Source organism: Thermobia domestica, chromosome 7, assembly GCF_964235325.1.
Source record: "Thermobia domestica chromosome 7, izTheDome1.hap1.1, whole genome shotgun sequence".
NCBI classification, from domain to species: Eukaryota; Metazoa; Arthropoda; class Insecta; order Zygentoma; family Lepismatidae; genus Thermobia; species Thermobia domestica.
In genome coordinates, this window is record NC_137460.1 from 80,486,585 (window position 1) to 80,774,942 (window position 288,358).

General features: G+C 36.7%; 3 protein-coding genes across 4 annotated transcripts; 1 reads left to right on the forward strand and 2 right to left on the reverse strand.

Moving 5' to 3' along the window:
* Positions 1-17,836: 17,836 nt before the first annotated feature.
* On the reverse strand, positions 17,837-75,942 carry LOC145690225 (protein zer-1 homolog). 2 transcript variants are annotated; one of them, XM_081764909.1, is made up of 12 exons: positions 75,761-75,942; positions 65,071-65,875; positions 48,312-48,445; positions 46,565-46,740; positions 43,036-43,238; positions 37,945-38,116; positions 37,248-37,409; positions 33,332-33,493; positions 31,879-32,028; positions 28,414-28,568; positions 26,308-26,405; positions 17,837-19,025 (listed from the first exon to the last, which is right to left on the reverse strand). In XM_081764909.1, exons 2-12 carry the CDS (start codon positions 65,847-65,849, stop codon positions 18,850-18,852), a joined length of 2,367 nt encoding a protein of 788 aa, XP_081621035.1. In that variant the 5' UTR covers positions 65,850-65,875; positions 75,761-75,942; the 3' UTR covers positions 17,837-18,849. The 2 variants fall into 2 exon arrangements, with proteins under 2 accessions (XP_081621035.1, XP_081621036.1); XM_081764910.1 differs by lacking the exon at positions 75,761-75,942 and adding an exon at positions 75,674-75,692.
* A 15,031-nt stretch (positions 75,943-90,973) lies between these two features.
* Positions 90,974-185,850, forward strand: LOC145690226 (TBC1 domain family member 13). The gene is made up of 11 exons (XM_081764911.1): positions 90,974-91,220; positions 91,315-91,388; positions 109,338-109,463; positions 113,248-113,401; positions 115,509-115,665; positions 118,444-118,642; positions 120,729-120,930; positions 139,236-139,358; positions 142,535-142,592; positions 180,457-180,549; positions 184,054-185,850. The coding sequence occupies exons 1-10, from the start codon at positions 91,201-91,203 to the stop codon at positions 180,535-180,537; spliced, it is 1,194 nt and encodes a 397-aa protein (XP_081621037.1). The 5' UTR covers positions 90,974-91,200; the 3' UTR covers positions 180,538-180,549; positions 184,054-185,850.
* A 46,300-nt stretch (positions 185,851-232,150) lies between these two features.
* LOC145689232 (uncharacterized) lies at positions 232,151-232,966 on the reverse strand. Its single transcript, XM_081763370.1, has one exon. The coding sequence runs from the start codon at positions 232,964-232,966 to the stop codon at positions 232,151-232,153; it is 816 nt and encodes a 271-aa protein (XP_081619496.1).
* Between the last annotated feature and the right edge of the window lie 55,392 nt (positions 232,967-288,358).

Below are 288,358 nucleotides of genomic sequence, written 5' to 3' on the forward strand. Positions count from 1 at the left end.
CCCCCTTGGCCCTCCCTTAGTTCCGCCACTGCCTTGGTGATAGTTCCCGCCGAGCATTAAACCTTATAGTCACTCAGAACTATCATGCGATGATGGTGCAAGTGAATGCTGAATTCAATCAGTACCTCTCACAGTGTGTGTCGCGAATCATAGGTCATGAGTTACACGACATAGATATACTGGGCCAGGTTTCACGTCAATCGCAGATAAGGAACCATCACGCTTTAGTAGGATACCAATGATACTGAGAATACGCAACATGGACTGCTGATGACTAGAGATGTGTGATATGGTCGGATACATTATTCCAAAGCATGGTCATTTTGTGTGGCGTATGCCCAAAAAATCGTAGGATCCATTATTTTCCCGCCCAACCGTAAAATATGACAGCAGTTATGTGATGCTGTGCGCTGCAATATCCTGGTTTCCAGTGGGTCCTGTGGTGACGCATACCGGTCGTGTCACTTCTCGAAATTATGTCGTCATTGTAGGAGAACATGTGCATCTCTTAAAAATAAATATGAATTCTGGCTCGCCTTAGGCCACAATTTATCTGTCTCGGACCCTTCATTAGTATACATACTAGATAGGACCCCATGATTAACTCATTCTGAAGCAAACGCATTTCTTTTTTCAATGAAGTAGAGTTGCTTTACGAGGTGAGTCCCTGCCAAAGCGATCTCTAAATGCAGTCATTACCCGTGTCATTGTTTGCCCTGTGTATGGTAGTTAGTGTATACATAGATATGCCACTAACCGTTCCTCAACTGTGTAACTGCAACTATTCACATCACTACGGCTTTACAACTGAAATGCTCCACGTTACCTGAATGCACGGATCCAGACAGTACTGTCTAGGATCCTGAAAGAAGAGTTACCAATATTACAAGTAAAATTACGCTGACATTGTTCTCTATGGTATTCAAACTTAAGGGTATGAAGACTGAACATCCTGTACAATATCAGAAGTTGCTTGGTTGGTTTATGTCCCTTGTCAGCACCATTGATACGTGAACCAATAGCTTGAATGAAACTCGAACCACTTGAGCTCCCGCCAGGAATCGAACTCAAGTCTAGTATATTTGAGAAATGATGATTCTCTTTATCTAAAGTAATTCTAAAATTTGGCAGTAAATATCAAAGTTTGGTTAACTTTTCCCCGCTTCAAAACTTGGAAGACCCACTCAAATTTCAATAAATTACATGGTAATTTTTTTAAGGGGTATACAGTCCTGCCTTAGGGTTGGATCTACCTTCAAATTTGACGATTGTATTTTGACAATGTCGATCAATTTTTCGATTATCTAAATTTGGGCACTACTTCACTGTTCAAATTTGGTTTCCTTCGCTCATCAAATTTGACAATTTTATTCCGGATTATATTTTGACAACGGTTTAAATTTTATGTGTGGATCATTTATTTTGTCGGAGATGACTTAACCCACGGCTCACTCTCCCGAACACGTTACCTCAAATCTTGACATAGAGTACCCTTTTAAATTTCCCTTTAATGACTTGTAATGACTTGTAATGTAATATTAACTCAAGATGCTCTGTTGTACGCCCAATTTTTGGATGTACGTCTTTGTTACTTTTAACAATAGTAATAAATTTCGAAACTTTGACAATTAGATTATTTTGATTCGCTGTTATTTCCAAGGATGTTATAAATAGAGGATGTGCCCATATGTATCTTCATCCTATTAAATCGGTGAAGCCAAAAAGCAACCGAGCATCGGCACGTCTGATTGGCTACTCTCGTTTCTACCATCGTCTGATTGGCTACTTTCATTTCCGCCATGATTGTTGGCTCAAAACATTGCGATCCTATTGGGCGGAGTGAGCAGAGTAGGGGTGGCAAAACTGTGACGTATAACTTAAAGATTTTGTTGTAAGGGCAGATCCTCTTTTTATAAGATCCTTAATTATTTCAAACATTTTGGGGCAAATATTCATGTCTTCACTCTTAAATTTTGGTCTTTTTCTTCCAAATGTTCGTTATCTTAGATTTTGCCTCGTGTCACACTTGCAATCTCATAATTTTTAGTCATCTAAATTTGTTGTCTGGGAATTTTATAGATAATTTAGTTGACCCTCACTTTTGTGTGTATGTGTGTGACTACTTCGCCCAGGGTGCCTTCTAAAATTTAAACAAAGATCATAAAGGCCTTATTTTCAATATATAATGTTTGATTTGCTAAATTTTATCTGTTGCTCTCTTGTGCTTGTTTCAAAGTTTTGAAAGAGAATGTTTGCCCTGCGTTTTTCTGATTCTATTCTTCACATCTTTATTCGTGTTACGTAAGGCTTCCGTTTACAGAAGAGAACAGTCACGTTTGCGTTTTAGCTAGTCTTTTGTATGTTGATTTTTATCTTACTGAACGGCATTGAAAAGTCAATTTCTTGTTTTATCGTAAATTCGAAAAGTGTTTTCATCATCGACTTCAGGAGTGGCTAGGCTACTGTCTTTTATTTGTCAAGACTCTTGTTTGGTCCAAGAATTTTATTTTTGAACATACAAAATGGGACGTAATCATGTGGTTAGATTCATACCTTCTATTTGTGACGACTCATGTTGTGGTTGAATGCAAAAAGATAACATACAAATGAAGCTCTTAGAGGATAAAGGTGTTATATTACATTTTTCGAAACGTTGAATTCTGGCGGTTAATGCACGTGTTACATGTTAGCCATGTTACATAACACATCATTTAGTGAGTCCTCGTCCCAGTGAAGAGATTTGGAAACGATGAAGCGTGTATGTTAACAGACATACTTGTCAAAGTCAATTTTCCTGAAATGTACAATTTGTTACATAACGCCTTTATCCTCTAAGCGCTTCAAATCATATGAAAATCAATTTTAATCAAGTACATATTGACCATTATTATCTATGACCTTTTGCTATTTTTCGGGTAGCTTCATAATTCCATCGGTGTAGACTTCTGCGGTTTATCGTCGAAAAACTTGGCCAATTGATTTTAAGCGGCGCTTCGGTCTGCCAATTTTTTTACCATCAAGAAAGTTTTGCAGAGACCGAAACAAATGGTAGTCAGACGATGCAAGGTCCGGGCTATACGGTGGATGAATCAAAACTTCCCAACCAAGTTTCGTCAATTTGTTCCGACTCATCAAAGATGTGTGGCTTGCATTGTCATGATGGAACACAACTCCCTTTCTGTTGGCCAATTCATTCGGTTTTTCAGGATTGCTTCGTTCAAACGGTCGAGTTATGCACAGTACAGGACAGAATTGATGGTTTCGTCATTAATTCAGTCCTCTAGTGTGCACCACTCGAACGTATGAATGGATATTTCCATTTATTCGTGTTGCAACTATGGTTAACCTCAGCTGCAAGAGAAGGTCATCATGGATGGTATGTGGGTTCAATATGATGAAGGTCCAGCCCACAATGCTTTTCAGATACGTGATTTCCTTGATGAACAATTTCCAGATCGCTGGATTGGGAGTGGTTCCCCAACATCTCCATCCCAATTAAAATGGCCCCAGCGACGCTCAGACCTTACAGATAAGACATTGCGGGGAATAATCAAGTCAAATGTCTCATCGTCAGTACAGAGAAATGAAGAATTGCGCGATAGTGGGAAGGAAACCTTTCGAACGATAGCTCCTTAAATGCTCCGCAATATATCAAGGAAGTCTTGAAGATTCATACTTTGGTGTATAGCACGATTGAACACATACACATCTACTGGATATATAGTTCATATATGTAATACTCAGTCATAATACAATATGTACTAAATAAATAAACTAGATATTGCTCTCTCTGTGATTCTCGAACTTGGAGTTCTGGGGACTTCGGATACCCTGTATATCATTAAAAGCACAAAACATCTTCATCATAGAGTTTTATTTGAGACATCTGAAGCCTTGTTAGAATTATGCATCAACCTCTCGTGCTACGTAAGGGTACTAGACATCTCGATTTAGTCAGAACAATGTTATTATTTTATTTGAATCTGTGTTCATTAGCTTTCAGAGCAGGCTTTCTTCCAGAAAATGTTCTTGGGAGATGGGGAGTAAAGTAAAAACGAGAGAAAATTGGACTGGGCATGCCCTGGACAAGAGTGACGTTAAGAACGGGCGGGATAAGACGGGAACCAGGACGAGATTCTTTTCCTTAGAGATTTTTTCCGCATATTATTTTTCCTATCATAGCAACTACTCTTAGCTATTTATACTAAATTAATAAACAATATGAGGTATTTGCTAAAAACAATAAATATATTTAATAAAAATAATTAATGAAGATATAATACATCAGGTACAAACTTACAAACAGAATAAATTACTGACTTTAGTGACAAAATCGTCGTAAAATCATCCACTTTCCACCAAAGAGTTCTACAAAATACACAACAGTTTACTAAAACATTTGTGGTACTTGAAAATGTGTTAAATATACATTTTCGCTACATTTTTAGTGGCGGTTAATGAGGGAATTCACATAAATAAAAATTTTAATTTTATTTCTCCGCGCTAAGAGAAGACATCTTATCTAATGTACTAATTCTTGTATAAGTTGTATGAAGCTTTCGCCCCTTCTTGTAGCGATAAAATTTAAAATCTGACCAACGTTATTTCCCTCAAGAACCGCCACTTCTCTTCATGTATATTGTTTTATGAAGTTGAAGCAGTTCATTTGATTAGTTCATTAGTTATTTAGACATATTGGAATGTGTTATTTCCTGGTTTTAAAATTTAAAAAAAGTCGAAGTAAAATGTTTACTTTACGCAATTAACTGTATTACATAAAGCACAATCACATATTTCAGAAATATCCTTTTCTATTGGAATTATTAAATGAATCAGTTGGTTACAAACTAATTTCCCGCCGACATATTACATGTTCACTTCATTGGTCAAGGGTTATCTTTTGATTACTTTGGACCCACCTTTAAGTTAGATCATATCTGAGAATTCTATTGTGAGGATGCATGGAAACAGGGGCGTCATTTAGGAGGCAGGGGGCAATTGCCCCTCTGAGTTTGTGATTTATATAAATTTTATCAATAGAATAATAGTAAATCAGTGAAAAACGCAAAATTCTACATATTGAATTCTACAATAACTGATGTAAGTTCCCTCAAATGTTCCAACAAGTTTGCTTTCATTTGACCGGTTTAAAATTCCACGGATACCACTATTTCACATTATATCTTGATTTTGACTGTTCAACACAAATCCCGATTTTGATTATGTGATTATGAATGTGATTATGTTTATGTTTTGCAATTGAACTTAAATACTGAATAAACGGTATATTGGTCATTTTATCGTATCTTAGGATTAATTACGATATTTTCGATTTGTGAAGTGCAAGTATGATCCCGCTAAAGGGGAATACAAAAGTCACTAGGTGATAATTAACAATTCTGCGTATAGACACCTAACATGGTGCAGTGAAATGCGAAAATTTTCAAGTGATAGTAATAAATGAAGAGAATTGAACTCTTTCATTTTGTTTTTGTATTTGAAATGATTAGAAATAGACTCATTTTCATTTCGCTTTCTTTGTTTTATTTTATTTTTTCTGTTACCAAAAATAAGAAACGGACTCATTTTTATTTTCGAATTTTGATAACTATGAGAGATGGACTCATATTAAATATTTGATGTCATAACTCTTTATTCTTCATTAGTCTAAATTTTTTAAAATTTTAATCTTATTCTGTTGTATCCATTAGAAGTAACTATGTTTATCACTAATTTTAACGATATATCCATTTATATTGTGATTTACGGAGTTTCATCCTAGCTAAGTTTATAAGCTAAATATCTATCCATGTGTCTTTCCCTGGAATACTTAAGTATGCCATATAATTTTTACCTATATAATGATCAACTTATATATTGTATGTAACTTGTCAAATATGTGTTTGCTTTTGCACAATAAATGTAAATCAATTTTCAGTAGATTAGTTTCCTTGAAATTTTACCTAAATGTTGATGTGAAATATTGTGCAGTATGAGAGTGTGCGTGTATGTGGATGGATGGACTCTTAGTTTTAAGTATTAGTATCTTTGGGGCGTTAAGCACCGTAACTGCATTTATGAATATCTAATATATATGCACCATAGTTCACGTTCGATGGGATATTGTAGACGACCATCTCACTATGGCTCTAAGAGATGAGGCAACAGCAACAAATAAATCAAGTCAAGGGAAATGTTCCTTTACTTGAATTTTTCTTCGGTATCTCTAAACACCATGAGGATTTTTTAAAACTCACAGATATGTTCGACTTCATCGATGTCTGGATGAAATTAATTTTTATTTTGACATAAAGAAACAAATCGTTTCTCGTGATCTGAGCTGTGTTTAAGAACTTCAATGTGCATAGTTACCTGGATCGAGATCAGAGTGATACAAGTAGTGTACATTACACAGAAGGATTCGGAACAAAATTATCTCCACTAATTAGAATTTATTTTGCGTTTTCGCGCTACTATTCAATATTCATCCAGTATTTCCTCCTTTTCTTCCTGCTTTTCCCTTTTCCCGTCTTCTTCGTCTTCTCCCTTTCCCTTCCTCTTCTAAATCTCCATTTACCTTTATTTCGTCTTGTCTACGGACACAGTCAACGAAAATAATCTATTTTTTTATTTTTGTTTTATTTATTTTCTCTTTACCTTCGGGAGTCAGATATCAAATAATTTCGGTTAAGTCGATAGAGCCGTTGAAATTGTTACTCTCTACAAGTTAGATTGGCGACACGGCACGGGCATGGCGATCAAACATTTTCAAGATATCAGACTCAACATGACATATAATAACTCATCATTTTTTTCATATTTTTTTCTTTTACAGACAGGACATTTGAGCCGGGGTTCAATACTGTGAGCAATGCACGGAATAACCGGAAAAGTTTCTTGTCTGCATTGTCACTTCTGATGAATATGGATCTACTACATGGGGCGTAAATAAGGGCCCCACAGACCCTGCATTGCGGGGGGCCCTCAAATCGTAAAGTGGGACGTACAGAAGGGGCCCCACTCCACGCTGTCTGCGGGGGGGGCTTCCAAGACTTTAGTTACGCCACTGATTTACTACGACAATCGTAAAGGCCAGGACAGTTTATGGATCCTGATCAACGTCCAGGATGGATTCCAAAACCACCTCTCCAACCGCAAAAGGTTTTGTTGCTACTATTGAAATCTATCGTATAGTACGCGACAGAACATAACCATTTTTTCCCTCGAAGGTCAAGATCTAAGGGATTACTTGTCCCTACCATAAATCCTTCTTTGTGACTAGATTCCGGTGTTGCCACTCCAACTCAGGTAGAACTGTTATTCAACTCTCAGTATGGCTAACCCCATTACGGTTGTCATAGTACCATCGTACAGCTTTGTTCCGTCTAGCATCTGTAGCGAGTACACTAGTACAGGCTAGTACAGTATTAGCGTGATTGAAGAACGTAAATTTGATTGTTAGGCTTTGCAGTCAGACCACGTCATTTGACAGTATATGAAAGCTATTTTATTCTACTTTGTTCAGCTTAAAACACAATTTACTTTAATGTAAATTACGTAGGGAAGCATGCAAATGTTATCGAATAGAGAAAAACTTCTCTACTCGCGATCCAAGCCTTTGTATTATGTTTTCTCCATAAGTGACGTAAAGGCAATGCTCTAAGTAGAAGAAAGGGAGTATGCGGGGTACTTCCTTAGATCTTCCATTTCGAGCACTGTTTATATAAAGGAATAGCAACACAGTGTAAAAGCCGAAATTTTCCTATCTCGAATATTTTGTCCGTAACTGATGGTATTACACTATTGGTGAGGCACAGCCCCTCATAAACCGTAGCTCCAATGAGTCAGTTTATACTTCTCTATATTTGGTAGCTAATTTACTCACTATTTCAATATGCATTTAGTATTTTATTACCAACACCCTGACCACACTGGAATATTACTCCCCGTGAGATCAACGAAGTCAAGCAGTGCCGGGTCTGGTCAAAGGGAAGATGGGTGTGACCATTCGTACTTACCAAACGGTGTTGGTGTTGCGGCGTCCACCCAGCGTCATGAGGACAATTCGGAAACTACTTGAAAGAAAAACTAGCGAACTGAAATCTAGAAAGCCAGCGAGGGTAGCCGAAATGACAACACATCAAACCACAGGAATGAGTGCCGCAAGTCCAGGCCTTCTAAGGGCTGTTGCACCAGGAATTTAGTTTTTATCATTATTATTATTGGTAATAATAACAGTAGGCTTAATGAAGATTCTGCCTGTTTGTCTGCTCTGCTCGTAAGTATATTATTTTTCACTTTATGATATAATTAGGCAGGTCAATAATTGGTCAGTTTTTTTTTCTAATTTGATACATCATGTGTATATAAAAACTGGACAAATTGCAAATTAGGATACTACACATAGGAAATTAGTAATGATAATTTTGTTACTCAGATATTAACCTGCGTACATTAATAAGTATGAGGAACTTCGTACTTAATAGAATGCTTTTTACACCATCTTAAAAAAAAAAGTTTTAAATTGTCATTATAGACAGACGACCTGTCGAATAATAATAATATTGCCCCAGAATATGCCACTGGTATAGTTATTAGTTGAACTAATTAAACTAATATTAACGTAATTGTGAAAGTTTTGATTTCATGGATATATACAGTAATGATCAGATGTGACTTCAGTATAATCAAGTATTCCAGTTAGAAACTTAAAATACTTTTAACATGATGTTTTGAAGAATGAAGCTGGGAATATGAATTTCCCACTTCTTCAAAGACTACAAAGAAGCACAGTCGTCAATTTGAATACGCGGGAACATCTATTACTATTATTATTATTAATAATAATAATAATATATTAACAGGAAAGAAAATTACTTCTTTGAATGACCTATACAGTACATATTTTATTCCAGGGGCGTCATTTATGGGGGACATGGAGGGGCAATTGCCCCCTCCCGGAGTTTGAGGTTTATATAGATTTTTATCAATAGAATGGTAGAAAATCAGTGCAAAACGCGAAATTTTATTCATATCAAGGGGTCTTCCCCTCCTCCCCAAGCAAAATCTGAAATGACGCTCCTGTTTTATTCCTATTTTGGTTATTCTTGTTTTATTTATGTGCTTATTGGTTTGCAGCACTGAGTAAGGAGAAGAGTTCAAATCTTCATTGTTTACCCTGGCGACAGGGAGACTGGCTACCAAGTTTTTATAATACCGGCAACATCCAACTGACTGACAAACAGCAAGTGGCCGCTATTATCCTTTTGACAGTTTTGCTGCTGATAAGAAAACTTGGTGTAGAGCCTGTCTATTCCACCTGTGCCCTCGGAAACTATGCGAACTATACTTCGGCCCTAACCCCACCACTCTCTGATGGATGAAACCCTCCCTTTGCTTAAGCAAAAGAAGCGAATGACCTCAGCTGTGTTGCCAATTTGTCATTCAGTCGTTTGGTCTCGACGAATGAAGATCGTCGGCTACTTAGAATGGCTAACAAAACAGAGCACAGCCAAGTCCTTGAAGTAATTCATTGTGGCAACGCTTCCGCATCCAACAATTGAAAGATCCCGGCCGCAGCAACTTGTCCTTCCTCTTTCGAGGGAGGTACGGGAAAACAAACATCGATAGTAGCGCCAGGAGGGGCACACCTGAAATAGAAAGACTCTAGATTTGGGAATAACTATAGCATAATGTCTTTCACATTCGAAGTGAAACCATCACTGCGGATGTTACAATGTTGAACTCCGTGAAATGGACTGCTAAACCGTCCGCAAGCAACCAACAATGATAGTTGACGTAATGTTCTAAAGCTCACTTGTACGCACGTCTTCAGAGGACGGAGTATACTGTCCACAATCTGCAGTACAAAACATTTCTTCAAACACCGCATTCTCCTTGCACCTTCCCCACCGATTACCATCTTTCGGTATGTTAATCACTTCTTGTCAGGCAGGAAATTCCCTGATGACCGGACGGTTTACTGTTTCATTGCACTGCACACACTATACTTTTTCGTCATGGAATCTAGTCGTTGGTTCAGACAAGACAAACGTGCAAACGTGTAGCTTTAGCCTAAGGCTACTGACTAACGTGGTACTACAGTTTTAAGTTTCGTCACCTTTAAAAGTGATACATATCATGGACATTTTAATCGCACCAACACTATTTTGATAATGTATCTTCGTATCACTGTTTTCGTTTGTTACACTCATTTTTTACCCCTGCATGATATCTACACCTTAATACTGAACGAACATACATTATTCCCACCGCAAATTAAACATGGAACCATATGTTGTAGCCGTTTGGGTACGAAGAGGCATGTAAGATTTTTGATTTCAATTTGGCTACGAATATTGTGAATAGGCGTAAACTGTAAAAATGTGCTTAAAGGAAGAATACGCATTGACACATAAGTTGATAATCTATAACCAAGAAACGTCATAAAATATTTTTAATGCGTTCTCACGCTAACAAACAGAAGTTTACGCCTTCTCGTTGTAGTCTTTAATAACAAAATTTCTTTTTCCCATCTGTTTTAGAATATGATTTTGGTTCATGCGTATGCTACTCTTTGGAAGTACTCGTATTTTAACGCACCTAAATTTATAGGACTCTATGTAGGGTCGTTCAGACGCGTGACGTAACGCTTCTGACGTGCCATACTAAAGAGTTCAACTAACATGTTTCCTGCAGTAGTCAGGCCTTTAGTACGACGCTAATCATACGTCAAAACGACTCTGCATAGGCCCATAGAATTTATTTATTAAAAAACGAAAATCATCTTTTACTTCGTAGCCAAACTTCTGGGTATGATTGCATTCCTTGCTTAGTTTGCTATCACAAAGAAAAAATTTTAAATATGTTGAAAAATTCAAAAGCTGTTATTACAATTTGCCATCGGCTGGTTTGATAACGACAACCTTTTCGTCGTGATGTGCAACAAAGAAGGTATGAAAGGAGTAAATATACATAACCTACTACAAATAGTGCTCTGCTTCTGAGTATAGATACGTAGATTAAATGAAAAACTTAACAAAAGTTGCTTTCTTATTAAGTTTTTTCAGTTCTTATAAGATGGTCATTTTAAAGGTATTCTACTATTTTAACAAAAAAGCAAAGGAACAGGATTCGATCCGGTGTCGAAACGCTTTGGGAGTTTATAGTTTTTCACTCTACCCACTTAACCACGGGGACTCAGTTAAAAGCGCTTCTACTTTATACCCTACAATGAGATTTTCTAGACATATAGCGTCGCTTCGAGCCTCACGAGAAGAGTTTCTTTCCTGTTTGTTTCTATATTTGCGTACGAAACTTTTATTTACAGAAGTCAATATTTCTTTGACAGACGATCTAGACACTAAGTTAAGACCAATAGATTCAACATTTTACTTCCTTCCCTCCCTTTCCCCACTGCTTTGCTGGAAATTTGTGAAATTCCATTGTTACTACAAAAATCCTCCGAAAGCACGATTATCAGGATAGACTCAATAAAGTTTAATTTGTAAAATTATAATTGAATTGTTTTTAAATATTTTTGGGAACATTTTCATACAAGGAATGCTTTCAATCATTGCCACTTACTAATCATTCAACTTTAGCCAAAGGCAGAAGAAAAATGTAATAAATGCGTAAAATCATCAAAAGCAATATACGCGCAAGATTTAATGAACACATGTGTACAAAGCACCTGAGTACTAACTTGGATTCGCGGACTTTGTATGTGCACAGCAGGTTACAAATTGCCACACCAATGTTTAATACAGTGCAATATTTGTAGGGATATCCAAGTATCGATTTATTATTATTATTATTATTAAAGTTCCACAATTATGCTTTGGAGCTAAGGGCAATGTTATAATGAACAAACTGATGAAATGAAGTAAGTGCTAGGAAACGAGAAAGCTCCTAGAAAACTAGCTTACGCGATATTTGTTTTCCACAAATCTCGTGAGAGCTGGGATCAAACCACGGATCCTTCACTTCATAGATGAGAGCTCTACCACTGACCCACCGCATCTTCTCCAGGCGTAGATGGCAGAATTATCAATTGACTTCCATCAGACTACTTAGGTTAAATGTTTTTATGATTGCGGACTGAAATGAATTTATTTTTTGAGTTGAGTTGAGTTTAGCGCCCTGTTCAGCAGCGAGGCTATGAGACTTGGGCCTACACCCTAATGTAGGATCAGAATCACATGATCTCTCGCCAGGAAGAAATATGATTAAGTTGGTTTTATTTCCGCGATTATTGTTTATAGGTTACCAAGAGGAATGTTAAATACCAAGGAATAGTCATCTGAGAAATAGAGACAGTAGTAGAATATGATTGTGGGGGAAAACGGATGGAGGCAAGAAACTTTTCCCCATCTTACGTATCAATACCATGAAAAAGTATTGGAAAATACGAATAGTATGTTGCTGTTATGTATGACAGAAGGGAGCAACTGTTGTCAAATTAAAGGTCTTCGTTCAATTTCCTGCCACTTTAGCTGTTCGAATTTAGTATTTCCCTTCGTATCTCTTAAATTACACTCATTCGCTTTTATCAATAATTACGATCACTCAGTCTGAACATAACTTACTTGTTAAATTCAAAAAATTGCATGTTATGGTGTTCTTAAAGGGGAGCAAGCTAGTAAATGCATTCTCAAATAACACACACATTTTAACACATTTTAATATCGAAATTCGATTCCACTTTCTTTTCGACAATTTTTCTTTGAAAATGAAATATGTTGCGTGTAGTTACGTAACTCTTGATAATAATAATGTTTGCTGTTACATCAAAAGTATTAGTAATTTTTTTCTATTAACTGAGAAACGAAATGATTTTTAATTAGAGGCGAAGTTAGCAACAATTTACTCTGAAGTACCACCACAGTAGCACTTAGCAGAAAAATATTATTCTAGATGTAATTCTACACCCTAGACGTTCCATAGTTTCGAAGATGTCTTTCCGTCCTTTTGCCAGTGAGACAGCCATTATGTAATTCTCTTAGTATTTGCACAGGTAAGCGCTTGGAACAAGAACTGTCTGTCATCTTCTTACAGCGTTTTCTAATCAACTCCACTAACAAGTTATAAGTTTAAGTAATTGGTGTGGTATGGCTCTCCCTTTGAAATCCGCGACTATTTTAAGTCCGGCGATACTTTATAAAAATTCTCTGCACAAATTATGACTTAAATTTAATTATGATGTATATTTAGGGCTACGACAGATATATTTTTTTTCAAAATAATGTTTTTAATCGAAAATTAATATGATAGAAAAGTAAAGGAAACACGCAGAATAGGAGATCAAAATGAGTACTGAAAAGATGAAAGAAATGATTATCACAAAAATCTGTGTTGTGTCAACTATAGACGTTGCACAGAGAAAGTAGAGCAAATAACTAGTTCCTGGTGAGCTAATGAAGATCTAGAATGTGAACAGGAAATAAAGATAGGAAAGAGTAAAGAAGTACTGATAAGAAAAATTTTAGTTTGAGGGTACTCTGAATGTACGTACAAAAAAATATTCATTATGTTTGGTGTTGAAAATATACTGTACAAAGCAGAAACGTGGATATCTTGCAAAAATTGAGATAAATTAATTGAAAGCGTTCGGAAATTGGCTGTCGAGACGAATGCATACTCTTCGCTGGGTGATACGGAAAACAATATGTTACGAATAGATGTGAGAAAACTATATTGAAAAGATTTTAAAAGTCGAAAGAAACTGACTCTAACACTCGAAAGTGTTTGGAAGATATGTCGCCTAGTGTTAGAGCGCTCGCCTTTGGTACGAAAAGTCTCTGATTCGATCCTGCACCATGTGAGTTTGTGAAGAACAACATCGTGACCATGGGCTTTTATGAAGTTCTCCCATTTCCACCCACATTGCCAGTCCATCAATTATTTCATAATCATTTGACTTGAATTGCCTTGTCTTTTTTAGCCTTAGGACGTAAAACAAAGATTTGAGAAGACATTTGTTTTAAGGGATCAGATAAGAGAGTATAGTAAAAGAGAAACACGGAAGGAGAAAAGTTTCTAGTTAATGGATGCTATTAAAGCGAAATACCTCCTACGTTAAGACGAAGATGCTATCTAATTAGCATGGTGTATGACATTTCTTCGTTTGAGGGATGTGACCCTCTATGATTCCTTATAGAATTATTCATACTTTAAGATAATATTCCAACACAATTTATGTGGTATTTTGAACATGATGTAAGATAAGATCCAACACTTTCCATCATTTTGGTATTCACATACCTAGTCTTACCAAAAATATTGTCCCAAAGTTTTAAGTGCATTGACAAAAATGGTAGAGATATTTCAATATCCTAATAACATGAGTTACATGGATGCATTATGAACCAAAATTACACATAATTATACAAAATGACCACCGTTAGCATGCACACAGTCCTTAAGTCTTTGTCGACACTCATCAAGTGCATCACGCAACACATCAATTGGAAAATCTGCAGCTGCCGAAGAAACCGTTTTAAACTTTCAATATTAGGATGTCTCTTCTTGCAAGCCAGCTTGGACCACAATTTGTAGTATAAAGGGTTTAGGTCCGGCCTTGCAGGTCAATCTGAAGTGGAAATGAAGTCCGGAGCACTTACCTCCACTAACTGCTGGGCTGTGCGTGCCTTGTGTGCTGGGGATGAGTCCTGCTGGAAGCTCCAGTTCTGTCCATGGAAGAGCGTGTTGGTGAGATTCTTGGCCAGTCTTTCAAGCACTGTCTCCTGGTACACTTTGGCTGGCGTTTTGACTCCCTTTTCATAGAAACGGAGCTCCGTTGTGCCCTTGTAGCTCACACCCCACCACACTATGACTGAGGCAGAAAAAGGCTTCTCTAAAGGATGTGGCATATATCCTGTCATTTCGGGCATTGAAAGTCTCCTCAACACTAACAATTTTTTCATCAGTGAAAATGATTTGACGATGCCCATTTGCTGCGTAACGCTTTTAGGAGCGTCTGGTGCTGTGCTTTAGTTCATTTGTCAGGAGATGTCCTTTGCGTTGTTTGTAAGTATGGATCCCAAGTCATTGCTTAACGTGCGAGATACAGGCATTTTCAGTATCTTTAGATCACAAGTCATAACTAACTGTTTCCTAACTGCATTTCGTCGGACACGCGCCGCCACTGCTTTCACAAGTTCGATGTTCGTGCTGTGCATGGCCTTCCTTGCCGCGGATGATTTTTCACAGTACCAGTCTCAATAAAGCGGTGGTTGATGCGGTAAACGAATTTTTTACGACTTTGTAACTTCTGGAGGGTTTTAAAAAAATCTCCCCTGGTATTTCCTCACCATGTGCAACGTTATCACGACCACACGTTTTTCATACTCGCACCATTCCATCTTAAACACTTACAACTGACACCTTTACACTTCTTCAGCTCATCAGCAATGACTCACGTTTCAAGATACAGCTGTTGGCGTCGCTCGCTTGTACGGGCGGAAGTACATTCACCTTCAAAAGTTGAGACAGTATTTATGGTAAGACTAGAAGATGAGAACATCTTGCTTCACTTGTATGCAGACTTCATGTATTGTACAGTACTAGACACTTAATAAGCTTGTATAATGGTAGAAAGAAAGCCCTGCTGTTGCGCCAGTCAAAGTATAGCGTGACCAGAAGTCCTTTTACACTCAATATTAAATAATATCATCAAATTGTATAAAGGTTAATGAATACTATTAATATTAAACTGGCAGTCATACTTTGCTTTGTTTATCTTCATAGTGCGATTGGCACTAACTTCATTGTTGTCCCCGGGTGACAGAAAATAACGCGCGAAAAGTCCAGTCCAGTGAGTTCTGATGGCGGGATACAAGCATTTTACCTGAACGAAATTTTCCCAAATCGCTGGTTCGGATGTGGGTCAGAACGACTTCTGGTTCCGTTGCCTTGGCCGCCAGTTATCACCCACTACATCTAACAATGCACTTTGCGGTATTGTGAAAGAGGGGATGCGACAAACCCGATACACTGATAACAAGCAACTGAAAGACGAAGTTCGTGCAGCATTTCAAAAAGACAATCATGATATGATGTTGTGGATGACCAATTAGACATGATGGAACATAAGAATATACTACGAACATGCACGAATTCACACGGGTTTTCGTTCCATAGGAGATAAACAGTACATAATCACATAGTCACACAGTGAGTGTAAAGGGACTTCCTGGTCACACTGTTTGTGCGGGCAAAGCTGGAGTCTCATATAACTCTGCTTGTCAGTACCTGATTAACGCAATTTTTCCAGAAGTATACTAAATTTACATGCTGTCTCTGCACTGAAAATAGAAAAATAAAACGAATTTCGTTTCTGAGTGTAAAATGGCGAAGATTTTATACAAATCAAAAATATACTGATTGCAACTGAATAATTTAGTTGGTACAAGTAAAATATTATTCAATGTAAAACATTCCGTTATAGAACTCCTCTGCCTAAAGCTAATGCATTGTAAATTATGATGAGCCAACCAAGATTAGTGAACATGCTATATTACTTAAGTATTGTAAAATTTCCGAAAATTTTGAACCATCGAAAGAAAATATTTTTAAAATATTTTTTCCAGAAAGATTGGTAAGTTAAAAAAAAAGTTTGTATATCATTTGTCTCAATATACATTATCATTAATGAACTTTGAAATTTGATACTTTCTGCTTTAAATATGACAATGATGATGAGACTAAACGAAGAAACAAAGAAATCAGGATTTTTAAACGTATAAGCGTGAAATAATACATTGCAGCACACACGTTATTCCGAATATGAAGAACCGTGGATCTGGCTGTCCCATACACTTCCGACTTCCTGTCGATAGAGTTACGTATGGATTCCTGTCAAGACTTGTCTTTTGGCTATTTTGGACTCATCTTTAATTCAGACCATACCTGAGATTCTGTCGGGAGCATGTCTGGGAATTATGTAATGTGGGGAATCCCTTATCCACATATTGCAAATTGCTGAAATATGCATTTATGAATAGTGTATGAGTTACTTCCTTTATCCTGATCTGGATCCCCACTCCACTGTTTCTTGTGCTCGAAATAATGCGTGTTGCAATGTAATTTTTGCACGTTTTTGGACAGCCCAAACTCTGAAACTATGAACTTTTCCCCCAGGTCCATAGAAACGTTTCTTGTTATTTTGATGTGAGGGAACAACTCTTAACCGTCTGTCACTATAGTTCATTAACACCCTGTATATCTTTGAATACAAGAATATTTTTTCTCTTCTTTGAATATGTTTGTTTTTGTGTATGTTCGAAGACAGACTGGGGCCAAAGGGAATTCCGCTTCTGATACAGTAAGTGTAGTATGCAATAGGGACAGAATACTGTATAAAACTTGATACCCAAATTTAGTTCTGCAACGATTGTGTAATAAACAACTTCTAAATAAATTAACTAAAATTTCTGTTTCTCTCTCAAATGTTCCAGTTTTTCTTGGCCTTCGTAAAAAACGGCAATAATTTTTTTTTCTCAAACCCCTGTACTTTTTATCCGACCCTTTACAACACTTATTACACAACAATTACTGACAGCACAGACCTATCTCATATTTCTCCGGATCAGACCAAACAAAAATGTCCTCACCTACTGAATTTCTCTCGATATTTTGTTGCAACAGCTGAGAAGTATATCCATCCAATTCAATCTCAAGTATTAAAAAAAATTCAACTTTATAATTTATGTAACTCCAGAAAACAAATAGAAACCAAACGGACATTTGTATGTTTTACTAAAATGGCTACAGTTTATAAAGGAAAAAAGCATATTTATTAACACGAAACAACAGTGAAAAGCTGTATTAAAAAGAATTTAATCTATGGGAACATTTGAAAAGTTCATTTCATTAAGGTTGAAGTGTATTTAACATAAGAAAACTATAATATTATATATACAATTCACAATTATGGTTTAGATCAATTATATTATAACTGACATTTTATGTCAATCTAAATCAACTCTACAAATCTACAAGAAACCACACACACATATATATAATATATACACACACATCACTTTGAGCTCACAAACTTGTTTTAGAGGTACTTTCTTTATTATGAAAAACAGAAGTTTCTTACATTTTATATATATCATCATAAATTACAATAAAAATATACGTCATTTATCAATCCGTAAGAAAATATATATACATAAAGGAATTCGAGAACAAAGAAAAAAAATCACACGTGTAACTCGATAAAAATATAATCATGACTATTTTCTTCATCGAATCAAATTTTATTGTAAAAGTGATCAACAAAAACTTTCAACTTCTCTAAACTGAAAATAAAGAGATTTAGATACACCATGAAGCAAACGGTGCATAGAATAAATTAGGTATATTTCAGAAGGCAACACTCCTGGTTATAAGGATTCACACAGACGGATGCATCATATATCACACTTTCCAAATGGAGGAGTAAGACCAAATTATGGACTGTTGCATACATTACATACTATGTATATTTATACGTATATGCATGTATTCTCCTTATAATGAACAAAGTTTCTAATTTTGACCATCAGAAGAAAGAAGACGTGTTTGTTTGTTAAACTGTCCCCATTTTTCTTATTTACTTTAATAACTTCTATCACATATAGTATTAATAGCAGATGTTATCTACAAATATTAAATATACGGTTTCTTCTTAAATATGAAACTGTGAAACAAAATTGTGACAACAAAAAATTTACAAAATACATTAACTGGGATTATTCCCTACGTCTCTTCTAGATCACTGTTATTGAAAATTAACAAATGTCGAGTTGAGTGAGTTTATAGATATATATTTATAATAACTATTAATATACAACTTGAAAAACATTACCCATCTAATTGTGATTCAATGTTAAAACAGCCTTTTTCTTTAAATTGTCTGCAATGATTCTGTACCATCATCGCAAGAGCTTTGATTCGTGGATACGGTGCCTCATGGGCGATTATTTCCTCCAATAATGCCAAGCCTCCTTCTGCTTCCACCAAAGAACAATACTTTGAAGCTGTCAATAGAAAAAAGAGCGAGTTTGTTATACATGTTGCCTTAATACGCACTGAAGATGCTAATTCTCATCGTGAAACTGGACAACATTCTACCGTTATAACCTTAAGTCAAATACAGAAATATCTATTTAGGCCTATAATACGAAATCATCTCAGTTTGTGAATAACGCTAATTTCTAACAGCTAACAATCGCCGCTCCGCTACATCTTCTTTCTGACTTTTATTTGAAAATAGTTAGTGATGATGTTGAATGTGACTTGCTGTTTATTACTAACACAAGGGCTGTATTAATTTGAAATTACTATATAAAATTCATAAGTATTTATTACTTTTCATGCACAGTATAATTAAGCAACTAGGTAGCATGAACACAGTATATAGACAGTTTTTACCGTTTATCTTTAGGACAGTGCAATATTTAACAAGCTTTACCGCCAGCTCACATGCTGCATCCTACCATTAACAGAACGTAACTATATTTAGATTTGAGCATTAATATTTGTGTAACCGCAAGTTAATTGTAAAATCTAAAAAAAAATTAAATGTAAACAATTATAACTTCTATTTAATCACGATTCTACTTACTGCATAGAGCGAGCCGAAGGCTGGGGTAACAACTAATTATATATAACATACAGGGTGTTTCAAAACCACACCGACAACGTTTGGGAGGTGATTCCTGACATTAAAATAAGACAAAAGGTATAGACCATCCTGAGTGCACAAATGCTTCCTTTCGGAGTTATAGGCTTCCGAAAACATTAAATAAATAAATAAATAAATAGATAAAATAAATAAATAAATAAATAAAATTAAAGGACCATAGTTCCAAAACTATGGGACCTACTGCAGTCGGGTCAAGACTTCACTTAGGAATTACCAGGGATTTATTTGTAGCCAGGGAAGCCTGTGAATTTCCCCCCTTCTAAGTTTTGGTTTCCCAGTCTCTAGGTTTAAATCTATCTTCCCAGCCTTGGAAGATATTTTCCACCTTTCTTAGGCTATACAATCTGTTTTAAAGTACAATAATTCAACTCCATATTTTAGTAACAATTCTTTACTTTTTTAGTATGTTTATTGTCGCGAACTATGCTGGTCTTGTTTATAGAATTGTTTCCCGAAGAAAAATATTCCAGCTGATTCCACTGATTATCATACTTCATCTGAGTAGCAGAGTAGTAGTAGTAGTAGTAATAATAATAATAATAATAATAATAATAATAATAATAATAATAATAAATAATAGAACATGTTCAGTTTTAGTGAGCATTCACTGTAGATGTGAATTGGTAGTTGACAAGCACCTTAAAAAGAACATAAGGAAATGGATATTAGACTATATTTTAATAAAGGAAAAGCTCCTGACGATTAAAAGACAAGTAATTCCGGTACACAAAGTAAGAAAGTAAGAGGCTTTTGTTTTAATTGTGAATGAAATTCGTGTTAAAAAGACAACTGTGATATTTAGAACTGCCTATGTTATTGCGCAAAATCATCTGTCGTTTACCGTGCATCTTATTAAATAGTAAGAAATAAATGGAATGAACCTCGAACAAGTTCTCTACACTGATGTTACGTGTTCAAATATTTGTAGCTACAGAATGTAGATACAGAATACAGAATAGAAAAGAAATAAAAAATTGACTTTGTAGCTACAGAAATGAACGAAAAATGACCCAGTATCTTGCGAATTCCGATGAACCCTTCGCGCTAATGATGGACGAATCATCCACTGTGTCTCATAAATCTGTTCTCATTGTGTATATCCGTATTGTAGTTAATCAGGTGTGTAGCAATATATTTTTAGGTTTATTTGAATTATAGGTAACAATAGGCAGAGAGGTTTGTGATTCCATAATTAAAATATATGAAAGTATGAATCTTTCCAAAATGATATTACGGGGAAGACTTATACAGTTTGTATTGATGGCGCAAATAACATGCAAGGCGAAGTAAATGGTACTGTTTCTTTACTCCAGCGAGAATTAGACACCAATTTATTGCGTTTCACTGTATGAGTCATAAGCTGGAACTGGCTGTTCACAACGTTGTAAATACGATTTCAGATATGGTTTATTTTCAAAGCCTTGTAGAGCGATTGCACGGTGTTTACTCAATGTCCCCGAAAACAGGAGAGAAATCGAATTAATATCACGAGAACTAAGTATTCGCTTCTATAATATTACTAAAGTTTTTGATGTACGGTGGTTTAGTAGAAGCATTGCGGTAGTCCTATCCTGCGGGAGTGGAACACTTTCCAGAAGCTTCTACAAATTTGCAGAGAAGCTTTCAGCAGCGTGCAATATTTTCAGATCTGTACGTAAAACTTATTAAGTGGAACTTTGTTTATGAAATGTCCATGACCCGAGATGCGCTGGAACCTCTACATATCCTTAGCCTGTTTCTACAAGAAAGGTCTGCATCCCTTGAACAGGTAATAAGCAAAATTGAAAAACTGTTAATGTTCTGGAAGCGTTGAAAGAAAAAGGGGCATGTCCATGAAACAATTACGTCAGTTTGAAGAAACTGGTCAGTTTTGTGGAATCTCACTGGCAAAACCCTTAGACAATTCTCTTGAGAAGTACCAGAAAATAAGATTGCAAGGGTCTAGCAGATAACATACGCTCGAAACGTTTCAGTGGGGCCGAGGTTTTGCTACAATCCAATTGGCGAGAAGAATGGTCTGCAAGAAAGTTAAACGGCGACAAAGAAGTAATGCAAATTTCAAAAATAAAATAAAAAATAAAAATAAAAATAAAAAAAAGAATTAAAATTTTCCTCTGATGATTCAGCCAAAATTCTGCAGGAATTTCGAGAGCACAAGATGAAACATAAAATTGGCCTAAATCTACAAAATCTTAACATGGAAATCAGTGTTCTTCCAGTTTCTTCTGCAGAGTGTGAGAGAGGCTTTTCCAGCTTAAACTTCCAACATACTGATACTAGAAACAATTTATCTGTAAAAACCCTCGAATTTATTATTTTCATAAACGTTAATGGATCAGATATTACCTCGTTCAATGCAGAAAAGTATGCCATCAACTGGATAAGAAATGGACATCATGACATCATGCTATTATCAACAAACCAACTGTGAAAAAGACGGTATCTGATCTAAAACAACCTCGTATTGCTACACTATTCTACGTATTGCTAAAGTGAGATACGGTGTGAAAGTATTGTTAATTTCTAAAGACAGTGTTAGATAACATGCTGTAAATCATGCTTTAGCTTAACCCTGTCTTTGTTCAACTCTGGATTCATTTTAATGCCAGTATGTTTTGTTGGCCAAAAGTTTACTTTTCGCAGAACATTCTTAGGTGCACACACCCCTGAATCTAATTTTATTAAGTACAAGGAGCAAAATGGTACTAAAACTTATTTATGATAATGAGGAATGACATTTAGTAGCGTCTTTCCCCTTCTATTTAATAAAATTAGGCTCAAGTATATGTGCCCTATCACTGTTCTGCCCAAAGTAAACTCTTACCTTATGTTGTATTTATTGTTCGGGCGGGGAATTTGGTCTTAAAGGACCAAATTAGAACAGCCTAAAGAATTACTTGTCATAGCAAAACCGTTTTACGTAGGAGTGTGACACTTGTTATGACAACGTGTGCAGATTGCAATGCAACTATAGGGCTTTCACTGGATGCTCTACACTTGTCCTCAGTAGTAGGACAGAAAGTAGTAAGGTAACTAACGCATGCAATCTAATCTACCTAACCAAATCTTATCTAACGTACCTATCCATCTTTATCATAAAATTGTTTTCAAAAAGGTTTAAAAAATGATGAACTTGGGGGTCTCCTATCAAACCAGTACCATAATTTCAAAGTAGGTAGGTTTAAAAATAACGTAGTCCCAACCCCACTAAAGTTGTTCTGTTATACGGAACACAATCTTGCATAAATATTCCCCTCTTCTACAAAATCCACAAATAAATCACTGGGAATTACTATGTGCCCTACCCCCGAAATACCTAAGTTTCAGAATCCTGTGGTACTTCCGTATCAATTTTTATAGAGGTAGTTGGAGAGTACTTCAAATTATATGCCCGTAGCCAAACTTCTTCTATAAAAACTGCTTCGTGAGTACCTTAGAATTCTGAAACATGTATTTTTGGATAGTGCACATATTAGTTCCTAGGTGAAGTCTTGACCCGACTACGGTAGGTCCATAGTATTGGAGCTATGGACCTTTAAAGTTCATTTTTTTTTTGTTTTCGGCAGCCTATAACTCCCAAACGAAGCATTTGTGCACCCAATTTGGTCTCTACTTTTTGTTTTATCTTGGTGTCAGGAATCATCTCCCAAATGTTGTCGGTGTTGTTTTGAAACACCCTATATATATATTCCTAACGTCAATTACCCATTTCGCTGGGTTTAAAATAAGAAAAAAATAGTAATATGTTCCGTTAGTCAGTCACTTTTTACTATTACTGAAGCGTTCTCTGATATTGGTTATATTCGATCATTTTTATATATCTCCCTCCTTTCCCTCCCCCAAGTTCTGGGTTGAATTTAGATTTAAACGGCATCGGAAAAGTCACTGTTCATCTCAGCGACTCTGAAAACTATAGATTCGATACTAATACCAGTCATTTTCCATTATTTTTACATTACCTCCCTTTTCCCCAAGTTGTGGGGCTGAATTTGTCTTTAAACGGGATCGAAAGTGCCACTGTTTATCTCAGCGACCTCGATAACTAAGGATTCGACACTAATATCGGACATTTTCGATCATTCTTTATATATTTTTCCCGTTCCCTAAGTTGCACCGTCAAAGTGAAATGATAAAAACCATCCCAGGCCCGAACCTCACCTATATTGAAAATTTGATCGAAATCGGTCGGGTGGTTCAAGAGTTGGGTCACTTTCACTTTTATATATATATAGACAGATTCTCACAATAATTAGGGACACCCTGAACACTCGGATCAAAGAAATCGGATATGGTCATCTCTAGGAAGCATTGATCCTAACGAAAAAGGGAACATTATTTCTAACCTATAGCTGTAATATTACTATATTATACCTAAATCTTGTAATGCGACGCTATTTTATATCTGCACCGCATTACATTACAGTATATTTTGGAAGGTGGTGATTTGCATCCTGATTTGTATCCGATGATTTAAATCTAAATAAAGATAAACTTTTCGAATCAGAACTAGAAAAACAAACACAATAGTTTATGAATTTAAAAGTTTGAGTCGAAGAATATAGTGATATAAAATGGAAGAATTAACCAGCGAATTGCCTTTATGAATTTAATGTATTTATAATGTGATTATTACTATATTTACGTTTCTAGTTTCTTAAAATATACGTTGCAACATCACATAACGTGTACATAATCATTGAGAAGCTCTTGGAAAGTAAGTTTAGTTAATGTTGTAGAATTTTGGTACAAACCAGTTCATTTTGATTACGTTCTGGAACATTTAAATACATTTGCCAGGCGTTGTGAATTTTAGATTCCCGGTACGTAACATTCATCTCTACCACGAACCTATACTTTTCCTCGGATAAAGAAGGGGAACATCGGCGACTCCCTTACTGGGCCAGAGGCTCAAGTCTTCGAGTGAGAGAATCGGACATTTTCTCCTAGAGGATTCTGCGCCTATATTATCTTATGCTAACGCCTGACTCAATGGAAGTCAGATGCTGTTTTGTATTGTCTGTCTTGTTGAAGTAGTAAAAGATCCTAAAACGACATCTGCAGTCATCTACAGCAAGATAACACTGGAACAGTTAATAACGTCTGGGCATGGAGGACGTTAGTGAGAGTTAGTGCACTACAATTTATATTAATTTATCTTTTGCTTGCAAGATCTAAGTTTTGCAGGTGTCTTTTACAACCCCGAAACATACGTGTATGTAGTTTTAATAAACTTAACACGTATTACTTGATAGTGGAATCGTCTCGACATTAGCTTTACCATAAATAGTTGTGCTGAGAAATGACACAATGAAATTACAAATAATAAAACTGTATGATCCGGTGAATTCCCCGGCTCACGTGCCAATGTGTAACTTCGCAAGACTGGATCCACATTTTCATTTTTGAGGTCAATGTTTAACCGAACAAACTACATAAATTATATACACTTACATCAGTTAACTTGGACAGCCAAGTGTCTACACATTATTAACGAATGGCTTATCACGGTTGATTCCGTATCTAAAGACAGTGTTTTGATAACTCTGTTTTATTTTTGACATTCAGTCGATCTCCCCCCCCCCCCGTCTCCAACATAAATTCCTAAAATCATGGAAAGGACCATCAAGCGTCACAAGCGATTATGCTATGCATTACGTATGCATCTGGCATGCTAGTGATATTTACTGTGGGTTGTACAAATCACATATAGACGCGATACTACTACTTCCATCAGTAGAGAGCAGAACAGCAATTATGTCTGGTTCTAACCCAAACTTAGAGCTAGTGCAATTATAACAAAAAGAGACTTGTCACGTATAACATTAAGATATAGCACGTTTCGTCTGCAAAGCGGCACAAATTTAAATATTTTGATTAAAAAGAAGCCATGTAAGGCTCGAAATAACAAATGTCAATAACTTAAGATATGGTTCATTAATACAAAACACTCTCTTCACAAGCGGTTGACAACATACTAACGTTAGTATTTTAAACTAGAAGCAATGAACACATGACAGGTTCAAGTGGCTTAAAAGAGTAACTAGAGCTATCATCATTGATACTAAAAAAGAGCCACCTCTTTACTTCAGGGCACGCTTTACTAGATGGCATCACGAGAAAGTCGATGATGCTACCCTTTCAAACACACTATCTTCAACTGCTATATATATATATATATATATATATATATATATATATATATATATATATATATATATATATATATATATATATCTTTCCTCCATGGCGACGTTGTCGACAGGCAGGTCATAGTATATTGAAAATTAATCAAGAATCCAGATTCCCCAATTTCAAACGATTAGTAGATAGATAATCTTTTTGGACTCGATACAGGGTGTTACAGATTCTATGACGCACGGGAAAAGTGAATGTAAAAGCGATTTTTTAGTCGAGTCGAAATAAATTCTATCATGTACTGTTAATAGTACGTTTATTTTATTTATACTATACACACTGAATAGATATTCACACACACACACAAAATGATTTTTTCATGAAGATTACAAACAAGTTTTATGAATTATGCACTGTAACTTTCAACTCTTGTACTGTTACTTAAATATAAAAATATGTATATTATTTTTGGTACTTACGATATACTCTTGTAAGATTCGCTAGAGCCCAAACTGCCCAATGCTGACATTCAGGAGTATGGTACACTCGAAGAAGGCAGAGAATTGGCTCAAAAGACCTTGAAAATAAATCGAGAAGAAAAATAAGTCATAGATGCTATTATGTCATATATTGAAGCTTAGGTTGTACAGTTCCACACAATATGTTCACCTTATACAACGAAACGACTTATGAAGTCACAATCATTAGTATATGATCAATGTAATAGGTTTTGTAGTACATGCCATATTGATTTTTGTTTTCTAATCCCCCCTCCCCCTCCTTCAAAGGACAAAAGCTATAGCTGGCAGAAAAAGCATACTCCTAGTTTTAAGTGATGTTTATGAATTGCCTACCGGCTGTCAATGTTAAGGTTTACTATTTTAATTTAATATTATTAGGAACACTACTTCAGTTAATGTTACTTCTGGCTGAATGAAGGAAGCTATAGTGTTTGCAGGGAAGTATAGTCGCAAGTGTGTATTTAATATTTGCAAGATAATGATATGTAGCATATCTTTGAAAAATCAATACTTTTGTAGAGTCTAAATAAAATCAATTTATGGTTCTGCTGTAAGTTTCAAAAGATGGAGGTTTAAGAAAAAACTAGTTTTATTTTTTGAGGTGGGTGGGTGGGTGGGGGAGGAAATTCCTCTCCAAAGTCTTGCATGATTTTGATAGTTTTCTTCCAAAATTTTGTTGGAATGTACCATTCGCCACAATTCGCGGGTCGTTGATGAAAGGGAGGGCAGGAATGACCAATGGACGAGTTCACCATCTTCTCAGCTCCTCACTATATTTATCACTTCTTAGGTAAATTAAATATTAATACTCCTTAGTCAACTCTATGGGTCAATATCTTCGAAATAAATATTGGAGTTCACTTTTCTGGAAGCTTAATAGTAATATTTAATACTCATAATGTCAAGATCCGATCATATAGGCCGGTTTTAAGTATTCAGAACATGAATGGCAATCTTCAAAATCGAAGATATATACCGTATATACTCGAATCTACGACACACTTTTTCTGCCAAAATTTCAGGTATAAAATGCGGGTGCATCCTGGAATCGCACACTAAACCGCATATAAAGTGATAGTGAAAGTTTGTGTTCAGACAGTGTAAGTGGTTAAGCAGGATGGCCTATATTCACGCTGTAAGATTGTAAAATAGTATTTTTTTTTTTCTCTTTTTAATCTTGACACTTAAGTGTTTAGTTTGAACAAATAAACCCGTATGATTTAATTTGTACTGTCAAATTCTGAGTTGCTTCATTGAATATCCAGGATGAGTCTTAGAACTGAATACAATAAATTGGCATAACTTTCGAAGTTTAGAAATTAGGGTGCGTTCTAGATTCGAGTATATACGATATGTGGATATACCAATTACCTGTCATAGATATATGAGGAGTGTTTAATAGTTATTGTCCCTGGTATAAAAGGACATTTATTTATTTATTTTTTTTTTTTTACGAAGTTCCCCATTATAGGAATGCACTTCATCCACCTTTGTTCTACAGTTATTACAACTTTTTAAAAAAAACAGATGGTGGTTGGTCAGCAAGCCTTTGTTTCACAGCTGCATCATTTTCAAATGAAGGTTGCTGGGAACGAGATCTGGGGAGAGGAAAGGTGTACAAGTAGATAAAAATCTGTAGCCTCCGTTTTCAGTGGAAAGTGTAACTTGGACTATTGGGTACTTTCCTGTGTATGTATCAAAGTCTATTGGGCAGATTATATTGATAATATAACAATGAAAACTGAGGTTTCATCGGGCATGAGTAATACAGAGGTGTTCCTATATGGACCATGCCGATTGTTATAGTGTTAGAAGTCTCGTAGTTTCGCTCACCAAAGAGCAGAAGCAAGTGAACAAATAACAGAAATTATGCACTAAACAGGTTCTTGACACCTATGATCTTTGAAATCTTACTAACGTAAAAAGTTAAATTGAAAAAAAATATACTGTATTATGCACTTTATTACTTAATGCAGGAGTATAGGATTTATGGATCTTTATCAAATGCCTAGAACTAAACTATGGAATTATTCAGTACGTAGTAAAACAATGAATATTAAATACCGATAATTTATGTTTCTCTCCGCAGATAAATCCCACCGTTCTATAGCTGCAACCATTCTTTGTAAAACTTCCTCTCTTTTCGGGGTGCTTATTACCCATTTCTCAGGCCCGTCTGATGCCATATGTGACAAAACACCAGCTGCATTATAACTAACCTGAAAAAGAAATAAATTTTAGAGTTTATCTTATAAATTAAATTGCATTTTACTAAAAGGAGTAATAAAATGCACATAAAAAAATCGCAACAAAAACTGAGTACTCACCTACGCACTCGAATAGCAACCCGAACGACAAATTCTCTCTATTTTCAGTGAATACCCCTTAAAAAATGTATGCTGCTTGAAGAACTAGATTATTTTTTATCAATCTCCTTCACAGTAGATAAAATGTAAATGATTCTTGAATTACTGATCAATTTCCTTGTTAATAAAATACGCTATCTTCTTATTACCTTTATCTACAATCGAAAGGAATACATATATATTCTATACGAATAGTTAATAGGGATTATTACAAGATTGGTTTTACGTTCCTGGTTTTATAACCTGTGCTGTTCGCACATTATCGGTACTCTAAATTGAAGTAAAAAGTTGTCGGTACTCAAAATTGAAGTTTAAAAAATATATATTTGTGCACAATGAACTTAGTTATTCCACTTTGTCGAAAAAATCTGAAGCAAAATGAACAGGTAATAGAAAGGCAGTACATATTTTAGATGTACAGCCTAAGAAATTCAAACTGATATTCGCATCGAATATTCAGAACGAAGTGATAAAAGTGGAATAGTTAAGCTCATTATGCAGATATATATAGCTTGTCGGCATTTTCTGACTTCACTTTTGAATACCGATGATAGGTAAACAGCACAGGATATAAAACCAGGAACATAAAACTAATCTTTTAATAATTTCTAATTTAAGAGATGTTTATTCTTTTCGAATATGGAGAAAAGAGCAATAAAACTTCATAGATTATTATTAACAAGAAAAATTAATAGAAGTACTTCAAGAACTACATACATTATTTCTACATTGAAGGAGATTAATAAAAAAATGTAGTCTTCATGCAACGTATATATTTTAAGAGATACGCATTGAAGATAGTGACAACTTGTCGCCGAAACGTTTACATTCGGACTGCTATCTGGACGATTGTGTGTGTATTCAATTTTTGTTAAAAGTTTTGTACGATGCTCTGAGATATTATCTGAGTGGAGAGCACCGACTTCAGGAGTGAGAGAGTATGTGGTGTTTTGGGAAACGGACTGGGTGGCGTAGTTGATTAATGTATGGGCACGGTATGTCGCAAATCCCGAGTTCAACTCCCGGGCGTTTACTTTTTCACTCTTTGTTATTGAATTTGCACCTAGAGAAAATCGGGTGTGTAGAAAAAAATTGGTTGTTTCTTCCTTTTATTAATATTCTAACAAATTACTTGTGTTAATGCTTTGTGCATTTAATATTGACTGTTTCAGTTTCTATTGATACTTGAGTTTTCGGCGTTAGCTTTTCTACGTACATCGTAGCAGATGAAGGGAGCATAAAGAGTTCTTGAAAATGTTCACAGCACGATTATTCTGGCATAAGGTCAATCTTATAATACCAGTTAAAATGTTCCTTCTTAGTACGGGGAGAATAGTTTATGCAAAGTGTTCGAACTTCTTCCCTCTTTAGAATATGCATTTCAAGGAAACTGTAATGATAAAAAGTCGTAACATAATTTATTTATAGTATAAATTTTTGAATCCCTTACCCGCTTAGGATACGCCCTTTAATCAAAATGACATGACAACAATCCAGCTTGAGGTAGGTACTATGTTCCAAAATTCATCACAAACTGTTCAGCCGTTTTCCCGTGATATGATCACAAATATCAGACAACATTTCTTTCAATGTGACGAAAAATAATATATAAAATGTCCCCTCCCTTAAAACGCGAATCTTCAGAAATGCTGAAACACGTGTCCGTTTATTTGTAGTGAGGAGTTTATATATCGTGTTTCATCTTTCTAACTTAACGGGCTCGTGAGATACAGGGATGATCAGAAAGTAAGATTACCATGCGTATGTATTATTTCACACAACAAAGACAGCCAACAGATAGAACATACATTAGGTTATTTTTCGATATAGTCTCCATTTCAGTAGAGGCACTTATCGCACCGTGGAATGAGTTTGAAGATTCCCTCTTGGTAAAAATCCTGTCCTTGCGTGTTCAGCCACGTTGTTACGAAGTGTTTCACTTGCTCATTTGAAGCGAAGCGACGAAGTCCTAGATGTTCCTTCAACGCCGTAACGCGATATTCTTGTTATCTTGAATCAGCTCCTCCACGCGACCTGTGTTCAAATCTGTTGATGCCGTACTGAGTCGGCCATTGCGCTCCTCGTCGGTGACGTTTTCTCTACTAGCCGCGAACTTCCGACACCATTCTGCGACATGCTGGCGATACATTACAGTCCCTTCGTAAACCTCTACCAGCCGCGGTTACAGGTTTCGTGTACATAGATCGAATAACTGAGCGGAATTGTGTTTACCTACAACTAGCGTGTAAACACAATTTCGCGTGTGCTGAAACACTGCAAAGTTGCCAATTTCATGTACCTATACCAATTTCTACTGATATTCATTGAGCTTAGGCAAATCACCAGTAATTGACAGGGGTGTCAATTACTGGTGATTGCAGCTAACCTGTGACCAATAATTGACATTCCCCCTGAAAACTAGGTTTAACTTTCAAGAAGCTAAAATTTTTGGTTTAGTCTGATCTATTAGTCTTTCAGTTACATCAAAAGATCTTTAACTCGTCAGTCTTTATTGTGGTCTATTTGATATGCGCCGGAAACCAAAACAACTTTCCTTAAGCGTAACCGTTACTAGAAGGCTGAAAAAACAGTTGACTTCTCACTGTCCATCGATGTTCTGCTTCCTTTGGAGTACTACCACCCAGTGACAAAAATTAACGGTAGTGTAGGATTGACAACATCACAAAGGAATAACAGGTGGCAGCATTTGCTGCTATCTAGTCCCGCAGTATTGTTGAAAAAAAAAGCCAGTGTCAATTACTAGTATACTGTCAATTATTGGGACAGCTACCCTATTACAATTACCGCACACTCTTCATTCTTCTACAATAGACGGAACTCCAAAAATATCGACCTTGTAACCTTAGTTTCTGATCCTCCCTGGTACTATATTTTTCACATAAATAAAGCCTCCGCTCCTGATTCTTTCCCTGGGCTACACTTTTCAATCAATTTAATACAATAAAAACCAAGTTCGAGGTAGGTGATAAATATATTCCAAAATTTCCGTGATTCGACCACCCACAAGGTGAGTTTCATTGTTACATATTAGATTACTAAAGAAATTACTGAAGATAAAACATTACTAAACACTACTAGTAAATGACACCGTACCAGTGAATTGGAATGGTAATACTAAGAAACAAAATACATAATTACCAACCTCTATTCCGTCACTGTACGAATCCAGTAGATCAGAGAATACAGTCACAAACTGAGTGGTCATCAATCTCGGTCTCAAAACTTCAACTTCGGCCACATTACCTAGTAGCCCCATCATGTTTCTCAGCAATTCTTCTTTCTCGGGAAAAGTCTGTAACACCCACGATTACAACAGATTTAAATTTATACTTTTAAACATACACAATGAGAACAGTATAGTTAATGAAATACAGAGCAAGCAGTAATTAATTTTGTCTTTTAAGCATTCAAGGTCAACTACACTGACCATATAAGTATCATAATGAATATGATCTGCAAAGAGTTACAGACTTTGGTAGAATTTTTTTTTACAAATAAGTAAGTCTGATTAAACCAAACCAAACCACTTGGCGTAACAGCCATTTGAGGGCCTGGGCCGCTCCAACGCCATCTATTAGCGATCGGTTGAACTACGTCCAGCCTAGCGGCAAGCACGTGGTCAGCACGCTGCTACGCCCTATCCTTAACAAGCGATTCAGGAACTGTCTAGACCTAGCGGCCGTCACGTTTTGTTTTCACATGACTTCCCAGTTTGCCTCAAGACGCTGGGTGGAGGCCGAAAAGTTGGGAAGCACCGGCCAGGAATCGAACCCAGGACCACGTGGACATGAGTTCAATCCTCTAACCACTACACTACGGTGTCACCAATATACAGATGGTGATCAGAAAAATGGAAACACCTGTAGTTGGCAACACGTCAGATATATGGGTTGGCAGTGGTGTCGTTTCCACCTCCATCCTCTCTCACAGAACTGGCCGATGCCCTGCACGAGGAATGGTGTAAAATTCCACTTGCTACCATTCACGACCTCTATGCCTCCATCCCACGTCGCATCAAGGCTGTTCTGAAGGCGAAAGGTGGCCCGACACCATATTAATCTGGTTAAGTTGCAATTTCGTTCAGGTGTTTCCATTTTTCTGATCACCATCTGTATATATATAGTTTTGTCCCACGGTTATGCCGGTTAGGCTAAAGGAGACGGTGATTATGAGAAATGAATTAAATGGTGGAATAAAGAAAGTGGGAGAAAACGCGAGAACCCCGAGGAAACCCATGCACACGGTGTTTGTCCACCACAAAGTTCATTATTTTTAAAGTATACTTCATACTTGATAATTTCTTCAACAGAATATCGCTATCATTCTTTAAAGTCAAGTTACTAAACAGAAGTAACACTATCGACAAAGAAAGGCACGCTGAAGAGTTGTTGGTTTTTTCAAGAATTTTACATAAGTACCTTCTACCAATCAATTCTGCTACAGACACATAATTCAACATCATTTCTTACTATAAGAGAGTTCCTCGGAATATATATATATATATATTTCCTTACTGCGTTCAGTTATAGTTATTCAAATCATAAAGAGAAATTTTAAACCAAACAGTTCATAAATGAAATGCGAATCGTACGTACACTCAAACAACCAAGAAAGAATTCCATGCCACCTCCATCTAGAAACCGCCGACAATTGATAGCAGTCTCATCTGTCACATTCCACATTGTTGACCAAGCCACTTCCAGGACGTCGTCACACACTTTTCTGTCTAGTCTATCTTCAATCAGTGCCAACATTCTCTGCAACACAGGAGAAATAAAAATAAAAAAGTGTTATTATTACTACTGAAGACAAATATTTCACTGCTGCAGTTCCCATTAGGCTCCTATTTATTCATCCAGTATTTGAGAATCAACCATTATATATGGAAATGAGTAGTGGATTAGTGTGAGAAAGCACATTTTACAGCGTCACAGAACGAAATGCTTTTGCAAGTAATCTTTAATGTTTTGTTTTGTCTTGTTTATTCAAACAATATTTTAAGTAAATAACATTTTTACCAAAATAGCAAAGTTGCCAGTACCTTGGAGATACAAAGGGTACTAGGAAAGTTTTGCAATACGACGCAACCACGTATCGCAGGAGTCTGCTTCTTGGTGCATGCTGAGACACGTTCATACTTGCAAAGTAACCGCTGTCCCAAGTCGATGCGCTGAGTTACTTATTAGCAGTGATAATCTAAAGTATTTCGTCGTCGGCAATTCAAAACCTGCTATGTGCATTTTGCAGGAGAAGCAAAAAACAGTATCCTGGTTAGATTTTCGCTTTATAAAAGTGATGTTATAAGTAATATTTGATGCTGCACTTAACTTGATATCTTCTCAAGTTACTTGAGAAGGTATCAAGTGACGTGCAGCATCAAATATTACTTATAACATCACTTTTATAAAGCGAAAAATCTAACCAGGATACTGTTTTTCGCTTCTCCTGCAAAATGCACATAGCAGGTTTTGAATTGCCGACGACGATTTGCTATGGCATCTTCGTCACGAAATGAGATACGAGTAGTTTTGCGGTATAACTTCGCGCGCGGTTTAAACGTAGATTAGTGCTTAGAAAAATGACTCTTGCACTGGGTGATGTCTGTTCACACCGTACGATTATATTAAGGTGGTACAGAGAATTCCAAAGGAAAAATTTCACTCTGGAGGACGCTGAGAGGTCGAGGAAGACAAGAACGTCAGTTAAGGAGGAAAACATTACTGCCGTTGGAAAATGCTTGACGAAGACAGACGAGTGACCTACCAGCAGACTGAGGATACCTTAGGACTAAATGCACCAGCAATTCGTTCTATTCTGCATAATCAAGTGAAGAAACTATTGTCTCTGGATGTTGCATAGTTTGACCAAAAAGCACATGACATGACGTGTGAAATGGTGCCAGGGTCTGCTGAAAATGTTTGATAAGGGACAATCTCGAAATGTGAACATCATCATGACAGGTGACGAGACTTGGCTGCACTATTATGATGTGCCAACCAAGACTCAGAACAAAGTTTGAGTCTTTGATGATGAGGATACACATGTAACTGTCATAAAATCCTGATCAGTAAAGAAGATAATGAGTTTTATTTTTCAAATCGAGTGAAGTTATGGAGCGTGTCGTTTTGGACACACAAAAGACAGTCATAGATAAGTGGTAAACTGAACAATCCCTACATAAAGTCATCGAATCTATCAAGAACCTGCGAGCAAATTCAAGAATGGACATCTAGTTCCTCCATCATGACAATGCACCAGCCTCCATGCAAAAGCCTGCACCAAATATTTAACTACTACAGAAATGAAACTTCTTAAGCACACTCCTTATAATCCAGATCTTACTCATTTCGACTTACGCACTTTTCCCGTAAGTGAAAATGAAGCTGAAAGGGATGCGGTTTTCCAGTGATGAGGATTTTCTGAGGGCTTGGGACAACGAGCGTGCCTTACTACGTACTGAAACTTCGACAGATCTGGTTTAACGAATGGTTTCGGAGGATGCAGAGGTGTATTAAATGTGGTGGAAAGTATTCTGAAAAAAATAAATAAATAAAACTGTACTGCAAAACTTTCCTAGTACTCTCTATATTTTATTTTATCACTAAATAATTTGGCGGACAGTGAATTATCACATGAACTGTGGCAGTAAACAATATTTCAATGATACCGACCAGTTCATTCCCTTTAACTTTCTAAAAACAAGTAGGTACGAAGCCTTACATTTAACTTTTTTAAAATGCTCTTTTTGTTATTTTGAATACTAATAAAAAAATGTACCTATAATCTGACAATAACTAACAGGCTTTAGAAAAATAAATACAGATATACTGATCAAACGAAAATGAACAGTCATCGTTTTGCTTCACAACAGGAGGCGAACCTTACAGCTAATTATTATGAGTGATGTGTTTCAATGGTGGTATCTAAATCCCACCAAAAGAATTCTGAATACTTAATATTGTTTATCAGTGTAATTTCATACTATCCCTGGATACCTAAACCAAGAGTTAGATATTTATACTATTGTAAATTTAAGTTCATATACAGAACATCTAAGTTTTTCGTAATGAGTTAAATTTACGACTGGATTATAATATTATCAATATGCTATTATAATGTGTCTTTTATTATCTAGATCGAAAATCCCTTTACTTTTACTTTCTTTACTTTTGTGCTGTCATCTATCGAACAATATGGTGAACTCTTGAGAATGAAATAAAGAAATCGGTTTTCAAAAAAATATCGTGGATGGAAAACCAAAAGACATTATTTCTTAAAGTATAAATATGTCAGCAAAGATTATATTGAAACTTAAAGAGATTTTGAGCAGTATGTAATCGTTTGATTTTCAACCAAAGTCAACTCTCTATTCCCAAAAGGCACTTCCGCTTTTGTGGTCTGCAGCTGGAGTGTCTTCTTTACAAAAGATAGCAGCTAGAATTGACAATATAATTAAGGTGTTCTTGTTTCATATGATAACCCTCGATTCCATATCAACACTACATGAGTTGACAGTGAAATGCTTGACCTCTCTCTTTATTCGCCGAACTTGTTTAAGGATTACAATCTCTTTCATAACTTGGACAACTGTCAGTTAGGTGGACGTTATACAACGACAGATATGTGTACCATACAGTGGGTATTCTTGTCGTCACTACCAATTCTTTCGGCATAGAGTTCACATTTTGACACAAGTAGCTGAATGACTAAGGAAATTCCTTTGACCAGGAATATTGTTTTTATTAACGTTACATACGACACTTCCTGGACACTTTAAATAAACATTATTTAAAATTCTAAAACTAAAAATGCAGTTAAGCCTGTTTGTTCCCACTCTGTATTTAATTTATTTCTTGCGTTCAATCCACATATTTATGAAAATAACTTTGATTTAATCAGTGAATTCAACTGGACTATATTTCTAGAGAGTGCAATATTTTAACAAGGGTTTACACTATCCTAGATAATTCTGTTCCATATTCCTCTATTATCTTCTAAGTCCGATACAATATGGACAAAACGACAACAAAAAGCAAAACATTTTCTGTTTTTTAGGATACAACACATTATGTCCATGCATAATTGTGAAGATTATTGGACAAATGAATATCAGTCTATTAAGAACACTTCAATGGTGATCTTTTTGCACTAAATAAATTATATGTTTCAGTTATAATTACTAGAGAATTTTTGATTCAAGTGTGCCCTCGGAAAATATGTGAAACATACTTCAGCTCCACCCCCGCCGCTCTCTTACGGACGAAACCTTCCCTTTGCTTTGGGAAAAAGAAGTGAATGACCTCGGTTGTGTTGCAATTTGTCATTCAGTCGTTTAGTCTTGGCGAGTCACGTCAATGTGATAACCCTGTCCACATTCAACTATTGAAAGATCTCGGCCAAAGCAACTTATCCCTCTTCTTTCGAGGAAGGTATACGGGAAAGCACACATCGTCACTCGCGCCAGCAGGGGCACACTTGAAACAGAAAGGTTCTAGCTCTATAATGACTTACACTGATAGCTCCTAGATCTCCTAACAGTTGTTTCTGTTGCCCATCCACCTGGCACGCTAGAGAATTGAGTAAATAAATACCAATTCGCTGAACGAATCCCTCTTGCTCCATTTCTGACACAATATGCAACAGAATGTGTACGAGGCGATTATAATCAAAAAGCTGGAAAAAATAAGAGACACAAAAGCGCTTAATAAATATTTTAATTAACTGTTTAATTCATTGAAACAACTATAAAAGTGGACAACAGAGAAGGTTCAATGTTTCTACACAGATTTATACAAATATAAATGATTTAAAACGGAAAAGTGTTACGAAATATTCAAAAAATGCATATTCAATCAACTGTTACTTGAGTTCCAAATGCTATTTATATTTATTTCTTACGACCATTGCATCACTGCTTCTATTAAATCTAGCAAACATTCTCACTTAAACTTATCTCCTCAATATCACATTCCACATTACGCAAAGTAGATACTGTATTTTTCTTATGCTCCACCTCCTTGATGGGCTATACATTTAATACATAAGTTGTAAATGTTGGTCCCGAACTTAAGTCAAACTAAGATAGCAATTTTCCTCAAAACAATGGTCGTGATGATTTTCTTAAAAGATTTATGTAATATGAGACACAAACATTTTCTTGTAAGAGCCAACATTTCTATACTTATAATCAGAAGTTGTAAATACTTACAACATCCTGTGGAATTTTGAACTGACACAATGTAAGGCAACCATTCCTCATCATCGTGTCATCTCCTCTGTGTTCGCTCATTCCATTTAACAATGTGGAGATGATTTTTCTCTTAATTTTCATGCCAAATGAATGCCTCTCTTTTCCTTTCACTATATAAAACAATGTTGCACTGGAAAAAATAAATGTTAATATAGATCTATAAAACAATTTCCTTATTACATCATAATGATACTTGTTAAGTAAACATAGTGGGACAAACGACTGGAATTTCCTTCAGTAATTTCAGAATATTCACACAATATATATATATATATATATATATATGCATAAAGTGAACACCCATACGCATACACAAGTGATAACGTTACTGTAATGGTTAGTATATTTTGCGCTTATAGCTTGAATTTAAAAAAACACCTTGCATTCAGTAAACGTACATAACCGATAAGTTTTGAAGACACATTAAATGTTAACTACCACATGATTTTTTACTAAAACACCTAAATAATAAAATACTTATATAAGCTTCTTCGTACATGAGCAGACATTATATACTAGTAAAATTAGGTCGCATGAGAGGATGATTCAAATTAACAAAAAATTGGTTCTTACCAATATATCCTCCTGTGGGAAAACTAAATATTCTCAAGACGTATGGGAACAACAACATAGTTCTATCTTCAATGGTAGGGTAACAAGGATAAAAACGGATAAGAAAAATATGGTATGGGAACAGGAATATATACCACCAAATGAGCGTACCGTGAAAATGAATACTAAAAAAGAACAAGCAAAGCACAATAAAAGAAAGGAAGAGTTGAGTTTGAAAGAAGTGCGGTGTCTACGCTACGTCAATGTTGCCAGAACGCAGATTTAAAGCCGGTTTATACTATGAATAAAGAATGATTCTTTAATCTCTCGTTGTTATTTTGTTATTGTTTTACGTGAAGTGACAATCCCGGCATACCCCTGTTAGGGTAGAATCTGCTATAGTTTTGGTGCACATGCTTTCTTTTAGAGAAGTAGAGAAAGAAGTAGACTGTTGAAACATTCTAGAAGTTTGTGGAACATAGTTTGTAATAGAAAACTGATATGTTTCTTCTGACACTGATTAATAGTTAAATACATAGTAAAAAGTATAACGCTGTGTTTAGTCGATATTACATAATTAATTTTTAGCATTGCTGTAGTTTAATAACCCTCTTCCTTTTTTTATTGTTTAATGTGTTTCTTAATTCGGGTGCTAATATTGCGCTTGGTTTGACCTATATATGAAGAATCATATTCACACTGACTACGATAAATACCTGACTTATTTAATGGATCAATAAAGTACCTTTAAAAGGCGGTGAGATGCTTTTCTAAACTTTTTGAAGGGATGCAGGAAGCAGATATGCTTTGCAAGAATAGTTGAATTTTTGTCGATAATTGTGGAAAATATGGGATTTCTTATCCAAGTTTTTGTTTCTTTGGGAACAGCATTTTTTAGGATCTTGTATCAATCTACGTGCTTGATTAATCCTTTTTTATAAGGTACGCAACTTATAACCGTTCTTTGTCCTATCTGATATAAAAACTATATTTCATCATTAAGACCACTTGGACGATCACAAATTAGTAATGCCCTACCAAGAAATTTTTCGCAGGCACTACTTACGTAAATACATCAACAGTTAGCCCATCCACTCCTGCACAGCCACGAACATACGTAGAGGTTGAAGCCATAAGAAATAAAGACTCTTACCTCTACTTATTTATGTTCGTGACTGTACAAGGCTAATATTTCGAAGAATTTCTTCGTACTGTATTACTAATTTGTGATCGTCAAAGTGATCTTAGTGATGAAATATAGTTTTTATACTAAACAGGACAAATGAAAGGTTTTAAGTCGCATACCTTACAAAAATGGATTAATCAAACATGTGGATCGCTGCAAGTTCCTGAAAAAGCTATTCCCGAAGAAACAAAAACACGGATAGAAATTCCATATTTTCCACAATTATCGAAAAAGTTCGACGTACTCTTGCAACGCGTAACTTATCTGCTCCCAGTATCCCTGCAAAAAGTTTAGAAAAGCATCTCACTGGCTTTAAAAGTTACATTATTGATCCATTAAAGAAGTCGGGTATTTGTCGTGCTCAGTGTGAATGTGATTTTTCATATACAAAGTCAAACCAAGCACAATATTAACATCCGAATTAAAGAACACATTAGAAAAAGAAAAGAAAAAAAAAGATATGTTGGGATTGTTACTTCACCTAAAGCAACATAAAACAAGTTAATGTAACTGGATCACGTAAAACACAAAACAACGAGACATTAAGAATTATTCTTTATTCATAAATATCAACCGTCTTTAAATCTGGGTTCTGGCAACATTGATAAAATCTGACTACCTACCTCTGATGTGCATTTTGGCTCTGGCAACAGTGACAGAATAAACACCATACTTCCTTCAAACTCAATTCTTTCTTCCTTTCACTGTGCTCTGCTCGGTCTTTTTATTACCTATTTTTAAGTTACGCTCATTTGGTGGTATGTATTTCTGTTCCCACACCATATTTCTCTTATCCGTTTTTATCCTTCTTACCTTACCATTGAAGACGGAACTAGCTTGTTCCGATACGTCTGGAGAACCTTTAATTTTTCCACGGAAGGATATATTGGTAAGGAACATATTTTTTTGTTAGGTATATACTAGTATTTACTGTGTACAGTATAACGTCCATAATAATTTTAACCCTAACTTACGTTCTTAGAGACCTTACTTACGAATATTACTAAACAACTTAACAAAAGGGGTCACGGTGGCTCAGTGGTAGAGCGTTCACCTCTGGTTCTTGGGGTCCCGGGTTCGATCCCAGCCCCCGCCAAGTGAACTTTGTGGTGGACAAACACCGTGTGCGTGGGTTTTCTCGGGGTTCTCCCGTTTCCTCCCACTTTCTTCATTCCACCATTTCATTCATTACTCATCATCACCGTCTCCATTAGCCTAACCGGCATAAGTGTGGGACGTAAAACTCAAAGATTTCATTTTTTTTTTCAACTTTACTAAACAAACACATGATTACAAATATTAACTTGAATTAACTTTGGCATGCATTTATCATTTAATAATTGCCAAACATTTTTAACGTAAAGTCCCATTTTAGTCAGCAGCGTTTTTTTAAATGCCGGTGGAAGATGGGGGTTCCCATTAATAAAATAATTTCAGCAATTATCAATAACTGATGTATATCAAGGTTAGTTTGATGCAGTACGTGAAATATTTTCTTCGAGGCTTCCCAATCATCCTCGCTAGTGGAAAGGACCTAAGATCACGGAAGAGGAATTTCCTTAAAGGCTTTCACCCAGTCCTCAGTGCTTGGAATTAAATGTTAGGAGTGAGCCGTGAATTTGTTTCCCTGATCTAGAGTGGATATCCCCTTCGAGTAAAAAACCTTCAATAACTATCGTAAAAAACACATTTTGATACAATATAGTGCATACTTTTTTTTTAGAGGCTTCACGATCATCTCTACTACTTGGATTTAAAATCAATCGAAAACGGGACAATGAACTCTCTTCTACCTCACCCTGCCTATAAAAAGTAAGTCCCTGATTCCTATATGACAGTTATTTCATTTTGATACAATATAATGTGTATGTTTATTGATGCTCTTATACAATTCTCAATGCTTGGAATTGAAGTCAGTAAAAAAAGAGCAGCTATCCACCCCCTTCCTTCAATGCGTGCACACTCATTCACTCACTTTTTTTTTAAACAAAAAATGTTCAAAATAGCTTGGGTAAAATAAAATAATTTGATTTTGATGGAAATGTTTTTGAGAATTCCTAACCGTCTTTACTAATGGACCTGAAATGGATTAATAATGAGAAAGTGTATCCTCTCTCTTCACTTATAAATAAAGTATTTTTCGTGAGAATTTCGTAACAATACTACCATTTTGGTAAAAATAAAATACGTGTTTTGTTGACAATAAAGTCTTACTCGTATGATTCGCGGCTGGAATTAGAGAAAGAGAAAATGAAGGATTGCTCGCTTCAAAAATACACAGCATTATAAGTTTAACTTAATTTGCACCCATCGAATATATATTTTAAAAATATGATTTCTCTAATTTAAATGATCTTATTCCATTTTTTAGTTTTTCAAATGTCCTGTTAGTACTTGAAGATAGAATACAACGATGCAATTACACAAAAATATCTGGACGATGGACTGGTATGAGACTTGAATAGTGGGAGAACGAGTTGATTGGTTGATTCGAAGTTTAACGTTCCTTTCAACACTTACACTATATCAGACGATGACCTACAGCTTCATGTGGGATCCAAACCACATGAGCTTCCACTGAGAATAGAAGCCGGACTTCCGTGTCAAAAATGGTTACGCTAACGATACAGCCACGAAGGACCCAACCGGGACACTGGAGTTTGACTTTCCATCCCACTTTTTGTGTAACTGCATTGTTGATTTATTTTCTTACAGATCATTAAATATTTCATAAACCCTACTATCTGGGTAAAAAAGAAAAAAATCCAATTAAAGGAGAAGGTAACACATTTCCTTTGATGTCCGATTTTTTTGATTGTTTATTGAAGTTTATCGTCCCTTTTTAGCACCGAGGCTATATGAGACGTAGACCTAGAACTTAAGGTAGAATCTGAACCACCGTAATGCGTTAAAAATTTTCAATGCTCTTCCACCAGGAATCGAATCCTGGACTACGTGTATCAAAGGGACATGCACTAGCCACTAGACCAGCGGGTAGTGCACTTTAAATGTTCGTGTTCTTAGATTCGATAGTACCCATTTTCACTTACCTGTAAGCATTAGAGCCATGGGCGCCCGAAGGGGAGGGCAGGGTGGGCCCGAAACCCCCTGCCTCACGAAAATGAATACATAATATAGGAAACCAGTATATTAAATACCAGACGTAATATAGCACATATGTAATTGGCCCCCATCTAGAAAATTTTCTTCGGGCGTCCCTGATAAGAGCTATAGAACGTTACACTAAAATAATTTAAATAGTACAAAGATAAAAATAACAGAATTTTAGAGAAAGCAAGAAATTTTCTTACCTCCCAGATATTTGAATATGCTTCTCAGTCAAATGTCGATCCATTGTCTCCAGGACAATTGTTAAAGCATGAGCAATATTTTGACAGGTTTCATAACGAAAGAGGTGATACAAGTCGTTTAGAACTTTCTGCAAAATATCCGGTCGTTCAATGTATGCCGCAGCAGCTGTTAATATTTGCTCTTCATTTGCGTCTCCTGAAATCTAAATAACAGAATATTTACGTAAACTCCTTGGTGTACATGAACTGAAATTCTACGAGGCGCGTGTAAATATAATAATGAATAAATAAAAACTGATACTTTTAAAAAAAATGATAGAAGAAATTTATTTGTGATATTTTAGCTATTTTTCTACGTCGTGATCATGAACCTCCAGACATTTCTAGTAGCACGGCACACGCTTCCGTATACACTATGTATAAAAGAATCTGTTGTCTGAGAGTGAAGCCAATCCACGGCAAGGTCCGGGCTGTAAGGGGTATGACTGAACAGTTCCCATTAAAATTTTTGAACTGTCTCAATAGTACGAGCAACTGTGTATGGGCAGGTGTTGTCATGGATCAAAAGAATTCCACAGAACGTAGCAATTCTCTGTGTCGATTTTGGATGGCACGTCGCAGATTACTCAGTGTTTGGCAATACTCATCGGCTGCAATTGTTTATCCCGGTTCCAAAACTTTCAAAAGAAACACCCTATTGGTCCTAAAAAACGATTACTATGATTTTATGAATCGATGGTGTCTGTCTGAATTTCTTAGTTTTAGAAGAACCAGAGTGCTGCCATTGGAATGACTGCTGCTTCGACTCTCCGATGGCGTGCGATATCCAGGTTTCAACCCCGTCACCATGTGAAAAAAGAGATTATCCCCATCTTCCCTGAGAGGGCCAAAACATCACGTGCAGCTGTCATTCTTTCCTCTTTGTGAGTGTCAGCATTTCTGGCAATCACTTCGCACACAATTTGTGATAACCCAGCCTCTCAGTCGTAATTCGATGCACTGTTTGCGCAGGCACTTCTGGGAAACTCTTTGGCGAGTTTAGTTATTGTGAACCGGTGATTGGATCGCACTTTCTCGTAACTCTGACCCCTTTTCCGATTTCAGATGCAGCACTGAATTCTCCAATAATCAGTAATAATCAGTAATAATAATAATAATAATAATAATAATAATAATAATAATAATAATAATAATAATAATAATAATAATAATAATAATAATAATAATAATAATACCAATGTATATTAAGAAGACTATTTTCACTGGCTTTGTTCTTAATGGAATCATGGTTTATCTTGTGTTTCTAAGGTATTTAATTTAACGCCTCTTTGTTACAACAGTTGGAATTATGAATGTAGTTTGTCAATAGTTCGCGCCCTTTTTTCCTGCTCTTTACGCCTGCCCAGAGGGCGCGCCTCCAGCTTGTGAATCATTGTTTTAATAAGTAGTTATTCATATTATTTTGGTACCGAAAAAAGTTATTTCGAACTTACACGTGATAGCACTATATGCACTATTTACACACTTCGTTTTGAGCTAAAAGAAAGAAAGTAAAAAAGACAGCGTGGTAGTAACTGTCATTGTAGCCTGTTGCTTGTGATCCAACAGTTAAAGGAAATCACTCATCCAGGTTGAGCATAGGAACTCCAAGTAATGTTACACGAGTGTGTATGTTGTACGAGTTTAAACTGGGAACAAACGCTAATGTAGCAGAAAAAAAATATGCCAAGCACTCTGTAAGAAAGTGTTAAATGAGCGGACAGCTTAACAACAATTAACAAAGAACTAAGGATCATGGTTCTCGTAAAAAGTATTCACACTTTGATGAATTTGAAATTGTGCTTTTTATACTAATTCGAGGATGCTGATTCCAATGAAACTATTTTCAAACACATCAGTCCATGATGTCACGAGAAAAATGGAATTCTTGAAGCACCGCTTATGCCAATAAAGAAAGTGACCCGCACTTGGATACATTTCTAATTTGAGTTTTTATACTAATTTGAGGACGCTGAATCTTACCGAATTATTTTTAAACGGGTTCGTCCATGAGGTCAGGACAAAAATTACTTTGAAGTTGGAATCTTTGAAGTTTTGCTTATCTCAATGGTAAAAACGCTTAGCTCAATAGTGCTTAGACAGATTTTTAATTACGCTTTTTTATGCTAATTTGAGGACACTGAAATCTATGAAACTATTTTAAAATATATGCATGCATACAGTTCACAGAAAAGTTTTTGAAGTGTGGGGTATAAATATCCCAAATTTGAGGTATTTTTTCTCGTAAGCCCAAGGACAGATATATATGGATTAATTACTATTTCGTCTTTTATTTGGGATATTTCTGCCTTAAAATTTAATAGAGAAAAGAAGATATCTACTGAATAAAGAATAATCGGTGAGATTATCAAGTGAGAAGAACATAGCTTGAGATAACTAGGAAGAAATTACTGACTTCACATCAAGCTCCTAAGTACGGGTTGGAAACAACTTGGCAGCGTTATTTAGTTGGTAATCTTTGTACACATTTATAATATGCACACTATCTTCGTGCACATGTGCTCTCCAGTGCTGCCGCACCGTAAGTGGCATAGAATATCACATAACTCAATGAGGGGCTTCCTTATGATTGGTCGCACGGCAGTCGAAGAAGCTAGCAGTTTTCTGTGTTGCCATGTTTTGAAGAAATTTATGCGTTTTTTTTTTCTGTGTGCGCGAATGAGGACTGTCAGTCACCTTTTTATTTATTTATTTATTCTGAGAAATTTAAACAACAGATTCTAACACCCAAGAAAAGGAAATGATATTTTTAACTTTACAATCTTCAAATTTTAACAAGATAGAAAAAGGAGAACTACCGTCCCACTCGTGTTAGGTCGTAATAATCCTTGAAAATTGTGACTTTTTATTTTCAGTTACTTCGGAAAGTTTCAGACATAGGTAATGTTGAAGGACATTAACCGATAGGTTGTACCGGTGGGAAGATTGGTTGTTGGCATTATTCGAGTGTCGTTTTCTGGCTACGAGAGAAGCAGAGTGAACTGAATCTTGGAATCTTAAATCGTACATGAAGAAAACGTCTCAACTACCTATTCATTTATATATTTATCTACTACAGAATAAAATTCCGTTAGATCATTAAAAAAAAAAGTATCTCTTACAAAACTGCTGGTTTTTAAAAGTTTATTAATAACTACGATACATATAAATTAATTGAAGAACCGAAGTTCAAATTACACGGACAAAAGGATATAAGTTACACAAATTACTGCTATTTCAGAATTATTTAGAATATTACCTAAAATATAGAAAAACAATTCAATTAACTAGTTATAATATAATTAAAAAAAAAACTGCTGTTTAAAAGAGAAATTAAATAACATTTTACGTTATCTTTCAAAGAAAACTGATTCCACTTAACGGTTATTATTCGTAAGTAACTTCTGACATCCGAAATCGTCCAGAAATAAACCTTGGAACACTTAATACAACAGTAAACACAAAACATATAAAAAGTATTTAAGCTTACCACTCTTGCAGGAATATCATGTCGATGACAAGCTCCATGTTGCGTTCCATATAACCCTAAGAAGTCCAAAGGATTATTGACTCTGGAGACCAAGCCTGGAATATCAGTTTGTGCCACGTTAGCTTCATATCCAGCCTTTAACTGTTCTTTGGACGCTGGACTATGTTCTGCTACTCCTGAAATTAATTGATTTATTTAAAATTGTTTATATACCTTTAAATGTTGTGCGAAATTAAAAGTATACTGACCGAATATTCGTATCAAAATACATGAAAATTATCCTATGAGATACATAACATTAATATTTGATTATTCTCTAGGTGGACTACAGCACAAGTTATTTTCTTTATCAGCTCAGATATTATCGTCAGCCAAATTGTTCCAGTGGTTGAAAGTGGAATCATTAACGCAAATATAATAGAAGAAACTCGGAAAATTAAAAAATACTAATAAAACATGTACAGAACTATTTATATCTTTAAAGTGGACAGGCGAACATCGTGTCCGTGGCTTATTCCGCTTTATCCCACATTTTCATGCCACCAATTATTTCATATTCATTTACTTGCATTAATACCCGTCTCCTTTCACCTAAAGCCCTCCCCGCTGATCTAGTAGCTAGCATTGTGCGTTTGGTGCACATGGTCCCGGGTTCGATTCCCGGTGGGAAAGCACAAAAAATTAATTTTATTATCATTTACTTTCATTATTCACCGTCCCCTTTAGCCTAAAGGATATAGGTGTTGAAGAATAAACTAAAAAAAAGAAAAGAAAAGAAAAAAAAATTTTCCTTTAGCCTAAAGGACAGACGTGGGACGCAAAGATTTTATTTTCATTTCATATTTATATTTTGAAATCAATTCTATTTTGAAGCCCTTTCTATTTTAAAATGTTTAACTAAAATTTTATAATTTCAATATTTTAAAAATGGAACTGACTTCAAGATGCCACTAGTAGTATCCTCCACTCTTCTCTAAACTGTTATATATTTATTATACAATTATCATCTGCTGAATTTTCACTACTTTTCTAGCAGTAAAACAAATGAATACATAATTCAGAATAAAATAGTGGTAACAATACGAATGAACAGTAATTATGAAGCAACGATGTACACAAACGTAACTTAAAGCACCAGAGGCTTCAATTGCGTGTTTTTCACAGTATAAAAAAGACCCTTATGCTACCTTGTACGGTTGTAACGTATGTTACCATGAGATGCTGAATCGATTGCAAGAAAACCTTTTCTCGTTATCCATTACCGTTTTTTTTTTTTTTTTTTTTTTCCTATGGCGATAAATGCTGAAACCGAAAACGATTCCTTTCTGCCACTTTCGTTTTAATAGAGGATTAACGGAGGAGACGGAACCTATTCTTGGGATGTTGAATCAACTGCAGAAAACCACATCTTGATATCTTTTAACGTTTTTACTTTGATATCTGTCAACAGACGGAAGAACACAGCCATTTTATAAGACTTTCGACACTTACGCACAGCACAGTTTTAAAGTCTAATAAAAATTAATCATAATTTTAGGCTACATATCATTAATCATAGTGTATACTGTCGTCTTCCTAATCTTATAATGAAACGCTTGATAAATATATTAGTTTTATCTTTTATTAGTTATTAGGTGTTGATAAAGGTATCAATTTCATCTTAATAGGCGGCATAACTACTGAACAGTAACAATTTTTAGGCTTACATGGCATTCGTATTATACAAAAATCTAAAATACGAACTTACCAGTTCCAGCCAAATTTGTCCCCGAAATATCTAGTGATACAAGATGAGGTAAGCTCTCAACAATAGTGGAAAGAACCTGGTTTTCATTCCGAAATGTCCCGTGCTTTTCATTTGATTGTGACAAGTCCAAGTGCCTGAAAATACATGGTTATTAGAGCTTTGGAAAACAGATTATTAACACTTTCAAAATTATGAAAAACAGAAGAAACTTTAGAATTTATATTGTTGCGACGTCCCAAACATTAGAAAAATAAGGAATGGTTTACCATTAAAACAACATGAAATAAATAAGATCATTATGTTTGGTTACCTTTACTAAGAGCCTGATTTGATCGTTAAAAATTACATCTTCCTCATTTTGCAAATTTAACTTTAAAAACTACCATTCTGTAAAAGCGCAACAATCACTACGTTTTGGAAGATAAAGGAATTAGCACAAAATATAAGAGAAACTTGCAGAATGTATTATAATTGCATAGAACGGAAAATTTTCTTAGTTTCAGTGATTTAACTTCTTTAACTAGCAATTTCGCAACTTTCTATACTTAATCTTATATATGTAATCTTGTGAATTACTTTCAGGAGATGAAATGGCCTAAGGATGCTACAATATAGTCACATTTATAACTAAAAGCTATCAGTCTACAACTTTTCTTGATGACTGTACATAGAATGAATGTTTTATGTTCATTTTCCTTTAATTCACATAGGTTCATGTTACTAACGTTTTGACACTAATATTTTAAATATGACATGCCTTATGAAAAAATAATATACTCGTTTTTTTTTTTTCTTTCTTTATAAAAATTTTAGATTAACTATTCGGCTGGAGCGGACCTATCTAGCGAAAAGAAAATCTCACATGTGAAATTCACTATTATACGTCAAACTATACAGATAACTAACTGAATCCATTCAGGTATAATGAGTTATTGAAATGAAAATTTGTTGTGGAATTTGCGAATCCAACCCCTGTTAATACACAATTCCAAGCCGAGTTAGTGGAAATATGACAACAATGCATCATCATATGGCATAGTGTGCTTAGGTGGTGCAGACACTTCCAGTGTGGCCAGACAAGTCTGAATGAAGAACTAAAATAGAAGATCATATCTCTATGAAGAACCAGGAGTCGTAAGAGAAGTGCAGGCCCTGGTTCTAGCAAACCGGCATATCACAATCAAGCAGAAAAAGTGAAAATCAGTCATGGATCAGTTTTCAACATCTTGCACAACAATTTGTACATGACAAAATTCGCCGCCCACTGGGTTCCGCGACTGCTCACACCCTTCAAGAAGCCCGCCAAACCTAGCAAGCAGCGCAAATATTGCAGCTGTGACAGGTAAATCCAGATTTCTTTAAACGTTTGATCATCGTGGATGAGTGTTGAGTGCACCATTATGACCCCGAGGCAAAAAAGCAAAGCAAGCAATCGCCAGCAGGTTCACCACCGCCGGGAAAGGCGAAGACCCAACCATCGTCGGGTAAGGTGGTGCTGAGTGTTTTCTGGGACTGCCATGGTGTGATGCTAACAGATTATGCTTGTAAGGGACAAACCATTACAGAAGCATACTACCGAAATCTTCTGATGATGTTAGAGAGGCTATCAAGACAAAGCGTAGATGGAAGATGTCCAAGGGAGTCTTTTTGCTCCATGACAATGCAACGCCTCATTCTGCACAGGACACATTCACACATGCTGTTCCTTTGGGCTACCAAATTTTGCCTCATCCCCGTATCCTCCAGCCATGGCACCCAGTGACTTCATCCTTTTTCCAAGAATGAAGAGACCATTGCGTGGAAAGTATTTCCGGAATGATAATGAGGTGATTTTCGAGGTGGAACATTTCCTGAACAGCCAAAATGAAGACTTAAATAACCAAGTCTCCGCCAAGTCATCCATCGTTGGAAAAATGTATTGCATTGAAAGGTAAATATGTACAGGACTAACAGCATCATCAAGTTTCATGGTCCCGGCTTGATTTTTCGAGGTGATAGAACTTTATGACTACTTCTCGTATATAGGAATTAGTAGTTTGAAATAAAGGTCAAAGATGATTCACATTTAAATGGCATATATAAACAGTTTGGCACAATTTTCTTTACTAAAAGAGTTGATACACAACAAGTTTTGGTGTTTCATTTAGTTTTATTTTTTCGGGGGAGAGGGGAGGGGGAGGTATATATGGGTATTGTTTGTTGGCTAACGTATCATGATTTACGTTTTATTTAATTTTAGTTATGGACTAAAAGAAGATGTATGCTCAGTGTATTTACTGATTTTTCTACTTGCAGCGACCGAAGATGAGAGCAGTAGCGACTCTCAAAATGATCTAGCTAGGATCAACACATTGCCACTGTAAAGTTATTCATATCATTTAGTCAAATGGTTTACATTTGTTCGATGTAGTTCCATATGTAGATTGAACACAAGAATTTCAGAGCCGTGAATAAGTAGATTTCTGAGCAAGACTACACATACTATCTTTAATGATTATTGAAAAGATGTGTTAAATAAACAAACAAAAACAAAACAAACAAACAAAAAAACTCACTAGCTTACTCACCGAAAGAATGGAAATCTGGGTGGTCTGTCATGGCGCGCAAAACATTCAGTTTTATTAAATATTTTGGGAAAAAAAATCCTTGCATGAAGTTTACTTGAACTAGTCTAGTACATTTGATTCCTTCAAACCATTACATAATAAAATGAAGACGCTCTAGTGACATTAACTATGCTGGTTTGAGGTACGAGTACGCACAAAGTACGCAATAATAATATGAGTACTGGATACTATATGCAAAAGCAAGTACACGTGCTTCGGTTCCTCTCTAGTGAGAAAAGTTCTGGTTCGACTCCATTCCACGTGAAATGACGAACATCTTACACTGGTTTTCTCAATCACGGTATGTTAAGCGAAATATTTAATTTATTCCCAAGTTCCACACAATTTAATACTAAGAGCTCCAAACAACAAAATTAAGAATGTAATAAAGAAAATCAAAATTTAACGTGTTTTGCTGTGTCTCATTCCAAAACATTCTGTACGTCTTCTTTTGAAGTTGTGCGTTCTTTCTCAGTTGGAAATAGTATTTTGCTTAAAGACGTGCACAATAAAACTTGTATTTTATTGTAACATTTCTCTCTAAAGTTTCTTCCATACTTTACAACAAACAGGTTTAACGCAAGAGAGAAAGAATCGCCCTTCCTTGAATACACCGGAACTTTATTTTGAGCACACAATGTAACAGAAAACTAATCAACATAAAAATTCTCCTACTTGTCAAAATCTATTTTTTCCTACCTGGATATTTACAAGAAATTGGACGTTGACTTCAATACAATATTCCTTTCCAACGTTTGAATTCTCTCAGGGTGTCTACTATAATTCCAAAATGAAATTTCGTGACTTTTTCGTGACCTTCTCTTTACCAAACAATAAAATTTCACATTTTCAAAAGAAAATTTGGGTGCGACGTAGGCCGTATTTTTATGCATGCGATAGAAGCGTGCTTTACTTGCGATTTGGTAGCGTTTAAAGCCGATCATATATATTTTTGGTGGTGAATTTTGACGTTTTATAGAACAAAATTTTCCAGTCTATACTTATATTTGTACAGATTAGAAAAAATCGTGACCCAAAAGCTAAATTTCTTGACTTTCATGACCGTTTTCTGATTTCATGACTTTCGTGACCGATAGACGTACTGTCTCTGTATATTGCGTCCTAGCTGATTTACTGAATGACTGTCAACAGCAAAGACTGAATATGCGAAATAAATAATTCAAGGTCTACAATTGCCGTATTATGAATTAGGTTAATATCAGATCCCGTTTTAGTGAAATATCTTGATTTCATTAACAGTAAACTTCAAATATGATGATCAATATTTCGAAAACCAAAGGACTGCACATCATCATATTTCATACGCGTACTAACCTCGTAGAAATCTACGACTATATCAAGCTTGATCAAAAAGGTTAAGTTCCATCGCACTCGTTTCAGTGAAATTTCTTGATTTCACTTGGTCCAAACCGAAATTTAATGGCCAATAATTCGAGAATCAGAAGTCTGTACACCATAATATTTCATACTAAGCTCGTGAAGGTCTACCACTATACAAAGTTTACTCCTGACCGGATAAATTTTATCGATTGCATTCATTATAGTGAAATTTCTTGATCTCAATACGTCCAAAGCTAATTTTGATGGCTAGTAACTCGAGAGCCAAATGTCTTACATCATAATATTCCACACAGTTAAGAAGCTTGTCAAGGTCTACCGCCATACCAATTTTACTCAAGATCGTATGGGTTTCATCGATCCCTCGCGTACAATACATACTATCATATGGCCGAAAAGTACAGAAAACACGTACGAATTGAAACGAAGGTGCAGTCAATTTATCTTGTTAATATATTCAGCTAAAATTCATCCATTACAATAAAGTAGGTTGAAAAAAATCACGATTAAAATAATTGTTGATTTTTTAAAATTTGAAATGAAATGAAATCTTTGAGTTTTACGTCCCACGGTTATGCCGGTTAGGCTAAAGGAGACGGTGATAATGAGAGATGAGTGAAATGGTGGAATGAAGAAAGTGGGAGGAAACGGGAGAACCCCGAGAAAACCCACGAGCACGGTGTTTGTCCACCACAAAGTTCACTTGGCGGGGGCTGGGATCGAACCCGGGACCCCAAGCACCAGAGGTGAACGCTCTACCACTGAGCCACCGCGCCCCCCTTTTTAAAATTTAAATCGATCTTTGTATTTGAATCACTTGTACGTGATTATTAAAAAAAAAAAAAAAAAGAATACAATTTAAATACAGTGAAATCTGTCTATGTTGGCCACCATCGGTTCCATTGAAATGTGGCCAACTTACAAAAAATAAGTGTGACGTGTATTTTTAGAATAGGATTTTTAGTATTACTTGACTGAAAAATTTTAAAAAGCAATGACACGACAGCTACTTTAAATTAATGTATATAGGGTAATCATAACAATATACAGTACTAGAAAAAAAATACTACAGTATGTTTAATATATGTACCTTTATCTCAGCGTTTCCCAACCTTTTTCAACTTGCGGCACACTATAGGTGTAACTTGAATTCTCGCGGCACACCCATATATATATATATATATATATATATATATATATATATATATATATGTGTGTGTGTGTGTGTGTGTGTGTATGTATTATTTGTAAATATAAAATACCGTGGTATTTTTATGTGATTACTGATCTCCTTACAGAGAGGAAAGCTCGTTCACTGATTTTCCCCCGTGGTAAATCATTATGCTTATTTGTCATTCTACTTTTAAAAATAGAAAACAATTGCAATGAAATATAGGACTCAGGTTTTTAAAAATCCACTTTCTCTTTCGAAAACTGTATCTAACCTTTAACAGGGTGTCTACTGGAATACCAGAAAGTAAATTCATGACTTTTTCATGACTTTTCATGACCTTTTTGTTCAAATTTTCATGACCATGGCGATAAAAATTTACCATTAGTAATAATAAACCCCTACCATCAGTGGTGCATCGGAACTATGCGGGTTGCTAGTCTTAAATATCACTTATTGTGAATCTTAAAGAAAGAATCTAAAATTCTGCCGCCTTGTGCTCGAGCACAGAATAGCACTTACCTAAATACGGGCCTGCTCTTACCAGTGAATCACTCTATACTGTATTTGAAGTTTTAATTCTGAGTATAATTATCCATCTAGCAGAAATTTGTCTGAAATTAAGCACTCAGAGAACTGTCCAAAGACAAAACAAATTATAAAAGAAATTCGTTTTAAAAAAATAGATCATCAAATTTAAAATCTGCAAACTCAAACGAATAATATTATTTGCATAAGTCTAAAGGCCCAAAAATACACAATTTACATTTCTTAGAAATAGCAGATCAGAAAGTTGAACAGTAAAAAGTTGTTACTATATTACAGAGACTAGAAGATGAAATGGGGAGCAGCTAGGAAGACAGTAAAATACCAGTTAGCCAGCACTAACTGGTGGGGGAAATTCTCACAATTACTGACCTGATACAACTGTTTCAGTACATGCAGTATGAGGTATAAAAGTATGAAGTATAAAAATATACTCTGAGATTTCAGATTTTCATGACCAGTTGGGTAAATAAAGGACTTTTTCATGGCTTTCATGACCACTAAGCAAAATATATGACTTTTTCATGACTTTCATGACTTTCATGACCAGTAGACACCCTGTTTAACTAAAAGGGAAGATCACTAAATAACGAATAAATAAACAAATCTCCTATACTTTTAAAACACAAATGTAGGTAATTTGTATGCATATTTGCTTTGTTGAATTTATTGAATGATATGTTAAAATTTCAAGTTACGAAATGGGTCTGCAACAATAAAGAAGCAATAATGGTCATGACAATGATAAATACGTTTTCCAACATTAAAAATGTACAGAAAAGTAACACAGTATGAAACTTAAAATTGTAGATTTATAGTAGAGGTTCATAGTAATGTGAAATACAAATACACATTTTCCCCTATGTCTTGCAATTTGATTTCTATAGAATTAATAATTTGTTTCAATTTCCTCGCGGCACACCAGCGGCCCATTCGCGGCACACCAGTGTGCCGCGGCACACCGGTTGGGAAACGCTGCTTTATCTAGTCTGGTACACTGAATTATTCGGATTTAAAACACAGTAACACAAACAACCAAAAAAACATATGTACGCAGTTTATTGAAGTTGATATTATAGCACACTGAGTTATTCAGATTGAAAACAAGAGAAGAAAAAGTATAAATTTGACCTTTTTTCGACAGTAACAAATATTTTCTGTAGAAAGCTTTAGAAAAATAGCGAATCAGATAATAACAAATTTATTCATGGTGGTTCATTCTAGACGTTTTTTTTTAAAATTCTTTTTGGCACATATGCACATTCTAATTCTTTAGTTAATACCTCTTGTTAATGAGCTACAAGTGTTTCCCTCGGAGCAAAAGATGTTCTGAGAAAATCTTAAGGGAATTCATATCTCAAAATCTCTGCTACCTTTCAACAAGCCGTCACGTGCCAATAGTTGACAATTGAGACGGTTAGCTTTAACCTTGAGAATTTTCCAGAATTACTAAAGCTCCCTACTGATAGGAGCTGATGGGAATACGAGTGTTATAAGAAAAATAGCAAAACGGTATTTTGCCAAAACGGTGGCCAAGATACGGAGGTAAACTTATAATTATCATCATAGGGTAAACATTGCTTTAATGCAGCCAACTTACAGAGTAATATGTAACGAATGTTTCATGGGAAAATGCAAGTTCAAGACGAATCAGGCCAAGATGAGCAGGTGGCCAAGTTGACAGGTTTTACTGTAATTAGTTTTTAACTGGTAAACCACGGAGATTTAAAGTTTCTTTTATTTTATATTATTAGAATAAAAACAAAGTCGAGAGTTTTCTGATATTTAATGTTTCGAAAATGTTACTCACACATGACAGTTATTCAGCAGTAAAATATTCTCTAACCTATAAGAATACAGTGATCCTCAGAAACAGAATACAGTAAATTATTCCCCATACAGTGATCCTCAGAATTTACTTCACAATAATTGAACGAAAGATGGATAATTATGGTAATCTTAGTACGTACAAAACCAAAGTAAAATATGGACATGCAGAACATGCTACCATGTTGCGAAACGTAAAAATTTTACACTGACTTGCAGAGTGAATATATATATCCCTTCGTTCTATATACTGTATACAGTACAGGATCTAGAAATTTCGCCCTCCCCTCCGCATGAAAATTTGAAAGGGCCCCTCTGCATTCAATACTTCTTTTAATAGTACAACATTTTAATGAATGAAATATACCTAATGTTCTATTTACTATGGAATAGGAGTTACTAGCCATCAAAATTAGATTTACAAGAAACCCTTCCTCTTCGACTTCGTCTCACAAACTCTCGTATAAGATCTCTCATTTAAATGGTCGAAGCCCTCCCATGTTTGATTGCGAACATTCCCAAGTCGCTCATTCTCTCCTTTTAGCTCTTGATCCCCTTTAAGACTGAGAATGACCTTAACTTGGGGCAATAGTGTTGAACTCGAGGCGAAGTAATACCACCAATTCAAGAACAGTGTTGATCTTTGAAAAATGGTTTTAAAGTCCAGTGCGAAGGGAAATTAGTTCCAATGGAAGCGACAGGCCAAAGTCGTGCTGGTACTTGTTTTGTAGTTTTTTAGCCTTAACTAAAGTTTCTTCGTCTGAAAGGTTCACAAGTACTTTCGGGAATGTGATTGAAAATTCGTCAAGAATTGTCGGTAACGATGTAAAACGGTTCTCTATTTCATTGTACGTGATATCTAAAAGTGTATTGGAAACGTTAATCCTGAAGCAAGCTTCTGTGTCCGAAAACCGATGATCTACCAGCTTATCGATATTTTTTTCACTTTGGGTTGCCTTTCTTCTACGAACATACGGTTGACTTTTCAGTTCGTAGTAACAGTTGTGGCCTCTTGTTTTATTTGATGGTATTCTTCTCTCACTTCCTTCAGTAACTAATTCATACTAGCTTTGCTAGCTTGAATAACTGACACTAAAATTACAAATTGCTGAGCAAAGCAACGTTTATTTATAAAATAATAAATGTGTGACTGTTTCGTCAACTAACCGAACATATTGGCTTTATCAGACACATCAGACAGTATCTGAGGAAGCCAATATGTTCGGTTAGTTGACGAAACAGTCACACATTTATTATTTTATAAATAAACGTTGCTTTGCTCAGCACTTTCTTCAATTCTTTTCGGCTCTCTTCAAGAATGCGTAAAGTTTTCTCAAGATCAATTTATTTAGTTTGGAGAAGTTACGATGCGATGTTCAGTTGTGAAAATATTTTTGACAGCACCCGAGTCAGAAACACAAAATCAAAGGAATTCATGACTTTCGTTCTGCTTCTGATACCTTGTTAGCCTTCTTACTTGTCAGTTAAAGCTTTCGGAGGGTTTTCATTACATCAGCATACCTCAACCTGATAGCTACAATGGACTGATACCATGAAGCCATCTGATTGAATTGAGCTTTTTCAAAGTGACATCTGATTCTCCTATCAATGATGACAGAATATCTCACCTATTTGTACTTTGGGCAAAAAATATATACAAATCCTGGAGCGTTGCCAAGTAACTGGCAACTTCTTTTACACATTTGACGGCATCATTAATGACAAGGTTTAGGTCATGTACCGCGCAGTGAATATATATAGCTCGTTCCTCAATTTTTTGAAGTTTCCTCTGAACACCTGAGTAAGCACCACTCATCACAGCAGCGCCATTATATCCCTGCCCTCTGCGTTTTTCACAGATAATTCCAATATCTCCAAATGACTTAACACTAGAGTTGCAAGTCTGAAGTTAGTTGGTTTTCTTATATGCGAAAGTCTTAAAAACACTTCTGCGATCTTGACCCGTCGAGAAACTTCGTTCTCTAAACTATCGTTTACATCTGTAAAATTTACATAGCGAATAATGAAACTCATTTGATTTTTCTTTGATAAATCTTGATTCGTATCAATGATTAATGAGAAAAATGGCACTTTTTTTTTCTTTTTAATTTCCTTCATCAAATTAGAATATCATGGCTGATATACTTAATCTGGCCTTTAGGTAGACTGATTACCCGTGCCATTGTAGGATCATATTTAGCTAACAACTGTACGAGAGACAAAAAATTTTCATCGTGACTTCCTCATGTTCTTTACTGCCTCTAAATGCTAATGTGAATGTAATATCGAAAAGCTTCTCCAAAAACTGAGCCCAAAACTTTACTTCAAATTTCGTTTTACTCTCCAGTAATTAATCTATTGTGAAAATATTCTTTTTCAAGTGTTTTAAAAATTAGTATTTACAGGCAAGGTGCAGGGAACCTTTAAAAGCCCTTCGGCCCCTTAGGGTCCGCCCCCCCACACACACTGCGGGGTCTTGCGGTTTATAGATCCGGCACTGACTATATATATACTGTATATTCAAACTTTCTTTTCCACTCCTTTTGGATGCGTATTTGAATCGAGATGAAAAGACAAGAGACTCGACTCGACCCAAGTAGTACCTTCAAAAAATCCTTTCAAACGGTATGGCCATTATAGCTTGTGAAAAATCTCCTTCCTTAGAATACGCATTTCAAACCAAGTGTAGAGCTAATGATAAATATCCAGGTCAACTCAAGTTATGTTTAAAAAAATCATTTTAAACGATTCAACCATGTCCTCACTTCCACCATTTTATGAATACAAAATAGAGAACTAAAATATTACAGAAACGTTCCTGCTCTAGAGGCAGAATTTGCGAAAACTTTGGGACATGTTTTAACTCACTTTCAATAAGGATTTTATACACCCAGTTCCACCTGCCTAATTTAAAAGACTCTTGATATATACATATTTGTTATAAATTCTGAACCTTTGTTCTCTTAGGATGTGCATTTTGATGAAAATGACAAGATAAAAACTCGGCTCCATTAAGATCAGGAACTAAATTTCTGGACTTTTCGGCATCAATGACCATGTTAGCTCGTCATATGAGAGATACGTCCTTCGGCGATCACACTAACCTGGGGATAGGGGAGTAAGAAAGCAAGCGGTCTGGGATCATTATGTTAGGTACCATCCCAGCATTTGCCTAGTATGATTGAGGAAAACTTCATTCAGGATGGCTGGTCTGAAAAAGGTTCTACACTTTCTCGACTGTGTGTCTGCACCGGGAATCGAACTAGGGACCGCTCGTACTAAAGGCGAAAGCGTTAGCGACTACGCTACGCGGGGCCACAAAACTCAGCTCAAGTCAAGTGTTTTAAGATTCATTTCAAATGATCACCTTTTTTCCCTGATGATGAAATACACAACGTCGATTTACTTTCATATATTGAGAATAACATAGAAATTGCCTTCCCCTCACAAGCAGAATATTCTAAAATGCTGGAACACGTGGCTACTTATTTATAACAAGGATGTTATGTATGAAGTTTCATCCTCCGAACATAAAGGGTTCGTGAGATGCGTTATTTTTAGAATATATTTTAAACCCCCTTATCCATCCCCATTTGGATACGCATTTTAATGAAAGTGACATGAAAAAATAAGGTTCGATCTCAATGGGTGATATCAATAAAACGGAGAAGTTACTCATTACGCCCAATTTTGAAGTAGTTACTCGCATTGGTATCAATAAAAAGAGAACTGAGCACTAGTCGTCTCGGCTGACCTCGGAGAAGCCCCGCCCTTTTGAAGTAACCACACCTCTGTTCTCGAGCCGAGTAACTACTACGCGTTTGATATCAATAAAAATCAAAGACTCCTCTGTGATGCTAGTAACTTCTCCAAATTTGTGGAGCAAGCTAAATAGGTGACTCCGTGCGAAATATGGCAGAGTATATGATTGTTTTACTACGTAGAAAAACTTATAAACTGCATAGAAATGTTGGAAATGGAGATTACAAAAAGCATTATAAGTTTATGAAAGAAAATGTAGTAATTAGCACAACATTTTTTAAGGAGAATCAACGGAAATTCGGGGTGGTGGACTACGTAATGATGAAAAGATGCGGGTTTTCTTCAAGGGCGCCGATCCTGTGGGGACCAGGGGACCTGGGCCTCCCAAAGCTCATGTGGGCCCCCTATTTTATTTATGAATATACAATATTTTGCATAATTAGAGTGCAATTTGTCTTAAAATCCTGATATATATACCTTCTGCATCTGAATGCCCTCCCCCCTCCAATTTACAGAGAAATCGGTGCCCTTGGTTTTCTTGAGTTACGTGAGTGATCCGGGATTCAAGGTCGGAATGTCAGGGGATTCTGGTGTGGCTATGACTACCTGAAAATGGATTGTTTCCGGAAGTGTGCGTAATATACAAACAGCAAAGGCAGAGTGGCAAGAACAATATACATTTCCGGGTGCTATCGGAGCACTTGACTATACACAAGTGGCATTAAAGAAACCTAGTATTTTGGAGAGTAATACGTTAATAGGAAGAGCTATTTCGTGGCTAAGCGGTTAGCGTACATGCCTTTGGCATAGGAGACCCGCGTTCGATTCCCGGCAGGAGCTCATGTGGTTTGGATTCCACGTTAATCAGTGGGTTCTGTCTCATATAGGCACGCTACTGAAAAGGACGTTAAACTAATAATCAACTCAACTCAACGTTGATAGAAAGGGTGTATACATGAGAATGTATTTTGTTTATGTCAAGGCGAAAGGGGACACGTATGGTGCGAAAAACGCAATAAGATGGACGTGATTTATGACGTGGGTGGCTGGACTTTATTAAAAAGAAAACAAAGGAGCCAAGTGTCTGATTTCGTTCTTAAAGCCAAACAATCTACAAAGACCTTGGACAACACGTGATATGCGCTTGTCGTGTTAATCTTGATATTGCTGGATTCCAATCAACATCCGTCAGCTCAAATAGGTTCATTCCCATGGTTTCAATATTACTTTCTTCTTTCCCGTTTTATTATTTTTTTATTTTTCTCCTTTTTTATTTTTGTTTTATTCTCGCTTGAATATTAAAGATTCTCTTTTGAATTTGTGTCTCAGTCGTAGATGTATTTGATATTTCGTTGCATTTCACTGTAATTACCTTCAAAGTTTCGGCTTTCCTTCGTTTACTTTCTGGTAGCTGTGACTTTGAAAGTACCACTGGAAACTCTTTTAGAATATCCACAAATGCACTTTGATTGAAGCTATCGTTGCTACTTGCCCGTTTCATGGCTTTTAAGATACACGCCATAGGTTAAAAACAACGAAATGCTGCGCGATGAATGGGAGAAATTAGTAATCACTTCTTTTATTGATACGACTCAGAGCTACGTGCAGAGGAAGCGCGAGTAAACGTTCATAAATCTGGAGCAGACTAGACCTGAGTAGTGGCTTGTTTTATTGATACGAAATTGAGGGAGGAGATTACTCCAGGTGTAGTTACTCTGATTCTCGAGCAGAACTTCTCAGGAGTAGTTACTTATTTTTATTGATATCACCCAATGTTAACTGCGTTCTAAAGTTCATTTCAAACGGTTCAGCCGTTTCCCCGTTGTAAGACACAACATCGTTTTGAATATAAAGGAAAGAAAGTATAGAAATGTCCCCAATTTCCTCTCTAAAGCAGATGAGAAATTTATTTATCAGGTTTAATTTTCCTAACTTGAGAGACTCTGAAACACTATTTTTGCCATAAATTTTGATTCCCCTTGAAGAATGCAATTTAATCAAAGTGGCATTATAAAAACCCAGTTCGAGACAGGTACTAATTATGTTCAAAATTTTAAACGGTTCAGTTCATTTTATATACATATATATGACTATGTTCCAATTGTGGTAAAAAGACTATGATATGTATTACCATGACATGTAGAATTCTGAACTAAAAATTGAGTATTAAATGTTAAATGGAGTGAATCGTTCTCTTCAAGCCTCATAAACAATATTAAATGATTAAATCAGTACATTGTCAAAATTCTTGTCCTATTAACTGACACACACACACACACACACACACACACACAAAAAAAAGATTTAAATGAATCAACCCTGCAATAAAGGTTTTCTCTGTAGTCTCAATAACCCGAATGGTTAGCATGCTTTAAAAAAAAAAAAAAAAAAAAGTAACACGTTAGTATTCCAGTAGTACTTGTGTCACTTCCGCTGTCTATGTTAGTACAAAGTTCCAGAAGTCACATTTACGTTCCCAAACAGTAACTCTTGAAAGAAGAAGAAAAAAAGCAGATGGCTGGTGTATGTTTTACTTAATTTTCATGTAAATATGTTGTTTTTTTCCCTCCAAAACGTAAGTTAATATCATTCCTGCGATATTAAAAAAAAAAAAAAAAAAAAAAAAGTTTTCATTGATCACATGAAATGAGTGTTATTATTTGATTTTGATATTTCAGCAAATAACCAGTCAGTAGATATGATTATACTGTAAATTTTCATAGTGTGTTGCGGGTTTTTGGTCTAAAAATCTGGAAGCCCTTGATATGTCTTTGGAGCCCACCGCAAACAAATGACGCAGGTAGTACCGCATGTTTGATACATCTATAATTATTTTTGTCTTTGAAAACATTATTTCCAAGTTACAGAAAACTTTACTGAAATGAAATTCACTTCGAAGTATTGACTACTATCAGTTTCATACAATGCGATACACCATTCAGAGTACATAAAAGAACTACAGAGAATTTTAAAACATTCACCTTGTACTCCTAAGTGTCGCTCCTGTTTAGGACAATATTCTACACGATACTTCAATTCTTTCTGGAACCATTTTCAAGTGCAGGTATGATGCAAGCCCGAATCTATTTATGATTACGTTAGTATATCTCTCTAAAAAAAGCCTGTAAATAGAAATATTGACACTGAGTATTCTGTTGTATAATCCTGCCAATTCTATTCAACACTTCTGAGCTTTTATACTAACAAACCTACTACCTTCAACTCCTTATTTCCTACCACTGTCAATTGCTTAAATCTGTTTTAGGGCTTTCAAAATTGTAGAATAAATATCACTTATCCTATTTGCCACTCAAGAGAACTAAAAGTGCCAATTGAGGAATTTAGGATTTAGATTTCTAGGCTTTCAGCATCTATGGCCATTTAGCCCATCACGTTTGAGGGATGACGTCCCTCGGTGAGCACACTATCCGGGGAAAGAGAAGGAAGAAAGGAAGCGGCCTGGGACTTATAAGTTAGGTACCACCCCGGCACTTGCCTGGTGTGAATGAGGAAAAGCCAAGAGAACCTCATTCAGGGTGGCTAGCTTGAGAAAGCGTGATACACTTTTTCGACCGAGTGGCCCCACCGAGAATCGAACCTGGGACCACTCGCACCGAAGGCGAGAGCGTTAGCGACTACGTTATGCGGGGTCACTAAAAGTGCCAATTGAGTCATTCTTTATGTTTGTTCCTGTAATTAACCTTATCTCAGTTGATTTGGACTCTGACACTTTTGCTTTTGTTTTAATTCTGTATTCTGTTTTTTAATAGATGCATTAATTGTAATTTTTTTTTTTTTAAATTCCAGAAAATGGGGCCGTGGTTGCTCAATGGCAGAGCGTTCAGCTCCGGTGCGTGGGGTCCCTGCTTTGATCACAGCTCACGCCAAGTTATGTGGCGGGTAGGTTTTCTCGGGGTCTCCCGTTTTCTTCATTCCACATTTCATTCATTATCATCATCATCAACCTCCTTTAACCCACATGACATAAAATACTGAAAGATTTAATTTCATTTCATAGTCTAGAAAACGTCTTACCAAACTATGGTTTCCGTACTGATTATGAAGATCAACGTTGCGCACAATGGCTTTTACACAAACAACAAATATCAGAATTGATGTGGTAACGATCTTCATAATACGACGTTTTTAAGAATAAAAGAAAAGGAAATTACACTTTGTGCAACCACTGACAAAACAGAATACAGAATTAAAACAAAAACAAAAGTGTCAAAGTTCAAATCAACTGGAAGAAGACAGGTTAATTACAGGAACAAACATAAAGAATGACTCAATTGACATTTTTAGTGCTCTGCATACAAAATGGAGTGAATGATAAACTTACGCAAGCCTTAAAACAAAAGCAACTAAGAGTACATAGGGAAATAGATAAAAAAGGTGAAGGCAAAAGGTTTGTTTGTATAAAAAAACAGAACTAACAGAAGTATACCACAGAATACTCGGCGCCAATATTTCTATCCAGTTTTTTAGTGGTCACAAATAGATTCCGGCTTGAGTCATACCTGTGCTTGATAATGATTCGAGAGAACTGAAATATAATCTAGAATGATACCCTAAACAGAAGCGGCAGTTGGTGGTGCAAGATGAAATTTTGAGTTTAGTACTATGTACCCAGGACCACTATTTAATAACTATATAGAATCTCAACGTAAGGGAATACTTTATAATGTAGTAAAATAATAATTTTTCTAAATAATATTTCTTTTCCAATATTGTTTTAGAAAACTGTAGTAAGATTTTATTTATTAGGAAAAGGAAAGAAAGAAAGAAAACTTCCGTCTTGTACATGAAAATCGCAACGTACTATTTCAGGGCTTCTCTGGCCCCTTTCTCAGTGTATCTTCTTCAGTTACTCAACGAAATGAAACATGGTTATAGGTTCTATTCTCCCGCTAAAACCCACGTTTCTAAAGAAAATTCTTTCAAAGAAAAAATGAGTTCAATCCACATTTTTAGAATATGTTGTTAAAAGTTAAGACATTGCATTACGTGGAAAGCCGTTATAAGGCAGTACGGTGTTTCACATCTTCCAGTTAAGCAAGCATTTTTTTCTGAAGTGATGTAGGTTGTGAAATGCAAAAAAAGAATGTATTGTCACTAACAGTGTTAGATAATGAAAACTATTGTGTTAATTTATAAGAAAAACATTGCACTGACAGTTATTTGTTATTTTAGGTGCAGTTTCGAAGAACATTTCATTTATAAATTAACACAACTGTTTTCATTACCTAACAGCTACTAACAGAAAAAAAAAAAAAAAAAAAAAAGCTTCGGAACAAAATACACGCTTATTTTGAAGATGTGAAACGCTTTACTGTCTTATAGTGACTATTCACGTGATGCACCTTCTTAATCATCTTCAGAAAGTGCAGATTGCTTGAACTTATTATATTGTTCCGCGCATGAAAAATCGCAGATATAGCAAGTTAGGAGATTTCTATTCTACATTAACAGATGAATAAATACCTACCTTAGATTTGTCAGTTTGCAAATAGATCCTATCGCATCCTGTAACCTCTGAACATTATATAGCACCAGAGACACGAGATTTTTTAGATCACACAAGTAAGATAAGTCTCCTAAATCGAAACAGCCAGACAGATCTAAATGAGTCAAATTCTGAAGAGGTCGCAGCAAAAGAGGAAAATAGGATTTCTCTCCCTGCACAAACAAACCTCTCACAGTAAGTCGCCTCAAATTGGGAGTCTTTAAAATATAACCTCTCCTATGATAAGCACTATTGCACACATCATCTCCTCCTGCCTCTGCACTTCTGGACAGATTTTCAGGATACAGTGATTCAGGAAGCAAATGAACAGATATTCCGATTATGAGGGACAGCAAGCTATCTCCATTTTCATTAATATGCACAAGAGAACCCTCAGTTAAATTAACACAGTTCGATACATCAAGTTCAATTAACTTATGATTTAGCAATATACACAATCCGTCATCTGTAATGCTGGAATTCCTCAGTCGAACTCTCCGAAGTCTTGTCGTTTGAGTGTCTTGAAAAATGTTCACAAATCGATCGTCTATGCTGCATCCTGATTCTTGATATACCTCGAATACTTTTTCGCAGATCTCACTGGGAAAACTTATCCCATCTTTCAACTTAAACTCCTTCGTAAAGACATCAACCGTGCAAAAGGTTTCTGGATGATGCACTAAATATTTGAAGCACAGGTCCAACAATGACTCTGGTGTACTATCCTCGTATACTGGAAGGAACAAACTCAACATAGACATCTGGCTACCTGCTCAGAATGCCTTGCCTGAAAGAAAGAAAGAAATAATAAATAAATATCACCGCATCCTCCTACATTCACAGATAAATAATAATACTGATAGATAATATCACGATCACTTAAAAAACGTAAAGAACGCTTATTTATAACACTCACTTCCACATTCCTTACGAAAAAACATTTGCAATATTTCAATGCTTAATCGGAGTTCCTTTTCAGGCAACAAATGATCGCGAGGCCTGTTCAAATAGTATCCCACCATAATTCTCTGTCGTAAACAAATGTAGTTAGAGAGAATGGTTTGATTACCTATGTAGGTGATCCTAATGTGCATTTTTTTTTTTTTTTCAGCCTGTAAAAGCAGTCTTCGCCGGTAGGCTGACAATGAGTTAGGAGATGTAAGTGAGTGGCACTTAGTGGAATTTCGTTTTTGACAAAAATGACCGAAAAACTTGAATAACGCTACTGCATTAAATTTTGTGTCACGCTTGGAGAATCCCAAATGGGAACGATTGGCAAGATTTCACAGGTCTTCGGGAATGAAGCAACGGGCACCGCACTAAAGGAATCTTCATATTTTTGATACAGATTTTCTTGTCCAAACACAGCACACCTATCCTTCGTCAGGCTCCCCACTTTACCGACTTGGCTACTTGTGATTTTTGGCTTTTCCCCAAGCTGAGAATGACACTAAAGGAATCAGTCGCAGAATACGACTGACCAGCTGCGCGCAATCCCAAATGGGGCGTTCCAGCGCTGATTTCAACAGTGGAAGAACCGCTGGGAAAAGTGTATGGCAGCCCAAGGAGACTACTTTGAAGGAGATTAACATAAAATTGTGGTATTTGAATATATATTTTTTAAATGAATAAAAGTCAGATACTTACTGACATTCGTATCTTTTTCCTTTCAATTTGAATTACGTGCTGGAAAATTAAGTAAAACACTCTATACAATAGACTTACAGGTTTGATGTTTCCAGCTAGCTAGCTTATAGATACAAATTATTTTTAAGTACGCGTAGATAAATAATTAGTTTCCACACATCATAAACAACTGTTAATGTGCCCAACCCGACTCTTAAACTGCAGTAAACTTATATGCTGTCATTGTTATAAGTGTGCTTACTAGTTTTACATATCATAACTTGCTAATTTACAACTGATTTATTATTTGGTAATTTTTGTAACATTTTTATGGATAAATTATTGTAAGGAAAAACATTTTTAACATTGTTTCTTATTAATGTATTTGGTTCAATTAGGTTTTGAAATACTGCAGATGATTATTCATAACATCTGTGTTCAGGAAACATGGAGGTGAGTGTTACAAATATATAATTTTCAACTTTCGAAATAAATAAAAAGCTACTACAACTCTTCTGAAACAAAAAATAATACGAGTGTTTTCCACTTATTTTCACGAAAAAAAAAAAAAAGTGAATGAAATCTTATCTTTTGTACCAGAATACTATTTGGAATGCATGTTAGTTATTGCTTTTTCAAAGCACGTTTTCTTCAAGCATGGCTATTTCAGGTATGGCTTTTCATCTCTCATTACTTCCAACTTGATTTTCGATCTTTTAAGTAATGTACAATCATATCAAGTAAACGCTTTTGCGACAATAATCGGTTTTGACTCGATTTCAACTAAATTTAATACACTAGTACTTAAAAAAGATTCGTCGCCTACTTTCGCTTACATACGAGGGTCATTGCAAAAGTCATGCCAACTATTTTTTTTTATCGAAAATGGTAACGAATAAAAAAATTCTGAAATATGCAAATGGAAGGTTAGTTCATATGTAAACATTACATGCAGGGAGATAGATGAACACACACACCACCATAAATATATAGCACGAAAAAAAAAAGACGGAAAAAATGTCATTTCAAACGTGTTTTACTGTAAATTGCAACAGTACACAATAGTACAGGGCACAAACACGTACCTGTGACATCTTAGAGTCCCTGCCATTTCGTGGATTCTTGGCGAGACTCCTGTTGTCATAGAATGCACGTAGTTTGTAATGTACTATTGTATACAGTTGCAATTGACAGAAACACTTTTGGAACGACAAAATGGTTTTCGTCTTTTTTTCTCGTGCTATATCTTTATGGTGGTGTGTGTCTTCATCCATCTCCTTAAATGTAATGTTTACATATGAACTAACCTTCCATTTGCATACTTCAGAATTTTGCAATTCTTTACCATTTTCGACCAAAAAATTTAGTTGCCATGACTTTTGCAATGGCCCTCGTATAAACCAAATTGCCATTTTCCTCACCCTTCCTATATACTAACTCTACTAAAGAGAGTAGTTAACGACCGAAGGTTAGGTTGCAAATTAGTTAGAAAAAGAAAATGGAATTTCTAGTTTTTACGTCCTATGATTATGCCCTTTAGACTAAAGGAAACAAAATGATTAATGAAAGTGAATGACTATGAAAGAATTAGTGGATTGGACATGTGAGAAGAAACGGGAGAACCCCGAGAAAAACCACGTACACAATGTCCACTGCAAGCTCATCTGGCCTAGGATGGAACTAAAGACCCTTTCGATCAGAGACGCGTCCTCTACTACTAAGCCCCCATTGTAAGTATTGTAAAATATTCTAAGAAAATAAATCGTAAAAGTTTACACATAGGGATAATTATGAGTAGTTTCAACTTAAGAACTGATAGAAGCATAGTGAATAAAAACTAAAAAGTAAATAATAAAGGGAAGAAAAGCTTTAAATACAACGCTCTATGCGCTAAATAGGATTTTTTGGTTAGTTGGTTAATAGGGCGCGACTCAATGTCTACTCATGATATTATTTAGGCCTAGGTAGCGTCCAATGCTTTAAGTATTCGTCCTATTTCTTCATTTTACTCCATTCATAAAATAAATAAATAAATAAACACCTCTTTTTCCTTTCTAGTGGACTTTATGACAGCACTGTTTTTAAAAATTTTCTTTGTCATTTTTATAAAATTTAAACCCAACTTTAAAGACAATAAAGAAGCTTCGTTCCTTCTACCAGACACGGTACGATAGTCACAAACATTTGTATTTATCTATAATCGTAATTGTTATTCTCTCTCAAATGACACTTTTTTTCATGTTGTTAGGATTTTTTTTTTTTTTTTGTTACATGAAAAGTTTCACTGTCTGTTTTATTGTGAAATGAAAATAGATTTTTTAGTTGAGCCATAGTACAGATGTGGCTTTTCATTTTCATTCTGAAATTAATATGGTAGTGCGAACACCTCTGGTTGCAAGGGGTTCGTGGTACGATTCACCCCACATGAATTTGTGGTGGATAGCATAGGGTCCGTAGGTCTTCTCGAAGTTTACCCGTTTCATCCCACGTCCTCATTTCACTCATTCTTTTATAATAGTTCATTTTCATTAATCATCCCGTTTCCTTTACCCTACACGACATAATTCAGAACGTAAATATAAATAATAATAATAATAATAATAATAATAATAATAATTAGCAAATCTTTAAATGTGATCGTTCTATTAATTACAAATGATACAGATAGCTGTGACCATAAACCTTGGTTGAAATTTGAACGCATTGTAGTGGTTCGGATTCCTCCTTAAACTTTAGGTCCACGTCTCATACAGCCTCGGTACTGAAAACTAACGCTAAACTCCAATTAACCAAAATAGATTGCTTCGATCCCAGGCCATTTAAGTTTGTAGTATACACCATGTCTGTGAGTTTTCTTGAAGTATTTTTATATAATCACCAATATCTTAATAGCTAGCTACAAGTTGACGATACGAGCTGAAATCTTACTTACTGGCATGATAAGAAAAACTGGAATATAAGTTTAAAAAAAGAAGAAGAAGAAGAAGAAGAAATGTCGTCCCTTAGGAAAGATTTCAAGCGAAATATTGGGCATAGGGAGAACACATAAGGCATACAACGTTAGTCTTTTTCTTTAATTATAAGTAAAATATGTAGAAATCCTATAATATGATTAAAGCTCTGACCACTTTTAGAAAGACCAGAAAACTAACTATTTATTGATGAAGCGAGTCCATAAGTAGGCCTTTGGCAAGATTCCACACACAACACGATAAAATGTAAGATTACGGAGCGAAGGAGCAAGACACAAATATTTTTATCATGGGGCACAGCAGATCCATGGTAGAGAGCTCTCCTCTGTCTGGTGCAAGTAGGATGACCGAATTTAGGATAAATCGGACACTCAGCAAACTGACGTAATTTGACGCCCCACCTAGGAATAGTCGTTTTATGTCATTATACACACCAGTGAGGGACTCTGTAGATTTTCAAAATCATCATATTTTTATTACTTAATCTTATTCCTGCTATATATTTTACATTACGTTTAACATTTAACAGGAATCAGGATTAGGGGCATCGATTGTCACCTGAATATCTGAATGCATGGATTTTTATTTATTTATTTATTTATTTATTTTTTTGAATTTCTTTTAGAAGGGTTATCTTTTCTGTTTATGTAAAGAAAAGATAGAAGTCTATACAAGAAATACGTACGTTTAAAATGGCATTTTGTAATTACCGTACGTAACTACGAGCCAGAAACGGGAGCTTATTTTAAGAAAATAGATATTTTGACTCCCATTTACGTTTTTCTCGGGACACCGGACGACTTTCTGAAAAAGAGGCAACCCCGATAACAATGGGACGTCTTGTCATCCAATGTGCGACAGATCCCAGTGGGCAACATCCTGTCCGTGAGCTTTCTCGTGGTTGTTTCCTCCCACATCATTATTTCATCAAACATCCGTCTCCTTTAGCTTGAAGGGTATAATCGCGGTTCGATAAATTAAAGATTTCATTTCTTTCCTAACAACAAGACAGAAAGAAAGTAGAAAAAAATTAAATAATTAACTCTTGTTTTGATCAGTAATATTTTTAAATGAAATTAAAAAAAAAAAAAAAAAACGTTTAATGTCCCAAGATTATGCACCGAGGCTACGGAAGACTGATGATGAGATGGATGATAATGGTGGAATTAAGGAAGTGGGATGGAAACGGGAGAACCCAAGAAAACTCGCACATACGGTGTTCGTCGAACACTCAGTTCACTGGGCATGAATTGGAATGAAACCAGGAACGCCACGCACCAAAGTGAGTACTCGACCATGAGCCACCGCAGCCCCCATTATTATTCTTTATTTTAATTATCATAGCATTTCTGTGCAAATGATGTAAAAAGTTTTGTACGATTTATCCTGTACTAGACGAATTTGCACAACTTCTGAAGCAACAGAATGGTTCACTAATTAAATCTCATGGAAACTGTCACAATTAAAACCTAAAATTCATTGTAGATGTGAAGGTTAAGGTCAAAGGTATGATCTGCCTTAGTAAATCATTGCAGAGTGATATGCAATTTCATCGGATACGGTGTGTTACATTCCTTTGAAGATGGTAACACGCCTCGATATTTTGGTAGAAGTTGATACTGAACATCCATTAACGCTGCAGTTTTGTGTAGCCAACTTAATGTCACGTTTTGAATATGGATTAGTGAAATTAAATAAAAATTACACTTCTAGTTTAACATCCTTCAGTTGTCTCTTTTAGGCTAAATTAAGATAGTTAGTGAAGGTGAATGATTACATTGGTCTACACAAGTTTTGTCCCAAACTTAATTTTCCACAATTGTATAGTCTTTTTACATGAGCAACCCAGTATTGCTATCACATATGTTTTATGGTAGTAGATATTAAAAGTTTTCTTATCAATTATTGTGTGAAAATTAATGCCTTGTGTAATTTATTTATGTTTCTTACAGCCCATATGAACATGTGTTGAATTCAAGTTTGATTAATAAACAGGGCAGTTACAGTCTTGCCAAGATTTGTCGCGTCCTGAACGCTTGTTAGTTCACCACTGCACTGCTCAACTCCCTCAGTTCTTTGACACCTGAAGTGATCGTCGTGCTACTGTTCTTTATTAATAGTTTTGAATTGTGTGTCAGATCTTCAATATGTCACACAAGTGACTAAAGTATACGCTAGTTTGTTATTATGTGGTGACTTGACTTTTAAATCTCAAAAAAAGATGTTCACTCCCTTAAAGTGTTACTTTTAATTTAATTGCAGGGGTGAGAATCAGGAAAAATTGAGTTTATCTATTTATTGAGTTATTTGTTCAAGGCTTTAAACTGAGTGGGCAAACGGTTCTCATTATATGGTATTTGCTATTCCAAAGATTTGGAGAAAGCCGCAATATGACAACAAAAAGTGTGACAACTAAGGCATCTAATAAAGCATACGAGGATTTCGACTGTAAAATGGCTCTCGACTTATTTTCGAAAACCTGGGGGTTGTAAGCGACGAACACAGTGAGCGCTTCTATCGGGATCTCAAAGAAGAGAAAAAAGATACCGAGAAACTCAAGTAATGTTGGTATAGTACTGCTGGACGTTGAATAGGGATGTTCCTCAGGAAAAATATTCAAGTAACCAATTAACAACTTTTAGGGATGTTGAACATACCGGTATGTTACACTTTTAGTGTAAAAGCATAACTGCAAAATACTATTGTAATTATCTGAAGGAAACCTTAGAGAAAAAATATTTTTAAAATGAGCACAAATTTTTCTGTAAAAATCAAACAATAAAGTTTTGGAATAGAGAAAAGCTCCAATTTGTTATGGAAGAATGTAGGATCAAGCAGAACCCCAAGAAAACCCAAGGATGGGACCACAAAGTCACATGGTTTGATATCGAATCAGAAATACCTGGCGCCAGAGATGAACGCTCTTCGCTGAGTCAACGTGCCCCCCGAGTACACTAGAATTGTAATACGGCTGTATATAACATGTGCGTGTGAAGTTAATGGTTAACAAGGGGCAGTTGAACAATCTCTACCTTTGGTGTATTGAATACTTGTAATCTCGCTCAGTTACTATGAATCTATAAATTTACTTTTAAGGATCACAAATTTCAGAAATGAACTTGTTTCAACTGTAATAACTAACTTATAAAATAAAACCTAACTAAAAATCGAACATTTATTAGTAATAACCTGTTCCAATTTCGTCAATATATCATTGCCTTCATCAAACTCGTTAAGCGTTAACTGAACATGGCCGAACTATTCTCTTTCCAGCCTAAGAAAAAAGTAGATGTAAACAAACCCACCTGACTACCAGTTTGTCGATGACCAGTGATTGGTTGTTGGTCTCAGTGAACTAGTATCCTACCGCAATATAATTCCTACTAAAATTATAATTTCAAATAAAAATACCTGTATCAAATAGCTTTATTTCAACCTCACCTGTATGTGGACGTATAGTATTTACTGCGCATGCGTATGCGTTCACGCGCCTTCCCCACTCATTTAAAATTATTGTAGAATGTAGAGTTTCATGGAGACGACGTGTGACAATAATCCATTTTCGTCTCGTGTTATAAAACACAAAAGAAGACAACAGGAATAGAGACAATCTCGCTTATATAAGGATATAGCAGTAGTCAGTGTCAGTCCGTTAATTATTTACCAACACACTGTAGCCTTGTACTTTGGAAATTATGCGACGACGTAAGTAAGCAGACGATCTTGCTGTTCACGTCTCTCGCTGCCGAAGCACGTGTGAGCCGCAGAGAAATTCATTTTGCTTTGTTTACGCCTACTTTGTTCTAAGGCTGGAAAGACTTTAGTCTGAATACCTTGGCTGTACTACAAATTCTTGCCAATAAAAACGTTCTTACCTAACGTCCTATTTAAGTTAAGATTGCCCTATCTTTCAATTGTATTTGTTTAAGTTTAGCATTCCTTTTCTGCACCGACCTTATGTGAAACGAGGACCTGCAGTTTAAGCTGGAATGCAAACCACTGTCATTCGCTCACCGCTTCCTACAGGTAATCAAACTAGGTACTACGTGCACTAAAAAAGCGCGGGTCAGCCACTAGACCAGCATGTACACTCATGTCCAAGATTATTGTCGCATGTCTATAAATTTGTTGTTGTAGGAATATAATTTGATAACGAATTCGCCTGGTATTTCTTATAATGTTAGTATGTATATAATCGGCAAAGACATGTATGTGGCAAATTTCGTGTCAAAAGAGCAGTAAATAAGAACAATAAAACGAAAACAAAACTTTCTTGTCCACTTAGCATATTTTGTTTTACTCATTCTAATTTTTGTATTTACAATTCTTTTCCTATGAAATTTACCACAAATATATATTTCCCGATTATACACACAGTATCAGTATTATATGTACCCTGCAAAATCATTATCAAATTATATTCCCACAAGACAGTTATAGATATGCGACATTTTGGACATGAGTGTACCTTACGTTTGTTTTATTTTCTGCTAATGAAAGTTGTTTGCTGCGTTTATCTGGTACAAAACAGATAAACTGCATTATATATATAACGTGCAAGTAGCACATATGAATTAGCGTCCCGAACTCGAGTAGGCGCTATTTAAAATGGAATATATTCACGAGAGTAGCTTCTGAAATATACAGACACTTAGAGGTATGACTCACACGGTTACGTCGTGTAGGCTAAAGGGTACGGTGATGACAAGAAAGAGTAAATGAAATGGTGGAATAACGAGAATTGCCCTAAAAACAGTAGAGGAAACGGAAGCATACCGAGAAAACACGGTGTTCACTTGGTGCAGATATACAATAGACGTCACAAATCAGTAATTTTATGGTAATAATCATTAAGTGCTTATAAAAGAAGAACTGTTTAAGATATAAATTTCCAATGGCGGAGCATTTCCGTACAATGTAGGAAACCAGTATTTTATGTTTACCAGTGTACAGTATCTATTACAAGTGCTATACTACGGTCAAAATTAGTCAATGCATATGAAAGTCGACTGCGTAATTGCCACCGGCAGAGTGTTTCTGCACCATAGGGAACGTGTATTCAATGTTTACAAGTGTAGAATTACTAGTGTAAAGGCGTGGCAAGTGCTTTAATCTACGTAAGTGCGGTGTTCTTTAATGCGAAGTCCTCCCCCTATCCTCGGTTACCCACATAGCCTCTTCATCTGACGCGCTGCTTCCTACGGACACATTTCCAAGTAGATCTCTTGCTGCATTCTTGTCTTGACTGTGGTCCACAATCTCACTTTTAAGGTCATTTAGTACAAGTTGGTTAGAGTTTCTTGTACAGTCGTTTTTATGGTATATGTCAGGACTCGTAATTAAATCTGTAAGGGGGAGTAGTCCTAAAATGAATCTCCACCAACGAACGCAACTTCTACGGTACCGTAAGAAATCATTTCTATGGTCAAACGAGTGAATTTCTTAATGAAATAATCACATGTAACAGGATAAAAGGTAGTATAACAGCACGTAATCATTTCAATACATCAGCTTGAATGCATATTACCAATAGAAAACAAGTGTGCAGATTGTCTTAAAGAATCATTTAGAGAACAAAAAGTGGCATTCTTTTTTTTTAATTTGACGGTCTATTGCAAACCTGTACGGTTTCATCACAAAGCATACTTGCTGTGCGCTGGGATCGAACCAGAGATCCCACGCACCAGAAGTGAATGCTCTACCACTGGGTCACCTCGGCCTCAATATAAAAAAATATGTAGCTCCAAACAAACATCAATTATGCATAGCTTCCTAACTATGCCTTTTTTTTAAATTCGAAAACAATGAAATATTGTAAACAATTCACTGATACAAGATCAAAACGCCAGCAATTTAAAAAATATAAATTCACATAAAAATTACACACAAAAATTATTTCTTGAAATGAATGCAAATTACTTATTTCACGGTGAGCAGATGTTTTATTAGCTAGTAATTACTCACAAGAGCTATAATTGATAGCTTACGTATCAATGGATGCTAGATAATTACTTATCCGCTAACTACCACATATCTTACTTATGTATCATACGCAGATTACGCAAATAATATACCTTCAACAGATTAACACGCAGTACACATCTACTTCTGTTATCAGTAATCAGTAAACTATGTCCATCGCGCTATCACTAGTAGAACAACCAAATAACTACACAGAATCGCCTAGTAGATTCCATGAATAATCACTACAAATTTCATCGAATGAAACTTTAGCTAGTATTTCTTGTTGACGACAGATGGCAAACATAACTGCACCAGTATGCCACAGGACAATACATATTTTTAATTTCTTTCTGTAGACCTCATTCTGTACCAGTTTACGTCAATTAATACAAAGTTTGCGTTTTATATATAATTGTAGAAGGTTTGTAAGATTGAAGATAGTTGTAGATAACTGTAGATTGTAGAATTATAGAAGGTAAGTGATATTAATACAGAGCTGAACATTTGGTATTTGGACGATGGAACCATAGCAGGAAATACGAATTTAGTGTTAAGTACATTAAACAATATTCGAACTAATACATCAACCATTGGCTTATATTTAAATTACTTCAAATGCGAAGTGAGCTTTCTGAGCGCCACAGATGATCAAATTGAGAAACTCTATCAGTTTTAATGAATCAGCACCAGAAATTCATCTAATATAATCTAATGCTGAATTGTTATGTGCTGTCATTTCGTCCGATGCACGGAGCAAAATATTATCAGAAAAGATCTCCAAATTAGATTTATTCTTTTCCAGATTAGCCAAAATTTCAGCCCATTCTGCATTTATGTATTACGAGCATCACATTCAATACCAAGGTTATTGTACTTCCTCCGATGTTCTCCTTGTTGGCGAGATGACTTACTAGAGAAGATCGATGAAAAATTAAAAACGGGATTAGAATCAATTCTGAATTGTTCCTTAGACGTCAATTCATGGCTACAAGCTTCTTTACCAGTTGAAAATGGAGGTCTTGGCATACGTCGCGCCGTAGACATTGCAATTTCATCTTTTCTAGCTTCAGTCTATGCTCTAGACAATTAATAGGATCTCTGCTCCAGCGGGAAGTCGATATAAATAAGAATCCAAATGTGCAGGACTGCATGGCCAAATGGACTGATTTAGTAAGATTAGATACCCCAGCACTCGAAAGAAGAAATATCCAGTTAACCTGGGATAAGCCTATAATAAAGCATCATATAGTTTCACTACTAAGCTCAACTGAAAAGCTCGAAGATAAAGCCATTCTTCTTGCTGTCACATCACCTGAAAAACGGAGCATGGCTTCAAGCATTCCTTCACTTTCTCTGGGATTACATCTATCTAACGTGAGTTTTCGGGTAGCCACTGCTCTACGTTTAGGAGTAGACATCTGCGAGTCACACCGTTGCTCCGCATGTAACGACCATGTAGATAGAAAAGGGTTGCATGACTTGTCATGTAAAAACAGTGCTGACAGGATTTCGCGTCATACCAGTGCAAATGACATTATTCTAAGAGCTCTCATTTCAGCAGGCGTTCCATCAGTGAGAGAACAAATGGATGCAGTCGCAATGTCGGAGAACGCCCTGACGGAAAAAGGAAAATGACGTCACTGCCATGGAAAAAGGAAAGGCACTTGTTTGGGATTTCACCTGTGCGGATACTTATGCTCCCTCAAACGTTGCAGATACATCGACTCGAGCAGGACTCGTAGCAGCACGAAGAGAGGCCGATAAAAAAAATTAATATACCAATCTATTGGACAAATATTGATTTGTGATAATAGCAATTGAATCGACTAGCTCATGGGAACAAGAAGGGCTAAATTTCATCAATGAAGTTGGCCAACTCATATCGCTAAAATCGGGAGATACCAGAGCAGGAGCATTTCTAACGGATTAGTATAGCCATTCAACGGGGGAATGTGTCAGATATTTCGGGAACTTTGCCAACCGGCAAAGAATTAGAAGAGATCTTCCTTTCGTAGGCGGTTTATGAACTCATATTAGCTTATGCGAATTTGTAATAATATACTTTGTTTCTGTGCAGGAAAAATATTTCAGAAGACCCCAACAGCTTCAAGTTTACAAAGAAAACAAAAGAAATGAAAAATATGTTCAACATCTTGTTCTACTACTTACATTGTATTATTACATGGAGAAATTAGTTAATGTTTTGCCGATATTGTTAGTTTTTCTATTATTGCTGTTACACGTTCCTTATTAAAAATCTGTTATGTTTTCGTGATACAGATCTCCTTGTAAAATGGTCAATATACTATTTTGTATATTGTAGAAGGTTAGATCGTTTATTGTATTATTAGCGTTGCGAAGAGATTCACAAATTTGGGATAGACTTAAGTGGCCCCTGCGTTTCCACAGGAGATTCAAACAGGTGTAAACTAAATATGCGATCATGCTACTCATCAAAGCCGGCCATGAACGCATATTTAGTTTACATATGTTTGAATCTCCTGTGCAAACGCAGGGGCCGCTTAAGTCTATCCAAAATTTGCGAATCTCTTCGCAACGCTAATAATACAATCTTCTTTATTAATCTTCGGGAAATTTGCGGACATTAACAAAAACGCAGAAAATACAAAGCAATTTTGGTGTTTCATTGACGCAAACCGCTTCGAAATCAGATCCCAGCGATAATCGATACTGTAATTATAATTACTCATTGCATGTCTTTCGCTGTGCATCTTATTGTTTAAATGTTTCTTGTTTCATTTAACCGTAACTATGTTGCGGTACGACGGCAAATTTCAGCGGTGCAAATGTCTTCAACATGGGGGTAAGTCCGTTCCCCTAATCATTTTTAAGCGATGTTCAAAACATTGACGTTGACAACCAATTCTGTAAATGATCAGGGAGCAGAGTTGTCTTCAACATTAGGACGCAGGCAGATTTGAGGTTTATTCTGGGGGAACATGACTCTCATATTACAGTGTGAAAATTGAAACACTTGGAGGTAGGGGAAGTTAGTGTGTGCCTAAAATATAGGCCTACTTGTACTAGGAGAGCACTCTTGCAGACCGTGTTAATTTCTCAGCCCATTCCAAAAGAAACTTTTACTCGCAGGAAAATGCCCCTGTACAATATGGAAAAGGTTATGATTTCTCAGTTGACAGTATTTTTCTTACAAAAGTCTTCAAAAATCACTTTTACTAATGTATATAGCATATAAAGGTGTTTTGGATATCCTCTGTGAGACGTCCCCATAAAGTATGAAAGTTTGATGTCATTAACGTTTCCCCCTTTGAAAGCACAAAAGGAACGAGGTTCCGGGCAGTGGCGTAACTAAAGGTTTGGGGGCCTCCCTGCAGACAGCGTGGAGTGAGGCCCCTTCTCCACGTCCAACTTCACGATTAGGGGTCCCTGATGGCTTGAGGCCTCCCAGCAATGTGGGGTCTGCGGGGCCCTTATTTGCGCCCTTGGTTCCGGGAAGTGTTCAGAGATGCCTGGTAATTTCCCCCTTCAATCACCGCACTGTCATCTTACGGTAAATGAATCTGATTACTGAGGTGAACCTGTTGTATATTATACATCAGACGATGTAGATGAAGTAGTGGTACGTATCAGTATTACAAATCAGTGCCGTGAACACATTCTGAAATCTGAATACATGCACAATTGGCATTTTCTACTTAAACAAAAAAAAAAAAAAAATTCAGATCGGATTATTGAGGGGAACAGACCCCCAGTTCCAAGATTGGAGAGAACATGTCACCTTCATTACCTCCGGGATTTGCGCCAGTGGCAAATTTAGTGAGCGCTGATACGATGTCAAGTGTAGTGAAACAAAAGAATTTGAAGCACACTGCATGTACTAGTATGCATTCATTAGACTCATCTTTTGTATTTATTTCACTTTGTGTTACAACACTGATACCTTATTATTTTATGAGTTCGCTTCTTATTAATTTTTCTCAGTATCACTTCTCATGAGTTTTATTTTTGCTATCTGACAGACACGGTTCGAATAATTTTATGTCAGTGACGAGTAACGAGAGATATTTGTGAAACTGCACCTTCTTTTCACCCTTTTTGGTTACACTTAAGTTAGGTGGAAACAGAATATTATTTCAAAATCTATGAAACCTTAAAATTGAACAACAAATCATGTACATACAATATTTAACTTGATGTAAACTTTGATACGATATATAATGGGAAATATAGAATCCGTAAAGCTTAAAGCAATCAACATTTTTAATAATCCTATTTATAGAAGACAAACATGTAAATGTTTCCCGCTAAATTCTAAGAATACACAAAGAAATTCTAAGAAGTGTTACTGGCAGACGCCAATAGATGTCTAGCAGGCAGGCAATTTGTACTTTTGTAACTATAGTAACGATTTCATTGTAACTTAAAATCCGCACTTTCAGCTTAACTATTTAATTTGTGAATTTAAGTTTAGCGTCCCTATCAGCAAAGAGATTATCTGAGACGTAAACCTACAGCTTAGCATGCGATCCGAGCCACATAAACTTTTGCTAAGAATCGAACTCGGGTCTCGCACCCCAGGCTTAGCAAAGAGGGAACTCTATTTACTTATTTGAAAATCATTCAAGTGTTATAATCATATCTACATTTGAGAATTAATACTTATGTATTTCTACAGCAATATGATTTGCCGATAAACTATATTGATTTAATTAAGTATTTAGAATAGTGATGATACTGAACATGAAAGACCTTTGTGTCTATCATTAAGAATATTAATATATGTGTAACCTTAACCTTAGGTTAGGTTACGGGGAGAACTATATTCAATCCTCCGTTGTAATTCAAGGAGGTCGGGAGGTAGAAACGACACGTAATGACAGTCCTTGAGGTACATCTACAAGTACAAATCGCTAGGGGTGAAATCGGGAGATTTTGGGACCCATTGCAGAAGAAGCATACTGCCCTCATAATTTCATCGTTAGGGTATAACTAATAGGTTCAACGAGTTCCGTATTTCACGATGAAAATGAGGAGGTGCGCCGTCGTCTCGTTGCCGGATAATGATCTTTTCTACTCGTCCTCTAGTTTAGGGTAGAACCACTGCTGGGCCAATGCCCAGATATGTAAAACTAGTTATAGTGCTTTTACTTTCCCCTGAAAGAAAAGATTCATACACTCGTTCTTTGGATTTTGGACAAAAGATAAAAACAGTCAGATCTCTGATTCCAAAAGTTAGTAATGTTCTTATAAGCAGTATTTTAACCAAAAGAAATGATCGTAGAATGTATAATAATAAGAATTATAACAATACCAAATGGAGATCTTATGTTATAGAAAATAATTCGTCCTCTAATGATTCAACTAGAGTAAAATATTCATTAGATAATGATGGAAGTAAAAGAAATGCAAATTATTTTGAAGAAACTGATTCCACCTTAAAAGTGCTAATAAAAATGGTAATGACAGACACTATTGTTCACTAAAACTTTCTACGCAGTCTACACTTGAAGAGGATGTTCGACTGCAATATACGTCCACTTTAAAACTCAAATTTGGAGATTAATTCTGACATAACTTATTTTAATTTGGTGAATGAACACTTTAGCATTGTAAAATTTATTTTAATAACACTAATAATAATAATATCAATCAAGAAAAAGATAATTAGCTATTTAGAGGTAATGAAATTACAGTAGATGACTTGTGTGCAAATAATTACACAAGAAGCCTATTTACACTAGACATATTTAATATATTTCACTAGATATATATACACTAGATATAATAATATTTCACTTATATCAAGAAGTCAAAATGCATCATTGCAAATTTGCTTTGTAATTAATAAAAGAAGTGAGTTAAGTGATTCTACGATAAAATTACCGTCTTCCTGATACTTTATATCACCATTTATCAGAATTTCCTATAAAGTATATAATCAACTTTGGCTCAGAATTAAATTTTCTAAATGTCTATTTAGAATAAGAAATAAATACCATTCCGTCAAATTGTTGAGTGTGATTTTGTCAGAAATATTTAGTAGAAATGTATCAACTTTAAAATCAAAATATCCGGAATAAGATATTTGAGACGTCTGTGTATATAGTAAAAAATCTCTAGGGGCATGATACTAGAGTTCAGTTCATTAGGAGCTATAATGCAAAATTGAAATACGGTTCTTAGAGCAAACCAATCTTTCTCCATTTATTTCTATTCTCAGCTTTTGTTTTTGCTAAGTCAACACAAGTTTCGACCCTCATATCGTCCAGGAATTGACACCTAATTCCCCTTTTTTGTCTTGTCTTGTCTTCTTCACCGTAACTGGTGTTAATTGAACTGAAGATCTAGATGCACCCATGGAATATTGTGCAACAAATGTGCTTACTGCTTGATGTTATTATTATTTTATCTGGAATAATTGACTTAATTTTTTTAAACTTATTTTTTTATAAGTTAATTCCTGTATGCTGTAGGAATTGAATCATAGCTTGGATAGCCTTCCAACTGTTTGATCCGAGAATACATTTATATGAGAAAGGGGAGTAACCCAGATGAAGATATAATTGATGCAGTAGAGTTGGTCTTATATTCTGATAGGATTCACATTCGAATAATATGTGATTTAAGGTACTGATCCCCTTGTCACACCAACAATGGTATATCAACTTTTTCCTAATTTGGTATAATTTTGTAGGAATCAAAGCAGTGCTAAATATGAGTCGGTAATAAATTATAATTTCTCTTCTTGACCATAATATTAGGTTTTTTAAATTATCATAATTATTAATCCTACTAATTTCCCAGTATAATTTTCCAGCTTTTGAGTCGGTATTAGATAACCACTTATGAGATTCTTCTGTGATATCTTTGGTTATCAGATATTTGAAAGTAATTGGAGCCAACTTAATATTTGAGATCTTTCCTTCTTTACAAACTCGTTTAGCAGCTGAGTCAATAATATTAAGGTTATTATCTATGTCTTCGTGGGCCTTGCTGAAGATGAATGTTATCTTGAATTTATTTGTGACCATGGTTGAATATATAAATTTAATGTTTAAAATTGTCCACGATGTATATTTATTCCAATGGGTGGCTTGTAGAGATTGTAACACACTTAGAGAATCTGTGCATATGGCCGAGTTTTTTTTATGTTGTTTCTTTTGATGTAAAGTAACGCTTGACGTATTGCGAATGCTTCTCCTTCGTATATGGATGTGAACGTTGGTAATTTAAATTTTTCCAAGATTTTTTTGTTCAGGAATATAGAAAGCTGCTCCAACATGTAAATTCGGATATTTTGATGAGTCCGTGTAAACTAATAGAGTATTCTTATGTATGGAATTCAAAGTATTTTTCCAAACATTTTTATATATAGATTTTCTTAAGTCTGGATGATGAACTTTTAAGAAGTTAGGAATTTTGGGTGTTATAGTTAAGTTAGTCTGATAATTCCAAACATAACAACTGATTGATGGTACCTTTTGAATGTGACTGCCTATGGTTTTTAAATTACAATATGCTTAAAAAAAACAGGGTGTTTTCTTTTTGTAAGGAATATTCCTTTTACTCAAAAGAATGTCTAGGTCGTGGAGTTTTGCAATTATTGGTGAACATGATTTGCCCATTGCATTTAAAATAAAATGAAGTGCTTTTTCCATTATAAGTAAATGCAATGGTGTACAACCAATATCGTTGAGTAAGGCCTGTTTTGGGCAAAATGAAGGTTGTGCAAATATCAACTTTGCCAAAGAGTAAATATTTTGTTCCAATTTTTTTAGCTGAGAATGATTAAAGGTCATGAAGATAATGCCATAAAACACCTTTACTAGAAATCCTTGTTTTAAAATCGTTACCAGAGAATAAGGGTTTATTCCCCACTTTTGGATGATAAACATCCTAAAAATTTATGATATTTCATAGCTTCTTCTTGCAGATGTGTAATATGGTTTACCCAATTTAGTTCCCTTTTTTCCTTCCAGAAACTAATCCTTCCAAAGTATCTCTTACAAGGCAACACAGGCAATCCACTTATTCTTGTTCTAACTGTAACCCATTTGTAGGTTTTTAGGTGATTTTAGGCAGCCTTAATGCTTTATTCCCTATTACACTGTGTTCGTTATACTTAAGATAAGTTGAATATGCTGTCTCAATAATCCAACTCTGAGTGAAAGTTCCTATCAATGAGGTTCCGTATAATCCTTGAAACAAGTTAGTTGAAAGTCGTATCTGATTTTACTATTCCTTGTTGATATACGTCTGATATATATATATACAGTGAAACCTGTCTTTAGCGGAATCGAGCGGGACTTGCAAAAATTTCCGTTAAAGTCAGGTTTCCGCTTAGTGGAGGTAGACCTTTCCTTTCTTTAAAAAAAATACATGCTTATAAAGGGGCATACTGGGAAAATATATTGCTGTACGTACATTGTTCGATTACAGTACTTCTTTCTTCTACGAATAAATACAATAAATAAATAAATAAATAAAATGAATACAAAATATGCTATGCACACGTTTTCTTTATTTTTCTAATAGCCAAGCGGGGTTTTCTATGTACATTGCTGCTTGGCTGCTTGACTTTCCGCATATACTTTAGGCTGAGAAATTATACTAAGTGAATCAGAATAATTTTTCCGTAAGGCAAATTTTTGCAGTTCCTTTAAACTTCTGAGAGAATCTTGATATGTATTTATTCTACACTCTTCTTGGAACTCGGTATCGTTTTCTTCTTTACGACATTCCGTATGATTCTTGATTAAGTTGCTGGGATTAAGGACAATTTGTGGAGGTCAATATGAGTAGTGGTTGGGGAAGGTCAACACTGTCCAGAAATATTTAACAAAAAAAAACGAACATTTTATCGCAGACAGTGTAATGTATATGTCTCACAGAATGTCTAAACATCTTTTAAACGCTGTAGTCCGGAACTCAGAATTTTCCGTTAAATGTTTATTTTTCTTTCCGTTGTCCGCGTAACACAGATTCCGCTTAATGAAGGGAGTTTTACACGTTTTGTTCTCCAAAATTCATGGGACCGTGAAATATTTCCGTTTAAGACAGTCTTCCGTTTAATAAAGGGTCCGTTGAAGACAGGTTTTACTGTATATATATATATATATATATATATATATATATATATATATATATATATATATATATATATATATATAGGGTGTTTCAAAACAACACCGACAACATTTGGGAGATTATTCCTGACATCAAGATAAGACAGAAAGTATAGACCAACCTAGGTGCACAAATTCTTCCTTTCGGAGTTATAGGCTGCCGAAAACAAAACAAAAAAAGAATTTTATAGGCCCATGGCTCCAAAACTATGGGATCTACCAGTCGGGTCAAGATTTCACTTAAAAACTAGTATGTGCCCTATCCAAATATCCATAGTTCAGAATCCTGCAGTACTTTCGCAACAATTTTTATAGAGTTAGTTGGTGAGTATTTCAATTATCACATGCAGATTTCGCAACCAGGTCTGTTTCATCATGGAACTTTATTTTTGAATTTGACGTTGTATATAAAAAATTAATTGTATACCCTTTTTCTTGTAATTGTTTGTTTAACATTTTGATATTAAGTAGATGACAGATAGTTTTGATAGTTCAATTAGTCTATTGTAAAACATAAAGTACACTTAGGATATCATAGCATATAAATGAACAATAGTTTTAGAGTTTTAATGAGTATAAGAGATTGTTGTATTGCGGAAGCCTCTCCTTCAAAAATTGTAAATTTTTTTGGAAGTTTCTATTGTTTAACGATATTTAAATCAGGACTTAATATTGCAGCACCAACATTTTTTCCTATATATTTTGATGCATCCATGTAGAGTAAGGTACAATTAGTAGGAAATTGGTCCAAGTGCATATTCTAATTATTTTTGTTTATATTTTTATGTTTTCTAGATTATTAGATATGAAATATTCCGGCGTAATAGGTTTAATTTGTATTAAGTTACTAAAACAGTCAATCATATAGCAAGATAAAAAGTGTTTTAATCATCACTTCTTCATACTTTTTAATAGTGGTAAAAGCTTGATAAATCTATGGTAGGTTGTTCTTGTACGGTATCCTTTTTCTTCTACTTCCAACTATATAATGAATCTGATGTAATTTATGAATGATGAGATTTTTTGTTTTTGCCATTCTGGATAAGATGAAGTTTTCACCTAGTTTACATATTTGAAATTGTAGAGAATAGTAGTAATGGCAGCAGTTGAGGCAAATTTTGGCCCCTGGGTCCCTACCTCAGGACTCATGGTCCCTGGTCCATGGTCAATGACCAAGGAGTACTTAGGAGCACCCCCTCTAAATTTTTGCAGGTTTACCTTGGCTCACATCGTAAATTTTGGCAGGGGCACACAGGACCACCTCCTTAAATTTTGAAAAAAGAAATCTAAAAATTTGGCATGATAGCCTAGGACCAGGGTATGTACCTCTATAAGTTTTGGGGGTTCATCTCGTTCCCTTTTATGGGTAAAAAATATTGCCAAAAATCCAAATTTCGTTTTTTTACCTAATTAATTCCCTTCCATCAGATTATATTACCTTATATGGTTATATGAGCGTGTACAGTGGGTCCATTCCCTTTCACAAGGCATGGGTAACTTGGTGCACGCCTTTAAAAATTTGGGAGGGTCTTAAATTTTTTAAATTGTCAAATTTAAACGTTTAGTATAATAGTATGGGATCCTAATATATATTATAAATTTGGGTGGTCCACCTCGTTCACTTTCATGTATAAAAATTGTCAAAATATAAACGTAAGCAATACGTTGTAAAACGTGTTCGATTATTGACCCGATTTATTGACCCTTTGATGAGGTCCTATTATCTTACATGATTATATGGACATGTATAGAGGTTCATTCTCTTTTATAAGACCTAGGTATATTGAAGCACCGCTTCAAAAATTTGGGAGGGTTAACTTGACCCACCCCCTTAAATTTTGGAAATTGACCAATTTAAGCATTTTGTATCATAGTACAGGACCTCAATATGTATTACTATAAAGTTGAGTGGTTTTTCCTTTCTCGTTTCCCATCTCGTTTCCTTTCATGGGTACAAAATTGCCAAATTTGAGTACAACCACGTGTTCGGTTATTGACTCAATTTATCCTCTTTGATGAGGTCATATAGGGTCCAATTTTCTTTCAGAAGATATGGAAGGGTACCCCCCTTTCAATTTGGTACGACTCTTTTGTAAATTTGGGTGTCAAATGTTAGTACGGTCACGTGATCGATGATTTGGTTTCTTGATGCGCGAGTCTTTGATACGACGACGCTCCCTGGCCAATGTTCTCTACGACATATGTCAGGTGGAAATTTTGAACAAGATTCATGACCATGGTTCTCGTCTTATATCGCACACTTGTTTAGGAGAGCATTACTTTGAATCTGATAACGTTGTATGTGCCATATTGATGGAATGAAAAATAAAAACATAGATAAGCATAAATTGTATTTTATTCATTTTCTAGTTCCTTCTTCTTTCTTGGTACATTAAGGTATTGACAATGTACATTTTTTAAATATTGAGATGGGTTTCTTCATTAGAACTCTTCTTCTTCTTCTTCTTCTCCTTCTTGATTGTGATGATTTGTTTCCATGTTATGTAGCATAGCACCGGTTTGCAAAGCTTCGTATTGTGAATTCTGTAAAAAGAACGAGGAAAAAAGATGATTAGTATAGAAATAGATGATGATTAAACATGTAAAAATTGTACTCTATGATAAATATGATAAAATTACCTGGAAGGTACATTGCAGTAGTCTACGATCATTAACCGTGGGTACTGTTCTGAACAAGTATTGGATTTCACGCAGAGATTTTCCTTGGGCTTTGCAACACAAATAAAAATAATCATAATAGCCACATACGGATGATCCAAGGCTTTGCATTTGCCTATTATTATATTTATAATATATAGAATGAAGTTTTAAGAATGCAACATGTTGTGGTACATAAGGAGGAAGACCATAGCTGTCAAAATATTCTCCATAACCACGATTATCATTATAGATTGCAATCCAATGGCTTCCTAATTTTGTGGATGGATCTGTATTCACAATGATTGCCAGAGAAAGAGAAATCGTTGAGGGCAACTGATCGCTTGGAAATACTCCGGTAAAATGATTTCTGAATAATGAACTACCGTTTAAAGCACTAACTAATTGTAGTGTATTCAACATCGTGAATGGAAATGATACATAACGTATACGTACCTTGTTATTTAAAAGTCCAGGATAATGTTGCGCTGGTGGTCGATCTCTAGGAGTGAAGAAAACTCCCCATGCACAATACAGTTTGCAGGTGCTGCTAATTTCTCTTGTAAATGAACTTCCAATCAGATAGCTCCATGTAGTTGTAAATTCCAATAGTGACAATCTCCAACAGAAGAATGGGGAGTTAGGTCAAATACCAACAGTGTATACTCATTCTTGTAGTCGGCTCTTGAAATTGTATTTCCAGTATTGGTAAAATTATGCCGGAGCCTGAGAACAAAGTGTGGTACGATGAAATGTAGAAATTCTCTTCAAAATGCAATGGTTTTGAAGGTATAGCTTTTCCATCCACGTACAACGTAAAGAAATTGATGTTTAGATGTTGAAATTCAAATAGATTGCTGGTAATGGTTCCACTGGATGCTTTATTCGATGTAAATCCTACAATAATACGATTTGGCAATGTTCCCATAAATAGGTTATCGAGTTTTGGATTGTATACCTTTAGGGATGAAAAACGATTTCATTTGAACTCTTGTCAGAGAATACTTTGCCGATGTAGATTGTAAAATTTTATTGTGTGCCAATTTGACATTAGGGCTAATGCTCCTTTTTTTTTACTTGCAACGATGCATCCAGGATACTCATTTTTACATTAACACCACTTTCACTGGCTATGAGACAAAAGTTTAGTTTTGCATGAATAAGTTTCACACGTAATTCCACCCTATGAATTAAAAATTTATCTTGATTAAAAATATCACAATGAATATGTCCAATCATATCGAATTTCATACTTTGTTTTGTCAGTTCATAGCGCTACTGAAATCCTATGTTCTCACTGGTGGTTGTGTTGATATGGCCAGCTATATTCTCAAACGACATTGCTGTTTGTAAATGTGTATTTTTAGCTCCATCACTATAATTGAGCAGTTTTTCAGGTACGAACGATATGGATGATTATGTGAAGGAAATGAAATCAGTTTATTGTTCAAGTAGATTTGTACTTCCTTAAAAGTAGCATTTAGAAAATCATTGACAGGTGCAATTGGTTTATCCGTTTCAGTGAAGAAGGAACCATCTGATTTCAGAAATTGTGCTTGGATGTACAACAACGTTTGTAGCAAAGTAATATATTCATCACTGCTATCACTCACTATAAATTCTATTGGTGAATTTTCAGCTATTGAACTAATTTGTTTGTAGCCAATAATACAATTGGATAGAACACTGGTTTGCGTGGGTAATGTTGAAAAAAATGTCCAATTCACTTTTTACACATTCACAGGATTGAAGATGCAAGAAAGCCATCGTTGAATTAATTTAAAGAAACTGGTGACGGTGTCAATGGTCTCTTCTTATTATTATTGTGTGATAATTTACGTCTCTTAATAGGATTGATGGTGTTGATCGTTGGAAAGTCAACCTCAAACTGAGAGCCGTCGTCCCATTTTCGTTTATGATATCCACTTCCCAGCATAGTTTTCAACTTATTTTTAGCTTTTTCTTGTAAATTTAATTTTGCCTCTTGCATACGCTTATGAAAAGATTCTTCCAGCGGTTAATTCGACATCACAACATCATTAATCATATTGACACTTGATTTTAATAATTCTTTTCCCACAGTTTTAGCTCCTTGCTTCACAAGTGGTAACGATGAACGAAATAAGCCACCAAGGAAACTTCCAATTTCATGTCCTGCTTGATAGGGACATCCCACATAGACGTTTCCGATACCGGATAACGCTTGTTTTTGGTAATATTGCAAATACGAATCAATCATGACGACGACGACGGAAATGTTGTTTTGTACACACCGTTCCAAAGGTGAATGGCATACGATGACCTGTGCTATCTCTTATATCGATTTGTATTTGTTCAAAATTCATTTTCTCCACCGGAACATAATGTGCAAGCTTAAAGATTTGTACTGCATGACTTCCAAAGGTATGATTCACAGGATACATGTTGACAATTCGTAGCAAGGGTACCATTGTATCTCCAACAATGACAGATTCAATAATGTCACAGTAGACGTACATTTGTGATGGTAAACCTAATCGTACACCCGGTGTATATTGTCCCTTTTGCATATCTTTTAAATCATTTTTCGGTTCAAATCCAAGCATTAAACTAACACTTGGTGAGAATTGTACAGAAGTATGGATTTCCTTATTGAATTGTCTTATGAGGCATATAATATTAGTGTATCAGTAGATATAAATAAATTGGTTTCTTTATGATGTGTATTAATTTCGTGAATAAGATACCGTATATTGTTATGATAGCGTATAGGGATCGTTACAGCTTCCACGGTTCCTGATCACTACTACTTGATGATTTGTAATATATTTTATTGTTTTCACTGTTAATGTTCAGTAAAGAGTGTGGATAATGAATCTCTACAATCGCCACATCCCATTTTTGGCGAAACTCTACACGCCGTTGTAATTTCGTAATGTATGAAGTCAATGTATTTTCTGGAAAATAATCCATGGAACTGTGAAGTGTAACGTAAAAATCTTTCTTCTTCTTCAATCAAGATATTTAGAATATTTAATGTAAAGTAAATATTATACATTATAGACGATTAATGTATAACAATGACTGATATTAACAGTAAAGCATAATTTAAAGATTTAAGCATAAATAAACAAAAATTAAAGTATAATGTGGTCTACTAATCATTTTTATTTTACTGCTTATAGTGAGCCAGCTTTGATATTGTTCTGGTATCAGATTTCAGTTCTAACACGGATTGTTTATATGATTCTCAAGCAGTCCTTCAAGCGCAATACTTCACAAAATTTCATGAGTAGGGAATTAAAAATATAAAATCAAAACTAATATTTAGATTGAAGCTATTTAAGGTAACACTTAGGGTGTTAAGTGCCAGCTATCAGAAAATATCACCAAGAAATTATTTATTAGGCTGTATGTTACACTTATGGCACCAATAATAGTAATAACATAAAAATTATACACCTCCCTTGAGAGGTATCGACCTGTTTTGCCAGGGGAATATCGCTTATCACAGGGAGGGTGTAAGGTGTGTGTAAAAATTCTCTGGTTACTTGTCAGTTATTATAAAGGTATTGCTAGTAGAACATCATTCATTGGTGCTATTAAGAAACTTGTTACTTTTGAGAAATTTATCTTTTCATTTTACTCAAACCATATTATAACTCCAATATGCGCTGAAGTTTATTTTGAATAAATCATTACGGAATGAAGCACTAATAATATGGAGGCTTATCATTTACCAATTTTGATTTCGAATCGACACACTAGTACACTCATATGTCTATGGCGGATAATGTGACAAAAACATGGCTGCCTACAGGGCAAGGTGGGATATCTTTCAAAATATTGGTATTATTTTGTTTCTTTTCTAAATTTATGTTGAATTTTAAACTGAACTGAAATATGAATTTTTCTTTTAGGTTGAAAGAATTCAATGATGTCTTGCAGAAGGATGAAGTTGACATGAAAAGGTTGAAACGCTTGTGTTTTCAAGGTAAGAAGCGATAAAGAAACGCCTCTTCGAAGTTTTGTTTTCATTGTTCCATCGGTTTTTAGTACTTTCTTTTAACGGTATTGCTACATAGATCCCTATTGTAATATGTGTTAAATTAATTTATTACATTTAAGAAATGAAAACGCAATAGAACATATTTTACAAGGATAAACTTCATGGTAGGCGTTTCTGTAATTTAATATGCGCCCTAAATTGTAATTACGCAAATTTGTTACCTTAAATGTTTCTTGTTAGGACAATTGGGTAGAGATTAAACGTAGTGCGTCAGAGGAAAGAGACATTTTTCAGTCACTTTTTAGAAAAAGTTTTTAAATGATTTTCTAAGGTGTGACAGTTCTTATCCTGGCTCGTACCCATATAGTTGTGTACAGATTAATAATAAGCTTGCAAATCGGTGTAACCTGAAAATAATTACTTGGGTTGGCTTGTGTATAGCCCGCTCCCCCCAGTTCTTTGTCACCGGAACTGGAAAAGTCACTACTACTACTTATATCGAGAACAGAACCCAACCAACCCCTGCGGGGCTTCTAACCCGTTCCTACTACTACTACTACTATTGCTACTACCTACCACTACTACTACTACTACTATTGCTACTACTACTACTGCTACTGCTACTACTACTACCGCTACTACTACTACTACTACTTATACTAAAACTTCCTTACCACAAGATTTACATCTTAAATCTTTATAACATGCGATTCCGATTCATTATGAACTAGTATGAATCGTTAGAATCACTATGATTCGTTAAAAATCACTGGGGGGAGCGGGCTATACTCAATCCCTTGGGTTAAACCTGACTTACCTTTGTTAATTTTTCGGCAAATTTTTACTTTGACTCCAACTGTGACTTCAACCGATTCATGTGATCCGGTTCCCGGAGCAGTTTAGGAATCATTCCTAAACTGCTCCCGGAACCGGATCACATGAATCGATTACAATTACTAACACAGTGAAAGTAATGTACGATGTTAAGAATTATACTATAAGTACAAGGGCCACAATGTTACTATACGATGTTAAGAATTATACTATAAGTACAAGGGCCACAATGTTACTAAACATGAATTCAGGTGAAGCGGTGACTATGAATTTTGAGATCTAAATGGGGGGCTGCCGCCCCCCAACCCTCCCGCTCAAGTACCATAAAAACATCCAAAATAATAATAAATAATCACACCACTACTATAAAGCTAAGATAAGAAGGGAAAAATTAAAAAAAAAAAAAAAAAACTCGTCTCTAATCATAAATCAGTGCATGACAAAGAAAAAAAATTACATCTCAACAAGACAATAGGACAAGCAGCAGCAAACCAAATACTTTGCCTAATACTCAAATGCAAAACAAATCAAGAATAAAAATAATATGAATTAAAAAAAGAAAACACTCACCATTTCGCCATAGGAGAAATCTCATGAATAATGAACTCATAACTGCTGATTCCACACACGAAAAAATAAGATACCAAGAACACATGCACAATACTCAACATTACTGAAAAATGTTCCTTTCCGCACACACGTCGTTTTATTAAACCGAGCACACTTGCTATTATTACAAACAAGAAACCAACAAACGTCCACTTTTAGAATACGTCGAAAATATCTTCAGTTTAGACCACAACTATGATAGGTTTTCTCTAACTCAATTCAACCAATTCAATTACGCGCTCCCGCATTCCACAAACAGCAGCACACACATACATGCACACAGAACATGTGACTACTAACCAACTACCATATGACTACACACACACCTAGTGGGAAAAATATGAACTAAGACGTCACACCAAAGACACGAACAGTTCTAACAAGTGACTCACGCACAAACAGTTCCAGGAAGTAACTGAACCTATAAGAACCGATTGAAGTCACAGTTGGAGTCAAAGTAAAGACTCACCAATTTTTCTTCAAATTATTTGACGGGAAGGTTCTAGATAACTGGTCCCCCTATATTTGTCATGCTCCTTCTTTATGTTTGCGATTATGATGTTTCTTTAGTTGCTGTAAACACTGTTTATTAGGAGTTAATTTAATCGTTTTGACAAGTCATAACTTCATGTTATTGTTCTTCCACCATTTCTGTTTATGGAACAGCACTAGTTAATCACACTAGTAACCCTTCTTCATTTTTAAAATAAGAATGTTATTATTTATTTATTTTTTTTTTTGGAGGGGGGCAGAAGGTTTTGCGCCATACGTGTGTAGAAATGTTTATTGTTGTCGGGGGGCTTGCCCCCCTATGCTTTGGAGAAGTATTTTACTTTTTGTAAAATACTAATACTTTAGATTTTTTTTTCTTTTTTTAATAGTCGAAGGTTGTTCTGCTATACTTTTATAGAAAATTGTGTTGTTGTCCAGGGGAGAGGGTAGGGAGATACGGGTCAGTGGTATAGGTGACCCGGAAGATCCGAGAAAGTGTTATTTTTTCTGGTCATCTAAGAATACAGTTTTTCGGCCCTTCTGGATCATCTATATCACTGACCGGCATCCAGGGAAGGGAAATCAGTAATCTAGAATCTCGTCTTACTTGACACATTCCTAATTTGGGCATATTTTTAAAATTGGGGGACCAGAACTTCGTACTTTCTTGCTATATTTTCTGTGTTTATGATGGTTTAGGTTAGGAGTTTTGAGTTTGGGTGGGCCAGAGTTCTTTGCTTAAAATTCGTGCTTTCTTCTTAAATTTTCATTTTTTGATAGTTTAGGTTAGTTTAGTTAGTACCTAGTGATAGCCCTTACGTAACATCAACTTATTTCTCCTCTAAACATGGCCCCAATTCCAAAATTATCCCATAATTTGTTGTGAACAGTTGATTTGTAAATGTTGCGATTTCTGGAGGAGGCTGCGTCAAACTTAAGTGTGAAAATATTGATTCTGATCCACTCTTCGCAAAATTGTGCAAACTGTAAGGAAACGCAAGAACTGGGAAAAGCGTTGGCAAGTCTTTACGCAAGGCAGTGACAGTAACCGATTCATCTGAACCGGTTCCAGCAGTTCAGGGTTTGCCCAAGTGGGCCCAGCACGAAAAAATCCGGTGGGTTTTTTCGGGTTGTACCCACCTGAAAAAAACCCACTTTAAAACCCACCTGGGTTTTTATCATATTTGTTAGTATATTATTGGTACAACTAAGGTGACCACATTGTAAGTGATTATCAGATTTTAGACTTTCCTTGGGCAAATTAGAGGCTTTAACGTTAAGGTATACAACAACATTCAACATAAGACCTTTATAAAGTTCTGAATTCACTAAATGATGATTTAAAAAAAAAAAAAAAAAAAAAAAAAAAAAAAAAAAAAAAAAAAAAAAAAAAAAAAAAAAAAAAGGTCGTCGACTTGGCGACACCGAAGGACATTATCACTCATACGTTTGGCGGGTTTAAGGTCATAGGTGCCGGTAATAATAGCACATATGTAAATACATTAGTAAAACTATTAGTATTATTTCTTCATTTGATGTAAAACAGAAGTTTCATAACTAAAATTTGGTTTTCCAACAATAACAGTTTAGTTCAGTCATTTGTTGCTACTCTTCAAATAAGTATTCTGTAAAATCAACACCATCAATAGCGTAAAAAAATTCTTGTCGAATTTAAGAAGCTTAATGCTTGGGGTTCCGAAGATTATGTAACGCTTATTATTTCAAGTGCTGAGTTCAAATTTCCGTACTATAAAAAGTTTCGATGTACACGCCGTGAAAGAAGTGCTCGGGAAATTCCCGAATTAAACGCAGAAGGATCGGAAATGAATACTTCAACAATAAAACTTTTTATTTTACACTTAAGCCTGCCATACGTCCCGTAAAAAACGGGACAATTCCGCTTTGGGCACGTGTCCCGCGTCTCCTTAAATTTAGTCGGGACAGGGAAATGTCCCGTATTTTAACTCCGTTCCATTTCTGATATCAATATCAGCTTATTCGAAAAGTGAAACAAAAAATTCTGACATTGGCTGGGAATCCTGTAATTAGTGAATGAACAGTACGCTGTTGCATGTAACAGTTTCGAGGAAGTTGTTACACCATCCTGTTCGACTTGATAGCGAGCTAAATTTGCAGTGCTACTTTTTCCATTGCACTTGATGGAAACTCGAATACACTCCGAAAAAAAAAGGATGGCTTTGAGTGTTTTTACATTTACAAACACAGGGAAGATGACTGAACTTTTCTCCAGCAACACATTAAATAAGTTAACAAGAATTATAATCCTTTTCAGAGGCTAGAGGCACAGAATTGCGCTTTGGTCCAGGTCTTAGAAAAATGTAAATCTGGTCCTGACAGTTACACACGACACAAGGAGAAAAATCAGCTTTTCATCAGATTAAACTGACGAACGTAATTTTGGCAAATACAGCCATGTAAATAAATATTGCTAAACGCGCGAAGAATAGTGAAGGTAGATTTACCACTTATTTAAATAATTTGCGTATTGTTTTCCTGTAAAGCGTTTTTATAGCACATCTTAAGTTTTTAAGTATCTTCAGTCTGTACAATTAATTGCAGGGTACGAATAGAGAAAAGCAGCTGCTGCTTAGTGAACTTTCACCTATTATATTCTTGAAAAAAAAAATGAAATCTTTTAGTCTCACGGTTATGCCTGCTATGCTCAAGGTGACGGTAATGATGAGAAATGAATAAAATGACGGAGTGAAGAAAGTGTGAGGAAACGTGAGAATCCCGAGAAAACCCACACACAAGGTGTTTGTCCACCACAAAGCTCACTTGGCGTGAGCTGGGATCGAACTAAGAACCCCATGCACTAGAGGTGAACGCTCCACCACTGAGCCACCGCGGCCTATTATACTTTTGTTCGTAACCAAACTACAGTTCATTGCATTGTGTTGTAAAGTTGAGGGGGGAGAGGAATCTGAGGTGTCCCGTCTTGTCATGGAGAAAATATGGCAGGTTTATTTACGCTGTAAGATGTTCATTTCATATAAGACATTTTAAACCATTTATTTACTTCATACAACATGAATTGTATCTTTGTTTTAAATTCATAGACCCCTTTTGGTATTCATATTTGGCGAACGTCACTCAGGCTTCTGGATGACTTGATCTACATTTGTTCGTTTGTCTGCCGAGCTCCTTCAGGCTATGCGGTTAATGTACGCGTCTTCGGCGTGGGACCCGGGTTTGCTTCCCGGAGGGAGCTCATGTGGTTTGGATTCCACCTTAATCAGTAGGTCCCGTCTCATATAGCCTCGCTGCTGAAAGGAATGTTAAACACCAACTCAACTCGTTTGTCTGCCTCTATCACACACACTACAGGGTACAACTTTCGGCCTTTTAAGTTAAAATTTTCAGAGAACAAGCACGGGACACTGTAAATTTCTTGTATAGATTTTGGCGGCATACCAACGTAAAATATTAAAATGGCGGCCATTTTTTCAAACCAGTGATTATGCACGCTACGAAGAGCAATTTTCAGTTTTTTAAGTTGAAATTTTGACGGTGGAAGCACGAGATATGCTAAGTTTGCTGTATACATTTTCTGGGCGATTGAATGTAAAATTTCAAAATGGCGGCCATTTTTTTCAAGACAGCAGCGAGTAGAAAATTGTTGCAAGTTGTGACAATGACAATCTTGAAATATAAATCACATTTTAACACTTTTACCCCAAAGACATTGAAATATTTCGAAGAAACCCGATTAAACCCGAAAAAAAACGATTAAACCCGAAAAAAACAATTAAACCCGAAAATACCCGAAAAAACCCATATGGGCCCAGGTGGGTTGGGCTTTTTCAAAAAAGCCCGGGTTTTTTCAAACCCTGCAGCAGTTACAGTTCCCAGGAACGGAAGACAGAAACAGCGTGGCCTGCGGGGCTCAAACCCGTTTTCACTCGCTGACGCTGACTCGGCAATACTATGTGAATCGAACTGAAACGACATCTAGTAAGAAAATATAAAAACTACATCCAGATGAATTAGGAACAGCAAGGAATCAGTGACAACCTTTGAATAATAGTAAGAGTGACAGGATATCACCGCCTTGCTGAAAGTAAAGAGTTATTCTAGATCGTAAGTGTATATTACCAGTTATCGCAAACTAGAAAGCAAATATGGTGCTAATTAATTGTATGGATCTATGTCGTATTTTAAACAAGCATATTTGGGGTATGGCCTTGCAGTCCTCTTTTTCAGATTCATTTTTGGAAGCTTCAGTGTACGTACACGATAAGAACTATTATGCAAACACAGTAACGAGCTTGTGGTAGCTAGCCACTAAAAGACACAATTGCTATCTAATGGAATCAGGGCAAGAGCGCAGCAGAGACCGAAACGTTATCGAGGTGTGTTTGTAGGGAGCAGGCGCGTCAGCGAAGTGGATGTATGCATAAACGAGATAGCGCAAACCATTGTATATGGCATAAACTAACTTACCTTACGTAGTGAAATATGTAACTGTATGTTACTAAAGACGTAATAAGTAATATCTCGATATATTTTCTTTGTTTGCGTATTTGTGCTTCAAAGTAACGTAAGACGTTACTAATGTAAATTTCACGATTATGTGGATCTATTTACTCTCGCACACTTCTATAGTTGCACGTTATGAGCTTGCACATTAACTTCAGATACTTCACTTTGCATACTGTGGTTACTAACACCTTATGGGCGAATCCGTGCAAAACAGATTTGACTTTCAGTAATGTATTTTCACGTAGATACGCATACCATAGATAAAAACACAACACATTTGGATTATTTACACACTAATTATTAAAATATCATTACAAATTTGGTCTGTAAATTTTAGATATCTGGGGATTTGCATAGTAAATTTTGCGATAAGCGGGAAAGTACTTCTAATGATTTTTTTCCTTTTTACGTTGTGGTGCTGAACGGAGAATTTTGCGAAGAGTGATACGGAATTATGCTTTGAAACCCTGTGCTTGTTTAGATTAGCATTATGATTACTCTAGTAATTTTTGAAGAAACCCAGCTCAGTGGCTTTTATTGAGCCAGACTGGGTTTTATAAGATTTTGTACACACATTTTACCTTTTACCGGCCGAATTATTTAACAGCATCCTAATAATTCCTTTTTGTGTTTATGATATATGTCCCTAGAAACTAAAAAATAATAGTTTTGGAAAAAATGAATGCAGAGGTGCTGACTCTTGAAAGGAAGTCCGTAGTTCAAGAATTCACGAAGAAACGCAGCAAATCCATCACTAACATCACGTCAAGTGTTATGGCGTAGTTTGAGACTTCAAATACACAATGGCCGGCAGAGGGTTAAAACCGTATTCCAACTTCATTTCCTAATATTTCAAATGTAATGCTCATACTTTTTCCGTTAGGGCCACATCAGCTTAAGCCTCCTTTATTCATAGTCTTCAGATAGTTCTTCTATTTCAACAGTTGTAAATTGATGAATATTGCGCAGTATATTTTATGTGTAACGTACTCAGGGTGTTTATCGGTCGCGAATGTCACGAAATCAAAAAACGGTCATGAAAATCACGAAATTTAGCTTTTGAGTCACGATTTTTTAAAACTGTACAACTGTAATAACAGATTGGAAATTTTCGTTCTATAAAACGTCAAAATTCACCATCAAAAATTTCAGTGGTCGGCTTTAGACGCTACCAAATCGCAAGCAAAGTACGTTTCTATCGGATGGATAAAAATTCGGCCTAATTCGCACCCAAATTCGCTCAAAATGTTAAGAAATTTTATGATTGGTGAAGAAAAGGTCACGAAAAAGTCACGAAATTTCATTTTGGAATTTTAGTAGACACCTTGGTACTGATTCTATCGGTAACGATACATTGCAGGTTTAATTTGAATGTGGTTTGAATTTGTGTTTTAGGTTGTGTTAGGTTGCGTTCAATTTATTATTATTGAGTTTCGTATGACCTTATCATTGATAATCCTTCTATTTAATGTTCAATAATATTGTTATAATATTATTTTTATAATATTCGTATTTTTATCTGGGCCATATACATAGGGATACATATGACCGATGCTGACTTTGTGATTCAAAATCTCATATAAGCTACGTAAACATTAATACGACTTGGTACGCCTTCATTTAAATTAATTCGGTAATGATACGTGATAGATATTTTGCACTACAATTGTCTAGTTACAATATACATGTTATCTTCATTGGCCCGTATATTCTATATATGCAGACCATGTTGTCAGTGGAGAGTAAAACCGGTAGATAACCAGTACGTAACGGTGACCGTAGAAATATTGAATTATACTGAGAACCTAACTTAAACGTTCAGAGTCGGACTGTCTTTTCAGCATGCAGGATATGCTAGTTTCATAACATGGCACCATGTTCATGCATATGAATACGAGTTATCCCGCTACACGAAACGTACACTTACATGTAGTTATTTTTAAAATTTCATTATTTCAGGTCAGTAGTTAATTTTGCTTCGCGATTGATAGTACTTACTCTTAAATCTTTCCTGTAATATTCCTGCAGTCTTTGTTGTGTGATTTTTGCTGGAACCAAGGCTAAACTATTATTATAACTATCGTTTCGTTTTGGCTTTTCATTTATTTGTGCTATTGCAAGTATTACGGTACTCTTTTGTTTCGAGATGACGATGGAATTGAGTTGCATGACGAGATTAGGTGAGAAAAACAAATTTTTCTACAGCTTAGAGAGTTAAATTTTCAGGATTCATATATAATAATAATAATAATAATACAAGTTTTTAAATGCGAGCGGGTAATGATGTTTACATTTGTTATTATTAGGACGTGATATATTATGCTTGATGTGGGGTAAGCATGTCAAATGCACATATAGAGGAAAGGAAGCAATCCGTCTACTTAAACCTACCCTGACGACGCAGAGTGATCGAAATTTAGAAATTATCTATAGCTAAATCGCTTCTTTCGCCCAACCTGTGGAAAAAATTTATTTAGAAACAATCTATACTACGTTTTGGTAATAAATGATCGTCTGTGCTAAATTGTGGTAACCTCTTGTGGACAATCGTCACGAAATAACGTTAGTTCCGGCCTTAATTGAAATGGTATCACGGAACAAACAGAACTGTTAATAGCAGCGTGATCCGACCGAAGATCAAATCCAAATGGGAGTGATATTTGGTTGAATCCGGGAGATATTCAACAGTGCTTAAGTTACTAGAACTCAGGTAACCCAAAATTTTCTTAAATTTTTAGACGATCAGGAAGTCGAAATTTGTTGAACCAATATGGCGACTTCAACGCTACCATCATAAGAATCATTATCGAAGTAACCTTGAGTTACTGTGTTTAATATTTTATGTATGTATTGAAGGTTATGGATATAAAAATGTTAGGTTAAAATTTTGTACGGCGTCACACATCTCAAACATTCTTTGATTGTCTCTCCACTGATAGTTTGATTAAGCGAAGATCTGTCAGAGGCTTCTAGAACAATGATGGTAACATCGAATAGATTCCTTTTTTATGTCTTCTTTCTTTCAGCAGCGCTATTAACTTAAAGTAGCTTGAAAATTTCTATGAACATGAGGAATCCATGAATTAGATAAATTTTGAACCCTTAAGCATAAACTATTTTGGAAATCTTGAATTAATTATATAATGAATTTGGCTTATGGGATTAAACAACAGAATAGCTACCTCCTTTGTAGATGCACTCGAGGCATCAGCCTTGCTGCCCTTAAGTATTCGCAAGAAACTGATTGGTTATACCACATTGATATATATATTTATGGCACGTTTGTCATTTTGAATTTTCGTTTCTGTAATTCTCCTCGTAACAATTGATATGTGTAATGAAGTAACTCTAAAGTGCTGTCTGGTAGGTTTTTTGTAGGTTTTGCATGCACATTTGTATATATTTTGTATGTCATTAATTTCATGTGTGTGGTTTAGTGGCTGAATTGATTAAGTCAATACTATGGCCATACAGAGCGATGCCTCATATCTGCCATTGTTTTCTTCTAATTCAAAAATAAAGAAAACGTGAAACTGTGGGGGTACAGAAAAGAGGATAGTATCGCTCGTTAAACCAACATATTTAATGGGACAGCTTCAATGTTAGAGTCATAGAATTCAATACAATGCTGTTATAGGAGGAGAATTGTAATTCTACTTGTGTGCCATTTTCTTATCATGTTTCGTATAATTATAATGAGATGCGATCAGTTTGTAATGTCATAGAGGTGCTGCATATGCTGGTACAATGAGGTATTTTAAACAGAAAAGTGTTTTTTTTTTTTTTCTTTCGTTCTTTCTCAATATAAACAACCAATTTAAAATATTCGATTATTTATTTCAGTGTAAGAGAATACATCAAAATTTGTGTTATGAAAGCAAATAACAAAGAATTCTAGTTTATATGAATAGTAATGTAAATCTTCAACAGTTTACAAAATTTTTCTATATAAATATCTTTCCTTCGTTCGAACGGTATTGATGTTATCCATATTAATGAGAGTGTTAAATAATTTGTATTCCATTATCTGAAAACAATAAAAAGTCAATGATAAAGAAATCGAACATTCTATTTCAGTTTTGTGTCATAATTAAACTATATATATATATATATATATCTATATATATATATATATATATATATATATATATATATAGATATATAGATAGATATATAGATAGATATATAGATAGATATATAGATAGATAGATATAATAAACAGAATAGTACCTTATTCTAAAAAAGTTGCAATCTTTTACAAGCGGTTACTACTTAGTAAGGACTTGGAAAAGAGTTGGAACGTATTGGGAGTAAGCATTGGATTTTGAAGAATTAAACTGGGCTAAATAACTAAATAATTCTCTCTTCTAAATTGGCATACTCAGTCAGGATGTTTCCATGGAAATGAGACTGCGAATGAAATTTTAATTGGTTTAGTTGTAAATTCAAAATTTAATACCATTTCAAATTGCCGTCTCCAACCAGAATTCGTTACCATGGAGATGATGAGTTTATTTAATTTAATTGTTTTCAAAATTTAAATTATTTTTCATATCGTTGTTAGTTTTATGTACCTGTCTCAGCAGATATAAATTATTCTTGCAGATTTTACGTTAGCTCACTAACATAATTACTAAAATCCAGTTATTTTATGTTTTTAGGAATTCTTCCAGAGAAACACTCTTAAGCATTAACTTCACTATTTTCATTTAACTTACAACTATAATTTCATTAGAAAGTTACATAAAATGTAATTTTCGTTTAACGTCTAACGGTTATGGGCTTTAGGTTGAAGAAGACTGATGATTAATGAGAGTGGGTGGTTGTGAAATGAATTTTTTTGTACTGCCGAGGATCGAACCCGGGACCATGTGCACCAAAGCATTTCACTGAAAAGTACCCCTGAAACATAAATTATCATGTTTTTAGGAATTAATTTTGCAACAGGCAGTTCCGTTCGAACATCCTATTAAACTGGAAATTTGCTTTTCATTTAGTAGATGGCGCTTTATCAGCATGGAGCCCAAACGTATGGTAGGATTGGAAAAAGCCCGTTTTAAATTGAAAACTATTTATTTCCAACAACTTTTCATTGCTTCGTTCCCTTACTCATAACCAAGCTCTCTCGTGGCTAAGCGGCAAGGGTACGCGACTTCACGGTGGGAGATCTGGGTTCGATTCCTGACGGGAGCTCATGTGGTTGGAATCCCACGTTAAGCTGCAACTTTAGTCATAATGAGATTGGCATATGGCCCCAGACTTTTGATACACCCGACATTGCACAATATGCATTATTTTACCACGGTTGAGATAGCAGAACAATGTGAACACTGTGTGTAAAAAAGACTATTTAAGCCTGTGTAACCGTGAAAGGAAGAAAAAAAAAAAAAAGAGAGAGAAGATTGAAATTCTGGATATAAACGATATGTGGGAAGGAACATTATTTAAACGAGTATCTAATTAATCATTCATGTTCTATTGTTTTAACAAAAGAGACACTGACCAAAGCTTAAAACTTTACTTTATTTTAAATTATAATTTGTAACTGTTTCGGATATCTAGCATATCCTTCTTCAGACACGATCGAAATTAAGGAAAATACAGACATCTATATGCTAGATATCCGAAACAGTTACAAATTATAATTTAAAATAAAGTAAAGTTTTAAGCTTTGGTCAGTGTCTCTTTTGTTAAAACAATTAATCCAAAGCCATGAATAGTCTTACTATGTTCTATTGTGTACATGAAACTATAAAATACCCTTGTCACACAAAAGAAATCAGTGAAATTCTATCTGCATTTCTGGGGACACAGTTTGCATCATTGGCATTCGCTTATATTTCGATTTGTAGAAAGAAGAAAATTGAGAATTTTGTGAAGTAGCGAAGAGGTTGGTTAATTCTGTATAGTATGGAATAAGAATAAAATCCGCTATTATACTGAGACAAAGTCTTGGGAAGCTTTCCTGATTGAAGAAGATCCCTGTATATATATAGGATGGCCCAATAAACCCCCGACATTTTAAAGACTATTAATCCAAGAAATGTTGAAGATAGTAACTAGCTTATTCAGAAATATAAAATGATATTGTAAAGTTTGAAATTATTTTGTTCTGTTAAATATTGGAACAATTCATAAATTTACAGTACGATTATTGTCAATAATACTGAAAAAGAAGCCTCCCACTTTTGATCACTTTTGGAGCTGTCAAAGGGAGAGGAGTGAGAATGATCTCTTCCGCTCACTACTCTCCTGCCGTTTTCAGTCATTATGGTCACCCTGTATATATAAATATATATATCTTAATGAGTATAACAATGTTTGTCTCTTTGATCCGACCTATTTTGATGATTTTTGGCACCTGTTCTGTTTGTTTTTCCGGTTACACTGGGCATGTGGCAACCATAGCTTTAGAAGATCGAAGGATTGTAAAGGCTAAATGGTATACAACAATTTGTTTTCCAGATGTCATTAGTGAATTGAGCAAAACACCCAAATCATCACATCATTCTTCACCATTACAACGCCAGTTCTCACTTGAGCACACCATTTTTTTTTCGATTAAAAATGTCGATATAATGGGTGATATCAATAAAACGGAGAAGTTACTCATTACGCCCAATTTTGAAGTAGTTACTCGCATTGGTATCAATAAAAAGAGAACTGAGCACTAGTCGTCTCGGCTGACCTCGTAGAAGCCCCGCCCTTTTGAAGTAACCACACCTCTCTTCTTGAGCCGAGTAACTACTCCGCGTTTGATATCAATAAAAATCAAAGACTCCTCTGTGATGCTAGTAACTTCTCCAAATTTGTGGAGCAAGCTAAATAGGTGACTCCGTGCGAAATATGACAGAGTATATGGTTATTTTGCTATGTAGCAAAACTTATAAATTGCATAGAAATGTTGCAAATGGAGTTTACAAAAAACATAAGTTCATGAAGGAAAATGTAGTGTAGTTAGCACAACATTTTTTAGGAGAATCAACGGAAATTTGGGGTGGTGCACTACCTAATGACGAAAAGATGCGGGTTTTCTTGCTTTACGTGAGTGATCCGGGATTCCAGGTCTGAATGTCAGGGGATTCTGTTGTGGCTCAAAGTACTGTGTCTATGACTACTACAAGTGTAATGGATGCGATTATTGCGAAATCTGAAAATTGATTGTTTCCGGAGGTGTGTGTAATATTCAAACAGCAGAGTGGCAAGAACATTATACATTTCCGGGTGCTATCGGAGCACTTGACTATACACACGTGGCAATAAAGAAACCTAGTATTTTGGAGACGAATACGCTAATAGGAAGAGCTCCTTCGTGACTAAGCGGATAGCGTATATGCCTTTGGCATGACAGACCCGCGTTCGATTCCCGGCGGGAGCTCATATGGTTCGGATTCCAAGTTAATCAGTGGGTCCCGTCTCATATAGCCTCGCTATTGAAAAGGACATTAAACTCAAAATCAACTCAACTCAACGCTGATAGGAAGGGTATATACATGAGAATGTATATTTTTTATGCCAAGGTGAAAGGGGACACGTATGGTGTGGAAAACGCAATCAGATGGACGTGCTTTATGACGTGACTGGCTGGTCTATTTAAAAAAGGAAACAAAGGGACCAAGTGTCTGATTTCGTTCTTAAAGCCAAACAATCTTGGACAAGACCTTGGACAACACGTGATATGCACTCGTCGTGCTAATCTTGATATTGCTGGATTCCAATCAACATCCATCAGTTCCAAGAGGTTCGTTCCCGTGGTTTCAGTATTACTTTCTTGTTTCCCGTTTTCTTTTTCAAATTATTATTATTATTTTATTTTTTTTTTAAATTTTTTTAATGCTCGCTTGGATATTAAAGATTCTCTTTTGAATTTGTGTCTCATTTGTAGATGTATTTGATATTTCGTTGTATTTCACTGTACTTGCCTTCAAAGCTTCGGCTTTCCTTCGTTTACTTTCTGGTAACTGTGACTTTGAAAGTACCACTGGAAACTCTTTTATAATATCCACAAATGCACTTTGATTGAAGCTGTCGTTACTACTTGTCCCTTCCATGGCGTTTAGGATACTGCGCCATAAGTTACCTACAACGAAATGACCGCCCAACAGATCGGAGAAATGAGTAACCACTTCTTTTATTGATACGACTCAGTGCTACGTGCAGAGGAAGCGCGAGTAAACGTTCATAAATCTGGAGCAGACTAGACCTGAGTAGTAGCTTGTTTTATTGATACGAAATTGAGGGAGGAGATTACTCCAGGTGTAGTTACTCCGATTCTCGAGCAGGACTTCTCAGGAGTAGTTACTTATTTTTATTGATATCACCCAATGACTCATTGCTCGTACTCATCTAATTTAATACCTAGCAACTTTTTTTTTTTTTTTCCACACATGAAAAATAACGTGCGTAGTAAATGGTTTGTGTCGCCTGAAGCAGTTGCTGACACTCGTAACAGGCGATTTCTGAAGTATTTCTTCAAAACTGCTCTGAAAATAAACTAATAGGCTTAAATAAACAACCAGAGATAATTTAAACATAGAAAGGTCTACTTTTCCGAATTTTGTAATCTCGGAACACTAACGCTAATGTAAGTAGTAGTTGCAGGAACTTTTCCAGCAATCTTCGTATTTCTATGACCATCTGTATATTCGTTACTTAACTCATATTGAAACCAAATGCTACTCGGATCTGCCTCGTTTTTCCAGTGTCGCATATATATATATATATATATATATATATGTATATGTATCCCATACTGCATTTCTTTTGCCATTGCAGTGAGAAGCAAGAGAGAGTAAAGACAATAATATATTGTATTTTGTCATAAAAATATTTCACTTCGGTAATAAATTATAATTACAGATGCTGCATCTCATTTTGCGAATAATTTTTCGTTTCGATCGTATTTCTATGATTTTGAGCAGCAAACTACGATGCAATAGCACTTTAAAAAATCATATATAAAAGCTTAACGTTAACATTGTGTTGAAATAGTTTAAAGTAATTCATATCTTCAGGTTAATCTTAGACTGTTGCTATATTGAATAGTGTAGATAAAGAAAGTAGTATTACACACACACACACAAGTTACTAGTAAACAAGAAAAAAGGGGACAGTATTCAAGTTAGTTTGTCAATATAGGGACAGCAAAGTCTTGTGTCCCAGTAACCAAGTCAAACAGGTTAACGAGAGATGATGATTGCAACCTTACGTTACAGGGTAATATTGCTAGGCTACAGTGTAATAACTTACAGGAGAACGCCAACCGATTACATAGTTACCACTACCGATCATAATCTGTAACTGGTATTCTAGTTAGCATGTTGGAACAACCGACTGCTCGATTAATGAAACTGGGTGCAATAGGGGGGTAACCGAGTATTTTGGTCAATATTAAGTATTCTTTTAAGTAAAATAATTGGTATTGTTCCTTCAACCACAACTTTGATGGTATGAGTTCACATCAAAAAATGCAGTATGCAAATAGGTAACAACTCCCTAAAGTTATTCATTTGTACTTTTGTAATACTCTTGTACGCTTAACAGAAATATTTAGCGACTAACAGTGATAATTTGTGTTGGGTCTTACTTATTCCTATAGGCAAAGGGTTGCACGGTATATTTGACATTTGTACCAAGCAACGTACAACATATTATATTTCGTGTAATCCTTCACGAAATGATTATTATGAGTGTATGAATTTTTTGACGGCAGTTCATGATTAGCAGTGCTATCATCTCGTACGTGATTATGTGTACTAGAAACATGGCTCATAAGATTATATTCATTTAAATGTCAGAAAATACATAAACTTCCGTAAATAAACTTTCCTTCACATTTCTCTACTAATTCATGTAGAATCCATATTTTAATAACTGTTTTCCAGTTCCTTCGGACTATTGACAATTGTTAAAATTGCAAATCGCTATGTTGCTCTTTGTGCTTCTGCTAATCCAGTGTTACCCGTAAACAAGTTTTGGAGGTTTAAATTTAAATTTACTTTGTGTCACAATTGGTTGATAACAATGTGTTTTAAATTAAATTAACCTTCTTGAATTGGTTACCTTCTTCTAACCTATTTAACCAAACACTGTATTGTTTCTACGCATTTTCCAGTAATTTAATTCTATTGATTACCGCTGACCTCGTAAAATTAACCTTTTTTGACTCAAAAGGGTTGTTGCAAACTATTAACTGGTTCTAGCATCCAAATAGTCCATTAATCTCGACTAGGTTACCGCTTATTTTTCTCAGTGCATGACGGCGCTCTTCGTAGCCAGTTTAAGTGTTTTCACCGTACGATGGAAGATTCAGACTCTCTTCTCGATAAGAGCTCATAAGATTCAGATTCATACGAAACTATAGATCCATGTCTCATATAGTTTCGTTGCTGAAAAGAAACGTTAACGTTAAACTTAATGGAACGCTGTGGATTAAAGGATAAAATGCATGCTGTGTAAAGTTATACATGTCGCTTATATTTTATTTATTTATTAATAAATAATAAATTAATTAGGGGTACGGTAATAGTATTATGGTTACTAACTGATACAATGGGATGCTTATCTCCTAACACTAAATAAAAAAATTCTTGCTTTAAAATATTCAAAAGATAAAATCCGTGTACGATTTCGAGACACTGCTCACTTGTTCCTCAGCATATTTGAAGGAAAACTTGCTCGATAGATGCATGAAATTCTCTGTTTGTCGATTATATGTTTGAAGTTCGATAGATTTCCTCTCTTTCTAATTTATGGGGGTGGTGGTGCAGAAGTAGAGCGTTTACCTCTGGTGTAGGGTCCCAGGTTCGATCCCGGCCAAGTAGTGGACAGCATCATGTTCGTATTTTTTCCGGGATACTCCCTTTTCCTCCCACCTTATCATTCCACCAATTCTTCCATCATCATTCACTTGCCGTGATCATCGTTTCATTTAGCCTAAACGGCATAAACATGGGACGTTAAACTAAAATATTTAATTTCTTCCATCATTCACTTGCTTTGAATTATCCATCTCCCTGGCCTAAAGGGCATAACCCTGGGACCTTAAGCTGAAAGATTTAATTTCACTTTCATTTCTTTCTAATTTATGGATAATGAAAAATCGGTGACATATACTTCTATATCAGGTCATAAAAATACACTCATTAACGATCTTGAACCGACATTCAGTTAACGATCTTGAATTGCTAATCATTCAACAAGCAAGATATTGCGAAGAAAAGTTGAAATTTTTGTTTTTGAATTCGAAACACTCAAACGTACTCAAGAACTACTTGCTGTTTAGTATGATTTGTGAATAGAAACTGTAAACTAGCATCTTTTTTTACCTTGTAAGGTAGATAATTTTTATTTACAGTTAAAGTAGTGTTATTTTTATCATCACTGGCTGATTCTGTCCGTTTATTATGTAATTGTATTGTGTTAATATGTAGTTTATTTTGGAAGCATGTATTTGTCGCTTATAATATATACAATATGTAACTCATATATTTACAGGTATACCAGATGAACAAGGAATACGAGCAAAATGTTGGAAGTTACTTCTCAATTACCTGCCTCCGACGAAGAGGACATGGAGTGAAACGTTAGCAAGGAAGCGAGAATTATATAAACAATTTATTGGTAATTACAAGATATTATGAAACTTTTGTTTTGATTGTAAGATAATTTAATAGCTTTTGAAATACTATTAGTACTACTACTTCTAATAATAATAATAATAATAATAATAATAATAATAATAATAATAATAATAATAATAATACTCAGGATTTGCCACAGTGGGCCCAGCTCGGTTGGGCCTACATGGAGAAAACCAATTTTTTTCCCCCGTTATTTAGTTTCTGAACTATTTCTGGAATTAGAAAAACTTTATGCATCAGACTAATGGAAAAAATTAGATTTTACTGCGAGAAGTTAGAATAGATATGGCGAGTCAATATTAAAATATTTAGGTCAAGGAAATCAATTACCCGCTTCGATGGGTTAAATTAAGAAAAAGTAGTAATATTTTCCGTTAGTCACGTCACTTTTTACATTTACTAAAGCCCTCTCTGATATCGGTCATTTTCAATCATTTTTATATTTCTCCCCCAAGTTGCGGGGCTGAACTTGGATTTAAACAGCATCGAAAGGGTCGTTTCTCTTCTCAGCGACCCCGAAAAGTATAGATTCCTCATTAATATTGGCCATTTTCAATCATTTTTAATATTTCCCCCTCCTCTAAGTTGCATCGTCAAAGTGATATGATAAAAGTCATGCCAGGTCCGAACCTCATCTATGTTGAAAATTTAGTCGAGATCAGACGGGTGGCTTAAAAGTGATGAAGTCACAAACACAGTCACTTTCATTTTCATTTATTTAATATCTCTCTCCCCCCTCCCCTACGTTGCACCGGCAACGTGAAATATTGAAAACAATCTGAACCCGAACCTTATCTATGTTGAAAATTTGATCGAGATTGGTTGGGTGGTTCAAGAGTTATTAACTCACGAACATAGTCACTTTTATTTTTATATATATTGAATTTTACGTTGCTTCTTTTCCCTACGTTGCTCCGTCAAAGTGAAATGATAAAAATAACATCCCAGGCGCGAACCTCATCTATGTTGAAAATTTGATCGAGATCGGTCTGGTGGTTAAAGAGATTAGGAGTCACAAACTTAATCTCTCTCAGTTATATAATATAGATAAAGTGAAAGAAGTTTAATTTATCTGTTCTAAATTATAAGCGTAATTAACAGTTCCATTAGCTCTTTCTTTGTATATTTAGACTTTGCAATTCTAGTTCTGTTGCGTTTAACAAAAGAAAAATACGAACGAACGAAATCCCACTAGTTAGTGAATAAAATTTTAAGAGTCGGGAATGAAAAAAGAAAACATATCATTAGTTCATTTTTGCCAAGGCAGTCGTTCTAACGGATGAATATGATACATGTGTTTTTTTTTTTTTTTCCTTGTTTTTCTTTTACAGCTAAAGATTGTAACGATATTGTTCATACTTATGAAATAAATACTCCTGCCCCGAGAACGTATAGAAGGAAAACAAATTGACATCTTTTCTCTCCGAGCGTATGCAGTACTGAATCTTGCTCCTTATTAAGTTTTTAGCATGAAGCATGACATTAATTCTTGCATTTAATTTACTATACATATAAACACAGTCTGTATCATTATACCATAGAATATAATTTTAAAGATATATTAAAAAAAAGAAAAGAAAGAAAAAAAGAAAACGTAACATTTCTGACTAAATGTAGGTTACAGAATTTATTATATATAAAAAAAAAAAACTATTTTAACGTGAGACTGTAGCAATATAGACCACTTAACTAATTAATGTGATGAATCTTATTTACTAAATATCCAGTATTCTTCCAGACGTAAACCTTAACGTGCTAAAACAACAAATTCTATGTGGAAGCACTTATTGAGTTGAATTTTTGAACTATAAGAGACTTATTTCTGTCTGTTACTATGACATCCAACGACTTTCATAAATAAATTATTATATTCGAACAAATATACCATCACTTATCAAAACATGAATGAACTACAAACAATCTAAGATTTGTTATTCCGTGCACAGATAGGTATTCTTACCTGAAAAACTGATTGTTCTTAAACGACATGGAGGTTCAGTTTCTTTTCTTTCTTTCTTTCTTTTTTTTTTCTTTTTTTTTAAATAATCAAACTTGAAGAACACAAATAGCCTACTCAGTAAATGATACAACATCCAAGCAAAAAAGTATTCTTTGGAAGCCACATAACATAAAAGTTTTCGCTATCCTTTCAGCGCAGAAATCTGTTAACATTCACTAGACAGCCATTTCTATCCTAAGTCTATTCCGCATTTTATTCCATATTAAACTGAAAGTAGAAAAATACCTTTCAGTTGATGCCGATAATACTCGGAATGAATGAAGGGAAACTAAGAAATCATACTATCCACTTGGCAATTTTGAACACTTGTCGGCTTTTACTTCCAGAGATTCTCCACCACTTTGCAGGAGAAAATTGCTTTGTCACACCTGCTTGCAACATAGATTGGGCGAAATACTCAGTATCTTTAATTTTAAAAGCTATAACTCCCTGGAACGTATTCTGGATTTCTTTCGGATATCCACTCTTCTGCTATGCGTTCTTGCTCACTGTCCAAGCAATGTTCAATATATCCATACATTTTTTTTTTGTTTTTTTGTTTTTTTGTTTTTTTTAAGTTTGTGAAACATTTTTCTAAAGTCAGTCACTTTGTTCATTTTTTATTGTCTTCAGATTATTGGGCACATCTTTGAGGATAAAACGAAAGCTGGTAAAGAGTTTGTTGTTCTAGGGGGTAAAACTAAGTGAATTGCACGTTATTCAGCGTTTCGAGAACTAGCGACGGTTCCCTATCGGGATAGGTATGAGATAGCTAAACAGAAGCATTTCTTGAGTATACACTGGCATGGTAATGATAAAATGTGATTGGTAGATAGAATTGTTTCATTCCAGTGAGGAAAACCCATGCATAACTAACTTGTAGGCCGATGTCCCTGTTAAAATTGCTTCCTTGAGTTCTCTCTCCCAGTAGTCTGAACCTGTGGCTAGAAAAGAGATTTCTGAGAAAAAAGTGTTATGTCCTTCTGTTGCACTATTTGCGAGTGGTCCTGGGTGTGTGATTCCCTGTGGGGACACTCGATCAGAAAAGTGTAAAAGCCTTTTGGGTCAGCCATTCTTAGTGAGGTTTTCCTGGGTTTTCCTCATCCATACCAGGCAAATGCCGGAATGGTGCCTAACATGAAAGCTGGTTCCTTCCTTTCTTCCTTCTTCACTTTCCCGACTAATGTGCTCGTCGATGGATATCATCCCTCATACATGACATGCTAAAACAGCCATTGACGCTGAAAGCCCAGAATCGTAATCCTAATCCTGTTATACTATTCTATGCTAATCGCGATTTTTCTCATTGGAATAGTTTATGTAGATAGAGTGTTCTTACGACGAATTTCAATTGTGTGTCCAGTCTGACCAAGATAGGCTGGATGTTTGAAGCGTGATGATGAGATAAATGTCGTCAGTTCTCGAGACGTTGGGCAGCGTGAATTCACGTGGTTGTTCCAAGAACATTCATATTCGTTACGACAAAGGGAAGTTCCAGTTCTTACGTGAGAAAATCAATAGTTAAAAATGGTTCACTTCTAAGAATGTAGCAGATCCGAATGTATGGTAAAATCCATCATGCATGTATGGGAATAGTGCGTAGCTTTTACGCCAATACATTGACATTACTCATTGTAAGTAACAATGCGTGTATTTCACAGACATAATTTTATTTTTTGTACTGGATATTTTGGTACGGTAAGATACGATACGTAAATAAGATACTTTGAATTTTCCATGTATTTGTTTACTTTTATAATTGCAGAAGAGATGATAGTGACTCCAGGAATCCTTCAAAATGAAGGAAAAAGAGTAGATGTTACATTTGAGGATCATCCACTAAATCCAAATCCAGACAGCCAATGGCAGACATTTTTTAAGGATAACGAAGTTCTCCTACAAATAGATAAAGATGTCAGGTATGTAAAAATAATGTTTTATTTTCAAGTTTTATATATTTACAAAATGTTTTCTATAGACTCAGTTTTTCTTTGCGCAACGTAATATAAAGGTAGGCTCCTGTGACTATCTGTAGGTACTCAAATCAGTTTGCCTCATATATATATTGATACAAGCAGATTCTCCTATTGTCATATAAGTGAAGCAAATTTACGTTAAAAATCACGTGATGAAGCAATCCATTTTTTATAGGTATATGTGAGAAGAGCATTTGCGTGTACTGTATAGCTAAAGACCAGCTCTATGATCCGTATTTCATTAATTTTTTTATTTTTTTTATTTATTATTAAGCTTCTTGATGTAATAGGGTGTATATTCAATAGTCAGAAAAAAAAAGAAAAAAAATACTTAGCCCAAAAGCACCCAAAATTATCTAAAAGTGAACGTTTCAGCAAAAATTTATTGCCTCTTTCAGCACGTATCTTTACAGAAAACTAACGTTGATTGTGGGATTACATGCCGTTAATTATCTTCCTCCGTATAACATTATTTTTCTTACTTCTAGTACTCCTCCATAAAATTTTCCTTGTACCTAAGTATTATTCATGAGCACTAACTGGCATCTTATGTAGTTAATTAATAATGATTAAAGAAACATTGACATTCGATCGAAAAACTATAAAAGCCTTTTGTAGCCAGTCATCGTGAGTGAGGTTTTCCTGGCTTTTCCTCATTCACACCAGGCATATGTTGGGCTGGTATCTAATATACAGATACCAGGCCACTTCTTTCCTTCCCTTTTCTCGAATAGTATGATAATCGAGGGACGTCATTCCTTATGTTTGACGAGCTAATATGGCCATAGATGCCGGATATTTAATTCCTAAATCCCTACTGGTTTCCAGTCTTGTAGATTCAAATTAATGCAGTTCTTCGAACGAATATAGCATAATAACTTTTTTTTTTCAGTTTTAGTTTAAGCTTTATTGTTACGTACATAATTTGTATTATATATATATATATATATATATATATATATATTGTATTATTATATATTATTTTTAAATAATTTGGAATTAATTTAATTCATTTAAATATCGGCACTTGAAAGCATCTGTTTACATTCATGTAAATAAGTTAATCCAATAATCGAGATTTGAAAGCAATTAGATACAACCATAAGTAATTACATAAGAATTGTAAAATAATAATGATTATTAAAAAAACTGTTATAATGAAAATTTCAAATGAAACATAATAACTTATTTAAATAATTAATTAATGTAGAGAGTAAATAATAACTTTATAGTAGGACAGTTCCTACAATATATTTAATATATTTACTTATCTACACTTAAAAATACAAACGATCACATATCACAAAATCTAGCAGTTGCTGGATCTCAGAAATCGCTCTTCTGCTTTACTATAGAGGAAACAACACTCAGCCGAACTGTATTAAAGAATAATGTAATTAGTTTTTTTTTCTGTAAATATTAATTACATAAAGACTAATCAGCAATTTCATAAACGTGGAAAGGAAATTAATTTCAAAAGCTTCGATACCTATTGACGATCTATTGACAAACCACCTTATGCTATTGGCGGGCCGCGGTGGCTCAGTGATAGAGCGTTCACCTCTGGTGCTTGGGGTCCCGGGTTCGATCCCAGCCCCCACCAAGTGAACTTTGTGGTGGACAAACACCGTGTGCGTGGGTTTTCTCGGGGTTCTCCCGTTTCCTCCCACTTTCTTCATTCCACAATTTCATTCATTACTCATCATCACCGTCTCCTTTAGCCTAACCGGCATAACCGTGGGACGTAAAACTCAAAGATTTCATTTCATTTTTCACCTTATGCTATTAGATGAGATAAGCTTTTTACCTTGAGAATTGTCTGTGAAGGATAAAGAAACTTATATTTTTAAGGCGCTAATATGTATACGCTTATCCAATTAGCGATGTATACACTTCCCTTCATTCTTTTTTAAAGCATACGTTTTTCGACAATGAGGATATCTTGAAAATAATTATCATTTTTTTTTTCTACATCTGTAGCGATACGATGGAAATGCTAGATACAGATTTTAAATTTCAGTATCATTTTCTGATTTTTATTTTATTCTAGACGTCTTTGTCCAGATATCTCCTTTTTTCAACAAGCAACGGATTTTCCATGCCAAGAAGTTGTAAATAGTAATGGTACGAAAAGATTGCACAAACGAGTACAACATACTGTTCTCAAATCGGCTAATGTCGAGAGAAAGGGATTAGGAATAACAAAGGTAAGTCCGGTGACTTTGAGTAATTCTTTTTTAGTTCGTCTATACTTTATTATTAAGGAAAAAAAGGAAACCAATCTCTAACATTCTAATAGTTAGAGTTTGTGAAAGGTTATATTTATTTTGCTGTAAATTTTTGTGAATTTTAATAATTTTTCTTTCAGAATTTGAAGGAAATAGTGTAATAGAATGGAATAATATAAAAGATTGGCTTATGATTCATCATTGTCATCATTTGATAGATTTGTAGAACGAGTATGCTCTGTTTAACGTTTTGTACAAAATGTTTCTTCTATTGTAATCAATTATTATTTTTCAATAATTAAAAAAAAAAAAAATGGTAGAAGAGGTATCTTCCTTGTTTAGTGTGTCTTTAAAAGTTTCCCTGAAAAGTTTTGTCATTTATACTGTGACCTTTCTCAAAGATGTAGTCACACGAAGTTGAATTACTTTCTGCAAACGTCTTTGTCTTTGAGTGCACGGAGTTCTAAAATGGAAAACTTAACAATTGATCTCTTGATAAACTTGTGGTTTTGTAGGAAAGAATTCTTGTTGTTGTTGATTTTAGTTTAGCGTCCCTTTCAGCAGCGAGGCTATATAAGACGTGGACCTACTGATTAACGTGGAATCCGAACCACATGAGCTCCCGCCGGGAATCGAACCCGGGAAACAATTCTTGTAGAAATTCGTTTGTTGAAGGACTGGAAATTGTACAAGTCTTCTAAAAACATAAACAATGTGAATCTCATTGGCCGGTACTTCTTTTCTTGATAAATTTGCACGTAACATGTAACATCTACACGAAATTAAGAAAAATGTTAGTGTGTGATTTTAATATATAATATATAATTATTTGATGTGTTAATCGACAGGTTTTCATTGTGGTTAATTGATTTTTATTGTGTAAGATTTCTTCGTGAATTTTTGTTCTCCTGTTACAAAATTTTGTGTTTTTATTTTGTGATTGGTGCTATACGCTTTAATATTTGATTACGTATTATTCATTCTGATATTTCTTTCCTTCCTAACTTCCGTTGGCAACAAGCAGCAGGTACGTATAATTTTGTCTTTTATAAGTGAGTATGCGTACGAGTTTTCAGCTGTTATATCCGTACTTGATAAAAGGTCATTTCTTGAAGAGCCAATTAATTCTGAAAAGCTAACACTTGAAATTTTTTCTCTTTATGTTTTGTAAACTGATTAACAAATTATGGCGATCTAATGAATAAAATATTCATCTTCAAATAAATATCAGTGAGTAGAATTAGAACAAACTGGGATATGTACTTACTTTAGTGAATGCATGAGGTCCGTCGATGTGCGACACAAGTGACAGATGACCAAATACCAGTATTATCTTCATTCAGCGGCAGATTTTTAAATGTCCTGCAGTCAATTTATATTATACATAGTAATAGGTCCAACCTGCCGTTGGGACTTACTTATTCACCCTTAATTGTGATGTGTCCGCTGCAGAGAGGTTACACAAATTTACAGGGTGTCTATCGGTCACGAAAGTCACGAAATCAGAAAACGGTCATGAAAGTCACGAAATTTAGCTTTTGGTTTTTTTGTTTGGTTGTTTGTTTGTTTACTGTGCAAATGTAAGTACAGATTGGAAAATTTTGTTCTATAAAACGTCAAAATTCACCACCAAAAATATCTGTGGTCGGCTTTAGACGCTACCAAATCGCAAGCAAAGTACGTTTCTATCGCATGGATGAAAATTCGGCCTGATTCGCACCCAAATTCGCTCTAGAAAATGTTAGGAAATTTTGTGATTTGGTAAAGAAAAGGCCACGAAAAAGTCACGAAATTTCATTAATTGGAATTTTAGTAGACGCTCTGATTTGGATTACTCTCAGCTCATGCAGTAATTGCATGCAGTATACACTAAATACATTCGTTATAAATGTAAATATAGGCTAATATGAAAATACTGTACTCATTGTTCTAATTACTGTTGGGATGAGACGGAAATTCCCTCTGTAAGGGAACTCAAGTATCGCGAAGACATGGGGAGGAAGGTTGTAAATATAGGTATGATTTCGTTCCTTTAGTTTTTGAATTAGTTGGAAAGTTTGGTATAGAATTTTTGGCCCTTTAAGTGGCTCTCCACTTTTTTTTTATATTTATTATTATTATTATTCTTATTTTTTTTATTTATTCATTAAAGAATTTCTAAGCTTCCTGTAAGAAAACAAGACAGAGGAAATAAGTATTTCGAGTTCAGCATACAATTGTCCTGCGTCTTAATTCACCAAGTCATTGACTTCTATCGAATATATTTTGTAGTGAAAAGTTTCCTGTGGCAATAAGTATGAACTGAGTGTCATTCCTATCCGTCATGAAAAGGTTACGTAAACGTTAAGGGAAGGAAGAAGACTCCTTGTTCGTAATGGGATGATTGCGTCCGATAATAATACACATTCTTCTTCTTCTTCTTCTTCTTCTTCTTCTTCTTCTTCTTCTTATTATTATTATTATTATTATTATTATTATTATTATTATTATTATTATTATTATTATTATTATTAATAATAATAATAATAATAATAATAATAATAATAATAATAATAATAATAATAATAAACTGTGGAGGATTTGTTAAAAGAAGTTTTACTGTATTTGTTAGAATTTTAAAATGTTGGGAAGTAAATTTGTTATTTAATAATTCAGAAATCTTTAAAATTCTCATTTATAGGCGAATGTGAAAATTACTATTTTAATTTGTATTATTATTATTTTTTTAAACTGACTTTGTCGTTTCTTGTTTTGCAGATTGCCTTACTGGTTAAGAAAGCACCAGAAGACTATGCACCAATGCCTGATGGGATGGAAGCACATTGGGAAATTGTTGAAAGGATATTATTTTTGTACGCAAAGCTCAATCCAGGCCAGGGATATGTACAGGGAATGAACGAAATCATAGGACCTATATATTACAGTTTTGCATGTGATCCAAATACAGAATGGAGAGGTGAGTGAGTGTTAGGAAATTACTTGAAAGACTCATGTTTTAAATTGCTTGCTAAAGCTTATTTTTTTTTTATTATAAAAAAAAAAAAAAAAAAAAAAAAATTGAAGGGGAACTATAAGAAAGGAAGGGAAGGAAGGGAAAGGAAGTTTTATTGGTTAAATATGGAGTAAACAAGGGTAACTAATTTTAATTTGCATATTTGTTTTAATTCTTTGAAAAATTATTAACTGTTTTCACGTATATTATGCTCCCCTTCCCCTCCTCCAGATGATTGTAATTAACTACCAAAATTGTAATTATGATTTGATTGAAAAAAAGAGGACAGTAAGCAATTTGTCACGTTATGCCTTCTTTTTTGCTTACACTGGTGCTTATAATTCGTGCTTATTAGGCAGATGAAACGTATTTTGTGGTCTAGGCATTGTAATCTGCTGGACATTGTCACCGTTTCTGATCAAGTACAACGGGCATAATCGGTTAAATCTAATTCTACAAAGATTTTCAACTCTTTAATTACTAATAAAAGATAAGTAACATTTATTTAAATTAACATCGACTTTACTCTCGTCTTCCTATAACAGTCAATCAATTGGTTTTCTCTAAATATTTGGAATAATTTAGCAGGATAGTATTAGTATGTAGTATTTTTTGTCTTAGTGTTCTACGAGGATGGGTCCAAAAGAGATTACAAAGTTCAGGAAACATATGTATTAACAAGAGAGAGAAAATACAAACGTGAAGAAAGCGGCAAACGTGCCGATTCCTTTTCCACATAATCACCGAATAGATTCAGGCATTTGTCAAAACGCAGGACTAACTTTTCAAACCCGGTTTGGTAGAAGTTACGTCCCTGCCCATTGAGCCAGTTTTCAGCAGCTATTTTAACATCACAGTCTAAAATGAACTTTGTTCCACAGGAAGTGCTCCTTCAATGCTGGAAAAAGGAAAAAGTCATTGGGAGCCGAATCTGGGCTATAAGGGGATGGCTCCACACTTCGCACTTAAACTGTCGCTGCAGTGCTTGAGTTTGACGAGTAGTATGGGGACTGGCGTTGTCATGTAGGAGGATGAAACCTTCATTCAGCATGCCCGGGGGGTTTGATCAGGAAACTTTACTTAAGCTAGTCAACGTTGCACAATAACGATCGGGAGTTACGGAATGGCCACGCTTCAGATACTTGATCAGGATCACACCGCATGAATCCCAGAACATGGTTGCCATAACTTTACCGGCAGAGGGAATGTAATGTTAAACTTCTTTCTCGTTGATGATTCAGCGTGTTTCCATTCCATACTGGCCCTTTTTCTTGTTGGGATGAAAAGATAAAGCCAGGTTTCGTCCCCAATAACGATGTGATCAAGGAAATTCTGTCCGTCAGATGTTACCCCTCCAGAAATGTGAGACTGCATGTCATGTGTGTGTCTTTCTGCTTCTGAAATAACGCACGTGGAACACAGCGGGCATACATCTTGGAATAACGCAACACATCATACACGATACACTGCACGGTGCCATAGCTCAATCCCACATCTGACGCAATTGTACGAATAAGTACTCTTCGATCATTTTGAATCATTTCTTCCACTCATGCCGTGTTGATGTCCGTCTTTGCAGAACTTGCCTTATTGGGGTTTTCCACCTTCTCTCCGCCCGCTTGATAAACACAACACCATTTCGCCATATCTTGTCTGCTTATTGCTTCTTCACCATACACTTCCACGATCTGACTGAATGTTCAATGGTTATATATTCTTTGTGCATAAGAAAGGAATCACGGCTCGCAACTCCAAAGCGAGAACAGTTTTCTAAACCGTCTTGCCATTTCACTCGCTCTGACGCGTCTACGAACTCATAGTACCTACCCGTGCAACCGTTGAAAGACAACTAGCGTTATCTGTCTCCACTCTCTAGAAACAATGTCCCATGTTTGCTTTTCCAATGCTGCTGCTTGTAGTCTCTCTCTCTCTCTCTCTTTTTTTTTTTTTTTATCCATCCTCGTATTTACATAAAAGTTCAATGCTTTATTATATTTTTTTTTTCTTAGTTACAAAAGCACAGTAAAATATTTTATTTTTCTTCCAACAGAACATGCAGAAGCTGATTGTTTCTTCTGCTTCACAAATTTAATGGGAGAAATTAGAGACTTTTTTATAAAATCGCTAGATGAATCGGAATGTGGAATTAGTGGAATGATGTCTAAGTTAGGTGAACAGTTACGATTAAATGATCAGGAAGTGTGGCATCACCTGCAAGAACAAGAACTCCGCCCACAATATTATAGTTTCCGGTGAGTTTTATTTATCTATCTAATTTGCAATACCAATGATGTAATATTTAGTCATTCTTAAAACAGTTTCATATTTATTAAAATATTGTAAACAATAATTTATGTTGTGATGTGATGTTCATTTATTTAAATGAAACACAGGACCTGCTTCTATCACACCGTGTAAAATAGAAAGTCTTTGTTCATTGTACAAATTGTTATTTCTGAATAATTAATACTTGACGACTCGGAAAATCTAGAGAACTTGCTTGTTGTTGATTGGATTTTAGGTTGGCAAATTAGGTATTACCCTTCAATTAACTCAGTGCTCTCTGTGAATATTGCATGCTTTTGTTCTTCAGTTACTTTGTATAATCTGTTGTCGTGTACACAATTTTAAATGACCCTGGCATATTCTGTACAAATTATTCATATATTTATCAAAATATTGAAACCTTCGCAAAATATAGCTTATCTGATTAATTCTATGTTGTATTACTTTTGGTCTTACATACCGAGGTTGATTCATTTATATTGAGCCTAATTTGAGTGCGCCACTTCGCTAGGAAATGCCGTGTTTCTATCATTTGTTGTATTCGGTATGCAGACTACTACTGCTCACTATTGCCAGGCATCGGAGTTTCCATAGTAGGAGATTGCGTTGCGGCTGGACCGTGAGTATTGCATCTTACTTCCCTTGAAAGGCTGTCGACAGGTCGGAGACTGCGGAATCGACAATGGGACAGGCGCTGCTTGAGTTCGAAACCATAGTCCATTGGGTTCGGATCTGGACTCTTTTCAAGGATGTCAGAGAAAATTGCCGCAATTCCAGTTGCCTGTTCCATACTTCGATAGAATTCCAGCGATGTTTTCGTCATGTGGCTGGATGTCTTATCTTGGTGGAGTTAAACCTGCGTCACGTTTCGTCCGTACAATACTGGGATTTCCTGCTTGTACATTTCAGTCAGGACGTAAGTCAGGTAATAAACAGCATTGATTTTGCTGTTTTTCTTCACCTTTTGGAGGCGTAATTTGCTCCTATAAGGAAAACCGGCCACACGATCATGAATCCTTTCCGGAAATTCTGTGCACACTGGCGGAAGAATATTCTTCGGCCATTGGGGTCAACTGGTCTGCATGTAATGGTATGAACTTTACCACAGTCTGTAAACTAAATCCACATCTCATTAAGGTTATCAACAAACTTCCACTAATCACTCACGAGATGACGTTCATACAGCCTCGCGCAGTTTCTTTTTCGCTGAGCCACATGACACGGTTTCAGGGCGTGGACACTGCTCGTGCAAACGATCGTGAGGCGTAATTCATTTGAATAGCGCGGTTGATTGTCGCTTGTAATGTGCGGCATTGTAAGCTGTGCGTGTGGGATTTTTGAGGATTCAATACGCCGAACCACACGCCTTAGCTGCGGGGTGCTTTTCACGGGAGGTCGGTTTCTAGCTGCTTGAGTCGGTGGTGTGGTGTCAGGACCTTGTGCTGTATATTTCCGTATAATACGATTCACAGTGGCACGACCTACACGAAAATTCCCACTTTACACATTTCTGCGATGCGCGACGCCGTGAACTTACCGTCGGCAAGGACCACAATGAACTTCTCTCAGAATCTGTTCAATTTCGGGAGTATCAGAGTGCGCTCGACCCCACTGCTCAGCTGCGTGACCGATGAGATAATGTTGCTTGTCTCGTGGCAATCTCACAGCGACTCACAATAATTTATGTAGAAGAAAGGTAATAAGTAACGTATCAAGAAAACATACGCAAAGTAAAAATTCACATTAAATATAGCTGCCAAATATCGCAACACATTTTACCCATTGTGGTACAAGTTTCAAAATACCCTATTTATAGAAGTTCGTCTTTTGGGAGTACAACCATCTGCACACAGCCGATTAAATTCATCATTAGAATTGAAACGTTGACGAGCATTTTTTTCCTTGGGCCGAAAATATAATAGTCTGAAGGTGCTAGATCAGGACTGTACCGCGCGAGGATGGATTCGCTTGTTATAGCGAATTGCCTCATTAATAACAGTGAAATTCTTTCGGTTGATTCTATTGCTGGACGCCCAGCACGTGACAGATCCGCAGGGTTTACAGGGCTGTCTTCAGAGATTTGCACCAGCTGTAGATGTTACCACGATGCCTGTATTTTCCCTATACACCTACTCGGGTTTTGTTCTTTTGTCTACGAAAAATGAACTATACACCTCTGCCCTTTACAAATAGACGACTGTAACACACACACCATCTTTCCTTAGTAGGTCATCTGATCAAACAACTGCCAACTACAGTGTGAACACCAAAGTACTTCTCTTTTAGTTTTCAAGTCCCAGTTCAGTATAATATCGAAAAAAAGTGCGCTTTACCTACTGAACCGCCCTTGTACTTCGTGAACATTGGTCTGTTCTCACATGTAGTGCAGCACTTACTTGCACCAGCGATTATGGAGAATGAAATCTCTGCCAGACTGGACTTCCAGGTGACCTATAAGTGACCTATATATTCAGTATTCTCTGGCACGTGGAGTGCCTGGTTCGATTCCAGCTCGCGCCAAGCTTGCTTTGTGTTGCCGTGTGCGTTATTTTTTCTTGGTTCTCTCGTTTTTCTCTCACTTTTGTCATTCTACCATTTGCATCGGTGCATAATCATGGGACGTTGAACTTTTAAAGAAAAGTTCGATAATGTTTAAGTCATGGGAAGTGTTGAAGTTAATCGTGTTGATTTTCAAATCATGCCTGTTCAAGTCTGATTTTGTATGTAATGGCTTGTCATCTTAGAAGACTGTGTCATTGTCAAGGAACAATATTTGTACACTTCTGCCTTCCAGAAACTGTCAAAAAGTTAAACCTACGAGCATTGTTACAAAAGATCTAAACCTATCTATGAAGGGAGCAGCACAAAGTTTATGGATGGTGTTACTTTTCAACATAGTCCTCTGACAAGTCAGTAAATTTTGCCCATCGATGTTCGATCATCTACTAGGGATGGCCACAAAGTTCCGGTTCCGCGAGGAACCGGTTCTCGGAGATCCGGTTTTAAAAACCGGTTCTGGAACTGGTTCCGGACCTGGATCCGAAAACCCGGTTCCAGAACCGGATCTTAGGAACCGGTTCCAGATCTGGATCTGAAAACCCGGTTCCAGAACCGGATCTTAGGAACCGGTTCCAGACCTGAATCCGAAAGCCCCCAAAGACCCGTAAAGGAGGCACAAAGTTCACCTTCAAAAATAATGCAAAGAGGACCATGCGCTTGTGCCTTCCCTGCCCAGACCCGCTTGTGCCCCCAGAAAAAAAATTTGGTCCACCAGTGGGTGTTTAGCCAAATGAGTTGGGCAGTTTGCCTGTTTAGCCAACGAGTTTGCTAGTTACCCAGTTTATTTAGCCAAATGAGATAAGCTGCCGCCGCCTGGGCGCCTGTCTGTCGCTTCCACCATTTCATCTAGCATACTGTTCACAGCTTGCCAGCAGCTCGCGTTTAGCGTAGGGATGGACACAAAGTTTCGGTTCCAGCGGAACCAGTTCCGCGAGGAACCGGTTCTGTTTTCAGAACCGGTTCCAGATCTGGATCCGAAGAACCGGTTCTAGACCTGGATCCGAAGAACCGGTTCCAGACCTGAATCCGAAAGACCGGTTCCGGAACCGGATCCTCTAGAACCGGATCCGTTCAGACCCGAAAACCGGTTCCACCAGGAACCGGTTCTGGCCATCCCTATCATCTACGTTCACCCTCTGTTCAGACTGGAAGTGGTTCAAGCTAACCATTTCCGGTTTCAACACTTATCGTCATAGAACAACAAGAATTTTAGGAATGATAAATAAATAAATAAAAATAAAGTAAGTGGATCAAAAGATTGCGACTCCAAAAAAACGGATCGGAAGATTGCTATCTTGGCCAGTAATTAGTTTTTGGATCAGGGACCACAAAATTTTTGAACGGCCACTACCTCGAGTTTTCGTATTTTCTACGGAATATATAATAGCTTTTGTAGTGGCAAGAGAAATTATCGCGATAAGTAATCCCGAGGATCGAACCTGGTATCCACTCAACACCCATGAACAGACAGCTCCGCCAAAATTCAACCTTATAACAAGCAAGAACTATCCATACATAAATGTTGTTTCCCTGCGAGTTACGATGTTATTGAAACAAAACGAAGTTTTATTCCAATCACACCGAAACAACTACAACAACTACTATATCAAAGATTATATTAAGATGGACATTGATGAAACTGACTGTCGAACTACGCACAAATTATGAAATTTAAGGATACGTATGAAGAAAATGCACACTGATCCGATTTTCTGTATTTCCTCTTAAATGTTGTCTTTTTCTTACAATTTCATACTTACGATCAATTAGGTACAAATTAGGATAAAAATTACAGTAACTTATAATTGTTCAATTTTGTTTCACCGCAATACAAGTACGGTTAATGAGCAGGCCATTGCTAGCACAATGAATGTCAGTTCTCCCGCTCTTACTGCTCACATCACTCAGCTCCGCCCATAGATTTCGTACGCAAGCAAAAGTTCGTCTGCTATAGCACGTCTCATTGGCTGTGACGTTCTCATGACGTAGCAGCAGTTTAGATGAGAACGTGTTACAAAGGTGGTTCTCACGGTAAAGCTTGAGAAAGAACAATGAGTCATTGTAACAGAAAAGGAAGATAAATGGAAATTGATAACTAAAATGCACTTATAAGCTTCACTGCTATAACAGAGCTGCAGAAAATAAAAATGAATGCTTCCAGATTTTGTTGGAAATAAAAATCATTATAAATGGCTCCCAACAGGTTGAATGACAAAGTTCAGTCTTGATTCGTTTTCATTCAGAACCCTGGATCACTAAAATGCATGAAAAAAAAAAATATACACTATAAACACACCATTAAAATTTCACTCAATCACCTTGAACATTCGAGGGTTAACAGAATAGTCACTGCTAAAGATTAACTGAAATATTAATACACACGCATCAACAACACACACATATATATATGGTTATAGTCTATATGTATATAAAAATATCACTATATATATATTCAAAATTTGTAAAACTTTCGTAATAAATGTTTACTCAGTCATAACACTGTTCGTTCAATCCTGCATCACTTCCGAAGTCGAGTCACTAATGTTCCAAATAATGAGTCCTCGCACTTCATCCATCCGTAAGTTTCAGTATCTTCTGCTCCCATTCTCTTCCCATACGAATGGAGCTAGGATTCCCTCGGTGGATGGTCGGTTTTGCCCTCTTCCCTTACTGACAAAACGCTTCCCACGGTGGATGTTCTTGATGTTCTCGGTGAAGTATAAGTAACAAATGGAGGCAAAATGACTTATCTCCATTTCCTTATATTCTGGATATGTGGCTTCCAGAATAGGATAGTTTAACAAAAATATGCGTGGCCTGCTTCATACGTATAGTAGTGATAACTTAATACTGAATTGTTAGTTTCAAAGATATACATAATAATATTGTCCTTGTGGAAATTCTTCTGCATAATAAGTATAATTATATGCGAAATTATATAACGATGAGGAAAATTAAAGTTCTTCCTTATAAAAACAAATAAAATGTTCTTCTATAACTTTGAGTTCTTCGTGTAAAAATAGATATATAGATGTATAGGTGATTATAGGGTAAAATAACTCGAGGATTTGTATGAAAGGATAAGCTTAAGGATAGTTAACAAAGCATGAAATTGTTTTACATCTTACACAAATACAAGAAATCAGACCAATGTAACACATCATCATCAACAAACTCCCTTTTCATGGTAACAAATATGCGTAGTTCTAAATGAAAATATATGAAGAATATTGGAATATATAAGATATTAGATTGCTGATTTTAAGCATATTACGAAGACATGAGTATACATAATAACAATATAACGATGGTTTGCAAATAAAGGATATACACTATGAATAAAATTGACAGAAGAATGGGAAAGTATCGATATGAAACCGAATGATGGGATGACATATCGAAGCGTCCAAATATCCTACGGTCCGCCAAGCCGTATCCACATAGAAGTGTGGTTTGGAAGATAAACTAACCTCCCCAAATATATATATATATCAACTTGAAAAACCTCCCTGAAGAAATCAACGACCACGTAAGACACATTAGTTGTGAAGAAAGAAAAAAAAATAATGAATACGAAATCCCCTCAGACGATGTAGTATCGAAGACAAAAAAACAAATGCACACAGTATACCGTGGCAGGAAGACGTGGTCGGGACTTAAGTATATAATGCTCTAATGGTTCCTTTTTTTTTCAAGGAAAGAATACCTTAAATAATTATGGTTTTGGAAATGACTAGCAGTCAGCAGTCCTACACATACCAACTCCAACAAGGACTACCTCTTTCACTCGCTGGACCAAAAGCCAGCCCCTTTCCTTCCTTCCTCCAAAAACCATACATTTTAATAGTAAAATTTCTCTAAAAGTGTAAACAACTTCTCTTCACTAATATATCCATTACGCAAATACCATATTATGCTATCATCTACAAAACTAGAGTTAACCTTCACTTCACTATAGTCAGCGTCACAAAGCTGATTTTCTGCTTCTTCTTCTTCCATGGCTTCAGAGCTACCCTTAGCCTCCCTTTCAGCTCGTTCGATAATGTCACTGAAACGTTGTTCATCAACATACTTTTTTAGCAATTCTAGCCACTTCTTGCGAGTTGCTGGGGTAGGTCTCCAGAGTTTCATTCGTGATACATTTTGGAATCCAAGGTATTTCCCATTCGATGGATCAATTACTTCGAAAACATTATCACTTATCTTTCTCCAGCAAACATAAGGCCCACGAAATACATTACACAACTTCGCTATTCGTTTATCCAACAGACTACTTAAATTGTATTGGCGAAGAAAAATAAGATCACCTTCAACTAACACTCTTCTTGTACCTTGATTTGCATTTAATTTAGCATTACGCTTTTCAATGATCTTCTTTCGTCTTAAATTGGACATAATCAGTTTACCATTCCAATCGATACCTTCTTGTTCGTCTACTTCTTCATTCTTCGGCGTAATACCAAAATGAGATAACGTAAATTCTTCGGGTTTAACATTCAAATGTAATTCTGCTGGAGCAACTCCTAAACTAGCACTAATGGTGTAGTTTAATAACAAACAAGCTTGAACTACATACTCTGGCCACAATGAATGAGATTCACGACACAACACGCGTAAGATACGTTCTAGATCTCTATGGAAACGTTCAATAACATTGCTGGAAGCATGGTAAGGTGTAGTGTAATGGATTTTAACATTATATGATTCCATTGCTTGCACAAACTGTTTTCCAACAAACTGTGGTCCATTATCAACTAGGATATTTAAACATAATCCCATATGCATAAAGTATAACTCAGTAATGCATCGAGCCACTGTAGCACTAGTTGCCTTCCGTAAAGGATAAGCCACTAAGTATCGAGAATACACATCGCATACCGTAAGAAGATACGTTTCGCCATGTTTACCACGAGGCAATGGTCCTATGAGATCCACTGAAATCAGATATCTCACGTTCTTAGCTGGTACACTTTGCATTAAACACTGCACAGGTTGGTTGTTTGCTTTTGTACGCATACACACTTCACAGTCGTTAATGTACGATTTGATATCACTTCTCATGTTCTTCCAATAAAACATTCTAGATATGATGTTAAACACCTTTAGAAATCCGAAATGGCCATAATGATCATGAAAACCAATTAAAATGTGGTTTACCAAACTCGGTGGAACACACAACTTTAGTTTGTCCGGAAAATGAAAATCTCGAACCATCAACAGTCCATTCTCTAACGTATAGTTATTCTTCCAATTTCTTGAACTACTTCGAACTGACAAATTTTCCACATCACTTTCACCACGTAAATGTTTAATTATGGGTCGATAAACATCACACTCCCATTGTAATTTTGCGACAACAGCGGGATCTAAATCATACACTTCAGACTGTATTGCTTGTATAGGGTTAGCGTTCACTATAACTTCCTCTTCTGTTGGAAACATTCGTGATAAACAATCACTCAATACATTAGATTTTCCACTGATATATATTACTTCATAGTCATATTGTTGTAATTCTAGGGCCCAACGCATTAAACGTGCATTCCAATTACGCATACGTTTCAAATGCGTCAAACCTTTGTGATCACTATGAATGTAAACTTTCGCTCCTTTGAACCAAACGTGAAACTTCCGCATACCCCATACTAAACATAAACACTCAAGTTCTACTGTAGCATAATTCTTCTCACACTTGGTTAAGGTTCGGCTAGCATATTCTAAAACGCACTTTTCACCGTTCATATACTGATAAACTATAAAAGCAAGCCCACGGGCTGAAGCATCGCATTCTACGTAAAATGGTTGATCAAATTGAGGATGGTGTAACATTACTTCCTTCATAATTTCCTGTTTTAACAATTCAAATGCACTCTGATAGATTTGTTCCCATTTCCACCTTTTTTCTTTCTTTAAAAGTTCGTAAAGAGGCTGAGCAATTATTGCGTGGTTTTTAATAGTGCGAGAATGCCACTGTACCGCACCTAAAAATGAACGAAGCATTTTTAAATTCCTTGGCACTGGTAGGTTAGCAATAGCCTCTACGGATTTTGGATCTCGCCGAATACCCTTGGATGACACATAATAACCTAAGTAATTAATTTCATTAACGCCAAAAATACACTTAGTTAGATTAAGCGTCATATTCGCATCATTTAACAATGCTAACACTCGATCGAGTATAGACAAAAATTCAGGAACTGTTTCTGCACTAATTGCCACATCATCCACATATCGAATTAAACGTTCCTGCAAGTCGAACGGAAACACCTTATTTAGACATAATTGTAGAACGGATGATCCATTTTTCACCCCGAAAACCATTCTTGTATACTCATACAAGGTTCCCTCGAATAAAAACGCTAGATATTGCATTGAATTTTCTGTGATTCCACACTGATTATACGATGAGGTAAAATCGAGAGTTCCAAGCACTGTTTTACTGTTAAATTTAGCGAACAAATCAGACAACTTCTCTGAACGCAACGCTGGATTTTTCACATGAACATTTAAAGCACGACAGTCGACCACAATTCGCAACTGTCCAGATTTCTTCAGAACTACATGAATAGGTAGCAGATGACATGACGAACTGGGCCTAATGATACCCCACTTTAGTAATTTGCGTATTTCTTGCCGCACACCTTCCTTGTATTTTTGAGGTATATCATATGGTTTAGCAATGATTGGTTCACTGGTATCAACTTCCAAATGATACTGAAAATAACGACACTTTCCTGGAAAATGCGCAAATACTTTACGATGTTTCATTAATAACTCGTACAATTGAGCTTTTTCACTATTGTTGAACAACGTAGCACGAGCGACAGCATCTTTGATTTCTTCTTCTGTAAAATACAAATCTGAAGGGAATTCTTCACAATTCACCGTTAACTCATCACCTTCATAATTACGTGAGTCACAACTACTTCTGAAAACCTTTACTGTTTTCTCATAAAATTCACTAAGATCCTTTATATCGGACATAATAATAATAGGCACGAAGTTACATTTTACTTCCTGTGCGTTCACAGTAACATCACTTTCACTATTTCGTTGTATAAAAGGGACCACACTAGATGCACCGTCATATTCAACTCGTAGTTTATTATTGCGAAAATCTATAATACTATTCAACCTTTCTAGAAGATTAGCACCTAAAATAACATCTTCATGAAGCTCATTCAAAACCAGAAATTCTACCAACACTTCTACATTGTTAATCTGTACCGGTAATACTGCCTTCCCTTTAACAGCACGTTTTCGTTTTCCTAAAAAGTCGCACAACACAATGTTTTCACCCTTTTGCAGCCGTACATTAGAAATACACTGGGTAACATCTCGAAAAACATCATTACGAACTAAGCATAAATCGCATCCCGTATCTACTAAACAAATTTTCGGCTTTTCATTCAACAAAATTTTAACACGCATAGTGTTTTGACCTAATTCACACGTAATGATTTCTTCATTGTCCTCTAATATCATTATGTCATCTTCACTTTTAATGTTTTCACTATTACACAAATCCGGGAAACTAACACGGTTCGAAAAACAAATAACTTCCTCTCCCCTTGACGTAAAGAGAGAGGGCCCTTCTAGTTTAAAGGCACAGTTCGTTGTTGTGAGGGACCTCGTTGTACAAACGATTGTTGCATATTCGAAAACACTGGTCGGCTATTCATATCAATAGTTGAGACGTTATTTACACACTGTCCACGCTTGACATTGGCATTCGGAAAATTACTCTCACCATTCTGATTAACCGGTTGTCCACTATTGAAATTTTCAGATCTATCTGTATTACTATGGTCACTATTATCTTGATCTTGGTATTGACGCTGATTATTATTATTTGGGCCTTGGTTGAAATTTCGATTACCGTTATTATACCTGCGTAAATTTCCACTACGTTTCCTTCTGTAAAATCGTTTCCTATTATTATTATTATTGTTCCAAAACTGAGCTTCCACCGGTTTATTTTCCCAATTGCCGTCATTTGCGCCTTGCACTACCTTCGTATGATTCACATTTACGTTGGCACCACTAATTTGCCTTGGTTTACGAGAGTTATCGTAAATTCCTGTTAAGTTTGATAATCCCTCGATCGATTGAACACTGGCGATAAATTGATGGATATTATTGGGAATACCTCCCATCATGGCAAGTTGGTATCTTTTAGGCAACAAACTAACAATATGTGATAATGTTATGGTTGGATCCTCGAACTCTTCCAACGATTGTATTTGATGGTAACGTTCATTTACAAACTCAACAACACTAGAATATTTCTTGGGATCAAACGGAATAGATCTTAAATTACGTAAGCGCGTTGCTTTAATGATAGGAGATTCAAATGCTTGGCAAAATGCTATTACGAACTGCTGAAATGACGTAAACCCCTTTCCATTTAATGCAAACCACTTTTTCGCACTTCCCTTTAATATCATTGGTAATACCTTTAAATAATCACTCTGGGGAATATCCGCGAATTCCATTTGCTTATTAAAATCTTCAAGAAACTGGCTTGCACTTTCAGTCATTAAATTACCGGAAAAGGTAGTGAGTTGATTTATATCTGATAGCTTCAATTTCCCCTTATAACTACGTTCATCACTGTAACTGTTAACTCTGGGACGCTTATGCGGAGTACTTACCCTTGTATTATCCTTGCACCCTGAATTCATTTCATCACTGTCGGACGCACTACTGCAAAATTCGTCACTAGATATCTTTTCCCTTTTTACGTTAACTAGAACATCGTTATTACCGTTTCTATTGTAATTACCACTCACCGCCATGTCACTGAAATGCGTTTGCCTTTCTTCCCTTTTAAGCGATTGAACTTCCCTTGCTAAACTATCATAACGCTCACTATTTTGCGCACACAATTTTAAACACTGTTGCGTACGTTCACTTTGTAAACAATCATTTCTTTGCAACTCCTGCAACGTACTATCGTAGGTGTTCACAACTTGCACTAACTTATTCTCATTTGCACTCGACACTTCCCTTATTTGTTCCACTTCACGTCTTACATTATTAATCATGCGTTCGGCACAGGTAGCTGATAACCTTGTACTTTGTAAACTTTCAGTTAATTTATCAATGTTTTGCTGTATATCACTATTCATACGCATGCACCTTAAATCGCTTGCACTGGTTTTCTCAATCAATTCCGCGCGCACTGTTATAATAGAACTATCCAAGAGTGAAACTTCACTTTCTAATTTCGTTGTAACTTCATCGCGCACCTTATTAATTTCTGCTTTTACACTAGCTATTTCTCGCGTCACCAATTCCTTACAATCCATTATATTGTTACGACATTCATTCTTTTGTGCTTGAACTTCACTGCGCAAATCACTTAAATCGTTGCAAATGGCATCTACTCTTGAACTAAATTGACTCAGCTGTTCATTCACTTTTGCTGATTCATTTTTAACATCTGCACGCACCTCGTTCACCTTTTCACTCAAAGTATTCTCCACTATGGCAACACTATTCTTCACTTCTGCCAATGACTGCACTAATTCATTCGAAAATGACTGCTTCATTTCAGATAATTCCTTTCTTGTGTTTTCATTAGATTGCACTATTTCTTGTTTCAACTCGCGTTGTATTGATAATAGTAATGTTCTAATATCTCCGTCATCACTAGCCATGTTTCACAGATATGAAAACACACACACGTATACAACTCTATATCACCTTCACAGAGAAAAAAAAAATCACAAGGCTCTAAACAAAAAAAAAAAAAAAAAATGCACAAAAAAATATTTCATAAAATGAAAGAATCAGTACGTCAAGGCATATATATAAGAAAAATTCAATAACTACGAAACATGCTCTAATTGAGATGGGCCTAAGTATTTTATAGGTACATAGGAAAACTTGGACACCACAAAGTATACTTGTGCCTGTACAATATATAGAAATTCAAAAGATTTGAAGAAGTTAAAATTCTCGAAATAAAGGTCTTGGTTCTATCTCACTCATCCCGCACCATTTTATAATAGCTTTTGTAGTGGCAAGAGAAATTATCGCGATAAGTAATCCCGAGGATCGAACCTGGTATCCACTCAACACCCATGAACAGACAGCTCCGCCAAAATTCAACCTTATAACAAGCAAGAACTATCCATACATAAATGTTGTTTCCCTGCGAGTTACGATGTTATTGAAACAAAACGAAGTTTTATTCCAATCACACCGAAACAACTACAACAACTACTATATCAAAGATTATATTAAGATGGACATTGATGAAACTGACTGTCGAACTACGCACAAATTATGAAATTTAAGGATACGTATGAAGAAAATGCACACTGATCCGATTTTCTGTATTTCCTCTTAAATGTTGTCTTTTTCTTACAATTTCATACTTACGATCAATTAGGTACAAATTAGGATAAAAATTACAGTAACTTATAATTGTTCAATTTTGTTTCACCGCAATACAAGTACGGTTAATGAGCAGGCCATTGCTAGCACAATGAATGTCAGTTCTCCCGCTCTTACTGCTCACATCACTCAGCTCCGCCCATAGATTTCGTACGCAAGCAAAAGTTCGTCTGCTATAGCACGTCTCATTGGCTGTGACGTTCTCATGACGTAGCAGCAGTTTAGATGAGAACGTGTTACAAAGGTGGTTCTCACGGTAAAGCTTGAGAAAGAACAATGAGTCATTGTAACAGAAAAGGAAGATAAATGGAAATTGATAACTAAAATGCACTTATAAGCTTCACTGCTATAACAGAACTGCAGAAAATAAAAATGAATGCTTCCAGATTTTGTTGGAAATAAAAATCATTATAAATAAGCATATTATACTGAGTTTAGTGATAGTTTGGGTTGGCTACATTATTTGTAATTCTCCAGATATAAGGCCTACAAGAAAATTTTTGATTGAAATATATTGGATCATTTGATCCAAAAATGATGATAGATAGCCACAAGCGGTTTTCTGCAGTCGGTTCAAGGTCTCAAGAGAGCATATAATCAAAACTCACAACATTCCACCAAAGCCGAAAGTGGTTCGTTTATTACTACGTCCAGTTTCAATACTGATTTCTATACATCAAAACCGGTTAAATGATATCGAGATGCCGATATAGCAGCTCTCCAGGCTTTCCTATCTGCCGTCATTTTCTTGGCTTGGTTCCACTCCAAACCTCATTCTTCCAGTATCTCTTTAACACATATGTTCTAGGTTTTCCTTGGTTTTTCTCTCGGTCTTCGTCCTTAGGGCTTTCTTTCACTATTTGTTTCTCCTATTCTATTTATATGTCCAGACCATTTAATTTGGTTACGTTCCACTTTTTCTTGTTATGGTTGAGTGATCAGGGATTGTCTAATAGTTTGATTTCTTATTCTATCCCTCCTGGTTTTCCGCGTTATTCTACTAAGGTACTGCATTTCCATGGTGTGTATGGCTCGTCGATGTCTTCCGGTTAGGGTCCAGTTTTCGCTGCTGTACGTGAGTGTTGATATGTAAGTAGTTTCGTATACCGTTAGCTTTGTCTTTGTGGATATATATCCAATATATATATATATATATATATTGTTTTGTTTTGTTTTTACTAATGAAATCCCTGTTTATCATTTGGTATAATTTTTCTGTCTTCATGGTTCTATCCGTTATTTCCTTTTCTTCTCTTCCTTGGTTGTTTACGTTCACTCCAAGGTGTTTGAAGTTGCACTAATGTTTCGTTATCCAGCTTGATTTTACAAGGGTCATTTGACTCGAACTGGCAACACTGCTACGATTGGAGTGTCGTGTGGGCAGGAGACAAATGACGAACGTAGTGTGTTCCGTGGATGTGTGTACAATTCAGTTCAACGCTGCTGCGGTCCCATATTACGGTGTGTGTGGCGAGTAGAAATTGTTAAAGTGATTGTTGTATGAAATTCCAGCTGGCTCGAGGGCAAAATGCTAGGACGATTTACAAAGGAATAGTAGAGAGGCCTGTGGTGAAGCTGCTCTACCGTATCGGACAGTGGCGAGATGGATTGCAACATTTCAGGCGAGACGACAGTCAACAGACAAAATGCACGGTGGAGGGCATATGCGAATGGCTACTGACGAAATTCATCTTGCAAGACTACGGACACTGCTTGATGATGATCGGCGCTGGACTTGTAGTGAATTGGCGTAGGAGCTAAACATTTCTTCCGGATCAGTGTTCCACATGCTAACACAAGATCTTGGCATGCGGAAAATTGTGCACACCTACACCTGCAACGTTACAATGAGGAAGCTGATGACTTCTTGCACTGCATTATTGCAAGTGACGAAACGTGGGGAAGATCCTACGAGCCTCAATTGAAACGTCAGCCGAGTAAATGGCGCCACCCACAATCTCCACAACCGAAAAAGCTTACGCAAAACCTTGCAAACATGAAGGTGATGATGATGTCATACGACCACGAAGACATTATCCTGTTACATCAAGTTCTATCGGGCGTTACCGTCAATGCTGCATACTATACTTCATACCGCAGTCACCATTTGCGACCAGCATTGCAGCGCAAACGTGCACACTTCCTGAAGCGCAAACCAATTCTCCTTCACAACATTACCAGATGCCATACAGCCAATCCAGTACAGACTCTGTTACGACGATGGGGTTGGGAGGCACTGGAGCACCCGCCATCTCTCCGGATATGAACCCCTGCAATTTTGATCTTTTCCCAAAAATTAAAGAACCTCTCAGGGGCAAGGCGCATTGTCAACACCCTCTCACGAAGTGGGGCTTTGACAGGTATTCAACGGTTACCAGAATCTGGCGAAGGGTTCAACAGGCTGCGGAGACTACATCGAAGGATTGTAAGCTTCTTGAGGTGAGTGATTCACTACATTCCATTTCACAATTATGTTGTCACTTCGAGTTAAATGACCCTCGTATGTTTCGTGTTTTTCTTGCCGATTACCATGTTTTACTTGTCTCCTTACTTATCACCATGGTTTTCATTAATCCTGTGTTTAGTATATTTAGGGTTTGTTATAATTCTGGTTTTGGCTTTGCTGTTTGTTTTGCTGGCAAGCAAAATTCTAGCGTTCTGTTTCCGTTGTCATTTAAGGTGTATACAACATGCGGTCCTATAATCTGCCTCCATTCGTTCATATTGTTACCTCTCTTCCATTCAGGTCTCCAACTATTATAACTTCTTGATTACTGTCTTTTTTTTTTTTTTTTTTTTTTTTTTTAAGCGCCTCAAAGAAGTTTTCTTTGTTTTCTGCTGTGTCGTTCTCGTTGGGCCATATACTATTATTAATGTTGTTCGCAACCTTACTCGTTGATGTTGCCTGTCATTATTCTCTCATTTACGTATTCCCATCCTATAGTTTTTATTCTCATTGTGTACGAGTAGTGCTACTCCTGCTCTGGCTCTCTCTTCTTTCTGGATTCCGCTATATATAAGTATGTATCCTTCATCCAGCTCAATTATTCCATTTCCGTTCTTTTGATTTCTGTTATGGCTAGGTATCTTTCGTTTTCTTCACTTCCTTTACGAGCTGCGTTTCCTTTCCGTTCAGCCCCCTTATATTCCACGTTCCGATAATGTACTTTAATCCTCGCCAATTTTCAGTCCTGTAGGTCCGTGCGGGCAGCTCTCTGTTTCTTCTAACCATTATGTTTGGGAAGTGCAGGGGATTGGCCTGCAGCTCCTAACATGGTGGAGGGACTGCCTTCTCTCTGATTTCATGTTCGCAGGGAGGTTTGAGATGTTTACATCCTTTGCTTATTGGTCGGGGGCCGCTTATTCGTGAAGTTCTTGTTAGAACTCGCTTACTTCGCAGCTAACCTCCATTTCTGAAGGCCGTTCCGTCATCCGCTACGTTACGGACCCTCCACTGGACCTGAGCTAAGTTAAATATCAGGAACTGCATTCCGTAGTTGGAGAGTTTCTGCTTCTACTTGTACAAAATTTGAAATAAAAGAGAGAAAATAACATTCATGTGAGCATTAAAAGATGTCGTCCTCGGTTTGCTTTACAAAACATTTCTTTTCTTATAACGTTATATAATTTTCAATATTTCATTGTAGTCTCATTACTGTTTATTTTTATAGATATGAGACAGGGGAGAGGGGAAGACAAAAAATCATCTCAGTATTGTATAGGTACTTGGCCTGTCTTGGAATAGCGATTATGCTAGTAAGAGGTCTAAGGTTCAGTCCTACAATAAATTAATCAGGATCAAGGGTTTTTTTCAGTGCCAACAAGCAAATGATGGAGTGGCACGTATAAATAAGGCTCAGGACGATACGTTTCCAACGGAGTAAACCGAGCTGGCGTAAACTAATGGTTAGTTTCTCGCTTCGCTATCGGGAGGATCCGGGTTCGAATCCGGTGGTTAACCATTTTGAGTGAAGTTTTCCCTCAGTTCATGAGGCGAATACCGGAATGGCACTGTTAAATATAAGCCTTTGCGGATTTATCCCACTTTCTTTCTCATTGTTGTAGTTATTGGTTTTAGTTGCAAATTATTCCGTTGTAAACTGGCCTCGGAGGCTGTATATGGAAGCTTGTTTGATAAATAAACCTCAGGTGGATATGTAAAGTGAAATAACCTCAAAAAGTTGATTTTGAGATACACGAAATTTAAAGTGCTGGGCTTCGTATGATCTCACAGTGACTGCGAGATTACACAGTCGAGTTCCTTCACAGCCAGGGCAATATGAGATATCGCTCTATACCCACCAGTGCGGAAGAATATGAACTTTCTTCGTAGCTATATAACTTAATTTTCACAATTACACAGTCATCCAAGAAATAGCCCTCACTTTGCTCTTCCACCCCAAAACAGTTCATTTTCATTAGGATCCTAATCCTAAAATAATAAATGCTTGGCATATAGCAAGCGCGTACCTATATCTTTATACCTTAAAAAAAAGTTCGGTTTTCTAAAAACAAAGTTTACCTTTTCATATATATAAAGTTGAAACCAACCAACCCTGCTTCTTGATACTTGTTAAATAAACTTCTGTTCCATACTTTGTATGGTTTATCCTGATATTTCATCTGTACCATTATTTCTACTAATATCTTGTCTATACCTGAATCTTTTACATGTTTTTGTTGTTGTAATGCTTTCTCTATGTTTCCTAGATCCTCTTAATTGCTTGTCATTTTCATAGAGTCTTTCTAGATATTCTTTCCGTGTTTTCACTGTATCTCCACTCTTAATCATGGGTTTTCTTTATCTTTTAGCAGGTTGCTTTTTGGTCATCATCGTAACATGGAGGTCACTTTAATAATCTTACAAGCCATATCTACTTTTTCCGTGCTGTTATCTTGTTCGATTTATTCACATTGTTGTCGTATCGACACTCTGTGTAGACACTCTGTCATTTTCGATTATTTTTATTCTTTTGTGCTGCTCCTAAGCTACGTTGTTGTTGATATTCTTAAATTACTTCTTTTGTCGATTAATTCTGGAATTTCCTTGATCAATTTTTTTTTTTTTTTTTTTTTGTTTGTTTTCATATTATATTCTCTTCGTGACTTATTACTTCTTCCGCTGATATAAAGGAAATTATTTTCTTCCTTTAATTTGATAATCATATTTGTCATTTTAAATTGCTAATAAATTTTTGCCCAAATTATAATTGTCGACATACCTTTTATTATTGTATTTAAAATAAGGAATAAGCATTTGGATAAATAACAAGGTGTATAACATGTCCTTTTCTTTCTGTTTTTGTAGATGGTTAACACTGCTTCTTTCACAAGAATTTCCTCTGCCAGATGTTCTTCGGATATGGGATTCATTGTTTGCCGATGAAGAACGCTTTAACTTCCTTATATACATTTGTTGTTCCATGATCATGTAAGTATCTTATGTTAGTTTTTTTTTATATACTAATTAAAATCTTTTGATAATATATAGGGAGTAGTACTTTAATGTTTAGTGTAACATTAAATTTAATTTTTCCAAAGTGGGGCAAAATTGTTTAGTGCATATATCTGTGGTATTATTAAAAAGATTATTTTTGGCTAGTAATTTATTCCTATAACTGGCATCCTCCGAAATGGAATAATCCAAAAGGAATGCATTGTTACGAGTATAATATTTGAGGAAGTTCAGAAAAGAAAATTCCTTATTTATATGAAGAAAGAGAGAAGTCATTCCTGTATAGGGAATATTTTCGAGTTTATAAAGTAGCTATATAAATTTGCTCCATGTTCTTCTTCTATCTGGTTTATTTTAATCACGGACCTACGGTATCATGAAAAATCATTAAATCTTCGTATTTATAAACATAGCGAAACAGTCAATTTACGGTGTTGGTCTTAATCTAGTAATTCGATTGTATTTCTTAATCTGGCCTTTTAACATATTATTTCAGCAGAGACAGTTGCTGGTTAATAATATAAAGTAATTTCTAAAGAAGTAACAATACATCATGCAGTACATTGGTTTTCATACATGGTGTCTATCGGTCACGAAAGTCACGAATGTCATGAAATCAGAAAACGATCATGAAAGCCAAGAAATTTATTTTTTAGGTCACGATTTTTTGTTATCTGTACTAATATAAGTACAGACAGGAAAATTTTGTTCAATAAAACATCAAAATTCACCACCAAAATTGTCTATGGTCGGCTTTAGACGCTACCAAATCGCTAGCAAAGCATGCTTCTATCGCATGCATGAAAATTCGGCCTAATTCGTACCCAAATTCCCTCTTGAGAATGTTACGAAATTTTATGGTTTGGTAAAGAAAAGGTTACGAAAAAGTCACGAAATTTCATTTTGGAATTTTATTAGACACCCCGTCATTTAATAACATTGCGTTGTAATAACTGGATTTAGTTTTGGAGGAATATTATCAAATGTGAAATTTAAGGATATTTTTGAGTATTATTTAACCTGGAACTACCATATTACCTAACTGAAAAATGACGAGAAGGGGGAAATAAAAGCGTATAAAGCTCAACCTTAGCGTATTAGCGAATGAAGATAGTGCATTTCCGGTTAGAGTTTGAAGATACATTAGTGACATACAGTATATGTAATAAGTTGCATGTTTTCTGGGATGAATTGCGTGAGGAATGTATGAGTAAGTAGTTACTTTAAATTGCGGTTCATTGCTCACTGGCTATTACATGATACTGAAGCTACGAATATTCCGACTTTTCTCTAACAGAATTTGATTCCTATATAATCCCTGTCAATGAAGTAGATTCAATTGAGGGCCTAAATCCAACTCCTTCCGCAAGATTATAGCATGTTCATCGATTAATCACAAAGGAGATAAATAGAAATGCTTTTCGTTGGTGGCTTGTAGGACCGAGAATATTTTTGAATTCTTTGTGAAGAGTTAAAGTGATCTTATTTCGTAAGATATTGGGTCACCCTCAACTACGGTGGTATACAAACTGCACACAAAACAGTAAGTAAAATGTATTGTGGACTGTCGATTACGGGACAGATTCCTCTGAATAGTCTAAGCTATCGTGAGAAATTATTTCTTCTTAGTATCTTCAATACTGTGTTTTCATTATAAGCTACCTAGATAGATAAATATAAAAAAACAAAGGAAATAGTAAAAAAAAAATTAAAAAATCAATAAGTATATCTTGAATAAATTGTCCTGTGATCTCATTAGTAGGTTCAGTTGGGGGCCTAAACCAAACATCCCTCCCCAAGATTATATCATTTTCATCGATTAATCAATCTAACAAATAATTTCGTAGCCTCAAACAAAGAACTCTTTATTTTAAATATTAATTTTACCTAAAAATAAAATGCCGAAGTCCTCCAAGTTACAGATTAAGGTTTTATCTAGGTACAGAAGCTTAGGATATAGGTCTGTTCGACCTTTGAAATCTTACGTGGTCTGAGTTCAGATCGGCGTAAGCCAGATCGGTTTCTATCTTTTAAATATAGTACTGCAAAATATAAGAATTGTCCTTAGTTTTTCTTTCGTTCCTTAGCAGCTGTCTTACGAAGACATATGAAAATTAAAAGTACTAGCAAATAAATATATGTTATTTTTCTCCAAAGACTGTGTTGAGTTCCATAGAAATGACTGCATGGGGACATAAGTGGTGATTAGAATGATTTTGAACGTGTATAAAGTGCATGATATTCAAACATAAGACAACTAATTTAGTAAATTAATTCCTTGGGGAAGTGGATGAAATTGCGTGCATAACTTTGTGGGCATCTTTTATAGATTAGTAGGACATTGTGCTAAATTAAGTGTGTAAAATATATTCGTAACGGACTACAACTTCACTCACCTTCATGTTCTTTGTAATAGCCAAATAATGGGTATCAATTATATATTTCGAATAAATTATATATTTCGAAAACGGGTAACTCATCGGTTATCTTTTCTCTGTAGGACAAGGCTTATTGCATCGTGTGAAGGCCGTGTGCGTGGGTTTTCTCGGGGTTCTCCCGTTTCCTCCCACTTTCTTAATTCTACCATTTCATTCATTTCTCATCTTCACCGTCTCCTTTCGCCTAACCGGCATAACTGTGGGACGTAAAACTCAAAGATTTCATTTCATTTCATCGTGTGAAGGTTGTAAATTCATTTCTTTTACTTCTAATGGAATAGAATACCCACCAAAGTTAATCTTAAGCCTTGTTTTTCAAAGTCTCGTCAACCACTGATTATAATAAGGAACATTTATTTAAATTAACGGGACTTTGAAAATACAAGACTCAAGATTGAAACTTCGTTGGATATCCTACTTCTATTCCACCAAAAGTTTACACAAGTGAAGAAAATAATAATAATAATAATAATAATAATAATAATAATAATAATAAAATAAAAATACTTACAATCTTCTTATGATTCAGTAAGCCTTATCCTACTGAGGAAGGATAACTGATAAATTTTTTGAAATGTATAGTAGATACCAGTTATTTGGCTGTTATAAGAAACATGAAGGTTAATAAAGTTGAAGCTTAAATAAGTGTTCCTTACATTCTATTATTAGTTATATTCGCAACAGCTTGTTAATTGAATTTTTAACTTCTTACAGCCTGCTTCGTGATCAATTGTTAGATGGAGATTTTCCTGCCAATGTAAAGCTGCTTCAGGTAAGCTATCTTTTATCGAACAGTACTTTTGTTTTAAGATTCGTTCGTTCATTTAGTTTGTTTCAATTTTGATTCCGTCATCATTGTATTCCATAAAGAGTAAGCTTAATTTCAGTTAGTGTTGCTGGATCTTTACTATATGCTTAGCCACTCATTCATCACGGCTCCAAGTCGAGAGATCATGTCTCTTGCGTTCTACATAGTCTAGGAGCGTAAGGTGTGTAACCTTGTATTACAAAGTACGGTACAATCCATATGCTTAAAGTCGTTGACAGAAAATTGTGTAGGTCAAGTAACACAGAAAGCCTATTTCCTTTTGTTGTTGAGTTTTACTCACACTTTTGCTGTTGACGCTTTCCCACAATTCTAGCTTTGTCCTTGGTCCATAGTGCCGATCTTGTAAGCTTACTAGTGTTTACATGACATTGTTCGAGCATGGCATGACTGAGCTACATTTTTTAGTCGACTATAATATATATATATGTATTCATTTAATATCCCATGATTATGCTTCGAAGCTAAGGGATACGGTGACAATGAGGTGGATGATGATGGTGGAATGAAGAAAGGGAAGGAAACGGGAGAACCCTGAGAAAAAATATGCACACAGTGTTTGCTTACCACAGAGCTTACTTGGTAGAGTAAGAGAATCGTGTACCTGACATTACCATGTAGTTCGAGTCAGCAACAAGATCACAAATCAGGGCTATAACGTCAAATTGCCGTCATCCATAATAGGATGTGTTAAGGGCCTTCACTACAGCGAAATTAAACTACCGCTAATTTTAGAGTTTTTCTGTAATATCTTCAAAACAAACAAAAATATTCGAAATGTAGAAACGTAGTGAACTAGACAATACCATTTTGCATGTGACAACTTTACCACAATTCACCTACTTGCTTCCGCAATGCCGCTATTTACAGAACCTGTAAAAAAATACTAAATCTACCTACAGTTGTAAATCGAAAGCAGATAGATGAGTTGTAATAAAGGTATCACATGCAAAATCGTATTGTCTAGTTCACTACGTTTGTGCTTTTTGAATATTTTTATTTGTTTTGAAGATACTACAGAAAAACTCTAAAATTAGCGGTTATTTAATTTTGCTGTAGTGAAGACCCTTAAGTTAAATGGCGGTTATCCAGTATCCATGATGCTTTTAAATTATTACTTCCACTCAGGAACTAGAAATATTAATTTTACAGGGTGTCTATTGGTCACGAAAGTCATGAAATGAGAAAGCGGTCATGAAAGTCAAGAAAAAGTCACGAAATTTAGCTTTTGGGTCACGAATTTTTTTCTCTGTTAAAATACAAGTATAGATTGGAAAATTTTATTCTATAAAACGTCAAAATTCACCACCAAAAATGTCTCTGGTCGGCTTTAGATGCTACTAACTCGCAAACAAACCACACTTCTATCGCATGCATGAAAATTCGGCCCAATTCGCACCCAAATCCGCTCTTGAGAATGTTATTAAATTTTATGGTTTTGGAAGGAAAAGGTCAGGAAAAAATCACGAAATTTCATTTTGGAATTTTAGTAGACACCCTGTTTTATTTTATAAGTACGTTAAATATTACAGCTACGTTAAACGAAGGACATATACTTTTTGCTTGCTTATTTGAAAATTATTGATATGCGTGTATAAAAGTATATAAGTCCTCTAACTAAGACATTTTTTATAGATCACGCCATCTTTAAATTAAAAAAAAGGAAGGGGAAGGAAAAAAAACGTGAACAGTTTCAACGTTAAAGTTGTCTAAAAATCAACAGTACGAAATACATGTAGTTTTCGAGCCGATAGGTCCAGTTCCTAAGCTGCTCGCAATACATCATACATCTGGTCAACATTTGCCAATAATAAAAAGTATTTTCATGTTCGTACTGTATAGATAATAGAAATTACTAACAAACAAGGAAGGATGAAATAATTGGTGTGATGACTAAATAAATAAATAAATAAATAAATAAATAATGAAGTAAATACGTGAAACAAACCTGCACAGACTGTATTAGTTTCCCGCACCAAGCGTAGTAGCAAGAATTAAGTTCGTATTCGTGTATGTAGAGCATAAAACCTAGTGAAAAAAGAAGAGAAAAATACCAATTAAAATATGCAATTGGAACATTTCCTTTAAACATTAAATGGCTTTGTTGTGGTGTAATAGTGCTACAGTGGTGTTAGTTTAACACGGAATAATTTCTACACTTTAGGTCAGCAAACGCTTTAAGTTACATTTAAACAAATTAGACATGTTATAATTATAATTATGTTTAAATATTCTGTATTATAACTAAAGAATATTATGATTTCGCGTAAGTTGTTTTCCACTCTGAATTTTTCTAGCTCATAATTTCAGCAACTTCTTTGTCCGTCGTCTCCGAAATTACAAGAACAAACTAAGGCGAACTCATATGTTTAAAGTATGTTTCGTGCCAGATTTCCATGACAATATTTGCTGCTATATGCTATTGAATACAAATTGTTGTAATACTTGAATTTTTAACAATTAAGCTGTAAGAAATTAATAAAGACGAACATTTATTACCGCAATAAATTAAAATCTGCAGATGTTAGAATTCATGTTGTGTTGTTTCATGTATAGCTATAGCAAAATAAGGATCTGGTATAATAATTACTAAATAGTGATGATAAATGTTTCTGATCCATTTGCTGGAGTTTGGATAGCTTTCGTGATGGTGGGTCATCGTGTGAAAAAATTAAACTCATTAAAAACACATACAGGATTTTCTTTTCCTTGATTTATTTATTTATTGTAAATATTTCTTAGTGTGGGCAAGTCTATAAGGTGTCTTCATTTCAAATTTTTATAAGTGTTAGTGACTTCCAAAAATGAAAAATCCAGAAAGCTTTTGTTTGCTCTCACATACTTTTGTGAACGCTTTGTCGAAATGTGGAATCTACGGTTTTGAAGTCAGGTTGCTTTAATACGAAGTAGTTAACAAGCTACATTATGGTTGGGTCGTCAGCAAATTTTCACTGAATCAACAAGCTACGGAGATGGCTGAAAAAGAAGAACATTATTGGAAAATAAATAATCAAATATGGAAAATGACGGAGACACCGCAGTTTACTGAGAAAGTGTACATGTTTTGACTAGCACCCTCGAGCGACATGTTAACCTTTGCTTTAAGGAGCAGATCTAGGTGGATATTCTTTCAATTGAGAAATTAAATTGTATGTATATCAGAACACGTGAAACTAGTTGTTTGGTAAATAAGGAGTGGTTTTGGACAGTTTCCTATAAAACTATAATGCATCAATTATATTGTACTGGTCGTCTGTTATTGACATCCTTTTATGTTACACTTAATAATCCGAGACACTGTCTTTTTCCATTTATTCTTAATTTGATTGGTTGGATTAGAGTTCAACTCCCTTTCAACAACGAGGCTGTATAAGACTGTAGACCTGTAGCTTAACGTGAGATCCGAACCATGGGCGCCTTCCTGGAGATCAATCCGGATCTTCTGCATCAAAGACGCGTACACGTGTTTACAGAAAAAAAAAGAGATAATAAGCACATTTTGAAATATGATATTGACTGATGAGTTAGTTTCTGATGTCAATGGATAGTAATATAGGATTTAATAATAATAATAATAAAATGCATAGTGGTTGGTTGGCTGGGCTGGAGTGTAGCATCCTTCAACACCAGGGCTATATAAGGCGTGAACTTACATCCTAATGTGGAATCCGAACCACGTGAGCTCACACCTGGAATCGAACCCGGGTCTCCCGCACCAAAGGTGCATACGCTACCCATATAGCTACAAGGGATCTTAATCTATAATAATTTTTTAATTTATAACATTTACAAACTTTAAGTGTATTTTTGGGATATAGCGATTGATCGACAGTGATACTTCTACCTGGACTGTCATTTGAGATAAGCTTTTACGGATTTCAAAGGATTAGAAGAAACATTATTCAGAACAGAAACTAATCTGTTCATCTAATCCAATGATATGAAAATCAATAAAATACAGTGCCTTCTGTAGCTTAGACAGGCTGTTTAGGCATTAGTTGACAAAGTCTATGTGCTATCCCGGTCATTGCCTTTTTGAGTTCTAAATGAACTCTTTGGAACTTCGGAAGGGAGGAAGAAAAGTATTAATGACATACATACTCCAAACTGATGTACGAGTTTCAAAGCCACCTATAATACACGCTTAACAATATTATAAAATCTGACAACGTTTAGATTTGTTAAACATTTATTTTCTTTCAGAAGCAAGCTTTTAGTAGAAGAGAGATGTCTTGAAGCTTCATTTAGAGATGAGTATAACCTTGTATACGTTCATAATATTCTTGGGCTGATTCACATGATTCTAACGATGCACACAATTCTCACGGAAATTATATTCAGTTATTAATTCCACAGAATAGAATGTAATCCGATTCTTCTTGTTCTGCGTTCCCAAACTTTATTCAATCCGTGTTGTCTGGTTATTAAGAAACAGCTTTATGAGAATGACAGAATCGGCAGTCAATTTCCAATAGAAGCCTTTAGAAATATAATCCTGGCCAAAGGAACAATACAAATTGAAACTTCTCATTCTTAGGTCAGCGTTTTTCTTCCAAGAATATTCTCAAGAAACACCATGGAGATTCACATACGCCCATACATTCACTTATATAAATCAAGATCTTTCAGCTTTCATTCGAAACATCTGTCTTTCAATTGACAACCATCAAAAACTTGTCATTCCATTCTAGTAGAGGGATCATCATTTCAGGAGGGAGAAAGGAAGGATTTTTTAATGTATGACTTGAGTTAAGTGCAATGTATGTTTAAAAACCTGTCGGCATCAGCAAGCCCAGAACCAGAATCCGGGATTCAGAAACGTTATTGAACAAACCCACAATGCATACCTACTTTCAGCATTGCTATTTTATGCCTACAAGTGCTGTGTTTACTGAGCTTACTATTCTGACCACACATTGTTCCTTTTTACTATAGAAAACACTCTTTGTTCTCATATGCTACCAAAAATATGCTCATATGGTATCAAAAATATACTTTCACTTGCTTTTCATGCTCTGCCAATTTCTTTATTTAACTTGTAAATTTGCAGCCCAGTGGTTTCTAGGAAATACTTTATTGGGACGGCAATCTCGCTCTCATTTACTCTTGATTTTGGCTTACCCTCCGTGTATCACATAATAACATTTCTGGTGAATACCAGCAGAGATGAAAATGTAATATGAAGAGTATATGGCGTAAAATTGCTATTGCATTAAGGGTCTTCACTACAGCGAAATTGAACTACCGCTAATTGTAAAATTTTTCTGTAATATCTTAAAAAAATAATATTAATAATAATAATAATCCAAAAGCAGAAACGTAGTGAAGTAGACAATACGATTTTGCATGTGATATCGTTGCCAAGCTCATCTATCTACTTTCGATTTGCAACTGTAGACAGATTTAGCATTTTTTGCGGGTTCTGTAAATAGCGGCATACCAAAAGCATATAGGTGAATTGTGGTAAAAGTATCACATGCGAAATCGTATTGTCTAGTTCACTACGTTTCTGCTTTTCGAATATTTTTAGTTGTTTTGAAGATATTACAGAAAAACACTAAAATTAGCGGTAGTTGAATTTCGCTGTAGTGAAGACCTTACCCATTTAAGCCCACTGTTCCCAAATGGAAACAATTTATTTTTATTCCTTTTTATTAACGGATTATTTGTTATGGATTTATTTCGTCTTTTACAATAAGGACCTGGTACCATTCCATCTGCTACCACTAAAATCCTCAAAATATTTTAAATGAGGTCAGAATCAACAAGGTTGGAAAGAATTACGAAATTCTCAAACAAGAAATAAGTTGGGATTAAATGGGTTAAGTATTAACATAGAACTTTGTTCGAAATAATAATAATAAATATTCTATAGGTATAACCTCTCGTGAGCTGCAGTACTAGGGAATATCGAAAATATGTGTTTTTGGAATGGAAAATGCTTTACAGATGGTGTTTTCTCGTAATGCTTTTAAAGGTATATTTTTGAAAATACATTGTTCAAATTGGTAGTTTTATCTTTGACTCCCCCCCCCCCTCAAAAAAAAAAAAAAACTAGAACATAATTCTCCTTTACTGAACTGGTGCTAGCTTAGTAATATTTTAGTCCATTTCTTTCTCGTGACATTATGAGTTTAGTTGAATTGACATTAACTCCTTATTGAGGAAGGAAGATTTTGGATTCCATGTCATTTTCTTAAATTTCTTTCGCTGTCAGTACATTGCAGACAATAAGTCTGTGTTGCAGAAATATAATGGATTAAAAAAAAAAAGAAGAAGAAGAAGAAGCAAGGAAGTCACTTTTCTAGAATCCACGGATTAATATTTCATATCATTGTTGATAAATAACAATATTCAAAATATATTCTGTGACCTGAGTAGATTACAGAGTGGCGAACGCACTGAGAATTCTGTATCAGTGATAAATATTTGCGTTATTCATAAGAGGGGGGAAAAAATATATACATACAGTGAAATCTATACTTATTGGGACCTATATTCAGAATATTAAAACATTTATGGCTCGTGAGCTGTCATATGTAAATGGATATAATAATAATACGTTATGTATTTAATGTGGAAATGCACTCTCCTCTGAATAATGGAACATGTTTATGAGTGTAAGATGCAAATGCTCTATTCTTTTAAATATTTCCGCTTATTATTTTTAATTGATTGATTACATATTGGATATTTAATGAAGACATCAGCAGCGGGATTATTTTCCCCATCACGATTTGTTTTTTTTTTAATAATTGAAATTACTTATGGGTAATAGTAGCCTATTATAAAATATATATAGGATCATAGTGCAAAAAATATGTTAACGTAGCGTGACGTATTAAACAAATATGAAGGAAATAATTGTCGAGTCTGCTTTTGAACAAAATTGAGCTGCTTCAATCTCTTCAGAATATCAAAGGATATGAAGATCTGTCTAGTTCAAAGAAGCGTAACCGTAGTAATTTCTGTTTAAAAAGTGACTGCATTAAAGAGGAGCCAAACATGCCTGGAAGATTGTTTTTTAATGAAAGCTAACAGTTAAATTATAAAAGTTGCATTTAAAAAGTTAGCATAATAAAGCTTCATAATTAAAAGAGCCAGAAAACTTCATTGATAAGATGGAATTCGTTTTTGACTTGATGACTTCCAGGAGAAAACATATATATATCAAAGGTGAGCGTATAACTTACACTCTATTTGTCCTAGAAACAATTAAAATAGTAATTACAAGGATTCTTCAGTGAATATTCAGACTGATGCTGTAAAAAACACAGGGACGACTTACAACCTATTCGCCGCTGGAAGCAGTGAAGCAGTCCTGGAACGCCTGTTATGGAATGCGCCGGAGTTCCCTCGTCATGTTGTACTTGGATGGTATCAAATCGCTCCCCTTTTAAGGTAGATTTCAGTGTAGGAAACAGGAAGACATCACATGGTGTCAGATACGGTGAGAATAGAAAATGAATGGTATATGACGGGGATGTTGTCCCAAGAAGTCAAAAGACCAAGAAGTCTGATACTATTCCTGGAGCATTGTTATGGTGCGAATGTCACTTTCCAGATACTCGATTGTTCGGTGGTTTACGACGAATGGAATCGTGTAGCCATTGTATCACAACTATGTAGATCTTCGTATTTACACGTTTGCCACCAGGAAGAAATTCATGATGCACGGTTCCGAACATGTCAAAAAACAATTGGTAGCACGTCTGCCCCGGATCGCACTTTTTTTTATGTTTCTGGGTCGTACCCGCAAACCCATGATTCGTCCTCTTGTGACGTTACTGGTCAGAAATATCGGATCGTTAGCGGCTGGTTCCAGATCCTTGCTGATGGCAACACGAGTACCTGATTCTGTGTGAGAATCCTCGGCACGAATTTCGCCGGTACATGCCATATCTTTAAGTCTTCATGTAAGATTAGGTGACGTGAGCTAACGGAAACACATAATTTCCCCGCATTTCATGGACGTGCGACCAACACGGGGACCATCTTCCACGGACATTCTTCCAATTGGGAACGAGGAAACGACTGAAAGGTCGTTGTGTGACTGACTGACTGACACATCACCGAATGCTAGCCATTTTTCCAAGGTTAGAAGAAAATTTTAAGAGATTGTCTGCTTTGGATTTCCCATTTCGCAATCTGACATGTATGATAATTAAGTGAAACGCACACTGGCCTATGTTTTGCCTACGTAGCACTCGTTTTGTTTGGAATCTTGCTCGTAGGTTAACAGCGAAAGTGACGAAACTACTTGACTCATCCATGGGAGATTCACACAAGGCTGTATTACTGCCAGTATTTAAGTGCTCACATTCACCATACGATCTAGATATTGTTTCTGGGCAATTATGAAATTTTCCAGGGTTTCTAATTCATGTTGCTAATTTGTTAGGTATGATTTCATTAACGTTGGGTCTGGGTTACATCATTTCCTGTTCAGCTCGGTCTTCATATTTCAACATTATTAAACGTTTGTGGTCAGTTCTGAAGCTCAGAATCCGGAGCTGCTTTTATCCTCGCCGACGAAAGTAAGTGCTGCACCGCATCAGGAATGATAAATGTTCTTTTGGAAGCCATTCATGACTTTTTTACGTTTATTCTACAAGTTAGAGCTGTTCTGCAGCCTAACAGTGGCCACACGTATTATCAGATAGATTGCATTTTCTTCAGATGTGTCCATTATTTTGATAGCCATAACTGTTTCAATCATTCCAGCAGTTGTGTTTGAGGCGTCATATACAGGATACACAGCCCTATTGTTGACCTTATTGCCTGTGTGTGTGTGACGACTATATTGATGATGTCATGCGTGGAAGAATCATCGGACGACTGAGAGGCCAGAGCTTTTTCGTGGCTAAGCAGTTAGCGTACGCGCCTTTGGCGTGGGAGACCCGAGTTCGATTCCTGCCGGGAGCTCATGTGGTTCGGATTCCACATTAATCAGTAGGTCCCGTCTCATATAGCCGCGCTGCTGAAAGGGACGTTAAACTCAAAATCAACTCAACTCAACTCAACTGAGAGGCCAGACCCAGGTGAAGTGTCGCCTGAACTTGGTGTCTCACAGAGTATCATCAAAAGTCTGGCAACTATTCCAACAGGGGGAAACAGCACCGCCTCAGATCTCGGTAGAGATCTTTTAGCTGGTATAGGGACCACCGTTTAAGGTTTACAGTGTACAACACGGTTACCTGAGGCTACCTGTATGCCAGTTGACCAGCAAGGTGTGTTTTACAGGGTTCTTACTGATCAGAGAAGTCTGGAAAAGTAGTGCAGGTCAGGGAAAAAGACTGGAAATCAGGGAAAGTCTGGGAAATTTTATAAAATATATTTTTTTCGAACATTAATTTTACACTAATTTCAGCTTAGCCAACCATTAATGATCACAGTATGGAACGTTCCTCAGATTTTTATGGGTGGTAAGTGGAATGTACGTATGAGCAATTTATTATTATTTGTCTCTATGGCAGCGTTTCCCAACCTTTTTCAACTTGCGGCACACTACGGGTGTTACTTGGATTCTCGCGGCACACTTATAGATATTATTATTTGTAAATATAAAACACAGTGGTATTTTTCTGTTATTGTTGATCTCCTCACAGAGAAAAAAGCTCGATCACTGGTTTTCCCCGTGGTAAATAATTATGCTTATTTTTCTTTCAAATTTAAAAATAGAAAACAAATGCAATGAAAAATTGGACTCAGGTTTTTAAAAATACGCTTTCTTTTTAAAAACTGTATCCAACCTTTTTACTAAGAAGGAAGGTCACTAAATAACGAACAAACAAACAAATATCTCTTATTTTTAAAACACAAATGTAGGTAATTTTTTTTTTAAAGGATTGAATGATATTTTAAATTTTCAAGTTACGAAATAGTTTGCAACGGCATGATGTAACATCTAAGGCATATATAGCATCTAGGATGCATCTAGGCAGTGCATATATAGCATAAGGATAGGTATGCCTCGTCCTGATTCCTGTAGTAAGCAAGAGGTTTCCGTATATTTGTACAATATACCGCTGTCTGGAGAACGGATTTTTCTCAGTATATGAAACTTAAAATTGTAGATTCATAGTAGAGGTTCATAATAATGTGAAATACAAATATACATTTTTCTCTACGTTTTGCAATTTGATTGCTATAAAATTAATAATTTTGTTTCGATTTCTCGCGGCACACCAGCGGCCCATTCACGGCACACCAGTGTGCCGCGGCACACCGGTTGGGAAACGCTGCTCTATGGAATAAATGTTTTCATATAAATATTCACCATTATTTATTCCTATTTATATGTCAACGTCATCTGACACCTATCATGAGTTAGGGAATTTCCTGCCAAAGGTCGGGGAAGGTCAGGGAGAAATCAGGGAAATAGATTTCTCCAGATTAGTAGGAACCCTGTTTTATTGACTCGACTGTAAAAAAGAGCCCGTTTGAATTGGAGCTGAGAACATCACGCATGTATCCATGAGCAGTGGAGTTATGTTCTGTTTACAGATAAATTCTGGTTTATAATTATAATTGTGTGGGCGCATGAAAAATTGATCCAAATTAACAAAAAATTGGCTACTTACCAATGAATCCTCTCTTGGAAAGCCTAAACACTTTTTAGACGTTTCGGAACTTACAGCTGATTCCTTCTTCAGTTCCACGTACAATATTTAGAAAAGTTTCTTTCGCCGAGCAATATTAATTGTGACCGTCGAAAAGATCTTAATGAAGAAATACAGTTTTTATATAAAATAGAACAAGAAAACGGTTATAAGTTGTGTATTTTACAAAAGTGGTTTAAACACGTAGATCGTTGCAAGTTCCCAAAACAGTAACTTCCAAAGAAGCAAAAACTTGGATAGGAATTCCTTATTCAACGTATTCTTGCAAAGCATAACATATCTGCTTCAGGTATTTCCCCCAGAAAGCTACAAAAACATCTTACCGGATTTAAAAGTTATTTTGTTAACCCACTAAACAAGTCAGGCATTTACTGCGTCCAAGGCGAATGTGACTCCACATATATAGGCCAAACGAAACGCAATATTAACACGCGTGTTAAGGAACATGTTAGACAATCAAAAAAGTTACAAGAAGGAATGTCGGGCTTGGCCCTTCATTTAAAACAACATCCACATAATATAAAACATCTTAAGGTAATAGGTACAGAAAAAAAAAACAACGGGAAATTAAAGAATTCTTTATTCATAAATACAAACTTGCATTGAACCTTGATACTAGCAACATTGATCGAACTTGGGTACCTACCTTTGATGTCTACTTTGAATCTGGCAATAATGACGTAACATAGACACCGCGCCTTTCTTAATTCAGTTCACTCCTCTTGCACTTCGCTTTGCTCATCTCCGGATCTACTCTCTCCGGTACGTTACTTTTATTTAGTGGTATGTATTCCTTGTTGTACACCTTTTATTTCCTTTCCGTTTTAATTTTTGTCACCTTGCCACTGCGGAAGGAACCAGCTGTAAGTTCGAAATGTCTAAAAAGTGTTTAGGCTTTTCAAGAGAGGAATCATTGGTAAGTAGCAAATTTTTTGTTAAATTCTGGTTTAGTTTCACCAGTGATTCTTGACGTGTATTCATCTGGAGACACCTTGGAAAACGATTCCTTAGAGCTAACACTATTGAACTGGACCTTTACAGGGGCGTAGGATAACCCTGGGGCATTGCATGCCTCTGTATATCTTCGCACGGAGTACAGTTACAGGTATACGGTATCGAAATGCAGTCGACACTCATTTCATTCTCCTAGATGATAATGCACGTCTTCATCGAGCTGGCATAGTAGATGCATACCTTGACTCAGGACATTATTCGATTGGCACAGTCGATCATCAGACTTGAACCCATCAGAACATGCGTGGGACATAATTGGTAGGCGAATTGCACGACATCATATGTCTCAGATCCATTCCAAGCTCAGGGAGACATTGACCCAAGAATGACAATCTATACCCCAGTCACCTATTGATACGCTCATTCTCAGCATGTATTTGTATGCGTTGCATGTTTTGTAGTGCGGGAAGATCTCTCTCTCTCTCTCTCTCTCTCTCTCTCTCTCTCTCTCTCTCTCTCTCTCTCTCTCTCACACACACACACACACACACACACACACACACACACACACACACACACTCACACTCACTCACACTCACACACTCACTCACTCACTCTCTCTCTCTCTCTCTCTCTCTCTCTCTCTCTCTCTCTCTCTCTCTCTCTCTCTCTCTCTCTCTTTTGATGTCCTTGTACGTAACTTTTTTTTGTGGAATACCATATGAGTACGTTTCCTAATTTTTGCTCCTGTTGACCATTTTGTGCGTTTTCTCACACTGTTTTCAGTCTTATCATAAGAAATACTGCCAATATGCGACTGGTTTTCCGTTTTCTCCATGTGGACCCTACAGACCGCATTATTCTTAGGTTTGGCACATGAATATAATTTGTAAAGTGTGGATGATTGACAACATTGTGACTTAGCGCGTCACGAACAGCAAGCAACCCTTTGATTACAAGATGGCGACGATTCAGGAACTGGCGCATTGTCTTCTGTGGTTTGCTGAATTTAAATTGTTGTTACAGTGCGCAGAGTATTCCAAGAAGTTTACAGAAAGATTTCACATGATAAGAGTATTAAAAGTGATTTAAAATATTTAAAGAAATTGAAAGTGGTGAGAAATTCCCAAAAAATATGTCAGAAGGGTGAAGAGTTAGGAGAGTGACAAAGCATAGTATTGTTTAATTTCAGCGAGACGGGGCATATACCCCAATTTACCCAACAGATGAACAAATTTGGTGAGAAATAGGATTGGTCTCAGAGGTCCATTTCTTGACCTACAAGGCCTTTACATTTGTAGTCTTGCAACTTGTGGTTTTGCAGAAGTGTTTAAAAAAGGTGCTGAAAAACCTTTAATCTGTATTACCTAAAGGAAATATTTCATGTGATTATTCCAGAGTGAGATCGTGAACATACAATTTTGGAATTCCGAAGACAACTGCAGGAGCGTTTTGGACGCCAGTAGATTACATTGAGAGGTCTGGTGTTAAATAGCTGTTCATCTTTGACAAATTTAATTTTTAGACTTAATTAAATATCTCTGTAGTGTTCGTGATCTTTATTGAACGAACTGATATTAAAATTGAATGTACTGACAATATATTCGAAGAAAAATCAAGAGAAATATTCAATCTATTCATCAGATTTTCAGATGAATCTAAAACTTGAATGCGAATCCAGAATACTTTTGCTAGGTTGGTTTGCAAATAAATAATAAATTCTGGTAAATGTTAAGTGAGAACTATGTTAACTGTTTCCTCGTCATGAACCAGAACATCTCAGAATTTAGTTGCATCGTCTGTATTCAGTAAGAACTCATCGCTGAACTAACAACAGTTAGGGTTGATTTAAATCGATAATCTGTTTTAAATATCTATGATTTTAAATCAAATTTATTATGTTTAAAATAGAAATAAAATGCAGTATTTCTGATGATTGTGGAACATTAATCGAATGTAAATCTGGAACTCGCACTACAATCCGCATAATGGTAAAACCTTAATAATACAAGTTTAAACAAAATATATCATCTTGTAGATTACAGTTAATTTTGACATTGTACTGATTCAATCATTTCATATTCTACAGTAGACTTGAGGAGAGAACTCGAATCCATTTAAAATCATTACTTAAAATTTTTAGTTCAGAATTGTACATATTTAGTTATATCGGGTCTTTTTACCGTAACTGGAACGCTTACATACACTATGTATATAACGGGCTGAACAGTTTGAAATGCATTTTTGAACATAGTACCTAGCTCAAACTGGGTTTTTATTATGTCACTTTGATTAAAATGCATAAAGGGGAGGAGAGAGATTAAATTTATGCCAAACATTAGTGTCTCAAGAGCCTTTCAAGTTAGGGAACTGGAATTTGATATATATACTCCTTATTAAAAATAATAGGACACATGACCCAGCGTTTAAAAAAAAAAGTCTGCTTCTAAGGGGAAAGGATAAATTTCTATAATCTTTTCCTCCATATTGAAATCGGCGTTGTCTGTCTATTATGGGCTGACTGTTTGAAATTAATTTTTGAGCATCTTCCCGATACCCTCTGCAAAAAAGGTTTTTGCTTGTGCAGCAAGCTACGAATGCACCGCTTCCTTCACCTGTTGATTGAAGCTGAATCTGCGGGCTCTGAGAGCATCTTTAAGTGGACCAAACACCGGTAGTAATCTGACGGGGCGAGATTGGGACTGTATGCAGGATGCTCCCATACCTCGAAACGCAGCGTCTGAAGAGTTTTAGCGTTTTAGGCGGCATAATTTGGACGTACATTGTCATTCAACGTAGGAACGACTTCCGACAATTTACCTCTTATTTATTACGAATTGCAGGCTTCAGCTTGCTTACTAGCATATCACTATACCTTTTATTTATTATAGACCCCTTTCCCAGTTAATGTTCCAGAATTGGCCTTTGTGAGTCCCAAAACACTGTGAGCATCAAGTTTCCTTCAGAAAATTGACCCTTGAATTTCCTCTTGACGGGAGACCCAGCTGCTTCCATTTCATGCTTTGGCGTTTTCTCTATGGACCAAAGTGATGAATCCACCAGAGCCGGCGCGACGGGGGGTCGAACCGTGCCACCGCCCAGGGCGGCAAGTCTAATGGGCGGTAAAATTTGAAAAGAAAAAAAAATACTATCAAAATATAATGCTTCGTAATGGGCCCACATGGAAAAATAAAATTGTGTTCATCTGAGAATATGATTGAAGTTACTTCACTCACATTTAGGAAAATACTCACTCAGGAAATTCAGAGCATTTTTCCTCATTTTTAATTACCAAACAGGTATCGTTCAATATTTCCCTTGCAGCGAAGTAGATAAGATTTTCAGCTAGGGTGGATAAGATTATCAAGGTATATTTTATATGTTTTTCTATTCAACAATGTTCTAACGCTCCACTCCAAGTATGCAAAAGGTACACTCCCACTTTAGACCCATGGGAGGACCAAATAAATACCACCATTACTTAGGAAAAGATGTCCAAACTGGAATCATTCAGATTCTTAGTGAACAAATAAAAAGTAACATGCTCTCTTTGTTGAGAGTTCCAAAATATTATAGTATAATACTAGACTGTACGCCAGATATTTCTGGTACCGAGCAAATGACAATAATCGGTCATGTACAAATTACATACAGTAATAGAGAATCCCCTGTAAAAATTTGAGAACACACTCGTTTCGTAGCGGTAACAGACATCACTAGTCTAGGACTAACAGAAGTAATAATTAAACATATAAAGGAAATTAACATTCCTATCGAAGACATAAGGGGCTAAGGATATGACAATGTTTCCAATATGAAAATCAAACATTCAGGTATTCAGAATATAATTTTAGAAATAAATTCCCGAGTCTTCTATGTTATTTGCAATAGTCATTCACTAAACCTTGTCGTTAATGATGCAGCCACAACATTTCAATACGCAGTTCCATTTTTTGTATAGCTTAAAAAAAAATTTTTTCTGCATCGGTTCAACCTAAAGGAACATATTAGCAGTCTCACTTTAAAACCATTGAGCACCACAAGATGCGAGAGCCGAATTGATGCTCTGACTCCATTCAGATGCGAGTCTCCCGTATCAAACAGGCAAAGTTTATGATGCCTTACTTCTAATAAGTAATGGCAATAGAACAGATAGAATGTCACCGTCGATGCTCTGTGTATAGCAAACCAGCTGCATAACTTTCCTTTCCTTTACTCACTAGTTATTTGATATGATTTTTTACTCCACTTAAACATAGTAATTAAAAGTCTCCAAAGCATTGATTCTCGTGTGCTGGATCCAGTTGGGGTTTCTTGACAATATATCTGAATACTTTGAGAGGAGTAGAAATGATGCAAAGTTTCAATCTTACTTAGTCGATATGATGGAGTTGTCATCAGCATTAGACATAGATGACCCACGGATAGGTAATACAGTACAAGCCCGAAGTAGAAAGAGGAAGAGACAATTTCAGTACGAGGCAGAGGATGAAGCTATTGAAGATCCACAAACAAGATACAAGAGCGATTTTTATTACAAAGTTCTAGACGTGATTGTGTTAGCTTTAAGAGAAAAGTTTGAGCAACTTAAACATTACATCGAGTATTTCGATTTTCATTAGGATATAAGTAATCTTAAAGATATGTCACCTGAACTTTTGTCTGAAAAGATACTAACCTGCCGGCATTTTAACACACGAAGATCGAAATCGACAATCGAAAGATATTAACCCCAGTGATTTGAAAACGAACTAAAAGTGTTATTCGCTATAGTTAAGCGTAAAAGTTCAACAAAAGAAACTTTAAAATTAATTAGGGAACATGACTTTACTCCCAATGTTAGTGTTTCACTTAGAATTTTGTTAACCTTACCGGTAAGCGTGGCAAGTGGAGAAAGGTTTTCAAAACTTAAGCTTATTAGAAACTATCTACGTCTTATATGTCTGAAACACGGTTGAGTGGACTAGCGATGATATCAATACAACACGAATTGGCTGAAACATTGGACTACGCGAATGTTATACAAAAATTTGCTCATATCAAAGCAAGATAAGTTCCTTTCAATTAAGGTTAAATTCATGTATCACTATTGTGTTCTTGTACATCATAAGGCTTAGGCCAATCACTTAGTTTTGCCGTAACAGCTGATTCACTATTATTTTCATGCTTCATACTCTATTGCAAACACCTTTGGCGTGGGAGACCTGGGTTCGATTCCTGGCGGGAGCTTATGTGGTTCGGATTCCACTTTAATCAGTAGGTCAACGTCTTATATAGCCTCGCTAGCGAAAGGAACGCTAAACTAAAAATAAATTCAATCAATCAACTCTATTGGAAACATCTTTTGCTATAAAATAAGTTTAAAAATTAAAATTCTTAGTTGTGACTAAAGCACTTTTGTTTTTTAAATTTTATTTTCTGTATGCGCTCCTGTATATCACAGGTATACAGCGAAATCAAGCATACTGAATATTGTGTTATATATGGAGTCATTTAAATATTGCGTAATCATTCGAGAGAGGTAGTTCAATTTTTTGTTTACTTTTCCATTTCATACGTTTTTAAACGGGGCATCCTACTTTTTCGTGACACTTGAACGTTTTCTGTCAAAATAAGGTTGCGGGTTAAAGGGGCGAGATGTGAAAGTACTGCACAGGGCGGCAAAACTGCTAGCGCCGGCCCTGGAATCCACGTTTCATCTCCAGTGGTGATTCGCCTGAGAAACGCTTTACTTTCGTTAGCATAACGGACCAGTAGGTGCTGACAGATTCTCACTCGGTTTCGCTTGTGCTCTTCATCGATTTTTCTTTTTCGGAACCCATCTCGCACAGACTTCGTGAAAGTTGATCTGTTATACAGAACCACGACTAATCTGCCTATGGGTTGCCACTCCATCAACAGTCACTTGTCTGTTATTCAGAATCAAGGCACGGACTTGTGCAATAATATCATCAGTTGCTGTTGCTGGACGCCCTGCTCTTTCCTCATCCTTGCCCATTCGACCACTTTTGAACTATTTAATCCACTGGTAAGCATTTCGCAATGGCAACACGTTGTTCCCGTATTGTGCTGAAAGTCTTCTATGAATTTCCGCTTCGGGTACACCTTCAGACCACAAGAAACGGATGACGGAATGTTGTTCCTTAGTGCACACAGAGAGTGGAGGAAACTGATGTGATAACGCTGCAGCCTACCACAGGCGAAGTCAACGATGACACCTTGCGTCTGGTGAGTGCACAATGACGCAAACCCAACCTGAAAAGAAACAGAAGAATATTGCAGTTACTTATTGACTTACCCTCGTAAGATTTTGATTGAAAATAAGTTGAGATGTATCCGAGGATTTTCGAAAAGTCTGCCTCTAAATGAGGAATAAAAAGGTTTAAAATGAATTTTTAAACAACTTGGGTTGATCTGGGTTCTACACTTGAATTAAAATTCGTATTCTAACTGGGGTGGGGTAGATGTTTCGCAAAGAATAACGACTGCACCCTTTGAAATTGTTATATAGGGTGTTTCAAAACCACACCGACAACGTTTGGGAGGTGATTCTGACACCAAGATAAGACAAAAAGTATAGACCAACCTGAGTGTACAAATGCTTCCTTTCGGAGTTACAGGCTGCCGAAAACATGAAAAAAAAAAAAAAAATGAACTTTAAAGGTCCATAGCTCCAAAACTATGTTATCTACTATAGTCGGGTCAAGACTTCACTTAGGAACTAGTATGTGTCCTATCCACATATCCAAGTTTCAGAATCCTTTTGTACTTCTCCAACAATTTTTATAACGTAGTCGGTGAGTACTTCAAATTATATGCCTGTAGCCAAATTTCCTCTTTAAAACTTGTTGTGTGAGTACCTGTTCGGCAGCCAATAACTCCGAAAGGAAGCATTTGTGCACCCAGATTGGTCTATACTTTTTGTCTTATCTTGGTGTGAATAATCGTCTCCCATACGTTGTCGGTGTTGTTTTGAAACACCCGAGATATATATATAGGGTGGACAGCTTATGTGGAAAATCCGTGATAACGGAGAAACCAGAAGAGGGAGAAAAGCGAAACTTTGCATGAAGCAACTATAAGGAGGGGGACATCGATTTACGTATTAAACACCACCACCCAATGAACAGTGTTGCCATCCCAGTGTAAAGTTATATTTTTTCAAATGGCACTACGTCAGATTATTACATATTTCAAATAAACGTGTTAAACGAAAACTTAAAATACCACATTTATTATTCAGTGTTGCAAACTAAGGATGTTATAATATCACAAACATCCAAAGTTTGGAAGCCTCTGTCACACATACAGCACAACGGAGGTGGACAAGACAATGCATGTCGGAAGTACCATAGCGTTGGATACTATGGTCATGGTATGACTTGTTTCAAATGAATAGCAGCGAGGTTACAAGGGCTTGAAAATTTGAATTTTTTCAAAAGACTTTATTTTGTAAACATGCTTAGGTAAGTATAATATCTAATTACTTGTGTGGTTTGCAATTGGGAAACAAATCATTTTGCCGTTTACAGCATTTCGATATATCAAATCGTTTCGGAGATATGATAAACATTGATAAAGTTCTCAACACTGCTGAAAATGGCGTATTTCTGGACAATATTTAAACTGATTGTTGGTTTCATTCTCTTTTATAGCATTGCAGGAATAACTTTCAGCAGGGGTGATTACAACAAGTCCTCGCAATTACATGATTTAAGCAGTGTTGCAAATTTCAGCAATGTTTAACATATCTCCGGAACGGTTTGAGATATCGAAGTGCTGTAAACGGCAAAATTATTTACACATCTATTGCAAACCACACAAGTAACTAGATGTTATACTCATTTAAGCATTTTTTCGAAATAAAGCCTTTCGAAAAAGTTCAATTTTTCAAGTCCTTGTAACTTCGCTTCTATTCATTCAAAAGAAGTCATACCATGACCATAGTATCCAGCACTAAGATACTTCCGATGTGCATTGTCTTGTCCATTGCGCTGTATGTATGATAGAGGCTTCCAAACTTCAGATGTTTGTGATATAACATTCTTAGTTTGCAGCACTGAATAATAAATATGGTATTTTAAGTTTTCATTTAACATGTTGATTTGAAATATGTAATAATCCGACGTAGTGCCATTTGAAAAATATAACTTTATACTGGGATGGCAACACTGTTCACTGGGTGTTGTTTAATACGTAAAACGATGTCCCCCTTCTTATAGTTGTTTTATGCAAAGTTTCCCTTTTCTCCCTCTTCTGGTTTGGTTATCACGGATGTTCCAGATAAATTGTCCATCCTATATGTATACGATATATATACAGTGCGTTCCGCGAATAACACTAAGGCCCGTCTCCTGATGAAACCAAGGCAGATAGAAACACGAAAACGTTTGTAACCTTCAAGCGACATAAAATACAGCATTATGCTGATATTGAGACCCCCCATGAGGTACGCTTAAGGGGGTTATGGGGGTAACTACAAAATTTTAAATAGCAATCTCAGCCGTGTGGTATCTCGTTTGAAAGGTAATCACTTGTACAGACCAATTTTGGAAACTACATGTCGCTTGCGTGTTCCTATCGAACATGGCGGTCATCCGTAAAGTCAGTGTTTTATCGAGTCTCTTCGGTTTTGGGGGGCATCTGAAATTCTAGGGGGAGCCCATTAAAAATGTGGAAAGTAACCATATACCTTATGCAACCCATACCTTTATATACTGTGTGCACAGAAACCGTTTAAATACCGGTACCTTCAGAGAACTTCGTTCTTCACTGCTACACATTATTTTTTTTAACTATCTTAAGTACATATAGAACTACATGAGCGTGTTCCTTGTTAACTACTTTTTAAATAATATTTGTATTTATTTTGTAATAAAGAGTACAAAATATAAATAATTTTTAATAAACAGTAGAATTAAAATACAAATATTATTTAAAAAGTAGTTAACAAGAAACATAGACAGCATGATAAGTCATCAGTTGCCGTTGAGATCATTTTTCTAGTCGCTGCCATAACCTAGATTTTTGGGGTGATTCAAATTCTAATCAAACTGTAATTTCTATGGATGGCAACACTGAAAATTCTTCCGATTCGTATTTTCAGGTGTAGAATAACATTATCTATTATTGAGGTAAGTTACATTTCATTATCTCTTTTTACTTACGAATAAATTGACCAAAAAAAAAAAAAATAGCTTTTGAAAAATATTTGGTAGTCTGCTCCCTTAATATAGCAGCTTGATGTCGTAGGTAGGAAAACCGTCCCCAATATCCTCCACTTGAAGTTTACCTAAGTTATCGCTCAACTTCATACTCTTCTCTGCATACTTCTTTAAAATTGAATGAAAACACTTATATTCAGTTGCACACTCTTTCAAAATTCAAAGAAAAATTCACACAAAGATTTGAGTTCTTGTATTGCATTATCCATAGGCATAATGTCACCACAATTGAACATTGGGACCATAAAGAAATTTTGCCAATGGTATCCCCAAATATTCTATCAAAATTTTATAGTAACTCTATCGCATATGTCCGTGGAACTTATAGTCTTCAAACCCTGCTTCCAGAAATGCTATAGACTTCCTTCCATCACTTTCTATTGTGCTGCCAAAATGTCTTGAGCCGTGGCAAAAATGCGAACTAAAACTCTCACCCTCACACACCCTCATGTTGAGCCAATAAGGGTTTAGCTGTTGCTAAGCGAAAGAAGGTGAGTGGAGTTCCTTCAGCCTATAGCAGCGCTTGCAACGGAAGACTAGGGATCAAGTCAATGTGGTATATGTTTAGTGATACTTACGAAATGTTTCCAAATAAGTAGATGAATCCAAATAATGTGTAACATCGAATATATAGAAGTACATTGTTCCATCATTCTTTTTGTCTCGCAATCACTACCAAGAGCTTTTCTATGAGATTCGCTTTGTTCATATTTTAAAAGTGTATTATTTTTGGGATATTTACTTGTACTTTTATTCCAGTTTGTGAAACCTTTCGTTATAAAATTACCATCAGAACCTTTTGGAAGTGGTCTGTCTTTGTAATATATACTACATACTGAACAAAGAACACTAAAATTGTCTAGTGGCAAAAGCCACGTGAGAGTGGTTTTTCCTCTTTAAACACGACATATTATCATCAACGTTCTAGTCGATTAAATTTCGGATACTTCAAATAACTCTATTATAAAGAAATATAACATTCCGAGCATTATACCTCAAAAAGCACAACTACACCACATTAAAACCCGATTAACACATTAATTTTTTTCTGTCATTACTTCGTGCTGATACATATTGCTTATGTTCATCATCTCAGATAAAAGCAAATTTTGCAGGGAATTTCTCGAAATTTACAAAGGAAGTAGGAAATATAAAAATGGCACCATGAAAACAATGTTACTTTTTGCGAAACATGAAAAAGGCCATCGACTGAAAGCTCGCAAATTGGAAAAAGCATAAACTTCACGTTAAATTTCAAACCAGAAATATATATATGGCTGTACCTACTTTTTCCAAAAATTTTGGGAGGGAATTCTGCAACTTTGGTGGTGGTGGGGGGAGAGATTTTTCCCCTCCTAAGATGTCTGGATAAAACACTGCGTAAAGTACAGTCGAAGTACGTTCCATGCATAACACTAAGTCCCATCTCCTGAAGAAACCAAGGCAGAAGAAACATGGAATCTTTCGTATCCTTCAAGGGATATAAAATATAACATTATGCTGATGTGTCTATCCATCATGGCGGCCATCCGTAAGTACGGTCGAAGTACTCGTAGTTACCCCTCGTAATCCTCTTAGGCTCCCCTCATGGGGGATTTTCCTTATCAGCATAATGCTGTCTTTTGTGTCCCTTCAAGGTTACAAAAGGTTTCATGCTTTTGTGTGCCTTGGTTTCTTCAGGAGACGGGCCTTAGTGTTATGCGTTTAACGCACTTCGACCGTACTTACGGATGGCCGCCATGTTGGATAGAGACATGCTGGCGACATGGATAGAGACATTGGACACAGTGCCTTTCGATACCCCCACAATGTTCGCCACTGAAGCTCCAACCAAACGGGGACCAACGATCATGCCTCTTTGGAAGTCAGTCAGGTCACCCATTTTACCGCACCACTTTCACACCACGACATTCACAGATGAACTGGTTACTGCTGACGGAAGAGGAAGGTCCACATGACACATTGAAAACAAAACACGATTGGCAACCGCAACACGTGTTGTACAGTAGAGGGCCAAACTTATGTATCCTGTATGAAGTGTTTTTACATTTTCTTGTCTACCCCTGTATGTTACATACCAGCGCGGATCACCCCTCGGAACTTGCCGGTCGACTAGTATACCGCGACCGACGGATTGAAAAATCGTCCTTTATTGATTTTAGCAAATCTTTCTTGAAAGTATACACAATATATATTTAATGTTTAGCTTTAAATTAATATTTAGCAAATTCATTTCATGTATTTTCTCCTGATTCGTGTTTCAAATAACAATTTGGTAAATTAGGCTAAGTCCAAACCACAACCTCGATGGTCCATAATTCGAAAACCAAAGGTCTGCTTAAGAAAAGATTTCATATGCGTACTAAGTAAAGTCCACTTCAAGGTTGGTCAAGATCGGATGAGTTTGTAGATCGTGCACAAGAAAGTGTTGATTAGAGTTGGGAGAGAGGAAAAGTCTGTGGCTCAAAAGTCAGTCTTTCCGTAGGAGAAAACAAAATTACAATACTTGTAGTAAGGAAATCGGTATTTATTGGTTAAGAAAGATAAGAAATCCAGAATTACCTGTACGCTCGATATGTTCCCCTCAATACATTTATTCTAAGCAAACGTTTATTTAAATTACATTATATATATATATATATATATATATATATATATATATATATATATATATATATACGAAGAGTGACTAAATAGTTTTGAGCCTTGAGGAAACTATAAGTAGTACAAATTTGGTAATATCTTTATTTTTCAACATAATCCCCTTGGACAGCAACATACTTGCTCTAACGGTGCTGCAGTACTCTTATCCCAGTAGGAAAAAATCCTTAGGTTGGTACCCAAAAACTCCTCCATGGCTGCCATGACGTCATTATCGCTTGCAAAACGTCGTCGTGCTAGAGCCTTTTTTTAGATTAGGGAACAAGTGGAAGTGGGAGGGGGCCAGATGTGGAGAATATGGTGGATAAGGAATGAGTTCAAAGCCACATTCGTGAATAGTAGCCATGGCACTGCTGATGTGTGGCCGGGAGCATTGTCGTGATGGTAGAGAACGCCCTTGGACATCATTTGTGGCCTTTTCCCTTCAATTTGCACTCGAAGTTTTTTCAGAAGGTCACTGTAGTATTGTCCTCTTATGGTATGACCCCGTTGCAGGTAATCAATGAATATCATACCTTCGGAATCTTTAAAAAAAAAAAAAAAAAAAAAAGGGCCATCACTGCCAGCGGAGGGGATCACCTTTGCCTTCTTTGGGGAGGGGAGGAGGGGTGCTTCCATTGTTTGGATTGTTGTTGTTTCTGGCTCGTATTGGTGTACCCAACACTCGTCCATAGTGATGAATCGACAGAGAAAATCGCCCACCTTCACTTTCTCCTGTAGGCTACGAATTTTAGTCAAATGAAATGATAGAAACCCAGTTCAAGGTACGTGATAAAATCTATATTCCAAAACTCATTTTAAACGGTGCAGACGTTTTCATGTGATTCTATCATCCTCAAGATCAGCTTCATTTTTATGTATTAGGTTGAACATCTGTTCAGCATTTTCGAAATTGTTACTTCTAGGTGGGGAAAGGAGGGAATTTCTATAATTTTCTTTCTAAATTCTAATTGATATTGTCTCCCATCATCATTAAGGGAAAATACTAAACTGTTGGAAATTAATTTTGGAACATAGAGAGCACTTTGCTCAGGCCGCGTTTTAACAAACCACTCTCATTAAAATGTCTCTCTTAAGGGGGTGGTTGTATCTCACTCGTTTAACACACTTTCTTTTTTTTCTTTTTTTTTGTGCGCCGACGTGATATCAAAACCTTAACGCGAAATTAAAATACATTAGTTCCCACCGTGAATCGAAGCCGTGACCATGCACTTTAGTTGCTTGGCCATAAAGAAGCACATAGGATTTCTTATTTCGAAATGAATACTGTGAATAGGAATATACTTTAAAAATACGTTTAAAGAAAGAATATGCACCGACACATAAGTTGATAGTCCGTTAAAAACTTTAAACGCCCACTGAGGCAGCTGTTGCGTTAATGCTTTAAACCTTAATAGCTCAGCCTCTAATTAAGCTAGGAAGATAATTTTGGTATCAATGTATTCCTGAAAGATGAACGTTTTCGCCGATATATATTTTATGTATGTGAGGAATACCACGGCTGGGGTGTAGAGTGTAAAGTTCGCTTTTTTTTTGCATCAGGTTTTTAGCGGCCATTTTCCCCCCTTTATATTGAGAGAAGAGGGGACAAAATTTACCAGTTTTCTGAGTCAGTTTTTGACATAAATTCCATTTATTTTCAGGACTGTTCCATGCAAGACATCGTTTCACTGAATTGGTCTAGAAGCATAATTCTTGTTGCTGTGTGTGATGTGTGCAACAAAAATGATGTGCGTATAACATGGTACTATGGTGACAGGGAGCGAATGTCAAACTCAATGAATTTTTCTTCTATCGTAACATCATCTTGAGAATATTTCCTACATAAAACGAATTCATTACACTTTTCTTTTTAGTGTATTTTTTGACACACACCCACAATTTCTTGTAGGAATAAAAGAATAACTAACATCATTTTCACCCCTACACTCTTGTCTACAAGCTACAAGTTAAAAATAGAAAGCCAGCGAGGGCGTTCATTGGTAACTGGAGTTCAGGAGGTTCTTGACAAGTGGAAAAGATAAAAAAGGTTTTGTTGCCGTTGAATCTGTGTTCAATAAGGTTTCCAATGATGTATCAATCATAACTATATGATAATTTGGGGAGTCACCGGGGCCGACAATGTGAAGGTTTGCAACAACCCTCCGAAAATGATTTACAGGGTGTTTTTATAGGGATTTCATTCTGAATTTTTATCTCGCTTTGCATTGCAGCAATGGTTACCATTTTTTAAATATTGTCGCAAGTGTGTTGCGTACATATTTGCGTAATTTTGTCAGCGTGCAAGAGTTACCAGGGTCCCCTAAATTGTATTTTTTATATCTTTTAGGACTTTTTTGTTTCTTCTTTTACGAATAGGTCGAGAATTGCATAAATGTTACCCTCGTTGGAATCTGTGTTTCATAAGCTTTCCAACGATGTATCAATCAGATCATGTAGTAATTAGGATGGTCTTCACTGTTCCCAACGTGAGAGTTTACGATTTAGTTCAAATCCATGGCGGGCGTAAAAAGGTTAATATTGTTAATGTGGTCTTACTGTAGAAAAAAAGAGATTGCTTACACCTTTTCGTTGTAGTCTTTTAATATCAGTATTTCACTCCCCTGTCTGTTTTAGAATAGTATGGTTTTGGTTCATACGTATGTTATTCTTTCGCTGTACTGGTGTTTCACGCACCTAAGCGTGTTTGCACACGATACCGACAAAATCGGAGGAAGCCCCGATAATATCGGTGTCGGCGTACTTTGCACACGTCGCCGACAATATCGGTGGAAGCCCCGACAATATCGTTGCCGGTGATGAGCGAAGTAAGCGACACACATTAAAAAAATCTTCTCCATATATGAAAACAAATAAAAAAATAATAATTGGTGAAATTATTTTTTAAAACAAGGACTACAAAAACTGTTCTGAAGAGGTGTGGAGGACGGTACAAAACTTTAGGAAAAATAGTCCTATGCCTAAACATGTTTAGATTTAACAGTGCCGTTTTAAATAGATGCTGTAAACATATTATTTTCGTTTCGATGAGAATTGATGCTGCTGTACATTGCAAACTATATTAGTTTTAATTTTTGTTGGAACACTGTTACATATTGTATGTATATTTTGTTTTCCATGCAATTAACATTAATGTCATAGTAGATTATGATAAGATTCGAATTAGTAATTCTGTTTTACTTTGCTCCATACATACACTGGCGCAAATCCCGGGGGGATGAAGGGGACATGTCCCCTCCAATCTTGGAACTGAAGAGATTGTCCCCCCCCAATAATCCGATTTGAAATGTGTTTTTTTGGGAGAGAAATTTGATTGTGTCCGATCGCCAGAAAGGAAAGTGAGATGAAATTAATGTCCACTCAGAATAAGCCTCAAATCTGCCCGCCTCCCAATGTTGAAGACAACTCTGCTCCCCTGATCCTCCACAGCATTGTTTCTCGACTACAGAAATAGTTTGAACATCGCTATATATATATATATATAATATATAATATGGGAACGATCTTATCCCCCCCCCCATGTTAAAGACAGATTTGCGCTGTTGCATACATACCTGTCGTTTCTCGTTTCTTTTTGTCCATGAATTCAAAATCCTGGGCAAGGTTTGCATAAACTTTTCGCCATGCTTTTTGCTTTTCAATTCTGTCCTTGAAAGAGTCTGTTATCCCATATCCAAGGTCTACATTCCACAAGTTCAATAAGGGTTAAAATATCGAATGGAAAAATTCCTGCCATCTCTAAAAATCTAAGCAAAACTAGAAAGATATCAATGCAATAATACACAACCTTTTGATCCAGTCACTGTAGCTAAACTGCAGAACTCTATCAGGGGGTCGATCCCGGTACAAAGGGGAGAGGGAAAACTTGGATACATAGCTTTGGTCTTTGTTTTCAATTGCCATTCCACAAATTATTTTTAAAAAGGGGGAATTTGGGATAGTTTTGGAAATGAGAGAAAAAATCTGCAACAAGTGAAGCATGAAGTCACATCCTTATTGTTGAGATCACAATCAAGAAAATGCCAAATGAATAACTTTTCCTTGGAGCTTTGGAAAGAGTGTTTGATTGTGATGGTTTCGTTTCAAAATAATAATAGTTCTACTTTGACTTGTCAACAAATATTCTATTCAATCATTGCTTATCGAGTGGAACCGGGAAAAGTGATCTGCACATAATTCTGATGAAAATAAAAGGAAGTAATAATAATCAGGACTTTTTCCATATGCTTATGTTCACAGTGTATCAAACTTTGAAAATTACGCTTAAATTAATTTCCAGAATGTATTAAAATTTAAAAGCATTAATAGATTTAAAAAAAATATACCATCGAAGTGTGTGTGTGTGTGACAGAGAGAAAGAACAAAAATAAAAAAAGGAGTGGAAAATAATCAAGACATCGGTTATCTAAATTTCCTATATTCTATTTGGTAGTAGCTATTTAGAGGGAAACCAGTACTCTTCAGACTTCCCACATTTTATATTTAATAAAGGGAATTAGCTACTCGAAAACAGAGACTGTAAAAAAATAATAAGCTGTTCCGAAGTTGTTTATAGGACAAGATAATAATAATAATATTATACAATTGTAATAGAAAAAATTGAAACAACAAAATTCCAAAGACTAGAAACGAAACAAAAATACACAGCGCCTTGCCACTCACTCTCTTCATCTAATCCGCTGGTCGGCCGACATTATCAGTGTCGGCGATACCGCCGACAGTATCGGGGACTTGGCCGACAGCATCTGCGTGTCGGAGGATCGGCCGATAATATCGGTGGCGTGTGCAAGCTACGATTTGAATACATTGAAGTTGATTTCACCGCCGACATTATCGGTGCTTCCACCGATATTATTCTTGCCGTGTGCAAACGCACTAAAGTTACAGAATTCAGTTATTTATTTAAAAAATCATCCTTCACTCCCTAGGAAATTTTGGACAAAATTAATTAATTTATTTAAAAAATCATTCTTCACTTCGTAGCAAAATTTTTGACAAAATTTATTTATTTATTTAAAAAAATCATCCTTCACTCCGTAGCAAAACTTTCGACAGAATTCATTTATTTATTTTTAAAAAATCGTCCTTCACTCTGTAGCGAAATTTTTGACAGAATTCATTTATTTATTTTTAAAAAAAATCATCCTTCACTCTGTAGCGAAATTTCTGACAATTCATTTATTTATTTAAAAAAAATTATCCTTCACTCCGTAGCGAAATTTTTGACAGAATTCATTTATTTATTTTTAAAAAATCATCCTTCACTTTGTAGCGAAATTTTTGATAGAATTCATTTTATTTATTTAAAAAAAAATCAACCTTCACTCCATAGCGAAATTTTTGATAAATTCATTTATTTGAAAAAAAATCATCCTTTACTCTGTAGCGAAATTTTTGACAGAATTCATTTTGTTTATTTAAAAAAAATCATCGTTCACTCCATAGCGAAATTTTTGATAAATTCATTTATTTATTTTTAAAAAATCATCCTTCACTCCGTAGCGAAATTTGTGGATATGATCGCACTCCATCCTTAGTATGCTTTCACAAAGAAAGTATATTCTTTAAGACGCTGAAAAGTTCAAAAACTCAGCCACAATAATTTGTCATCGGCTGGTTTGATAATGACAATCTTTTCTGTTTCATTCATGGTAGTAAGATTGCATCATGCTTGTGCCTCTCTCTCTTTTTCTGTTTACTGGTGTGGGAGACCCGGGTTCCATTCCCGGCGGGAGCTCATGTGGTTCGGATTTTACGTTAATCAGTAGTCCATATCTGATATAGCCTCGCTGCTGAAAGGGACACAAAACTCAAAATTCAATCCAACGTTTTTCTGTTTACCTAAGTTCGATGTGGATCTGTCTCCTGGCAAAAAAAAAAAAAAGGAGCTCGTATGCAATAGCTATTACCGATAGTCCTTTGCTTTTGAGTAGATAAGTAGATTAAAAGAAAAGCTTAACAAAAGTTACTTTCTTATTATGTTGTTTAAGTTCTTATGAAAATCTTATAGGTATCCTACTATTCTAAAAGAAATGCAAAAGAAAAAAAAGCAGTCAGATTCGATTCGATGTCAAAATACTTTGTGAGTTTGTAATCTTACTCGACTCACTGAGTTACGGGGACTCCGTTGACATAGCTTTATACTTTATACTAGGGATGGCCAAAATTTTCCGGAATCCGGATTCCGGAAAATGTGGAAATTTCACTTTCCGAATGTCGAAAAAGATTAGGAATTTTTCCTAAATCCGGAATTTTTCCAATTTTATTTTCCGGATTCCAGAAAGTAAAAATTTCGGAATTTGCCATTCCTAGTTTCTACCAGTGGCGGCTAATGTTAGTGTTGCAGCGTTGCGCAACGTCCAAAGTATTTCAAGAAAAAATATTATTAGCAGTAGTAGTAAAGAACAGGAAAATATACTTTCTAATACTCCCATATATTCTTTAAATAACATATTTTTACTACTTCTATAACTGTAAAATCCATTAATCCGTTTTAAAAAGCGAAAAACAATCCGTCAAAGAGTCTCTAATTTATATTGCGTTGCAGCGAGCATACAACGACCAAATTTCTACAGCACGGCAGTTGGACCGAATGTTAATTAAGTCTTCTTTCTCCTATCTCAGAAGTTAATGACTCTGGTCGTTGCACTGATTCTTCTGCAACAACGCGGCATGGTTTCCAGTGAACAAGAAGGTTTTTCGCGCTAAATAAGATTTCTGAATTTTATTTCACTACCAATTACAAAATGGAGTTTTATTTTTATGCATTCATATTTTTAAATTAAGGAACTATACTGAAGTAAACCAATATAATGATAATAAAAAAAATGATCACAAAATTACAAAATACGAAAGAAAACGTGTAATAATTAAATCAAAGTAAACACGCATTTACAAGTTAATTCTTAGCTTATATAATGAAGGCTTCTTGTACAGTAATTGGTGAACCAAATATTAATAAGTCAATATATAGAATCCCCTCTCTGTGAATAGTATTTTACTATATACATATTTGTTTTATAAAACAAGAAAATTTCCACATAAATGTGTATGATAGGAAACGCTACATTGAATTTGGGACTAGTTAGCAATGCTCAGGGCCGCATGCACAAGGAGGTCCACAGGGTCCGAACCTCCCAAAAATTTCGAAACTCGACGAACATTTGTAGACTTTCTTGACGAACTATACTTGTTTAACAGAGAAATGATTGATGTAGGCTAAATATTTTATTTTACGCCTCATCGTGTACTCTTCCTATAAAAATAATCGTTCTATCATTTTTTCTAAAAATATAGGTGACTAATTAATTACTTATCGCCTTTTCGGGTGCAGAATAAGACAGGTTCGATATTACATAGACGTATTGGACCCCTCAAATACTTTGGACCCCTTCCAGCAAACATTTCTGAGTGTAGAACTGGCAATGTTTGTTTTGACGATCTTTGACCTTTGGCTTCTGTTACATGCAGATCCTACATCTGGTTGGTTTCCAAGTTTGCTTTCCAGAACGTATCACATTGATGATAGGCATTGTTTTCTCTCGCGTGGAAGTATATTGTGTTCATCGTACATTACTTACAACCAAGACGGATGATTTGGAATGTAGTTTTCCTTTTATGCACGTGTGTGCGTGTGGGGTGGTGTATATGTGACATTCGCGATTCATAAAGATAAAGAGTTGCTGCCAGACGTCCCGGTTTTCAATGAAAGAATTAACTGTCCCGAAAAGGGCTTTCGGGATGCCTGTTTGTCGTGGTTTTCGTTCTTCAGACTGAAAAAAATCAATCTGCAAGAAGTAGTATGTCTCACTAAAAACGGAAGGTTTTCGGAAGATTTATGTAACAAAATAATTTTACTAAAGAAGCAACAAGGAGTTTGAAAATCACATTCATTCTTTCGTCCTATGGGGTTGTTTCGCTTTCAGAGAAAGAAAGACATTTTTAAAAAATATTCAAGAGTAGCATATATTTGGTCTAGGAATTAATTCGTGCGGGTGGACAAGAGATGGCGCAACGAACGGAGCGTCCCACAGTTCCGTGTATCCACACATGTGTTGCAAACCCCTGTCATCGCGTATCGTTCGTAGTATAGGGCAGTGGATTAAAGCGTCAACAACACCAGTTTGTAGTTAAGTGAACATGGCGCAATTTGTGCCTGATAAAGTGTTTTGCGGGGTGTCCTGCTGCATTACTTTAACATGCAGAAAAGTGCGACTGAAAGTCATCGTATTTTGGTGGAAGTGTATGGTGACCATGCTCTAGCTGAGCGAACGTGTCAGAAGTGGTTTGCACGGTTTAGAAGTGGTGATTTCGGCTTGGCAGACCAAGAGCGAGCTGGACAGCCAAAAAAATTTCAAGACGAAGAATTGACAGCATTGCTCGAGCAGGATTCGTGTCAAACGCAGGAACAACTTGCAGCAGCATTAGGCGTTGATCAAACAACAGTCTCCAAACGCTTGAAAGCCATGGGAATGATTCAAAAGATGTCAAATTGGGTTCCACATGAATTGAAAGACAGAGACGATGAAAGACGAAAAACCATTTGCGAATTGCTGCTTCAACGACAGAGCAGAAAGGGGTTTCTGCATCGAATTATTACGGGTGATGAGAAGTGGATCCATTACGAAAACCCTAAACGATAAAAGGCCTGGGTGAAACCAGGTGAACCAGGTCCATCACAACCAAAACGAGATATTCACTGTGCAAAGGTTATGCTGTGCATATGGTGGGATATGAAAGGTGTGGTGTACTATGAGCTGCTGCAACCGGGTGAAACTATGAATGGAGAACGTTATCGACGACAATTAATGCGTTTGAAGCAAGCTCTGGCCAGAACACGACCAGAATGGGAGAACAGACATGATAAACTTATTGTTCAACATGATAACGCTCGCCCACATGTCGCAAAACCGGTCAAAACCTATTTAGAAAATGTCGGATGGGAAGTTTTACCCCACCCGCCGTATTCACCAGACGTTGCTCCTTCGGACTACTACTTGTTCGATTGCATGAACAACGATTTGATTGGACAGCGGTTTACTTCTTCAGAAGATATCGAAACATGGGTCTCTGACTGGATCGCTTCCAAGGATGAGGACTTCTTTCGCCACGGAATCCGTACATTGCCTGACAGATGGGCGAAATTGGTGGCTAGCGATGGACAATATTTTTCTTAAGGTATTTATGTATTTTGTGTTTGTACTACAGCTTCAATGTGTGCGTACCAACCGCACGAATTAATTCCTAGACCAAATATTATGGCAATAATTTCTCGATTATCACATTATATAGAATTGAACGTCTTTTACTCGGTGACAGCTTTAACTACTAGTTATTTTATACTTCAAATGATTTTTTTTGTTGCTAAATGCAAAATTTATAGTATTACAGTAGTGTTTTTGACTCAGGTAACGACGCAACAAAGAAAACAATATCTCTTTAATCATAAATGGTAGGGTATGTTGTAATTGGCACATAGCTAGGATCCGTTAAACACAATTCGGAATAAGGGATGCCTATGTTACCTTCTCTTATTCTGTATACACCTCTTGTGAGGCTTCATTTATGTTAACTGTGTATAGAATAAACTGGAAAAGATGGGCACTTAATTTATTCTGACCAAATGAGTAGGAACCCTCACCTTATAGACCTATATAGCTTGAGATTGGTGTCCCAGTTTTTCGTTTACAAAATCTGGCAACCCTATATAGATACCTCTTTTGTATCAGCTGTTTTTTTCTGAATCAGTTTTGGTTTTTAGTTATTACATTTACTTGAGTTGGGTGTGTGCTTTAATTCTGTAAATAACCTACCATGACTTCTGTAAATAACTTTTAAAAAAATGTCCAGCTCTCCGCTGAGGAAAAGCTTGGAATTAATTTTCAGACAAAACAAGCAAAGGGCAATTCAGAAGAGTGTTCGAAAAAAATCCGGTTTTAATTCACATGGCATCCTATTCAGCAATGTTGTTTACCTTAGATATATTTCCACAATTTGTTTTAAATTTTCCTAGATAAACTGTGAATAAAGTATATTCAATTTACAGTTTTTTATATATATAACACTAATCTCCTTCATGAACTGTCTTCAGTCTACGCTGCAGAGGAATTTGGATCACTGTCAAGGACTGGGTTTGCTAGAATGAACTGTTCGCAATAATATGGAAATATTATTTAGTGAATCTACAAAGCTTCTGAAATTAATATTAACTTTACCTATGACGTCAGCAAAAGGAGACAGGCGTTTTTCCACATCGAGAAGAATTGACACTCAAAGAATTGAATGTTCCAAGAAAAGTTATGTGATCATCATTGGTTATGCTTTCCATCGAAAAAGACCTGATAATGGGGATACCAGAGTTCAACCAGCGTGTATTAGATAAATTTACTCCAATCAAAGAGAGGAGAATAAACTTACTAATTAAATAAGGTGACTAATCAGATAAAGTGTTCTGCATTATTTTTAATATTTTTAAAAAATATAATTTTATTTAATTTCACATGTCACAAAGCGTTTGCATCTAAAGTTATGCTGATTAGTCAATGAGTCCATTTATATCATGTCTCCGATCATTCGTACTGCAACACCCGAAACCACAATCCACTATCCGCCACTGCTCTCTACCGTATATTTAGCTTTTGTAACCGTAGCGCGTTGCTTTGAGCCTCAAGAAAAGGGTTTTTCTGTTGTTGTTTTTTTTTCTCCCTATATTTCGGTACGAAATCTTCATTACCGAAACTTATGTTTGGCAGATAATCTGGACACTAAGTTTAAGTAAATAGGTTCAACATTTTACTCCTTCCCTTCCTCTCTCTCGCCCCTTAGCAAGCTTCTTTACGGGAATTTTTTTGAATTTCCGTTCAATACTATTAAAACCCCTCGAAAGCAAGATTGTCAGGATAGACTCAGTCGAGGTTAATTTTTTTCTTATATTATTAATTTTTAATATTTTTTTGGGGGGGGGGGGACATTTTCATACAAGGAAGGCTTTCTATCATCTTCGCTTACTAATCACTCAACTTTAGCCAAAAGGAGAAGGGAAAATGTAATAAATGCGAAAAATCTTGTATTACAGTGTACTCACAAGATTTAATGAGCATAGGTGTACGTTTTTTTTTTTATTACCATGCTTTTCGTGAAATATACTTTCTTAGAACGAAGTTATAATGCCCGAACTGATACGATAAAAAAGATCAACACTGCTTGCATCGGAGTGGAGACACCCTACCGAGGGTGACAATCGCGTCGCTTCGCCCGCCCACACATCATGTGATGGGTGGCCCTGAATAGCAGCAATCAAGAGCACGCGCTCCAATTACATGTTGTGACTCCCCTGAATTCACTGACCCCAACCGTTCTAGGTGTATAGGGTGAGGCCGTTTCTATGGCTTTATTCCGATACACGTCACACTAAATTAAAGTTGAAGTTCGTAAAATAACTGTCAAGAAATGCTAGCTTTATTCGACTTTCTGTAGTAATGAATAACATTAGATTTGAGCATATGAAGATAAAACAACTATACAAATAAGCCTGAATAATATTAATAATGGTATAAAAATTAAATCCTTTGGAATCTTGTGTAATAACTTACTGTCTAAAACCAATAGATTCACATCAGCAGATAATACGCGGAAACCAGGAAAAATAGTAGCGTATGGCCATAAGTTTTTCTATTTCAGTGCGGGAATTGAAGTTATTAGGATCCATGAAACAGTCATTAAACGCACGTATTGACATTAATTTATTTTTAATCGTTGGATTAAGAATATTTTTATTTTGTTTGCGTGTGTGCCTTCTTTGAATATTTCGACTATAATTACGGGAGTGATACATGTTACATCTATTTCGAAGTATACTTAATTAAGCTTCCGGAGTGCATAGAGTTTAGTTGATTTCAGCTTTCCTTTTAGCAGCGACGCCATACAAGACGTGAACCTACTGATTAACGTGAAATCCGAACCAGATGATTCCACCGGGAATCGAACCTGAGTATCTCATGGAGTGTGTAGAGTATGCCAGTATTACAGTAATAACGAGGTGTTCTTAAATTACCAGCACAACGTATATCCCTTAGGGACAGAAAGTTAGAGAAATGTTATGAAGACAAGTGACTTCGTGGGAACCGCGGTGGCTGTGTTAGAGCACACATTTCTGGTGCCTGGAGTTTCTAGTTCGATCCCAGCATGCATCAAGTGGTCTCTGTGGTGGATAAACACTGTGTGCTGCGTGGGTTTGTTCGGTGTTCTCCTGTTTCCTCCCTCCACCTTTTCATTCATTATCATCATTACCGTCTCCCTTAACTTCGATGCATAAAACAACTAGAAGTTTATTTAATTCATTCCGTCACAAATGAGTTATCGTTTCACGTTGAGAAACTATGGTAAACTGCCGAACTATGCGAATTCATCACTGAAACCGGAAGTAGTAAATCTATAAGTTCCGGTTGTAATAGAAAAATAATGTCAAAGGTTAACCTTTTTTCGGACGCTGAATCTGTATCAAAAACTGTTTTTGGGTATCCTTTTCAGCCTATAGGAGTCAATATTGGAATCTGAGTTTACACTAGTTTTTACTTCTTCCGGTTTCAGTAGTGAAATAAGAATTGAGATGGAGCTATTTGTGGGGTCTACTAGGGCTGTTTTTTAAGTAAGGTCCGATTGTCGATAGAAACAAAACTAGTAAAGATAGTGACATATATTTTGGTTGTTTTCTCTGTTCACATTAATCTATTTTTCTACATAGCTACCATGTTTGTTTAAACATTTATCATAGCGTTCGACAAGTTTTTGTATGCCTACGTCGTAGAAATCACCCACCTGTGACAGAAGGCAATCTTCAAGCGTTGTTTTCACTGAGGCTATTGGTTATGTTTGTTGTTTCTATCGAAATGCGCACGAGCGGTGTCTCCCAACATGCCTTGGGCATGAGGTGACACTAGTTGCAGTTGTAGTGTCAAGCGTCGAGACTCTTGAGACAAGGCCAATATCGAGACACACTGGTGATGAGACGGGACCGAAACGAAATCAAGGCAAGTTTCTAGTCTCGATCTCGTCTCGAATTTCCTCTATTCGAATTTCGTTGCGTTATGTTATATGTAAGATACTGGAACGATTGTTCTTGGATGGCCGCAGCCGCAAGGGTGTATATGGTAAAAAAGGGGGAGTAAGTGCCAGTTCTGATAACTTGATATATTGCAGATATTTTAAAGAGCACTTAAACTTGAGTTGAGATTCAATATATTTTTCTTTCCAGCCATTTTACATACTGTGCACTCAAAGAGCATGTTGCCAACACATTCGGGAATTTAATTTTGTGAAGCAAACAAATAAGATATCATTTTCCAATGTATCGCCTTTAGCGTGGGGGATCCGGGTTCGATTCCCGGCGGGAGCTCATGTGGTTTGGATTCCACGTTAATCAGTTGGTCCAGACTCGCTGCTGAAAGGGACGTTAAACTCAAAAAATCAAAACTCAATTTCCAATGTGGCATTTCAGGAGGCGGCAAATTTCCAATGTGGTATTTCCAGAGGCGGCTCTATAGTGTAGTCACGAACTCACGTGCCTTCTCAATTACTAGGAAGAAAAATACTAGAAAAATACGGACATTTCCATGTATATGAATGAGGAAGACCAAAAAAGAAAATAGTTATTTAAATATAGAATATGCAACCATGAGTACGTGTTCTGATTTGGATCTTTCTAACGATCTCCTATCACGTAGACCAGCCCTTTAAACGCCTGCCCTTACGTACAATGTAATGATGCCATGATTGAAAGAATGGAATCCGTACGGTCAGCAGACTGAACCGCAGAAGAGGAAATAAGGCTTAGATGAAGCTCTGTGGCTTTGCAGACGCACTCACTGATAATGTATGACATTTAATATACGAAAGGGGGTTAAGATAAATCGTAATTTTTAGTGTTCCTTTCAATAAGAATTGCGATTGTATCAATTTTCTGAATTGTTATTGCTTGATTCGTGGTGAATAAATCAAGAACCAATTGTGAAAAAAAGACAATATTGTAAGCATATGTGGAAGTTGCAGCTAAAGTTTGTACGTAGTATATATTCAAAATATGCTTATTTATGTTTTCGTGTAGTAGAGCAGAATGGCAGTCATATTCTTGATCCTATTAGAAGATAAGCATTACAGATAATCCAGAATTTTGCGTATTACCGCTGATAATTAATAAAATACAGTTTGACTGTCAATTTGCGTCAGTAGAACATGCTCCTGTTGCTGGAAATAGTTGTATTTGACATGCTATGTAGATGTGTTCTGTTTTTGAAATTTCTCTTGTTTTTGTATGCTTTGTGTTTGTCACGTTCTTGCAATTGTTTTTTTCAGAATTTCCCGTCCATTGATATTCAGGTGGTTCTAAATAAGGCTGTTGATTTAGCTGAAAGGAAGATGAAATGGATTTCTTAACAGCTTCTTCAGGTGAGTTCATTCCATAGAATATTTATGTTATTATTCAATACTAAATAACAATTTTTAAGATTCTCTTTCAAAAAATATATATGTCCATGGGGAAATCTTTTCTGTAATGTATTATTTCAAAATGGTTCACTAGTTGCGTCACCGACCGGGAACTAATCCTACCATGCTCCCATGCGCATCGTTGCTGCATAAACGTAAGCATATGTTTGTGTCTGTATGTTCATATAAATAATGTCAATTACTGTGACGTTATAAAGTTCACTAGTTCAGTTAATTACTCAATAAAAGATAACTACTTCGTGAAAAAGGTCTTAATACTAAAAAGAGTAGCTAAGTAAGGCAATAACTAAAAATGTGAAACACATTGTTGTTCAATAAAGTATCATTTTTTTTTCGTACATATTTACTCGTCGTATTTGTGGTGGTCTTTCTCAGAGAAGTCCCCATTGAATTTGAAGCACTTGCCCCAGCATTTCTTATAATCGTCTAGAGACACACTGGAAGCTTCCTGGAACGATCAATAAGTCTTAAGCCTTGACCATTCGTTCTGTTGATGTAAAGGTTTCTTCAAAGGGGGAAAAGGAAAGTCACCTAAAGTCAGGTCTGAATTACGGAAGGTTGTTTGCTTTATATCTGATCATTTTTGACGGATACTTACCTTAAGAGATACCTCACCGGCACCACCGATCATGTTCTATTGGACTCCCAGCATTGTGGATATCACACGGTATCGTAGTTTCCATTGTAGCAAGCTCCGGCGCAAGACAGGCACGGGAATTCTGTCCCACTCATCCCTGCTAGCTTTCCATAGAAAATCCAGCGTGCGCGGACGGCGATGTTAAAGACGTCATTTCAACAGTCCAAATGCGCAAAAATCCATTGGATTGACATCTGGGCTTTTCACAGGAATGTCTTCAAACGGAATGACACGAATTCCTAATTCCTGTGCCATATCCCGATTAAAAACGTAGTGATGTTCTGACGGCATGACTCGAAGCCTTGTCCATATGGATCATCACCTGGTTCGCGTCAATTCCATACAATTTTGGGATGTCTGTCCGATAGATAAGTGTCAGGATGGATTCGTGTGGAAGTACGTTGCATTCACCTTTACGTTTTTGTTCACCTTGCGTATCAGCAATGTGCTCACATATCCGAATCCCGTAACAACCATAAAGCCACAAGGGAAACTTTCCCTGCACTGATGAACAAAGTTGCTGCGCCCCTTGCCGTTAATGTTACGGTATATGATCGCCCGAATGTGACTACCTGCAGTGAAATGAACATACGGTTCATCCATTGTGACAACTTTCTTTCGTTTGGAATCCTCCAGATACTTTTCATAATTTGCTGCAGGTCGTTTTACGTTCGGTAATGTGACGCCGTAGCAGGTGGTGTACACGGGCCTGCCGCACACACTTCAACCTGAGACACTTACAGATTGTTCACAGTTGACGGTACAAGGTGGAATCTGTGGCTCATATCACGTTGCGTCGGGGAATTTACTTGGCACACAAAGCGACTTATCCTCCTTAAAATTATGGGTGTCACTTTGCTTGCAGCCCTTCTACTGGTGGTTTTCGTGGGTGAATGTTTCGCAAGAGGAGCCTGTTGTTTGTAACGGGCCACAATAGCTTTCACAGTAGTCACCCCGAGTGTTAACCCCTTCTCGCGACACTGTTTCACAATGTGTACGTACGAAAACTTAGCATTGAAAAGAGCCACTACGTTACCCTCCCAATACCAGTTGATTTTCGGAGCCATTTGATAACACTCACGCAATTACAAGGTCAAACACAATACTTCTCCCATCAGCAAACCCATAGTTCCATTATGATACGCCAAGTGGCAGCACCAAATCGAAAATGGTCGGATATACAGCGAAGAACTTTCTGTATCGGATACACCCTACCTTGAAATATACCCCTGTCTATGTGTATTTATGTCCCAAGTCATATTGTAATACCTTGAATAGTTACGAGCGAAAAATATTTCCCAGTCGTACTGGAAAATCCAAAATTTGATACTGAGCAGAATTGAGAAATATTTTTCCCTGGTAAATTATTCAAGATCTTGCAATGTGACTTAGCACTAAGTTACAAAGTGACAGGAGTATACTTCAATGTTAGTTGTATTTGAGTACTTGTAGCCTGGGCCGTCCCAGAGGCGCAAAACCTCTCGAAAGGAATTTATTTAAAGGATATTTTTTTCAGATAATCTCAAATTTCCCTTTCCCTTTTCGTGTCCGTCATGCACATGTATGCAAGGTACAATCTGAAATATTGTTCCAGTTTGAAAAGAGGGATACATGAATAATGATGGTTGGATGAATACGGTTGTGGTTAAACATGTTTATTTCAGCTGATATTTTTTCGTTTCAACATGGCATTTTAGATCTTCCAACAGAATTGGAGAATACTTGTTTCCCTCGTAACTGTTCACTGTATTGCAGTATAACCTGGTACATGAATTACGAAAGGATAGAAGTAACTTGAAGGTGGATTGTATCCGGATTGCAGCCAGGGTCAGTTCAGGGGACTCAAAAACCCCTGAAAGGGGTATTTTGGGGGGATTTTCCGAATTATCTCAAATTTCCCTTTTCCTGCACGTCATACACTCGCGGTCTAAAGCAGTAGATATTTAACCAAAAGTAGGGGTAAATGAAGATCTTGCCGATCTCTGTAACCTTTAACAGGGTGTCTATCGGTCACGAAAGTCACGAAATTTAGCTTTTGGGTCACGGTTTTTTTAACTGTACAAATGTAAGTACAGATTGGAAAATTTCGTTCTATAAAACGTCAAAATTCACCACCAAAAATGTCTATGTTCGGCTTTAGACGCTACCAAATCGCAAGCAAAGTACGTTTCTATCACATGGATGAAAATTCAGCCTAATTTGCACCTAAATTTGCTCTTCAAAATGTAAGGAAATTTTATGATTTGGTGAAGAAAAGGTCACGAAATTTCATTTTGGAATTTTAGTAGACACCCTGTTTAATAACCTCCTGGAAGCAAACGCATGGTGAGAGGAAGTGACAGGCGGTCTAGAAATTATCAGGAAAATCGATTTAATGGAATAAGGACATCTGTTGCTTTTACACTTTCCAATTGAACGAACATATGAAATTCTGCCTCTATAGTATAATGACTTGCGTATAAACTCCTCTTCATTTGGTTCATGTAATCATTTTATTAATTTAGAGTTTTTCTACTATAATCATTTAATACTAAAACAATGTTTAGGATCTAAAACTTGGGTGAAATAGTGTTGCCCACGAGACACACTCGAAAATGAGATGAGAATTGTCCTGTTTCTTGTCTCGTCTCGAATTTGAAAATACACTTCTCGTCTCATGGACAACGAAAGTGATGTTAAATTACTACGTAACAGATTAAATATATATTGTTTGTCTTGTAACTGGCACAAATACTTCTAGGAGTGACACACATATTACCTGTAAATTTTATGTATTATAATTTTTTAAATTATTATTTCTGTTACAGTTTTGGAAATAATTCCTCGACGTACAAGAGCAAATACAGATGTCACTACGATCAAATCGTAATGTTTGATGGTCTGCCATTTTATGGAACGACACATCGATTGTTACAGCACAAAGAGGAAAAGAGTGTCTTAATGGAATACTTTGTGGTAATTGAGTAATGGTCGTTAATCTTTAGAGACTTCCACCCCCTTTTTTTAAAAAAAAAGATTTATCATCAATAAAAAGACATATGACGTCGTAGAATATTTTTACATTCTTAATTATTTATGTCTGTGATTGAATGTGATCCAGAAGAGTGGTTAGAACAAAAAGAAAAATAATTGATTGGTTTCGTGCCATTATATAGTGTAAGTTGCGAAATTCTCTAGGACACTGTTCCATTCTTGGAGTCACACTATGGAGATGCGTAAAATTTCTACTTGACTAAATGAGATGAATTCATGATAGCAGATATCTGTCTCTTTAATCAGATGTTTGTCATGTGCTACGTTGATATATCCATTCCATGACAAATTTACGAAAACCGGATTTTGTCATTGCATATATTGAACAAATAACATTAGTCATTCTAAGTTCAAAAATTACACTTCAACACAGCATTCTGTAGTGGATTTCAGTAGGTTTTTTTTTCATACATGTTAAAACAGATTAATGAAACGAAATTCTAACGAAGCGGTTATGAATGCTTTCACAAGAAACAAATGGGAAGAGGAAGAAGTAGAAACATGCTTTACCTACCAAATCTTAAATTAACATGGATATTTATAGTCGGGGTAAACCATGTCTATCAAGATGTCCTCTATGACCTTTTTTTCACAAATGTAGAATTATAATTTAATTATTAGAATTCCAATTTTAAATAGGTAATCAATATATACTTCTGTTCGACTCTCGCCTAGGAAAAGACAATAGAACTGTACAAAGGGAGGTGGGTGGACAAGTTTCTTTCGTTTTTCGTAGTTGTTGCTACAGAATTCGAAATTTATTCTTTCAACAGAACGCAAGTCTCACTAGTTAGTTTTTGCTTCGGTACTTGATTTCTTTTATTTATCACAATTATTGCTTCATTTAATTCACGATTCATTGAAAAATTAGAGTAGCAACATTGGTGATATAACTCTGGTTGGTTTAAGCATTGATGAGACGCTGTACTGGGAGAAGTAGGCATGTGGATTGAGCATCAGAATCACGTGATCCTGTGGACTTTACGATGTGAGGAAATTTTTAATCTGAAGTAAATGCAAAGAAAATCTGTGATCTAGATCATTTCCATGAGAGGATTGCTACTGGAATTACTATTCTAGGCCCCTCGTATTATAGAAAGAATTTAAAGCAACATGTTGAGGCATTTGAGGAAATATGTTGGGAATAGTAGCGGACATGTGGAGCTGCGCGTTATGCATTTAAGGTGGTTCCTATTCATCTGTTCTTCAGTGGGTTGCATCCTGATAGGAACACTTAGTCGAAGAAGTGTAACAAGCCTTTTCAGACCAAGCATCCTGGGTGAGGATTTCCTGGAGTTTCCTCATGCACACCAGGCAAATGCCAGGATGATACCTGATAATGGTCCCAAGCCTCTTCCTTCCTTCTCCAATTCTCCGGGTAGTGCGATCGCCGAGGGACGTGATCTTTCATACATGATGGGCTAAGATGATCATAGATGCTAAAAGCCTAAAAATGTAATCTCTAATCCTAATCCAATTGGTTGCACACTTTATAACCCTCATGTGGATAAATAGTGTGCTGTAGGCGACAACTAGAGATACAAGAGTTCGCAAAACTTTTAAAAAAAGTTTTTTTTTTAAAAAAAATAATAATTTTAATGTAGAGATAACAATGCATTCTACCTTTGTTTCCCCATTAAAACACAAAAACATTTAATTACTGCATTCTGAAGAGTAAACTCTGAAAAATGCAAGAATCAAAGAAAATTTGTCATTGATAGGTAAAGCTCAAATCGGTGATTGCAGTGGATTTTCTAGCTCCAATGAATTGTTTGTAGAGCTATTAAATTCACGTTCAAAAACAAGTGTTTTAGTGACAAGTTTAATTGTATTAGCAATAGCTGTTCTAAAAGTGAAATAAATTTCATGGATCAGAATTATCCCTTAAAACTTAAACTAAAACTTCATTGTAGCTATATACTACACTTATTCAGACTACTAAAAATCGATGGGAAGTACGTTTAAAACTATATCCACAAGTTTCTTGTTTTAAAAATCTTGACACGACCTAACAGTAAAGAAAGAATTAATTCTGTAAATAATGATGTTAAACTAACCTCATACACAAAGTAGCCATTTATGGCTTTAATTTTGTAAACTGAACTCTGAAGCTCAGTATAAAATGTTTCCCGAAAGAACACGATATAAGGAAGATTCATGCGGAAAAAAAAAAAAGTTTTGTATCTTTCTTGGTTTAAAGTAAGTTTTCCTTGCCTATCATAATATCAAAATGTATAATTTTCAGGTGCTTGATGCAATGTTTAGGCAACCAAAACATTTTGGGTATGTGAATTGCATAACTTACACTTGTAGGTAACAACTGCAATGTCAGTTTGAAAACCAACCAGCCCCGGACTAAACATAGGACTCATATGTACTAGGTGTTGTAAACCCATTTTCTTGTAGAATCCATTACGAGCGGAACAAAAGTGATACTTGAACAAGAAAGTAAAAAGAAAAGTGAAAATTTCCTTTTAAAATCGGCTTTCTATGGGAAAAATTCCATCCTGAAAAAGCTGGCTTTTTGTGAATCTCTAGCGACAACTAAAAACTACGAAGGTAATTCGGAAAGTAACTGCCGTTGTAACGTGGCGCTAGTATTAGTAGGTGGAACGCCGGCGTTGTTACATCATTCAGTCTATGATTTAGTAAGCCTCCAGCTGTGCTAATGAAAGTGTCGTACTGCCGCGCCTGTAATGTTATAACGTCTTAAAATGTGTTCTTTCATAGAAAATCGCATCAAATACGAGGTACGCAAACTGATAAGCTTTCTTTGAACAAAAATAATTTGTCTGTTGCAGATATTCATGGTGAATTCTGTGCTGTATGCGGCCCAAACATTGAGTGAAAGTGTGGTGCCATGAGTGGAAGGAAAGTTCCAAGATTGTGAATCGACGGTTCTCATGAACATTCTGTTTATTTTTCTTGACGAGATTGTCATTAATTACAGAGGACCTACCACTCCTCTGTTCATCATAAATGTTTGTTCTTCCTTCTTTGAAAAATCTGATCCACTGCGCACAGCACCTTCACTCATAATGTTTGAAGCGTATACATCACACAATTCACGATAAATGTCTGCAGCAGACAGATCTTTTCCTCAAAGAAATCTTATTATTACACGTACTTCGCATTTGGCGGGATTTCCTGTCTCAGCACACATTTTCTTACATAACAGCACGCAAACTACAGTACGATGCTCTCACTAGCACAGCTGGAAGTTTGCTTGCTGAAACGCAGATTCCGTGATGTAACAAATTAGTCGCTCCGCTTACTACTACTAGCGTCACCCCACAACGGCTGTTATTCTCTGAATTACCCTCCATAAGTGGGCATGTTATTTTAAGTTTAAGAGGAATTCATCTCTTAGAGTTATGTAAAACAATCACATCATATTCAGATTGTATTTGTTCAATAGCTTCTGCGTTGCATGATTGTGTAAAACTGCAGTCCTGCCCTTTCAAATAAGTATTCAGTGTTGCTAAATAAGTATTTAGGTTCAGTTGAAAGTTCCCAGCTTCTAAAACATTCATTTTGTCTCGTATTGGGATCAATTATTCAGTGACATATCAGCGTAATAAAATTATGAAAGTTGTATCATAGAATGATAGGCCTATACCCAGTTTATTAATATTTAAAATTGAAATCAGCAGATCACTTATTTAAAAATAAGTTTTTCTTTTAATAATGACTATTCTATGAACTCTGATTGTAATGTTTTATGAAACGAAACTGTGGCAACAGTCTTCAATAAGAGCTTAAATTCAGCTGATGTGTACATTTTTGTAATTCTGTTTTCGCATTGATGAAAACGGACAGATAATTACCACGAAATACTCTTACGATTGCATTTTTTATTGAACAGATATGCGATACCCTTCCCTTGTAGCGAAGAAGCTTCACACTTCAAATTGTGAGAACAAGGTAAAAGTAATATACAGAAATTAGCCATGAACATCCTTCAATATCAGCAATACGGGCATAGCATTTTTATTTATTCTTTTTTTTTCTAATCATGTTTCCCGTCAGCTGTTTCTGTTCATATATAATGCGCGTATATTGAGTTGAACTTTAAAACAAATGTCCTGCACATCGCTCTCGATTAATTTTGCTTCATTAGTTAAACGTCACTTTTAACACCAAAATTGTTTTAGACGTGGAGATGTACAGCTTAACGTGACACGAACTACATACTTCCAGCAGCAATCGAACCCGGGTATTTTGAACACCAGCTATTTAACCGCGAACGAGGTTTTGTTTCGTGATGTTGAAAACGTGTGTTCTTCGTAATAATACTTTTCATCCCTTGTCCCTCATGCTGTTCCGTGTGTAAACTAAGCAGCAGAAGAATGTCATGGAATATTTCACTCTAAAAGATTTAACTTTATAGGAGCAATATTATTTTAAAACGATAGACTAGAAGCTGGCAATAAAGATCGGCCATTTTGTTCGAAGATGTATGTTCTATCGTATTATAGAATAACGATATATGATTGTTAATAGAATGTTGAATATCAGTCCTTTGCGTTAAAATCAATAAATAAAGGAGAGAAAACGTTATAAATATTATACTGGAATGGCTACATATATAAACATTTGAAATATCACGTATTGGTAACACTGCAGTGACCAACAACGACCATACCTCAAATGTAAGTACTTCTGTGATATTTAACATGAAATAAAACCTATTCCATTTGTCCAAAATATATAAATATATATTCTTGTAAAATTATTTGTATTCGCCTTCTATTAAGATAAATGTGTTGACTGTGTATATATTTATAGTTTCTATGTATAGGCCTACCATAGAAATATTATATAGCTTGTTATTATTATCATTATTATTATTATTATTATTATTCATAAATAGCGTAAAAAGGTTTTGTTTTGTATTCTTGAAATATTACAAGCCGAGGATTTATGTACATCAGTTTATTGAGATTTATTTATCAAAAGGAGCAATGATTGAATTTTTCAAATATATATAGTTTATAGTTTGTTTATTGTTACGTTATTAGCTATTATTTGTTTTAAACAATGCATGAATTTGATTGAAATGTACATTTGATATGTTAATTTTAGATTTATATTATTTTCCCATTCCAAACAGTACAATGTATAAATGAAGTGATGAAGGATATTTTTTTCTTAATCTTGAGGTTCTTATTTATTCTCTGTAAGTCTTACTTCTAAAAGGCAATAAACAGACATATTCGTATCCTTCCGCTCTTTGATAATCTGGATGACTATTGATACATCACTTCCACTCTTACTAAAGGAAATTATGTACGTGGTTTCTGACACTTTTCAGTTGCATAGAGAAACATTCAGCAAAAAGAGTTCTTTTCCTGAGTAGAGAGAGCTTTATATTTAAGGAATATTAATAGACGTGTACAAGTGACTGACTACATGTGTGATGATGCCATGATAATAGTTTTTGTATGCGTGGTACCTCCAGCAATAATTCTTAGTCCATTCGTTTGTTTTAATTTCCACTTTCCCTAATCCTCCTTGAACCACATTCGAAAGAAACTGCCCATCGTATCCGTGGTCCACTGGTGGCTTAGTGCCTCCACCTAGCTTAGGGTAAGTGAGCGAGATCCTGCCTTCGGGCAGAATACACATACATATATGTATAATCAAGAATATAGTAACCAATATATTCAGTGCAATTGTTTAATATATATTACATATGCATATATGCATGCATGTTCAGCTGTTGTTTTTACCCTGTAAGCTAATAATGGAAGCGCCGTCATCGGCATGGACTAACTTCAATGGTTTAATTATTGGCTCACGAAAATTCCACCAGTCACAATGCAAATCATACTCACCGAAATCTATCGTAATAACAAACGTTCTAGTGCTACCGGACACGCGTATCAGATTAGTCATCGAGAATGCGTGAACCGACCGACTCATCAAACCCTGTAGAAAGTCTATCGCGGCGTAATCTAATAAATGCAAGGATACAGCAATTTCCAAAGCTAATACAGTTAATGGTATGGGATAAATAGTACGTGTTGCCTTAATAGGTACATCCCTAGTTCCGGTTGATAAATGCGTCTTTACAGTATTAAAACTGCATGACAAGTCATCACTGACCTTTTCGCCCCTAATAAGACCCACTACTGCTTTAGTTCTTAACGTAACTTCCTTTTCTTCATCAGTGAGATTATCCGAATCGTCTACCGATCTAGTTTTTACCGTTGCCTTCGCGCTTTCCGCCGCACTAGTTAATTTATAGTAACCCTGCGTCACTCTACGCCACTCATGGGGCGTTACAGGATGATATCTAGCATCAATGGCTTCTGAATGTAATTTTACCACACAATCGCTCACCAAATCACTAAATAAGGAATTGCTTTCTAACGTCCTCGCACTACGTGGTGCAGCAACGTACTTATTTGCTCTACCATATCCCCCCATAATTGGAAGATTCAAAAGTAAGCTTAGTAATGCCACTTCTCTCTCATTCGTTGGATTAAACTCGTGAAAGGGAAGAATTTCAAATAACATCTCCAAGATAGAACACCCTTTTACGTTATCCCGCATTTCATTCCATTCACACCAAAATTCATCAGACTCTAAGAAGGATTCGGATTCCAAGATTTATACTCTTGAAATTCGCCTCCGCCCGGCTTTCCATCGGCTCGCCGATCATAGCGCATTGCCCTGTAATGAATAACTTTATAATCTCTCGAAAAGAAACCGCATAACATTTCCCGTCCCTAATCCTTGATTCCAAATGAACAAAAAAAAAAAAAAAAATCTCGCATGACGCATAACCGAAGAAAGCGGTCTCGTTTCCTGCACGTGCTAAAAGATACCGATGGAATGGGTTCGAAACACCAATGACCAAAGATTGCAAATATGTCTCGCTTACGCGATCGCTTGCCCTTGTACACTTTAGGGATGGCCACAAAGTTCCGGTTCCGGCGGAACCGGTTCTTGGAGATCCGGTTTTCAGAACCGGTTCCATACTTGGATCCGAAAACCCGATTCCAGAACCGGATCTTAGGAACCGGTTCCAGATCTGGATCCGAAAGCCCCCAAAGACCCGTAAATGAGGCATAAAGATCACCTTCAAAAATAATGCAAAGAGGACCATGCGCTTGTGCCTTCCTCGCCCAGACACGCTTGTGCCCCCAGAAAAAAAAATTTGGTCCACCAGTGGGTGTTTAGCCAAATGAGTTGGCCAGTTTGCCTGTTTAACCAATGAGTTTGCCAGTTACCCAGTTTATTTAGCCAAATGAGACAAGCTGCCGCCGCCTGGGCGCCTGCCTGTCGCTTCCACCATTTCATCTAGCATACTGTTCACAGCTTGCCAGCAGCTCGGGTTTAGTGTAGGGATGGTCACAAAGTTTCGGTTCCAGCGGAACCGGTTCCGCGAGGAACCGGTTCTGCTTCAGAACCGGTTCCAGACCTGGATTTGAAGAACCGGTTCCAGACCTGGATACGAAGAACCGGTTCCAGACCTGGATCCGAAGAACCGGTTCTAGACCTGGATCCGAAGAACCGGTTCTAGACCTGGATCCGAAGAACCGGTTCTAGACCTGGATCCGAAGAACCGGTTCTAGACCTGGATCCGAAAAACCGGTTCCAGACCTGGATCCGAAAAACCGGATCCGTTCAGACCCGAAAACCGGTTCCACTAGGAACCGGTTCTGGCCATCCCTAGTACACTTCTCCAAGCATCAATATAATGCTCGTGGTCTTGATCCAACATTATATCCTGTAATCCGCTCCATACGTACTCCTTATCTCTAACCTCCCTAACAGTTACATGACATACAATATCTCTACGCTGTGGTCGAAAAAGCTCGTTGTCAGGATCCCTAGCTTCTCTTCCCTTTTCTTCATTACCAGATCTCATTCTTCCATCCTTCTTGCTCGATCTCGCGCATTATGAGGCATGCCTTCCGTATCTGAATCCTTTTTCCGAAAGCACAAAAATATATCCCGTTCATCCACACGTTGAAGTCGCATGACTTTTCTCATCACCTCCACGGCCTCTGCATGCTCCCACGGTACGCGACCGTCCATCTCAACTTGGACTGCATTTCTTCAACCTAGTTTGGTTTCGAGGTGAGGATAGCTTTTATATAGATCCTGAGTAGGCTGAAGTCTGGCCAATCGGAATCGAGAATTCTGATTTGAATCAGTCAATCACAGAGCGGTGATTTCGTTTTGGTCCGCGCTCTGAGGTGACTACTTCGTTACTGGCTCTTTTAGCGTGGAGGTGTGTTGAGTGCGTTATGCGATTGGTTCTGTCCTGCTTAGTTTGGTTTCTGCACATCTTGTCTTGTCGAGTTTGGTATGTTGATGTAAGCGTATCCTTGGCTGGAATTTAGAATGTTAATCTTCTCATGAAATATTGCCGCTGTCGCCTTCTTGATTGAGGCGTGCAGTGTTTGTGTTTCGTTGGGTTTCATCGCTAGCGTGAATACGGCAGTTACCCATTGGATTATATTATGTGTGATCTCTTCGACGGCGTTTTTGATTGCTTCTGTGGCGTCGGCGGTTGGATAAGATGGCTTGGGCTGCTGTTTCGTGTTTCCTTGACCTGGTGGAGGTTGGTTGTTGTTTACTGCGGTATTCGCCTCTGGAATCTTGTTTGAAGAGCGTTTTGTTCCTGTCGTTCGGGTATATCCGTATGATGTTCTCTGGAGCTGCAGTTTTGGGCAGGTGCTGCAGCCTGTTTTTTGGCCATTGGTCCTGCATGTTGCGCAGAAAGATGTGTTGTTCGTGATTCTGCACATATGGTTTTTGGATCTTCTGAGTCCACATTTGTATCAATGTTGCGTCTCAGAACAATTTGGTTGTGTCCATACTGGAAGCATCTTGTGCAGGAGAGCGGGCGTCCTTGGCTTCTTGAGGCTTCGACCCTGTGGTAGTAATTATCAATTATGAGCCCGTTGGTGATCAGCAAGCTGACCTGTTCGGGGTTGTGTGAGAAGAGACGTACGAGTGGGAGCGGTCCTTCGTCTGATTTGATTCTGATGAGGTTGTAGAAATCAATTTGTTGTGTTTGGAGTTCTTCTTTGAGTTCGTCTATGGAGTAGCTGTGGTCCACATTGGTGGTGACACATGTGAACGTTGCTTTCGGAGTGGTGAGCTTGTGTTGTTTTTCTTCCTTCGTGTGCAATGTTTTGTCGTAGCTCAAGTCGGACGGTTTGAATTTATAGCCAAAGAGTTCTTTGTCGGAGGCGGTGGCAAATTGGATTCTAATTCCTTGTATGCTTTTGATAATGAAGGTCGTGTATTTTGCGTTTGGGAGGCGTTGATAAATTTTTGTGTTTAGCGCTTTCTTATTATGGTATTCCGTTCTTAAGTTGCTGGTAGTGACACACGTGTCGTTTGGCTGATGGATTGGTTTCTTCTGTGTGGCGTGATTCTGCTGTGAATCGTCTGATGTTTTGACGGAAGGGGTGGGTGTTTCTTCGTCTGTCTTTTGTGGTGTCTTCCTGCGTGGGGCACCTGCTTCTTCTGCGTGTGACGAGCTGCTGTCCGAGTCGTACATCGATGGTTTGCTGTAGTCGCCCTGATTGAGGGGCCGGCTGGTTGGTGAGTCGAGTTCTGAGCTGATTGTTGTGTCATTGCCTCGTTCTGATGGGCTCCTGGATGCTTCTGGTGGAGGGAGATCATCCTTCTATGTTGGACTGCTAATCTTTGTTTCACCCTAGGAAGAATATAAAACGGAAATACATCAAACGCGTCAAACCAGTGTAGCCAGTAGCAAAAAGTGCACTTTTCTGTCAGAAAGGATGAAAGACTATTGTCCTTTTATACATGTGCATATAGTCTCATACAACAAGGTTACAGACCTTACGGTTGCCTCTATTCGTAGAACAAGTGGGAAGTGAACAACACAAGTCACTTTATGTAGTTATTTATATCTTTACTTAAAATAACTTAATAGCGTGTGTAATCCAATTTTATGTATGGCCAAACGGCAAAGCAGAATGAAAAGATTTTCGGTTTATATTAGACCCCAATCCCAATTAAGATGTTATCATATCACATTAATTATAATAGCATACTATGGAGGAGTGGGGAGGAGTCCGAATTTTTGCAAAAAAAATTAAGTATCTCACTAGCCGCTCAACTTAGAAAGCTGAAATTTGACATTTTTTAAAAATAAGCAGACAGCCCAGGAATTTTAGCGTTTTTGAGAATTCCCTTCAGATTCTAAACCCTTCTAACATTCAATTTTTTTTTACACACCCCCCTGGATAGAAAAGGAATCCAATTCTTTCTTCAAATCCAATTCCATCAATCAGTGTTGTATGTTTATTGCATCAATTAAAAAAAAAAGGTTTGCTAATTTCTTTCCTTTCAAAAAATGAAGTAAACACATGCTCATGTCTGGTTTTGTAAAGCACATGATTTCATTGTTTCGGAGTTTCGATCAAGACAATCAACAAAATAGACATGCTTAATCATCCTCTTTTGGGCGCCGCAGTTCCTTCCGAGAAATAATTAAGGTTTTTTTTTTTTTTTTTTTTTTTTTTTTTTTTTTTTTTTTTGAAAATTGATACGTATAAATGAAGGTTGAAAGGGAAGAGACCATTAAACCAGTTATCACTAATAGTTGAGTTACAGAATATATTGCTTTGTGAATACACCCCCTTTTATTTTGAACATCCCTGTAAGAAAAAGTTCCTGGCGTACGTATTGACTCCCTTTTTAGTGGGAGGTCGCGCTTTTAGTATATTACGAGTTGGTAGTGGGTTGATATGTAAAAATAATCGGAAACGATTGAATCAAACGAATGAATTCATTGAATAGGGTCGAATTCATAGTTTAGGGGTCACTGAGATAAATAGTAACTCTCCCGAAGCTGTTCAAGTCTAAGCTTAGCCCCATCCACATGGTGGGGATGAAAATTAAAATGTCCAAACTCATTAAGATTAGTGTAGAACTCATAGTTTTCGTGGTCGCTAGATGAATAGTGACAATCTCTAATTTGTGCAAATAGTGTTGCTCACGAGACGAGAAATTAGGTTTTCTCGTCTCGTCTCGATCATGGAAGACTTACTTCTCGTGTCAATTATCGAAGGATTAGTTCTCGTCTTATCTCAAAATTTATTCGGATTGTTTTGTAAATTTATTTATGCCCTGAGTTTTCTTAATTTCATCCACAAATTATGAGATTCCCTCCTCATCACGAAAGGTTTACGAAAGGTAACAAAAATTTAAACTATGTTAACTTTTGTAGCAGTAGTGTGGCCAGGGAGGACGATCCGGGGCTATACACCCCTAAAAGTTTTTTTTTTTTATTCCTGCATTATTATTTTTGTCAAAGTTATAGGTAGCCAATTTTAAAACTGTCAAAGTTAATAGCCTATGCTATTCTTATTTTCAGTGCACTGTATTTTTTATGTATTTTATTGTTATTTACGATGTAGAACCTGTTTAAATGCGCTTGCCCTTTCTCTATTGAAAGTATTTAAGCAAAACTAAATTCGCTTGAACAAGTCATTGAAGCGGTGGGGGAATATAAATTTGTAAAAAATGAAGCCTAAAACAACTTTTGCGGGGGAGGGTTCCGGACCACCCACTATCCTGTGTTGTATTCCATACGGTACTACTGATGCGTAAAGAAATAACGGTTTTTAAAAGAACCGACAGATTTTTTCAAAAACTGGGAAAATTATGAAAATTCCGATTTTCAGAGAAAATTCTTTCGAATTTAAAAACTGTTGCGTTTGTAACTGATGCCGATTTTAATAGAAAACCGAACCGTTTTTTAGTAGAAAAACGAGCCGGTTTAAGACCAAAAACAGTTTTGGTGAATTCGGTTAGTGACAGAATTTAAAATGTTTTTGAAGATTGTGGTAAAAACAAATTAAACTTCAGAGTTGACTTGCGCGGCAGTTTATAATTGTTCGTGTGTCCAGCGTAGCTGGTAAGTTCATCTAGCATATTAATATAAGTGCTTGCAACCCTAACGGTAGCCGACAACAACAGCAGAAGCATGACACAAGTAAGATTGTCAGATTTACTCTCACTCAAATATTAGTGTATCGAAAAACTTTTTTAAAATGGAGCTACTTTTGCAGTAGATACACGAAGAAAGTAAGACTGACTGTTAGAATAATAATAGAGGTATGCAAACTCATTCTTTATCAGTTAAACTTCTTACGATAAGGTAAGTTTGGCAACATGAGCTCAGTTGTTGCCACGTCGGCGGAAGCGGGATGACAGTTTTGATTCATTGTGTTCTGTGATAGTTCAGTGAATTTTGTTGTGCAAATTTCTTCTGTTTTGTTTTATTTTGTTATTTTCTTGTTATAGTTATTCCGTGTTATCTGTGTTATTATTAGTGCTGTTAGTAGTTAATTTTGTGTTTAACTGCTATAGTGGTATTTTTAGTGACTGGCTAAAAATTCCCACATTGTTATGAGAAGCAAAGAAAGAAGGGAAACATCTTTCTACTGGTGAAAAAATCATGTTATTAAACGTTTATTCATATTTTCGAAACCAGGCAGTGAAGCTGGAGAGAGGGTTTGTCCTTAGGCATCAAGGCATCTCTGAAAAAAAAAGGGGGGGAGTAATAGTGTGATTCATACCATGACTGAGAGTGGGTAAATTCCTGGAGCTGACCTCGTTTTTCGCGGCACAAAAACAGCTGATTATCACAAAGAATTTGAGCAGCAGAATATGAATATTTCCAAGAAATACTCTTTCCGAATGTACCACCAAATTCCGTGATTGTTATAGATAATGACCGCACATACTCAATAAAAGACGAAAAAATCCTTACGAAATCATGTTCCAAAAAAGAAATTGTAGAGTGGTTAAAAAGAAAAGTGTTGAATGTGATTCAAGCTGCAACAAATTTGAAGTAATACAAATGTTAAATAAAGTTGCTTCTAACACAGAAGTCTCCTACAGAATAGAAGGCATTAAATTAAGTTCTTCGTCTCCCCCTTATCATTGCGAACTCCCTCCCACTGAACTTGTGTGGAGTAAAGATTTGGGTGCTTCTTGCCTCCAGGAATAGATTACGTGAGGTAAGTAATTACAATTCCTCTTCTATTATTATTATTATTATTATTATTATTATTATTATTATTATTATTATTATTATTATTATTATTATTATTATTGAGTCGCTTACCGCTGCGCAGTTTGGTTTGTGTTCTTTTTTTATTTTCTCAAATCGGCTTCCTCCTACTCATAATAAGTGGCAACATCGCGCTAGTTGAACGTCATTTCCGTTTTATAATCTTCCTAGGGTGGGACAGAGAGTAGGTGTTGAGTCGGTGGTTGGAGATTGGCGCACTGCGTGAAGTTGTGTCTCGTTCCAATTGAAGCTGAGTTCTCTTGGTATTTCGCTGCGTAGCACTCTTTGGGTCTTCATTTGGTCATCTGCCGCTTGCTTCTTTAGCGATGGAGTTTGAACGGGTTTCGGAAGCGTCTTGGGGTTCTTCGTTTTCCTTCCTGTGTTCTTGCACTCCATGTTCTTGATTTCTTACTCTCCTCGGGGTAGCAAAAAAAAGTAGTGTTGTGTTTGAGCAGCTCCTTCGTCTAACACCGCTGGGTATCCAGAGCTGTGGTGTTGTGTGTTTTGGTGTACGTTGTGTATTGTGTGGTGTAGTCCTTATCACAGCAGTCCCGTTGGGATAGGCTAGTTCCAAGCGCTGCCCAGCTGTCGGCAAAGCCTGTACATACAAGAGCACCTACTCGAAGCTCGGTAACTCAAGAGGGCCAGGGCAGCGAATGATCTTAACCTCTCCTTCCGGTGCGTAGAACGTCGCCACTGTCGGGGAGGGAAGAAATATATTTAGCTCTGGCTCTAAAAAGACCCGGAGGGACCCATTCTGAGAAGAACAGATCAATCCTGGTCACGTCAGAAGTTGCTGGCCCTAATAAGAGCTGGACGAGCACTCTTCATCAGAACAGAGCTGTCCAAGTCGGTTATCAGTAGTAGTAAGACTGGGGTGTCTCTGAAAAGAGCCAGTTGGGTATATTAGTCTTGGTCTATAGTCCTAGACAGCATAACAGAATGTGGCTTAATCACTCGGTGCTGAAACACTATCACTAACACTTATTAAACGCGGGCTATCCGATCACTGCCAGTTCCAAAGGCTCGTGTGGTCCTGTGTGCTGATTCTCTTTTTTTCAGACGTGGGACGTAAAACTCAAAATTTCATTTCATTTCTTTTTTCAGAAACTACTCGTAGAAACCGCTTGCCTCACTTAATTCGTGTAGAGTTGCTTCCTCTTGCTTTTCTGGATGATCATTGAAGTTTGGTTTGAATGAATGAATGAATGAATCATCGTCAGTTTACCTTTCCGTAAGGGAAAGAAGGGACTTCTAGCCTTTGGCTACTTTGTTCAGTGAAAGATGTTACTTTTGTTTTTCTTTTTGTAGGCTGGTATTGGGTTGTGCAGTATTTTTTGGGGTGAGGAGAAGCCGCCTGTGAAAGTTCTTCTGTCTTTTTTTGTGTGTGTGTGGTGTGTGCGTTTTTTTATTTGGTAGTGACGCTATTAACATTCGTGTTTGCCGTTCAGCGGCATGGAGATACTCACTCTTGGGTGCGGGGTTTAGTTGGGTTCTATGTGAGTTTGATTCTGTATGGGAGTGGTGGCATCTGGTGTGATGTTTTCTATGTTTTGTGATTTTTTGCTTGTGGCATGTGGTGTTTTCTACTTTTGTGAGTGTGTCATGTATATATCCCCATGGGTGGAGGTGATGATGCTGAGGTTCTCTTAGAGTATTTGTTTTGATGCTATGCTGATTGCTTTAAAGAGCACTGTTTTAGGGGTGCGGTTACTGCAGTTAGGATGTATGAAACCCAGTTCATTGTTTCTTCTGTTGCTTTCTTGATTGCTTCCTGTATAAGGGATTCTATTGGTTGATTGGATTTGGGTTACTTGTCTGTGATTGGTTAATGTGTTTCTTCTTCTTTTTCGGTTGGCTGCTCTGTGCTGTCTTCCGTGTGGTCCTTGAAAGGGCCGGATTCTTCAAGTGGGAGTTTTTTTTTGTTGTTTTTTTAAATGATATTTGGAAGTTTGTTATGTGTGTAGTTTTGTCTTTCTCTCGGTCTTTTGGGGCAGCTGCTGTGTCCCGTCCGGTGGCCGGTCTTCTCGTTTGGGCAGGCTGGAGTCGGGTGATCGTATTGGTAGCACTTCCAGCAAGGCGGAGGCCTGGCTTTCGTGCGTGATGCTTCTGTTCTGTGGATTTTCTGAAAGAGTAGTGTGCCTGACTGTATGAGCGTTTGTATCTGTTCAGGATTTTGGGAAAACACCCTAATTAAGGGAATAGGGCCCTCCTTTCCTTGCATTCTGATTGCGTTGGTGAACTTGATGTTTTGTTTCTGCAGTTCGTCTTTTATTTCTTCTATGCTGAAATTCAGGTCTACGCCTTTTATGGTGCATGTGAAGGTAGGAGTGTTTCCACTGTTTCCTGTATGTTGTGTTTCTTACTGGGAGGATGTTATTGTCGTCCGAGTTCTTCTTTTGTGTGTGGTTTTCTGGTGTTTTGTGTGATGGCGTGGTGAAAGTTCTTCTTTGGGTTTCTTGCATTTGTGTTCTTCTCTGGATATTTTTTCTTGGTGTTTTTTGTATTTGGCTTCTTGTGAGTGTTTGGTGGTTGGGAGGTGTGAGGGTTCTTCTTTGGCACCGTATTTATGAAGTCTTCCTTGTCCCATTGGAAAAATGTGTTTACACTGTAGTCTTTAAAACTCTGGTTTGAGTGTTTGGTGAAAGAGTAACGAGTCTTCCGGGTCTTCGAATGAGATGTATATGCATGGCGTGTCGCAGTTCCGTGTGGCGGCTATTTTGATCAAGAAACCTATGCTTTTTATGGTTTCCCTCTCAATTGTTTGCTGGATTGTTTGCTCAATCGTCTGCTAGTTGATTGAATTATTCGTATGTGTAGATTTCTTTTCCAGGGATATATATTTTGCAAAATGACATTGGTGTGTCCTCCGCCGTCACGTCCATGTCATTGGGTTTGGGATTACTTTTGGCTGTTTCATCATTAAGGCAATGGTCTGCGTGTGCATGTTTACCTTCAGTTGAAGTGGTTGGTTCTGGCTTTCGTTTCTTTTAGTTTTGCTTTCGTTTCTTTTAGTTCTACCTCTACCCATGGTTTTGGAAGTATGTGTGGAATTTCAAGTTTCTATTTCTTGTGGGTGATGTGGGGTGGTCCTAAAAAGGGCCAGTCTGTGTGAGTGTTTGCGGGGGGCTGTGTTCCTGAGGAAGGGAAAAAGAGATCTACACCAGCGGCTGTCGCCAAAGGCTGTACAGCAAGGATATCAGTGCGAATCTTGGTTATCCAGGGGGCCTCCACGGCTCGATCTTTCTTTTCCACGAGAAGCGCACAGTGGGGGGGGGGTGACAGGGCCTCTATTTTCGGTAGCACTGGGGGTTGAATTATCAACGGCGGCACGGATCGACGATTTACAACACTGGCACTATCTTTAGTGTGTGCGCAAGGCGCAATCACATTCACTTGGCACTGTCTTCGTTCTTTAATTTTGGGGCGGGAGCCTATTTGTGCTCGCGGCACTGTTTGTTGGTTATCTTTCTGTTGGGCGGAGTGAAGCGGTATAACATCCGACTCCCTCGCTATCTTCCTTCGATCATGAGTGTGGTTCTCGTTCTCGTTGTTCTTGGTGGGTTTTTATTGTTCCAAATAACGACCGTAAGCTCGACTTGCATTTGTGTTTTGTTTGGCTGGCTTGTTTGTGTTTCACAGTCTTCTGTTGTTTGGATTGCTACTGTCGCAGATCCTCTGGTAGTTGGGCCTTAGGGTGGTCTTGGCATCTTGTATACTTGTCGTCGTGGAGCTTGGGTACCTATGTCTGCAATGCTTGGGTTGGTGTGGTTCCTGACCGTGATCCAGAATCTGGCGGAGAGGTTTTCTCTAACTTCTCGTAGGAGCGGGAGGTCCAGATCTTCATAAATTTGGGCGATACTGGTTCCGAGAGGATGTCTGGTAATGGCTCGTGCCGCCTTGTTTTGCACAACCTGAAGTTGACGTTGATGAAGTGGTGCTGCATGCTCCCAGGCAGGGTGTGCATACAGCAGGATTGGCCGAATGCAGACCTCGTAAATGTGTCGACGTGTACGATGACTGAAGCTTCCGCTGAGGAGAGGGCAGCAGTGCTCGCAGTGTTCTCGTGGCCTTGTTCGAAGTTGCAGTGAGGTGTCGTGCGAACGTCAGGCGATGATCTAGGATAACTCCGAGGTACTTGGCTTCTGTAGCTAGGGGTAGCTGTGTTCCAGACATCGTAATGGCAAAGTCTCTATGTGCGTATCGTCTGGTGAAGGCTACCAATGTGGTTTTGGTAGGGTTGATTCTGATTTTCCACTTGTATCCACTCCCGGTTATTGGCGTGGCGTTGCATTGCCCTTTCCGCAGAGCGTGGGTTACGGTTCTGGGCAAAGACCGCCGTGTCATCCGCATAGGTGGCTAGATGCGTTCCATGGTCCATGGGTATGTCTGCAGTGAAGAGTGCATACAGAAGTGGAGAGAGGCAGGACCCCTGTGGTACTCCTGCGTGGATTGGCCTGGCATCTGTGAGATGTCCTGCATGATACACTCGAAATCGGCGATCAGTCAGGTAGCTCTGGATGATCCTTGTTTGGTATGTTGGTAGACCAGTTTGGTGCAGCTTGTGGATAAGTCCATTATGCCACACCCTGTCGAAGGCCTTTTCGATGTCTAGAAAAAGGCCAAGGGTGTGGCCTCCTTCGTTGTACTGGTGTGTGATTTTCTCTACCACCCGAAGCAGCTGAAGGGTGGTACTGTGCCCTGGTCTGAAACCATACTGATGTTCCGGGATGCTGTTCTTTTCTTGAACTTGGGTCAGAATTCTCTTCTTTATCACTCTTTCCACTATCTTGCCAAGGTGTGAGAGCAGACTGATCGGCCGATAGTTCTTCGCTTCGGTCCTATGTCCTGTTGCCTTCGGGATCATGATGATTCGAGCTTCCTTCCACGCTGAAGGAAAGTGTCCCGTCCGCATGATGCCGTTGGTGATTCTCGTGAGGAGTACCACAGCTTTCCTTGGGGCATGCTTTATCGCTGGTGTTGTTATTGCGTCTGGGCCTCCTGCTTTGCGGTTGTGTAGACGTTTGATGATCCTCGTGATTTCCCTCGGAGTTGCCAGGTCTGTCGCCGGTAGCTGATAGTCCTGCTGTACTTCCCTCAGACTGCCATGCACTGCCTCTTCCGTGGTGACACATGGAGGGGTGTGTGCACTAGTCCCTGTTGGCCACGTATTGGTTGCATACGGGGTGGTCCTGGGGGTCTGGCGATGGCTCGGAGAAGCTGCCAGAATTCCCTGGAGGGGGCGTCCATGGCTTGTAGTTTTTCATTCCATGCTGTGTACATCTGTCTCCGTAGGCGGTTTTTCACCCGTTTGACCAATGAGTTCCATAGTGCCTTGAGTTGTGGGTGTCTCGTCCTCTGCCACTGGCGTCTGGTCCACCTTTTCAGGGAGATCAAGGCCGCTGTGCGGAGGTCTTCCGGTTCTTGTTGTTGCTGCTGCTGCTGTACTGTCGTTGCCAGTCGGTAGGCGGATTTGATGGATGTGGAGAGGACTTGCACTGCATTGTCGATCTCATCTGCTGTGCTCACTGGAAGTCTGGTGTCAATCATTTCTGCCAGCAGGCGGGTGTATTCGTTCCAGTCTGTGGTGATTTGTTTGGGCAGACTGTTCGCCGGAACGTGGTGTCTCAGTGCTATTGTGAATAACACTGGAATGTGGTCCGACTGTAGATCATGAAGTACACCTGGGCCATCCAGAAATGCTGTATTCGCTGACGTGATATCTAGCACATCAGGTAGTCTGCCATTTCGTGGAAAATGAGTAGGCTCCCTTGGTGCTGCCGGGATCAAATCTATCTGTCGTAGAGCGCGATGGAGTGCTCTACCGTTGTCATCCGCTACTCTGGAATGCCGCGCGGGATGCTTGCAGTTGAAATCGCCTGCCAGCAGAACCCTGTGTCCCAATCTTCTGAGAGCGATGAGATCTGGGGGATGTAGTCTGTTTCCAGGTGCCCGATAAACGGAGACGATGTGGAGCGGCCCATCTGGAGAGTGCAGTGACTCCTGTTATTTCCAGGGATTGCAACGCTGGGAGTTGTAGTCGGTCGTGTGCAATCTACATCTTGAGCAGGATCGCTGTTCCGCCTTTCCTTCCCTGACGGTCATCCCTGTATGTGGTGTAGTTTCTGACTCGGAGGGAGAGGTGGGGCTTCAGGTGCGTCTCCGAGAGCAGTACCACGTCGATGTTCTCTCGCTCCAGGAAATTCTTGAATTCTTCTTTTTGTTTTTGATTGCCTTCAGCATTCCAGCAGGCCACCCGGAAGGCTCGGTGAATATGGGAGTTATTGTGCGCCATCATCAAGGAGTGTTGCAGCTACGTCCAGGAGAGTCGTCAGTTTCGTTATGGGGTCCTTGGCCGCGGCGATCTTCTTCAGTCCTTCCTTGAGGTTCTTCAGGAGGTTCTTGACGTTCAGACCCGTCAGTAGGCTGAGGATCTCCTTGAGTGATGACGCCAGGCTGGGGTCCTCCGCTGTAGCGTCTGTGGGTGGCTGTGGTTCTTTTGGTTTCTGTGTTGTCTGTTTGCTGGGCCCTGGCTTCTCGGGAGCATCTGGTTGTGGCGTCAGCTTGTGTTGTCCGTGAGGAGGATGTCGAGGGTGTCGCTGTGGGCGCTGGCGATGGTGGCGGTTCTGGACTTTGGCTTTGTCTTCTGGGTAGTCTTGTATGGGTTCTTCCTGTCTGGGAGCAGGGTTGTCCTGTTTGGGTGGGGGGTGATTTGTTGTTTTTTGCCTGACCTCTTATTCTCCGCGTGGAGGTACGGGCATCCTTGATAATTTGCGGGGTGGGCGCCACTGCAATTCACACATTTTGCAGGGGTGTCTCGGGTCTTCTTGGGACACTCCTGTGTAGCATGCATTTCTCCACATTTCACACTTCCGGCTATTGCGTGGCACGTCTCTTGCGAGTGGCCAACGCGTTGGGAGCGATGGCACTGTAGTATATCATTTCCTTTGCATGGCTCCACCACCACTCTGTACCACAGTAGGCGGGTGAGCTCGTAGATGTTGGATTTTCCTTGTGTCTTTTCTAACGAGACGAGAAACAGAGGGAATAGGGGTCTGGTGCCCTGCGCATCCGGTCTGCCCCTCATCTGGTGTACCGTTAGGACGGAGTGTCCCATCACCTCCAGTTCCTTTTTGATGTCCTCTGGATCGGTGTCGATGGGGAGCTTTCTCACAACCACCTTGAGGGGGCGGGAAGTCTTTGGCAGCTCCGTAGAGTATGGGTAGTTCTGCTGTTTGCAGAACGCCTCTACTTTTGAGTGGTCACTCATAGTTGCGCAGTGTAGCTTGATGAAATCTTTGTTGAACCATACTTTGGGGGGATGCGAGAGTGGCCGCCAGTGTTTTCATCAGCGTGTTTTGTTTTACCACACCATAGATGGATATGGGGGGACGTGTCTGGCTCGAAAGGGTGGGGTAGCACTGTGCTCTTCATCACCTTCTTCCATGTCAACTTCAGTTGTGGAGGTTGATGGGTTATCCTGGGGGGGTATGTCGCTTGCTGGTCCCCTGGGGTTAGGGCGGAAAATCGGTTTTTGGACTCGGTCCTGAATTCCACTAGGGAGCTCACTGGTCCAGCCCGTGCCCTTTTCATTGATTTGCGGGGGGGGGGCTGTACAAATCCTTCATCTGATGCGGTTTCTTCTGTAAGCACTGGGGGGCGGGGTAGTGGTTTGCAATGTTTCGGTGATTGTCATCTCTGGTTCTGTGGCTGCCTCTTCACGTTCTGGGAGTGGGGGGCTGGGGGGAGGTCCGGCGCCTGAGTGTGCTGCAGGTGGGATGTTCGGGGGTTTTGGGAGGGTCGCAGCCGTTTCCTCGTCTTGGAGATCGTGGCACGACGACGTCTGACTGGTCCTAGTTGCGTGAACTTCAGACCCTAAGTTGCTTTGTCACTGTGCTGAGATTGTTAAGGGGGGCTTTCCTGGTGCGAAGCACTTTGGAAGTCACTTGCTTCAGCTTACTTCGGTCTTGCGGGGCACTAGTGTTCATGGCTCTGGCTCTTGTAAGGGCCAGAATCCGCGTGTAGGATAGTTTGTTAAGTGGCTCTGAAAAGGACCGCACTTCTTTGGGAGCACTGTGGAGATGCTTTGGCTCTTGCAAGGGCCAACGCGGTTACTTGTCCAATCAATGTTACTGTATCGGGAGCTTATTGAGCTTGCTTCCGCCGGCCAATTTTCTTTTTGCCGTTCTTTGCCTGGCTGTTTCAATGGGACTTGACGGTTTATTATGTATTAGGGTCCTGATTTTTTTTATTTTAAGTCAGCTGCTAACGCAGCCGTTGCTTGCAGTGAACTGCGGCGGATGAAATGAAATGAAAAATCGTCATTTTCCTTTCCCCGTTTGGGGGGGGGGAGATGGACCTCTAGCCTGTGGCTACTTTGTCCTTTGTGTGTTTTTCGTTTTTGTCCTTCCCGTGGGTGTGAGCGAAACTTGTGTCATTTGGCAGCACATTTTGGTGAGACAAGGGTATGGCAAAGTCCAGCGTGACAACAACCAGAGAGTTTTTTAATTTTTTTAAAAAAATATATACTGGGTGCGTATGTTTTGGTTGATGTTGTTTAGTTAGGTGGTTTAGTTTAGATTTGGGGAGGGGGGTTGGAGGTTAAGTCTGGGTTTTGTTTGTTTTCTTTTATGGTTTAGTTTGTATACTTATTGTTATGGCGGTTTGTTCTTTATTAAATGTTGCGTTAAGCTATAGTTTCTGTGTTTGGTGGATATTTGGGTGTGGGTATGTTTTTTTTTTGTGTTGTTTTGTGTGTTTATTGAGTACTTATGAACAATCGTGTTCTTGTCTTGTGTTGTTTGTTTGCCTTTAGCGCATGCTTATTATTTGCTGGAGTCTGGTTCTTGGCACTGCAGTCGTTCTTCTGTCTTCTTCTGTGAAGTTGCGTACGAAGAACTGCTTGTCTTGGATGTTTCTTGAGTATTCCTTTTTTAGTCTTGCAATCACGTCCTGTATGTGTTCTAGTTTTGATAGGTTGTAGAGTTGTTGTGCTGTGCTTCTGAAGTCATTGAGTATGAGCTTGAGGAAGTAGCATTCTGTTTTCCTCAGTAGTTTTATGTTATCTTCGTTGCATAGACAGTGGCCGTACAGAAGGATAGGACGGATTAGCGCTTTGTATAGATGGAGTTTGCGTTGTAGGTTTAGGGGCGTTCTGGTGATGATTGGTCTGAGCATGTGAATTGCTTTTACTGCTTTCTTCTTTGTTTCTTTTATGTACGGTTGCAGTGTGAGATAATGGTCCAGAGTGATGCCTAAGTACTTTGCTTTTTGTGTTGGTGATATTTGTTGGTCCCCTATTTTTATGTTGCGGTGCTTGTCTTTCCTGGTGCCCACTCCGTTTAGATGAAAAATTATTATTTGTGTTTTTGAGGAGTTTAGGGTCAACATCCATGTTTGACACCATTTTCTGAATGTGTCGATTTGTTTCCGCAGCCTTTGTAGTATGAGGTGAGATGAGTTGCTGTGCGCCCAATATGCTGTATCGTCCGCGAAGAGGCCTATCTTCATGTTTAGGTTCTGTAGTACCGGTGTATCATTTACATAGAGGATGTAGAGTAGTGGAGCTATTGTTGTTCCCTGGGGCACACCCCCTGGAGATCTCTATTGGCGCGGAGGTTTTGTTGTTGTCAATGCGGATGCATGTCGTCCTTTGATGTAGGAAATGGTAAACCCATCTGATTATTGTTGTGGGCAGGTTCATGTTTGTTAATTTGTAGATCAGGCCGTCATGCCAAACGTTATCAAAAGCAGACGATAGGTCCATAAACGCCTCTCCTCCCGTGAGTCCTCTTGACATGTTTTTTTCCATGTCGTTTATGATCCTAAAGTCCTGGTCAATCGTGCTGTGGTGGGGTCGGAACCCAGCCTGGTGAGGTTCGATGAGGTTGGTCTCCATTATGTATGTATGCATCCTTTTTACAATGATTTTTCGAGTACTTTGGAGATTGTTGTGGTGAGGGATATTGGTCGGTAGTTGTTGGTTTGGGTTTTGCCTTTGTTGGGTTTGGCCATGACAATGGTTGTTCCTTTTTTCCACTGGATAGGGATGTAGCCGGTTTTGAGGCTAGCGGTGTATAGGGAGGCTAGAACTTCATATAGGATGTATGGTGCTTTTTTTAGTGCTTGGTTGGAAATATTGTCCAGGCCGGGGGCCGAGTCCCTCCGTTTCTTTATAGCGACTTGCACTTCTTGGGCGGTAATGGCGGTCAGTAAAGCAGCAGTGTTGCCAGGGTGTGCGTCTGCTTGGTCGGCATCTGTGATGTCATGGTGATGTTGTAGGAATTGTTTTATTCTTTGGGCTCTGTCGTGGATTTCGATTTGCTGGGTTGTTTGGGGGGTATGTGCCCCCTATTTCTTCTGAAGTGCTTCCTGGAATATTTGTAGTTTATCTTCTGTAGATGGTGTTTGGTTGCCGTCTAATGTGTCTGCTACTGATCTGTTTTGTTTGTATTTCTTTGATAAACGTGCTATTGTTTTCCAATGTGTTTTTGCATTTTCTTTATACAAAGAGTTTAGCTTGCCACAAGTTTCTGCCAGTCTATCTTCTCTGAATTTTTTTATTTCTGCTTTTATTTCGTGCGTTCTGTAGGACGTTTATGTGCGTTTTTGTTTCTGGTCTGTGGAATTTGTTGTAGAGCCTTTGGAGTTCCCTTTTGTGTCGTATTTTCTCTAGTATCCTGTGAGGTAGGCGCTCTTCGTTGACGTCTATGGTTGTTAGTGGGATAGGATGTCCATTGCTGTTTGTATTGTGTGGACGATGTGGTTGTTCAGGTCTTCGATGGACTGTGGATTATTATTTAAGTTGCTGTTATGTACATTGGATTGTATGAAATTTCTATAGCCATCCCAGTCTGCTGCCCTATAGTTCCTGATTTGTCTGAGATTTCTGGTGACTTCTAGATTGTTAAATTCCATGACGATTCCTGAGTGGTCTGATGGTAAATCGTTGATGATTGTGACTTCGTGTCTTGTTTTGTGTAAGGATGGGGTTACTAATATCTTGTCAGGGTTGGAATCCTCTTCACCCGGGTGCCTCGCTGGTCTGGTTGGTCCTGGGAGTTTGATGCTCATGTAGTTATTGGTGGTTAAGTATTGTAGTAGGTGTTTTCCATTGTTGTTAGTGAGGGCATCACCCAGGAAGCGATGTTGACTGTTTAAGTCAGCCATGATAAGTGGGTTTGGGAGGGTTAGCAGGTGGTTGAGGAGGGGGAAACAGTGTTGTATAGGGTCTCGTGGTTTGTTGTATAACGTTGCTATGGTGATGGGTTGGGGAATGGAAATTTCTATTATGATGGGGGTGATGACGTTATTAGCAGGGTTGCTGGGTATGGGTATTTTTTTTTATGGGGAAGGCTGTTGTGAATGAGTATGGCCGTGCCGCCACATGAGATGCCTCCTGTTGCAGTTGCTTTGTCGTTCCTGATGCATTTGTATCTTTGAATGTATAAAGGAGGTTTTTTGTTTCGTTTATGATTGCGATGTCTATATTGTTGTCCTGGAGGTAACTGCTTAGGTCTGTATGTTTGTCTTTTATTTCTTGGATATTGATGTATAAAATTTTTATATGTTTTTTGCGTTTGCTGGCCCTCGATATTCCTTGTTGATTATTGGTCGTATTGTCCGGTTGCCACTTGTTGTGTGGTTATATTAGCTTTATTTTTTGGATGTGTTTATTTTGGACTATGTCGGAGTATTTGATGCAGATATGGCCTTCTTGTGAAGTTAGTGCGTTTATTCGATGTTGGAGGATTTCTTTGCTGGCTTTGTTAATGGCTGTTTCCAGTTGTGTTTGGGTTTCTCTGAGCAGAGCCATTTTGAGTACAATTGTGACCCAGGAGAGTATTTTATTTGTGGCTTCTTTTATGGCTAATTCTATTGTGTTCGGAGAGCTGCGTTCTTGTGATTCGTTATTTCGTTTGCTGTCGCTGTTTTCTTCTGGGGTAGTGTTTTGTATCTCTTCTTCTTGTGGCTGTGGTGAGTCGTTGTGGATGTAGATTTTTGTGATTGATTTCGCCTCGTTCTTCTTTGGTCGTTGTGGGCATGTGCTTCCTCCGGTCCTATGTCCTTCTGTTTGGCAAGTTGCGCAGTAATTTTTGGTGTTTCTTATTGTGCATGTGTGTGAATCCGTCTTGTTTTGGCCACATTTGTAGCATTTTCTTTCTGCTTTACATTCCGTCCAGACGTGTCCGTATGTGTAGCATTTACTGCATGGGAGGGGGCGAGCTTCGTTCTTTGAGGCTTCTACCTATATCGAGCACAGTGAATTGTGACCCCATTCGTGATGAGGTCGTTGATTTGTTTTGGATCCGTTGAGAACAGTCTTAGTAGTGGGAGATATTGGTGGTCGTTTCTTTCTTGTGATGTTTGTGCATGCGATGTTCTGGTTTTTGAGGTCTTGTTTTATGCCTTCGATGTCAATTGAAGTGTGCACACCTTTGATTACACATGTGAAGGTGGCTTTTGCTTGCTTTTTTTGTACTTCTGAGGTTTTCCTCTCATCAGTGTTCATCCTGGCGTCGGCACCGAAGTGACTTGCCGTGAATTTGTTAATGAACTGTTGTTTATCTGATAAGTTGTTGAATGATAATCTGAAGCCTTGTATGCTCCTTGCATAAAAAATTATAAATTTAAGTTTGGGTAGTTTCTCTGTTATGGTTTGCTGTATTATCGATGGGTCATGGAATTTCTTGTCCATATTCGAGATGGTGATGGAGTGAGTTGTATGTTGCTTGGGCGGTGTGGCGGGGATGCTTCTTCTTTCTTCTTGCTTGTCGTTTTCTTCCTGGCTTGGTGTACTGTGGGTTGTGTTTGTCGTTGTTTGGGTCCTTTCTTCTCGTTTTTTCTTTTGGTCATCACCTCATGGAAGTCGTTCTCGGAGCTGCTTCCGGTGATGGTTTCTTCTTTGTCGGTGTCCTCGTTTTCGCTGTGGTAGGGGGAGGAGTCTTGGGCGTAGGAGGAATTTTGGTTGGGGGGGACGGAGGTGATTATTTCATCTTTTCTGGTTTGTTTTGGTTGGTGAAAGGATTGTGTTGGTTCTTGGGTGTTTTGAGTGGGTTGTGGGGTGGTGGTTGGTGAGTTTTTGGCGTTCCTTTGGTTGGGTTTGTCTATCCATTGGCCATTGTTGGTGTGGTCCTGGGTTGTAGCTTTTCTTGGCGGTGTAGTTTCACTTTGTAGGATTGTAGCGTCTTCTGTGAATTCCCGATCTTTGAGAGTTGTCTTCTTTTGTTTCTGGTAGACTTTCTCTAGGTTTGTGTATCGACTCTTGCCTGTTTCGTTGCTTGGTGTTTGTGCTGGGTATCTTACTTTCATTCTGATGGATCCTGAGTAAGCTGAAGTCTGGCCAATCAGAATCGAGAATTCTGACTTGAATCAGTCAATCACAGAGCGGTGATTTCGTTTTGGTCCGCGCTCTGATGTGAGTACTTCGTTACTGACTCTTTTAGCGTGAAGGTGTGTTAAGTGCGTTATGTGTTGTAGCATGCAACACACACACACTACCTACTAAATTGGCACACAACTGCACTTTCACTGTACTGATTCACATTAAAATTGCACTGAAGGAGGATGAAATGTTAATGTTTATTTTTATTTATTTATTTATTTTTTTTTTTTTTGCACGAAAAAGTTTATTTTTTCACACAAATATCACTCAAATGTGGGAGCAAACTCGAACGCGTCGTCTGTGTTCATCCTACATCCGGGTTCAATCTAGCATTGCAGAACTGCCCTTAAATACAGAGACTTTGTCTATGCGTTTGATTGCTGTATCAAGCACTTAACAAAATCAACCAAGCTACAGAAAACACCAGGAACGGCACCAGATTAAAAATAGTGGGGGTTAAGCTCTCTGGCTTCAATTTTTAGAGGGGCTTGAATACCTAAACAGAAAGTTAGTAATTGCCTGTACGAATATTTTAATAAAGGAGTAATTTGATCAAATCAGTGCTCGAATTCTAATTTGAATAAACAAATAATTTAAACTGTAACATTTAAGGTACATGACAAGTTAATATTTTGGTGCGTGCGGTCCCGGGTTCGATTCCAGATGGGGACACGCGGTCGAAAAAGTGTAAAAGCTTTTTCAGTCCAGCTATCGTGACTGAGGTTCGCCTGGGTTTTCCTTTTTCACTCCAGGCAAATGCCGGGGTGGTACCTAACACAAATCCCAGGCCGCTTCCTTCCTTCCCTTTCCTCGGATAATATGATCGCCGAGGGATGTCATCCCTCATACGTGACGGGCTAACATGGCCATAGATGCTGAAAGCCTAGAAATCTTAAATCCTAATCGTTAGTTAATATTTCATACAGATTCATATATTTTCTCTTAATGGAACTGAATTTACTAACAAAATAAAAAATGAATGGAATATTTATAATTGATCGGATTTTTTAAGTATAAAAATGTGTGAAAACATTGCCGGGAGAACTGCCACTTATACATATGTTCTGAACTTGACTAAACCAACAATGGACAGAGAGCTGGTTTAGTACAGACTCTGTATTGGGGCGTAACTTGTGGGGGGCAGGAGGGCAACTGCAGGACTCCTGTCTTTGACAATCCGAATTTACATCTGAATCTAGTAATCGAGTTAATCATGACTGTCGAGTTAATCTTCTCAATGAAGATCAGTTGCATCGGTATTATATCTTCAGCATGAGACTAGAAGGATCCGTAACTTCAGGTTCGTAAGAGGAAAGCAGAAAGGAAAAAAAAACCTTCAAATTGTATATCCAGATTGAAGATTGTTCGCATTTGACAGCTTTTTTTTTTTTTTATCTCATTTCCTACAATTCAACGGTCGACATATTTGAATTTGTAAGAATTAAGTTTATTCAGATTACAAACAGCATTGACAAATGATAATACAGTAAACCCTCTTTAACACGAATTCCAAGGGATTGAAAAATCAGGAGTTCGTGTTAACCGGGGATCCAAATTTTATTATTCGAATACATTTTCTCCATACATACGCACTACAGTATACAGACTATACATACCACTACAGTATATTATGTATGTCATAGAAAACACTAAAGGTGGTATCGAGACGAGACTGAGTAGTCTCCCCTCCGGAAATCGGTCTCGTCTCGATTTCGAAAAGCACGTCTCGGTTCAAAATTCGAGACGAGATCGAGACTAGTTTCAGCCATCCTCTGAAAAGTGAAAACACTACAGTAAGTTTATTATCCTATCTTCGAAGATTAATAAAAGTTTACATTGCTACTACCTCCATCAATCCTCTTTATAACATCAGTTTACAACAACACAGAAAATTCACTTGAGGATAAAAGGTTTTACATTTCAATAATACTGTAAATGTACTCACTAATCATTTGCTGGTGAAAAATTCCTGGACATTCCGCTGTCGCAGACGGGAACGAAAATGTCTGGTAACCTCATGGCCAACTGTACTCATGGCTTCCGTAAAATTCGCGGTCACTTCGGATGTTGCAGGAAACGTTCTACAGTTTCCAAGGCGCGTAGCACATTTTGGCGGGTAGGAGGAATGATATTGTCCTCCTCACTTTTTTCTTATGACATTTCTTGCACCTCAGACACAACTACCTGTACACCAGACTCCACTGGAGCACACACGACAACATCATCGTCTGCACTAACAAACTCTTCAAAACTAACTCCAGGGTTCGCAACATCTTGTAGAGTATTCCATTTATCATTTAAAGTACTGTCGTTGTCACCCTCTAAATCGTCAACAGGCTTAGCGTCTGTATGTCTCCAGGCTCTTGTAAAACAGTTATGTATGTTTTGCGATGACACAGATTCCCAAGATGCGGAGATAGCTTTCACTGCATCAAGCACACTCCAAGTTGGTGTTTCCATATCCTTTTCAGCAGCGCGAATTGCAGCTCTCACAAGTCGCTTTCGATGGGACCTCTTCATAAGGACAATGATGCCTTGATCCAAAGGCTGAAGACTCGTTGCATTTGGGGGGAAGAACTGAACCTTGACATTGGTTAAGTTAAGATCATGTATGTTATGAGCTGTAAACCTATCTAATGTCAGAAGAACATGCCTATTCTGAGCCACCATTCGATTGTTGAAACGAAGAAGCCACTTACGAAATGATGAGCTGTCAATCCAAGCTTTCTTATGGTGAGAATAGATGCAAAATAAAGAATCAATGTTTATGTTCTTAAAACAACGTGGTTTCTCAGACTTACCGATCACCCAAGGACGGAGCTCCTTCTTCATCAACTTTATTTGCTTCACCGCAAATCACTAATGATGAAATTGAGTGTGTCTTCTGGAACCGGTAAAGCCAACCAGCGGAAAAACTGAAATTAAGAATGTCTAAGCTTTTTGCAATTTCGTTTGCTTTTGACTGAATTATAAGTCCACTTAAACGCACATTGGAAGCGCGCATATGATTGAACCATTCTAGAAGTAAAGTTTCGACATCTTCATACTTAGCACTGCGAAATCGCTTAGATTTGTTCCCGGAACCCGATGCAGCAGCACTAAGAATTTTCTCACGATCCTTAAGTATTGTGGATAGGGTAGATTTGGGAAGTCCATACTTTTCAGCAATTGCACTTTTCTTCAACACATCACGGTCTACTTCCTCTAGGATTTTTAGTTTTGTTTGCAGATCTATACTTGTCTGCTTCCTCTTGGCCATAACTTCTCTCGCACTTTTAAAGAATAGAAAAGCACATCTAAACACAGAACTGCACTTGTTAACGTATTCGCTCGAAAAATGTCCGCACCCATGGGAAAAAATAACGCCAATACTGCCCACTCCTGAAAGATCAAGTGGTGGAAACAGCGAGCATAAGCGTCCTCCGCAAATGGAATTTCCACGCAGAAAATAAAGGTCAAGTTATAAAATTGACGACTCCACTAGCAGGGTGGGTACCGCTAGTAACGGAAAGGTATTTATGACTGCTGTCACCAGTTTGGAGTTATAGGGGAGAGATGTTTTGTCTCGAGCTGTCGCCAGCTCGTCTGCCAAGCACCTGCATGTTCAGCGCTTGACGGAGGACAGAATCAACACCTCATAAGAGGGGAAAGATACCTGTTTTTTTTTTTTTTTTTTCATATTTAGAAGGCAATTTTCGTCTGTATAAATACTGTATGACAAAAACTGATCTGGAGTGAAATTAAAATTTAAAAAAAAAAGTGATCTGAAAATAACAAACCCAAAAGGATTGAAAGTTCGTGTTAAATGAAAACATTTACTGACTCAAGGGACTAAAAATTAGTTCGTAATTCGTGCTAACCGAAATAACTTACTATAAGATAACGTACAGCGATGCCGGGGCCGAAATTTTGTTCGTCCTAACCGAGTGTTCGGCTTAAGCGAGTTCGTGTTAACGAGGTAATACTGTAGTTGTGAATAAAAATATAAATTATTGATATGTAGTAGTTAACAAACTGAAAGAAAAGCTACTGTCATTTTGTTGCGATCATTGTTATATCAGTTATGACTTTCACCTATGGGATGTAGTGCGATTACTTTTCAAAGTTAAAACACACCAAATGAGATAAATTACTTCTATTTAGTTCCACATTTGACAAATTACTTGTTTCGTAATCATCCTGGTACATTTACCACACATACTGTCTGCATTCCTTGCATGTATCAAGCAGGCCCGTGCTGGCCCACCGGGACATGTCCCGGTGCGCCCTCCGAAACCTCACAGTATAAATAAAGGTATAAGTTTTTAACAGTAAATTCTTACAATTTTATTGGTAAAGAACCAGTGAAAGGTGCAATGCACCCTTTATATTAGGCGCCCTTGCGAAACCACAGCAAATATATTTTATTTATTCTTCTGTATAATTCAATTCTGTATAATAAATGTATAAAGTAAAGAACCTGTGAAGGGTACAGTGCGCCCTTTACATAAGGCGCTCTTTGAAACATCACATTATAGATAAATGGTTTTACTGTACTTGTTTTGTATACCAGGTTTGTATAATAAATTCAAATAGTGGTTGTTAATGAAGAACCTGTGAAAGGTATAAGGCGTCCTTTACATAAGGCGCCCTGTGAAATATCACATTATAGATACTTTTTAAAAAAATATTCTTCTGTATACCAATTTTGTATTATAAATTTATACAGTTGCTATTGGCAGAGAACTGATAAAGGGTTGACTTGAGTTGATTTTTGACTTTAACGTCCCTTTCAGCAGCGAGGCTATATGAGACGTGGACCTACTAATTAACGTAGAATCCGAACCACATGAGCTCTCGCGGGGAATCTGACTAGGGTCTCCCAAACTGATAAAAAGTATAATCACTTACAATAATATGTATAAAGTTACGTATCAATAAAACAAAATATTGTGAGATATCAAGAATAGTTCGAGCACCCAAGCATATGATGCATTCATGAAATACTATATTGCCACTAGGCTCTGTTTATAATTTACGATTTTACAGAATTTAAGCTTAACAATCTTAATATACATCCACATATCTGCGCATATTGGTTGTTCCTGTGTGTTTTAAAGCAGTGTTTGGATAATCAGTGCCTATTGTATTTCTAAAATATAGCTATATTATTTTCCGTGAAGTGTAAACTTCTGTCACCACGGTAAGGCGAGTCCTCAGGTTGCGGATCGAGGAGAAGGACTCTAGATATAGACGTTAGATGCGAATATACTGAATGAGCAGTCACGGACAGACGACAAGGGGTGGTCCTCCAGATTGGGGATTTGATATGAGGTTAACAAGCTCATCCTGTAAAACACGACTTGTTCAGATATATTCGCAGAATCCTCGGATTAAGACTGATAACATGGCACGAACTCAGCTAAAATGGACATGAGATATGCAAATGGATGAGAAGTTTTTATAGGGCAGGCGCGTTAAAATCCGTAACGAATGAGTTATAGAAATACAGGATGGACCTAGTAGGATATGAGGAAGTTAGGATTTGGGAAGAAAATGAAGCAGTCAAGTCCAGAAATTTTACTTGGAATGATTTAAAAATTACCAACTACACAGAGAAAAATCCGTTCTCCGGACAGCGGTATATTGTACAAATATACGGTATCCTCTTGCTTACTATAGAAATCAGTACGAAGCATACGTTATGCGTATGCTACATAGGCACTGCCCTTAGATATTACATCATGCTGTTGCAGGATGTCTGACATCTAACAGTTTTCCGTATATCACATGCATATACTTACGTTGCCTTCGTCAGCTATATGTTATATACGTCCATTTGTATGTGAGATCCTGACCGCCTACATTGTTTCATACGGAAAGTAGATATAGATGGAACACTTATACAGAAAGTGTTATAAAACATGCGTTTTCAGTTATACTTCTGCTGTACGCAAGAGCGCCCATGTTGTGGTTTCCAGGGGGGGGGGAGGGACAAGTATAAGTGACATTTCAAACGCAGTCTCAAATTTTGCGGTAACTATTCTAAAATATCTATTGGGTTTTCGATCTTCCGAAACACAATTTTCTCTAAAGGGGGGGGGGGCGAGCGCCCTACCTTACCCCCTGATGGGCGCCCTTGGCTGTACTTTAAGTCCAAAACTACAGGAATTACACATGTAACCTATCTTTTTAAGTATGCCACCTACAATTTTTCTTCTCAGTGGAGGAACAGGGTTTTTCGTTCACAAACGAATATTAGCAATTATATGGGTTGAATTTGTTAATGATAAATTTTCTTTTACTTCTTTTAAAGATCATTGGTGTGATATTATTGATTCTAATGTACACGCCCCAACCTCCCGCAATACCATATGAAAATTCTATTATGAGTTTTCAACGCGAAGGTAGGACGAGAAGGTATTTTCAAACCGATTATATGGAACAAAAGTCTGCGTACGAAAAGTTATAACAGCATTAGACTTGTGAACTTAGCAACATCCAAAAACCTTATTGTGAAGATTACAAAATTCCCACGCACGCAACATTCATAAATTTACTTGGGCTTTACCTGATGCAAAAACACGTAATCAAATTGATCACGTTTTAGTAGACAGAAGTAAACAGTCTAGCACACTTGATGTTCGGTCGGACTGTGATTCTGATTACTACCTGGTAGCAGCGATAATAAGAGAGACACTATCGTTGAATAAACTAAATATTCAATATCTGAAAACAGAGATTTAATTTTAAAAACTTAGAGAAGAAAGAGGTGAGAGGGGAATATCAGATTGAAATGTCGAATAGATTCTCGGTTTTTGAAGATTGGGAATGCATTAGTGATGAGGATACTTGGGTTGAAATTAGAAATAAGTTAGCATTAACATTTCAGTAAAAGAAAAATTGAGGCATGGTTCTACCAAGAATGCACTAAATTAGCGGAGAAGGGAAAATAGGCGAAACAGCATTGACTACAAAATCTGAACAAAATAAATACACAAGATTTCGTTGTCATCTGGCGGAAAACTTCCAAAACTTTTAGCATAAAGAAACGCGATCTTTTGAAAGCTAAAATTAATGAACTTGAAGATAATAGTAAAAACGAAAATATTCGGGATATCTTTAAGAGCATGAACGCCCAAGAAATGTTCAACTTTGTCTTATATATATTAACCCCTTCGGGATCCTATGGTACAATTTGTACCATATACACTTTTCATGGTACATTGCGTTATTTCTCTTCTATTTGAGCTTTTTTCGTCCGGTTTTGTTTTGTTTTGTTTTGTTTTCCAAGTCCAGAGGCCTTGCAGAAGACATTACGTATGGTTTCAGACCGTCCTGCGTCCAGACATAGAAGGTGATGACGTCATAAGTCAAAAATGTCTTTTCTCATTTTCTAAGCGTATATTCAATATTTTTTGGCGGGCTTATTTTTCTACGTAGAAGATTGAAATTTTGCACAAACATTCAGTCCACGGGGTAGTATGTACCAGATTTTTTGTTCCGATGTCAGTGCTAAAACAGGGGGGAAACCAGAGGGGCAAAGGGGTAAAAATAGGGATTTCCCCCCAAAAAATCCCGTTTTTCGTCATTTTCCCGCCTTACATACATGATAGGACCACGTGAGTCATACCGTCTGAAAGGCAGTTCCATTCTGAGGAGAACGACGGTCGAATTATTATCCTAGGGTAATTAGGGATGTCTCAGGGAATTTTTATCCAAATATACTTCTGTATAGGGTAAAAGTGGGGCATGGTAGGGAAATTTTTTCTGGCGGGCCTATTTTTTCACGTAGAAGATTGAAATTTTGCACAAACATTCAGTCCACCGAGTAGTATTTACCAGAAGTTTTTTTTTTTCGATTTCTGCCTAAAAACAGGGGGGGTCCAGAGGGGCAAAAGTTGAAAAAGGGGAAAATTTGCCCCAAAAATCCCTTTTTTCAGGAATTTCCCGCCTTAGATACATGATGGAGACATGTGAATGGTACCGCCTGAAAGACAGTTCTATTCTGAAGAGAATGATTGGCGGATTATAGTCCTAGGGTAATTAGGGATGTCTCAGGATTTTTTTTCCCTGAGATCATAGTGTTTTATGGTACTTTGGGGCATTGTGGGAATTTTTGATAAAAATTCTCCCGCCCTTACTATTCAAGATAGAAACTTGAAATTTGGCACAGACATTCAGTATACCAAGTACTATTTATCAGATTTTTTTTTATGGCTACGATCACACAGGGGGGGTCCAGGGGGCCAAAGTTCGAGCAATTTTTTTTTCCCTCCGAAATTTTCACTTTGACATTTTTCCCCCTTCTGGTATATGGTATGAGCATGCAAGTGGTACCATTCGAAAGCCAGCTCTATTCTGAAGAGAATGAGGTATGAACCATGATCCTAGGATAAATAGTGACGATACAGTAGCTGCTTGACTGAAAGTCTAAAAAATAGCCCAAAAAGCCAGGATCCGGAAAGGGTTAAAGAAAGCCGACGGAACAATTATCACTTATACAGATAACATCTTGAATAGATAGAACATTTCTTTCATGGTTTTCTTAACACGCAGCCAAAAACTAATGTTCGTGGAGCATACAGCATAACCGTATATTCCAGAAACTAACCAAACAGAAATAGAAATCGCTATAAAAAATAAAGAAAGACAAATCTTCACACGAAATTCTGGCTGACTTAATTTCAGATGGAGGGGAAAATTGTGGAACAAGATACACAAAGTCATTCTCCTTATCTGAAACAAGGAGGAATTGCCACAAGAGTGGAAAGAATCAATCATTGTTCCAATCACAAGAAAAATAACAAAACTGACTGCAATAATTATCGAGACATTTCTCTTCTGTTAACATCCTCTTAAACATTCTATTAGCAAGATTGACTCCATACCCAGGTAAAATTTATTGGAGATCATCAGTGCAGATTTAATTGAAATGGATCAACTATCGAACATATATTTTCCATTGGCCAAATACTCGAAAAGAAATGGAAATACAATATTCTGGTACATTAATTATTTAATGATTTTAGAAAGGCCTACGATTCGGTCAGGAGAGAAACATTATACACATTCTTACAAATTTGGAATACAATAACATTAGTTAGATTAATTAAGATATGTTTAAATGAATCTCAAAGTAAGGCCCGAGTAGCGAAATTCTTGTTCGCGAGCTTTCACGTTGATACAAGGCACGTTGTCGCCATTATTATTCAACTTAGTTCTAATTCCTATATAGATGCTTTCTATTGTTGCTAATTACCTCTCAACTACCTGCTCAGCAAATAATTAGTGTGTATTTAATTATATACAAAGCAAAGCTCCTACTTATGGAAAATATTACAGCAGATTTAAGCTTATACATCTGATATCATATATGCACGATTATTTAAAGTGATACAAGGAAGAGCAAATAGTGCCATCTATGAGCCATAATTGACATGAAACAAGCCTCAATGCGTGCTAATATTGGAAGCAGTTAAAAATGACTGCTTGGTACTTCTAGATATAACTGACAATAGCGCCATACACAAAATTAATAACATTAGAAAAGAATTAAAATCGAAAACAATATTAAAAATATTAAAATCAAGAAAGAAGAACATCCTATTTGGAATAATCTGAACGTTATCGTAGAAACATTTTAAGTATGGCTGCTTGGTACTTCTAGTGTTAAACTTTCTACACCACTCGCACACTTGCTGCCGGGACATACATCAATTACTGTATTATACTGTCATTTTGCGATGAATTTCAATAGGTTTGACCCCTTCACTACTCAAAAAACTTATCAGATCGCTGCTGTAATGCGTTGCATGTTGCATGCTAGTGGCTCGGCCACCGTAGTAATGCTCTTGCCGTCTCCTGTGCTGTAGGCCACTTTGCCACCTGTCAGACATTTAGTAACACTCAAGGTGCCAAATACAAATGCCATCATACAACTTTTCGGCTTTTCATAGCACTTTTAAGTTTTCATATCGGTTGAGGCTAAGGGATTTGAATCAGCCTTGTACATCTTACAACTTAATATATTACATTACGGGGCGGTGTAAGTAGATGCATTTGGCACTATAGATTGAATGGAAATATTATAATAATGACTTTATAAAAGAAATAAGTCAGAGTATTAATATGATATATCCAGGTGGTACCAACGTAACTGTATGATTGTCACAAATGATTTTATTTTCCTCATTCACACTATCACTTACAATATAGGAGAAAGTAGCCTTATTTGTGGAGGTTTTTTTTTTTTTTTTTTTTTTTAGGAAGATGTAAAAAGTTTCCTATTTGTAACAGCGTTCTAGCAAAATATGAATGGTATATGGAGTTAAATTAATTAACAAATACAAAGTGCTAACCAGTGACATCATTGCAAGGTTTTGTGAAAAATGTTGAGTGAAAGCAGATTAATTACGAGTTTTTGTTAGTAGATCGTGAGGTTCCTAATTTGGGGAGGAAGCTAAAATAGAACACAAGCGTTTAGTACAGTCGAAATCAAACACAATTGTAATGTATCATTCTCTGTTTATTGCACCGATTGTTGTGCCATAGGTAGTGAAATACAATCAAAGCAGTATTCCCACTGAGAGCTATATTGAAACAAAACAAATGAAAGGCAAGAAACACAACTGAAACAATAGTTAAATGCCTTCTTAGAGCTTCGTCATACGGAACAATAGGATAAATATGTCATAATTGTAAGCCTACTTCACAAAATAGTAGACCTAGACTGCGGTTCGACGTTTGAATGAAAATCGCGATTTATTGCACGACTTGCATGTGAAGTGTTGCTGGGAATCAATATCTGCACTCATCATATGTGCCTACTGGGAACAGAATTGGTAACGAACCCATTCCTCTCCGTCATGGTCGTCGGAAAATAATCTTGCGCAGTACAAACATACAGCATTTATGTCATCATCAGATATCAGGTGAAAAGTCACTGGAAGAATCGGCAGAAGGGATATCGGAATCATCGTCTTCAGAAGTTTCAAGCTCATGCACAACGTTACGCCCACGCTGACGCTTCGTTTCCGATGTGCAATGCTTCTATGTGTTGTTTTCTGCCACCACACGTCGTTGACCAGAACGCTTTACGGAACCACTGTTCTTGGCTTTGCTGGGACGAGTGTTTCCTTTTTGCAGCAACTCCAATTTTGCTTTTTACGGTGAGCTTGTTAGAATTTCAGCACTTTCGGTACGTGGTACGTTGCTCAGTGTTTGCCCTTAAAAGAAAAGGCACAGGAGATAATTGCGCTGTTCTGACGAAGTGTGAGATGGTGGGCTGAGCAGTAGGATTAGATGTTGAAGCTTCGGGCTCAATCTGCGGTTCAGCAATAGATCTTTGTGCAATTGTTGGTGCAGCAATAGATGTTGATGATTGGGGTGGAATTAAAGGTGCAGCAGTAAATGCTGATGCTTGGGGTGGAATTGAAGATGCAGCAGTAAATATTAATGCATGAGGTGAAATTGGACTTTCAGCAGAAGACAGGAACTTCATGGATGGCAAAGTCATTCGGTACGGAAATGTTTCGGTTGCATGGATAAAGACCAGTGCTGCGGAATCCACTTAATGTGATTTTTGTGGATGCTGTTTTCAAATACGCTTTATAAAATAAATCTCCTACCCGATATATCGTCACAACTCGTCCAGGATTATTTCGAAGCCACTGTTTAACCTCCTGTGCGCAATAAGATTTTTTAGAGGGGCCATTAATGCAACATCTAACGGCCGCATTCGATGTTTGCTGTGCGGTAGTATGCTCACTATAACGACGTGATTTTCATGTACCAAGTTAATCACATCTAGGTTTCTGGTGTGAGTGAAGTGCCCGTCTAGAACTAACACAGCTGGATCTTCTGCAGTTGGTTTGGTGTGCTTTAGAAAATGAAGAAACCACTCAGTGAATACTTTCGTCTGGATCCATCCTGCTGGATGGCATGCGTAGATTGATCCTGGAGGGGTTCCCTTCATTAGTTCCATCTTCATGTTTACTCTGGGAAAAATTAGTAGTAGTGGGATGAAATTACCCGATGCGCTCTTGCAGGCAACGATGGTGATTAGAGTACCGCGTTCAGGTGACTGTAAACATAACTTGCTTTTTCCTTTCATGGCAAGAATTTCTGTTCTTTCGTGCTGTGCAACTGTAATACCAGTTTCGTCACAGTCCTCCACGCCTTCGTAGCAAGTATCACTGTTATCTAAATTCAAAGCACTGACGGTAGTCCAAAGCTTTCACACCATTCTAAAACTTCACAGTACTGCTTCCAAAATAATAGCCATGCGGCTACTGAGCTCTGGAAACTTCCACACAGCCTTTGCACAATGCTTTTAGCGCGCCACAGTAGGTGGCAAGATCTACTCGACTGGGATACGCTCTCTCTAAATTCGGAACCCTTCCCAAATACATATGACTAAGTAATATATTTTTCTTTCATAATTCTTTTTCATAGTTCATATGATAATGAAAAGTAAATATTTGATATATTCATTTCACTCATGCATACACATATACATTCGCCATACATTAATAGGCAAGACTTTGCGTTCCCTAGAGGGTATGGTGGCGGGAAAGAGAGGGAGGGGGCGAAGGAGACTATAATTAATGGATGATATTAAAACAGAAAGATCATACGCGAAGACGAAAAGGTTAGCGGAGGATCGTGGAGCATGGAAGCTTCTCAGCTGCGGCAAGTGACCTGCCAATAAAGGCAGAATACCTATGATGATGATGATAGGGGAAAACTACGATTATCTGTCTCACTGTTGGTGATAAGGCGTCCGTCATCTTTTTATTGTCAACCTTACGATGTGTCTTGGTTTCCGGTTGTGATACAGTGGTAAACCCACACGTACAATCCTTCCTGAAACTTTTAACTCCTTTTTTTTCAACTTTCGCTGTTACTAATTTATAAAAATGATCGGAATTAATTTCCTCACGGGTTATGTAGTTCAAGGGGTTCAGGATTTCCCTCCCTGATTTTATACACATAATTCAATTTTACCGCCCTAGTTTTCTTTAGTGTATACGCATAATTTTTTAGCACCTAATCCGTTAAACATATTTATATTTTCCATCCTTCCGAAACTTCATCACTTAGCTCTCCCACGTATAATCCAGTTCTAAGTTGAGGTCTATCATTGCATCATTGGACAAACATACTGTCCGTGTCACAGTATAACTGTACTCCTGCAGTCTTCAATAGGCCATGAAACCGAAGCCTTTCCCATAATGTAATAAACACAGCAAGCACACATTCGAGAACTTCCACGGCTTTTCGGTCTCAATCTCCTTGTATGTGATGACTAAGTGTTTATCGTCTATAGGTGTAACAGTTTTTACCTCATATTGCCCCGACAATAGATCCGCGAAAAACCTCCGGATTGTCTACGATTTTTGACTGCTGCAGGTTTGTACGTTAACCCCATTTTCCATAAAGCGAATTGAGGAATATCGCTTAATCAAGCGAATTGAGCGATATACTGAAATCCCAGTTTCGTCGCAATGTTTTCACATTTTTATTGAATGCCTTCATGGGCCTAATACTCTGATATTTTTTTTATCTTCTTCAGTTGTACATGATGCAGGAGAGCCTGAAGCTTCTTGCTTCATTTGAAGAAACGTATTCACATAGTGCCAGAACATACTACATGCATTGTGGTCCTCCGAGCCGATCAGTTCGAATTCTTAGATTTCATTTATTTCGAGTATCTTGTTTTCGGCTTCTAAAGCTTTTATGTTTTGAGAACATGAAACATACTTGCACTCAAGAGTATCATAATTTCGTGTTCTGATCTCGTGAGAAGAGCCATATGAAAAACAACACTGAACTCTGTTGTTGAGTTGATATTGAGCACTTGATATTCTGTTGTTTCTATAGTAGTTTCTCTGAAGCTCACAAATCACAATTGTAATATTTTTCCGTAAAAGAAGCCTGAAACGAATTCGTGTCACTTTCTCCGTCTGTCACTTGCCAATGTTTGTAAGAAAAGATTTTACGAAATTCTGTAGCACTATAGTTGCGACTTGAGATGCGTGGATTGTATCTTTTGGGCATCTGAACGCAGTTGATTGGCTTAACGATGGAGCTGTGTAATGGTTCGTAGTTTGAAAGAGGCAGTCAGGCTTTTTGCAATAGGGTAAAGCCGCTTCTTCAACAAATACCTAGATAGTTTTTACAATCCGCAGAAAGTAAGGAATGGGATAACGAAGTCCTCTATCCTGAGTGCGTATCAAATCCATTAGTGGTGTTCTAGTTGGTGTCACCGAAATATTTTCGACACATGTAGTGCAGCCTATTTTTTCTTCAACTATGCGCACTATATATCCTGAAACCAACGCCTGCACTACAGTTTCCAGATTTACATAAAGGGGCGTTCGTGGCTCTTGAATTTCCTCTATTACCAGAACCGACCCTGGTAGTTCACGTATTGCCGGCATTATAGTATTCGAATTTACATTGATGGGTTCTTAGGTAGAATCACAGTCTTTTTGGCATGCAATATTTGCATCTTTTGATGTTAGAAGTAGCCCAGGTCTTTCTTTTTATGGCATTTTCGGCTGTTCTGGCATCAGTCATATCATTGCTTCCACTCCCCATTCTACAGCACTAAACAACGCTTCTTTGAGATCACTAGAAAACCTCATCAACACATAGTAAAAGCCGTTGTCTAAGTGATAATCGATGCATGACACACTGGATTGCGCAGTGAAAATTAAAGCTTCAGAGGTTTCTTTTGTTAGTCCCCTGAGACTGTTTCTCTTATATTCTTCTCGAATTTCCTTTAAATACACACAAAATTCTTCACTTAGCCATTTGAGGCGGTGATCTGCAACTGTATAAAACTCCACAGCGTGTTCATTGTTGTGTCTTACATCTTTCGTTGTGTCACTGACATCATGCACGGTAAAAAACATGCATACGTTCTTGATGAATTTGATTGTGGAAGCTGCTTCGGAAAAATTGGTTTGTGTGTTAAACACAAGGTTATTATCCATAATATAGCTACTCTATTGTGCAAGTACCGTGTGCGTGGGTTTCCTCGGGGTTCTCTCGTTTCCTCCCACTTTCTTCATTCCACCATTTCATTCAGTACTCATCATCATCATCGTCTCCTTTAGCCTAACCGGCATAACCGTGGGACGTAAAACTCAAAGATTTCATTTTATTTCTATTGTGCAAGTGACGGAAGTAGAAAAAAGTTGTACGGCATGCAGTACACTCATTTTCTCGAAGGAATTTGGATCAAGGTTTTTTTCTTTTGCTTAAATGACGAACCAGTTTGATAGCCAAATCCTTCTGTAGCCGATAGATCTCCTTCACATATTTTGAGCTAATAATTCCTTCTGTATCTGCCATATCATGGTCCAAAAATTGTGATCTCAAATTTTTTACGAGGTGACAATTATCAGAATTCATGTACAGTTTTCGATCTGGATCACAAGGATGTAAACCCTTGTTTGCAAGCTTCCCCAAATTTCTTAATGATAGAAACATTTGTCTCTTGACTGTCTTGTCACAAGCCGAATATATGAAATCCACATTCCTCAATTTCTTTCATTACTTTTTGAACTAGACAAAAGAGTTCTGTCCCCTGCAAACCTTTAACCAGAAAGTAAGCAGCTGATATCGTATACTTTTTTAGATAAACCATGGATCACAAAGCACAATAGTTTGTTGGCTAGAACTGACGCTACACCGATATCATTATCGTAAATATCTTCTACTTCGATTAAGCCAAAAAAACTTGTCTTCTTTGTTATATAAGTCTTTCTTTAATTGCTATTTCTTCACAAATTAGAGAAACCACTTTCTCCGTCGAATTTAAAGTTGAAGCTTCCGCTTTCAGTCTTTATTTTATGAGAGGTGAAACACTAACCTCACATTTGTTATTTTCTCAATACCTATCGAGAGTAACGGGAAGGGGCTAGAACTAATTTAGACTCTCTTTAGTGTTCGCAACCTTTTGGGGAAATTACGCCAAACATGCAATTACGAATTGTTGTTCTGACCACTGTGGACTTGTTTTCCGAAATTATGAATTTGGTTTAAAATATAGATGGCCATTCGATTGCCTTCTTCTGCCGCAGACTTGACAGTTTTCAGATATGTTAATTCCGGGTTCGTGTTTTGGTTTGTTTTCACATGCAGTAATGTCTATTGTAGTTCTCACACTTTATTTTCCAATCTGAAGACTTTGGATCTAAGTTTATTATCTCTTCGCTTTAGTCGCTGTAGTTCTGCTTCACTCACTATCTTCACTTAAACGGTAGCATCACAAGATATTTTTGTCATTACAATCATTGTCCGTTGGGAAACCTTCCTGAATGGCTGCTACACGTAAAAATGAAAATGCAGAAAAAATATATGTAGTAAGACTTACGAATGGAATTAGAAAGATTCGGAAAAAAATATGTATTTACTTAAATATCTGAAATTATTTATGATCATATTTTATATGAGCTTTTAGGTCTACTTTCCTGCGCTCTAAGAAATCACCAAACATATTTTTAAAGCGCTCTTTTTGAAAAGACTCGAAAGTGATTACGAACCCCTTGATTACGAAGCCACGAGCTTAACCACTCATCCATCACCACTATGTTTTTTTTTTTCACTTTACAATCTTCTCTATAATCGTTAGTTTGAAAATGTAAGCTACAAACTACTGCACGATCAGAAGGAACCCACGCGCTTCTCTCTCTTGATATTGCTTTCAACCACTTCTGCCTCAGTTCAGTTTCTAAAGGCATTTCATGAAAAGATACACCACGAGACTCTGATTTTCCTTGTTTTGATTTACAAAAAAGAACATAACAATATACCACTTTTCAAAATGTGTCTAGCAAGTACCAGCACATCGTAAAACCACGACAGAAATATACCTCAGTCTGTATGGTGATATATATGCTGTGAAGTTTTATTTAGGGTGTGCTTGTGCTGCACACTAGCGTCAAATTTCGAAAAAATCTTGAAAACAATAGGAAGAAAGGGCTTTGAGCGGGGAGCGAATGCCAGCAACGAGAGACCTCCCGTCCAGCGGGCGGTGACCTGGATATAGCACATGAAAGCCACGACCCATAGGGTCTCTCACAGGAGCGTAAATAAGGGCCCCGCAGACCCCGCATTGCGGGGGGCCCCAAATCGTGAAGTGGGCTTTAGAGAAGGGGCCTCACTCCACGCTGTCTGCGGGAAGGCCCCCAAACCTTTAGTTACGCCACTGGTCTCTCATACACAACTACTTGATACTTGAGTGCGAGGTAGTTTTGTATTTTTTCGCTTCTAGAGTACACTCGTTTTATGTAACAATCTCAATTCCTAGTTTTCGAGGTTAATCTGATTCCCTGTTTTAACAGACGATCGGGGTAATTTTTCAATTTATATACCTGTCTACGCCGCTGATCGGCCCTCAAAATCCTCAAAATAATACTATTATGGAGACAGTACACATCCTTTTCCATAGGAATTACCATATCTTCTAAAAATTCGGTCATTGGTGTACACTTTCCGATAGTTCGGTCCCTTTTCTCTTCCCTTGCGGAGATTCACGGAATGGACCTCAAAAGTCACGGCATCACCGAAAAGAAATTCCTCTCCACGGTATTTTCAACTACGGAAAAGAGGGTCTTCGGGTTCAATTCTGATTTACATCTCCAAGATAAGTAAATCGGTTTAACTTCGAGGCAGAGCGCCCAATAGTTATTTATTCCTAAAAATATGTTCTTATCAACATCTTTTAGCGTGTTTTCCATTGCGCGAATATATTTTCCCAGGTCTTTGATTTCCTTGCCAACACGATTAATAATCATTTCCGTCCCCTTTAGCCCAAAATAAGCATACATCTTGGATGTACTCTTAGTAATCTCAAACTGAGGCGCATTCCCAACAAGCATTGCCTTATACGTATCCGTTGGAATCAGAACTGGTTCTGATAAATTCATAGCTTCGCCTACTAGTTCAGCAGCTGTTTCAGCAAGTAATCCATCAGTCTTATCTACTGATAACAACTGTTTAAACTTCTCGTAAGTCCGATTCTGATTCTGTCTTCGCGGAAGAAACCGATCTGATACAAGTCAAGAATCTCGGCAGATGCTTCGCACTTTGCTAATATATCTTGTACAAACCTATAGTGTCGCAATAATGCTTGAAGTAAAAGTAACCGCTGTTACTTACACGCACCTCCTTTGAATGACAATTTTCAACCAGCTGTTTCCATGTATAATATACATACGTCTACAGGATTGTCGTACCCAAGTCTATCATGAATAGACTGCAATTCCTCTACTTTCTTTCCAAGATTCATGGCTCAGATCTGTAATCACAATATTTTAACCTCTATAATATTATATATTTAAATCATTGGCTTCGCAATTTATCACAGTATTATTTGTGTTGTTCAATGGTTAAAATTATTGTATTTTGAATTTCAGCTTTTAAAATATTTGCTATTCCTTCAACAGATTCACTTAATCTTTTTGTTACAAGCCAATATCTCGCGAACTATACATCAATATGAAAAATGTTGAGTCAATGTACAATACAGAGGGGCCTAAAAGTTGAGTTAAATAGGAGGTTTCCCTCGCCTCCAGTGTTGGGGAGGATGGTGTACGTGAAATTTTCAAATGGGAACATAGGTCGAATGATACCTCGTTCGAAAGAGCTTGGAAAATTGAACAATTTTGTAGGAAATAATTTTTGATATGGGGCACCCTTTTCAAGATGGGACCCAAAAATGGTCCTGTATCAGATAAAATTTCCAGTACTTATAAATCAGAAACGGTTGAGTAGAAAAAATGAAACAAAAAATGAAAAAGCCATAGGCAACGTGGAATGGTGTTGTTGTGGTGTCCCCAGGGCCCCTGGACCAACTTGAAAATTTCAAATGGGAATACCTTATTTGATAGATGGTTGAAAACCAATCAGCTTAGTACAAAATTTCTTTTGATTTTGGGCAAGCCTGTTTCAAAATAGCTGCCGAAACTTTTGTACTAAGCTGTTTGGTATTTCACAATCTATCAAAGAAGGTATCGCTCGCCTACTGTTGCCATTTGACAATTCTACGTGCACTCCTCCCTCCAGAATGGGAGGCGGGGGAACCTTGTGTTTCACCCATATTTTAGGGCGTCTGTATTGTACATTGACTCTTAACACTTTTCTTATTTGATGCATAATTCACGGGATATTGGTTTGTAACACTCAATATGAACACTACGCTTTGTACCTGAACATGGAACCATTTTGAAACAGGCTTGCCCAAAATCAAAACAAATTTCGTACTAAGCTGTTTGGTTTTCCACGATCTATCAAACAAGGTATTACTCGGCCTATATTCCCATTTGAAATTTTCAAGTTGTCCCGGGGCCCCATGATGGGGACCCTGGGGACACCGCGGTAACACCATTCCACGTTGCGTGTCTTTTTCATTTTTTGTTTCATTGTTTTCTGCTTAGCCGTTTCTGATTTATAAGTACTGAAAATTTTGTCTGATACAGGGCCATTTTTGGATCCCATCTTGAAAACGGTGCCTCATATCAAAAATTTTCAATTTTCCAAGCTCTTTCGAACGAGGTATCACTCGACCTATGTTCTCATTTGAAAATTTCACGTACACCCCCTCCCTCAAAATGGGGGCGGGCAACCTGGTGTTTGGCCTATTTTTAGGCCCCTCTGTATTATACATTGAATCTTAACATTTTTCTTATTTCATGTATAGTTCGCGAGATATTTGCTTCTAACACTTTATTTTGACATACCCTATATATATATATATATATATATATATATATATATATATATATATATATATATATATATATATATATATATATATATAAAACATTTTGCCTCCAGCGTGACTGACACATTTTTAGTAATTCTTGAAGCACTTGACCGCGAAAATCTGTGACAATCTTCTACTTCGCTCTGACCGGCACATCATGCATAAAAGCGAAGTACAGCTAGCACTTGCAATTCTGCCGGGATAGGCTTCCCTCTGTTATTAATGCTTTCCAAGTTTCGTCTTACCATTTCAGTTATTTTCATGGTTCCCGTTTTGTGAACCTGTAATTCGTTTTGAAAAGCGTGTCATAATAAAGCTGAAAAATATTTATCCTTACCTGATAAACACGCAGCAATGGAATGTATAATTGTACTTCTTCAGCTTCTGCTACTTCACGCAGCGCATCGAAACACGCAATTTTCAATACGCTAACCCAGGCTAAACTGTGGGTAGATTAGGGTTCAAGCCAGTAGCAGCTCAATACCATAATCTGAGGTAGTTCTGCACAGTTTGTTCTGTGAATATTGAATTTGCTCGTCACAGTAATTATAAAATATGCATACAGCAACCAGCATAAATTTTTGCACTCTTAATTCTTATAAATGATAATTATAATTGGAAATTAACAAATATGTATACAACTTTACTGTATCATGCAACCAAAACACTATTATTTTGATTATTGCGTGACAGTGGCGTATTTAGGATTTCCGAAATACGCCAGTGTTGGGTGTAAGAAACTTAAAAATACCATATTCATAAGAAATATGCTGTTTTTAGATACCATAAAAATTCCGGATTCACATAATGTCTACAGGCAGAAATGTTATTAATAGTACATAATTATAGATACCTTTCCTTATCGTTTGTAAATGAAGTCCATCCGACATGTCTTCTGCTGTGCGAAATGTTCTATTACTCTATCATTAAAGTTCGGTATGGTGGATATGAAATCACGCTCGATTGATAAGGCAGCCAAAGCATTGAGTCTTTCCTGGCACATTGTGCTTCTCAAAAATGTTTTAACTCTTTTAAAACTAGAGAAGCAACGTTCTGCTTCAGCTGTTGTCATTGGGGTAGTTAAAAGAATTTCCAAAAGTTTTATGGTTTCCTTATAATTGTTATACAAATTGTGTTTGTTCAGAAAATTTAAAAACTGTAAGGCACCTTGTATATTTCTAAACTCGACCCGGTCATAAATGACGCCCAACTCAGTTCGAAGACCTCTTTCTCTAAGTATGAGTATTGTGTCTCAGTTGCGCTTAATTTCATCACTGGGAAACTGTTGAACATACTGAAGAAAATTTTCTGAACACAAAAGTGATTGTGCGTCAAGATGACCGGTATATTGGAACCTACAGTTTGCTGTATTTATGATCACATCACACACTTCAATCGCTGCAATTCGACGAGAAATTATTGTATCTTCTCTTTGTCTTCTTTTTATTTCGTGAGGTGCAGATGTTGCCAAATTCTGTGCTTCTTCTAGTATTTCGGAAATGCTTCCTCTCAACTTTTGTACATTGCTCTCAAACGATTTAAGGGCATTCTCTAGGGTAACTGGGGCCAGCTTTCCTCTTTTGTAACTGATTGTATAATATGTCCACATGTAATATAATATGATGGAAAAATGTGAACCAGAATACAAATGTTTCACACTGCAATATTTTTTTCAATAGCTGATGCTTGATTTATCACTGTATGTTGACTAAGCTCTTTCCGAATTTCTTCCATGCACTCAATAAGTTCATTCCGGTATTCAAAAACATTTACTGTTCGAATATAGAAATTCCAACGAGTTGGAGCGGAACACAGTACTCTTCTTTTAACTATTCGATCCACTACAGCAACTCGTGAATGAGAGAAAAAGGCTGGAATGTCTTGTAAGTTAGGGGAAAATGTCCTAACCTCTGTATTTTGCGAACACACTTGCTGCATTATTAAATTTAACTGATCATAGCAGTGTACAAAGTGGGCTGATGGATATTCTGCCTTAACCTTTACTTGGACCCCGCCATGTTGTCCACTTATAACTGCAGCACCATCGTAGCACTGAGCAGTTACTTTGTGCGACGGTATAATCGTTTGGATTTCACTCAAAATAGTTTGAGCGAGGCTTTCACTGTCATGCTCTGAAGGCAATAGAAATCTCCGAAAACGTTCAACTGGAGTACCTTCTCTCACATATCTTAATGTCACTACCAGTTGAAATTGTGATGAACAATCTGAAGCTTCGTCAGAAATAAGTGCTACAAAACGTGCTTGCTCTATTTCACGTGTTATTTCTTCTCTAAACACTAATAGCATGCTATCTAGCAACTCATTTTGAATGATTTTGGAGGTTCGTTTAAAATTACTAGAGCCCTGTAAATGTTCCTTTAATGTTTGGTCTAAATCAGCGGTGAAATTTATCAGTCCACAAAATATTCCCGGATTGAAGGAATCCTCTGTCTCGTCATGCTCACGCATTGCGAGTTCAAAAACACCACAAAATTTTATGTAATTTATTTTATGAAGGTTGTATCTATTCCTGGTGACATTCTCGTTATGTTTCTGTATACTTGCCCAGTACGCAGAGTCAAGTTGTGAGCGTATATTGATTGTTCCTAAAAGCGACAAATATGTTTGATTGTTCAAATGAAGTTTCGAATTTCCGTGTTTCTTAATTTTTTCGGTGAGATGCACAGGATCTTTTATCCCTCCCTTTGACCATGCATAATTCCCACCGAAAAGAAGACAAGGAATACAGAAGAGCGCATTCGTGTTACCATATCCACATATCCAGTTATTTCTTATGTATATATCTGTGTTAAAACGCCTAATGTAAGTTTTGCCGCTATTGGTGCCGAAACTTCGAGTGTTAAATCAGGAAGAGCCCTCCATTTTTCCTTTGAAGCTTTTCTTCGTAAGTTAATGAAGAGAAAGGTTGTTGTAACAAATGTTCCACTGAAGTCATTCTAAGAATATTGTTTACCTTACAATATTTATCATAAATAATCCCCATCGAACACACAAACTCGCACAAAAAATAGCGTACAACACTTAAACACCTTTATCAAAAACAAGAGATGTTGCAGACAAACTTAGAGATTTCTCTCTTTAACCACTAGTTTTCCCCCCCACACAATCCTGGGCTGATCTTAGTGTAGCAATTTTAGAGGTTTATACTTCGAAAAGAAAAAAAATGCCCATACAAACCATAACGGTGGCGGAATGACGTAAAGCATGGAAATAGCTGTAAATTAATACTATATAAGTTTAGTCCTCGTTTTATTATAACTAGTAACAAAATATATATAAAACAACAAGTTAAATATGTAATATTCATGAAGTAATTTCCTTTGGCTGTAGTTCAGTTTCAATTCAATTTTAACTAGTTCAATTTCAAATTTCGCTTTACTAAGGTATAAAGTATTTTTCTTAGGTTATAGTTCAATTTCAAATTTAATTTCACTTTACTAAAGTTCCTTTCCATCGGTCCAATTAACAGCCATTATAGGTTACGTCAGTTGACGACCCGTTAGCACATGTTCGAACACGTATCACAAAATAATTTTTAAGTTGCCAAAAATCACTTTCATAGTGTTACTAGCACAAAAGAAACATATAAACACAAGACATATAATAATAAGTATTTTAAACACCAACAAATACAAGTTGTAGAACAGAGGACTAAGATACGTAATTTTAAATATATATCATGGCACAAATACGAAGTGAAATATTCCACGAGATTCTTTTTTTTTTCCTTTTTCGAATAGCCAAACGCATAGCCTAAAAATTAATTTCTACATATTAACCCAAACCTGTTTTCAACAATTTACATCGTTGTAGTTAATTTTTTACAGCCGAAAAGTAACTTAATTCATATTTCTTTTAAGGAGAGGAGAGCCCACTGTTCCTCAAGGTTTCAAATTACCGTCAGCAATGGCTGACGTTCCTTCCGCATCAAGCAAGAAGGTTTCTTAGTTCCGAGAATTGCCACTAGAGGCGGTTACATTACAAGTAGGAGTAAGCGTCCTCATTCTATAACCAAATCTTATACACTCTTTCTTTTATTATATTAAATACAATTTTATCCATTTGTGTGTCGATTACGTTACATAAAAATTCCCTGTCCCCGTTAAAATATATATGTATAAATACATATATATTTTTGACTACAGTAAGTTAATCGGCACATAAAGGACAATAAACTAAGACCATTGCCAGAAAACAAAATAATACATACAGTAAATCCAGCGACGACCACTTACACTTATGGACACATACAATAATTAGATGAAATTAAATACTGCGGTATTATGACAGGATAATACACTCTTTCACTTCTCACAAACACAAAGACACTGAACACTTTACTCCCAGATATCTGCAAAATACAAAAATAAGAAACACAAAATAACTGCGCAATAATTTACTATTACATTTCAAAATAATTTCTAACAAATTACATTTTATGTTTGGCTTGTAGAATTATAAGGTTTGACATGATTTACATTCCTTTTTACTATCCTTTTAGGATTAGCAACCTCTTGTAACCACAATGTGTTCAAATTGGGTTTACTCAGAACTTTAAAGGGACCTTCGAATAAGGGACTTAATTTAGGCGTAAAATGTTTAATAATTAAGGTCTTTTGGAACTTCTTTACTAAGACTATCTGATCTCTATGGTAATTTGGCAAATCTCTGGTTTTAGAGTAACATTTCTGTTTCCTCTGCCAAGATCGATCAATATTCTCTACAAGTTTCGCCATCTTCTCTTCTTTATCAGGAGTACCATCTAGTTCATCTAAATTTAATTCCCATAGAACATCCAAGGGTGAAGACAACTTAAGACCAAGATAGATCTCCGCCGGCTCAAATCCTGTTGATTCTGAGACACACGTGTTGAGCGTGTACTGTATTTTCTTGATGTATTGGGCCCAGTCTGATTGATGCTCATTAACATACGTTCTCAAAATATTTTTAATCGATCGAATCTGCCTTTCCGCCTGGTTGCTACTAGGTGAGTAAGGAGCTGTAGTTATGTCCTGAATACCAAGACTAAAAGATGTTGCTTCATGTAGAAACTTGGGAAGATCTGCGCGCGATCGTGGACGACCTTATTAGGGATTACCAAAAGAAAATAAAGGTTTTCTAACTTACTGCAAATAATCTTTGAACTTAAAGACCTTAATGGCTCTATCATAACAAACCTGGACGCAGCATCACAAACGATAAATAAATGCCGAAACGGTCCTGAGTTCGGGAAGGGCCCAGCGGTATCAAAATACCAGCAATGGTTAGGTCTAGTTGTTTTCCGGGAGTAATAAACACAATGTTTCTTCCTATTACCATCTTTACAAGTTTGACATCGCAAGCATCCCTGGACATACTTCCGAACATCAAGGAATAAATTTTTCCAACTGCATCGTAGGGCAATCTTGGCTGCAGTCCGAGAAAATCCGGTGTGACATCCGCCCACTTCATCTTCGTGAAAGAATTTCATAATTCTATGCTTCATAGCTTCTGGCACCAAAATCCTCCATCCTTGATTCTTGTGTCCTTTGGTTTTAACAAAAAGAATACCGTAATTTATTTTGTATTTATTAGCAAGTTGACCTTGTTTAACTTGTTCCATAATTCGCTTTATTTCTTGATCTTCACTTTGTAAATCCTTGAGAGGACGACTAAACACAGGTGCGTTCCAAAAATTAGCTAAAGATAAATTTACGGTTTGTCCTTTAAAGTCTTGAATTTCATGATATTGATCATCAAAATTATGAAATTCAACTCCATTGTTAACTCTAGACCAGAAATTTGCCAAAAAGTTTTGGGACGTCCTTAAATGAATAATTTTAAATTGAAATCGCGATATTTTTTCGATTAAAGTTCCATATTTTCTCATTCTTTTATAATTACGCAATAACCATGTTAAAGAAGAGTTATCAGAAAAAATAGTACAAGGTTTAATTAAATACATCTCAAATTTCTGAAGGGCCATACATAGGGATTTAAGTTCCAACTCAAAAATGTTTTTAGACCAATCTGACTCGGGAACAGCCTTAGAAAATAAAGCTACAGGTCGTAAAAGTTTTTCCTCATTATATTGTGAGAGAATAGCAGAAAATCTTTTAAATGAGCTGTCACAATGAATAACAAAAGGTTTATCCATATCAGACACACGCAAAATTACATGATCTACAAAAGCCTGTTTTACTCGTTGCAAAGCTTCCTCCTCTTGTGGTCCCCAATGAAATTTATTTTTCACAGAGCGTAACTTATCTAAAGGATCCATAATTTCGGCGTAATCTGGTATATACTTATAATAATTAAAGTAACCACAAATACGATTAACGCCCCTCCTATTTTTAGGCTGAGGTAAATTTTGAACTGCTTCTACACGCTCAGGATCTATTTCAGTAAAAACCGCCTTCAAATTCATACCCTAAAAATTTTATCTTAATTTGAAATAAAGATATTTTCTTTTTTGACACTGTTATACCCCATTTACGCAATCTTTCTAAAACTTCTTCTAATATTTGCTTGTGAGTTTCTATATCTTTGGTGCGTATAAGAAAATCGTGACAAAACGCTTCTAAATTCTTACCTATCATATCACCAAAGATTTTATGCATGAAGCTCGTTAGAACAAATGTACTACATCTAAATCCCATCGGGAGTTTACGATGGACAAGCAAACGTGTGGGAGTGCAAATGGTAGTATATTTCTTGCTGTTTTCTGAAATATTCATTTGAAAGAAACTTTTCCGTATATCAAGCCGGGAAAACAGGGTGCCTTGGCCTAAATTGGCTATAGTAGCCTCTACGTATGGACTAGGAAAGCTGGTTACCCTAACCTTTTTGTTAATTTCCGAGAAGGCAACAGTTAAACGCTTAGATTTATCATTATTTGTCACCAAAAAACATGGAGACGAATAAGGAGAATAGGGGACCTCTTCTAAAACGCCCTTTTTTATTAACTCATCAATATGAGCTTCGAGTTCTTTCAATTTACTCCCTGTAACCTGATAAGGTTGAAGTCTAACGGGGGTGGGATCTTCCATCTCAATTTCATAAGTAAAATCCTTAATTTCGCCCAAAGAATTCGAAATAACATCAGGATAAGAATTATATAAATTTTGAACATATTCTACCAATTCAGAATATTTATTTTTCAAACTAGGTGAAATTTCAATATTATCTACCTCATTGTACTTATTCTTAACTAAATTATTATTTTTATTGGTATCCTTATGTAATTCCCTGGAATTGAAAACATTATTATAACAAAATAACTTATTATGAATGGTGCTACCTGCGGTTTGTCCTTGGACCTGCTCCTTCTCCCTCCTTCCTTCCTTGCAATGATCCTCATGAAAACTCGGTATGGTGATACCAGGATTGCTCCTTTTCCCTTGAACAGGCGCCTTGGTTTTGGGATATGTGGATCTTGGTTGGTTATGCACTGCTTTAGACTTACTGGAAGAAATATCTGAATGCACAGTTTTAGAAGGCACTAAATCTTCCCTCCAGTGTAAGGGCACTGTAAGGTTCAATGTAGTAATAACAAGTTTCTTTTGGGAGATGTCAATTATAACTTTGTTATCTAAGATGAACTGATTTCCCAACAGAAGATCGAAATGCGTTGAGTTCGTCACATAAAACCACAAGTGAAAGTTTGTGTTAATAATTTTGATGGTAAGTTTAACCTTTTGATGAAGTGTTACCACTGTCTCACCTATTCCCACTGTAGTAAAGTTGGTGGGTATAATGTTTACCTGTACCCTATTACGTATAAGGTTCATAAATTTTTTACTAATCAAATTGACACAAGATGCCGAGTCTATTATACAGGAGTTCGAAACACCATCCACTGTAACAGGAATAAATAACACTTGTTTGTCCCTTTCAGGATGATTTATCAAGGTTCGAGGCATACGTTTTTCTTGAGACAAATTTAGATGAGGAAGGACAGGAGTTCTGAAAATGTCCGACTTGATTGCATCGGAAGCACTTAACATTCCTCTCAGAGCGTAATTTTTGAGGTTGGAAGTTTTTATCCGAGAAATCCATTGATGTAGAATAGTTCAATATACCCTGAGCAAACTTTACATTACCCATTAATTTACAGTAATCTTTATTATATCTGATAAAGTGGTCACAAGACTGTGCAATGGTCATTAGTTCAGGTACGGAAGTAGGAATCTGATTTGCGAAGTATTTAACATAAATATGTGGCGGAACTAAATTAGTTACTATATCGCAAAATATTCGATCTTCATAATGAAGGCCTAAGACATTGGCAATACTTAGTTTCTCTTGCAAGAAAGTATACATGTTTTCATGTTCTAACATTATTCTATAAAAATAACGACTCACAAATTGAGTTCTACTAATTGTAGATACAAACCTTGCAAGCAAACTTGAACAAATGTGTCCCCAATCATTGGATATACTTAAGAAGGAATACAAAGTGCGATTAAATTCGCCACGTGTTTGCTCTAAACTAGCGACCAAAACTACATCGACAGTCATTTCCTGCCGTCTAATTATTTCATCAAGACGCACAAGAAATATAAAGGAAGAATGACTTTCTATTCCGTATACTACGGGTAAAGAATGTATTTGCTTCTGCAGAGCTATATAAGCGCTTTGTGATACATGCTTTCGGAAGTCACATGCTAAGGCAGGTCTAGCCATAGTAAAACCAAAACTATCGTTACCTAAAATAGGCCTACCAATTTCAAAATTATTACGCCCTTGATATTTCCGTACAAATGATTTTGTAATATATTACTACTTCTAATATCAGCATAAGGTTGTTTTATGTAAGTTTCAGCAGTGTCACCCCTAAGTACATCTGTGCCACGAGGTATATTAACATCTACGTTTGAATCTAAATTTTGACTTTCAAAGTTAAATCTTGGAAAATGTGAATCAGATTCGGACAACACAAAACCATGAAACTGCGTTTCAGGAGAATGAAGATTTCTTACGTATGATTCCTTAATTGAACCTACCTTACGTACACTAACTCTCTGCCCTTGCAGAATATTAGATGTTTGAGCGTGAGCACCCATTTGCATTTGAGAAAATGTAGACATTATTTTATGAGGTTTATATTGGCTAGCCCGTAACAAATGCGGCGCAGAATCGCACCCACTAATTTGCCTTTCATTACAAAATAAAGAATTCCTCTCTAAACAGTTTCCCTCACATTGATTCAAGAAATTTAATGGTTCACATGCATCCCTTACCGGCACATGTTCCAAAACTGGCAATCCAGTTTGAATTCCAGTTCTACACTAAAATAGCTGGTAGTTCTGTAGCACTTATAGTCAAGCCGGAGTTCCTCTTGTTTTTGTTAACTAAGAACTACAGTCTTATTTATATTGCGTTGATAATAATAAATTTCCACAATAATGTGTTTTCCTATTGCGTTTATAACACTAAACTTATTATTGATGCTGTTAAGCACAGAATACGACTAGTCAAGTCTGCACGCTATCACTGCTTCCTGTATAATGAGTTCTACTATTCTCCTTTCTTTTATTTTCCTCATTAGTGTCCTGTATACTATTTATCGAAGCTACTTTTATTTTTAACAGGGCTGTCGCGTGGGCGGGTCGACCGGGGCAATCGCCCCGGGCGCCGCGGCCAGCGAGTCGCCCGGACAACAAATCAGCGAAATTCAAAGAACTCAGATTATGTTGGTAAATGAATTGTTTTTCTAATGTTATTTCAGATATTTTAATAAGGTGAGGCTACGCTAAGTAAACTATTTATTTCATAAGGACAACACAACAGGCTTAATGCCCAGTTATAGTGTTGTATACATACTTGTCTAACATTATTATAATACACAAATATACGTCGTTTAATTATGCAGAAGTTATTGCCTGACAGTTGTTTTGAACTTGTTTTCGGACATTACTAAATACATCTACTACAATCATTTCGTTATATGAAGCACACATGGACAGTCAATTTTACCGTTTATTAATTTATGTAAGAACAACAAATCAAAAACCCGTGTCCGTTTTTCTAATGTTTGAAAACTAAAATTCTTTAGTAAGTCTTCATAGGGGACATACTTTGGGTAGAAACAGGTTTTCTTGTATGCAAGCATTTTTAACACTTTAAACTGTAAATTTTCTATTGCATCAGAATCAATGGCGTATTTACGATTTTGTTTCGGGAGGGGCTTTGCTAACTTTCGGGGGGGGCTTTGCCTGGAAATGTGAAAATTCTGCAAGATATTTCATTTACTTTACTATACTAAGTAAGATTTCGTGGGGGGCTTAAGCCCGGAAGCCACCCCCCTATATACGCCACTGATCAGAATATTTAGTGACATTTGGTTTCCAAAGAGTAAAACGGTATTCTAATTTTTACCCCACATACGAAACATACAACCTTATAAATGTTGACTCTTTGTAGAAATCCTGTCCTATCCTATAAATTAAACCTAGGTTTCTATATGCACTACTCGTTATTGCGTCAACGTGTTGAGCAAAGGTTAATTTGCTATAAAATGTAACTCCTATGTCTTTGATAGTATTTGGGGTAGACTTATTGTATGGGTAAAGTTAATTGGATTTTCTTTCCCCGTGAAAGATACAGATTTACATTTGGATACATTCAGGACTAATTTGAACTCTCTGTAGAGTCTGCTGAAGTTTCACGCGGTCATCAATTGAACTTACTTTGGAGTATAATATGAGATCGGCAAAAAGAAGAACCCGAGAAGAGGAATTTCATTAATAACAAGAAGAAACAACAGGGAACCTAGATTAGATTCTTGAGGAGGAATGCCCGATAGAGTATTGAACTTGAAAATTACCGGTAACGTAAAACATCGTCTAGGATTATTCAACAGGAACTCTCTCCAGCCTTCTGTGAGAAGTTCTTTTTTTTTAATCTTGGAATTTAATACTTGTATCGTTATTTTATATTCTATTCTAGTACTATGTTAATGTGTATAAAGTTAAAAAAAACAAGAATAGCACTCGATTTCAATAGTTCAAAAACCATGTTTTCATTAAATTTTATGTTTTAACTACAAAAGCCATTCACTTTTAAAAAATTGACATAATACCAACTTCTTTTATCTTACATTCCATATTTAATCTAGGAGTACGGAAACTCTAGTGGTTTTTCATAACACACTGGCGGAAGAGGGCGCCTGGGAATTCTCACCCCGGGCGCTTACACCCCACGCGACGGCCCTGATTTTTTCTTACCTGCATTTTCTTCTATTTCTACTTCGGCGCTACTCGCGTGCGCACATTCAAGATTTACTAACTTGATCTCCATTTTCTTCGAGTGTGATCTTGTCACTACCATAAGCTAATCTAAATTCTCTAAATAGTTAATTGACTCTACAATCGGAATTCGCTAAATTTTCTCTAAATCAGTGGATCAATTTTCTCACCCTCTTTAACTTAGATCTCTAAATGTAAAACCGACTTTTTATAGCACAACATAGAAACATATCTTAATACTTTCTATAAACACACTAACTGTATGTCCTTGGAATTTGGGAAGATATCAAACACCGTGAATATTAGTCAAATAATGTTTGATTGTTGAATTGACTTCCACTCCAATTTTATGTGGAGGGCAGGAGCTAGGGGCTATGAAATTGTAGATATGCTTTTTCGTACTTAGGTATGTTCACATATATCGCTGATAACTAAATAAAAGTTTAACAACAAAATTTTGAATTGCAAATCAAAGTAATTAACTAGCCAAAAGTATTTCAGGGATTTGAAAATTTGATTACATGTGAACATTCCCTTCAGTTGTAGGGTCAAATTTTAAGGTCCCGGTAGATGTTGGAAGTTGGTCCTGTTGGAAGCATGGAACTATGGCGTATAAATCATCTCCATCTCCAAAACTATTCTATCAGACACCAATTTACATCAATTGAGCTTGGCTTCGGCCAGATGTCACACTGTGCGTCCTGTAAAAGTCATGTTTACAAACATGATACCATTAAGCCTGTTGAAAGATGCAAGAGATTAAAAATAGCAAATCCAAATTAATGGAACACAAGAACATGCGTATTATATTCACTGAGACAGTAAACATCACGCTTACGCATAAAACACTTGTAAAATATATATTTTGATGTATATATTATGTGTGAAATTTAAATTATAATAAATTTTCAATATTTTGTTCCAGTCTTCACGCTATTAAATTACTAATTTTCTTTCTTGCTATGTCTCAACACACACTCATAACACTCCACTAGGGTGCAGCAGCTATTTGAGAACAAAATAACATCCGCGGAAAAAAGGAGCAGAGACTGAAGATAGAGCATTTAATAACCATTGAACTTATGTCCACGTGAAGACAGACCCAATACAGGATGTCATTCAATGAAATCTCTGTCTGCCGCAATAACAGCCTCAAACGGCGTCGAAACCGTCGGCAGGCATGAATGAGGTGAGTCCTGAAAATGTTTGTCGTGGCATCCACAATAGCTGCCCTGAGAGCCACAACAGTGTTGTGTGGATGCTTATTGGAGGTCCTCTTAACCACTCCCTGGCCATATATCTTAGCAGCAAATGGATACCTAAGTCTATAGTTTAGTATACATGCAATAAAATAGGTAATAGTTTGATAAATAAACAGAATTGTTTGATGCCTTTTACTTGCTTACTATGCCTTTTACATATCAAGTCTACCTAAAGAAATGTAACCCTAACTAGCCTATCATTGACATCTTTCTTTTAAGTTGAAAATGTTAACAGACCATTTGTTATGATAACCATAATATGAAATAAAATACTAGACCCTATGCACATCTCCACTTCGACATCTGTATCTACATCTACTATAGTACCGTATGCACTTTGTCACTCAAATGTGCACTTTCAGTTAACTAGTTGTCCTTTACTTTAGCCTACATTGAATCAGCTGAATCACAGTTGTCACACTTGTATTCATCGTTATCGGGGGTGCAGACAACATGAGTCCATTCATGACATATATGACATTGAATCAATTTCTCTCATGGCACGCTTTCGGAAAACAATTCACAACAAACGAGGCAAATTGCTTCATCACTGTCTTCGTCAGATTCTGCATATATTAGTTTCTGCTTGGCTTTTCATTCCTGGCGATGTCGAACAAACAATCCCTTCTGTTTAAAACTGCTACATCTTTTTGCGGTTGCTTGCTTGTTGCTCATCATGATTTCTCTATTTCCAAGGAGCACTTCTCAGAAGTATCCGTAAGAATTCCGGTACTAATTCGTTTACGTCCTTTGCGTACCATTGCCCTTTCTGAAGCTTTGAGAAGTGGCGAAAGAGCTTCAGGCGAAAATTTTACCTCATCCCCTATTGTTACTTTGGAAGTTGAAGGTTGTCTAGTGTTATCTAGAATTGAATTAACATCCCCAGAGTTCTCTAAAGCATTCGCTTCAAGTGTTGATTGTACGCTAGACATAAGAGCATCACTTGTAGTTACAACATGGTTTTCTGTTGCTTGGGTAGGAATGGGGGGAAGGGGATGTCTGTTTGACTTGGCTCACAATCATTTACGTACGTGGGTGCAAAATCCACTTCTAAAAATATGTTGTCATTAAAGGGAACAATTCCATTCACATGAAACCCATTCTGAATATTTGCAGGAACAGGCGCTCTTCAAAGAGCAGAATGTGTTCTATGCGATGATGATCATACATCGTCATTGTTTACCCTGGATTATTACGCACCTATGAATCCTGCTCCTCATAAATAAACTTCTCGAAAGAACCATATACTGTACGGTCTAATGGCTGTAATTTATGGGAGCAGTGGGGTGCGGAAAAAAGCATAACTATTCCATTTTCCTTGGCCAGATCTAGTGTTCGCAAACCACGAAGAGAGTCGTGATTGTCCAATAACAGGGGCACACACGATGATGTGAAAATGATCGAATATGTCATACAAAATCTTCCATGAACGAATAAAAAAGTTTTCTCTTGCATTCAGCCGCTTTGATTCGCTGCTCCTATGCAGCAGGCGGTCCATCACAAACGAACCGATCCTTGAAGTTCTTTCGAGGAAAGATGATCATTGCTGGCACAGAATTTCCAACACTATTTACAGTAAGACACACTGTTATCATTTCTCTCCTTTCTGATGATGTTATCGCTCCGACTTGCTTCACACCTTTCTCAACATTTCTTGGTTTCTGAATAGTTCTTACACCGGTTTCATCCACATTCCACACATCTGCAAGTTCGAACTTATAACGATCATATACTTTTCCCAACTTGCTGAAGAAACTATTCACATTTTGTTTGTTCTATTCGTAGCTCTTCGCAAACTTGTTGCTTCTGGTACACGGACTGACAGTGTTGGATGTCGTTTATAGAACTTCCAAAACCATTCATTTCCTGTCATCTTATTTGTCTCCCACGTCGGTGGCTTACTGCTGTTGAAGGCACGAGCATACTTAAACGCCAATTTTCGAACGTCCTTCGAAGCAAGTCCGAAATATATATTTGAGCAGCTTTCTTAATATATGATTCAAGTTCACGGTCGTGGTCATCCGTGAAAACCTGACGATATTTCAAGTAGCTAGCAGCAATATCCTTGGGTTTATTTCCTTCTGAGTTTCTTTGAGCTTTTAGTTTTCTGACGTATCTAAAAAGGGTTACGTGACAAGTGCTATATTGTTCAGTAACAGAACGTATGCTCTTCCCTCCGTTTAGAATTTCAGGCGCTGCTGTTAGCATATCTTTCGGTGTTTCCCCTCTGTCGGTTTTCCTTATATAGTCTCGAGACATTCGGAAAATAGATTGTACGGCAACTACTATATTTCATTACTTCTGCAATCGTGATAGTGCTGTGGAAACAAATGGATTAGTTTGTTAATTTAAACCTATTTCTTCAAGTAACTTTTCAATTTGGATAATACGGTACCTACACATTCAAGACTTTCTTACTGCATAATCTAATGATCTTGTACCGATATTCAATGTATTATTCTTCATATTATTTGGCTATCTAGATGGATATTAGCTTTCCTTCACTTGCAGTGTAAAAGCAGTTTAGTTTAATATTATAAGCCAGATACTGTGAGCCAAACCTACATATGTTGTTATTTTTCTTCTACATGTATAAATGTTTTACCGCGCAGGTGGGCCTTCAGACGACCAAAGAGGAAAAAATCAGACGGAGCCAAGTTTGTACTGTAGGGAAGATGAGGAACAATTTTCCAACCCATTTTCGTGATTTTCTCCTGTGTCACAAGGGTTGTATGGAGTTGGCATTGCCATGGTGTGGTCTGTGGGTTTTGATGGCACGTCGCAGCTTGACCAATGAGAATCACTAACGGTCCTTGTTAATTGTGGAGCTTGTCCTTGGATGATTTGATTAATGGTCTCCTTATTCATATCACTCACTACCGTCGATGGTCTACCGCATCGTTGTTTGTCCAGTAGAGAGAAATCACCTTCTTTTAAACCTCTACAACCACCGTTGGATACTGCTGCGATCCAATGTGTCCTCCCCATAAACAGGGAGCAACTTCCTGTGAATCGATGTGGCAGAGCCATCGCCGGTCTTGAAGAGGAACTCCATTATCGACCGTTGTCGCAACCTGACATCTACTTCACGGTCCATTATGGCTCACCTGTAAATAAAAGAAAATACTTTTATATACCAACTTATAGCTAAATGTTCTAAGTGTGTTCACAAAAAAAAATCATTCTTCTCCTGCAACAAATAAAAGAATTAGAGACCACTGTGTAAAACTTTTTGAATACCCTTTGTGTATATATATATATATATATATATATATATATATATATATATATATATATTACCACTGTCATCTTCTATTTATATTATTTTCTCTTCTTTCATCTGACTGGATTTTTGTCTGACTTTCAAGGCCACAGCAGAGCGAAATCTAGTCAGTCACAGAAAATTAATATAAATAAAACAAGGAATGAAATGGAACCACAATAGAACATATTTATAATACTGGAAATTCGTAGAGCTTTAGTCTATTTTAATTACATATTTCATCAATTTTGCTGAATCTGGTACTTCTGGATGCACATTACCAACGGTTTTGAGTAAGGTTAGCTGAGTGGACATAAGTAGACACACAAGAGGTGCGAATTCTGCGGTTAAACAAAATATTTCGTACGTATTGTCGTTAGAGGGGTAGCATGTAGATGCTATTTGCCGAAACAGTAGGAAAGGGCACGGAACTCTGGCTAGTGATAAGTAAATAAAAGACCAAGACCCGGATGGTCTTGGTCTTGCACATCCAACCAGAAAAAAATCGTGAAAAATGGGATTTTTTTTTTTGTTAAAATCTCCCTTTTCTATACTTTTTGCCCATCTAAACCCCTTCTGTCTTAACGCAGAGATTGCAAAAAATCTGATAAATACTACTCGGTAGAATAAATGAATGTGCAAAATTTCAATCTTCTAGGTGCAAAAGTAAGCCCGCCAAAAAATAATAAAAATAAGCCCAACCATTTTTTTTTCAGGATCTAAGGTAAAAATTTTCCTGAGATATCCTATTTACCGTAGGATCATAGTTCGTCCATCATTCTCTTTAGAATAGAACTGCCTTTCAGACGGCACCAGTCAATATCTCCATCATGTATCTGAGGCGTGAAATTGCGAAAAAAGAGATTTTTTGGTTAAAAAATCCCTTTTCTTTGCCTTTTTGCTCCTCTGAACCCCCTGTGTTAACGCAGAGATCTGAAAAAAAAAATGATAAATACTATTCGGTAGACTCAATGTGTGTGCAAAATTTCAATCTTCTAGGTGCAAAAATAAGCCCACCAAAAATAATAAAAATAGGCCTAACAAAAATTTTTAAAAGTTATGACGTCATCACCTCCCATATCTCGACACGAAACCATACATAACGTGTTCTACAATGTCTCTAGACTTGAAAAAACAAAAAAAAAAATAAAAGCTTTATTGGTTCTTTTTAATCGAATAATGAAGACACTACTTTAGTACCTAAAAATAGGTACTAGAACTCCAAAGGATGTTATACGCTCAATCCTCTATATGTGTCGTATACCTAAGGAGTCTAAAAGTTACATTGATAAGCAATTATTCAACGTATAATCAGTATCTTTATTCAATATCTGTATTCAAGTAGTACCGGTACTTGTGCAAGAGTTTTGGTCTTGGTCTTGCATGCAAGACCAAGACTCTTGCGCTCATCACTAACCCTGGCGCCGGAAGACAATAATACCAACTGTATTTTCTATTATTCAATTCCTTATTTACTTTATACTATTATTGAAGACTGTTGACATGATCGGCTTCTCCAGCTCTCTATAAACTAGATGGCAATATTTGTCGTCTTCAAAGTCGATGACCTCAGGAAAATTTCAGTGAATGTTTCTATCAGAAGCAAAATCAGTATACCTGTTTTGTTAAAAAATAAAATAAATGTTAATAATAATAATACGCCTGACGTTTAAATATTGATGTGTAGATTGGACATTAAGATATGTATAAATATGAGTAAATTTGCATTTTGATATGTAAATTTACCTTCGCAAGAGTTGCTATCCACATACTTTTACAAAATGATTGTTCACGAACTGTAAGAATACTGTATGCCTTTTATATTGGTTTTCTGTAGAAAAATGTATCTATTAAAATGCTACAATAGCAACAAAAGCGCGCAAGCTCCAACCTATAACTTTCAAAACCTTTTCAAACCTTTGATTTACGGTTATTTGTGATTTCACGTTTAACATGGACAAATAGTTTAAACTATATGTACTTTAAATAAATTATTTAAGTATACCTTTTTCATATAAAGTTTATTATTATTTTTAATTATTGTTCAAAGCCTTTGTATTTTAATAAGCCTTTTCCAAAATCAATGCAAATGAATTGTGCTGCCATCTTTGGAGTTCTTTTAAACTATACGTTTGTGGGCGTTTATATGTTTGTGGCCAATCCTTTCGACAATGAGATCTCGGAAACTACAGGCTCTAGAAAATGACGTTTTCACTGATCGATTGCAAATTTTGTGTAGATTGTCCAGTTCTAATTGAATATTTAAAAAAAAAATGGCCATTATTTCTTTATTGCATTTTTACGGGTACACTGGAAGTGTTGAAATTTTTAAAAAACTAAAACAACATATCCTACACATTATGTATTCCAACACCACATAATTGTATACCGGGGTTGCATATCTCTCGGGCATTTGTTTCATGCCCAAATGATAATGAAAAACGAAAGATAACCATTTCTCCACTCTAACAGTAAGTTAAATCTTTATTGTTTGGAGTGCTTTGCCCAATGAACACCATATATCACTGACGTTATAATTAATTGTGCGTGTAATGTATTTGCTTGTTACATACTGCCTGCAAGAAGAAAGAAAACACTGATCTTATATGAATTAAAAACTCCAACCGGAAGTAGGATCAAATCTTGCAAACGGTGCGACATATTGAATAAGTAATCGACAAAACCTCCCCTTTATGGTATCTCTTGCCAATTTTTATCAAGACGTCTTTCACTTGTGCCTGAAAGGGACATGTACAGATGTGAGAAATAACAAGGAGATTCATGCTCATATATAAATGATGCGCTGTGTAGAGAGCGCAGGTTCAGCTAGTAGTACTTTGAAAATGGAAGGATTTTGAATCTGTAGGAGTTACACATGATTTCATCTTTAGTTGCCTTTTAGAAGTAAGTTAGAACAGAAAATAATCTTGTTTTCAATATTTATGTGAAAGAAGAAATAAAAGCTAATATAAGTTATCCTTTTTTGTAAACATATCCTTAGGATAATTTTGTGACAAATATGTGAAGTATTTATAATTTGTTTGAAGTACTAATTACTATTTTAAGTATTTTATTATTTTATAGAGTGTAACGATTAGTTTATATATTGACCTATTGTTGATTGTATATTGAAGGAATGGTAATTATAGCAAATAAATATGAAATATGAGAGAAAATGTAATATATTCTTTTATTTTTATTGAATTATTAAGCATTTTCACAATTGAAAGGGTAATTTGGATAAGGGCGTACCGGATATACATATTTTCTGCAAGTTTGAGCATGTCCGTATGTGTCTAGGTGGTGTCAAAGTAATATCTCTGGTGCCTAGCGAACACCTGTCTCCAAAAATAGTGTGTGAATACGTTGGTTAAATGGATAAGGGCGTTTGCTTTTCTACTCTTCTGAAAAATTGAAGAATTCCTAGTTACGCCCTTATCCAAATTTACCCCTCAATTTATGTGCAATGCTTCCATGATTCTCATGTCGAAATTCAGCAAGATGCAATATGCGCATCCTTCTTATTAAAATGTGGGATCAAGTGTAAAGTTTTTGTCGGTTTCATCCTGAATATCCTGTACATTAAGCAGAAATGCCCTTTAAAAACCTAGGTTTAAAAAAATGCTTGCTCTAGAGATTAAAGCTACGTAAAGTTAAGGGACTTAAGAGTCCCTATCACTGCGAAATTAAAATACCGCTAATTTTATATTAATTATATGATATATTCAAATAGATAAACGATGACCGAAAAGTGGATCAAGACCTCCCTAGTTGATGTTATTTTGCATGAGGTACCGTTATCACGAGTCACCTAGTAGCTTTCCGTTTGCAGTTATTTAGAAACGCGAAAATAAATGCCGATTTTCAATATGGCTGGAAATCGAAAGCAGATAAATGAGTCTTGATAACGGTATCTCACGCAAAATAATATTGTCTAGGGAGGTCTTGTTCCACTTTTCGATTATCTTTTACCTATTTGAAGATATCACATAATTACTGTAAAATTAGCGGTATTTTAATTTCGCAGTGAGCTAAAAGAGTCTCCCAGGGCAAATGAATTATATGCCACATTGTCAGGTTATTAATAAAATATTTATTTATGAAATAGTATGAACAAAATCTGGAATAGTTTTTTTAGAATATACTCTGAAAAGAACTCCCCCAAGAATAAACTACACATTTTCTTCTGTATATAAATCATTATAAGCGTGAACTACAATAACCTATGTATTGTTAAAGTCAGTAAAAAAAAAAACGAACATTTTCATATATGACGCATGTAGGTGGCGCCACCTATGTGTGAGATACAGTTTTTATGCAATTTATTAATCATCACCTTAACCTCAGAAGCGACCTCTCAAAGCTTGCACTTTCTAGCCTTCACTTGTGTACTAAATTTCAGTGCTTGATTGGCTGAGTACTTTTTGCTACAGCGTTGCACAATTGTTACATTCATCATTTCCTGAGAAGATTCTCCTCAAGTCGAATCAATAAATTAAAGTTACTAGAATTATTGGAGAACTATCCCCAGGGCCGGATTTAGCATTTTGGCGCCCCTAGGCCCAATAATTTTTTCCGCTCCCTAGTCTGGTTAAAGTTACTTTCCTAAAAACCTTTATTAAAAAATTACAGCCAGTTCTCCCGTGTTTGAGATCAATGTTGTAACGAAGTTTATGCATAATGTTGAAAAATAGTTTAACTTTACCAACAATTATTTGTTCCAATGAACTTCAAAATCAGAATGCTTAATTAGCCTGATTTTTTAAAAAATCAATTCAAAAATATGTTAAGTTATGGCTATTTATTTTTATTTCTAGATATTTTTTTCTCTCGGCCGTGCGCTTCCTTGGAGGTTGCGCCCATAGGCCCGGGCCTATTGGGAAATCCGGCCCTGACTATCCCGTAAGTGAAATTCCTAATTCAGATTTGAATTTACCGCTAAAAAAAATTGCTATTATCCATATATTTAAATTAAAAATGTTGGAGATATTGGAATAATGGAAATTGCTGGAAAATTATACTTGAACGCGACATTTCGATTTCAGATTTGAAATTAGCGCTTAAATGCATTGTTATCTAGTCATACTATCTAGAATATGTTCAAATTACGGTACAAGTACTGGAAATTGCTGGAAGACTACCCCCGGCTACGAAATTCTGATTTCAGATTTGGATAGAAGTGTGTGAAATATTTTAGATTTACTGGTTTTATCTCAAAAATAGAACCTTTTAGTACAGTTATTTTTGTATTATTTATTGTAATATCTAGAATAAGTGCTAATACCATATCATTCCCAGAAAGTATTAACGAAACAGACTTCCAAATGTTAGAACAGATATTGTAAGCATAACAAGTTATATATTTTCAAAGAGTAAGCTTCATAGTTTTGAGAATTGCCTTTAAAATAACAACTTAAACTAATTTTGTTTTATACGAATTTTTGGAAAACAAAAAAAAAAAATAATTTGCTAGGAAAAAATATTATTTTAAAGTCCACCTGCAAAGGATTAAATTTTGTCCAAATCTCCGGTCAAAAAGTCAAGTTCTTGAGTCATTACTTTTGGCGTAATTCATTATATGATCATCTTCGGAGGATTTAAAGCTACCTGAAGCAAACCTAAATAAAGTCCTACAAAAAAGATTTTAAAAAATACTCATAGTGCACATAGGAACAACAGATGGCAGCACTCCTACTCACGTAAGTTTTGTCAGAATATCCATGTCTTTACAACGAGATACTTTGTATCGGTTGATAATTACTTGTATCTTGGGCAGAAAGTGCTTCTACACAAGCACTATACCTGATATAATGTTAACTAAAGATAACAAAAGAAGAATGTTTTAATATATGTAAGAAATATACATTATTATTGTATAGTTGGTTGCTATGTAGTTGTTTATAGATACTCAATGGACATGTTTTGATTACAAGTCAGTTTGTGTGAATATACGTTAAAGGAGTATCAACGAATAAATTATCTAATACTTATCATGGACTTGTAATTTCAATAGAAAAGGTGATAATACTAGTGAATATAATTACGGAAGATATTTTAAGGTGTAAACAATTATTGCCACTAAAGATTTACTTATATTATTAGCCGAACCAGGGTTGATGACTACCTTTGGTGAGTCGTTGTAAAATTTTTGGTTTACCTCACCCGGGATTCTTGTAAATTCATATCCCGAAGTCTAAAGTAAGGGTGAATTTACCTCAGTAAGAAGGTTCATGAATACGAACTCAACTATTCTCAGAAGTGGCAGAGTAATCACAAGAAAAATTATGATCGGTGAGATAGTAGAGAATGAAACTGTTGACAGTGTGAACAACGAGCAAAATATAGCTCCCATTACACCCGAAATGTTGACATTAGAAGACAAAATTTTAATGGTATTACAGCGACAAGAACAACGACTGGAACAAAATTTAACTCAGATGTCTAACGAATTAAAACAAATGGTCCAGCAAAAATCCGAAGAATCAAGTAGACAATATGAAGAATTAAGTAGACGATTGGAGCACATAGATCAAAAGTCAGAAGAATTGAATAGAAGATTAGAGCATATAGATCAAAAGTCAGAAGAATTGAGTAGAGGATTAGAGCAAATAGATCAAAAATCAGAAGAGACGAAACAATCTGTTATCCAGGCGGTGAGAGACATCACATTACAGTTTGATGAAAAGCTAAAAAGATTATCTGAAGATTGCCAGGATAATTACAACCATGTAATCCAAGAAGTCAATTGTGTAAAAAAGGATTTAGAAGTAATAGAATCTTCTGTTCGTCAGCAAAAGATTCAGGTCACTGATAATTCTAACCAAATACGTGCCAATACTCAATTGATATTTACCTTACAAGAGGAAATTAGGACGTTACAGATTAAGGACAACGCATACCACAACAACATGGTTAATGATCGTTTGGAGTTCCCTTGTTCACAAGAGATGACCTCGCATTCACCCGCAGCAGATCAACGTGGACCTTACGTTATCTCTTCTTCAAGTAATCCATCCGATGAGGACATTATTTTGGAAAGAGTTCATCCAAGGAATACAGATGGGCGGAAAAGAGATGGTGGAACCACGCATAACGCAGTAGGTAGAAATTGTCACTCAACACGAACACGAAATGATGAAAGGAATGTAAAGTTAAGTGTAAAGATGAGCGAAATACGTGCTATGAGTAAGTTTAGTGGTAAATGTAATGAAAATGCTACTTCTTTCCTAGAAAAATTTCAGGATGAGTGCAGTATAATGTGTATAGATAAATCTCAATATATGAAACTAATCCCTCATTTATTACTCCCACCATGTTCTTTATGGTTTAAAGCAGTACGAGATCATGTCAATACATATGAGGAATTCAAAGCCGCGCTGATTGCAAATTACGAAAACGACTTTTTACTTGCAAACAGAGATGCCACGATTAGAAACCAACCTTTTAATCCTCGCTTGCACAAATCTGTTGTTGATTTTGTTGTAAATACGTATAACGAATTAAAAGTCGTAAATCCGTTGCAATCAGAATCTAGAGTGATTGCATCTATTCGAAATCTACTACCGTTTAAATTACAACAAATCCTGTTTTCTACGCAATGCATGAGTTTTAATCACCTATTAATGCTTGTCCAATGTTATGAAACTCAATATCATGCACAGAATCATCAAGCGGGAATAGGTAAAATTAAAAACAATTCAGATCACCTTGTACCTGTTCGGAATCTAAATATCCGTAATGTGAACGATACGGAACATAACCTAAGTCGAGCAAATTTAAACAATCAGAACGATCTAAATAGACAAAGATATGTTGGGAATCCACCTAACCTAACCAATCGTGACAATAATTATGTCAGATCACTTAATCGAAGTAGAGTCAAAAACAGTCGAAATACATGGCGAAATTCCAGAAATACAGTAAACTACATGGATAGACGTAATCGTAATTCAAGAGATGGCACTTCATATCAAAATCAAAACAATGACGCAATTCATGTACAAAATAATGCGGAACATAATCACGATTGTGCAGTACAATGTACTTTATTAGAATCATATGCAAGTACGAATTTAAACTGACTGCAGTTGATGTAGTAAGGGTTAAACCCATATCAGTTATAGATTCTTATGAACATTTATCTTCAAATTTATGTGTTAATGTTAATAATGAAAACAGCCCTTATGACTTTGAAGTACAACACATTAAAGGAGTAGGTAACGGACCCGTAGATACTTTATTACGTTTGTTTCAATAAATTATAATTTTCAAATGATTTTAATTCTTTCTTGTTAATGTGAAGAATTATAGTTCGATTTATAATTGATTAAAAGCAAAGGTTATTTATATTATATTGATTTGTGTTGAAACTTAATTATCAAGGATTATGTTAAGTATAAGGTTCATTCTATTAAGCTAATTATCCGACGACTGTCTACATGCGCCACCTTATATGTTACTCGAATAAGATTCTTCTGTATTCTGACGCCTCATTGATACGATGTATACATTAAAAATATCATCCAAAGTAATTGTTATATAATGCGCCCTGGAAAAATCAAACATTGTTAACATCACCGTTTTTAATGATGATTGAAACTGTTGATCATTGTGATTTATGTTTTAAAATGTAATTACCTATTACGTTTTGACTTCGCACCCTTCGTTGATTATATTAGTAAGCGACGACGTTTTTATAATAAAAGATAAATATTAAAAGAATAAAAGACTTATTATAAATGTATTTATTTGAAGGAAACTTAATAATGTTATATACGAGGGTCGATCAAAATGTAAAGTACATAATTAATATAATATCATTATTATAAACGGGCCAGTAGTTCTTAAATATAAAAGTCAAGCTACCTTGTAACTTTTATATTCAGTCCCATCATCGGGCGACATTTTATACAACGAGATACTTTGTATCGGTTGATAATTACTTGTATCTTGGGCAGAAAGTGCTTCTACACAAGCACTATACCTGATATAATGTTAACTAAAGATAACAAAAGAAGAATGTTTTAATATATGTAAGAAATATACATTATTATTGTATAGTTGGTTGCTATGTAGTTGTTTATAGATACTCAATGGACATGTTTTGATTACAAGTCAGTTTGTGTGAATATACGTTAAAGGAGTATCAACGAATAAATTATCTAATACTTATCATGGACTTGTAATTTCAATAGAAAAGGTGATAATACTAGTGAATATAATTACGGAAGATATTTTAAGGTGTAAACAATTATTGCCACTAAAGATTTACTTATATTATTAGCCGAACCAGGGTTGATGACTACCTTTGGTGAGTCGTTGTATCTTCACTAGAGTATTTTCCTGAAAAATTACAGAAACTGCTATATATTATACGTTACTTGGTGTACGTGTCAAGTATACCGCATAAAGGTATGTTCATAGCAAAAATTACAACTAATACAAATTCTGACTATCAGTTACTAGATATTTCTTGTGCCCTAGGAAGGCAATAGCCTAGTTGTTCAAGTAATATGCTAACAGTGGTAGACAAATTCAGTTTCTTAACCAATTTTTTGCTGTGTAGCGTTGCCTCCGATATAAGAAATAAAGTTTGCTCGTCTCGTTTCATAAATTTTGTCTCGTCTTGATTCTTGAAGTGCTTTTCTCGTTTTGTTTCCCAAAGGTATGTACATAATGAAAACTGATTATTGTTCTTCATTTCATTCAGAAGTTATTGAAGAGTTCTTTCGCGTCACGGACAGTGCACAAAGGATGTGATATTACAACATCAAAGCTTATTTATAATTGGAGTATATTGTGTAATGACTTGCGTATCTTTAAACGTTGATAAATCCTTTTCATTGCGTTCGTACAACCATTTCATCTATTTGTATTTTTTTTAAACTGTGAATCGTGTAACAATAAATCAGTGTGTTTGAAATCCAAGACATGGTTAAGTAGTATTTCCTCCAAAACTTGTGAAACGTCTCGTCTCGGAAGCGAGACGAAAAAATTGTATTGTGTTTCGTCTCGTCTCGAATTTTATAACGTATTTCTCTTCTCGTTTTCGAGACACGACTTGAAATTTCTAGTCTCGGGACAACAATGTGACTATTTCCACTATTGAACTTCTCTGACCATCTTCACTAACACTTCTTCTTAAGTTTTTCGTTCCAGTGAAGTATTTCCTCCATTATTTTCTATAATTTCTGTATTTCAATCCGTCGTGTACTTTAATACATGCTTCCCCAGAATTCTGCTCGTCTTATAACAGCTAGTGAGCCTATTTACTTTCGTAATGAAGGTAGGTAGAATTCCGTAATATCCATCATTTTGATGTGTTTAAAAGTGTACAGTCTAAAATGCAATATATTACATGCTGTACTACAAATATAACAACATAATTACATAAACAGTGTACTTAAAGCAATAAATTATTAGTACCACCTGCAGAATAGCAATTGAACCGAAATAAATATGTAACACACAATATATAAACTTTAAATGACATTAAACAAGAAAGAATACGTCTAACGTAACTCCTGGAAAACAGCATATCATGGAGGAAGTTTCTGTAAAGCTTCTTGGAGAAATATGATTATTTTCTCCGATTCTGATTCACGAGGTAAGTTAATGTTCAAGTAGACTTCTAGAAAGCAAATAAATTTTTTTTGGATAATGACAAAATGAAGCTTAAGACTCCTGACTGTTTGGTACGTTTAAAAAGAAATGTATTCATGAAACCATGCCACAGCATGTACTGGAGATTCTGTAATTGTTAGTGTTTAAAAGTATTTTAAAAAATCCAAATATGAGATATACCAATCGATAGAGTTGAATAAAATGACGTGGTTGACAATTCTCATGTGTAGTTTTCGAGAAAAAACTATTTTTGCAATCCTAAAACACCGATGCTGTATGGTAACCACGCCACCTGCTAAGATAAAACTGATACTGATGTATATATATATATAATATATAAAATATACCCTATATATATAAATAATACATATATATAAAATATACCCTCTTCAAGTGTTTAACTATGACACTAGTTATAATAAAAAGAAAGTGTTGAGGAGTGTGCGGTTTCGACTGTTCTTAATCCACTTCTTTTTATATATATATATATATATATATATATATATATATATATATATATATATATATATGCCCACATTTTGTAGTTACTCAGCTATTGTATTATATCTAATTGTAGGTCCTGAATTTTTAATTGCCTGTTAACATTTTTACATTTTAATGGGCACAGTGCTATATACATAGGGTGTTTCAAAACACCCGACAACGTTTGGGAAGTGATTCCTAAGACTAAGATAAGACAAAAAGTATAGACCAACCTGGGTGCACAAATGCTTCCTTTGGCAGTTATAGGCTGCCGAAAACATGGGAAAATGAACTTTAAAGGTCCATAACTCCAAAACTATGCGACCTACCATAGTCGGGTCAAGACTTCACTTAGGAGCTAGTATGTGCCCTATCCAAATGTCTAAGTTTCAGGATCCTGCGGTACTCACGCAACAATTTTTATATAGAGAGAGTTTGGCTACGGGCATATAATTTGAAGTACTCACCAACTACCTTTATAAAAATTATTGCGGAAGCACCTTAGGATTCTGGAACATATATTTTTGAATAGGGCATGTACTAGTTCCTAAGTGAAATCTTGACCCGACTATGGCAGGTCCCATAGTTTTGGAGCTATGGATCTTTAAAGTTCATTTTTGTTCACATTGAGAACACATAGTGATTCATTTCCGGAACGTGGGAAGCAAAATGTTAAAGCTGTTAGCAAGTAAACATATATTACAAGTTCCACAACTTTTGTTCATTGCCTTAAAGTGACACATCCTCAATGCACAAGTGAGTAGAACATAAAAACATGTTCATTAGCGAGTATTAATAAGCTAATGCCTTAAATGTTTGTTTAATTACGCACAAATTATTAAGCGTTTAATTGCGTGGGGTATCATTGGCCCAATATGGGGGGCAACATTGACCCATACTTTCTAAGTGTTGCAAATGGCCCAATATTAAACATGAAATGGTATACAAATGGTGCGATGTAATAAGGAAGATTTACCCCTCACTAGCTTCTAAACGAGGACATTATACAGTGCCTGAATTGCAAGTATTTCCTTTCTAAAACTGAGCAGTATGGTGCCGGTAAAGTATTCTACCGCAATGAAGAATATGGTGCTCTTATTTTTGGATGTTAAGTATTCATCCACTTAGAGAGATTTTCAATGAACGATATTTTTGTTTGTCTCTAAATTGAGTAAAGTGATTTCACACCTATGTTTGTAATACAGGCATTTTAAGCTACGTATTCACAAATTTGTAGCGTTCTTTTATAGATGTTTCGTATTCACCCAAGTAGAATACAAATATGTTCATTGAACGATATTTCTCGTTCGATTGAAATTGAGTAAAAGCATTGATAATTTCACCAATATGTTTATAATATTCTGTTCTTCTCTTCTGTTTCTGAAATACAATGTTACAATAAGACTTTCGTGCATTAAGTAGTCATTTTGTCAAATGGGCTTACGTTACCCCAACCATGAAAAATCTAGCATGGCATCAAAAAATTGGAGCTATAATCATCATTCTTGGTCACACGATTATTTACTACTTTCAAAAGAAAGCCTGCATTTTAACAAGGAGAAATGTCATTAAAATATCCCCCTAATCTTAGGAGATATAATGGGAATTTTAAAATTAAAAAAAAAAAAAAAAAAAAAAAGAGAGAGAGAGCTAAAGTATACCCAGTTTACGGTATATACACAATATTTGTATACTTTTCGGGTCTTCGTCTGCAGACACGAATTGCGCTATGTAGCAACGTCGCAAATAAAGAATCATAGAGTAGATCTACCAATCTATCAAGTAGTTACGTAGATTCTTTCAAGATGGCAGGTAAAGTTGATATAGATTGACACTAACATAATTTATTAGTGTAGCAATCAATTTAACTGCTTGGTGTATTCGTAGAGTAATGCTAATTGTTCCAAGTTAATCTGCGACGTTGCCACATTGTGAAATTTTAATTCCCCATAGTAACTAAAGGAGGCCCCGGAGGGCATACCATCATATAATATTTTCGCTTTATTTTGGCTTGTGAAATAGTGCTCTGTGGTCCGTGGGCACCATTTTTAGAACACTCGAAAATCTTAACTATATATAAAACTACATGAGCTGACATAAATTATTGAGCACTTCCTGTATGGCTACAATGATTAAATTTGGCATGATTGTGGCTTTCCGGAACTAACGGACAAAAAAATTGCCAAAAGTGAATATTTTTAATTTTTAGGGTGTCCAAAGAGGGGATGAAGTATTTCCCCATCTTATTTAAATGGGCCTTTTTTCTCGGACCTATAATATCATGTTTTAGGTAATTAGAATTAGAATAAAAACATGAAATTCGGTATGCTTGTACATTTTTGTTAGCACTACCTAAGTAAATCAGCAAAAGTAAAAATTCCAACTTTATAGTCGTTTTGTAGGGAACTGAAAAATCTTTCCCGTGTTATTTATATGGGACTCCTTTTACACCCCCAAATTATTGAGCACTTCCTGTAGGGCTGCAATGATTAAATTTCACATGATTGTAGGCTTTCGGGACAAACCCACAGGAAAATTGCTAAAAGTGAATACTTTTAATTTTTAGAATGTCTAAAGAGGGGACGAAGAATTTCCCCATGTTATTTAAATGGGCCTTTTTTTTTCTTATCTTATTTTAGGTACTTAGAATTTGAATAAAAACTTGAAATTCAGTATGCTTGTACGTTTTCGTTAGCGCTACCTAAGTGAATCATTAGAAATAAAAATTTTCAACAGTAGAGTGGTTTTATGGAGAAGTGAAAAATCTTTCCCATGTTATTTGGGACTTCTTCTACACCCCAAAATGTTTAGGCACTTCCGGCAGGATTAGAATCATGAAATTTAGCATGATTGTAGCATTCCAAGACTACCCGACAGGAAAATTGCCAAAAGAGAGTTTTTTTTTTAATTTTTTAGGGGTCTAAAGGGAAATGAAGAAATTTCCATGCTATTTAAATGGGCGTTTTCTTGGGATACAAAATCTTACCTTATAGACAGTTGAAATAGGAAAGAAACATTAGAATTGTGGGGTCAAGAGGTGCGAGGCCGTGGGCCGAGCAAAGACAGTGTGTATGGGGGTGAAGCCCCCGGATGGGCAAATGAAGGAAATATGAAGAGCAAGTTCACGAAAACCCTTGTTGATTCAAAGGCCGATAGATAAGAAATGCGAGACCATAGGCCGAGCAAACGCCAGCTAGCTAAAGGCTAGTTATATATATAATATATATGTGTGTATGGTTATGGTTATTAAGATACGTTTATTGCGTTATTTAACTTTTAAATAAGTATGTATGTATATATATAATTGCCAATTTTCAATAAATATTATAGATTATTGAAATGGTAAGGCAGAGGCGCTGAAAGATAGTATGCATTTTCTACAATTAATTAGGGATAAATGTAGAATTAAGTTTCCAGCGCATGAAAAGATTTTTTTTTTTTTAAGAATAAAAAAGAGAACCTTGTAATGAATGACATATTTTTCTCTCAAACCACATATCTTTGTCTATATATATTTTTAAATAGAGAAGAAGATATAGCTATATTTCTTCTTTCTTTTTGCAAGTAATTAATTCCATGAACTAAATTCAATTGTATCTGTGAAAGTATTATTAAACACGTGTTGTTGGTTACATAGATTTTTATTTTATTGCTGTAATAGAACAGTTAATTTCTTTGTTCGTTTGTAACCTGTCAGTGTAGGAACATTTTTGAACAAGTCTACAATATATGCAACATTAAAATAGAGAAGGGGGAAGGGGGGGGGAGAATTTGAAAGTACGTATTCTTTGCAACTGAAGACACACACACCATCATTGCAACATGAATTGTGTTTTGATATGCATAGATATCATCCGTACAGCCGCCATACATTCCATTTTTATTTCTCCGAATTTTCATACGCGCTTGTCGAGCACGTTCACAAGACAAAGATGCTTGGGAAATAATCAAGACGAAAGGATCTTCTTATGGCCGAAATAATGGCGCATTTGGCGTCAGTCTGTGTGCTGAGCTTGCCAAGTGCGGCAAAGTAACAGATATAACTTGGAGCTTTTTCTGCGGCAATACATGGTAATTATCGTTGTCTTTAGTTCATTATCCATGGAAATGAGGAGATTGCAACATCGTGACCCAAAGGAAGTGAATGGGAGAATACAAAAGAAATGTTTTTTTTTTTTAAAGAAAAATCAAGGAGAAAGAAAAAAAAATAAAAATAACCGAATTGAAGGATTGAGTGCTCCACGCCTACTCTCTTTCACTCAAGAAGATTCGGAGTCACTGAGTTCAAAAAGAGCTTCCAGTCACTGTTAAATGGTAACGTAGTGATAACAGAATCGGAGCAAGTGTTGAAAATATCTTTACAACACCTCAATGATCTCTCTCTCTCTCTCTCTATCGACCACCTTTAGCGATTGATTTATTCAAGGAAAAAGTATTTGATTAATTAATATTTACAAGATCAGAGTTGAGGGCAAAATAACATCAACAACGACATGTTTTTATTTGTTTCGAAATGAAAAATAAAATGAAATATTTATGCCCTTTAGGTCAAGGGAGACGATGATTAAGACAAATGAATAATGATGGAAGAATTAGTGGAATAAGAAAGTGGGAGGAAACGGGAATATCCCAACAAACCCACATACACAATGTCGCCCGCTACAAATTTACTTGTCCGGGGATCGAGCCAGAGACCCCATGTAACAGAGATAAGCGTTCTACCACTGAGCCAGCGTGCCTTCTTAGTTGTTTCGATATGATTAGATGAGACCGGGGCTTGTTGTGACAAAAATCAGTTTTTATTTTTTCTAAGATCTCATTTTTATTAAATGCCAGAAAATTTTGTCTTAAAATAAAGTTTGGACATTAGACTACTTCCATAATTTTTTCTGCATCTGTATTTTTCATTACAAGAACAATACAATAGAAAAAAACAAACACAAATGTTTTGTCATAACATGCCCCTTGCTGGGGTAGGTTGTGATTTTGATCGGGTAAGTTGTGACAGAAAGAAATATGCCAGATTTCGCAAATGTAATTTTAATATAAAATGTGGTAAACATATCGTAAAGGTAATGTTTCCTAACAAAAATATTTTGCATACATAAAGAAACTACTTTCAATTTTTCATTTGAATACTCTTTCTAAATTATCGTTATCGTACACAGTTAAATGCGCCAACAATACTTCCTTCCTAATACTCAGTTTTATAATAGAATCACAATTTCTTTCAGAAATGACATGATGCAAACCTTGACTACATAGACCCCCTATCATCGTCCGAGTTGCAGTTGTGGCATACATAAATACAGTCAACACATTGAATTCACGATTCCCTGGGTTTGGAATTAGAAAATGGTTCCAGACACGCAAGACAAAAACAATTATCTTCACTATCATCGTCACTATCACTTTTACGTTTTGATATCCCCCTTTTTTCATAGAGCTGTTCAGAATATTACGGCTTATACCCTTCTTCAGAGACTTTTCATGCCTTGCTCCTGCTTCTGCTTCTAGTGCTTCTTTAACTGGAGTATCAGTGAGTACAGCGGACACTCGCTTCTTCCTTCCTCGTTTAGATTCCCTGGGTCTAGCTTTTGGTAACGGACGAAGGGCGCTAGGACTAACATGATGAGGATTACTGTCATTTCTGGACGTTTCGTCTTAAGGCATTTTTTGCATAGACGACAATTGTGGTTTTTCTTTACTTGTAGAAGGTCTATTGTCAACAGTCGATGAGGTTTCAGATTATTTACAGTTTGTTGCTGGATAAGGCTGGTTTGTTTCTTTCACAGGTAAATCTGGGAGTTCTGAATTCACTTCTTGTGTAATGTTAATTGGTCCTTGTTCTTCATTATGACCTGAAAGGTTCGTTGAGGATGCTGTTGAAGTTGAGTGATGTGTTAGCGAACTACGTCCTAGTGCTAACTTTATAATGTGATCATCATTTTCAATGTAACGATCAGTTAACTGTGGTGCCAAAAATTCATCATCTGTAAAAATATATCTATTAAAGGGATATATACCAGTTATTCTGAATGCATTAGGAATATTAGATGGATTTACACTGAGAGGAAATGCCGTTTTCACAATAGTCGGAATGTCATAGATACTAAATTTACAACCAGGATTTTTTTCCATCCATACATCCATTCCATTTGCAACTAACTTTCTAAATGAAGAATATACACCTGTCTAGGGGCTGCAGCTTATGGGACGTGTGAGATGGAGGGAGACAGGAGGGATGACAGGAGAATAACACCATTTGTCTTGGCATAATTAATTACCTGCACTGAGATATGAGATTCGTGGTTATCAAACAACAATAGGACACGATGTTGAAGAGAACTGCCTGTATGTTTGACAAAATGCTCCATAAATTGCACAAACAGGTCTTCTGTCATCCAACCTGATGGATTACTTCCTGCAATACTTCCAGTAAGACCTTTACCATGAAATCGAAGTCGGTCAAATCTCTTCTCCATGCAAATTAAGCTGAGTCCTAGGTTCTAATTACCTGCAACAAACTGTTCCTTGTAGAATCTGTACAATGACTGTCTATTAACCTCATATTGTGCTGCACTTCTCTTAAAGATCCCTTGTTTTCGTGGTATGCTCGTGCTGCATCTATGTGCACTTCAATTGATATCTGGCCTTTCTCTTATATGTTCGTACCATCTGCAACGAGAAAGATTGAAACAAACATTAAAATGCAAATTCAAATTGCTGCAAACTACATGCAAAAGGATGTTGTTATTATTGTCAATGATGATGTGGTGTTCTGTCCAAAGGCCAGTCTTTGATTCAAAGTCTCTGGACAAGATAAACCCATGGCGGTTTGTCTTTCTTTTCCATGGGATGGTGATGACGTCCTAAGGAGGGACCTAAAACTAAGGTGGGATCCGAACAATTTGTGTCCCGGGATATCGAACCTGGGATCCCTTGAGTACACTCACCCACAAGAGACATATGCAAAAGAAACCAGTCTGAATCTGCAAACATACATGCATATACAATCAACAGCGTGCTAATGATTTTATGCGTTAGAAATCGGAAATTTCTTCCCAATACTAATAACGTGTCCACTTCCTAACAAAACATTAATAATATCCCTTATGTAAAATTAATAAAATTAATTAGACAATAAACTTCCATTGTCTGATTTTGTGCGGGGTCAGTTGTGATATTTGTCACAATTTACCCCTAGCAGTTTGTCACAACTAGCCCCAATGGTTATTTTTATTTATTTATTTTTTATTATTATTATTATTATTATTATTATTATTATTATTATTATTATTATTTGCTTTTATTGGCAATTCAGTATTTCAGTTTTACTTTACCAACAAACAAAACCGTTTAATGCATATTATAGTTGCTTTAGTTTTTAGAAAATACCATTAATATTTCCAACTATTTCATATTGAAGAAAACAGAAACCAAACTTACCTTGAAAAATAGATCAAAATCTCCACAAAACCAACTTTCTTCTTTGCTCTGGCTCGGCGCGACTCACACAGATGGGAAACAATAGCCTGTGAATTCGTGACTGTAGGCGTCAATCAACGTCGGCAGGTCGTGAATATTGTCTGCACTTTTAATAGAAACATAACTGTCACAACCTGCCCATGTCACAAGCCCCGGTCTCCTCTAATTACAGTTGTTGTAATTTGATTCCATTAGAATTAAGAATCAATTGAGTTGTGTATCGATGTTCTGATCAAATATGTTTTTATAATTACTCCAAACAAGCACTCATTTCCTTAAAAGGACTACAGTTGATAATGCCCAATTCTGGTCCCCCTCCCCTTTTTTTGTTTTGTTTTGCAATAGTTTGATTTCTTCAATATCTGTAGAATGGATATAATATGGTTGTATAATTAGAATGTTTGTATTAAAAGTGAACTTTTATCTTTTACGCTTACAAATAGTGTTGTCCACGAAACGAAACGAAACGAGATAAAAGGTTTTCCTCATCTCGTAATGTAAATTTGATAAAAGTCTTGTCTTGTGTCGATCGTCAAGAATTTTTTCTCGTCTCGTCAAGAAAATTTTTACGTCTCGATTTATAAATTGATGTAAAAAATATATGCCCTAATTTCTTTTTCTTAATTTCATGTAGAAGTTATGAGAATTCTTCCGCGTAAAGGGAAGTCCAAGGAGGATGTGTTATAACAACATTTAAACCATATTTATTATAGAAGTACATATTGTGTAATGACTTGCATATATTGTGTGAGTTTACGTGAGACGTGAGATTATAACCAATCTTCTCCAGACACACTTTGTGACCACATCTTGCTACAAACAATAATGGATCATCATTATCACTTGAACTGTCTTCGGAAGAAGAATCGAAGCTTGAATTTGAGTCCTGGTGTTCAAAATTTTTAAGTCCTATACTTCTTTTTGGAATGGTTTTCATGCGTCTCCCTCCCTCTACCTTTTGAACTGTTCACAGGGGCACTGCGAGTACCCTAAGCACATCGACGAATGCATAAGTCCAGGCTTTCTCTTATTTATCACAGTATTGCCATCTCAGCTCTGGAAGGTCGGTTTGGATTAGGAACGCGTTTCAGAACTTGTTGTTGATCACATTGTACAATATCAGCAGCGAAATCCGGAAGAAATGTTTTGTTTTGCAGACATGTCGATTTCTGCTAGGACTTCTTTGAGAATACCAGTGAATTCTGTTTTATGAAGGCATCCTCGATTTTTGCTCTTCAATTCTTGAATACATTTCCTCCAATATCCTTTAAGAGGACTTAAAAATTGCAGTGTTCAGTGGTTGGGTGAGATGAATTTGGTGGGAGAATGAACTGCACATCCAGTTCGTACATTTCTGGATAACATGGTGGGAAACATGGCTGCAAAAGTTGTCTCCAATCAAAACTTTTCGCCCTACCAGACAATTTAAGTAAAGCACACACAATGAAAACCCAATCCTCAAACACGCTCATGCCAAACCAACCAGACTTTGATCTATTGTACCTATCACCGGTTCTAGGTCTAAACCGCTCAAACAAAAACAGCGATGAGCGAAAAAAGCACATGCAAATACAGTGTGAACAAAAACAGCGTATGAACGAAAACCGCGCGTGAAGAAAAACAACGGGTGCAAATACAACGTGGTCAAAAACAGCGCATGGATAAAAACCACGCACAATCAAAAACAGCGCTTGCAAATACAGCGTGGACAAAAGCAGCGCATGGACGAAACCCGCACACGACAAAAAACAGCGTATGCATGGTCCGTAATAACATCCTTTCCCAATCCTGTTAGTTGATCCAAAGCAAACATTAAGGTAACAGTTGTAAGACTAATCTAGTAAAGCACACTAGCGTTTGCGCTTAACCCAATACTTGGCTGTGTCACCTTGATTTGCAGTATTTCAAACTGTACTATTACCTTTATCGTACTGCTGAATCCTACCAGTTAGGACTATACACCCCAGTCACGCGTTACAAGTTTAAACTTGGACCATATGAGCACTATTAACGCAGCGTTAGAAGTAATTTTTCTTTCTCAGTCGCTGAGTTTATATTACAAAAATAGTTGTTTCTCGATTAAATATACAGTGCGAATTACAATGTGCAGTCAAAATTCGGATCCAAGAGCAAAGAAAACAACAAACAACTTATACTTAATGTGTAAAATATCAGCCATAACCATTGAATGGATTTTTAAACTCATATAATGGGGCAAATATATTTCTTTCATAAGCTTGGTTGCCAAACGGGCGATTACCATGGCACGGACCCTATCGTTGCCAAAGTAACAGTTGCTACGGGTCAATAGTCTCGGGTTTCCATAGACACAGACCCACGGTTGTGAAAAGAACTGTCCCCAAAAGGTTCTCATTTTCATGGCAAAATAGTGCAAGACTGCTCCCTATTTGCAAATGCGACAAATTGCTTAAGTGCTCTAATTTTGCCAAATAAAATCGTTTGTTTGGTCAAAAATTTAGTGAAATACGGTTGCAAAGATAAAACAGAAAGTTCATATTTCAAACTGGAGTCCGAAACTAGTAAAAGTACATGGAAAGTGACCGTATGCATCCATCTGAGTGTAATATAGCTTGTTTATTAAGTAATAAGTCCATTTTTGTAAATAGCTATAAGTGGCCCGAAAACAAAAACACTCAGATACGTCAGCCTGTGTCGAACTTCGTTTGTATGGTTAAAATATTCAAAGAAAATGCACAGATAAATAGGAAGTTAATTTTTTAAGTTCTCAGCAGAAGGCAGCACTACCAAACCCAATCAAATATATTGACATGTGTCGAACTTCATTTGAAAATAAGAAGTATTTAAGATCAAGTTACTAATTAAGAACGCGCGCTGTTTGTTCATACTTTGGTTATGTCCGCGCCCCATCGCTCTATACGCTGTTACTGCTTTGTGCGCGTTTTTTTTGTCCATGCACTGTTTTTGTCCTTACACTCTTTGGACCGAACACCTCACCATCGAGACTATTTTCAATCCATGTTGGATAGAGACGTGCTGCTTTATATATCAGGTAAGATAGTAGAAGAGAACCATCTGCTGAAGCTCCGCACATTACACACGTGCTTGCTGTCGATGTGTCCATTATGATTTCAGGATGTTTGGATGTTCTTTTTAGAACCACGTTGAGTTTGCCAGGGTCATCCGTTAAGTTAGTCTCGTCGTAATTTATTATATTTGTAGACGGAACCCCTTGCAGGGCTTCTTCCAGATTGTCAAAATATTTATTAAGAACTTACCAATCACTAGAAACACGATTCCTTTTTATATTCTCTCCAAACCTGCATGTAAGTCCGGGATGCCGAAGAAGAAACAGTTTGCACCATTCGAATCCGAGGCAATTATTCTTGAATCGCTTTTAGATTCTACCAATCATATTTAGGTAGCTCACGACTAAGAGCTGGAGGTCTGTTGTTCTAAATGGGAAATCCATGGAATGACATGCAACATGCCATTTTGTTCAGTTCGATTCTATTCAGTGCCATGCCGTGGAAAATCAGCGCCCGGGGCGAGAATAATACGACGGTGCCCCCATACATATATTCCAAGTATTTTTCTTTTTTTCTCCGGAATTTTGCGCTCCCCTTACCTTGGCGCCCGGGGCCGTCGCCCTGCTCAAACTCCCTTCCCCTTCCCGGCACGGTACTAATTCTATTGAGTGTTGTAGAATATGTATCAACTTTCGACATTATTTTAGTTAAACATAAATTAAAGTTTTAGAGTTAAACAGCTTTGGGTTGTACTGTCATTGTGTTCATGTCATAATAAAGAGCTTGATGAGGATATACTTCAGTATTCGTATCATTTTAATAGATATCTTGGTTATCGTTCAGTATCAATTTTTAGGTTCACAAACACATTCATTTTTCTCGATTTTCTCGAAAACGGCGCATGAGGCTTTACCCTCATTCATATCATTTTGCACAGTTTAATGAGATTCTACAGACTGGTATATGTCTTGTCTTTGGACATGTTTTTTTATTCCTTCGTTAAATTCTAATAATATTCTAGAATCAAAAATCATCTCTAAATGATCGAAATGAAATGACGTTTCTAGTTTTACGTCCGAAGTTATGCCTTTTAGGCTAAAATGAGACGGATGATTAAAAGCAGGAATTCGTGTTATTATTCAGTTCAAAATGTTTTGTTGTCGCGAATTCTGTCGAGGAACTTGGAGCTTAAAATACAGACTCCACCAGAAAAAAAAAAAAAAAAGTATACACTCTTTGTCACCTGTATCAGAATACTGGCATTGACAATTGTTTTGAAATTTAAATATGCTGTAGTATGGTTTCTCGCCCAACAGATGTCGGCATTGTCAATGGTTTTCAGTTAAAGTTACGTTGTAGTATGATTTTTCGCTCAACAGATGTCAGTACTGTCAGACAGGGCTTGCTGTAGGCGTTCTTTGTGGATATCGCAAATCGTTCCATGCGTCTCAAACTTGTCAACAATGCGTTTGATTGTTAGGCAGGTTGGTGGTTCAGTACCAAACTCCCCTCTCCACTGACGCTGCATTTCGATGGCATTCCCAAACCTGACAAAACACTTCAAAACGTACTTAAGCTCTTCGAACTTCAAGCGTGCTCCTGCCATTTTGTTATCTTACTAACTGTACTGGCAGTACTGACATCTGTGGTGTAACTGAACTGTCACAACCAGGTAGTACGTTGGATATACGCACACCAACAACTGATCTTCGCCGTATCTCCATTGGCATTCAACGCACGCTGTAATTGAACACAGACCTCCACAAAAAGCGAGGGGACTTTCTTGGTTACCTTTATAAAATGATACTGGTAATCATGCCTGTTGTCCTGTATGGTTGCGAAACATGGTCGCTTATTCTGAGGAAAGATCGCAGACTGAAAGTATTTGAGAATAAAATCCTGAGACGAATATTCGACCCCAAGAGGAACGGAAATGGGGAATGGTGGAAACTTAAGGTTAGTGTAATGGGACAAGTTTTGCCGATAATGTCACTACAGTCTTCGTATCTCTCCCATGTATTTTTTTACCTTTCACAAAAATTTACAATTTCTTTTATAAATTTCAACCTAGAGACTTCAAATTTTTAGGGAAGAAACTTCACAACCTATTAAAGGGAACAATCCGTGCCGATTTTTTATTTAGAATTTTCTTCATTGTTGAAACAGTTTCATTGTTAAAGGTTTGGATATCCATTTCAACAATCAAGCCATTTCAACAAATGAAGAAAATTCTAAATGAAAAATCGGCACGGATTATTGCCTTCGATAGATTGTGAAGTTCCATTTGTAAAAATTTGAAGTCTGTAGGTTGAAATTTGTAAGAGAAATCGTGAATTTTCGTGAAAGATAAAAAATACATGGGAGAGATGCGAAAACTGTAGTGCCATCTAGCGGCAAAACTTGTCCCTTTAAACTAACCTTAATAACGAAGATCTGCATAATTTATACCGTTTACCAATCATTGTTAGAGTCATCAAGTGTAGGAGACTCAAGTGGGGCAGATCATGTAGTCAGATTGGATGAAAGTAGAAACGCTTTCAAAGTTTTGTCTGGAAATCCAACTGGTATTAGGAAGACCTATGCGCAACTGGAAGGACAATATGAAGATGTATCTCGCAGAAATAGGAATACAAAGTAGAAACTGGATCCAGCTGGCTAAGGATAGAAGTGAATGGAGAGCATTAGTGAACGCGAACATTAAACCACCAGATTCCATAGGTCATCGAGTTAGTTAGGTAGTTACTTTAGTTAGAATAGAATAGATATGAAATAATTGGTGGAATGGGAATATGATAAGAAATGGGTAAATCCTGAGGAAATTTCACAAATACGATGTTATCCAGGTGGGTCGTTATCACCTCTAACTTACGAGGAAGAAAAAGAATATGTGATTTGTGTTATTTAATTAAATTAATTTCAACATGTGGTTTTAAATATATAGAAGAAACCAATGAAAATTTTCACTTTGACTTACAAGAGCAGAAAAATCCTGTTTTTCTGTCACTGGAACTGTTTATTACTGATCCGAGAAGAATCACAGTCAATGAGCATATGGTGGAACCGATCATTTTCAACTGATTATTATCACAAGGCGGTGCTTGGAGTATTTGTTATGACTTGGACCAATCAAAAGGTACTCAAGCGAAAAGTTACTAAAAAAAGAAAAGAAAAGAACCTATGAAGTTTTTTTTTTTTTTTAACTGGAAAACCTACAGGCTGTTTTTAGTTTAATGTCTGATAAATAAATGTCTTGACCAAAAATTCTTTTTTTAAAAAAAAAGGAAAAATAGAAAGAAAGAAAACGCGGATAAAATTGGGCTAGGTAGTTGTATAGGTGGTGCAGTACTAGATGAAATAACACGATTGGTTGCGTTGGAGCAACATATAGCTATATAACGTTTTTAGAGGCAACCACAACCTTCAATCAAACGTAATTTTAGTTCATGATGAAACAATAGCGACACGCAATTCGCTTTTACGACGTTTCTTCTTCTTCTAAATTGCAGCAACATAAGTTAGAGCAAAAATAGTGCGAGAAATCACGTGATAGATAATTATTCTAAGAATTCGAAAAAAAAAATCGTTGAGAAACGTCACAAATTCTTTAGTTGCCGCCAAAACAATAAAAGCATAGATATAAGATTTACAAGGATGTAACAATAATAAAATTCAAGGAGAGAGAAGAACTGAAAAATAGTGTAATATTTCCTTTTACTTTCGAGGAACAACAGTGATGAAGAAAGTGTGGTAATCACAATAAAGTAAAATTCGAGTTTTTACCGAATTATGCGCGTTTCATGACCTCACACAGCAACGCAACTAGACTAATTGTCGTATGGGGCAAGAGCTCGCCTTAGCGCCCCTTCCCCCTGATCAATCAAACTAAAACGCTCTCAGACTACACCTGACATTGTCATCACACAGTAATTCTCCTTTTCCAATTTCTCTTTAATTTTTAGTACAAAATAAAACACCAAACTAATTAGTATTTGATTGACAAGTAATCTGAGAGTAGCGTGTTTATTCTTATGGTCTTATCATCATAACTGGAAATCACAATGTTTTTGGAATTATATCGGGATGTTCATATGTGTAGAATAAATCAACAGTCTGTTGCTTTAGAATATAATATTTAATTATAATAAACAGTAAAGCCGTTGTCTCGAGTATCATATTCGAACATTTTGCAGATTTCTTAAATCGAAGTAACTTAAATAAATGAAAACACAGAACGCTGGAACTAAAATTTAACTTTGCGGGCTCTTTTGGCTGCAAAGGTTTTTACAATGTCCTCGACGGATAGCTTTCAAGCTAACTTATGCTCTATGGATATGATGCTAAGGTTGGTGACTTTAGTTTGCTAAAACACCTTTCCTTGCCTTATAGTGAAAATAATTATTTGCCCAGTTTTCCGCCCCCCAATCTGGCGCCCGGGCACAAGCCACGTTTGCCCCCTTAGTTACGTCACTGACCTCACATCTTGAAAAAGTGATGACTAGAGCTTGATTTCTATGATATAAAATTTTTGAAAATAAGCATGCACTTATGCCTAAAAGATGTCAAAATATGACTTTAAAATGTGTCAGAATGATCCATAATAAATCTGTTCATAAAATAAAAACTTCTGAGTGAGTGAGTGACTGAAAATATCAATGCCCAGGCCAAACCGCATAACTCTTTGCGGCACGGAGAAATATTTTTTCATACTCCCATGTTGCATGCGAAAAATAATTTTTTAGTAAATATAAACCACATGTATTTTTTAATGTATTAGACCCTATAAAATACAGTGATAATATATTTTATCATAGTTTATATTAATAATTATTGACGCCAAAATGGGGTGATGTATTTATTGCATCACTGTGCAACAGCACTATTGCCTTTCCATAAATATGATGCACTTTATGTAAAACTAAATCTTTAAAATAACAGGAATTACTATGTGTTATGTATTATGTAATAAATAGAATGCATATGACGTCACGCCGTTCCCCCTGGGCTATTTTTGTTCATTATAATTTCTTTTTGGAAGTGGAAGGACGTCTAAGTTAATTTTACGTAGTGGGAGGACGGAATCTCTCCGCGATCCCCCTCATTTTACCCCTGTACCTATGTATGAAATACATGTAAAAATAGGGGGCCGCGGTGGCTCAGTGGTAGAGCGTTCACCTCTGGTGCTTGGAGTCCCGGGTTCGATCTCAGCTCCCGCCAAGTGAACTTTGTGGTGAACAAACAGCGTGTGTGTGGGTTTTCTAGGGGTTCTCCCGTTTCCTCCCACTTTCTTCATTCCACCATTTCATTCATCACTCATCATCACCGTCTCCTTTAGCCTACCGGCATAACCGTGGGACGTAAAACTTAAAAATTTCATTTCATTTTTTCACATGTAAAAATATTTTCTCTGAAAACTTAAGACTTTTGTTAGAAATGACATTTTCTGAGGTAGGACTGCGCCCTCGGAGCTCCCCCAGGATTACATCATTGGTGTTATTGTATTCTATCATTTTCTTAATACCATCAATGAAAATATTACACGTAATTTGCGACATATGAGAAACACACATTCAAATAACCAATATAATTTTTATCGGCTTGTTGCAGAGTGATGCAACTTTGCATCACAACAAAAAACATTAAAAAAAATAACTCGGATGACCTCTGTATCACCTGCACTACATCTCAAGAATCTAAAATACAAAAACTCGTAGACAGAATACATAAATTAGCATGCTTATCAATAACATTACCAATTTAATTATCACCGCATTCACTTGCGTGCAAACAGAACCATAACAGAAACACAAAACGCGGGGATATTCAAAATCTGCACTGCAGCACTGTGCAAGTACCAGCTGAGCGTTCACTAAAGTGATGCAATAAGTACATCACCATGCAACATCGTTTAATAAATCGGTGCTGCGAAAAATGCATCACTATGCCGCAAAGAGTTAAGCGAGAAACTTGAAATGTGGAGTTGTGACGTAAGGTACCACTAAGGAAATTTTTTTTTTTTTTTTTTTTTTTTTTTTTTTTTTTGGAAATTCGACAAGAAAGGGAGGCAATTAATGTATTAGAGTGTCCATATCTCGTAATCTCTGAAGGTTAGAGACATGAAATGTAATGTGTGGATTTCTCATTTAAATTAATTAGACACATGTTTGAGCGTTTCACTGATATTTGATCTCGAAAAGAAATTTGTGTGGAGATGCTTCTCTAAGACGCCCGTAGGATACGTTCGAATTTCGTGCGAGATTTTGAGTTCAGACGATTTTTACATGAAAGGTGCAGAAGGGGGAACCCAAAATATTGTCCACAGTAACAGATGGGGACGCTTGCTAGTAAATAAATATTTAACAAAAAAATCCCTAAGAATAGCAATTTATTAAGAAATTTACAAAGTTATTTTCCCCTGAATAAATATAGCTCGATCACACTTGTTTGCAGATCCCATAAAGAGAATATCTGAATGGCGTTTTATTATGAAGTTTACAAAGTCACTTTTTTAAAAAAAATAAATGTCATTAAACCGTAGAACATTCATCACAACACAACACTGATCCTATAAAGAGAAAACATGAATGATAGTAGTGCTTATTTTAGCGTAAAAAGTTAAGTCAAATGCGCTGATAGTTACAAGTGGAAAAAATATACGGTAACCTACTGATCAATTTGCAATAAAGAAACTGAATTTTAGTTGTCACTTCAGTGGGGACAAAGAGAGAAACAGATAGAGGCTGAGATGGCGATTACTCTTTTCAAAGTAGTTGATGATATCTACGCCAGGTCAATAATCATTTTTTAGTTTAGCGTCACACGATTATACATCGAAGCTAAAAGAGACCATGATGATGAAATGGATGATAATGTTGGAATGATGAAAGTGGAAGGAAACGGGAGACCCCGAGAAACCCACGCGCACAGTATTTATCCATCACAAAACTCACTTAGGGGGAGCTGGGATCAAACTAGGGACCCCACTCGCCAGGGCTGAGTACTTTACCATTAAGCCATTGCGGCCTCCACCATTTATACCCATATATGAACGCAAAATCGAACAATTTGACTTTGATTAACAATTTTTCTTTCCTTTTGAATGGTTTTACATTTCCTATCAATGTTCATATGATTCTAACTTCAAAACTTCAAGATCCATACTTTAATGTGGTAGAATGCGTGGGGAAATATAATCAATGTTACTAAATACCAAAATATTTGCTGCTTATCGTGAAACACCCTGTGTTACGTAGAATAAAATACAAAAGAATGAACTGAGTGAGAGAAAAAGTCCATTATTGAGATATAAAATTCTTCCTATTTCGTATAGGCACCGTGATTGAAGAGCAATCTTAAAACGGACAGAGATCACTATTTTTGTTTTCGTCCTTTCTCTAAGCGCCGTCGAGTACCAAATTGTATGCGTGTTGGCCAAACCACTACACATTTTACAGCTAACAAAGATATCAACCATCCACTCCCACCAGATGAAAGAGCCATTGTCAGTCAAAACCAAAGCAAAAGCCAAGGATGGCTTTGTTCTTCTCCTAGAGTTACGTGACAACTGGTAATCTAATTATATGGCAACTAAAACGAACTGTCATAACAAACCAACAGCAGTATGTATGATGTCGGAACTGCTGAATGGTATGTGTACGTACGGACTATTGCAGCAGCAATACACACGCTAGTGGATGACAGATAGACCTAAAGGGTAACTTCATTAGGGCAACCGCTTTCTGTCTGTCTCATCCCTCGTTTTGGTAGGGGGAGAGAAAACAAGTGAAAATCAGAGAACACACACTAACCTCTATTTCTTCCCCCTAATTCAATAACTCTCCATGAGGGGGGTTGTGCTCTGTCTGTTGGAAGGGAGATGAAAAGCACAAGAGGAGAATGGACTTACATCTACTGGCTAAGTTCCTCTGTTGTGGATTGTTCTTCCAAGGGTGAAATAAGCCTATCGTCAAAAGTTGACAGTTGGGACACACAAATTCACGCCCACGTTGAAAACTTTTAATTTTATTCCCTGTGCGATGGGTCTCCGTATTGTTTGACACAAGTCGACATTTAAAAAAAATTTAACCTCCAGACAGTTCTACTATGTATTGTCAACAACAATGTGGTAACATGTATTATCAGGATGCCCTATAGATAGTAGACCATATACAGTCTGTTGCGTATCAGCAGATGCTGTACGGTAGACAAGTTGTCTTTCTTGCTTGTTCAATTCATTTCTACTTTGCAACTTTTATCCGGTAAGATCTAGTTGTCTGAATTATCACTGAATGATTGACTAAGCAGGTAACCCTTTTTGGTAAGGGACCTCCTTGCTGATCTGGTGACTAAAACGTACACCTTTGGTTCGATTCCAGGTGAGAGATCGTTAAAACTTGAATACATTACGGTGTTTCGGATTCCACCTTAAACTGTAGATAGGGGCGCATCTACAGGGGATCCATCGGATCCGGACCCCGCAGAAAAAAAAAAAACTTTTAAACTCAACACACATTTGTTAACTTGCTTAATAAAACTATATTTGTTTAACAGGGAAGTGGTTGATTTAGCATGAACATTTGATTCTACAGTTCATCTGTACTCTTTCACTTATAAAAACAATCTAGTTCTATCATTTTTTTTTCTGAAAATATAATTGGAAGTATCTTACAATTATTTATGGGTCACAGAATAATACCCGTTCAATACTTCATAGACGTATTGGTATGTAGTATTCCCAAAGCTTGGACACCCCCCCCCCCCAACAAAAATTTCTGAGTGCACGCCTGACTAGATAAACGTCTCATAGAGCCTTGGTGCTTGAAAGGAATGCTTAACTTCAATATATAAACATACAATCAAATTTCTGGTAAGATTAATTATCTAATTATTCACCAAGGATAATAGGGTAAAGGGTATTTAATATCTACAATATATCAAATTGAATAACAAAAAAATATAGAATATTTATTTATTGAAGTTTAGCGCCCTTTCTTTTTTCTTTCTTTTGTTTGTTTGTTTGTTTTTGTTTAGGTAGCACCGGGATATAAACTGGATCTTCAGTTTAATTTGTAATCCGAATCACCGTAATGTGTTCATATTTTAATACTCTGACACCGGGAATCGAACACGGGACTACGTGGACCGAAGGCCCTTGCACTAGTCATCAGACCAGCAACAAGGGCATAGAGTACAGTAATTTTGTTCAGTGTAACTCCTTTAAAATCCTTATATTCTTATCAGCGTCGTCGAGTAGAGGTCCATCCTTCCTCAAAGAATAGTGCATTTCGGTTTTGCATATTCTCTCAAATTGTTCAAATTGATTTCATTGTCATCAGGACTACCGATAGCTAAGTTTAAAGAAAGCAATGGCTCTCGTGGCACGTTTAACCTCTTCAGTGTGGGTGGCGAGTTAACTCGTGTCTTGAAAACGCACCTGCTGTGCAGATGGCGTATATATACGCTTTCATTTTGCTTAGGCTATTTTGTATTGCGTATGGCGAATATACTTGCCCATAGTATGAGTAATGTTATTCCCGACAATATTTAGCGAGTTTTCGCTCACCTAGGAACCTCAAGAGACCACACAGAAAAATTGGGCTTGATCTGTTGAGGCATTCCCAAATTTTGTGTAACCTAACCATATGATGATGATGATGATGATGATGATAACCATAAATACGACAATGACAAGTTATAGTAGCTAATTAGAAGCAACAAAGATCATAATGCCGAAAATTTCATTGCGATTGCTTTAGAGGTTCAAAAGTTATTAAAATGCAACAAATTCCAAAGTTCTAAAAAAAACTACACTTTTTTTTACAGCGGTTCGCATCTGAAAATTACGCACTGAAGGGGTTAATGGAAAAATACCCTAGTTACCGACAAGCAACTTTTCCTATAGAAATCAATGAAGCCAGGGGAATGCAACCAGTTTTACACGTACATTTGGCTTTTCTAAAACCTACCTAACAAAATTTGTCATAAAATTAAAAACAGAAATTTTAGGAATGATCAAAAAATGCATAAAAAGATTGCGATCTTGGTCAATAATTAGTTTTTGGATCAGGGGCTACAAAATTCTTGAAGAGCCCCTAAATCTAGTTTTCATTTTTATTTTTATTTATTTATTTATTTATTTATTTATTTATTTTTACGAAATAAGCATATCATACTGAATTAAGTGATAGTTTGGGTTTGGCTACACTACGAGGGTGGTTTAATAATTATTGTCCCTGACCTATAAGCAGTATTATTTTTCCAAAAAGTCTCCTTTCATAGTAATGCACTTCTTCCACCTATGCTGCAAAGCCACTTTGCCAGCTTCAAAGAAAGTCTCCCGCTGAGCCGTGAGCCATTCCTCCACAGCTTCAATAACAGCTGCATTTGAGTGAAATTTCTTCCCCTTGAGGTGCTCCTTCAACTTTGGGAACAAATGAAAGTCACTAGGGGCGAGGTCGGGTGAGTAGGGAAGATGTTCCAACACATCAAAACCAGCAGCATGGATTGTGGTACCAGTAAGATGGCTTTTGTGGGCCGGAGCATTATCTTGGTGAAACAGCACTGTTCGCTGCAACATCCCGCGCCGTTTTTCCTTGATTGCTTCGCGCAACTTAGGGCTGCATAATAGGCCTCCGTGATAGTGTGTCCAAACTTCAGGTAGTCAATAAAGAGCACACCCTTCGCATCCCAGAAAATTGTGGCCATAACCTTGTGTGCTGATGCTTGCACCTTGAACTTGCGTGGGGGAGGCGGACTGCTGTGCCGTCACTTCGTGCTCTGTCGTTTGGACTCGGGATCATAGTGGTGGAGCCACGTCTCATCCACTATCACAAATCTATCACAAAACTGTTTCAGATCTGCCCCCATAACCTCCAAACCAGCCCTTGAACATCGAACTCTGTCTTTCTGATTTTCACGAGATAACATTTTGGGTACCCATCGCGCTGACACCTTTCTGAATCCCAAGTGTGTATGCACAATGGTTTCCACTGAGCCTACAGAGATGTGCATGATGTCTGCTAACTGTTGTACCGTGATTCGTCTGTTTGCTATGATCGTATCATGCACAGCAGCAATGTTTTCTGGGGTGCATGCTGTTGTTGGAGGACCAGCACCAGGGGCCTCTAGACAGCTTTCTCTGCCGCAGCGGAAGTCGCTGCACCAGTTCTTTACCACCTGGTAGGAAGGAGCTCATCACCCAACACACTGATCATGTCCTCATGAATCTCCTTTGGGCTTAACCCCTTTTTCTGGAGGTACTTGATGACAGCTCGTTGTTCGGTTTTCTCCATTTTACAAGCTACGTATATGCCACCTCTCACACCTGAAACTACAAAAAATAACATTAATATAGCAGCTATGGTTCTGAAATTTAGCATATAGGCATCTAAGACATTAGGCTACAATATCTCTCATCAGCCATCACAGCTCAAGTATTTTAAATATGCCGGGGACAATAATTATTGAACCTCCCTCGTATATATAGTTCTCCAGATATAAGGAATAGAAGAAAATTTTTGATTAAAATATATTGGATCTTTTGATACAAATATAATAATAGTGGCTTATTTTCGTCTTGTGCTATACGGTGTACTATTAGTTGCTAAAGAATGATATAAAATATTATTATACGTTGGTTTTTAATTTTCTCTTCATAGATAGGCCCTATATCTAATAGTGATGAGCAAATGCAAGACCAAGACCAAGACCCGGGCGGTCTTGGTCTTGCACTCGAACTCTTGGTCTTGGTCTTGCTTTTAAGAAATCTTATGCTTTCATAGGTAAATTTTACTCTGGATATAATGGATAATAAATTCTACAACGCGCCGATAGTAACGGAAATACAATGTATGTTTCTAAATGTTCGAGTGATTATAGTGTACAACATGGGTTGCCATAATTTTTTAATCCAAAATACAGACAGACCTTAAAATGGTGACCTTTCGAAGATACGGTGCCTAAAAATATGATGATAGTGTACAACATGGGTTGCCATAATTTTCTGATCCAAAATACGGACAGACCTTAAAATGATGACCTTTCGAAGATACGGTGCGTAAACACAAAACAAATATTTTGAAATTTCTTACCTAAAAATCATCTTTTTCGGTTATCACACAATTGTTTACTGTAATACTTAAAATACTATTGGAAACTAACATGTTTTATATTTTTTCTCATTAACACAAATATAAGAAATCATACCATTAAATTACGTATATTAAATTAAACCAAAAGAACTCTTGAATAAAAAAATGAGACACTTTTCAAAAACATAACGTACTTCATGCCGGAATTTTAGTGATTCTCGATTCGGAAATTTTCGGGCAGCTCCAAATACTGCAAAATACGGACATTTTCCTATTTCATGCATTGTACGATACGGACACGGACACGGACCCAAGAATACAAACAGTCCGTACAAAATACGGACATATGGCAACCCTAAACATAGGCGATGACCTATATTTATTTATTTATTTATTTTTGAGTGCCCACCTTTTACTCTTTATAAGATAAATCACAACGTCTCGTAATCTTGTTATATTTTTTAAAAGATACAATACTCCACTGATTCTCAAACTGGGGATGCTACCCCTGAGATGCATAACCACGATTAGTTAACCTTTATATTGAACAAACTTCCAATTAAATATTGAGATTTTATTGTACTAATTCTAATATGTACTCTATGGGGCAAAAACATGGACATTTCGCAAAGCAATAAAAAAATTTTCAGGCTTTCGAAACGTGAACATGGAGGGAAAAAAAGGAGAGAATTAACTAGGTTGAACGGAAAACGAATGACAAGGTGTTAGAAATAGTAGCAGCAGGGGAGAAAACAAGAATTTTAGATATAATTAAGAGGAGGAATTGGTTGGGACTTTGGCTGAGGAAGAACTGTATTATGAGAGACGTGCTACAGGATATGGTGGAAGGAAAGAGAGGGAGGGGGCGAAGGAGACTGTAATTGAAGGAAGGTATTAAAACAGAAAATTGCTACGTCAAGACGAAAAGACTAACTGAGAATCACCGTACATCAAAGCTTCTCAGTTGCAGCAAGAGACCTGCCAATAATAGCAGAATAGCTATGATGATGATGATGATATGTTTAGCAATATTAGTCAAAAAAGAGAGAAAAAATTAAAATAATAATAATGATTATGATCAAACCTCTTAATGTTTTTAGAATAATTTGAATGAAAACTGAGAACAACTCAACTGTCTATGTCTTTTGTGTAAACTCAATTTATATAAATACTTTTGACCTATATTAGAAATACAAAATAACGGCATGAAGCTCCAACTTATTTGAAATAACTGTACAAAATCACTCTTATTTGTGAATATGGATGCTGTATAATGTTATAGTGCTCAATCCTCAATGTGCCGTATACCTAAGGAGGTTAAAAGTTATATTGATGAACAATTATTCAACGCATAAACATCCGCCCATGAAATCAAACTTGCGGTCATATGCACTACTTTTTTGTTAATGTCATGAAAATGTTATTTCGATATTAATTTTATAAGCACACATTAAAAATTTCCAACGGATGCTTGAGTCTCGGAGCCAAGGACATACCCATGTAGTCGGCACCTATGGTGTACTAAATTACCGATGTTCAATACTACATTTCTCTTTAGTTTTGGAGGGAAAACATCACTAATATGCTTTGAAATGAAATTAAATATCTAGTTTAACGTCTCTTCATTATGCACTGAGGCTAATGAATGAAATTGCGATGGTGATGGTGCGAATGAATGAAATTGTGGAATGAAGAAAGAAGGAGGAAACGGGAAAATCCCAAGAAAACCCACGCACGCTGTGTTTGTCCACCAAAAAAGCTCACATGGCGCAAGCTGAGATCGAATCAGGAATCCCATTCTCCAGAGATGAACGCTCTACCACTGAGACACCGCGGTCATAAAATGTTTTAGTTTATTTTTCACTTATCCGCATCTTATGGACACATCTATTCTTCGTATGATCTCCCAAAATCCAATCAAGGGCTGTTGTAAATGAATCAAATGATGCCCAAAATAAATCAGACACTTAAGTTCTTATACCTTGTAACAATTCATAGAATTATGCTCTCGGTCGTCTCGCGGACAACCGATTCAGAAAACGACATACTGTAGCCATATGCTACAGGGGCAGATCGACTCACACAGATTGCATAAACAACTGGGAAGACTCACTCCAGCGGCATTTTTACTAAAGCCCAAAATTCAAGTGAAAGATGTAATGATTCTTCCCTTTCCTTTTTACATTCCATAAACAAATCAAGTAGTATCGGTACTTGTGCAAGACTCTTGCGCAAGGGTCTTGGTCTTGCACCCTTGTTTTTGGTCTTGGTCTTGCATCGGGATTCCTGATCTTGGTGTTGGTCTTGGTCTTGATCTTGGTTTTCCATGCAAGACTGTTGCACAAACTGCAAGACCAAGACTCTTACGTTAATCACTAATATCTAAATGAAATCTCGATTAAAATGGTAATTGACCTCAGATATGAAGGAAATGCTTACTTACTGTATTAACTGTCTCTGTACTATAACGTTCAGGAAGGATAAAGGAAAATGTTAGTTAGAATGGTTTACAATGAAGTATTAAAACAAGTGGCTTAACTGTAGACACTACTGTATCTTAACAACTATTAAAATTTTAAAAAAATAACATAATTCGTATTCGAATACTTGAATAAATCGTAATGGACAAATACACTATTTGGAAATAACTAGACTGTACCTGTTTTCAGTAATGGTCATTTAGTATTAGAAAATGGCACTTTGTAGTTGATCAGAGAGTCAACGCATTTAATTCAATGTTGACTAGAAACAAACACTAGGTGTGTAATAAAAAGCATCTAAACAAGGCACGTTTTGTTTGCCAACATGTGTTCATTGCATTAGTTCTAGCGTTAGAAACTGTTTAAATGGATTTCGGATATCGTCATCAGCAGATAGAGCCAGAAACTGTTAGTTGAGTTCTTCAGCGTATGAAGGATACATTTAATCAATTCTACAAATATTATTAACATTTAACGGGGGAAAAAGAGAAGTTGTTCAAAGATGAGACTATATCAATCAATAGATCTCATTAAACTGAACAACATGATATGGTTGGTTGAGCATAAATCCTCATGCGTAGTTTTTGAGATAGTCGAGAAAAACGAGTTCTTTTGTAAACCTAAAGCTGGATACTGTACGATAACGACGCTAAATATTAAAATGAAACTAATATTGAAGTATAACCTCATCAAGATTAGTGCTCTCAAACGGGTCGGGTGAGCTCGGATCGGGTTGTCGGGTCAGGCTACTCGGGTCGGTTGTCGGGTGAGCTCGGGTCGGGTTAGTCGGGTCAGCTCGGGTCGGGTTGCCGGGTCAGGCTACTCGGGCCGGGTTGTCGGGTCGGGTCATGGGTCAGGTCGGGTCGGTCTTCAACCCGACCCGACCCGTTGAGAGTACTCGTTATGATGTTAGCAAGACTACAGTACACAATGCGGTTAATGAAGTACAACTAAAAAATTATGATTAACTCTTAATTGTAAAATTTTTGTTTATAACAGTGATATTGTCCAAATATTATACCTAGGTATAAATCAATAAATGATATTGATCTAAATAAGATTAGATGCTTTCAGAGTAAATTCTCATGCGTAGTTTTCGAGAAACCCTTGGAAAGGAAATGTTTATGGCGCTAAGAGTATGTCGTTTGTTGCTAATAATGATCAATAATTTTTATTCTGCTCGAATACATTGTTTATTTGTATATTGTGTTTGTAAAATATACACACTGTTAAGTAGCAATTATATCTATTGTTGTTTGTCTTCTCCTAACAGAACACATACTCTTAGCAGTGTCATACATACCTCTAACAGTGACACACATACTCCTAGTAATGTCACATATTTCTAACAATGACACGCATACTCCTGGCATTGACACGCATTCTCCTAGTAGTGACATATATTCTTAACAGTGACACATATCTTAATAGTGACACACATACCCCTAACAGTGACGCATAGGGATGCATTCGAGTCGAGTCGAGTCGAGATTTAAGCCTGTCTCGACTCGTCTCGAGAAAATGTTGTCTCGACTCGTGTCTCGACTCGAAAATATGTTTCTGTCTCGACTCGTGTCTCGACTCGACAGTCTCTGTCTCGACTCGACTCGAATTCGAGTCGAGACGTCTCGAAATTCGAGTCGAGACAAAATATACGAGTTAAAATATACGCACACATCAGCCAGAATATTATGACTACCTACCTTATTGTCAGTGTGTCCAACTTTGGCACGGATAACAATGACGACGCGTCTTGGCATGGGACGCAATGATCCTTGAAAGGTCACTGGAGAGAGTTGATTGGTACACATAGGCAAGGGCGCCGATTTTTCTGTAAATGTGGGGGGCATTCAGATGCAGAAGGCATATATATGACGATTTTAAGACGAATTGTATTCAAATTATGCCAAATATTGTATATTCATAAATACAATGCGGGGCTCACATGAGCTTTGGGGGTGCCTGGCCCCTCGGCCCCCAGGATCGGCGCCCTTGCACACAGGTCATCTAATTCCCGTAAATTCCGGGAAGAGGGGCGATGCGCTCTGAAGTCATGTTCAATCACATCCCATTTGTGTTCGATTAGGTTCAGATCAGGCGAGTTGGGCGGCCAGCACATCACTTGGAACTTGTCCCTGTGTTCCTCGAACCACTCCATCACAATCCTGGCCTTGTGATATGGTGCATTATCTTTCCGAAAAATGCCACTACCGTTGGGAAACATGGTCGTCGTCTGCAAGCAGTGTGTGATACGCCTTGGCCGTCATGGTGCCTTGCTCGAGCTTCACTAGACACATAGTTGCTCACGTGAATGTTTTCCGGAGCATAATTAAGCCACCGCCAGCTTGTCTCCGTCCCGCAGTACAGGTGTCAAAGAACTGTTCTCTTGAAACACGACGAATACGCACCCTCCCATCGTCATGATGAAGAAGGTATCGGGATTCATCAGACAATGCAGCGCTCTGCCACTGTGCCAAGGTTTAATGACGATGGTCATGTGTTCATTTCAGTCGCAGTTGCCGATGTCGTGGTGTTAACATTCGCACATAGATGGGACATGGGCTTCGGAGGACCATCGTTAGGGGTGTTCGGTGCACTGTGTGTTCAAACGCACTTGGACTTTGCCCAGTAATAAAGTATGATGTTAGTTCTGCCACAGTTCGCTGCCTGTCTTGTTTTACCAGTCTGCCCAGCCTATGACGTCCGACATCTGTAATGAGGTGGAGGCGCCCAACCCCTCGACGTTTGGACGTCGTTTCCCTTGGTTTCGCGACTTGTTGAAGACACTCACCACAGCACTCCTCGAACATCCGACAAGTCCTGCAGTTTCCGAAATTCTCCTGCCGAGTATGCGGGTCATTACAACCTGCCCTCGGTCAAACTCAGATCGCGCGCCTTCCCCATTCTACACACGGCCAGCACTCTCACTGATACTACATGCACCGTACGCGTGACTGACTAGCAGGCATTCGTCGGCAGGTGACACAGATATCGCCTGGACGGAAATTATATCGATAGTAGGTTGGTAGTCATAATGTTCTGACTGATCAGTACATACTAAATAAATTTAAAATGTAGGAAATTTTCAACATTCTGATTAACATGCAGGAAATTTCACAATGAAAAGAAGCAACTGACTTGGACAAGACAACGGTTAGTTGATGGGGCAATCTTTTTTTCTGGTCTTTGAGGTGTGAGCTTTGACCATGCCTTGTGAAATTTTGATGTTTGGTGCTCATCAGTCGCGCTTCCATTTTTTTTTTTCTAATTGTTCCAGTTCATGATAATTAACAATATATTGCGCAGTTCGAATACATGTTCACGTTTTCATTCAATCCAACTCAAGCCGCTTCAGATACTATAGAGTTGTATTTGTTTACGAAGAATTAATTGCGTATTAGAAATACACCCCAACAAAACATTCTGCGTGCTCATCTGCTCAGTATTCAAGGTTTTAATTACAACCTGAATTGTTAAAATGCGAACGTAAGTTGCATTAGATATCTAAGCAGTTCCTAGTCTATGGATAATTCAGGCAATGCTAATTAAGGTCTTTCTAGCAAGCATTTCTGCTGTTCATAAACCTTACGCATTGGAGTAGGAAAAAAAAGAAAAGAAAAGAAAGAAAGAAAGAAAGAAGTAAAATTGGTAATTTTGTAACCGTGACTCACTCGGGCTCATGCTCTCTATCCTCAATGGAGCTCGCGTTCGCTAATCTCAATGAGGATCACACTAGTCAAGTTTCTCACTAATTCGAGCTTGAGCTTGATATTTACTGTGAAATTCTCTTCAGCTCGATCTCGTAATGCCACACGTCCTTTCTTGTTTTTACATTTGTCTCACCATTTTCGATTTATACGGGTGGCCGTGGACTTTTCAATTAAGTTTTTGTTTTCATTTTGACCCGCCGCCATTTTGCACAGGGTTGCCGTAGAGAGTCGAGACTTGTTCCATTTTCCTTCATTTTACAACAGATTTCAAACGATGTGCTACTTAACCCCCCTTGCCATTTGAAACTTTTTAGTTGGATCCCGTCTGGGGCCCTGCGGGAAACCCTGAGGCAAACTTTTTACCCCAAAAAAGTGTGGCCTTGAAAATGATGGGATACATGTTCACCGAGTTTTCCATTTACCCAATCGTTTCCGAACAAATGACTCGGTTCAAACTATTCTAGCAGGTGATTTCCTAGCTATGGCTTTTTAAATATCTAGAAATTGGCCATGTTTTTGGCCAATATCACGGGAACGGTAAGCCATAGACAGTGGTGCCCACCCCCCCTTATGTCCATGACGCACCCCCCCAATTGTCTATCCGTAGGTGTTCTTCCATGAAAAAATCTTCTTTTCGATTAATTTTACCCCCCCATCAAACATATTTATATAGATTTTTAACCCCCCCAAATATTTCAATGACGCAGTTTGCGTCATAGCCCCCCTTGTGGGCACCCCTGCCATAGAGATATGATATTGGTGGTAATCAATCCCTAATAGAATGCTAAACATTTTTGTCCTGATATTAATTGGTGGCCACTGGCCAACTGGCCATTGGCCAAACCACTGGCCAGTTGGACAGTGACTACCGGTTACTATTTGGTACCAAAATGTTTACCATCCTTTTAGATATTGATCAACACCAATATGATCTCTCTATGACTTACGGTTCCCGAGATATGGCTGCTTAAATTTCTGTAAATCGGTCATTTTTTGGCCACTATCTTGCGAACGGTTAGATTGACGCGAAAAATTTAATCATTTTGTCTAATAGTTTTTGATGCTCTATCTAATGCAGTGTACAAAATTGAAAAAATTGCAAATAACAGACAGACGGACAGATAGACACACAGACATAGAGAATTCAGTAACGAACTTTTTAAGTTCGTTGAATATGTTGTAACTCACGATATCCCGCCCGGTGACACGTATAACTTCGGGATTCGTCTAGTTATAACATATCCAATGCGAACACAATTGTCTCGTTCGGATCTCACAAGGGAACTTTCCGAAAATGATAGCTGCAGTGAAAGGTGTGGCCTATGCCAATTGAAAGAGCTGTAACAGAGATGAGCATTCCCAAAAAATTAGCTGCCCATAGCAATAGGCTCAGGAAATATAAGGGGTGGAAGTTCGGGAAACAGCAAGGCTGGACAAGGGGGAAAAGTGCAAATTCCACAAAAAAAAAGGGGGACACGGCAAAATACAATGCTGACAAGTGATGTATAGAAAGAGACTTGCCACAATAGGGAACAAATGAAGGCCACCAGTGGGGTTAACAGTGTTGCCAACTGCAATGAAAAGTACTTGTTTTGCAAAGAGCACTATATGAAGTGAGTGCAATATTCAGTGTCAACCTGTCATGTAGAACATAAGATATGGCGTGTCTAATCAGTGGTACAATCTAACAAAAGAAAATAGAAAAAAACAGAAGTACGAAAAATACGGAGAAAACGGAGTTGGCCATAATGCGCCACATTTGATCAGGGGCTGTACATATTAGAATGAACAAAACAAGAAGCACCGAATATGCATGAAACCGACGTACCTAGAGTCGAAAAGAAAAACGAGTTCCAAAGTTGGCAAGACTGGCCATGGGCATCCAGACAAGTCTAATATAGTTAGGCCACTCGCTTCAGAAAAAGAAAATTCCGGCAACAGGCATCACTCGGAATGCATCAATGTTAGAGTGATTGAGGCAATGTCAAGTCGGGGAACATGAAATGGTTGGGTTGAGCCAACAACCGATAATAGAAGCAGTGAACATTATGTCATGGTTGGGTCGTATATGGGAATATGCAGGGTGTCCCATCAAACTTTGTGACCTGAAAGATTTGCGAAACGAACAAAAATGTGACGGATCCAGTTGTCCAGGAATGTACCAATGTCAGGGGGTGATAAAAGTCTGTGAGAAGCAAGTGCCCCCAGGA

Excerpts from the sequence above, each read along its gene's own strand:
- LOC145690225 (XM_081764909.1), bottom strand. The coding sequence starts at position 65,849 with ATGTCTATGTTGAGTTTGTTCCTTCCAGTATACGAGGATAGTACACCA. Across the intron at positions 43,239-46,564 it reads ATGATATTCCTGCAAGAGTG|ATTTCAGGAGACGCAAATGA; the intron begins GTAAGCTTAAAT and ends TCTGTTATTTAG. Across the intron at positions 28,569-31,878 it reads CGTACAGTGACGGAATAGAG|GTTAGTTATAATGCAGCTGG; the intron begins GTTGGTAATTAT and ends TTTCTTTTTCAG.
- LOC145690226 (XM_081764911.1), top strand. The coding sequence starts at position 91,201 with ATGGCTGCCTACAGGGCAAG. Across the intron at positions 115,666-118,443 it reads AGGGATTAGGAATAACAAAG|ATTGCCTTACTGGTTAAGAA; the intron begins GTAAGTCCGGTG and ends CTTGTTTTGCAG. Across the intron at positions 118,643-120,728 it reads TCCAAATACAGAATGGAGAG|AACATGCAGAAGCTGATTGT; the intron begins GTGAGTGAGTGT and ends TTCTTCCAACAG.
- LOC145689232 (XM_081763370.1), bottom strand. The coding sequence starts at position 232,966 with ATGCGTGAGCATGACGAGACAGAGGATTCCTTCAATCCGGGAATATTT.